This window comes from Pipistrellus hanaki (assembly GCF_964339955.1).
Source record: "Pipistrellus hanaki genome assembly, chromosome: 11".
NCBI lineage: Eukaryota > Metazoa > Chordata > Mammalia > Chiroptera > Vespertilionidae > Pipistrellus > Pipistrellus hanaki.
The window spans coordinates 2,458,303-2,677,025 of NC_140513.1; the positions used below are offsets into that span (position 1 = coordinate 2,458,303).

The 218,723-nt window shown below is 57.8% G+C and overlaps 5 protein-coding genes and 1 long non-coding RNA gene across 34 annotated transcripts; 3 read left to right on the forward strand and 3 right to left on the reverse strand.

Moving 5' to 3' along the window:
• Positions 1–2,630: 2,630 nt before the first annotated feature.
• Positions 2,631–96,697, forward strand: RAPGEF1 (Rap guanine nucleotide exchange factor 1). 10 transcript variants are annotated; one of them, XM_084898638.1, is made up of 27 exons: positions 2,631–2,876; positions 46,768–46,907; positions 47,431–47,544; positions 51,826–52,004; positions 53,776–53,932; positions 61,163–61,251; positions 61,931–62,083; positions 62,529–62,652; positions 63,004–63,187; positions 64,903–65,403; positions 70,222–70,421; positions 71,777–71,935; positions 79,754–80,032; positions 80,634–80,726; positions 82,237–82,322; positions 85,336–85,447; positions 86,222–86,297; positions 86,713–86,797; positions 88,138–88,230; positions 88,863–89,048; positions 89,719–89,803; positions 89,910–90,004; positions 91,174–91,252; positions 91,343–91,444; positions 92,609–92,706; positions 93,811–93,939; positions 94,418–96,697. In XM_084898638.1, the coding sequence occupies exons 1-27, from the start codon at positions 2,852–2,854 to the stop codon at positions 94,566–94,568; spliced, it is 3,774 nt and encodes a 1,257-aa protein (XP_084754764.1). In that variant the 5' UTR covers positions 2,631–2,851; the 3' UTR covers positions 94,569–96,697. The 10 variants fall into 10 exon arrangements, with proteins under 10 accessions (XP_084754764.1, XP_084754763.1, XP_084754761.1 ...); XM_084898637.1 differs by lacking the exon at positions 2,631–2,876 and adding an exon at positions 20,599–20,720; XM_084898635.1 differs by lacking the exon at positions 2,631–2,876 and adding an exon at positions 28,263–28,383.
• A 2,890-nt stretch (positions 96,698–99,587) lies between these two features.
• On the reverse strand, positions 99,588–107,107 carry PRRT1B (proline rich transmembrane protein 1B). Of its 2 annotated transcripts, none has more exons than XM_084898666.1 (4): positions 106,935–107,107; positions 103,449–103,940; positions 102,187–102,330; positions 99,588–101,349 (listed from the first exon to the last, which is right to left on the reverse strand). In XM_084898666.1, exons 1-4 carry the CDS (start codon positions 106,942–106,944, stop codon positions 101,066–101,068), a joined length of 930 nt encoding a protein of 309 aa, XP_084754792.1. In that variant the 5' UTR covers positions 106,945–107,107; the 3' UTR covers positions 99,588–101,065. The 2 variants fall into 2 exon arrangements, with proteins under 2 accessions (XP_084754792.1, XP_084754793.1); XM_084898667.1 differs by having other exon boundaries at positions 101,116–101,349; positions 103,453–103,940.
• Positions 107,108–107,944: 837 nt separating this feature from the next.
• UCK1 (uridine-cytidine kinase 1) lies at positions 107,945–113,316 on the forward strand. Its single transcript, XM_084898894.1, has 7 exons — positions 107,945–109,423; positions 109,611–109,770; positions 110,347–110,443; positions 110,597–110,739; positions 110,827–110,921; positions 111,838–111,886; positions 112,235–113,316. The coding sequence occupies exons 1-7, from the start codon at positions 109,316–109,318 to the stop codon at positions 112,414–112,416; spliced, it is 834 nt and encodes a 277-aa protein (XP_084755020.1). The 5' UTR covers positions 107,945–109,315; the 3' UTR covers positions 112,417–113,316.
• Positions 113,317–113,329: 13 nt separating this feature from the next.
• Positions 113,330–126,122, reverse strand: POMT1 (protein O-mannosyltransferase 1). Of its 3 annotated transcripts, XM_084898893.1 has the most exons (20): positions 126,099–126,122; positions 125,380–125,541; positions 124,244–124,350; positions 123,817–123,867; positions 122,977–123,123; positions 122,160–122,268; positions 121,775–121,840; positions 121,601–121,694; positions 121,341–121,496; positions 120,659–120,789; positions 120,196–120,291; positions 118,702–118,794; positions 118,102–118,198; positions 116,731–116,823; positions 116,406–116,526; positions 116,035–116,132; positions 115,638–115,751; positions 115,066–115,192; positions 114,664–114,841; positions 113,330–114,166 (listed from the first exon to the last, which is right to left on the reverse strand). In XM_084898893.1, exons 2-20 carry the CDS (start codon positions 125,499–125,501, stop codon positions 113,992–113,994), a joined length of 2,175 nt encoding a protein of 724 aa, XP_084755019.1. In that variant the 5' UTR covers positions 125,502–125,541; positions 126,099–126,122; the 3' UTR covers positions 113,330–113,991. The 3 variants fall into 3 exon arrangements, with proteins under 3 accessions (XP_084755019.1, XP_084755017.1, XP_084755018.1); XM_084898891.1 differs by lacking the exon at positions 126,099–126,122 and having other exon boundaries at positions 125,382–125,520; XM_084898892.1 differs by lacking the exon at positions 126,099–126,122 and having other exon boundaries at positions 124,244–124,368; positions 125,382–125,481.
• On the forward strand, positions 118,801–120,228 carry LOC311630112. The gene is made up of 3 exons (XR_014796323.1): positions 118,801–119,091; positions 119,708–119,959; positions 120,138–120,228. It is a non-coding gene; the product is annotated as an uncharacterized lncRNA (long non-coding RNA).
• Positions 126,123–127,048: 926 nt separating the features above from the next.
• On the reverse strand, positions 127,049–197,957 carry PRRC2B (proline rich coiled-coil 2B). 17 transcript variants are annotated; one of them, XM_084899779.1, is made up of 32 exons: positions 197,796–197,957; positions 173,093–173,261; positions 172,217–172,394; positions 169,377–169,479; positions 167,506–167,578; positions 166,804–166,947; positions 164,607–164,848; positions 164,092–164,213; positions 163,562–163,704; positions 162,106–162,196; positions 157,887–158,073; positions 157,077–157,383; positions 155,500–155,693; positions 152,651–152,846; positions 147,411–147,627; positions 144,764–146,803; positions 143,378–143,553; positions 142,646–142,791; positions 142,007–142,148; positions 140,728–140,810; positions 140,084–140,272; positions 139,763–139,960; positions 139,369–139,455; positions 138,672–138,776; positions 138,363–138,552; positions 137,661–137,758; positions 136,764–136,891; positions 136,181–136,421; positions 134,621–134,800; positions 133,995–134,086; positions 131,881–131,962; positions 127,049–130,806 (listed from the first exon to the last, which is right to left on the reverse strand). In XM_084899779.1, the coding sequence occupies exons 2-32, from the start codon at positions 173,205–173,207 to the stop codon at positions 130,672–130,674; spliced, it is 6,624 nt and encodes a 2,207-aa protein (XP_084755905.1). In that variant the 5' UTR covers positions 173,208–173,261; positions 197,796–197,957; the 3' UTR covers positions 127,049–130,671. The 17 variants fall into 17 exon arrangements, with proteins under 17 accessions (XP_084755905.1, XP_084755908.1, XP_084755893.1 ...); XM_084899782.1 differs by having other exon boundaries at positions 152,651–152,843; positions 157,077–157,365; positions 157,887–158,079; XM_084899767.1 differs by having other exon boundaries at positions 134,621–134,797; positions 140,084–140,269; positions 157,077–157,365; positions 157,887–158,079.
• Between the last annotated feature and the right edge of the window lie 20,766 nt (positions 197,958–218,723).

The following is a 218,723-nucleotide window of genomic DNA, read 5'->3' on the forward strand; positions in this document are numbered from 1 at the left end:
ATGGGCTGGGGTGGGGGGAGGGGAGCGGCGGCCAGGCCCTCCTGCTCACAAGAAGGGATGGCGAGCAACAGCTCAGCAAAAGCAAAATCTCAGTGCCATTTAGTCACTGAAACACTTGTTTCCTCTGCTCGGACTTTCCTGTTGCTCCAAACAGAAGCGAATTCCGCACCCCGACAGCGGGACCGCCCACCATAGCCGCTTCGTGGAAGAGTTGACAGGGACCCACGAGTCCACTCCCAGGCTCGCTGGAGCTCCTGGAGACTAGGCCACATTCATCTTTGTTTGGGGATTTTAAATTAATTTATTTTATCTTTATGTTATCTTTTTTATTTATTTATTTATTTTTATTGATTTTGTACAGAGAGGAAGGGAGAGAGATAGAGAGTTAGAAACATCGATGAGAGAGAGTCATCGATCAGCTGCCTCTTGCACACCCCCTACTGGGGATATGCCCGCAACCAAGGTACATGCCCTTGACCGGAATCGAACCTGGGACCTTTCAGTCCCCAAGCCGACGCTCTATCCATTGAGCCAAACCGGTTTTGACAATGTTATCTTTTTAAAATTGATTTCAGAGAGAGGAAGGGAGAGGGAGAGATGGAAACATCAATGGTGAGAGTCATTGATGGACTGCCTCCTGCATGCTCCCTACGGGGGATCAAGCCTGCAACCTGGCCATGTGCCCTGGCTGGGAACTGGACTCTGACCTCCTGGTTCATGAGTGGAAGCTCTACCACTGAGCCACCCTGGCCGGCCAGGTCACAGCTCGACCCCCTGGCCTGCATCATTGGCTGGAGGGCAGGCATGTGACTCCAACGAGGCGAACGAGAGCCTGCTGGTCCCAACTCTGCCGAGAGCCCATGGGAACAGAGCTGACTGGAAAGCACTGTGGCAGATTCGGAACCGAAAGGGGGCCGTGCTGGTCTTGGGGGTACCTCACCCCCCGCTTTACCCTCATCCAGCTGAGCTGGACCTAAACTACTGGTCATTCTTCGCTCGGAGACTGGAGGAATTGGGGGCGGCCGTGGGAGCGCTGGGAGGTGGGCCTGGGGCCAGTTTTGCCAGGCAAGGAAGTGCCCAAGGAAACTAGAGCAGTGCCACTCTGGCTCAGCGCCGCCATTCATCAGCTCCAGGAGAAAAATGGATTTGTCAATCTTTGGCTTTGCCTTCGACCCAGAGAGGGCTGGGCCTGCGCCTGGAGGGGCCCCGTCTCTGCCAGCTCAGCGAGAACCCGCAGTGTGGGGAGATGCAAATGCAAATTTCTTGCAACATCAACCACCTTTCCTTCTCCCTGCACCTCTCAGAGACCCCATCCCAGCACCGGATCCCTTAATTTACATGTTTGGAGGGAAGCAGGGGGGGAAACTAGCTGAGCTGGCTTTGTGTCACTTCTTTATATTCTCTCTGGGGGTCAAGAACAGTGAGCAGGGGGCAGGGGATTTTCCCGCACGTGAAGACCCTTTGGGTTACTAAAATTTGCTTTTCTCGATACTTGTGTTATGTGATTGATTTTGATGCCCCAGAACTGTGGCCAGCAAACTGCGGCTCTCAAGCGACATGCGGCTCTTTGGCCCCTTGAGTGTGGCTCTTCCACAAAATACCATGGCCTGGGAGAGTCTCTTTTGAAGAAGTGGGGTTAGAAGAAGTTTAAGTTTAAAAAATGTGGCTCTCAAAAGAAATATTGATCGTTGTGCTGTTGATATTAGGTTCTGTTGATTAGTGAGTTTGCCGACGGCTGGCCCAGAATATGAACTTTTTTGGAGGAAGAATCAACTGTGTATAGGACCCACAGCAGCTAACACGGCGCCTCGCTCCAGTGGGATCTCTGATTCCTAATCCAGGGATTTGTGCTGAACGCTTCCCTGTGCTAGACAAGGCCCACCGCTGCTCCAGGCTGGAGGGTGCCTTGGTCCCCATTGGGGGGCCATTGTGTCCCAAAGGGCTGGTCCAGGCCTCAGCATGGAGACTTTGGGGACCCTGAGTGCTGGGTGGAGTCAGGCTCAGATCCGGCCAGGTGGCTTCTGCCCTCGGGGTTTACTGAGTCTCAGAAGGAGGAGGGGAAGGTAAGATCCGATCAAACCCTTGGTGATGTCAGTCCCAGGTCTGGAGCGTCCAGGCTGGCTGGGAGCACTGAGTCTCGGTGGGGTCAGGCCTAGGCCTGGCCAGGTGACTGGCTAGCGGGGGCTGCAGAGACCAGGTCTTGGGAGGAGGAACCAGCCCTGTGCCTTGGACTGCGGGCCTGCTTAACCAGGCGGGACACTCTGGCCTGCAGAGGAAGCAGAGTCCCGGATGATGGTGGGAGGGTGTGCGGTGTCCATCCCGGCCCTGGCGTGGGGGCTCTGGCCTGCGCAGAATGCGGAGTCCCCGGTCCTGGCCTGAAGGCTCCATGCAGTCAGGGGGCTGGTGAGCCCCAGCACCAGCGTGGAGACTCCAGGCCGGCAGGGGGCGCTGCGTTCCTGGCGGGAGACGCAGAGCGGCTCCAGGCCGGAGGGGGGCGCTGGCGCGCGGCGGCGCGGCGGCCGCCCGGCAGGTGGCGCTCTGGCCGCGGCCGAGGCCCGGCGGGCGGCGGCGGCGGCGGCGGCGCGGCGCTGCGCCGGCTCGCGGGCCTGGGGAAGCGGCGGCGGCGGCGGGACCGGAGAGGGCGGAGCGGCGCGGCGGCGGGAGCGGCGGCCCGGGCGGGCGGGCAGGAGCGCGCCAGCCGAGCGCACAGGCCGCGGCCCGCGGAGCCGCCATGCCGGCGCGGGTCTGAGGCGGCGCGTGAGGGCCGAGCAGCGGCGGCCGCGCCGGCCGGGCTTCCCGCAGCGGCGGCCGGGCCCGGAGCGGCGGCCTCGGCCTCCGGCGCAGCCCGGAAATGTCCGGCCGGATCGAGAAAGCAGGTGAGGCGGGGGCCGGGCGGCGGCGGGGCGGCGGGAGGGCGCGGGGCCTGCTCGGCGCCTCGGAGGCCGCGCAGGCGGCGCCCCGCGCTCTCCGGCCGCGGGCTCGGGGGCCGGGGCGGCGCGGGGACGCGGGCCCGGGGCAGGGGTTCGGGCCCGGCCGGCCGCTCGGCCTCCGCGGGGCTCGCAGACAACGGCTCGGACCCGGGGCCGGGAAGGGACGCCCGGCCGCGTGTCCCGGCGGCTGCAGCGCCCGAGCCCCGCCAGGCGGCCGCCTCCCGGGCGCAGACGGGGCTGAGCCTCACGATGTGTCATTTCTGGTTTAAATTTAACCCGGAGCGTCTACCTCGGCGGCTTCAAAGGACGCAGCCGGCGGCGCCTGGCCCTCCGGGGCTCGGCCCAGGCTTCCCGGGGCCCCGGCGCCGCGGGGGAAGCGGGGCGGCGGCGCCGGCGGGGCGCGGGGAGCGGTGTCTCTGCAGCCCTCCTCTTTGTGTGCTCGGGGATCGCGGGGAGCGGCCTCCGCGCCCCCACCCCCGGGGTTTGCCTGCACCCGGCACCGTCTCCCCACGGGTGCAGCGAGGCTGGGGCTCCGGAGCCGGCGACACCTTGCAGGGCGAGCCCAGGGCCCCGGGCGGGGCGGGCGGGCGGGCAGCCCCGGGCTCCGGTGAGCAGGGCTGCGTGTCCTGCCCGCCCGGGTGGCTGACCCGGGGTGCCCCCGAGCGTGGCCGCCCAGCCCGGAAGGCAGGCCTCCGGGGGCCCAGGGGAGGCTGCTCAGGTTTGGGAGTTGCTGGTCTCCCCGGGTCACCCCGGGATACGGTCCTGCCAGGCGCCCGGGAGCGGCCCCAGAAGGCGGTGCAGCCTGCAGGCTGTGGTTTCTGCACAGGAAGGGCGCTTTTTGTAGCCTTCACGGAGGGTTTTCTATGTATCCGGCTCGCGCTAAGCATTTTAAATGTGTCGCTTCCTACACCCTGCAGATTCTGTGAGCGAGAGCATGGTCCGGGTGTTTCAGGCCCGGGGCCACCCAGCAGGAGAGCAGCGCAGGGCGTGGAGGCCTGGGCTCTGCCCAGCGGCCCCAGGCGGGCCTTCCCCGGGCGCAGGCGGGGCCCCAGGTTCCAGCGCTGCTTCCTGGGCACCCTCCCGGTTCTTCAGCCCCTGACCAGTGGCCACGAGTGGCCGCCCTGCACCTGTGCCGCTCCCGAAATATTGTGGGCTAATCTGTGAAGCATTTCTCAGGAGCCTCTTGCGCGGTGGGAAACGTGGGTGATTTACTTTAAAAATAACACGAGCAGGGTGTGTCCATTGCCAGAAACCTGGAAATCCTGGGAAAGTAACAGCGAAGTGAGAAGCACCTGTGGTCCCAGAGCTGTCCCCGCGGCTCAGATCCCGCCCCCCCCCTCGGGATGCATCGCCCTTCGCCTTCAGCACCTGGTGCCCGAGGCCAGAGGCCGGTCTGGCGGGTGGTTTCTCCGGGGGCCCTCTCGGGGCGCCTCCCTCCACCAGGCGCTGCAGCGAGATGCCCAGAGCGGGAAGTGCCTCTGGTCCGAGGCGGGAGAGCCGCTCAGCTCCCCGGCCTGTGGCCGCATGCACGGCGCTGCTCCCAGTCAGGGCCCAGGGCAAGGGGAAGGCTCCGCAGGGACAGCAGGTGTGTTTGGCTCTGAAGAGGGGGTGCAGGTACGGGGGAGGGGGAGATGGCTGTGGAGGGCTCAGGAGGAGGTGTCCGGAGAGGCAGCTCAGCGGCGTTCTGAGGGCGAGAGGCCGGGTTGGCCTGGGGAGAGCTGGCCGGGGTGTCGGCCTGTGCCGGGTGTCGGTCTGTGCCGGGTGTCGGCCTGTGCCGGGTGTCGGCCTGTGCCGGGTGTCGGCCTGTGCCGGGTGTCGGTCTGTGCCGGGTGTCTGCCTGTGCCGGGTGTCGGCCTGTGCCGGGTGTCGGCCTGTGCCGGGTGTCGGTCTGTGCCGGGTGTCTGCCTGTGCCGGGTGTCGGTCTGTGCCGGGGTGTCGGCCTGTGCCGGGGTGTCGGCCTGTGCCGGGGTGTCTGTGCTGGGCTCACACAGCCGTCGGGAAGTTGGGAGCAGTTTTGCAGCCAAGGGTGCGCCTTCCTCGGTCTGCTGGTCCTTGGATGTGGGGTCCCTTGCATTTGGACTAGATTCCCAGCTGAGCTGCTGTTGGAGTTTCTAAACGGACCTGCTGGTGAGTTGCCAGCAGAGCGTTCGGTGCCAGGGCCAGGCCCTTGGGTGCAGCAGGGCTCCCGTTAGCAGGTGAGCCGCCGGTTAGTCACGGCGCTCGCGGCCGGTGATTGAAGCAGCAGAGGTGTCGCTCACACGTGCTCCGGAGCCTTCTTCCTGATGCAGGCTGGCGCTTGGCAGGTGATAAGGACCCAGGGCTTTGGTGTAAGAGAAAACTCCTCTGTCCATCCCCTTGGCCCCTCAAGCTTCGCTCACTGCTCTACTGCACCTGCCCTCTGCGCTCACTGGCATGTTGGCAGAAATGGAAGTCCCAACGACTTGAAAATAAATGCCTAAGTTACCTTCATTCAAATGAAACCCGGTTTGGCTCAGTGATAGAGCGTCGGTCTGCGGACTGAAAGGTCCCGGGTTCGATTCCAGTCAAGGGCATGTACCTTGGTTGCGAGCACATCCCCGGTAGGGGGTGTGCAAGAGGCAGCTGGTCGATGTTTCTCTCTCATCGACGTTTCTAGCTCTCTATCTCTCTCCCTTCCTCTCTGTGAAAAATCAATAAAATATATATTTTTTTAAAAATGATACCTTGGGCAAAAATCATCTTGGGGAGCAGCGGCCTCCTCAGCCTCCGGGAGGTCTTGGGGCTGCCCTGCTGCTCCCCGGTACTCTGTTACTCAGCAGTGCCTGAGTGGGTGGCGCCCTCCTGTGAAGCCTGCCATCGCCTAGGGACACGGGAAGGCTGTTCCCCGTCGTCTGTCCGGGCCTCCCGGGATGAGGACACTGGGTTCCAGAGGGTTCCAGAGGGCTCCAGAGGGCTGCAGGCTGAGCCTGTCCATTCCTTGGTGGAGGAGGGCTGACGAGGGCCAGGAGGAAGGGAGGGCTGCTGGAGGGGGCTTTTCTAAACTCTGGTGTCTTCAGTTAGTGAAGAGGGGAGAGCGGAGCCTGAGAGTTAGGGGAGCTGGGTTAGGGAGCTCGGGGTGCACTGTGGGCAGAACTGGCCAGGAGAGCGGGCGGGGCCTTAGGAACCGGAGGGCCGGGCTCTGACAGGGACTGTGGCTGTGGGTGGGCACATGGTGGTGGGCGGGCACATGGTGGTGGGCCTCAGCTGCTCTGCTTCCAGCAAACGGGGAGGAGGGAGAGCTGGTGCCCTCACGTTCCGAAGCGTCAGCAGCTGTTGCCTGTGAGTTAGGGGACAGGCCGGTGGCTGTGGGCTGGATTCCGTCCACAGGTGTGTTGTGTTTGATCTGCAGTGTTCTCAAAGAAAAAAGAAAGAATTGATGGCCAATATTTAAAATCAGGAAGTTGGTCAGAAAGCTCAGGTTTCTGATTCTCTTGAAAATGGAGACTCTGGTAGCTCTGAGCCCTGTTCCTCTGCGGCAGCTACAGACGGCCCTGTCCTGCCGCTGACCTTCACCCCCCACCAGCCATCACCCCCCGCCAGCCATCACCCCCCGCCAGCCATCACCCCCCGCCAGCCATCACCCCCCGCCAGCCATCACCCCCCCCAGCCATCACCCCCCGCCAGCCATCACCCCCCGCCAGCCATCATTGCCCCCTCCAGCCATCACCCCCCACCAGCCATCACCCCCCTCCAGCCATCACCCCCCGCCAGCCATCACCCCCCACCAGCCATCACCCCCCACCAGCCTTCATCCCCCGCCAGCCATCACCCCCCCCAGCCATCACCCCCCCCAGCCTTCACCCCCCCAGCAATCACCCCCCCCAGCCATCACTCCCCCCCCCAGCAATCACCCCCCGCCAGCCATCACCCCCCGCCAGCCTTCACACCCCCCCCCCCCCCCACCGCAGCCTTCACCTCCGTTTCCGCTTGGACCATTGATATCGGAGTGTGCACCCCTTTCCTTGGGGAAGCCATTCGCGTTCGTTGGCTTTCCATCTGCACTGAAAGCTTTGGCCCATTTCTTCATTGATTTCTTCCTCGATTTCCTGGTTGAGCTTCTCTGTCAGGTGCCGTACGAGGCTCCGGGGACCTCAGCAGACAATGCGGAGTTCCTGGGAGGTCATGGGGTCACATCAGCCTTCCGGGGGCGGGTGTCAGGGATAGCCCTCTGAGGAGCGAAGGTGAGCCGTGAGGATGAGGCGCGTTAGGGGCACAGCGTGGGGAGCTGGCACAGCGTGGGCAGGAGAAGAGGGGCTTCACTTTCACTCCTGCTCTCAGCTCTCAGCCTCCCTTCCTGCCCCTGGTTACCCAGCACCTCCTCAGGCTGGAGCTGTCCTCCGTCCCTGCGCCTGGGCCCTGCCTTCTGCGGGGGCAGACGGAACAGCGGCACAGAGACGAGAAGGGCACAGGTGGGAGAGTCGTGGCCCGGCCCTGGGTTCCAGCAGGCCGCGGTGTGGAGGAGTTCGCCTTTCGGACTTCTGGCAGCTGGGCAGGCGCGGGGCCAGGGCAGGTGAAGCGGAGGGCTCACCGGGCACCCACGCCTGTGGACAGGATTAATATGGTGTCAGACTCAAGTGCCATGTGTTTCAAATGGCTGAGGACGTTTTATTATAATTTAGAAAAATTTACACCAACTGCATTCATAGTGACTCTAGTTATTATGAGTTTTCTCAGAATAAACAGGAAGTACATGTACTGTCACGTGGGCTGGCTTTGTTTTGGCCCAAGAAAGAGTCCTTGTGGATCAGCAGTCACTGTATTTTGATCATTTTTTTAAAATTTAATTAAAAAAAAAATATTATTTTTGAAAGTATTACATATGTTCTCTTTTTCCCCCCCATTGGCCTCTCCCACCCTGCCCCACCTCCTACCCCCGGCCTTCACCACCTGTGGTCTGTGCCCATGGGTTATGCATATATGCATATGAGGCCATTGGTTGATTCTTCCCATCCCCCCACCCATCAATTTCTAACTCCTTAAATCTTGCACTTCCTTTTTCTCCACCATCAGCAGTCCAGTCCACAGGGGGACATTTTAGGGCCTCTGGTGTCACTCGTCCACTCACCGCTGCAGCAATCACTGAGTCCCTCCTCGCTGGCAAACTCTGACGCCTCGCGGTGGCACAGAGCCCGGGAGCCCGGCCTCCCCTGGTCACAGGCCAGGGTGACATCAAAACGGTCGTGGACATTTCCAGCGTCCTTTGGCTTTCAGAGTGCACTGATGGTGACCTCGTTCCTGATCTCCCAGCATCCTGAGGGCATAGCGGGCTGCTTGTCCCCATTTTGCCAGGGAAGTTTGGTGACTTGCCCGGGGTCACAGCCCTAGCCCGTGCCCGCCTTTACAGAGCACTGCTTAGAGCGTTCCATGTTGCCGAGGACACAGCGTTCTACCTTAATGCTCGTTCCTGTGTCTTTCTTTCTGACCCCCCACCCAAATACTCTGAAATTAAGGATGGCCCGGAGTGGTGTTTAGCCTGTCCGTGATATTACTAATACTAATAACATTAGCAGCACTATACAGAGGTAAGGAATGGCATGAACACTGGCTAAACATGTTTTAAAAAACCAGCCACAGCAACCCCGAGTGTTACTGGTCTCCTGGGCAGCTGTTGGCAGAGGTGGTTTGAATGGGATTCCTTGTAGCCAGCAGATCTGATAGGAGGCCTGTAGAGATGAGTCATTCATGAGCTTGCAGAAAAATCATTTCCCAAATTAGCCCGCACTGAGCGCCGTGAACACAGGCTGCGCTTACCTCAGTCCGGCTGAAGGCGTCCCGGTTGCCATAATAAGATGACGCACTGGAAAGAGTAGTGGCCTGGCAACGCTGCCCAGCCGCACCCGCACCCGCCGGCCTCCGGCTGGGCGCCCTGCTGCTGGGACAGGTGTTCCTCCGACTCCGCGCCCCCCCCCCCCCCCCCCCCCCGGCCCCGAGGCCCTTTGTGCTTCAAACAAACAGAACCGCACTCCGAGGATTTCTAGGGGAACCGAGTCCTGGCCTGCAGTCATTTAGTTTCTGGTCAGTTGTTTCAGGCCAGTTGACTAATAATCTGGGACCTGGCATTGTGACCTTGAGCAATTCTTGCCCTTTTCTGGTCTCCTTTTCTCCATCAGGGCTTAAGCAGGAGGAACTTGAAAATGAGCGCTTCCCCTTTTGTGGGTGATGTTTAAAGCAGTAGCTCCTCTAACACCAGGAGGCCGTTAGGTGATGGGTGACGGGAGCCACTCTGGGCTCAGCTGTGGCCCTGAGGCTCCTGCGTGTCCTCATGAGCACAGTGTGAAACCCACTTCCTGATGCTCTTAGCCTCCTCCACCCCACCGACTTCCTCGGCTCTGGGCCTTCTCCTCCCCCGGTTCCGTCCATGGGAAGGCCCCAGACACACACTCTGCGTAGAATAATCTTGTTTAGCTCATTCAGAAACCAAAGCCTCAGTTTCCTTTCTAAAGTTAAAAATCACAAGTAGAGTTTTAAACATAAGACCATTAGCTCCATGAGGGGGTGCCTGTCTGGTCCGCCAGAGCACAAATAGGTGCTCAGTGACGCCTTTCCAGAAGAATGAGTGAAGTTAGTTAAACCTGTCATAGAATGAGCTTAGGTTTCTGACTCCAACTGTCAAAATGGTCTTCAAATGGAGCTTCTGGGTGTGACTGGCCAGTGTGTATGCTTCTGGGTGGATTAGCAGCCCTGGTACTCCGATCAGGGTATGCAGTTAGTTGTGGTCTCTGTTACCCATACACATTCTGAGGCGAGGCCACGACCCAGTTCCCGGAACACTGGAGAGCGCTCTAGGGCATGCTGAGACTGAGCCCGTGCGGCCCTGGCTCGGCAGCTGCCTCTGGTGGGAGGTGGGGGACACAGCACCCAGTTCTCTAAGCACTGCTCCTTTCCCCACAGCAGCCGTATCCTGCCTCGTTTACATACCAGGGCACGTGCCAGCTCTGCCCAACCTGCCACCCAGCCAGGCACCATGAGAGGAGTCCCCGCCTCCATTTCTTATTTCCTTCAGGTGGCCTCCGGTCATTTAGGAACAGCTCCCTGCACCATCAGCTCTCTGAGGGTCTGGGAGAGGTCGCTGTCGGGGTTCCCTGACTCCCCTTCCTTGTCAAGGGGCTCGGGGGAGTCTCTCTTGCCAGTTCCTCGTCCTTTGTGAGCGAAGATGCCGTGGAGAGCCTTCCCTAATGGATGAGGGGCCTGGTCTGGTCCCTGCTGGTCACAGTCCCTCTTTGTCCCCTCTCCCAGCCTGTGGTTGGCAGAGGATGATGGTCTCTGAACCCGAGTCCTGACCTGCAGTCTGGACCGCTCCTCCCTGAGCACTGGGCCTGCTTCACCGCGCTTAACCCTCCTCCCAGCCGTGTCTGAAGGGTCTTTCTCCTGCTTTCCTTGGCTTTCTGCCTCCACACCCTCACTGCACTGCGAATGTAGCTTTGTGATGGGGAAACACTGCTCTGCTTCTCAAGCAAAGAAGTGCCGGCCTGTCTATTGGGGGGGGGGGGGAGAAGGGGGAGGCAGTTAGGCAGACACGGGGGGGGGGGGGGGGGGGAACTTCCCGAGGCTGCGGATAGAGGGTGGAGTTCAGGCATTTCTAGCTTTCAAAAGTTTATGCTGTTGGTGTGAACTTGACAGTCAAGGCTCCCAGCCATGCTGTTCAAAGCCAGCCCACCGTCCCCCTGAGCTTTGGGAGGAGAGAGGGGTGGATATGGAATGAGAAGAGAGGAAGGGCAGCAGGGATGACCTGCTGGTGTATTTTTGTTCCATCCCAAGAGACCACCTCCGTTTCTCCTGGCAGAGTGACGCAGTATTAATTAAACCACCTTCAGCACCGAAGGCGCGATGCTTTTGTTTGTGGCAGTTCCAGGTCCCGCAGACAGAGAACTTAAAATTCCATTGAACCCTACAGGTGGCAGATTTTTAGACCCTTCATCCCCGCCCTTGATTAATTTTCACAATCGGTACATTCAGACATCCTGGAGTTTCGCTCTGCGGTTCCTTGGCCTGTGCTGCCCTGTGCTTTCCTGATCGGTGCGAGCGGGCAAGCGTGCCTCCTTGCTAGTTAGTTCCTGTGGTCGGTTCAGAACAGCTGTTTGCAGAGCTGAGCCCAGTCACTCTCGTCACTTTGTCTAGTCATTTGGTTCTGAAGCGACAGAACCTCTCCCCGAATTAGCATGACCGCACTCTGTGCTTCTGCCCCAGCTTGTCCAGGCACCGTACAAATATTAATTCTCTGAGCTCATCGGAGCTCATGATCTGTCCTTGGTCTGTTCATGAGGAGCTGTCTCTATTATTACCCTAAATGTGCAAGGTTGTAGAATGCAAAAAAGGAATTGGGCCAGAGACCTGGACTGCATTCAGCCCTGCTGCAGGGAACCAGAGTTCCCTGGTCCGGCTTGGTGGGTGAAATGTGCGTACAGTGAGGAAAGCATGTGGCTGACCCATCCGGGCCCATGTGTATCACTGCCTCTGAGGGTGCTTGGAACTGTGGCCTCCTCAGGTGATGGAGAGAGAACTGGCCAGAGTGTCTGGCACTGTCTTCTGGGCAGGCCTCGGTCCCTCCCTGGACCTTGAATTGCAACACTCTGACCTTTTTAAAGATCCCAAGTCCTGCTTAGGATCTGATGGAAGCTCGTGGACTCTGCCCCCAGGCAGGAAGATCCATTTACGTGTGGCTCTGGTTCTACAAACTCTAAATTCCTATTTTATATGATGCACAATAATTTACAAACTTCCCAGGTCTTGGAAAGCTCAAATGGAATCTTGGGCATCTGAAGTAATCAGGATTCGATTTCTCCTGGTTCACCCAGACCTGAGGTCAGGTGCTAGTCAGTAGTTATACTTTCCTGGAGTTTTGTAAGGATTTCATGAGATGATGCTTGCAAGCTGCTTAGATGATGCCTATGTGGGCCAAAGGAGAAACCTTCCCCTTCTGGAAGAGTATTTGTAAGTTATGTACAGGAAGATGGTCCCTATGGGGATGTATAGTTCTCTGGACGTGAGCTCCTTTGGAGTTCTGTGAAGCTACTAGCACAGCGAGGACTGAGATCCTGTCACCCAGGGCGGGGAATGCTGGCTGCCCCCTTGCAGCCACGCTCTTTCCTCACCCCTGGCTCCTGGCATCCATCCGTTTTCCATCCCTGTAGTTTTGCCTTTTCCAGAATGTAACATGGTAGCAGCTTTTGGAAATGTGCTTCTTTTACTCAGCAATACTGCGTTTGAGACTCATGAAGTTATTGTGCTGTTGTTTTTATCGGAAGTTTCCTTTTTATAGCTGAGTAGTATTCCACTGCATGGACGTCATCAGTTTATCTGCATAGAATTTGACTCTGGTTAACTAGCTCTGTTTCCTGGAAATAGATAAGATGGCAGTTGACCAACAAAAATCAAACAACCCAATTTAAAAACCTGATTAGACATCTCTAAAGAAGATAAGTGAGTAGCCAATAAGCACAGGAAAAGATGCTCAACAACACTGATCATTAGGGAAGTGCACATCAGCACCACAGTGAGATGCCACCGCACACCCATTAGATGGCTGCTTTCAAAAGAACAGAAAGTAACAAGGATGTATAGACCGGAACCCTGTGCACTGGTGGAATGTAAAATGGTACCCACTGTGGAAAGCAGTATGGCGGTCCCTCACAAAAATGAAAATGGAACTACCATATGATCCAGCAGTTCTTCTGAGCATACACCCAAGAGAAATGAAAGCCATTGTCCATTCATGTTCATAGCATTAGTCACAACCGAAAGGTGGACGCAGCCCAGGTGTCCACTGATGGATGATAGGTAAAAAAAATGTGGTTGATTCACGAAATGCACTATTTCCACCCTTATAAAAGGACAATCTGCTGAAACCGGCTTGGCTCAATGGATAGAGCATCGGCTTGGGGACTGAAAGGTCCCGGGTTCGATTCCGGTCAAGGGCATGTACCTTGGTTGCGGGCACATCCCCAGTAGGGAGTGTGCAAGAGGCAGCTGATCGATGACTCTCTCTCATCGATGTTTCTAACACTCTATCTCTCTCCCTTCCTCTCTGTACAAAATCAATAAAATATATTTAAAAAAAAAAAAAAAAAGGACAATCTGACACCTGCTTCAACGTGAATGAGCCGAGAGGACATTATGCCAGTCACAAAAGGAGAATACTGCACAAGTCCACTGGTGTGAATGAGATACTAAGAGTAATCCGTCATAGAGACAGAAAATACTAGTGAGGGCAGTGGTGGTTGCCAGGGGCTGCGGGAGGGAGAGTGGGCAGTTAATGTTTAACACCTAACTAATGTTTAAGTTCAGTTTTGCAAGACAAAAGGAGTTCTTGATAGTAACACAATAGTATGAACATACTTATTCTGAGATGTACTTATTCTTATTAAGAGCACACTCTTAAAAATAGTTACCGGTAAGAATGTAAATTTTATGTTATGTATATTTACCACAATTGGTAAAAAATTACAAGGACAACAAATATTTTTCAATATTTACATCATTATTTATTTATTTTAAAATATATTTTATTGATTTTTTTTACAGAGAGGAAGAGAGAGGGATAGAGAGTTAGAAACATCGATGAGAGAGAATCATCGATCAGCTGCCTCTTGCACACTCCCTACTGGGGATGTGCCTGCAACCAAGGTACATGCCCTAGACCAGAATCGAACCGGGACCCTTCAGTCTGCAGGCCGACGCTCTGTCCACTGAGCCAAACCGGTCCCGGCAATATTTACATTATTATTTAATCTGAAGTATCTTGATACAATAAATTGTATTGAAACATTAAAAACATGCTGACGTGTGACAACTGTATTACTGGGGACCAATGCTTATGGTAACAATGCCCTGGTCTAATTAATTCACCGGGACGGGACAGTAGGTGAAGTGTGAACAGCTGGCAGGACACGCACTCTGCGCCTCTTGAGCTCAGTGACTCGTGCAATTAAGCGTGTCCCTGGAGCGGCCCTGTGCGGGAGGAGATGCTGGCTGCTGTGGGCAGGAAGCTGGGAAGCCAGGGTGGATCTGGGGTCCGCCAAAGACCTGAGCTGCTCAGTGGTGCTGGGCTCTTTCCTGGACCCTCACAGGATACCGGCCAGACCTGCCCACTGCAGCCTTGGTTCCCGTCCTGATTCTGTCTAAATAGGTTGGTGCCAAGAGGGTTGATGAAGGACAGGGGCCTAAAAAGCCCCAGAGCCTGGCACATAGGGGTGCTTACTGCATGTCAGCTATTAACAGAGACTCTGGGACTCCCGGTGGCTCCCATGTGAGGCTCTGCCTGGGTCCCCTGTCGGCAGGTCCTCTCGGGGTTAACGGCACAGATGGCATTTACTCCAGCACGGTTTGGCAGGGTTCCAGGCTGTTGGCCACAGGCGGGAGACGGTGTCACTGACTTGGAGGAGGGGAAAAGAGAGGTTGAGCTCTGAATCAAGATCCAGAAGCAAGCTCAAGTCCTCTCCAGGAATTTGAAGGTCACAGAGCCTGCCATGATAGCCATGATGGGGTCTCTGGTCCCAGGAGTATCATTAACCCGTTTCTGTATGATCTTGGATGGAAGGCAGTTACTGTGTTTTTTTTGATACCACAGCACCAGCCCACAGTACTTCCCAGGAAGCAAAGAAAAATACAGTAGCAAGATAGACATTAAAACAAGGCACTGATTTCAAAGTTGAACAGAAGAGGTACACATAGACTCAGGGAATTCACTATGAAACATGGCTCATTCTTTGAGCTGGTTTCTTGAGCGCCCCCTGTCTCCAGTCCCTGGCAGCAGGTGCCGGGATCATGGGATGGAAAGACCAGGGCTCCTGCTCTTAGGCGCTCAGGTGGCTGGCCTGAGCTCTCCCTTCAGGCGGGACCGGGCCTGGGAGCGAAAAGTCCGTCTCTGGAGTTCGGCTTATAAACGTCGCTGTGTCCTGGCCTCAGGGTTAGATGTCAGCCAGCAGAGGACCCTACCTGAGGTCACTGTGCCCGTGTAGACGGTGACAGATGGGGGGTGATGGCACATTCTGGCTTCACCTGCTGTCCTGGCAGTTATTAATAGCACCTCCTGTCGCTCAGAGGTGCCCTGGTTTGGATAAGGAAACACTGGGGGGGGGGAACCACTTACCACCATTGAGTTCCACTGGTTTGTGCTGGGGAGGGGCTTGGTCTGCCTGTTCCAGCCCAGGGCCACGCCCCTCGAATCCGCAGGAGGGCCAGCTGAATTGGGTTTGGTCCATTCTCCCTGTGAGCAGAGAAGAAAATTACTATTTTTCACTTAAAAAAGGTTTTTCTCTCAATTCCAGGTGGGATTGACAGAATTGGAGGCCCGGGCTTCTCCCTTTCATGGCCTGCAGGCACGATTTTGTTCTTGGCCCGGCCCGGCCTGACAGCGTGACTGCCTTCCTTGTGGGGGTGCTCTGGAATTGGAGGTGGGGGTGAGTTCTAGCCCCTTGTAATTTGCAGGTTAGGTTGGACCCCAAGAAAGATGGCCTGGCCGACTTTACAGCTCACTTCTGTAGAGTGTCATTCTAGTCCTGCCCGGACAGGAACAAAGCAGCCTTGTGTGGGAAACAGTATCAATATTCAGTGAGGATTAGGACTTTGTTGTTGTTGACACACCCCTGCCAGAAAGAAGGCAGCTGGCTATCTGTGGAAAAACACCAGCCTGTGGGTTCTGGCCATCTGTGAGAGCTTGGGGAGGTGTCTGTCCCTCTCTGGGCCTCAGGCTCCTCGTTTCACAATGAGAGGGTTGGGCTGGCCGTGTGGTTCTCAGCCTTTGGAAATCTTTGAGACTCTAATCAAAAGCCGTGGAAAGGCCCTGCCCCTCTGACCTTGTTCCATTCGCACACTGCCAGCTGCACAGGGCCTTTGCACATGCTGCTCCTGCCCACAATGCCCTTCACCTCCCTGCTTGGTGAACTCATGCTCACACTTTGAGTCTCAGCCCTCCCTGACCTCCCAGCTTAGATTAGGTCACCCTGTTAGACATGTTCCCACCCGGAACTTCTTAGCGCTGATCGCAGTGGAAACTAAGTAATTCTGCGTGCATGCTCTCTGACTCTCCCTACGCCTGACATTCTGAGGCTGTGGCTACATACGGCGCAGAGAATCCGACCTCTGCTTCCTGTGACACACTTCGAGAGCTGGGCCTCTGCCTTCGATGATTTCCTCCAGGGCTGCGCAGGAAGTCACTTCAAAGTAGGGTCTTTTTGGCCCCAGAAGATTGGCTACCAGGCTTTCTGCCTCCGTGCCCTGCGGGCCTGACCTCCAGGCTGGTCATTCCCCTCTGTTTATGTTCTGGACTGAGCTGGGACTCCCACTTGGAACATTCCCACAGTGCTTGGCGCTTCCTCGTATTGTTGTATTTTTCTCTGGAGGGGAAGTGACCAGCATCAGACTTTCCTCCCAGCAGACAAATTCCATGCACAAAGCCTCTGTCAGCCACGGGGCGCCCGGGGAGAGCCCGCCTGTCTGGTTGCCTCTGGGGTGAATGTGCACACAGCGAGCGCTGGCCTTCCCCTCTGAGCCACCGTTTCTGCCGCCTCAGTCTCCCTCAGGCAGCCAGCTGCGCCTGGCAGGGCTCCCTGGGGCCGCTGTCCTCTGAACCTGCAGCACCTAGTGCGCAGGGTAGAGCTCTCTGAAACGCTTCAAACCACATTAGCCACAATGTCACCTCCCTGGGTTATGTCCCTCCCACAATCAAAATATTATTACCATGGGACAAAGGTTTGTAAGTGAAATTCTGTTTTATTTGCACTAAGGGATTGAGCTAGTTACCAGAATGCTGCAGTGGGCCTTACGTGATGTGGAAAAGTGATCCTGGTGAGGGTGAAGATTTTTCTTTTCTTTTTCTTTTAAAAAAAATATATTCCATTGATCTTTCTACAGAGAGGAAAGGAGAGGGATAGAGAGTCAGAAACATCAATGAGAGAGAAACATCAATCAGCTGCCTCCTGCACACCCCACACTGGGGATGCGCTCGCAACCAGGGTACACCCCCCTGACCAGAATCGAACCCGGGTGTGCAGGCCGATGCTCCATCCACTGAGCCAAACCGGTCAGGGCTGAAGATTTTTCTTTAATGTGTTATATCTAAAGCTGGATGTTTATATACAATAAAATAATACAAGCCACATCAGTAGCTATTCTGTAAGAGTATCTGCTGAATGTGAGCAAGTTTTAAACATCAACTTTAATCTCTAACTGCTTTATGAAGTAGGTGGCAAGGTGGTACACATTTTACACAGGAAAAAGTCAGGTCCAGAGAGGTAACTTCTGGCCCAGAGTCACCCAGCTGCAAAGTGCCCCCACAGAGATCCAGACAGGCCAGCTGTCCTCCAGAACCAGCCCTGCCCACTGCTCTACCTCCTCTGGCCACGAGGAGGTAGGAGCAGATTTCCCAGCCAAGGAGAAAAAGCCTGGGGCTGGACCTGGCTAAGTATGTAGCCTTGATGTACACCGCACCTCCCTGCAGTCCCCATGTGCAGTCCCCATCGGTAAGGTGTGGGCGGGGCTTGTTGGAGTAGTGCCTTGGGGCTTCTGCCGGTGATGCCTCTAGGAGTGACGTGGCCATCGTGGTGAAATGCCATCTGGCTGAAAGCAGTCCATGTCCCACAGCATCCGGTTATGTGTGCGGGACATGGGAACACGTCGGACTGCCCGCCCAGTGAGCGCTCACTTCTGGGCGCGTTTCCGTTCACTCATCTTGTCCGGGAGAGTCCCAGGCTGTCTCCGGGGGTGACCTGACATGGGTCCCCTGCCATCTTAGATGTGAACATAGTCACTTTGGAGATGACTCTGACAGCCACTTTCCCAGCTGGGGGAACAGGCTGTTTCTCCCCCACCACCACCACCACCCCTCCCCCCCAGTTCCCGCCCAGTCATGCTGGGAGGCCATGATCACCTGAGAAGCAGTTGAGCCACAGGCTCTTTTCAAATGGTTCTCTCGAGAAAATGTCCAGTTTGTTTAGAAGGTTAGAAAAGCAGTTGCTTGGGACTTGGGATGCATTTTCTCAGGGCAACAGTTAGCGTGTGACAGCCCCCAGCTAAGGAGGCAGACCCAGGCTGTGAGCTGTTGTCCTGGTGTGCACAGGCACCTGAGAACTGGCCCACACACTGCTGCTGACTTCAAGGGCTTTACAGACTCATAGGGGAAGCAGAAAGGACAGGGACGAAACCCCAAGGGGGGAAGCTACCTGCACTGAGGGGCGGGGCAGCGGAAGAAACAGGAAACAGGCCCTCACTCCTGGCTCTTGCAGGGAGGAGAGTTTCTTTATGAATTAGAAAGCCTGGTTACCCCATTCTTGGGGGTAGGGGCAGTCAGAGTGTGTGTGTGTGTGTGTGAGAGAGAGAGAGAGAGAGAGAGAGAGAGAGCGCGCGCGAGGGGGGGGGTGTTCTCATTTGTTAATTTGTTTACCCCTTAATCCACCCATCCGTTTGTTCAACAGTTATTAAGCACCTACTATGTGCAGATATTCTGCTAGTGCTGGATGGCATGTGTGCAGAGCATTTGGTAAGTCGTTTGCCAAATGTTTGTGATTAAAAGTTTCTTTAGGTGAAAGGAGACATTAAGATGCAGTTTTTAAGCAGAGCCTTTTTGATGTGCTGTGCTTTTGCAATGTGTTGAACTTCATGTCTCATGGAAGAAATGAGGTCAGCTGTCATACCGAGTTGAAAACTTGCCTAAGGAAAATGGTTACGGTATTTAGAAGGAAACTGAAATCTCTTCCCATGCATGGAAAGGGTGGGTGGTTATTGGTGGGGGTGGGGTGGGCCTGAGTTGAAATTGGGTGTTTTACCAGCTGTTGTGTTCCAGTGGCCCCCTCTGGTGCGGTGGGACTTCGGGCCCTTGATCTTTTCCGGTTGGTGTTTGCAGTTTGACTGGAGGAGAGCGGGGCGGTGCAGTGTGAGGGATGGGCGGCTGGCAGCGGTCCTCGCGTGCTGCTCTCCCGCCCATCACTGGAGGAGTGGACTGGACCTGTGCTGCTACTTGCTTTTCCGAGTTCGGAATCAGAGGCCGTGGTTTCTAAGTTGTAGATCAAAAGATGAGACCTTGGAGTGCACGCAGAGGTTTGGATTGGGCTTCATTCGTGTTGATGCTGTCAGGATGATTTCTCTCTCCCTGGGGACCAGCTGGGCTGGTGCCAGGAAGGCCAGGGCACCCGGGAGCTGTGACAGCACACCAAGCACAGGCATGCGTGTCACATGCATCCCGGCCTGTTCAGTGCCTCTTACACTCGGTCTCTGGGTCCTGTGGGTCTTTGGGGAAATACTGTTCTTAAGTTTTACTCTAATTCTATAATTAGCTCAAATATTATACCGCCAACCCCAATAGAATGGCATTCCCTTTGGTTGTTTGCTGGTGGCTGAATTGATTGAAAGCAGAAGTCTGCCATCCGAGCTAATACAGTTTCATAGTCTAAGATGATACAAATGTTGACAATACATATTTACCAAAGGTTTTCTCAGGGCCAGGCAGGCAGCATGCTAAGCCCTTCATACACATTTTCTTTTGTTTGATTATCATAATAGGAGGTGAGGCTGGAATTATGCCCATTTAACAGATGAGAAAACTGAGACTGCTATGCTCAGTTGGTAAAACCAGTGGCAGATGCCGAAACTGATTTGGCTCAGTGGATAGAGCATCGGTCTGCGGACTGAAGGGTCCCAGGTTTGATTCCGGTCAGGGACATGTACCTTGATTGCGGGCACATCCGGGGTGGGGGGTATGCAGGAGGCAGCTGATTGATGTTTATCTGTCATCGATGTTTCTAACTCTCTATCCCTCTCCCTTCCTCTCTGTAAAATATCAATAAAATATATTAAAACAAACAAACAAACCAGTGGCAGAGCTGGGATTTGAACCAGATGGTTGGCCTCTGGGCTTACTCACTGTGCGCTCCAGGGAATTCTTTAAGAGCTATTCTCACCATAAACTCTGATATTGAAATCAATGAAATCTCTCCATCTACTTTGACATTGTCTCCCCCCCCCCCCCAAAAGGGATATGATTTCATGCCCTTTTTTTATTCCAAAAAACCTGTTCAAAATATAGGGATGCAGTACTTCCTCCAGAAAAATGATGTCCAAACTGGAGTGGAAGATTAGAGCTTGAGATTACAAACTCTTCGCTGAGTTTGTCCTCTGTGGTCTCCTCTTCTCTGGAAACGGGTGTAGCTCGCACGTTGGTGTTTGTTTGTTTTCCCTTGGAAACAGCACAATGAATCAGTCTGCCTTCTCTGACGGAACTCCCTTGTGATGCTCACTGGCCGGTGACATCTGGGCGGTGACAACCTTAAACAGAAGGCGTCAGTGACCTTAGGCTCTGGGACCTGTTTCTCCCAGCGTCACTCCCGGAACCTGCCCGTTTTTAACTTTCATCTTTTTGATCACCTGAGGCCCCACTCCAGAAGAGCGGCATTGAAAGTGTTTGGAAACACAGTTCATTCCCTAAGGCGGCTGCTGAGCCATGAGTAACAGTGTCGAAGCCAGGCCAAAGAAAGAGCTGCTTAATATAGCCCATTACTGAGACCGATGGGAGCGACGCGCCCTTTCTTCTGGTTTCCCCCTGGAAGCAGAGGGGCTGGGAAGGCAGGAAGCAGGGACCTTTCAGAACGAAATTCCGGGTTTCTTGTGAGGGTTGAGATGTCGCAGAGATGAATCAGTCCGCTCTCAGCTGCTGACTCGGTGCTGCTGGTGTTCAGCAGAGACATCTGGGCCTGAAGGCTCTGTGGTCTGGCGTTAGGATGGGCAATGCTGTGGGGAAGCAGAGGCCGCTGCACCAAGGCCAGCTGTGTCCCTGGAAGCCAGGTAAGCAGCCCGGGCTCCGGCTCCAGGGAGAAGGAAGGTGGCGGCCTTTGGTGGGAATATTTTGACCCAAAATCAGAGCTAACCTCCTGGGGAAGTACCTACAGGTCAGAGAGGTTGAGGAAAATTAACAGCTATTTCTAAGGAATAAAATGGCTCTGTCTCAATGCGATCACATGGCGCAGTGTAGCACCTGTCTGTTGGTTAAACACTTTTAGATGAAAAAAACAGACCATGTAAATATGTTTACATTCAGGAGTTTGACTCTTTTGTGAGTTTGCTGTAGAGAATGTTACCGGTATTAATAGCTTTTAAATATATAGACCCTCTCTTCTAAGGGTTCAAAGTACCTTCTGTGAAAGAATCTCATTTATCCAGCCGGCCACCCACGATGTGGGTCAGCGGCATCTAGTGACACCTCCTCTTTGTCTCTGAGGACTGTGCTTCGTTAGTTCTGAGGTGGAGGGAGCCAGCGGGACACAGAGCAACACTTGGTGCCCCTGGAGCTGCGGGCCGTGCAGCGTGTCCCGGGCAGCCCCGTGTCCCGTGCAGCGCTGCCCATTTCCCCTTTGTCAGTCCAGCAGACAGCAGCAGTGGGCAGACCCAGCAGCGTGCCAAACTGTCAGAATGGTTCCCTCAGGACTCCAAGCCCTGGCTCTCTTACCTCCGCATGACACACAACAAAAACAGAAAACCCAGAGCTAGCACTTGACCTGCAGCAAGACAGTTTGCTGCTACTGTGTGGATGTGTGCTGATGTAGGGAAAATAAACTGAAGAAAATGATGGGTTTGTAAATAGAGGTCTTCTGAGGTCAGAGTATGGGTAATTTTTTTAAGGGAAAAATAGATGGGAGGCTAATTGATAAGTTTCAGCCCCTCTGACTTCTCTCTCATTGGCCATTCTTTGTCCAGCCAGGTAGTATGCTGACAGAGGTATTTTTATTTTTATTTTTTATTTTATTGATTTTTTACAGAGAGGAAGAGCGAGGGATAGAGAGTTAGAAACATCGATGAAGAGAGAATCATTGACCATCTGCCTCTTGTACACCCCTACTGGGGATGTGCCCACAACCAAGGTACATGCCCTTGACCGGAATCGAACCTGGGACCTTTCATTCCGAAAGCCGACGCTCTACCACTGAGCCAAACCGGTTTTGGCAACAGAGGTATTTTTAGTGGCCCTTGATCAGACCCTTCCTTGTTTGGCTAGAACAGTGAGAACACACTGGGGCAAGTTCAGGAACTTTGAATGTGAACTGGGTAGTAGATGGTGCTGATTTAATGATACACAATAACGGTGATGAGTTATGTAGGAGAATGTTCTTTTCTGCATAGTCATGCTGAAGTATTTAAGAGTGAAGGGTTATGCTGTCTGTAATTGTATTCTAAAATGATTCAGGCCAGTGAATGAATACATATATACACACATACTTACAGATAAGCAACATGGGATAAATTTAGCAAGTGTTAGAATTCAGGTTAATGAATCTATGAAGTTGGTTATATATTTTTTAATGTATTTTACTTTAAAACAAAAAACAAAAACCAGTGGCTGGCTAGGACAGCATAGCAGCATCCTTCAGGAAAAGGGTCCTGGTCACGGAGGTGGTGTGGATGCTTCATCAGGACCACGTGGGCTGGCGCTCTGGCTGCAGGAACAGCACTGGCCCTGATCCAGTTGCACCAGAGCACCACTTTGTCACGGGAGTATGATATACTTACTTACTTTTAGATTACCTCTGGTTTTCCTCAGAAAAATGTCTAGGAGTTCAAACATCTTAAAATTTCCGTTGCAGAAGATGGAGTTACAGACAGAATTAAAGAAAGCTTTATGTTTTTTGTTGTTACGATGTTTAGTTGCATTCATTAACTTTAATGAGAGCAGCTGGAGGGCCGCTGTTGATAGTGGCGATTTCAGGCTCCAAGTGACTGGGGGGTCAGAAGAGCGGCTGCTGCCCCTGACTCCTCAGTCTTCGTGGCCCCGATGCCAGGCGCGTGCCTCTGCCAGTGTCGGGTTTGTTTGCGCAGGTCAGACTCTGGGATGGCACTTTGTCTCCCAGCCAAAGTCCATCCCTGCCAGGGACCCACAAACAGGGGTGTGTCCGTCAAAGTTTATCTGTTTGTAATCGTCTCTAAGGGTTGTTTATGTTTTAGAAATTGGATTTTAAAGCAATGTTTGGAAGCCAGATTTAATCCTAGGCACCACCCTAACCCTGGCTCTGACCCTGAGTACATTTCTTCCTCCGTCTACACCCCACGAGATTGTGAATCTCAGCGGATGGCTGACAGCCCCAGGGCCTGCAGCATGGCGGCAGCCTGCTTCAGGGGCAAGTGGACGGCGAGCTGAGCACGTCCTCCTTGCATTTGCTCCGGGAAGCTGGCCGCCAGGCTGCCCTGACTTCTGCCCAGTGGCCCTATGACTCATTGACCCAGACGCCTCAGAAGACACACTCTCTCAATCTCTCTCTCTCTCAGAGATAATTTGAAAGTTGCTTACAGTGGTCATTTTGTCTTTGGGGACTACAACAAAGGCAGAGAAGTTTCTGGGAATTAAAAATTGCAGCAGTAATTGCGAATTGAATTGTTATCTCCTTCAGAAATCCCAGCAGCTCTGGGCCATACCAGCCTGTTACTAAATAGAAATGCTGAATGATTTGCATGTTTGTACACAGTTGGGTGTGAGCTAACCAAATTAACACCCCCGTGAAGAGCTGACTATGCAAAGTGCCTTTCCAGGCGGAGCTGACGGGTCTGCAGGAGCTTGGCGGGGAGACGTGGGGGAGGGTGGGGTGGACTGTCAGAGGCAAGATTTGAAGGATTTCCACGCGCTCCTGGGACCTGGTGCTATCGGGGCCGTTTTACGCTGGGTTGGGTTCCAGTCGGCAGCGGTGTTGAGACTTGCCTCTGCAGGCTGGGTGGTGAGGAAGCCTCTGGGGCTGCTGGGCGCTGTGTGCCAGGTAATTAATACGAAGGCTTTTCTGGCCCAAGCTGAAGTGCCCCCTCCCCCCCACCAGCCCCAACCTAGTTTCTGGTCTTCATCCATTGCCATGGGCCGCGGCGGTGTCTGTATCCACCTCAGGCCGCACTCCAGAGCGTGCACGGCTGGTTGCTGCCCTCCGGCCGCCTGGCTCAGTGCCTTCCAACCGCGTCCCGGTCTCTGCATAAGATTAATAAGAACACATCCCTCCAAGCACCCTTGCAAGAATTAAATGAGATCATTCGTGTAAAGGGGTCATAGCCTTTAACATTCAGTAAGCGCTCTGTGATTAATGGTAACTCGTAGCATGCATCCCAACTAGCAGTGTGCATTTCATTAACTCTGCTTCCTCCCTCAGTTGAAGGGAACACATGCCAGATGATCTCAGAGGTGTCTTTGCAGCCGGTGAATCAGTGCCAGCAGCTGTGGCCCTGCCGCTCGTATCTGTGTGCGCCCCAGGTGTCAGGACCTGCAGAAGGCGTCATTCTGTTGAGCACCATGGTCACGGGGGTTTTTACAGTGAATTTCTTTGAAAACGGTTATTACAGGATCAGACATAATGGAGCTGTTCCTAGTGAGCTAAAATGTTAAACTAACCAGGACGATCCACGTTCCCATTCTGAGTACAGAGGTGTGAATGTTGTTTTCCCCACAATTACATAGGGGCGGAGCATCGCCTCTGGAGCCCGGCTGGCCATGGTGGAGTCCTTGCTCCTCTGTGTTCTGATTGGCTCGTTTCGGGCAGGTTACTTCACTTCTGGGCCTTAGTCTCCTCATCTGCATACAGTATCTCATGGGGTGGCATCAAGTGCTTAAAACAGTGCCTGGCACGAAGTAAGTGCTCAGTAAGTGTTTGTTATTGTTGGTGCTCTTAGGTTAAATACAGAGAAATTGCATTTTATTTTAGTTGTAAAAATGTGCCGAAACCAGTTTGGCTCAGCGGTAGAGCGTCCGTCTGCGGACTGAAGGGTCCCGGGTTCGATTCCGGTCAAGGGCATATACCTTGGTTGCAGGCACATCCCCAGTAGGGGGTATGCAAGAGGCAGCTAGTCGATGTTTCTCTCTCATCGACGTTTCTAGCTCTCTATCTCTCTCCCTTCCTCTCTGTAAAAAAAGCATTAAAATATATATTTTTAAAAATGTTACATGAAAGAAATATTTTGAAAATATGGAGAAAATGCAAAGAAGAAAATGCATGTTGAGTGTCTGAATCTAAAGAACCTAAAAAGGAGTGAGCAGAAGATTAGCTTGGGTGTGCACCGTCTCCAGAGCATTGCACATGTATGCATATTTCATGTTGCTGTATCATGTGCAAATTGTTTCTTTGATTCCGTGCCTCTGTGTGGTCTTCATAGCTACTGTGAAGACTGTGACAACCCTCATGCTGGTGTTCCATGCGTATTAAGTCACTCACCTGCTGCTGGCTATTGGATCTATTTCCCCTGTTTGCTGTTGTAGGGAAGGTAACAATGCACAGCTTTATTCATATACTAGAGGCCTGATTTACGTAGGCTCGGCTTCATCCGGAAGATCATCCAGAAGGATGTCCGGAAGGTCGTTTGGCTGTCGGTCTAATTAGCTTATTACGCTTTTATTATTATAGATATTTGTGATTCCACTGGATGATCCCTTAGGATAGTGGTCGGCAAAGTCATTAGTCAACAGCCACATATCAACAGTACAACGATTGAAATTTCTTTTGAGAACCAAATTTTTTAAACTTAAACTTCTAACGCCACTTCTTCAAAATAGACTCGCCCAGGCCGTGGTATTTTGTGGAAGAGCCACACTCAAGAAGCCAAAGAGCCACATGTAGCTCGCAAGCCTCGGTTTGCCGACCACTGCCTTAGGACAAGTTCCCAGGACATTTTCATGAGTGATGGTTAAACTGTTAGTCATAATCACATAGGCGTTAAGTATTATCATTTTGAGAGCTTGTTTGGAGGTTCTAGCAGGGGAGCGCAGCTACTCGTATACCCTTGACCGAAGACCGGTCCTCTCCTCTTGGGGGAAAGTCGTCCTCTTCGACCGAGCGCGCAGCTTCGGGAGGGACGCACATGGATCGGTGAGGGAGGAGGGGGACACCCGCCTAGCCAGCCAGATCAGCCGAATCAACCCTGGCGATCAATGGGGTGACAGATGTCGCAGCCAGATCGCCCTCACATCCAGTATTATCATTTTGAAATTGTTTCTCTTGTGACACTTAAACTGTAGTTATTAATTCTATAATGGTGAGTTACTTGATGGCATGGGGCTCAGAGAAAGGGTATGGGAAGTTCAAACGCCATTATCAGTGCTAGGAATCTATTTTTGTTTCAGAATCCCCCCCACACACACACACACACAGTCCTTTGCATTGGACTTGGTTCAGTCTCATTCAAGTGCCATGTTTCATAGAAAAGAGGTTGAGACTTCACTTGAGGATACCATTAACCATCACAACTTCTGTCTTCTGCCTCCCAGGGAGCAGTGATTATTAAGTACTTAAATTTTCTCACATGAGGGGGACAGTGAGCGCAGATGTGTCATTGGCACTGTTAGTGTGATGCTTACGGTAGCAGTGTGACTAATGACCCACCGTGACTAATGACCTCACTCTTCCTCTTCGATGCTTCTCTTGAGGGTTGGTTCCTTACCATTTTCCCCAGCTTCTGTACAGGATGGGGGCACCAATCAGCTGTTATTAAAATAGATATCCTGCTACTAAACAGCTTCAGAGGGTGAGTTAAACAGACAAGTGCAGAGCACCAGGGTGTTAGCATAAATGCCATGAACAAAGACGATGTCTGCGCCTCATCCTTGGTGTGGTTCGAGGCCATGTTTGGAAGTGACCATAAACAGGGTTCGGGGTAAGAGTGGTGTTCAAAGGAAGGTTATGTGACATGCTGACGGAATCATAGTCTTGAGCTAGAGAGGTTCTAAAATGGTTCCTTAGCTTTACCAGTGAAGAAAGTGAGGCTTAGAGAAGTAAAGCCACTTTTCTGAAGTCCTGCTACTGGTGCCTCCTGTGGCAGGACAGTAGAATAGCAGTGGTTCATAAGGTATGTAACATGGCACTGGGCTCAGTTGGTTGAGCGTTGTCCCATGCGCCAAAAGGTCACTGGTTTGATTCCTGGTCAGGGCACAACCCCAGGATTCTAGTTTTGATCCCTAGTTGGGGTGTATGTGGGAGGCAACCGGTTGATGTTTCTCTTTCATATCAGTGTTCCTCTCTCTCTCCCCCCTTCTCTCTCCTAAAATCAATAAAAACATTTTTAAAATGAGGTATGTAATATTAATACAAAACATGCAGCATATTGTGTATGTTATAGTTATATATTTTGTAGTTCTATATTTGCATTATAGAATATAATATGTTTAGTACACTATATACATATTTTATATATAGCTATCATATACATAGAATATAATGACACAATAACATGTAATAGTTATACAGTTCTAATAGATTGGTCTATAATACTGCAATATGACGGGAGCTCACTGTATGCCAGGCGTGGTGCTAAGAGATCTGTACCTTGAGGGCTTCCATAGTCGGTGTATTTGTTAAGTGAAAGATCAGATGTAGGAAATGGAAACCATAAATGTGAAGGAATTTTTCTCATGAGAAGTGTGGGTGTTGTTTTGGGTGTGGGTGAGAAAAGGGAAGGAAATGTCACTTTGTCATCAGATATTTCCAAATTTAGAACAATATCTGTGCCTCACCGTTGGCTTTAGGATATGCTTTACCCTGGGAACATGCATAAAACACGTTTCCAAGTTTGGCTGTTTCTTTTCCAGCTGCACAGAGGGTGTCACATTATTTAAGATAATAACAATGGCCAGTGGTCACTTGATAATTACCTTTTGTCGATTGCTTTTAGGGCACTTGATTTCGGAAATACCCAGATGACTGTTTCTGGGGTCCTTGTGGGCCACAGTTGAGGAATTTGCCCAGGATGGTTTATCTGTGTGAGTGGGTGAACTTCTTAAAGGGCCAGCCAGTGAATACTAGGCTTTGCAGGACCAAGAGGCAAAATGAAGACTATCATGTAGGTACTTGTAAAACCAGCTAAAATGAATCCACTTAAAAATGTGAAAACCATTCTTTGCCTGCCCGGCTATAAACAAGCAGCCTGCACAAACTGCCAGGAGGCTGGAGGCTTTTAGGCCGTGGGCGGAGGTTTCCAGCCCCGCTCTAGAGGTCTTAGTTCAGGAGCTTCTGCTGTCATTACTCTGGAACTCAGAAGCACGGCACTCATCAGCTACCAAAATCTCTTCACATTTTCAGGCCAGAGGAGGACTTGAATATCGTCATCCAGCTGCCTCCTTTTTGTCATTGGGGTTGCTTAGCTGAGCCTTCTGGTTTCTAGCCTACCACATGCCCATTTGGTCTTTGTCTAAAAGCATAGTTCTTATCAGTGCACTAGACGCCTTGTGCACGAAATTCGTGCGAGGGTACGTCCCCAGGCAGTCAGACATAAGAATCAGGCGTTCAGAGAAGCCAGGTTTTTTGAGTCGTTGACACGTGAGGCTGGATGAGATCACAGAGGAAGTGAGTTAGAGAACAGAAGGGGCCGAGCCCGAGCCCAGGGCACTGCCGCATGAGGAGATGGAGATGTGAGCGGCCCTCCCGTGAGGTAGGAGGGAAAGCAGGAGACGGTGGCCTAGGAGGCAAGTGCAGAAAGTTAGGAGCAGAAGGCAGCGAAGGTGACAGTGATGCTGACCTGAGCCAAGGCACACGGGGACTGAGCCTTGACCATGGGATTGAGTCTCTGAGGAGCTTTGCTGCAAGAGGGAGCAGCGACGAGGAGGTGGTGGTTACAGGCAGTGGCTCAGGGAAGCCTGTTTAAAAGGGAGGAGTATGGCGTGATTGGGTGCTGCTGGGAATGATGCAGGAGAAAAGGAAACGCTGATGGCTGAGAATGACCAGACAGGAGGAAAGCGGTAATTACAATAGCTGCTTGTCATTGAGTAGCTCTCCCGTCAGTGACACTGTGAACAAATCACCCCAGTGTTTGGTGACTTAGAACAACAGCTATTTAGTTCGTGCTTCTGCGGTGGCAGTTTATGCTGGGGTCCCTCGTGCCTGTGCTCAGCTGCTGGAGGGCTCATCTCTGTGCCAGCAGTGTGCCCTGGGCCCTGGCTTCTGGGATCTGACAGCCCAGCCCTGGAGTTTGGTGCAAGAGCCCCATCCTGGCCAGGTCAGAGCCCGTGGGCAGCTGCCTCCGTTGGCTCCCGGGGAAAGCAGCTGGAGAGATGGGCTGTGTGGTGCTGATGTCACAGTCTCAGAAAAGACCATGCCTGGTTGGCGAGCAGAGACCGCCGTGAGGATATCTTTCAGAGCTGTCTGTGTAGAGGGAGCAGGAAGTGAGGGAGCTCCTGGGCTCCTTTGCTGTAAGGAGCCCAGGAGCCTTGTCCTTCCTTAAAGTCCCCAGCTCAGGGTCCCAGCGAGCTGGGAGGGAGGGGTTCTCTGACTGCTTGGAGGGTTGTAGCAGAAAAGAGCAGTCAAGGATGACTGCAGGTTTTGGCCTGACTTTCTAACTCTAAGGATGGAGTCGCCGTCAGCTCTGATGGGACGACTGTAGGGGCAGATCGAGAGTTCAATTCCAAGAGCCTGTTATGTTCTTGTGGAAATGCCAGCGGACAGCCGGAGGTTAATTTATTACAGGCCATGGACTTAGGGTCCTTAGCTTCATTCTCTCCTATAACCCTCCTTAGTTGAGAAAGGCAGAAACCGAATTAGCCTCCAGGTGCACACCTAATTACACTCATGTAGATATGTGAAAGGTCAGAGCTGTGATGGAGGGGTGAAGCAGAAGGAGCGAGCATGTTCTAGACTGTCTGGTGGCGACTGCACTTGGGCTTGAGGGTGGCTGGCACTCTGTGGATGCCTGGTTGTGTGGTGGAGCTGCATTTATGTGGGCACAGGGGTGGGTTGAATAAAAGTGGACGGCAGCAGTTGTGTATGCTCAGAATTAACCTTGAAAACCCTTATTGGAGACCAACAAGTCCCTTCTCCGTCCAGATTGAACAGAATGCTGTTTCTTTTTTTCTTTTTTTTTAAAATATATTTTATTGATTTTGTACAGAGAGGAAGGGAGAGAGATAGAGAGTTAGAAACATCGATGAGAGAGAGTCATCGATCAGCTGCCTCTTGCACACCCCCTACTGGGGATATGTCCACAACCAAGGTACATGCCCTTGACCGGAATCGAACCCGGGACCTTTCATTCCCCAAGCCGATGCTCTATCCATTGAGCCAAACCGGTTTTGGCCAGAATGCTGTTTCTTAAGCAGCGTCTGCCAGCCACCCGAGGTCAGTTCCACTCGGCTCCTTGTGTTCGGACATAAAGTTTTATTTAAACCAGCCTTGCCCATCATGTACACACCGGCTCTCCCGCTTCCCCGCTGTGGGCAGAGGTGAGCAGTTTAGCAGAGCGGACCCACAGAGCTGCAAGTACTGACTCTTCCCTTTAAAGAAAAAGCTCGCTGACCCTGCTTCAGAGGAAGCACAGAGACTAGCTGTCTATTTAGGCTCCGTGTTGTAAAGAGAAAACTGTTACCTTTAAACAGTAGAATCTTGTTATTGAAGTGAGACATTCACACCACGGAGGCAGGAGAGAGCTGAGGAGGTGGCATCGCACCTCTGCTGCCTCCTTTCACCTGGGCCGTCTGCTCCTGAAGGGACAGGGACAGCGATTTGCCTAGAATAGCCGTCCTTCCTCTCCCTTCCTCCTCCTCTGTCTGCTGGTCCCTGGCCCTAATCGAATCCATCAGGTTCATGAAGTCTGGCATGTGCTCTGACTTCCGTCGTCGGCTGATGACTTACCATGCGGACAGCTTTTCACCACTGAAAGCCAGTGATGTTGTAGTGGTTTCAGCAGAGAAAAGTGCCCAGAACAACATTTGACAGCATTTGAGCATCTTGAACCCAGAACACCATCTTGCCGCTCTCTACGCTGACATTGTACCTGGTGATGCGGTCTCAGGAAACCACTGTCCATATGTTCAATCGGTATTGTTCACCAGGATGTCCGGGGAGTTTCCTTTTATTTGCAAGAACTGTAAATTTGGTTTGATTTGATAGTTGTGTAGGAGCTGTGAGCATGTGGCCGGCAGACTGTCAGCTGGCCTCCTGGCTGCTGTCTCCTGGTGTTCACACCTTGGTCTGGCCCTTGAGTGTGGACAGGCCCTTGACTCACTGCTGACCAGTAGAACATGGCAGAGGTGGTCACTCCCTCAGACCTGCTTGGGAGTTGTTCCATAAGACTGTCTCTCGCTATCTTCAGAGAAGTAAGAGGCCACAGGCGGCCTCCAGCCTGCAGTCAGCAACGTGCCAGGGCCCTTCACCTCATAGCTGCAAGGACATGAATTCTGCCAGCAGCGAGGGAGCTTGGCCACGGCCTCCCCTGGTCAAGCCTCCACACGCGACCTCAGCCCTGCCAGCGCCTTGGTGCAGCTCCTTGGAGCTGAGCCTGGAGCCTGACCCGCAGGGACTGCAAGAATAAAAGTGCAGTGTTTGTTAGCCAGCAGCAGAAAACCAACCTGATCGCGGGAGGCGACACCAGTTTCACTGGTTCACAGTTACCATTGTAAAGTCCACGCTGCCCTGGGCATCTGCAGGAGGGTTTTTTAGCCGGGCTGGCGTGGCTCAGTTGGTGCAGCATGGAGGCCTGCGGTGAACAAGAGCGCCATCGCCATCACCACCACACGAGGCCGGCACGATGGGGAACTCCTCACTGACAGCTGGGCATGCGGGCCAGGCGGGAAGTGTGGGTCTGTCTGTGCCCTCTGCCTTGTTTTGTCCCGCTGCTGTCCTAGAGCTTAGCCAGTTCTCATTAAAGCTGAGGAATGGTAACAGCAGACCTCGTGGCTCTTTGCTGCCCGATTGATTCTCTGGGGGGGAGTGGGCGGCCGGGCTCCTCCCCTCCCTCAGTGTGCAGGCTGGCCTCCAGGCATTTCTTCTGCACCCTCCGCCCTGCGAGTTCCAGATGCCGACGGTCCCCATGGACAGGGATGTGTGTCAGACCTTAGTCATCAGTGCTTTACCACATTGAATTCAGACTCAGAACTCAATGTTGACGTGACTGACATCTCATTTCTGCCAAAAATGGGTGGGGGAAAACCGTATTTCCTTTAAGTGCTTTCTTTAAAAAAAAAATATTTTTAGTGATTTCAGTGGGGAAGGGGGGAGAGAGAGAAACATCAATGGTAAGAGAGAATCATGGATTGGCTCCATTAAGCTCTTTAAGGATTATTTCTGTGTTACGTTGGAGCTCCTGAAAAGAACACACCAGGCTATATTAATAGCTTAGATTCCCTAAGAAGTGCCTTCACTGATACAAAGTTATTGGGCTATTGTTTTTTTAAATAGAGAGCAGATATTAAATGGCTATTTGAAGAACGTTGTAGAGCTTGTAAAACTAAAATTGAAGACCCAATTCACAGTGTCATTTTACATCCTTCTTGAAATTCCTTCTGAAATGTGGCACCAGGAAAAGTTTCCCTTTTCTGATGAGTTCATGCATTTTCTTTGGATGGTCAGAATTAACCCATCTTGTTTACCTTTTTCCTTCGCTACTAGGAAACTTGGAACCAAATGATGCTAGCTGAGTTGCAGTAAATTTTGTGTTCCAAGCTCCTGATTCTGTTCTCTTTCAAACTGTTTTACTTGCAACGTTTTAGTGTTGCCTAAATAAATAACTACCACGGAGGGAAGATTTGCTTTGAAACTTTGCAAATCGGTTCTGTGGTTTGCTTTGACCCTGCTTCTGAGGAGCAGAGTGCGTGTGTTGGGTTCATGACTAGCTGTGTGTTTTAACGAATGTGGACGAGCTTGTTGACCTGTGCCCCGGTGTGAACTCTGCATTCTGCTTCTATTCACAGGGTCAGGCCTGTGATGTAATTTTGATTGAGGAGAATTTTGTTCTGACCTGGAGTGGGTCTGGGATCGGTGCGGACCCGCAGGTTAACGACAAGCCCTGGCCCCGTGGCAGATGGGTCACTCGTTTGCTTCCGGCCGCTAGCTTCTTGCTTTTTGTGTCCCCCCCCCCCCCCCCCCACACACACACACACACACTTCACTTGACAGAGGGGAGAGGAGGGCAGCTCTTCGCAGGACCCGTAGGTAGGGGAGGAAGCTAATTTTAGTTCTGCTTTTAATGTTATGGTACTTTGGTTACGTTTTTTCCTCTCAGGGTAGAGCATTTTAACTTTTGTTTTTGCTTTTGCATTTCCTGTGTAGACCTCCTGAAGCAAAATGGACTGCTAAAAATGTAACTTGGTGTTGACTTTGTGCCTGGAATAACATTCAAGACTTGTGAGCACCAAGTCACTAAAATAGTTTTAGGAGGAAAGAAATGTTGTCTGTTACTCTTTTACATTTTCCTCCTAGAAAATTTCCAGTTGATGTTCTGTGCCTACTTTAGTTGGAAAGACATAATCTTTTTTGTTCATCAATGAATACAGTAACATTGTGTTTGCTGGCACCGTGTACCTCTGCTTATATGCAGAATGCTTCACTTTTCAAAGCGCAGTCAATTTTGGAGTAAGATCCTGGTTAAAAAGGAAAGTTGCTGGCAAACATAGGTGTGCTGCTGCTCCTGTAAACACCAGGGAGCAGCTGTGTGCACATCCGTGTGATCAGAGCTTGCACACATGTGCCTGTCACAGTGCAGTAAACATCAGTGAGCAGCTGTGTGCACATCCGTGTGATCAGAGCTTGCACACATGTGCCTGTCACAGTGCAGTAAACACCAGTGAGCAGCTGTGTGCACATCCGTGTGATCAGAGCTTGCACACGTGTGCCTGTCACAGTGCAGTAAACACTAGTGAGCAGCTGTGTGCACACCTTGTGAACAGAGCTTGCACACATGTGCCTGTCACAGTGCAGTAAACACCAGGGAGCAGCTGTGTGCACATCCGTGTGATCAGAGCTTGCACACGTGTGCCTGTCACAGTGCAGTAAACACCAGTGAGCAGCTGTGTGCACAGCGTGTGATCAGAGCTTGCACACATGTGCCTGTCACAGTGCAGTAAACACCAGTGAGCAGCTGCGTGCACATCTGTGTGATCAGAGCTTGCACACATGTGCCTGTCAAAGTGGACTTGGGCTTGTTCCCCAGGTGACCCCAGTGCCTAGCACACAGCAAGCACTTGGCAGATATTTGTGGGATAAATGAAGTCTGTATATTAAGTCCTCCAGTTAATGTCATAGACAGGTTCTGTGAACCAACGTATAGTAAACCAGTTGTACACAGGCTAACAGAAGCCAACAAGAGTTAAATTCCTTGGCATCTCATCAACATTAGATGAACCTGCTGTATCCTGTTGTCTATAAATTGGCAAAGTGCTATGGTGGCCACATGCCCCAGTTTCTTTCTGGGCTTTAGTCCCAGGTGACTGACAACCTTGGGACTGGGGGCGGGGAGCAGGGGTGTTTAGTCACTCCTGCAGGAGGGTCCTGAACTGTAGTCCGTTTGTGACCGGACAACATCTGCACCATCAGAGGAAGCGGTTTGTTTGGAGGCAAGTAGAGTCCTCTCTTAATCTCCACTTGCATCCCCGAATCTTTCCACTGCCTTGGAGATGTTAGCACAGCTCTCAGGCCTCGTCTGCGCTGATGGGGGAGGCGGGACACTGCCTGCAGGGGAGGCGGCACCTGCGCGGGCCTTTCCGTGCCGTGTGGTAGGTTCAGGCTGGTGGGAAGAGCTCTCTTGATAGACCCCTGGAGCTCCCCTCTGTTACTCAGCCTTTCTTTCCCCTGGGTAAGAGGGTAGGGATCCCCGTGGGCAGCCAGGCTTGGGCAGACGCTGTCTGGTTGGGCAGAAAGAGGTTATTGTAGGCATTTCCCGCTCACACTTTTCTCTTTGACTTCCATCCATTCATTAAGGAAGACACTTGATGTCATGATTAAGAGAGTGAGCTTGTAGTCCAAATGAGCAGCTGAGTTCAGGCTGTTTCCCGATCGCTGTGTGACCTTAGACCTAGTTACTTTCTAGGAGCTTTAGTTTCTTCGTTGGTAAAATGGCCATTAAAGGAATGTCGGCCTGGCAGGGCGGGCATAATACGTGCTTAATAAACCAGGGCTGTTTGGAGGAGACTTTGGGTGGATAGGTTGGGTTACAGGTGATCCTTGACTAACACTGCCTTAAGTCCCTCTGTATTCTCACTTCCTGCGCTCCCTGATAGGCAGGGTAGGAGGGATAATTTTTTTGTCTGAACATCGAGACCACCGGCACGTTGGCAGTGAATCTCTGGTGAAAGGAAGATGGCTCCGGGTGGCTTCTCACCCTGCTGGCGCCATGTTTAGATTTCTGATGGACTCCATAGCAGTGACGAAAGCACCAGGGCCCCACGCACATCCCCACGGGAAATGCACTGCCCAGCACCCTCAAGAGCTGTGGGCTCCTGGTCCAGGAGCACCCGCCTCCCGGCCTGGCCTCGGTGGTACTACTTGGCTCTTACCACTCCCTGAGGCTACGTACTATACTGACCTCTGTCTGGTCTCCTGATTCACCACGGCCCTGCTGGCCCAGGCCTTCCCCGCATGCTCCTCCCTCTGCCAGGAACACCTTCCCTCAGTCCACACTCCATCGCCCTCCAGGAAGAAAACGAACATCTGGCCATCGGCAGTCAACTTTTGAGGCTTCTGCTGAAACCAGTTTCCTGCAGGGTTAAGCGTGGCCGCCCACCTTGGAAGATGGCTTTAAAGCATATCCCTCTCCGCTCCCTCTCCTCCCTTCCACTCCCTCCCCACTCCCCCAGCGTTTCCCGCACCTCCCCCTGAAAAATGGCGTCAGCCTGCCTCTGGAGAGAGCCAGACCAAGGTGCAAGCACTCACCACCCTCCCCAGATTTGGTTAAGAACGTTCTGGCCAACGCCCCTCTTCCGCAGCTGTCATCGCCCTTGTGATGGGGTGCAGCCCCGGCACCGAGGATTGGGCTCGGAAAGTCTGTGAGCCATGACACCTCAGTCAGCCGACTGCAGGCATCCGTCTTCTCTGGAGAGGACTGAGGGAAGGGATGGGGTCTCCTTTGGCACCTTCAGCCTGGAGCCTCTTGGGGACATTTATCTTTACCACCTGGACACCATCAAACAGTCACCACTTCTCTGAGCTCCTGCCATGCCCAGGCCAGCAGGATACATCAGGGCCACATGCTATGCGTGGCTACAGGCCTAGAAGGGACATCGGACAGGAGAGCAGGTTATTCCCTGACCAGGTGTGGAGCTCTAGATTTCCTGGTTCCTGGGGAGAGGCCCACAGTAGGGGTCGCTCATACTTTGGGGAGTTGGCCCTGGGCCCACCCCTCCAAGCCCCATGGCTGTGCTAACTCGGCCTGTTCTGGGCACAGCATTTACAAACCCGCTCCCCATCGGGTGGGGCTTATCCTGGGAATGTTCTGGCCTGGGATGAAAACTTCCCCTGCCGTCCGTCACCTGCCTGCCACCGTGTGCGGTGGCTCTGCGGGGCCTGCTCAGTCCCTCCCCGCTTCCCACCAGGTGTGCTGCTTCCCTGTCTGTCTGAGGGCTGCCGTCACCTGGAGGACCGGTTCCAGCCAGGTCCGGCCCCCACAGGGACCCGAGCGCTTGGTCCGTGCCGGGTGGGGAATGGCATGCTGACCGGCTCTGGTCATGTTGACCATGCGGTCCACTGCACAGCCCTCCCCTTCTCACACTGCCACTTGGGGAAGGAGGAACCCAGTATTGGGTCATGAAATCATTACAGGGGGCAAAAAGTGAAACCGAATTTGAATCTTCGATTTTTTAATATACTTTGTGTACTTGATTTTAATAGAAATCTATGTCTTACTGTGGTTTGTGGTTTTCGTAGTTCCGCCTCTGCCCTTAGATATGACCCTCCTGTTGGCGCATGATCCTGAGTTTCAGAGCAGGCAGGCTGCCCACCCAGCGCCCAGGGACTGGGGAAACGCCAGGCCCGCAGCAGCGCCTCCCTGCTGGTGAGGGAGACGCTCTGCAGCAGTTCACGTTGGTTGTAATAAGTTTCCTGAAACGGGATGTAGCCGTACTCCCTGCAGTGCCTTCTGCTGTTTCTGTTCTGCTCCCCGTTTCACCACAGAACTGACTGGGACCCGCTCGTGGACTGACTGGCAGGAGCTGCGGCAGAGGGCGTTGACGCCGTCTGCACACTGTGCACCAGTGCCGGCGCAGTCAGTCTCAGGGCTGCCTCTTCCCACCCAGCTCAGTCCTCCCTTTGCCTTGTCCACAGAGGCCCCTGCAAGGCTGGCTCCGCTCACAGCTCCAGGACTTCCTTCATGAGCTTTTCCCGGGCCCCTCAGGGAGTAAACCCTTTCCTTCTCCGCATTTGACGCGCTCTGTGGTGTGGTGGAGCCTGGTGGACGGCTTTCCTTCCTGTAGCTCATAAACCACTGAGGGCAGAGCCTCATTCAGCCATGGACCTTCCGTGCGTCCAGATGCCCAGGTCAGGCTCCTGGAAGAAGCTCAGCCAAGTTGCGCTCAGTGTGTGGGCGCCCGGCCTGCAGTCGGTTTCTAACATTGTTTCCATAGGAAAGTGCCTTCTGCTTCCAGACGGCTGGCTGGAAGGCGGCCTCTGCTTCTTTCCTCTCCCATGCGGCCTGGGCCAGTCCGTCCTCCCCGGCCTGTGAGGGGGAGGCTTCAGACAGACGGCAGGAGGGGGGCTGCCTCCCTGGGACTGCCGGTCCTTTATATGTTTATTTATTTATTTATTTATTTATTTTAATTGATTTCAGAGAGGAAGGGAGAGATAGAAACATCAATGAAGAGAGAGAATCATTGATCAGCTGCCTCCTGCAGGCCCCCTACTAGGGGTTGAACCTACAACCCAGGCATGTGTCCTGACCAGGAATCAAACCCGGAACCCTTCAGTCCGCTGGCCGACAGACACTCTATCCATTGAGCCACACTGGCCAGAGTTGTTCGGTCCTTTTAAAAGAACATCGATTCTAGACTTAAAGAATACCACTAAGGGGAAATGAGATTCCTTCTCGAAAAAGGCACACGTTTTCTGCTCTGAGGATTCTAGAGGAAAGCAACGGAGTTGCCCCAAAAGGCATTGCCTGGGGTGGGGTGGGGTGGGTTTTCGTAGTTCCGCACAAGAGAGAATTGGGAGTTAGAGGAATGCTATTAGGCTGAGTCCAAGGTCCAGGATAGGAAATCTTGAGCCCTGGCCACTGAGAACTGACTTTTAAGAACATATACCATGAGGCCTTTTGTTACGAACCACAGGCTGTTAAAGGTGTGCATCCTGTGAGAGCTGGGCGGCCTCTGACCTGAGCAAACCTCCTGCTCCCAGTGCTTTTAGCCAGACACTGGCAACTTCAGCCGGCACTGGAATGTATACTTTTCTGCAGCTTGTTTTGGAGGCTGTTTAAAAATAGTGTCTTGGTTCCATTCACAATCCCACCTCTCAGGCTGAGAGCACCAGGGTATAGCTTGGCCTCGCCCCTCGCAGGAGCCGGTGCTGACTTCACCACCGGCAGTATTTTTAGCGCCGGCGCTGGCGCAGCCAGGAGTCTGATGTGCTGTGCCGGCAGCGAGCCTGTCCTGGAGTTCCAGAGGCTGATTCACGTTTACAAGCAGCCCTGGCCCGGGAGCCTTTGCTTCTGCTCTTGCGGGGACTTGCTCCCTGGTGATCAAAGTTGTGAACCATCTCATAAACGGCGTCTGAGCTGGGCTTCAGCTAAAGGAGGGGAGGGGAGCCCCATGCTCCGGAAGAGGTGCCCTCGGAGTCTGAAGTCCGGTGGGGACGCAGCCTTTCTCCTCTGTCCCAGAGAGAACGGCGAGAACACAGCTGCCTCTCCTCCGCCCGCTGCGCCTGGGAGAAGTGGTCAGTTCAGAGCCCTGTGTCTTCAGGAATTTCCCGAGCAGCCGGCCATCTGCTGACTGCTGCCTCTCTGCCCCGTGTGAACCCCCGAAGCGGAGCTGTTCCCTAAGCTCCGCTCTCCCTCCGCCCTGGGGGCAGCCTGGCCTTCACCCAAGGACCCTGGCACCGTAGCCTCCTCCTGAGCAGGGCTGGGAGGTCTCGCTGGGCCTGTTTGCACCCCAGCACTCCTCACTCGGTCTCCCCACAAACCTGGGGGCTCCTTGAGGGAGGAGCTGTGTGTGTGGAATGGAGATGCCTGTGGAATGAACGAGGGAGAGAAGCAGACACAGAGTTCCCCCTGCACCTGTTTCCCTGAGGCTGGGGAGGGAAGGGCCCGCAGTGGCCCCGGTCCCTCCACTTCCTTCACTCGGCAGTGTCCCCGCTCCCGGGGCTGTGGCTCCCAGCTCCTCGCCCTGGTGCCTGGACATAAATAAACGGACATGTGCTCACTGACAAATGAAAATGTTGTTTTCCCTCTGGACGCCCGGAGGGTGGCCTGACAAATAATGAGTTCCCAGGGTCCCTGAGTGAGGCCGAGTGCAGCTGAGGCCACCGAGGTGCTCCCAGCGGCAGCGCCCACGCCACCAGCGCAGGTGTGCCCACCACGGCGGCCCCACCCCGTGCAAACCGCTGCCTGCCCCGGCGCGGCCCCTCTGCTGCTGGCACGATGCTGGAGAAGACGCTGTGGCCCTGGAGGAGCACTGGAATTCTAAACTGGCACCAGTCCGAGCGTGCGAGTTCCTGAGGGAAGGAGGCTGCTCCAAACAACTCCACCTAAAGGACAAAGGTTAGGGCGGGCTCGCTTCCTGCTGCGGCCAGGATCCTGGGATGTGATGTGCTCAGCCCAGAATAAACTTTTCTCTCCCTCCCCGCCCCTCTGGTCTCCAGAAGCAAACCCCGCAGACATCTGTGGCTTTAAGGATCTCCAGGTCAGTTCCAGACGGTAATGGGAAGAAAGGCTTCCTGGGCAGGCCTCCCGGGGCCAGGCTGGCTGACCTGGAGTGGCTTGCAGCCCGTGGTGGGGTCACAGCTGTCTTGTGATAATGTGCGTGTGACATCACATACGTGGGGTGGGGTGGGGTGTGGTGTTAGGGCCTGTGACTTGATTTCCTCATCTGTCACCTGTTAATAAGAAACTTCCCTGCAGTGTTAGTGTGAGGATCAGGGACAGTATGTGGACTTCCCGCCAAGGGCCCGGCTTCCGGTGGGGTATGTAAAAGCGGGAGCCACTGAAAACTCTGAGCCCCCCCTGAAGGTGGGGTGCTTCCCAGGAGGCCACCTGCATGCTTCTCCACATGTGAACATGTGTTTGCTGGAGGCTGAGGCTTCTGTTGAAACCCTCTAAGGTACGTCAGGTATTGGCTGAAGTACCGCAGAGGATTGCTGGCGGGACAGCTTTTCTCTTAGGTCACTGGAAGCTGAGAGGCAGATGCCCCTCAGGTTCATTTGGATCTAACAGCCCAGACATTCACCAAGAATTCAGCTTCTCCTCATCTCCGTCCTTCTGTGTGTAGCATTGGGATATATATATATATATATATATATATATATATATATTTTTTTTTTTTTTTACTAAAGTATAACATGCAGAAAAGTGCTCAAATCAGTGAGTCTGTTTAAATCAGTGTGTTAAACAAAACTTGTCCCCCAGAGTGACAGCAGTTATCTCGGAAACACGTGTATGTATGGGGCGTGCAGGCCCTGCGCTACGTGCCTGAGGAGTCCTTGGTCACATCTCGCCACAGCCCAGCGAGGTGAGGACAGTGACCACTGTACATGTGAGAAAGTCAGGCCCAGGAGCACACTTGTTCGAGCACACCACTGAGGAGGCTTCACTTCACCAGAATTGGGGTGCAGTGAGAGTTCTCGGCTGTCCTGGGCCACGTGTGGAGGTCAGCATCGCTCCTTACATTTCTCCTCGGTAGGCTGGGACGTCCGTGCCACCGTGTGTGTCCATGGTCCCTGCCCCAGAACAGCCCGTTTGCTTGCTGCAAAGCTGTGCTCGTCAGACGCTTTCTGCTGGAACCCTCTGCTCTGCACTCACCTCCAGCGCTTGCCCAGTGCCGTCCCCTCGGTCCATCCTCCGGCCTGTCCCTGTGCCAGGCACTGGTTAGAGTGAGAGCCTGCAGCGCCTGCATTGGGACCCTCCTGGGCCGCCAGCCCAGCCTGAGGGGAGCAGGTGCCCTCTCTGTCACAGCGTGCTCTCTGCCCTTTGGGACTAGGCCAAGCATTCCTAAGACCTCAGCAGCTCAGCCTGAAGCATTAGACAGCCCAGCCTCCCCAGCTGGGACGCCGAGGGCCAGGCCCAGAGCTGCAGAGCGTGGGAAACGGGAGTCCAGGGGAGGTGTGCGGACCGGAAAGATAGAACCAGAATTTGAAGACTTCGTATGAAAGAAACCACCAGTACAATTTCTCATTGTCAGTTTTCTTTAGCTGCATGTTGAAATGATAATATTTTGGATAAATTGGGCTAATTAAAAAATATTTTAAACTTACATTTGGCTCATGTTGTGTTTCTGTTGGATGTTACTGGCCCAGCTCGTCCATTGTCCTCTAGAGACTTAGTGGGGAGGGGAAAGAGATGGTTTTTCTCTTGTCTGTTCCCTGGAAGCAGCTTAAACAAGCATTCTCTGACCCCAGGTGACCCAGTCTGGAGCACCGCACCAGAGAAACTTCTGGATGGAGTTGTCTCTGACCGTGTGTTGGCACTGCGTGGAGGATCACAGTAAGCCATACAGCATCCCCTCTCCCTGGCTCGTCAGAGGGCACTCAGTGGTGTGGCTGAATGGTAGCCGTAGTCAGTCCTTACAGAACCTCTTGCTAATTCTCTGTGTTCACATCCTTGGCCCACACGCTGAGCCTCACTCCTTGGCACCGTCCCGCTGGCCTGCATCCAGCTCACTGCGGCTGGATGGGATCTTATCAGGTGTTAATGCTAGGACCTTTGACTCACAATTCCATTCCTAGGAGACTGTCTCACTGTGGTGCCCGGGAGGGGAGCATACGCCTTGTTTGAATAGCAGGCGAGAGCCCACCACCAGGGCCTGGTGTGATGTGTGTGGGCTGCCTTTCGGCGGACATCACTCAGCCCTCCCTGCGCGCACAGGAGGCATGCCTGCAGCGTGTTGGTAAGGGGGGAATACTGCGGCTTCCCACCTTCCATGTCATGTGCTTTTGTAGGGCTGGAATTTTTATAATGAGGCTGTTTTACGTTTGTTGCTGAAAGGGGGGGAAATACACTTCGTGTTCCCATCAGCACCCACAGCGGTGGCGCAGTTCTCGGGAGACTTCCTGAGCAAACGGATAACGGGAACAGGTCTTCAGGTCAGGAGGAAGAGCCTTGGGTGTTGCAAAACTCCAGCTATTTTCCTTCTGTGTCAACATGAGTGGCTCCATGTTGAGTAAGACCGGCTTTTTAATATGGAAGTTGTTGGGGGAAATGAAACATCAGGTTGCTTTCCTTCTCGGCCGGGAGTATTTTTAGCTTTTGCCTTATTAAGTGTTGGCAGAAGCCTGGCGGTGTCATCAGATACCAGCAGTGGCTGCTCTTTATTGAGCATTTGCTACATCAGGTCCCTGGCTGAGTGCTTCACATGCAGGACCACCGCGAGTCCTCCTGGGTCCCGAGGTTACCTGGTTCTGCGGATGAGGGGCCTGCGGCTCAGAGAGGCAGAGCGTGTGTCCAAGTGTGTGGCTGAGCTCAGGTTAGAACACAGACTGCCCGCGTGCCGCCTGCCACGCCCATGACCCATTCAGCCCTCCTCTCGCTTCTGTCTTTACATGAGTCTGCAAATTCTAGGTAAGTGAAAATATGAAATCCATATGTTTCAAAAGGTCCTTTCTAATGTCTTCAGGTCACTTCTGCGCTCCGGTTGTCCTTTTATGCGTTTGAGAGAGAGGGTATGGGTTAGGATAGTGGGAGAGCTGGAGTCCTTGCCAGCTTTGCCGCACCTCTGCTCCCGAGATGAGTGGGAGACGAGGAATGACAGTGTGGCGTTTATCAAGATGGGCACTGCCACAGAGTGTTGTCCACCGTGACCCTGACCCCCCGCCCCCATCCAGGGTGAAATTGAGCCCCGACAGAAACCACTGCTAAGTTGGGATCCCAGCTGCTGCCACAAGTGACATCTGAAAGGCCAGTTGATGTGCACATTTGTCAGCCGTGGGCAGGGATGGTTGTGAAGCCTGGCCAAGGGGCAAGCTGAAAACGTACGAATGAAACCCTGACACCTGGCAAGCTACTTGGGGTGGACTTGGTTAGCTGTGGTGTGGTTCTGGTTGAGACCTGATTCTGTGAGCTAATATCTCCCCCCACCTCCAGCCATTCTCTCTGGTAGAGGAGGACATTCATCTGAAGGCCTGGGATGGTCGCCCCAGGAAATGAAGATCTCACAGCCATTTTCTCTGGAAGAAATGAGTGGCAGATGGTTAGTCATTGGGAGCTCAGGACCTTCGGAGGTGTGAATGACACCGGGCTTCGTGAGTCCGGGCTTCGTTTTCTTAAGTTCTATCAGTGACCTTTCACGTCGCTCTCCCAGATCTGATAGGTCACAATGAGACGCCGGCTTATGGCATTTCCCTGTGAAGGGGCTTCCGTTTGCTTTGGTTAGCGTGGCCATAGAGAAGTGTGCGAATCTGGCAGTGCCACGTGTTGGTGGGTGTGGAGGCACTGGCACCTTGCTAAAAGTTGGAAACACTTGCCCGCTGGCAGGAGAGCGGATCAGTAAAGCGGGTCTTATGGGACACAGGGCGCACCACAGCACCACGAACGAAAGCACTTACCTCTGCTTCCACAGGGCAGTTGTCAGACGTGCTGTAGAATGAAACACGGGAGCATAAGAAAATTTACAGTCTGCTGCCATGTATGCGAAGCTCACAGGCTTACACATGAAGCTGAGCTTAGAGAGAAACTGTCACAAAAAGTAAGGGATAAGCTCAGAAGTCAGAACCCTGGGTGCCTGTTGTTGGATTTATTGGGATGTAACCCAGTCCTGAGTCAAGGAGCATCTGCATATGTATGTATGAAATCTTCCAAAATTTTGTTTTCATTTCAGTACTAAAGTATCTCCAAAGACACGCATACACAGAATCTGCAGTGTAACTTCCTAAGGAAGTAGTGGGATAATAGGAGAGTGGTCGGTGAGGCTTACCTGGCACACTGCAGCCCTGCCCCACGTGACTGATGTGCGTGAGGGGCGTGAGAGGAGGGGCAGGCTGTGTGTGTGTGTGTGTGTGTGTGTGTGTGGCTGTGTGTGCAAGATAATCCTGAGAGAGCTATCCCCGGTGCTTGCTTCCATCTGCTGTCCCCGGTCATTGTGCTTTATGAGCTCTCAGAGGCACCGCTTGAATGACCTTGCAAGGTCACCTGTAACCTGTGTTGCTAACCCATTATTTCAAGAAAATGGTGACAAGCAGCCTCCAAGTTAGAATCTGCCGCAGTTCGTGCTGTCCTTGATTTCCAGAGCTGTGGAGGTTGGTGTCATTACCGAGAACCTGCTTTCTCCACTTGGGGTGTCATGTCATGTCATGTCATGTCATGTGCTACAGCTGGCTGTTTGGGGCTGTTACGTACTCCGAATAGAGATTTGTTGGTAGATCCAGCATTTTATTTATATGCTAATGTTGAGTCTCAGCTGTTCCTAAGACAGAACTTGGGGCTGCAGCCGGCAGAGCAGAGGGAGTGTTCTCTGGGTTCAGTTTGCTCTCGGGGGAGATGCCCTTAGTTGGTCCTCGGTGGTGATCAGGACCAGCCCTGCAGGTGCAGGCGGAACCTGAGAGGTATTTTTGGGCCCTCCATGCCTTGCTTGCCTACCCAAGTTCGCAGTTATGATGGCACAGATGTGAATCTGGCCAGCACTTCAGCCCCATGCCTGCTTATATAGCAACTCGGGGTAGCAGGCTGGAGGAGGTGCGAGTTGGCTCACCCAGCCCATGTCTCTGAAGACCTTTGACACCAAAGCACACCAGAGAAATTGTGCATCCTGCCTAGACTTCCCCATTTGTGGGTGGTGTTGTTTTGCCCTGCTTTCAGTCTTACTTGCCAGGGTGGAAGTCACAGGTTAGTACATTGCTCTAACCTCCCATCTGACTTGGAACCTGCCTAGAGAAGGATGTGCTATGATTGCAGGCTGCTGAGACCAGCATCAGGAGGAGTGCAGTGGGCACAGCGCGGGAGGAGGGACAGGGAGGGAAACAGATGAACAGGTGAAGGCCGATGAGACCTCTGGTCAGTGCTGGCGGAAGAGGACGGCATTGTAAGGCCTTCTCCTCGGACGGTAGCATAGCCTGATGCAACTTCTGCAGGCAGTTGGTAAATCGGTGCTCAGAGCTCCATCAGCCTTGCTACTCACCCAAAACCGTGTAGTTAGGTTAGCTCCCTGCACTGAGCAGGTGCCTGGCCGAGTCTACTGGCAGCCTCTCTTCAATCTGCATCACATTAGCCATCTCAAGAACAGTGTTATCAGTATCGTTTTCCAGACAAGGAAACTTCCGACTTAGAGAAGTGACTTTGAACTATTTTAATCCAAACAGTGTGCCTACAAAGCTGACCCCTTTAACCAGCGCATGAGAGATTAGACCAGTCACCTCATTTTGAAGTGTAAAGAAGGAAGTGGTATAAACTGTATAGAGGCCCCACCCTGCTTGGGCGAGGGGGGGGGGGGGGGAGGAGAAAAACAGGGCAGAGGGGAGCTGGAGAAATCACACCGCCTCAGTGTACTTCCTTTGAATCCCTATGTTTTCTTCTAAGAGTTTATAGTTTTAAATCTTAACTTAGTCTTTAGTTCTAATTTTGAGTTCACTTTTGTGTACGGTATGAAGGGCCCAAATTCATTCTTTTGTATGTGAATATCCAGTTGTCCTACCACCATTTGTTAAAAGAATATTAATTCCCTTATTGTGTGGTGTTGACATCCTTATAAATAATCAATTGGCCATAGACACATGAGATTATTTCTGCATTCTCAATTCTTTCTGATGTTATATATGCCTCTGCTCATGAAAGTACCATGCTATCTTCATTTCTCTAACTTCGTAGTAGAAAGTATTAACATCAGGAAGTGTGAATCCTCTAACTTTATTCTTCTTTTCCCAGATTGTTTTGACTGTTCTGAGACCCCTGTATTTCCATATTAAAATTAGGATTAGATTGTCAATTTCTGTCCCCTACCTTCCCCTCCCCCCAAAAATAGCCAGCTGGGTTTCTAATAAGGATTACATTGAATCTGTAGGTTAATTTGCGGTGTTTGGCATTTTAACCATATTAAGTATTTTGGTTTATGAACATGGGCTGTCTTTCCTTTATTATTTAGATTGTCTCTAATGTTTTTCAACAATGTTTAGTAGTTTTCAGTGTATAAGTCTTGTGTTATGTTAAATTTATGCCTAAGTATTTCATTCTTTTTGATGATATTGTAAGTGGAAGCTTTTTAAAATTTCATTTTGGAATATTCATTGCTACTGTATAGAAATGAATTTGATTTTTGTATATTGATCTTATATCCCATGACCTTACTGAATTTATATCTTAGTACTAATCATTTTTTAGTGGCTTGCTTGGGATCTTCCACATACAAGATCACATCATCTACAAATAGAGATAGTCTTATATCTTCCTCCCCAATCTGGATGGCTTTTACTGAGATAGTGGAGTACAACAGCCAATAGGAGTGGGAAGGACGGACACCCCAGTCTTGTTCCTGCTCTCAGGAAGAACCCCTCCAGGCTTTCACTATGTCCCAGAGGGTTGTGAACACCTAACTTCTATTTCAGCCTCACTGCCAACTCTGAGGCCTTGTCCCTGTCACTTGTTGCAGCTTCTGAACCAAAGGGTGAGGGGAGAGGTTGATTCGAAAGTCCTTTCTCTCTAGTTCACGCATCCTGTATTTTTGTGAGTCTGCTTTGGTGTTCATTCTCCTTGGCCAGCTCGCTCAGACTTTGGTTAGATCATCGTACCGACTCCATAAGGACACTTGGGAATATTTGCCAATTCTTTTTCCCTACTTATTTCGACTGACTTTGACTCCCACAGATCTAAACATCCTACCCTAGAGACGAAAATTGCAAATCTCGAAACATGTTATCAGAAATGCCTTAAGGAGTCCCTATTTCCTCTCCTTTGTAGCTCTGAACTGCTGGGGAAAGGTTCGCGGTGAGACGATGCTCATGTCCACGAAAGGTGCGTAAAGTTCCCACCTGCCTCTAACAGTCGGCACCCTCTTTGTTTCCAGACTCCCAGCGTTCTCATCTCTCCTCCTTCACCATGAAGCTGATGGACAAATTCCACTCGCCCAAGATCAAGAGAACGCCGTCCAAGAAGGGAAAGCCGGCTGACGTGTCTGTGAAGACTCGGGAGAAGCCTGTGAGCAAAGTAAGCTGCCTCTCGGCACCGCTCCTGCTTCGAGCAGTGAGTGTGTGCTTCCTGCACATCCGTTCCCTGGGGATGGAGCTCTCAGTACAGACACCCGCTCCGTAGTATTCCATGTGCAGGCGGGGCCGCCCGTGTTCTTGTGACATGTGAGCCTGTAGGGTGGTGAGTGTTTCTCATGTTAATGAGAGTCAAGCTCAGCTGGCTAGAACAGTTCTCCTTTTCCAAGTGTGCCATCCTCTGGGCACTGAAAACAGCTCAGCACGTCATGTTCACATCCAAGGTGCTGCCTCCCTGCCCTAGAGAGTCCCAGGCGTGGGCACGCACTTGGGGACGTTGGTGATGTCCAGGACATCCATGCTCTGAGACATGTAAAATCCTTGAAATCAAAGGTGTCCTCAGGCACTAGTCACCTCTGCAGGGCAGACAGCAGATGTGTTGATGTAGCTGTTGATCTCACAACCCCTTCCTCAGCCTAAAACGGCCATTTCAAGCTCTGTAGGAATCCAGGTTTCCTCTCTTCCAGGAGGCAACAGACAGATTTCTGCCAGAGGGCTACCCTCTCCCCTTGGATCTGGAGCAGCAGGCAGTAGAATTTATGTCCACCAGTGCTGTGGCTTCCAGGTCTCAAAGGCAGAAGGTCAGTGCGATGCTAAGAACATTGGGTTTGCCTTGCCTTCTACTGCAGAATCCTGGCCCGTGGTCTGGGGATGGAAACAACTATTGCAGTATCACTGTGTTCAGTTGGGTGGCAACTGTGGGCCTCATTGTTCAGAAAACAGTCCAAGGGAGCTTGGGTAAAAGTAAGTTTATCCAAGCCCCCTGGTCTTTGGAGAGAGTGCGGACTTCCATGGCGATAGCTCGGGGAGCCTCTGGGGTTGGTTTGGGGGTGCTGCTTGGGCCCGGCGGGTTCTGGAGGAAGTGAGTGATCTACCTGTGGAGCTCAGCTGTTTCTTCCTTGGGTTGCTAAGATGATCTGAATCTCGAAGGAAGGGAAGGGTGTCTTAGGTGAATGTGCCGTCAGGCTGGTGAGGTACCCTCAGACCCAAGCGCTCTCAGAGCCAGGGCCGCTTCGGGCCAGACATTTGTCAGCCTTGCCTTAGCCCCATGCAGAGTGCTTCCTACTCGTTCTCCCGCTTAACCCTCATAACAACCCGGGGAGGTGGAGACTCACTTTGCAGAAAAGGAAACTGAGGCTGTAGCGATATCACACGTTTGGCAGGAGGCGCACAGGGAGGGTGGTGAAGCTGCGATTTGAACAAGGTTGTCTGACATCACGAAACTCGCGGTGCCACATTTCCTGTTTATGGAAGCCAGAGTTTATTTTTTAATATCTCCCAAATCTAAATGTTCACCCACACATAACTAAACATAAAACAATTTAAGTTTAGCAATAGGAACTAAAAAACGAGCCTTGTGGACAAATAGGTCCCTAATCCTCCATGATTACCCAGAGCCTCGTTTATAGAGCTGTGGTCACAGCCATCGCCAGTGCAGCGCCACTGGCAAAGCCCCGCCCTGCCATATAAACACGTCATTGTTGAATTTGCCAGTGCACCTACTTTTGTTTTGATGTTCAGCAAAATACCTTAAAATCCTAGTTAAAAGAGGAAGAAATAAAGGACTTAAATCTAAGTCTTTTGTTGAAGAACCCCTTTTCCTGCCCCATCTGTCAGCAGCAGGAGACTGAAGAGAAAGCGTGACATGTTGATTGTTTGCCAGATTGATCCAAACTCCAGATTGAAGAAGAGTAAGAAGTAGATTTGGTCTGCACCGCAGTTACTTCTGACACTCTGTTTAGCAGCCTCTTCCAGCCTCAGAGTTTCTTCTGAAGTCCAGGCAGAGTGTCAGTGTGGTCTAACCCTGGTCCAGGCAGCACAGGGCAGAAGGATTTACTCACAACTGTGTTCTCCCACTGAGCTCCGATAAGACACTGTTTCAGTCCCTCAGTTCTTGGAATTCCCTCTCCTTTCTTCCTTATTCCAAGAGAGGTCACGGGGGAGCGGGAAGCGGGAGGGAGGGGGGAGGAGATTGCACGCTAAAGCGCCCTTTACTTAGCGGGGCTTCCTGTAAACTCCAGGGAACATTGGGCAATGTTTGGAGACGTGTTTGGTTGTCACAACTAGGAAAGCGAAGCAGGAGCTACAGGATCTGGTGGGAAGAGGCCCGGGATGCTGATGAACATCCCACAATGCACAGCCCCCCACTCCCAGACAAAGATCACCCACCTCAGGATGCCCCTGGAGCGCAGCCGGGAAACCCTGTTCGGTAGCGGGGAGATGAGCTGTGATCTTTCCTGAAGGAAGAATGTTGCCCAGCTTTTGATGGCTGCCCTTAAGAAGGGCTGAGTTACTGCTGTGCTCTGCCCCAGGTCACCTGCATGAGCCAGTACGAATGTGTGTGTAAGACAGGACTGGATGTGTTGGGGAAGCTACTACCGTGTGTGAGCTTGGAAGGCCGCCAGAGAAATCTTCCAATAAGCCTGTCATTTACTACATTACTTATTTATTACTTATTAGCTCTCAGTGCTTAGGGACTATTTCCATATACATTGCCTTGTTATTGCAGTTTATATGCATGGCTTTCCTGTTTAAATACATGGCAAGTTGCAGCTCGGGGTCGATACGTACACTCAGACTCATCTGCAGATGCCTGACGGCCTCTGTCCTGGGTGATTTCACGTGCTGTCTTGTTTACTTCTCACCATAACCATGTGCGAGCGCTTTAATTATTCCTAATATACAGAAAGTTGGGAGTCTGGCCCAAGTTTTCCCCCATCAGATTTGTTTTTCCCTTAAATGTTATGAAATGTCTTCCATCTGTGTTCTCATTTGGTCCCCACACCAACCTCGTTTGATCCCCTGGGCAGGAATGCTTCCCCGTGTGCGGGTCAGGAGCCCGGAGCCCGCTGGTGGCTCCGCAGCACCGCTGCCCTCCTGCAGGTGCCAGGCTTGTTGGGCAGTGGTGGTGCCCATCCCCCATAGCAGGGACTGCAGAGGCTCTGGGCAGGGCAGCTCCAGCAAAGCCACGCCTCAGGGTCCTGCTGGCAGGGAGTGTCACCTAGAGTCCCATTGGCACTCCTGGACTGACTGCTTTTTGCCAGAAGCCAGTTGATAGCTGCAGGGCTGGGGGAACCAGTGCTCAGAGGCCTTCCCTCTGGGAGTGGAGTTTGCGGGGAGTTAATGGAGGAAACCTGAGTCTTAAGTTGTCACTCCTTCATTAGGAGCCCAGGGTGCTGGCTCTTTGGAGCTCATTTGATCTCCCTACAAAGGACGGGAAAGTTCTTTTTGCTCTGGAGCGCCTCACCCCTTTTGGATGGTTCCTGGCTGCAGGTCAGCCCACTCTCCCCAGCAAACCTCTTGCAGTGTCTCCCGCCTCCTCCGCACATTTCATTGTGGCTGGCTCCTCCCCAGCCTGCTCTGAGATGGCCGTGCTGTGGTCAGGCAGCGAGGCCGGCCGGCCATGATCCCAGCACATTGGGTGTCCCCGGGCTCCTCGATTCCTCACACCCGGGTCCCTCCGCCCCGATGGGGGCGGTGAAGCAGGAAGCTCTGGTCCTGAGGTAGGGAAGCCAGTGCCCGGCCTCTGGAAGAGGCAGTACCTAAGCAGGCATGTTGGTAGTGAAAGAGGCATGGAGAGAGGGCAGAGAGGCTAGGTGATGGGACTCGGGGTGCTCCCCTCGCCCCAGGGAGAATCTGTCTTCGTGTCCACAGAATGCCTGGGGAAGTACCCACTGAGAGATATGAAATCAGACCTTTGAAAACCGTCTGACTAAAGGCACTATTTACTTCTTGATCCCATTTGTGTTTTTCTGTTGATATTCCCATTAAATAAGTGCCTCCACGATTGAATTTTTTTTTAATTTGAAATTACATTCTCCATCATTTTAGAGGAAAAGAGGCAGTCAGAGTCATAATCACTTTTTAGTATATATTATTTAATTACATGTTTACAGATTATTGTTGAAATCAACTTTTTCTAGAAATTAACCCTCTTGCCCACAGTTGCTTTTTTTTCTGTCTTCCCCGGAGCTCAGAGGCCACAGATGTGTCTCCTCATACAGGCCGCTCTTCATTTGCATTGACGTGTCATCAGTTCTACTTGAGTAGATAATCCGTTTGGGGATTTGTCTGCTTTGTAGATCACCCTTGACTTTCCTTCCCCTGCCAGGCGGCTGGGCCCGGGGTCACATACGTTGGGGCTGGTCAGAGAAAGGAATCACAGGGGTGTGCGCGCACCCGCAGTCCAGGGGGAGGCTCAGGGCTGTTTTCTCGTCCTGTTTTCTCCAGCAGCGATGGGGTCATGTCTGTGTGCTCCCGCTTTTTCACATTTTCACCACGAGCTCCACCCCTCTGACCCCGGGTCTCCAGGCCTTCGGAGAGCTCCGCCACTTCTCTGAGAGGGACTGCGTCTCTGGGTTGAATGTAGGAATCTGTGAGGCGTTCAGGGAGAATGGGTGTGGTGTGAGCACAATGCCTCCAACCAGCCTTACACAGCCCAGGACCTTGAAAGGCCTGGATGTCGTGATTAGATTTGCTGGGTAGATAAGTGCCCTGGACTTAGCTGTCTGTTCTCTGCGATCCTATAGCGTCAGCCAGTGAGTCCTCGCTGCCCTTCATGCGGTCAGTGGTGCTGTCTCCGGTGGCGGAGGAGACCTCAGGCCAGCAGTCTCTTCCGGGAAGGGGATTCAGGAGTCTCTCCACAGCCCTCTTGGTCCCAGCCCCCTCTTCTTCCCTCACGTCTAGCCTCTGTATCCTGATCGCAGTGCTTAGAACCCTAATGGGCTTGGCTGCTGCAGCAAGAAGCCTTTTTCTGTTTGCATCAATCTCGAGATAGCTTATAGGAAATTTTGTTTTACTTTTTATTAAATAGCTCCCTTTAATCTCTCTCCTCCTTCCTTATGCTTAACATTTCCTTCCAGAACCTGAGCTGGCCGGAAGAGAAGGAGAAGGAGGTTGTCAGTGCCTTGCGCTACTTTAAGACCATTGTGGACAAAATGGCCATTGACAAGAAGGTGCTGGAGATGCTCCCCGGGTCAGCCAGCAAGGTGCTGGAGGCCATCCTCCCGCTGGTGCAGAACGACCCTCACAGCCAGCAAAGGTGAGTTGCTCTGAAGCCCTCGGCTGTGCCTGAGCCGTGGAGGCCTCGAGGCATCTTGGTTTGGGGGGCTTCACACTAAGGCTTCTGGGGGCGGGGGAAGGCACCTTCTCCCTGCCCCTCGGGTGTGGCTCGATGCTCTCCCAAGGCTGAGTCGCTGTTCTCAGGAGACCGCACAGGGAGGAGGAGCTCTGCCGTCACTAGGGACGGGACAGCCGGGCAGCCTGGTCGTTTTGTATTAGCTCATTGGCAGTAATCACATGGATTTGGACCGCCTCTCCGGCACCCCAGGGTAATGTAGTGCATTATGGCATTAAGTCTGTCAGCGTCCAGCCTGGGAGAGCCTCAGCTGCTCAGAGGAGACACAAAAGGTAGAGCCATTAGAGCATGGCTTAGCGAGACACTTAACCGAGGCAAGCTAGGATCTCGCAGACGGTGAGGGGCGGGGTGGGGTGGGAGGAATCTGGGCCCAGCAGCTTCTGTGGGCGATGCTTTCCTGTGGAGTGCGCTTTCCTCTGGGAGGTTAGCCAGCCACCTGACCCGTGTTTGCCGTTGAGCAGGGGGAGCAAAGCCGCGTTAAATGTGTGGTAAGTGGAGGGCCAGCAGGGGCTCTTCTTGAGAGGCGGTGGCTGCCTGCGGTGGCTCTCCTCCCTGGTCCCTGCTCAGAGGCGCGTCTGGGTCTCAGTCCTCCCAGCACAGCGTGGGTGGGCCCCGAGACGGTCTCTCCTGAGCTGCTCCAGAACCGGGCCAGGAAGTGCAGTTTTCTTTTCTGGGAGGCACAGCAAACACTGTTTTCTCAGGGAAAATTACCCTTACTTATATAAAATATGTGGGAGATGTAGAAATTCTTCAGTTTGGCCTCCACTGTAGAGTCGTTGAGGCAGCCAGCAATTCAGAGCTTCTGTGGGGGGACCTCACGGTGTTCCCCACAGGTCTCCTCACCTCAGACTTGTCTTTTTTTTTTTTTTTTATATATGTTTTTATTGATTTTAGAGAGGAAGGGAGAGGGAGAGAGAGAGAGAAACATCAATGATGAGAGGCAATCGTCTATTGGCTGCCTCCTGCACGCCCCTCACTGGGGTCCGAGCCCGCAACCCATACATGTGCCCTGACCGGAATTGAACGGTGACTTCCTGGTTCATAGGTCAAAGCTCAACCACCGAGCCCCGTGGGCCGGGCAGATTTGTCTTTCTTGAAATACTCTTCACTAGTGCATGCCTCTGCGTCACAGCCTGGGTAGTGCAGGGGGATTCTGGTCAGTTATAGATCTGTTTGGACTTGGTGTTTAAAGGCATTTCCTTAAAGGACCCTGCCTGCTCAAATCCCACAAGCCTGTGCTCCTCGCAACCCCCCTGACCTGAAATTAAGTCTGATTCCAAACAGGACACAAGACAACAAGACGAGTGTGGCACTTTGGCCCCGTTGGTGATGAGCGGGGGGGGGGGGGGGGGGGGGGGGGGGGGGAAACGGCACTCCCTGAGGGACAGTGTCAGAGTCTCATGGAGGCTGTAAAGTTTGAAAAAGCATATTAATGATCGCAATGGAATCTTTATGTGTTATACTTGTGAAGTGAAAAATACATATAACAGACTAGAAGATAACACTCCCCAAGTTTTCGTTGACTGAAAGAGATGGGTTCAGGGAGGAAAAGTTTGTTCGTCAAGGGAGGTGTGGGTTGTACCCTGACAGCCAGACTCTGTCCTAATGGCTTTCTTATAGAGATCTCAGGCTTTAGATTCTTCCTCTTTTTAAAAAAATCTTCTCTGCCTTCTAGCTCGGCCCTCTCGTCCTGCTATAGCCGAGTGTACCAAAGTCTCGCCAACCTCATTCGCTGGTCAGACCAAGTGATGCTAGAAGGTGTGAACTCCGAAGATAAAGAGATGGTGACGACGGTGAAGGGGGTCATCAAGGCTGTGCTGGACGGAGTGAAGGTATGGCCGGTGCCAGGCGGTCCTGGTCAGGGACCTGGAACAGCCTCCCTGTTGGGTGTTCATCACAGAAGCACTTGTCCCTAAACCTCAGTATCGGAGGAATGTCTCCCGGCGTCCCTGGTGTCGGTGTGCTGTGTCTGGTAGCATGTGATGTACCAATGGCTCATCCTCCTTTAGATTACTCATCCCCATGGTGGGAAAAGCTGCTAGAGCAAGCAGCCTTCCCCGAGCGTTGGATTAAGTCTTCAGCGAGGCTTTCTGTGAAAGCTCTGGCTGTGCATGCCTCCCAGCCAGACAGAACGCAGTGCAGATGGGTTTGCGTTGATTTTTAGCAAGACTCCCAGCATGTCAGCCGCTTCCCTTTCATGTCCTAAACACTCCTGGGATCCCGTGTAGAAAAGCAGGATGAGATGCATAGGAAATGAAAGTCTGTGTTTGGAGTCCATGATGTGGTCTGAGAACCTACTGAGGTCATTAATAAACATTTATTAATATGCTTTTTCAAACTGAGAACCAGGGAGGTCAGAAACAGCATCCTAGGACACTCTGGATTCTGGTTAAGGTGGGAACAGAGGCCACTGGGAATGGAATTGTTGGAAAAATGCGTCCTCGGATGAGGAGCAAGGCAGCATGTAGGGGGAGGGCCTGGAGGTGAGGACTCGGCCGTGAGCAGTGGGTGGAGACCGTCGAACGCAGTGGGAAGGGGAGTAGCTGGGGTCTGGCTAGGTTTGGAGCCCAGGTTCCCCACTAACTAGTATGTGAATGTGAGCAGTGGACACGAGTCCTCTGTACCGGGTTAACTCACCTGTAAACTAGATCTGCTGATATGCCATGGGTCACAGTGTGGTAAGAGGGTTTACGTTAGTTACTGCAAGCAAAGCTCTTAGGGCATTACTGTCACATATTAAGCACTCAGACCTTAACTGCTGTTGACTATTAATTATGTGGTGCAAGATAGATGCCTGAACAGAACTCTTGGCTTGAAAAAAAAGTGTGTCCTCCTCCTTTCTAGACCTTTCCATCCAAAATTATAGCTGAGGTACTTACCTTAGGTCAAAATTAATTTCTCCCCACTCAGCCATGCCATCAGATTCCTGAGAGCTGCTCTTGGCTAACGTTCCCCAGAAGCTCTGGAGAGTAGAGTCAGGGTAAATGTTGCAGAAGGAAGGTTAAGAAGGCATTGCTTAGCATCACCCACTGCTCCAGTGTGAGCTGTGGGGGCTGGGAACCACGGCACTAACCGGTTTGGCTCAGTGGATAGAGCATCAGCCTGTGGACCGAAGGGTCCCAGGTTCAATTTTGGTCAAGGGCATGTACCTTGGTTGCCGGCACATCCCCAGTGTGTGTGTGTGTGTGGGGGGGGGGGGGGGCGTGCAGGAGGCAGCTGATCAATGTTTCTCTCTCATCGATATTTCTGGCTCTCTATACCTCTCCCTTCCTCTCTTTAAAAAATCAATAAAATATATATTAAAAAAATATTTGCACCAGAACAGATATTTTATAGGTGAGGTGCTATATAAATTCAGTTTTGTTTCATTTATTCAAGAAACATTTATCAAGAACTCCCTGTGTGCCTGGTAGTGTGATAGAGCTTGGAATATAGTGACAAGCAAAACTCACAGTCCCGGACCTGACAGAGCTTGCAGTCCGCAGGGGGAGAGGACAGCAAACAATAACTGTCGTCCTGTCGTCATAACCAGGGCTGGTGCTGGAAAGAAGTGGCCCGGGTGTGACCTGGGTGTAGAGGTGAGCTTCCTTTCTCAGGATGCTCAGACACTTCCCCCGGAGAGGCAGGCAGACTGAAAGCCTGAAGCAGGAGCAGGAATTGGCCTGTGTGGTGGGAAGCTTTTTGTAGTTAGAGTCAGTAAAGACGGCAAGGACCATCAAGACTCTGTGGTGTTGGCATTTGTGGCTGAGGTCTAATTGTGCCAGAGCTAACACTCACTACCCATCAGTGCTTATAGCAGCTCTCCAAAGCACCACGATCGCCCCTTTAAGGGTGTGGACAATGAGACTCAGACAGACCAGTCATCAGTGGCGAGGTCGAGATTCACACCCAAGGCCTGCTGGATCCCAGACCCTGTGCGCTCCCCATCGCCCTCAGCTGCCGCCACAGGAGGGAGAAGCATGGTCAGCTGAGGGACTCAAATGCTCCACCTCCAAGTCAGCTGGCTGCCAGCCTCTCTCGAGGTCCCCTTCAGGCTTAGGACACCTTATAAGCCCATGTCCTAATCAATGTGACAGCCGCTGTGGCTGAGAGGGGCACAGTACATTCATGGGCATGTGGTCATCCCACAGAGAGGAGAGATGCTGGCACGTTCCTCTAACCTGACTCACCATCTCTCATGTAACTCCTCAGCTGTTAAATAGAATTTTTAAAAAGGATTGAAGTGTTTAACAAACAGGATTACTTTGTTTTGTCCCTGAATGGGGAGTATCATTTATTATTTAACCGCCCCATCAATGTTACTCGGCCCTTTAACTTTGGGCAAGTTACCTCTCTGAGTTTAAAATAGGTTTTTAAATATTTATCCCGAAGAGCTGGTGAGCGTTTAGGTGAGATAGTGTATATAAAGTACCTGGTAAGTGCGAGGTGCCCAGTAAAGGGCAGGTAAGCACTCGTAACTGTAGAAATGTTCCTTTCTGGAACAGCTCCCATTTACCAACTTCACAAGGGTTTGTGGCTCTTTGCCTGTAATTTCTTAAATCTCAGGTTAAAAGATAAACCTCTGCCACTATCTGATCTGCCCCAGGCGGTGCTCTCCCTGTGGCCACAGGGGCACTAAGACCCCTGACTCCCGGAAGGAATGGGACGGCCTTCACTGTCCTGTTGTCGGCAGCGGCCCAGCCCAGCTGAGGACCGAGGACCGAGGGGCCCAGCTCCTCCAGGCCAGACACACACCCCAGATTGTCCTTTCAAAACCTGCACCCCAGTGCTTCTAACTTTGCCATTCACATGTCAGCTTTTCTTCTGATCTCAGCCTGGGCTCTGCTCTGTCCTCCTCACAGACCTGAGACGTTCCCTGGTCCCCGTCCCCCTCCCCCCATTCACACAGCATTATTATTATTTATTTTTAAAGCCTCATACTGAGGAGCTCAGAGAGGGCGCTTTGGAATACCTGCCGTCACTACCCAAAATTGGGCTTGGGCACCAGATTTACTTTGTGTGCCAGGAGTGTTTCTGAAAGAACGAATACGTATAGTCTCCATTGAATGTTTTTTGCTTTATATTTTAATTTTCTTTAATAAAGCATTCTTACCTTGAGGGCCTTCCAAAAAAGCAAGGCCGGGACTGGATTTGGCCTGCAGGGTGTAGTTGGCTGCTTTTAAACAGTTTTTCAATTTAGGATCCAAGGGAAATCCATACCACAGTTCATTCATATAATATACTAGAGGCCCAGTGCATGAAAATTTGTGTACGGGGGAGCAAGGTGGAGGTCTCTCAGCCTGGCCTGTACCCTTTCACAGTCTGTGACCCCTGGGGGATGTCCACCTGCTGGGTTAGGCTCAATTTCCCGAGGAGCAGGCCCAAGCTGGCAGTCAGACATCCCTCTGGAAGCCCAGGAGCCCTTGGGAGATGTCCAACTGTGGCCTAATCTGTAGTCAAACTACTTCAGTGCTGCTGAGGAGGCAGGAGAGGCTCCCGCCACCAGCACTGCACTCACAGCTCACAGCCATCAGCCTGGCTGTGGCCGAGTGGAGCACCCCCTGTGGGAGCGCACTGACCACCAGGGAGCAGCTCCTGCATTGAGCATCTGCGCCCTGGTGGTCAGTGTGCATCATAGTGACCGGTCGTTCCTGGCCTTGGGGTCAATTTGCATATTGTCCTTTTATTGTATAGGATGTCTGTAGTTTCTCCTCTGTAGTTTTCTCCTTGCAACTTACTAGTGTTTTTAGCAAGTGTTATTGCTCCTAAAAGCCCCCTACATTCTGGACTTAACTGATTCCATCGGCTCAGTATTGTTTACTGTGTGTCTCTGCCCCTTGAGTTTCCTGTGAATCCGAGGCGGACTCGGATTTGGTTGTTGTTGGTTTTTTTTGAGTTTTAAAGTAAAGTTTATTCCCCAGTAATGAGCGGGACTCATTACGGAGGTAGAGACTCAGAATTGAAGGAGTTGGGAGGTTGGGATGGACCCAGCCGGGCTGCCACCTGGACATGGAGAATCAGCCTGGTTGTTGTTTTTTTGTATTGGAGAATGCTTCGTAGGTGATGCCGTGGGCTTGCATTAAGAGGCATAGCTGTTGGTGGTGATTGCCTGGGCCCATTAATTCACTAGGGGGTGCCAAGGGGTGCCATCCTCCTTCTTTCTGTCACTCTTTCTGTGACAGAGAGACTTCCCCTTGTCAGTGAGTGGTTATTCTGAGGCACAGTTCTCAGGAAAGCCAGGATCAGTGCTTCATTCTTCCCTCTATTTACCAGATATCAGAGCAGTGAGTGTGGCCAGGCATCCTCTGGTCTGAGGAACTGAGGTGGTTAAAATATCATTCTGGCCCTGACCAGTTTGGCTCAGTGGACAGAGCGTCAGCCTGTGGACTGAAGGGTCCCAGGTTCGATTCCAGTCAAGGGCATGTACCTTGGTTGCAGGCACATCCCCCAGTGGGAGGTGTGCAGGAGGCAGCTGATCAATGTTTCTCTCTCATCGATGTTTCCAGCTCTCTATCCCTCTCCCTTCCTCTCTGTAAAAAATCAATAAAACATATTTTAAAAGAAAGCTGCCCCTCACTCCGCTCCTGCCCAGGCCAACGACGGGAGGAACGCAGAGCCGCTGCCTCCTCCACAGCCATGTCGTCTGGAACGCGGTGCGTGCTCGCACATGTCTGCCTGTCACTCCGTGATGCTTTTTCCAGCGTTCGTTAGTTGAGTTCATCCAGCTGCTTCTCCAGAAAGATGACATTCTAATTATAATTGCTCATGATTCAGTGAAGAATGTGTGGAATTTTTCCTACGTCAGCAGCTACAAGTACGCAGGCTTCTCTCTGTTCCCCTTGCCCTGCTCATAAATCATGAATGTGGGGTGTCCACGTACTGTGGTCCGGCCTCTGGCTCCCCCTGTTGCCACACTGCTCTTCGGTGTGGCCTGGGGACCAGCTGCTTTCCCTTCCTCCACTTGCCTGCTCTCCTGATGACGGAGTCTCGCTTCTCCATCGTCAGTAATCCCAGCCAGGGAGCTCTTTCTTACACGTTTGTGAGATTTCATTTAGATTTAAGTTGTGATAACAGGAAAATAGTAATTCTTTCTTCGTCCAGTACTGGTTCGCAGAGATCTCAGGTCCTGCGTGTCTCTGAGAACAAGCATCACTTGACAGAGCGGGGACACGGGTCTGGGGCCATGCGTCTGCCTGTGTGCACTGACGTTTTCAGTTAATATTCCGGCAGGAATGCCTGTGACACAGGCTCACTGCAGAAAACTTAGAACAAGCGGAGAAACAAAAAACGGTGTATTCCTGTCTTTCCGTGTGTCACACGCTCTCGTGGTGAGATGGTTTTTAAAGGCAAGCTAACGGTCTGTCGTTCAGTTCTATCCTTACTTATGTAGTCAGTGCCTAGTATTGAATATTTAATTATGGAAGATGGAGCAGTCTAATTGCATCTGTTACATATGATGCAGTGATGACCATTGTTTCTGCTTTAATTTTCACACACATCCGTGACATTTTCCTTGGCTAAATTACTATAAAAATAATGCAGCCTTTCAGGGTGTGTGGTACACACTGACAGGCTGTCCTCTACACAGGCTGTCCGAAGCATGACGCCATTGCCAGGCCTGGGAGTTCCTATTTTAGTGTCATGGAAGCTGGAGACTCTAATGATGACTGACCATGGCTGTAGACATTAGTGAACTTCTTCTTTGATACTTCTTTTTTCTAATTCAGTTCTGGAAAAACTCTGGCTCTAGGAAGGATGTTACCTCTCTGCCTTATCACGTGGGTTGCAATTCCTGTGAGTGGCATTTTTGAGTTTGGAGAGACGTTGCAAGTGAGTTAGGGACGTGTTGCTGTATTACCCACAGAGCCCATTGCTGCCTCCTCTGGCTGTGCCTTCTAACCCAGACATTCATGTTGAGCTGTCCCTCCTCCAGAAAGTGGATGCAGAAATTGTGGGGTTGTCTGACCCCTGGAATACAATTCAGGAATAAGAAGGAACAGACTCATCGTGGCCACAGAAATGTATTACATACTGAGCAGAAGGCAGAGCAGGGCAGAGGGGACTGGGTGCGGGGCTTGGAGGGCTGCGGAAATGATGACAGTCATGGGCACAGTCTCCCTCGGAGGTGATGAAGAGTCCTAAAATGGATTGTGTTGACAGTTGCACAACTCCACGAACAGGCTAAAAACCACTGAGCTGTCCATTCTAAAAAGCTGAATTGTATGGCACGTGAGTTAGGTACCCATAAGCTGTTCAGAAAGAGAAATTGGACACAAAAGAGTACTTTCTGTGTGATGCCATTTACACCAACTTCTAGGCAAAAGGGACCTGAGAAGTAAAAGTTAGAAGTGGAGTCAGGCAGAGTGACTGGAGCGGTTGGTGGAATGATCTGTATGCTCCAAATGGTTCTTATCGGGGTATAGGCGATCGTCAGAGCTTGCTGGGGAAGTGCGTTCCAATGGAAAAACAAGCAGAACCTGATGCCATCTGTCCCTGCCCCTCCCCTCTCCTGCTTCTCCTTCTTTTCTGTTTTAAAAAGCATCTTTTAAAGTTATTTCTTTGCTAGGTGGTATGCCCTTGATTAGCTGTCCATTGACAAAGATCCCAGCCAGTCATCTCAGTATACCAGCTGCTGCCACACCCATACCCAGCTCACTTTGCAAAACCACTTCCCCCGAAGCCAGAGGTGTGGCATGGGTAGCAGCGCCCTGCACAGGACAGAACAGCTTTAGAGAACTGAGGAGTGGTGCTTCCACGCACGGCCTGGAATCTGTCCCACCAGGGGAATTACACTGCCATGAACCCAGTCATTGTGAGACAGTGGGGTTGTCATTTCCCCCTTCCAAGAGGAAGTACCTTGATGCCTTTGAAACTTCTCGACAGGCTCGAAGCTATTTTTGGAGGGGAGGGACATTTTGGGAAGTCATGCAGATTACCTAAGTCAGAGGACGCTCGCATTGATGGTGTGCGGGGAATCTAGGCACAAAGATGTGAGCCTCGGGAGCAGAGGCTGGTTGTGCAAACTGCAGACTCAGCAGTGGGGACCCGTCCTCACGCCTCACTGCTTTCTCCTCTGTGTGTAGGAGCTGGTCAGACTGACCATCGAGAAGCAGGGGCATCCGTCTCCAACAAGCCCAGTGAAACCCAGCTCCCCAGCCTGCAAGCCCGAGGGGTAAGTGCTGACGAGCCCTCCAGCCCCGTACTCACGTCGGCTCTGCACTCAAATGGGAGCCGCTGGGGCCTCCACGTCAGGCAGGTTGGTTGAGGCCCACATTCCTTTTCCAGTGAGTTCCGGTAAGTGCCTGTGTTATTTAAAGTGTGTACAGTTCACACATGCCTGGAAGTGTTTCCTGGTCTCGAGGTTAATGGTCAACGGGACTCTTTCTAAGGATAGTATGTGAGCGGCCAGTGACCCACAGTTTGCATTTCTTTCTTTTTCTTTTTTTCTTTTTTTTTAAATTTCTTTATTGATTAAGGTATCACATATTTGTCCACATCCCCCTATTTCCACACTTTGCATTTCTTGACCATCGTTTCCTGATTGGAAAGAACTTTGGGAAGAAGGTTGGGTTTAGCATTTGGCTTTATCTACTACAAGCCCCTAGTACAGACACAGAACAACTGTGGAGCGTTTTTAAAAGCCTTTAGATCATCTCGTTGAAGGATTCCTTTAACAGACAAGAAATCTAAGATGCAGTCAGGGGGGCCTGGCCAGGCCTCTGTTGTTTGTTGGTGATCAAACCACCCTTGTAAGCCCACCTCCAAGCCATTTGGCGGCCTGGTCACATCCTGACCCTCTTTGGACCTGTGTCTCTGTAATCTCCGTAACCCGAGTTCTCTGCCATTCCCAGCCAGTCTGAGCTCCCCCTGACAGACAGGGAGATGGAGATTCTGAACAAGACGACTGGCCTGTCACAGTCCACCGAGCTGCTCCCAGATGCTACTGATGAAGAGGTCGCGCCCCCCAAGCCCCCTTTACCTGGCATTCGGGTGGTTGATAACAGGTATTTTTCTATTTTCCTAGCACTCCCCTCTGTTGATGACTTAATTCGGTGAATGGAAGGGTGGAATGAGGTGAAAAGAAGTTAGTTCCTTGCTTTTAGAAGCCTTGGAAGTTGGACCTTCCTCAGACGGGCCTTCTGGAAGCCGGGCCCAGCCCCAGCGTCCGCCCTCACCCACTCTCTGGAGCTCTCACGGCTCGCCTTTTAGCCTGAGCCAAGTTAAGAAAACTGGTCCAATTTCTCACAAAAGGAACAGAAAGGGCTTTTCTGGCTGCAGCCTTTTGGCAGGTCTGATAGGTTTGTTTTGGCAGAAGGGGAGTGGGGCGGGGAGTTGAAAGGGTGAAAAGTAGGTGTGCAGTGTCTTAATGATGAAGAATGCTCTGCCTTGTATCTGTTTAAAGAGTGTTGTTTGGGCTGTGGGTCTGACGGGGATTTTTGATTTGCTCAGTCCTCCGCCGGCATTGCCGCCGAAGAAAAGGCAGTCTGCGCCATCCCCAACCCGCGTGGCCGTCGTGGCCCCCATGAGTCGAGCCACCAGCGGCTCCAGCTTGCCTGTTGGAATCAATAGGCAGGTAATGCAGCCCAGCGAGGAAGGCCAGTGGCTCTGGGCTGGGATCGTCTCCTCCCCCTGCCTTAGTCACCAGGCTCTCCCAGACGCTGGAAGTTTCTCTGCAGGATGAGGGTGGGGGCTGGGGGTGGGGAGACTGGCCCCAGGCCCCCCCCACACACTCCGCATTCCTGGAGGCTGCTCCTGGAGGCTGCTCGCTGGCAGTCACAGGTGCGATGCTTACCTCAGAGCTGGCCTTTCCCACCGGTTGGTTTTCCCGGTGGCGGTAGATTCTTCTCCAAGTAAACATTCCCGTTCCCTCCCCCTCCCTGCCGCCCTTTCTCAGAAGTGACTCTTGTTTTATTCTCGCACACAGGATTTTGACGGGGACTGTTATGCCCAGAGGCGCCTGTCGGGAGGCAGCCACTCCTACGGGGGAGAGTCGCCCCGCCTGTCGCCCTGCAGCAGCATCGGCAAGCTCAGCAGGTCGGACGAGCAGCTGTCCTCCCTGGACAGGGACAGCGGGCAGTGCTCCCGGAACACAAGCTGTGAAACACTAGGTGAGCTGTGGGCGTCGTCACACACACACACACACATCCCGACTCATCATCCGGTAGCTTCTTCGGGGTCATGTGCTGATGCCCATCCTCCAAAGCCTGGGCCTCAGTTTCCTCACCTGCACACGAGGGCACCACAGTCTGTCTAAGGGAGGAGGTTGAAAGTTGAGATGAAGTAACGATGTGAAAGATACAAACCCCGGGAGATGCTCCCGTGTCGCTGTTACTACAGCTAATCTGTCGCTGTGCAGTTTGACTCCCTTTGCCAAAGTGAAGAGCCATCTGTGCTCCGAGCTGCAAGTGAAGGGAGACCCTGGAGCTTCTGACGGGGAGAGGCAGCTGAGCACCGCGCCCTCGGTGCTGCCCGCCTGCAGCGCGGGCCGGGGAGAGTCTCAGAGACCGTCGGTGTGAGGCTGAGAGCGTCGGCTGCTCGTGTCCATGAGATCTCACTCTGGAGAGTTCACCGTCAGAACATGATCAGAGTGGCAGCAAGGTTGCCGTCCAGAGACATAGAGCTCGGCAGTGTTAGGACCAGTGACTTTTTCATAAAAAGGGTTAGGAAATTGGGCAAATGATGATAAAGCGATTTGGTGTCATGATATATAACTGTTAGAAGTCAGTTGTGATCTATTGATCAGCAGACAAAATCCTAGACCACTTACATAGTTCAGAGAGAAAAAAAAGAATTTGGGGAGCAGGGGACTTCTGAGGAAATACATCAAATTGTAAGCAGATTACAGGTAGATTGCAGGACTTGGGGTGGTTTTTTACATTTGCCACATTTTCTGTAGTGACCATGCATTTTCTTTTCATTTTCAAATCTTCACCCAAGGGTATATTTTTTTATTTTAGGGTGAGAGAGAGAGAAACATCAATCAAGTTGCCTCTCCTATGCACCCCAACCAGGGATCAAACCTAAAACCTAGGTATGTGCCCTGACCAGGAATCGAACCGGTGACCTTTCAGTTCATGGGACAGTTTCTCAACCAACGGAGCCATCCAGACACAGAGCATTTTCTTTTTAACTCAAATTCAAAAAATACAGGAAAAAATAAAGGACAATAGTCATATTCCCATCTGTTTTTATTGTTACAAGCAGTGAGAAGAATGGAAACTATAAAAGAAAGCACGGGCCGAGACCAGTTTGGCTCAGTGGATAGAGCGTCGACCTGCGGACTGAAAGGTCCTGGGTTCGATTCCGGTCAAGGGCATGTACCTTGGTTGTGGGCACATCCCCAGTAGGGGTGGTGCAAGAGGCAGCTGATTGATGATTCTCTCTCATCAATGTTTCTAACTCTCTATCCCTCTCTCTTCTTCTCTGTAAAAAATCAATAAAATATATTAAAAAAAAAAAAAAAAAAAAGGAAAGCACGGGCTCTAACCAGTATGGCTCAGTGGATAGAGCGTTAGCCTATGGACTGAAGGATCCCAGGTTGAATTCTGGCCAAGGGCATGTACATTGGTTGCGGGCACATCCCCAGTAGGGGGTGTGCAGGAGGCAGCTGATTGATGTTTCTCTCTCATCAATGTTTCTGACTCTCTATCCCTCTCCCTTTCTCTCTGTGGAAAATCAATTTAAAAAATATTTTTTTAAAAAGCACGGGTCTGTCTAGATGAGATGGGAGACGTTTTTTGTCCCGCCGTACTGAGCAGGATTGGGCGACAGCAGGGGTGGGGTCTGGTGGCTGACAGGCGTGTCTCTCCTGTTGTGAATGCAGATCACTATGATCCTGACTACGAGTTCCTTCAGCAAGACCTCTCCAACGCAGACCAGATACCTCAGCAAGTGGCCTGTAACCTTAGCCCATTGCCGGAGTCCTTGGGAGAGTCTGGGTCCCCGTTTCTCGGCCATCCTTTCCAGTTGTCTCTCGGCAGCTGCTCCCAGCCTGACGGGCCCGTAGCCCCAGGGCCACAGACGGACATGCCGCCGGCCCTCCCCGAGAAGAAGCGCAGGAGCGCGGCCTCCCAGACCTCGGACAGCTCTGGCTCCCGCGTGTCCTACGAGCGGCACCCCTCCCAATACGACAACATCTCCGAGGACGACCTGCAGAACCCCGCCCTGGTGCAGCCCACCTCCTTCACGCCCTTTGCTGCTATTCTCCCCTTCCAGCAAGGAGGGTCCTCGGCCTCCGTGGAATTTGTGAGTGACTTCACTGCGCCCGAGTCCGCGGGTGACCCGGAGAAGCCGCCGCCCCTGCCAGAGAAGAAAAACAAACACAGTAAGCCTTGCTGGGCTGCGGGAGGCACGTTTGTAACCTGAATGGGCGGTATGTTCTATGTAATCAGACCAGAACCACGCCTGGGCTCCTCAGTTCATGAGAGGGAGAACACAGGTACGAGGGCACTCCTGGTCATGTCAGTCCAGTGCTGTGATTGATTGTCAAGCCTGGGAAGCTGGCCTCGTTACTGCTGCTGTAAAAGCTCAGGCCTGGCCTCCAGGAATTTGGCCTCTGGTAGATGGAAGTCAGTTGATCTCCTGGCCTGAATATGTGGTGAGAAAGAAAAACGAGTGTTGTGGCATTCAGAGCACCATTGCAGCAAGATGGTGGTAAAGCCGGAGACATGTGAATTCCAGGAGAGTTTCTGTAGCCCCAGAGGCACTCTCAGGGTCCCTGAATGACCATTTGTTATAATAGACTAGCGGCTCGGTGCACAAAATTCATGCAAGGGGCTCGGCCCCGCAGCAGCTGCCTCTGCCTCCTCCCCCCCCACCCCGCTTCGTCCCGAAGGTCATCTGGTCTAATTAGCATATTACACTTTTATTATTATAAATGATGTCATTGGGGCCCAGGGGTGGAGCTAAAGTTTTGGTCATATTTTGAACATTTCAACTGTGTGTTTGCCATCATACTCCTAAGTAGTGTTCCACTGCACATTGTCTTTTCTGCCAGCTCCCCACTGCTCCGCGTGGCCGTCTGCCTCCTGATCCCTCCCCACTTCGCCGGCACAGCTCTGCTGTTTTTCCTGGCACCCTGCTGTCACCATTGAGATGTGCGTGTGGCCACGTCAGCCCCACAGGGCTCCCTGGCCTCAGGTGCCACATCCCGCAGACAGCTTCTGCATTCCGGGTTCCCAGGTTCTCACACAAGAGGCCATCTGGCCAGGTTAGCCGCAGCAGGACTGACCTGGGCCATGGGAAGGAGGGGCCTCTGAGGACGCCACGCGTTCCCTGGCTCCTCACTGGGTGTCACCAGCTCGTGTAATAGCCTGAGTGGTGTGCCCCCTCCCCCCGCCCCCCCGCCCCCCGGCTGGAGGGGAGAGCTGGCTCTGTAAGCATAGTGATGTCACTCCCATCTGTCGTGTACGTGGGCTCATTAGAAACCAGGGCACTTGGGAGGAAGCTGCAAATGGCAATACCAGGAACACGACCTTCACCTCCCTCCTCCCTCTGCAGAGAGTTTCAGAACTGTTGGTCCTCCCCTCCCCCACCTTCCCTTGTCCTGAGCAGCATGCCGATTGGGACCCACACCCTTTCCTTTCCTTTCCTGGAATCCTTTGAACCCAGAACTCAGGCCAGGATTGCATCTGTGCAAACTGCATGAGTGGTGCTGCCTGGCCGAGGAGCCAGCCTCAGGACAGGTGCAGGTGGCCGACCTGGGGGGTGGCGAGAAGGGAAGGGAAGGGAGAGGTAGCCACTGTTTCCCCAGAACAAGCAGTTGTCCAGAATGTTTGCCATTAACTTAGGCTTCATTTTATCCATCAACGTCCCTAGCGCTTGTGCCTGCAAACCTTTCAAACCTGCTGAGAGCTTGCGGGGCCTGGGCTAAAGCTCCACACGCCTGCATACCACTTCTTGCTGCGACCTGGCCGAGGGGTGGCACGAGCTTCCGTTTTGTAGATGAAGAACCCGGAGCTCAAAGCACCTGAGCCTGGCCCAAGATCTGGGCTGCTCCCATCTGACCTGCAGGGGTCTCTCCTCCGAGACCCCATCCAGGTGGAGTCCCTATGCAGCAGGTCGTCTGTTCTGTGATCTGTGAAAGGACCCCAGCCTTGTGGCTCTCGAAGGCTTGGTCCTTCACTTCCCGAGGGGCCTCTGCAGCTCCAGCTGCACCTCGTCACATCGTGGAGGAGGAGGGAGTAATGGCCCTTAGTATGCGCTGCGGCGGCGCTCAGCCACGCGCAGTCCCTGCCACACAGCAGCCTCGTCCTTCAGGGGCTGTGATGTCCCAGGGGGCCGAGCCCCTCTTGGTGTGGGCAGCCCCACAGGGCCCTTGTGCCAGACAAGCTTCCTGTCTGCCCATGGTCCCGGTGCCGCTGCAGTGCCAGCCTGCCCAGGGGAGCGGGAGTCCTAATGCCAGGCTGCCTTTGGAAGGGACTGGCAGGTGGTAGGCATCACTGCGCGTCTCATCCAGGTTTCCCTGTGGCAGGTGGTGGTCAGTCCTCTTGGGGAGCAGGTGGAGACCACCTTCGCAGACCCCGGAGGAGTCGGTTGTGCACCAGCGGCAGCCAGTCTTTCGGGGGAGGAGGCGCCTGTGCCTGCCCACCCCTGACAGCCAAGTGCCACACGATGCTTGTCGGAGCTCAGGCGTTCTGATTGGTCCTTTTAAATAAGGAAGGTGACTTTGAACCCCTCCCCCAGGGGAGGGTGCCAGGAAGACACTCCTAGAGAGCAGTTCGCATCTGCCTTGACCCCAGAGGATGCAGGGGAGAGCAAGGCCATGCCGCTGCCTTTGTGCTGCTTTCTTCAGCTCGGCCTGGATCCTGACTGGGTGGTATCAGGTTTGCTGACTGGTTTGGGGCTCCAGTTAAGCCCCCAACTTTGTCGTTGTTTGAAAATACAAAATTAAGCTCTACAAAATTGTCCTTGCCACCTGCCCCTGGTCTCTGGATCTCGGCTCCGCCTGGCAGGTGCTCGTGGCACTTGTGCCGGGACCCAAAGGGAGGCACCCGCTCAGGATGGTGACTCTTTGCCACCCCATTCGCCTGCCACACAAGGACATCGGTTCCTTTTCTTTCCAGCTCTCACTGACACTAACTCCCTTAGCGTGTGTGCAGCCAGCTCCGTAGGTGGATTTATTAGTGCGTCCTGGGGCAAGTGCCTTCCCTGCAGACAAAGGCGCACACGTGTGCAGAGCAGACCCTGACACCGGTGCTCCCCAGCCGCCTGGGCAGGGAAAGGCGCTGCAGGAGCTCAGGCTGCCTGACCCAGACTTTGTGGGAATGTCAACTGCAGGATCAGGTCACAGAGGTGGAGGGGATGGGAGAGAGAGCTTGCGCTACAGCCCTCCTCCGCGGCTTCTGTGCACGTCCGTTCCAAACTGCTGCTTCTTCCAGAATGCTCTGGAGTCTTCAGTACAGCCTGGCTCTGCAGGTGGGGCTCAGATCACGAACACCGAGTCAGGAGCACATGTACACGGTGCCCGAGTGAGACCCAGGGCTCCGCCCCTGCCTCCAGAGAAGGTGCCTCCGAGGATGAGGTCACTGAGACGTGACAGCTGAGCTCTTTGTTCTCTGACATCTCTCCTGCTTGGTGCGACTGCTGTTGTCTGCCTGGGGGTCTCTGCGGGTGCTGTCACCTGTGCCAGCGAGAGAGCCTGCCCCTGTGTGCAGGCTGCTCCACCAAAGGGTAGCAGCGTGGTGTCAGATGGCGGTGATTTCAGACGGCGGTGTCAGATGGCGGTGGCAAGGGCTGGGGTTTCCCGGAGGATTGTTGGGGGGAGGGTGCATGCATTTGAATCGGAGCCCTCTCTCCACTCCTCCCCCCAGGGATTGGCTCTAGCCTCTCAGCTGGAAGGGGGGAGTAGGGTGGCGTTGCTGTGTTTCTTGCACACCCCGTGGGCGCATTACAAGTCCCACCCCAGCGGCTCAGCCTGGCAGTGCTGAGGGACACGTGTTCCATTCATTCCTTCATCCTACAAATGCCGCAGACACCTACTGTGTGTCAGCCACTGTGATATGGCCGCTCTGGCTGGAGTGAGAGGCAGCAATCCGGTGGCATCTGCTTTGAAAATGCGCCATGAACCAGACCTCTCACACCTCACACACACACACACACACACACACACACACACACACACCCCGGGGACCTTCCACTGAAGAACCTCAGCAGCCTGGTGGTCTGCACAAGACAGCGGCGGCGGCCCCCGGGCCCTCCGTGGGACCTGCCCATTCACACAGCCCCGCCCCTCCTGGTGACGGGCTCATCTCCCCTGTCTCCTGGACAGCTGTGTGCTGCCCTCCTGGCCCCCGTGCCCCTCCGGCCCTTGCCTGGCCTGTGCCCTCTGTGTGGCGGGCTCCTCGCCATCTCACGGAGCTCATCCATATTCTAGACAGGCAGCCCCTTGCCACCCACTGCTAGTTCTCCACGGTCTGGGTGCTGTCTCTGGAGGGGTGAGCCCATGGCAGATGATTTGTTTGCCAGCCTCTGCAGTGCCTGACAGTAGTGGGTGTTCAGTAAAATCTGGTGAGTGATAAACACCTTCTCTCCCCCCGGGTAGCCCTGACCTGTGAGGAGAGCTGAGAAGGAAAGGAGTGAGGGGCGGGGGGCTGTGTGAGCGGCTGGGAAAGCGGCAGGTAGCTGGGCGCAGAGGAGGGCGGGAAGCGCCGGGATCAGAGGTGCAGACTCCCTGCGGGTGTTCCCGGGACAGAAAGAAGACAGCGGAGCTGGGCTGAGGGTGGACAGCTGTGCTGCCCCGGGAGCTGCCCCAGCCCGTGCCCCTCGAGTGCCTGGAAACCCCGAGGGCTCTGCCCCAGGGGGCCAGTGCCCCAGGGTGCTCGGTGAAAACAGGCTTTGTTTTTTAGAGTTCGATGCTCACGGCAGCGCTGAGCAGAAAGTAGAGTTCCTGTATATCCCTTCTCCCCACTGGCCTGTCCACTGTCACCTTCTCCACCAGAGCACCCGTTGGTGACTCAGTGAGCCTGCACTGACGTGTCTTTGTGCCCAGAGCCCACAGCTGGGGCTCCCTCTTGGAGTCCATTCGCTGCATTTGCACGCGTGTGCCCAGGTCACACAGAGCGGTCTCACTGCCTGCTGCTGGAGGGGGGGCCCCGCAGCTCGCCCCCCGGTGCCAGAGCCAGGGTGCCATCTCTGTCCGCAGTGCTGGCCTACATGCAGCTGCTCGAGGACTACTCGGAGCCGCAGCCGTCCGTGTTCTACCAGACGCCGCAGAACGAGCACGTCTACCAGCAGAAGAACAAGCTGCTCATGGAGGTGTACGGCTTCAACGACACCTTCAGCAGCGCCGACCCGCCGGACCTGGCGCCGCCCCCCGCCCTCCCGCCCAAGCAGCGGCAGCTGGTAAGCAGCCCCTCCCAGGTGCCCTCCCTGCTGCCAGGGCCACAGGCCTCCAGGAACCAGAAGCTCCTCCTCCTCTTCTCCTCCTCCTCCTCCTCCTCCTCCTCCTCCTCGGGGCAGGGGCCTGGGCCGGTGTGGAACCCGCACATCTCCCACGTGGGGCTCACTTCCCCTTGGCAGTTCCCGGGCAGCCTGTCTCCTGCTCTGCTGCTCCCCACCTGGGGGTGGGGATCCCCTCTTCTCTGAGTAGCTGTGCAGCTGGGACTGGCTTTACTCAAAGTGTTTGCTCTCTCTGCTGACTCTCCTGCATTTTTTTCTCTCTTCTGTGGCTCCAATATAGACTCCCAGGAGAGAGGGATTCTGAGCACAGGGCCCGGTCTGTGTAGGGCCATCTGCGGCCTGATTTACATAATGGGCCTAATTGACAGCCACTTTCTCTCCCCATTGGAGCAGGATGGCTGTAAACAGAGCTACACTGCCGGGCCTGGCACCTTCCTCCTCTAAAGGCGCCTGTGTAAGGCTGCACACAGCCACGGACTCAGCTCTGCACGGGCAGGCAGTGCGGGCAGGCCCTGGGCCAGGCAGGAGAGCACATGGGTGTGCCTCTGACCTTCTTCTCTTAGCTGCCAGTTTACTAGCCAAGCGGGCTCTGGTCAGGTCTAGAACCCAAGCATCCTGCCCAGCCATGCTGTCCAGAAGAGTTGGGGACAGCTCCCAGGCATGCTGTGTGGCGCCCTCTGCAGGCTGCTCGGCACACCCTCCCAAATGCAGACTCGGGAAGTGTTACCCGCTTTACCAACAGAGATGGGAGTAGTAAGTACCCAGGCCTGTTGGCACCGTACGCTGTGGAAGGCACGGTTCTAAGTGCTTCACATGGACACAGCCCTGCAGGGTTATCCCTGTCTTTCCAGAGGGAAAGCCTGAGGCCAGAGAGCGTTAGGTAATGCCCTCAGTCTGACTTAAATGGCAGGGCCCAGAGTCAAACCCAGGCAGCCTAGCTCTTGTTCTGCACTCCGCTGAAGTGCGAATAAAACCACGGTCTACACCACCAAGGAGGGCTGGGGCCCTGAGTAAGTGGTAAAGTGGGACTCAAACCACTAGGCCTCTCTGCCCCCTCGCCACCACTCCCAGTGGACACAGTTGTGTGAAAGCCAGCTTTAAATCTATCGTAAGGAAGTGAAAGGGGGCCAGGAGCCTTGGAAGCTGTCTCTGATCTCCAAACTGAGCCAAGAAGCCATCCCTCTCCAGAATGCCTGAGCGCAGTTGGGTGGCAGCCTCCGTGGCCTTTGTGCATACATGCCTGACTGTTCTCTGCTTCTCTCCCTCCTTCCCATCTTCTCTCTCGTCCCTCTATCCAGCAGGCCTCTTATGCTGCTTCTTCCTTCTCCTCTGTCTCCTACTGTGTCCAGCAAACTAAAGTGGCCTTCACCTCCGAGGACAGCAGTGCCACTCAGGGCATCAGTGTGTCCGTCTCTAACTCCTTTCTCAGCCGGCATGGCAACTTGCCCGTGCCCTCGGTGAGTGCTCCCTCCGCGCTCTGCTCGGCACCTGGAGGATGTCATCTTCCGTTTGTAGCCTGTGCCCTCCGGTGTGTGTGCCGCTGCTCAGCGCTGGCTTTGCCTTCTGCAGATCCCTGCACGGATGGGGTAGGGTACACGGGGCTGGGTCTCTGTGCTGGAGGACTGTGAACGGGAGGGAGGGCAGGTGTGGGGGGATGGTGGCGGCCACACTCACAGCCGTATCACTCAGGCATCGCCTGCAGGGACGTTCTGGCCTTTTTGTTCAGACTCCCCCTTGGCCAGCCTGATATGTGTCCTGTGCCTAAATGGGAATATTCCTCACAAAGGAAGCAAAGCCCAGGATAGCAGGCTCTGCCAGGGCATGAAAGAGTTGGAGTTTGAGGGCTGTGTCAGCTTTTGCTATGTAACAAACTCCCCCAAAACGCAGTGACTGCAAACAGCAGTGACCATTTCCCATAGCTTAGGACATAGGATGGTGGGCAATGGTGCTGACCTGCCCGGGCTGACTTTGGCTGGACTTGCTCGCATCCCTGGAGCCTCAGCTGGGACAGCTGGGCTGATCGCCATCCACACCATCCGCCCGCCTCCGCCAGGCCAGCCCGGGCTTGATCAGGCAGCTGGCAGGGTTCCCAGGGAACAAACGGAAGCGTGGAAGGTATCTTAAGGCCTGGCTCAGAGTTGGCCCTCCGCCACTTCCACTGCCTTCTCGGGTCAGCCACAAGGCCAGCCGATTCCCGGAATAGGGAAGTGGATGCGCCTCGTGGTGGCAGTTGCTGGTAGAGGGGATATTTGCAGCCATTTTTTTAAATAGAATCTTTCTGAAACTTCGGGACACCAGCGCCTTAGGAAGCATAGTGTGTCTTTCACTGGAATCTGCATCTGTCCAAACACCCGAACAGCCGCCGTTCCCCTTTAATCTGTGTCTGTGAAATGGGGGGCAGGGGCTGGGGGACAGGACAGACTTAGGGAAGGAGCCACGTTCGGGTCCCTGCAGTCCGCTGGTCCCTGCGCGCTTTGTTCATCCTCCAGCCTCAGTCCCCTCCCTGCGTGAGGACTAAGTGCAGTCGTAGGAAACTCCAGGCACACAGTGAGTTTCAGAAGAGCTTCTGCTGCTTGGTGCTTAGAGCGCGGGCTGATGGCCTGAACCTGCTGGGACGCCCCGCCTCTAAATGCGGCCGCCCAGGCCTCTCAGAGACCTGGCCAAGCTCGGGGCCCAGGGTGGTGGTTCCCAGGCTGCCTTGCTGGGCACCATCCAGTGCCTGTTGTGAGGACCTTCGGTGCATTCTTCCTCTGGGTGCTGGGCCTAGCTCGAAGAGCCCTCCCGTCCCTGCACTTGCCATGGAGAGGGAACCCCCCCACCCCTGGCCCGGCTGCGCACAGACGCCCTCTGTTTCCGCAGAGGCGCTCTGGCTGGCTCCTTTCACAGATCGTGCAAAACTTGGCCCTCAGACAATCCCAGCTCTTGACTGTATTTCCCTCTATGAACAGAAAGTAAGTGTGAATTATCCTAAGAGTATCTACAGTATCCCTTTTGAGCAGTTCGGGGTCACAGGGCTGACAATGCACTGGACTGTTGCTGGAGCAGAGAAGGAAATAGAGGGGTGCTTTAACTAAGTGTGGGTCTGAGGGAGGCTGAGGCACCAGCATCAGAAAGATGCTTGGCACCAGCTCCACTGAGGGGCCCATGGGAATGAGCTAACGAAGGAGTTGGTTTCCTAGAAGGAAGGCCATCCTGCCCCCGCCCCCCACCCAGAGCCGTGGGTAGCGGCCTGAATGTTTGGAACTCTTCATGTGCCCTCTCTGAGAGGTGCCCAGACAGAGGCTGGGCATTGCTCTCAGAGCGGCCCTTTATTCCCGAATTTCTTCATCCCTTGGCCATCAGTCCAGCCTGGCATTCCAAAGGGTGCCATTGGAACACAGCATGGTCAGATCTGAAGGCAGCTCACACTGTCCTTGGCCCAGGGAACTGCCACTTCTACCAGAAGATTCTAACCATCGAAACCACCGTAAACCTGCATCGACTGATTAAAATGGAGGGAGGTGGGCGCTGGAAACGCATTGCTGTTCCCTCTTCCTGGGACCGCGAGCGCAGGGCCTCTCCTGGCATGGGCCGGGCAGCAGGCAGGGTCCAGAGGCTGCAGGACAGCGCTGCCATCCTTGTAGGGTTAAAGGGAAAGCACGTGCACAAGACGCACTGCCAAATGGTAGAGAGAGGTGTTATAGCTGTTTGTCATCACATTGAGAGGTGGCTGCTTCCTTTTGGTTGTAGTCCCAGCTGCTTTTCCTCAAGGCTGTAAGGTTAGGGCCTGGACTTTTTAAAAAATATATTTTATTGATTTTTTACAGAGAGGAAGAGAGAGGGATAGAGAGTTAGAAACATCGATGAGAGAGAAACATCGATCAGCTGTCTCTTGCACACCCCCCACTGGGGATGTACCCGCAACCAAGGTACATGCCCCTGACCGGAATCGAACCCGGGACCTTTCAGTCTGCAGGCTGATGCTCTATCCACTGAGCCAAACCGGTTTCGGCAGGGCCTGGACTTGTTACATGCTTGCAAGCGTAGTACATCGCTCAGGGCAAGTGGCAGGTGCTCCGTGATGCTGACCCAACCCAGAGGACTTGCTTCACCCACGAGTATGAGCCCTGACCAAGGAGGCCTGCACGTCTCCCCGGGGCCCATCACCCTGCTTCCCAGCATCTCATCGGGACAAGCCACTGCTGACTCGTCACTCGTCACAGGACAGCCTCTGTTCCCATGAATCAGATGCGCTGGTCCCAGGCTGTGCCCAAGAAACACACTTCTTCCTCATTTTCCCTCCGCTGACCCCAGCGGCTTTGGCTGCCAGCTGTCCTGAGAGTTTTACAAGTACTTCCTGTCTGCTGGGCTCCTTGGGGTATTCGCCCGGCGCCCTAGCGCCCTTCCTGCCAAATGCCCTGCATGTGTGGCCAGCAGTGCCTCTGACATATGAAGTCTGAGCTCCATCCCACAGGGAGCCTTGACATGGCCTTGGGGAAGGAGGTGCATGCAGACCAGCACCCCTCCTGGGTTTCCGAGACCCTCAGGGACCACCTGGGCCCAGGGGCACAATGGTTAGACTCCTGGGCCCGGGGGCAAAGTGGTTAGACTCCCGCCTCTTTCGTTAACGCTCAGGCCCTTTGGGGCTCAGTGCTCTCGGACCAGCTTCGGACACAGGAGTGCTGCCGGTGACTCCATGACAGTTTGGCCAGGGGCTACCCTGGTCCTCAGAAAGGTGATGTGGGACATGAGCCCTAGGGGTTCTGTCCACACACACTTGCCTCGACTCGCATGTTCTCTGGTGTCGACCTGTCAGGCCCTTCCTGCCACTCGGGATGGAACACTTGCCCACGTTGCAGAGGTGCGGACGCTGGAATGGAGAAGCCGAGCCGTTTGCTCAGAGCCTTAAGTGAGAGCTAAGGTTAGCCTCCAGATCTCCGTCGGGAGAAGTAGTGTTATGTTGGCATTGACGCAGTGCTGATTTGCAATCACTATTGAGACCTAAGAGGGCTAGGTGAGGAGAAAAGTCCACGCATGGGTTGCCATGAAAACGCCTTGGTGCTCTCCGTCCTGGGCACACCCACACCTTCCTTCCCTCTCGGCGTGCATCTCCTGAACTCGGAGGGGCCTCCAGAGACTTGCAGCCGGGAGAGGAACGGGCAGCGGCAGGTCATCCATAGCTAACCCGCCGATCCTGTCTCCAAGGCCATCCTCTCTGCTCGGTGAGCCAGAGCAGCCCGCCTGGGCCCTCCTGCTGCTTCTGTCCTGAGCCTTTCCGTGCCCCTCTGTCCCCGCTTTACCAAACAGCCTCAAATCAAAGGAAAGAAGAGGCCTGTGCGTGCGTGTACCTCCTGCTCTGAACGGAGCTCCGGGAGTGAGTGGAAGTCAGGGCCCCTGTGTTCAAATCCAAACCGAGGGAGAGAGTTCGGTCAGATTTCTAGAAATGAATGCAAGTCCTTTTTGAACGGCAGTAAGCCCCTCTGTAAGGAGTGCTGCTGTTGAGGCCAGTCTTCAGTGACCGCAGAGCGCCCTCCAGTGTGCTGGAGGTTTTTGCACAAATACAATTAGCCGTGAAACCACTGGCCAAGATGTAATGTTTTCAAGGAAGATCTTGTGATTCAGATTGCAAAACTGTGTCAGATGAGAAGAAAAGTACTAGGTCTCTACTCTTCGTGCAAAAGAGTTTTGTCCTCTTACATCCTTTATTATAAAATCCACATTAGAATTTTCCAGTGGTTTTAAAAAATAGACTTCAAGAAGTTTATTTAAAGATAGAGAAGATACATTCTAACCCCACCATGCTTCTGATGCTGCCTTTCTCTGTCAGATGAAGGCCGCGGGGCCGGCCGGGGCCTCCTTGGCCAGGCAGCGGGTATCAGCAGGTGCTTCGGCCTCAGCTTCTTTCCTTATGGAAAGTGAAGTTGCCACAAATGAACACGGGGGCACCTCGGACAGTCCCCGGGGCCTCGGGCAGTCCCAGGGGATGGCTTTGCAGACATGGAATTAATCAGGACCAGGAAGGAGAGAGGAGACAAACCAGCACTCCTCCTAGCAGCCGCCCCCCTGGAGTGACAAGCAGTGTCACCAAGGGTCCTTCCTGGTGACCGAGACGGGAGCAGTCCTGTCCCATCTCAGAACCAGGTCCACGCGCCTCTGCAGGCGTCTCCTCCCGGAGACCAGGGAGGGCTTGTGCTACGGCCGCAAGGGGACTTCCTTCCGAGGAAAATAACTTGGGCCCACTGTGTGGACACTCGGGGTCCCTGTTTGAAGGAGGCGTGCTCAGAGCCAGCGGCCGGTGCTGAGCTGTCCCGGGGAGAAAGCCCAGACCACACTGTGTGTTGCTCACAACTGGCGGGTAAGAATGGAAGCCCAAAGCCAGCTTCAGCAGCTTGTCTGTTTTGCTAAGTAGCCTCCAAACACTGACACACAGCCTTGCTGAGCCAGGAGCATGCAGCGATGAGCCATCTCCGCGAACACTTGAGGACAGGAAGTCCAGCCGCATTTCCTGTAATCGGTGGGGGTGAAGGTTCACTAAAGCTTGGCCCTCGGTCACTGGAGCTGCCGTTCCGAGCCAGGCCCTTCGGCCTGTGGCTCCGGCCCACGGCTGCTGGCACACCCTGGCCTTCTCAGACGCCCCCGTCTTCCTTCTATTCAGAGGGACTCAGTGGGTTGGCATGTTGAGGGATCAGGGTTTTCCATTCAAAGATCTGCTTTCTTGCCAGCACAACACAGGGCGCATCCCTGGCCGTTTTTCATGCCAGGACTTGAATGGAAAGAAAGTGTCCGGGAAAACTGGTGCCCGGCCAGCTTTGGTGACTGCTTTTCAGGATGTGAGCGACCACGTGCTAACATGCAAGGTTGTCATCCCTCCCGCTCAGAGCACTGGGTGGTCCCTCCCAGGTGTGTGTGTGCTCCAGAGTGGGTACGGCTCCGGGGTCTCCTGCGGGCAGACCTCTGCTTCCTGGCTCCGTAGTCCGTCCAGCCAGGCTCACTGCCTTTGCACGCTGGTCGTCACTCAGCCAGGAGAGCTCGCGTGGCTAGGAGGCAGGTCCTACAGAGCTGTGGCTGGCAGTCAGGGACTGTCGCATGCTCAGGACACTCGCTGAGAGTGAGCCTTCCCCGCTGCCTCCTGCTTCCTCTTAGTCGTCAGGACCAGAAGCACCCCTGAGGGAGTGTAGGTGAGATGGTTCATGCAGAACCTTGGGCAGCCATCCAAGAACTGGCTCTGGTGCTCCTGGCTCTGCAGAGACCTCCGGTCTAGACAGGCAGCCACCTCTTGTTATAGAGCCTCAGCCCGCCAGTCTTCACGGCTATAAATAAAACTGCTGCGGAGAGGCGGCAAGGCCGGGCACCAGCCAGACCCTAAAATAAACTTTGGGCTCTGCTGCAGCGGTGTTTTGTCCAGCAGCCGGCTCCGCCTCTCTCCCTGTGCACATGACTAAATAGGATCATGAGGGGCCTGGAAGTGCTCCGGGGAGGCCGGGGGGACCAGACGTGTTGGAAATGGTACCAGGGGCCCCAGCGTGGCCCTCATGCCTGCAGAGCCCCGAGAGGCCCGAGCTTTCGGGTGATGAGAGAGCAGCCCCTTGCATCTCCCCGCCCCACAAGGTGCTCCTCCAGCTTGGCTCCTGTCCTAACAGGACCGCATAGCTTGAATGCCAGAGCTGCTCAGGAGCCTCGGGGCAGGAGGGCGGGCGCTTAGGCCTGGAGATGCCGCACCTCCTCCCTTCTTGGTGGCTGTCCCCTCCCCTGCAGGGCCCGCCCTGTGCGGCTGGAACCTCCTTCCCCAGCTTCCTCTGTGGGCCTGCACCTGGGCAGCGCCTGATGCTTGTCTGCTACTCTCCACCCGAAATGGAGGCGCTGCTGAGTCAGGCAACGATCCAGGCACTCCTGTAATAACATGAGAAGCATCCCTAAGTATTCCTTCATCCAGGACATCTGCCTGAGCCCTGCTAAATGCCTCAGCTCTGCTGTGTGCAGTAGTTCCCAGGTTGGCATTGGGAGGGCAAGGGAGGACAGTGACGTGGGTCAGGTGCTTGTCACAGGCCAGGCCGTGCTCGGCACGCACAGGGCGTCACTGCTAAATCCACACGAGCCTGTGGCACAAGTGCCATTGTCTCATCCCAGGTCCGTGTGGCTTGAAAGTGTGCCCTCCGAGCTACTGCCCTGTCCCTGCTCCCGGAGCAGGCCCCAGCGGTGTGGGAGCCGCCCCCCTGAGCTTGTCACATGAGACCTGTGTAATAATAGGCCACGTGACCAGTTAGGAAGCGTGATGCATTGTGATCACACGGGAACTGTCGTGTTCGTGTGGCAGGGCCTGCTGGTGCTCAACGCTCAGTGAGCTTACAGGGCGGGGTCAGGGAGGACAGTGTCGGACTCTAGCAAGAGCTGGTCTTTTTGTCTCGGTCCATTCCGGCTGCTGTTTGTTAACAAAACACCACAGCCTGGGTGGCTTATCAGCAACAGGAACGTGTTTCTCACAGTTTGGGAGCCAAAAGCCCAAGATGAGGTGCCAGGATGGTCGGTGAGGAGCCCCCCCATAGGCCCCAGACTTTTCATTGTGTTCTCATGGCAGAAGGCCAACCTCTCTCTGGAGCCTCTTTTTTTTTATTTTTATTTGGTTTTAGAGAGATTAGTCAGTTTGTTGACCCACTTATTTATGCATTCATGGTTGATTCTTATATGTGCCCTGATCAGGGATCAAACCCACAACCTTGGTGTATCAGGATGACCCTCTAGCCCACTGCACTACCCGGCCAGGGCTCTCCGGAACTTCTTGCGGGCGCTGTGGCCACTCAGGCTCCACAGCCATCAGCGCGAGAGCCGCTGGGCTGGGCTGGGCTGGGGTGCAGTAGTGTTTGGCTTTCAAGGGATAAATCCAAAGAGGTTTACTTATCCTAAAGGTTCAAAATGAGTCAGTATGACCCGGTGTCTGACTGCGTGTGGAACTTAGCCACCAGGTGCCTGAAGAACAGGAGGCATAGGTTGGGAGTGTGACAGCAGAGGTCCTGACCGCCCTCACAGAGCAGGCCTGCTGTCCTTGGGGCGTCCTGCCATGGAGACCCTGAGGACAGCACTGGCCAGTCTCCAGGCCTCTCACTGAGGGTGGAGGGTGGGAAGGGAGGGAGCGGGTCTAGGCCAGAGGACCCGGGGCAGGTTGGGCCTGGTCTGGGGCCTCCTCAGAATTACTGTGACCAGTCTGTCAGAGTTCCGCTGAGTAATCTAATCTCTCTCTCTCTCTTGTCTGTTTTCTCTCCGTCTCCTCGTTTGTGTGTGTTCTCGCTTGGATTCTCTAGTATAAATCTGTGTTTAGGTCCTACTCCCAGGATTTCGTGCCTCACAACCAAGCTTCCGCACACCCTTTCCTCCCGCCTACCTCCTCTTCCTCTCCACACTTCCCACCTGTCCACCAGTCTCAGAGCTCGGACTTGGCGCGGCCCGCCGCGGCCAGCCTGCCTCCCAGCACCGCGGACGGGCCTCTTCCTCTTCCGTCTTCTCAGGAGAGCACCTTTCATGGGAGCACTGTCTGCCTTCCTCCCGCAGCCTCTCTCCCTGACTCGCCCCAGACGCCTTCGGTGAGAACCGCACACCCGTGGGGCTGCGTGTGTGAGAAAGCTGCGTCGCCGTTAGCGGTCAGTGTGGGCAGCCCGGCTAGTGCGGGTCCCAGGCGGGCGGCCGCTCCCGGAGGCCCCGACCGCGGCCTCGAGCCCCGCACCGGGCCTGCGCCCCTGAGCGGCGTCCGTGACGGTGAGCACGAGGCAGAGGACGTGGCTCGCGCTCTGTTTGGTGGTGAGAGGGCGGCGCAGAGGTCACGGACGTGCCTCTGGTTGTGTGCGGTGCTGAGTGCCGGGCCTACTCTCCTGCGCTGGCCACGGGCTGCGGCCTTCCTCCGGGCAGGCAGGTAGCGCCGAGCAAACAGGCAGGGCATCTTCGCAGCTGCCTCTTTCCCTCCTTTATCCCGGTGTAGTGGGCAGGTGGGCCTCTGGCAGTGAACGGCCCTGGGCCTCTTTGGACAGGATGCCGCAGGAGGCGTGAGCCCTGGGACACCACACGAGGTGGCCAGGCAGCTTTGCGCTCTGCCCTCCGTGGAAGGAGCGTCCGCGGGGCTCCGCAGGCTGCCCGGGCCCGAGGCCGGCTGGAGGCCGTCAGGTGCTTTCCTCTCGTCCTTCTCCCCAGAGTGAAAACGCCAGTGCGGAGGCTGGTGGGGGTGAATACGTCAGTCTGTGCTCCTCTGGCCAGAGCAGCGCGGAGCTGGCTCGCTCTCGAGGAGTAAGTAGCCTCGGGCTGCCCTGGCCCAGCTTCTGGCTGGCTGAGCCTCTCGGTCACCAGCAGGCCGGGCCCCGTGGGAGAGGACGTGGCTGCCGTGTAGGTCTTCCCGTGGCTTCCGCTGCTGTGCATGCAGCACTCCTGGAGCCGGGCCGGTGGCTCTTCTGGACTCTGTGGGCAGCCTGCAGATGGCCTGGCCACGTACGGCGTGCTCTGGGGACTTCCTTCTGTCCCATCTGCTAGTGCTGAGGGCACCACGGCGAGGGTCTCTGCCACACGGAGCCCTCCACGCCATCACCCCCTCCACCTGCCCAGCACCCATTCACCCCCTGGCCAGCTGCTCCCCAGCAGCAGTGAGTCTGGAAGGTAGCCCCGCTGTGCCTTTGGCACCTCCCTCCGAGGACCACCCAACGCTGCCACGTTTCACTCTGTCCCCGCTCCAGGCGAGCCAGGCCCAGCAGTTCCATCGGGGAGTCGGCTTCCAGGTTTTGCTGCAGCAAAACATGAGCAAGTTCAAAAGCCTCAAAAGTAACTCTCCCCAAGGGGATCCCCACAGGGTCCCAGATGTCCACACAGGCTGCCCTGCTCAAAGTTAGCAGGTCCCTGGAGTACTGTGGGGTTTCAGTGCAGTGGGAATTGACCCCGTGTGTGGGAGCTTAGCTGTTCTCCCCTGGAGTTCTCACCTCACCTGTGGCCTCAGGTGCCCCTCCCTCGCCCCTGGCGTCATCATGGGCTGGCCCTCCAGAGCCTGCCCCTCCATCTGGTGCATGTTCCATGCCGGCCACTGCGCTGGGTGCCCTCCATGACTGTCCCACAGGTTCCTGCTGCCGTTCTGTGCTGGCCTGGGTGGCAGATCGGAGTTGTGAGTGCCGTGTTGTCGCTGAGTGGGATAGGCGGGTTCCCAGGAAGCAGTGAGGCTGCTGGGGGCGGGCTTGCACTCACTCGTACACGGGAGCAGCTAGACTCTTTGGGCCAGCCCTGGAGGCCATCGAGCACTCGGTGCTGAGCGCGGTCTTTAGCCAGGCCAGCGAAGCTTTGCTGCCCTCCACGGGGCACAGAGGCTAGGACTCGGTGTGGGAGGCAGAGCCTGGGTTTGAGTCCTGCAGCCTTCTAGCTGCGTGATCTCAGGCAGGGCCCTTCCTTTGTCCCATCCACCGTGTGTGAGGATGGGCAGGATGGCGCCAGCTGAGGGACAGGGCCTCGGTGTGGCAGTGCCTGGCTGAGCTTTGCTGAGTGATCGGCTGGGCCATCCTCTCTTCCACAAGGTGGTGGGGAGGGCTTCATCGCGGTTGGCAGCTGGCATGTGTTGTAAGCAGTGGCACCTGCGCTGTGCCGGAGGCAAGATGCTCTGGAGAGGCTGTGATGTCTGTGTAATGAGCCGGGTCCTGGGTGGCCAGCTCACATCTTGGGCCCCCAGGAACCTGCACTCCAAAGCACCTGCAGGCAGGAATGCTGGGAAGCAGATCGGCCCCCATGGGCACCTGTCAAACCCAGCGCCGACTTCTCTTTTCAGGAATCGCCAGCTGTGAGGGACGGGCACCCCAGAGATCCCTCCTCGGTCGGCAGTGCGCCTGGGAAGGAAAGCGGAGACGGAGAAAGGTAGGAAGTGATCACGGGCCCCGGAGTCCCCTGGCAGGGGGCTGCAGCGACCCAAACCCAGGCTGTGTCCTTAGCCACGGTGCCTGCGGTGGGCAGCAAAGCTTCCTTCGTTTTGTGTGACTCTCAGGTCTGCGTGCTCAGGGTAGACAGCATGAAAGTATGGAAAACGCAGGGAAACAGGAAAAACCACAAGCAACCCGCCCTGAAGGCCTGCATTCTATCCTGCAGGCGGCCACTACTTGCTGGTCACCTGCACACCGTTACTCACCTTACTGCCTGCCATGGCGGGCTTTAAGGCCCTCGGCAACATCCTCGATCTGGTCCAAGTTCAGGTGCAGTGAGGGAATTAAAAACATCCCCCAAGTTTTTGCTGTTTATAGATACAGTGCATATTGTGTATTTTTAAACCATTTGAAAGTAAGTTACAGAGCGACTCTCAGCTCCTAAATACTCCACATGCCTCCCGAAAACTTTAAATGCCTACCTGATGACAGTATCACGTCACACCTAAGAAATAATACACTTCCTCATATCAGCACACTACCTTACAGGACCCTGATTCTCCCTAAGTGTCTTGTTCGGCTTATTTTTTTGGAACCAAGATCAGTCAGGAGTCATCGTTGCCTTTGGTTATATGTCCCTTTCACCTCATAGCATTGCAGGGTTAGCGTGAGGCAGGCCTGACCAGTTCTGAGACGGTAGATCTCTCTAGGATACTCTTACAGGGTGTACTGAGCAGGGCCTGCACCCGCAGCCTCATGGTGGCACCTCTGTGGAGTGTTCCATGCACAGGGTGGGCAAAAGGAGGCTTACAGTCACAAGTACATGCATGAAACACAGTTTATTCCTGTATTGTTATTTATTAATTATTAGAGGCCCAGTGCATGAAATTCGTGCACTGGGGGTGGGGGAATGGTTGTCCCTCATACCGGCCTGCACCTTCTCACAGTCTGGGACCCCTCAGGGGAGGTCCGCCTGCTGGCTCGGGTCTGCTCTCCCCGGGGAGCGGACCTAAGCCGTCAGGCAGACATCCCACTCACAGTCCGGGACCCCTCGCTCCTTACCACCCAGCTGCTTGCTGCTCCTTAGCACTCAGCTCATTGCTCCTTAGCGCTCAGCTCATTGCTCCTTAGCACTCAGCTCATTGCTCCTCAGCGCTGCTGCAGAAGCAGGGGAGGCTCCCACCCGCTGCCGCTGCACTTGCCAGCTGTGAGCCCGGCTTCTGGCAGAGCGGCACTACCCTGTGGGAGCTCACTGACCACCAGGGGGCAGCTCTTGTGTTAAGCATCCGCCCCCTGGTGGACAGTGCACATCATAGTGACCGGTTGTTCTGGTGGTTCCGCCATAACAGTCGCCTGGGCTTTTATGATATAGACTAGAGGCCTACTACATGAAATTCGTGCAAGAGTAGCCTTCGCAGTCATGGCTGCCTCAGCCCTTGCAGCCCTGGCTTTGTCCAGAAGATCATCTGGAAGGTCACGGACAGTCACTCCACTGTCCAGCCATTCAGTTGATTTGCATATTCACTTTTATTGTTATAGATTGTATTAGCTTCCGTACAAACAACTGTAATCCTACTTTTGCCCACCCTGTATTCAAGCTTTTCCTCCCTCTTTAGGCCAAGGTTCAACTACCTCTGGGGCCCTGGGTGTAAAGCTAGGCCATACCCAATGTCATTGTCAGGCCCGGCATAAGTGGTTGAAGAGGTGGCAAAAGTAGCGAGAGACCAAAGGAAACGATTAGAAAGCATCCTCTAGGGCCCAGCCTGCTCTGACACTGTTCCGTGTCCCCATAGTCTGACGCACCTGCCAGCTAGGGTCCCCGGGTGTTGAGTAAGGTGGTGGGTTTTCTGTCTTAACACCTGTGGCAATGTGTGCCTGTGCCACATGACAGCCATCGTGGGTCCCGTTAGCTCGTGGGGCCTGAAGGTGCATTCTCAGCGTCCCCATGGCCTTGGGAAGGAAGCAGAGGCGGGCGCACTTACTGGTTAGGAGCATTGCTGGGAAGTCCTCTTTCCATAAAAGCCCCCCCACAGATGGTCTTGACAGAGAGGCGTGGCACAGGCTTCTGTCTTAGGCACTTGAGGTTTAAATGTGGCCTGTGACCACAAGGGCAGCCAATGCCCACAGGGTCCATCCTGAGAATCCTAAGTAGAAATTGGTAATATGGGAGAAAACTCGGGGAAAGTAAGGCATCTATAGATCCATTGCCCTTGTTCCTCAGTGTCTCCCAGCCACCCGCCTGCTCCCCTGGTGAGGGGTCTCTCCCCCTGTGCTGGGCCACTCCTGCTCGGCTCTTCAGTCTCGGCTTGTCTGCCCCGTCCTCAGGAGCTTTCCCTGCCTTCGAGACTAGGCTGGGGCCTTCCTTTTAAATATATTCTTTATTGATTTCAGAGAGGAAGGGAGAGAGTGGTGGAAACATCAATGACGGGGGAGAATCATTGATTGTCTGCTTCCTGCAGGGCCCCTACTGAGGATTGAGCCCAAAACTCAGGCATGTGTCCTGACCAGGAATCAAACCATGACTTCCTGGTTCATAGGTCAATGCTCTCCTGAGCCACGCTGGCCGGGCGTGTGTCTTCTGCTAGAGCCCGCGCCCCAGGACAAGAGCGGGTCTGCCCCTCTCACACTTCCGCTCAGGAATGGCCCTCGGCAACGACGTGGGCAGTGGCACTAAGGTCACTTGAACTCTCGCCCGTCCTGCTGGCCATTGCTGTTCCTCTCCGTGAGCACTGACCGCACGCGGTGGGCCTTAACAGGGAGTAACTGAGACCAGCACGGAGGGAAATAGACCAGTGGAGCCTTCTCCATCCCCTTGCTGAGCCCTTCTGTTTGCAGCTGGATCATCCAGAGACAGCAGAAATGTCCCACGTCGCCTGGCTCCTGAGGGCGGCGGCAGCAGGTCTGGCTGCTCCCTGTAGCCGTGGTCAGGGCTGGCTCAGGGCATGGCCAGGGCTGCACGGCTTCACCTCCAGGGCCTGTGGCATTTGCAGCACAAACCACTTGTCCCTCAGGGCCCTGAAGTCACCAGATGGTCCCGAGTCGGCTCAGTCAGAGGAGGAAGTGGACGAACTGTCCCTCATCGACCACAATGAGATCATGGCGAGGCTGACGCTCAAGCAAGAGGTGGGTACCTCGCAGGCCTTGGTGCCGAGTCTGGCCAGTGATGAGGCTGAGGGGTTTTGAGGAGACTGTAACCTTGAGGTGTACCAAGCAGAAGGCCACGTGAGGTGTTGGCCCTCCAGGTGGCTGCCGGGCCATGGCTCCCCGAACCTCTTCCATCCTGGCTCAGCGGGGCCCCGGCTACCAGGGGTGGCCAGGTCCCGGCAGATGGATGAGGAACAGGACAAGGTGTGGCATAAATGTCTTGGTGACACTGTACACTCTCCTATGAAGGGCTCCCCGGAAGGACCCGTGACAGGACAAGTGCATGCCCCCTCCTCCCCCGGGAGCAGATGCAGACTTAGGACAGCTCGCTGCCCCAGTTGTCCTGGGAGAGGCTGGGACAGTCCTGTCTGCCCCCTGGGGTTTGCTGTCCCCAGAGTGAGAACCGCCCTCCTCGCCTCCCTGACCCATGGGTTGGTGAGCAGGGACAGGTCGAATGGTGCCGGGTCCCCCTGACCCAGGTGTGTCTCAGAGCAGCGTGCCCCAGGCCGGCGATCTCTGGGCACCTCAGGGCCCTCCGCCTCCCAGACGAGTTCCACTGGGTGCTTACCTTCCCAGTGGGGCAGGGGAGGGGGGAGAAGGGGGGGGGCCTGGCCTCCGCAGCATGGCCACACCGGTCCCGGCTGAGGGAGAGCTGAGGGGGAGGGGCCTGCGGTCTCTGGCACAGCGTCGTTGTGCCATCCCTGCCTGTGGCTCTGAAACCGGCTTCTCCCGGCTGCGCTGTCGTCCTTGCAGGGTGACGACGGGCCCGACGTCCGGGGAGGATCCGGGGACATCCTGCTGGTCCACGCGACCGAGACGGACAGGAAAGGTATGCAGTGCCTCTGCGCTGGCCTCTGTCCGTGTCCGCTCCCTGGCTCTGGGCACAAACTGCTGTAGCCGACCATCGGCCTGCCCTCCCCTGGCCTCTCTGCCCTCTCCGCCAGCCCTGAGTGAATCAGGAGGCGGCTCCGCCGGTGGCCTTGCCTGGCACCCGAGCATGCCACTGTGTATCCCAGCAGCGTGCCAAGCTCTGCCCCTTCAACCTGTCCTTAGCGCGCTCGTGTGGAAGTTCCCAGGGTTCGTCCCTGAAGGCATTACCTCTGACTTGGCTCCAGAGCCTGCCGCTGAGGCTGAGTGGTTCTCTCCGCGCCTGTGACAAGGCCCTTTGAGTGGTGGGGTGTGAACTCTGTCTACCAGGCGGGGCATGTTGCAGCCACCTCGTAACCACACACCCTTCCCTCCAGATCTGGTGCTGTACTGTGAGGCCTTCCTGACCACCTACCGGACCTTCATCACCCCCGAGGAGCTCATCAAGAAGCTGCAATACCGATATCCTCCCCCGCTCACCGCGGGCCGTGCCGGGCAGTGGGCAGAGAGGCGGCCCATGTCCAGCCTTGGACCTCAGGCAGGGTTTCCTCTGTGAGCCTCCTCCCCCTGCCAAAGGGCTGCGGGAGGTGCGCAGTGCCTGGGACAGGCCGCGGTGACAGGCGGTGATGGGTGACTCAGACCATTAGAATTGCTGCCCTGAGGGCAGGAACCTGGGGGCCCCTGCAGAGACCCAGCAAGTTGGCACCTGCAGCTTCTGAGCTGAGCCCCAGGGCGCTGGGGTGATGGTTGCAAATGTGTGGGATGAGGGAATCAGACTCAAGTGAACAGCCTTGGATAGGCGTGGCCACTCCGCCTGGTGGCAGACGTGACTGTGGACAACTGCGCCTTCGTGACAGAATGGGCTGCTCCCCCTCCACATCTCCCCTCGAACCCTTTCCCAGGACCACTGCCTGTAGTCCTGGCCCAAGGCCCATCCTGCCGCAGAGTGGGCCAGCCCAGGGTCCACTGCCTTTTGGCCACGCCCTCCAGTCGCAGCCTGTGACTGCCATCTGCTGGACAGCGCTGTCACTTGGGGTAGGAAGTCTGAGGTTCCAGCTCTCCCTTCCATCCTGTGTGCCCTCAGGCTTCCGCTGCTGGCCTCCTGTCTCCCACAGCCTGCCTTCCACTCTCCCCTTGCCCTTGCCCTGGGTCCTGGCCCCTCGGCCCTGCAGTGGACCGTCCTGTGCACAGACACAGGCTCTCTCCAGCCTCACACCTTCAGTTGTCACAGGCCTGAAGTGGCCAGTAGTCGTGACTCCCGTTGCTGAGCACTCGCCGGTGCTGGGCAGGCTGCTGGCAGGCATTCGCACGTCCTCTCGACATCCGGGTCACCGGCAGCGGCAGGCAGAGCGGGGAAGGGCCTGCAGGTGGCCCTCGAGGCAGAAAGCGCGGCCTCGGGCCGGCTGGAGGCGGGCGGTGGGGTTCTGGAGGGGCGGCGTGGGGGGGTGATCTTGGGCTCCGGGAAGATGTGGGAACTGGCGGCAGGAAACACCTCTGGGCACTGCGCCTCCCCCCACCCCCCGGGGCTTCGGCGTCCGCGTGTGACCTCTGTCCTCTACGCCAGGCCCAGCAAGGCAGCCCCTGGCGCTTCAGAAAGTAACTGCGGTTGAACCTGACAGCCAGGCGGGCCGGGCCGGGCGTGTGGAGACGGCTCTGCAGGCAGGAGAGGGCGTGGCTAAGGACAGTCTGAGGTCTGCCCCCCACCCCTCACCCCTGGCACATGGTAGCTGGCCAGGGCGGCCCTCCGCTCACTTCCCACAGCCCTCGGTGTGAGAACGCTGTTTCTTTAACCCACGCTCCACATACGAGAAGTTCTCTCCCTTCGCCGACAAGTTCAAGAAGCGCGTCAGCAAGAACACGTTCTTCGTGCTGGTGCGGGTGGTGGACGAGCTGTGGTGAGTGCGCTGCCTCGGGTCGCGGGCCTCGGGCGGCTGCCCCTCCCCCCATCCCGCCTGCTCCTCCCCGGCTGTGACCGCGGTTCTGGACGGGCTCCCAGCCTGCTCCGAGCCGCCGTCCCCGCAGGCCAGCCCTGACCCTGCCCCGGTACTGGTGGGGCCAGGCTCTGCCCTCCTCGCGTTCGGGCTGCAGTGCCGTTTAGTGGCAGCACCCATCACGCCAGCCTCCCGGGCTGGGAAGGAAGTGCCAGGCCCCTCCTTCAAGGTGCTTCCCTTCTGCTGGCACACAGCCCGGCCTGAGCCTCCTGCCGTGGCGAGTGCCGTGCACGGCGGTGCTGGCGTCCTATGGCAGCTAGTCTGAGGGGCCAGGGCCGTTGGGGAGTCCTCCCTGCAGAGCCAGGAGCTCCTCGGAACAGGGCTTCCCTGGGGTCTGTCTCAGCCCAGGCCCGGCATGGCCGCCAGGCCTGTCCGGGGCCAGCAAGCATTTGCTGAGAGGACGGTGGTTGCTTGCTGCCCCTGGGCCACCCCAGCGCTTGCTGGGGAGAGTGGAAGGACCGGGCACTGTCCCCCTCCTGCGGCAGCAGCGCCTTCCCTCCCCATGGCCCTGCCTCACCTCATGGCCTGGCCCACAGCCTGGTGGAGCTGACGGAGGAGATCCTGAAGCTGCTGATGGAGCTAGTCTTCCGCTTGGTGTGCAGCGGGGAGCTCAGCCTGGCCCGCGTGCTCCGCAAGAACATCCTGGACAAGGTGGACCAGAAGAAGCTGCTGCGGTGCGCCAACTCCGACCAGCCCCTGGCCGCCAGGGGCGTAGCAGCCAGGTGAGCCGCCCGCCGTCTGCCCAGGCCCATCCTGCCCCTGCCCCTCTGGTGAGAGCTGTGCCCAGCAGCCACCTCTGCACCTGTTTCCTCAGTGCACCTCCCAGCCCCAGCCTCACACCCCAGTTCTGCCAGGCCCTGGCGAGGTGGCTCAGGGACAGCCTGGCGGGTTCCCTGAGCGCTGGGCCTCTGCCCGGGTTATATTGCATGGCGAGATACCTTTAACCAGGAACTGGGGCACCAGGGCGAGTGGCCGCTCACCAGGGCAGGAGACAGGTGGGCGTGCCTTGGACTGTGGTCAGCTCTGAATTAATTCCTTCCCAGCACTCAGGGGGAGCTGTTAATTCTCCCCCAGCCCTGCTGTGCCATCCTGAACATGCCCCAGACCCTACATGTGGTTCTAGTCTGTGGCCTGCCCCTCTACCCCAGCCAGAGATGTTTGTTAGTGACCGTCTCCGCCTGCGTTCCTATGGCACCGCCTCTGTCCCCCTGTGCCCTGCGTTCTCGGGCAGCTGAGCTGTACGTGGGCTCACAGGGGACCTGGAGGACCCGCCAGCAGTGGCAGGAGACAGGGCAGCACCGGGGTCCAAGCTGTCACTCCCTCCAGCCCTCGCTCCAAGCCCGCTCAGCTCCAGCTGTCCCTGTCCATTCACCTTGGGCGTCTGTCTTCCAGGCCGGGGACCCTGCACGACTTCCACAGCCATGAAATCGCTGAACAGCTGACCCTGCTGGATGCCGAGCTCTTCTATAAAATAGAGGTGCGTGTGGGGCAGGGCTCGAGGCGGCTGGCCTGTCCCTGAAGGAGAGAAATTGCCATCGTCAGCCAGCCAGAGGTCCAGCCCCATCCAGCTACTTCCTTTTCAGATTCCTGAGGTTTTGCTTTGGGCAAAAGAGCAGAATGAGGAGAAGAGCCCCAACCTGACCCAGTTCACGGAGCACTTCAACAACATGTCCTACTGGTAAGGCCCGGGGCCGCCGGGCAGGTGCCCTGGGCAGAGCTCCGCTGCTGCGTCCTCAGCGCCTCAGCCTTGCGGCCGCTAACTGGGAGCGGGCGGCAGAGGAGGGCACCTAGAGCAGAGCTGGTTGCGGACCCCGCGCGGCAGGGCAGGGTCCTGGAGCGAGGGCAGCGTCTGCATGCGCGGGTGACATGTGCCCCCCGCACTGGTCCTTGCAGTGTCCCCGCTGCCAGGCGGGCAGCCTCAGGGCTCCTCACACTGACTGCCCGGAGGTGGGCCTGCAGGAGCGGTGGCCATGGGTACTTCTGTGTGGCCCTTATCCGTACAGCAAAGCGGAGCCCAGGTTGTGTTAATGATGTAACACGGAACAGGACTCAAAAGCACCCACAGCCTCAGCACCAAAGAGGTGGTCAGGGCGCGGCAGCCGTGCGGTCCTCGCTGCCACCGAGGGGCGCTAAGATGTTTACAGTGCTCCACGGGCTGCTTGTTGGCGAGAAATCAGGTCACCCTACCTTTCCCTCCTTCCTCCCCAACACTGGGCACGGTCGTCTGTAGGCACACGGATGGCCCTGAGCCTGGCCTCAGACCCACCCTGTGCTGGGCACAGAGGGCTCCCAGCACGCCCCTGGGGGTCTGCCTAGGAGGGGTGAGGTGGGCCCCACAGACCACAGTCCTCAAGGTGGATCAGTGCAGGTGCCCTCCCATGGGGCAGAAGGGGCCCAGCAGAGGGGACCCTTCCTCCCAGTGACTGGCCTGGCTGTGGGGAGACCACGGGCGTCCGGGTCCCATGAGTCCTTGGCCCTCGCCTGGCCTTGGCGCTGAGTTCTGAGCAGTGCCCCCGTCCATGTCTGGCAAGGTGGCCTGCCCCGCCGAGCTGGTCCTGAGGCTGAGTCCACCCAGTGGGGCTGGCTCAGCTCTGCCCAGGAGAGCTCTGCTGGCATCCTCAGGGGCACACCGTCAGAGGGCCCCATCCTGGTGTTGGGCACCAGCCACCAGATCTTTGTGGCCCGTGGGATACTGTGAGCTGAGAGCCGAGACAGGGGCTACAGTCGGTGCTGCCAAGCCCAGGGCACTCGCTGCCAGCCATGGAGCGTCCGGCAGGGCCATCTGCACCAGGCCCACAGGGGCCTGCGGGAGTGCAGTCCCCTCAGCTCTCCCTCCGGTCCCTGCAGGGTCCGCTCCATCATCATGCTGCAGGAAAAGGCCCAGGACAGGGAACGGCTGCTGCTCAAGTTCATCAAGATCATGAAGGTGCCGAGCCTGCCCCTCAGCCCTGCCCCGCCCTCCCTCCCCCCTCCCCCCTCCCCCCGCCCCGCCCTCACGGCCCGCCTCTCTCCGCAGCACTTACGAAAGCTCAACAACTTCAACTCCTACCTGGCCATCCTCTCGGCGCTGGACTCGGCGCCCATCCGTAGGCTCGAGTGGCAGAAGCAGACCTCGGAGGTGAGCGCAGGACAGGAATGGAGACCTGGGCTGGTGCCTGCTCTGCCAGTGCCCTGTGTGTGGCAGGGACAGCCCGCCCTGCCTGCCCTAGTCCCTGACCGCAGTCCTTGGGCCCTGAGGGGCGTGGCTGGTGCCGGGTGTCACATCACATCGCCCTGCAGCCTGCGCCGCAGGCCGGGCCTTGGACCCGATGCACCTGCTCCTTCCTGCCCTCGGCCTGCGCTTCTCGAAGGCCTGCTCTGGGCGGCTGCAGCGGGCATTGTGGACAGACAGACATGCTGTTGGGTTTTCAGGGTCAGTGCTACAGGGAAAGGGGTGTTGAGTGAGCCTGGGTCAGGGGCCCCCGGGGAAGTGTTGTGAGATCAGACCCTAGGAGCAGCCTCCTGGGAAGGGAGGGGAATGCCCATCAGGGCCAGTGGAGAGCACAGACTGTGCTGGCGCCTCAGGCAGCGGGACAGGATCAGTGTGGCCAGTGGCCATGTCGCTGTGGGGACTGGCCCCGATCACTGTGGCCTTGGGGGCCTGGCAAGGGACTGGACCTTTATCCATATGGAGGACAAGCCCCAGGGCTGGGCTCTGGCTGGGCCGCCCAGGGCTGCCTGGAGGTGACAGGACAGAAACAGTCTTGTTTGGAGAAGTGGGACGTCCGCACCAGTTGGCCCAGGAAAGCATGAGGTCCTCAGGAGGCAGGGGGGCTTCTTGGAGAAGGTGACCACCAGTGAGAGGCGCCCGCCAGGCAGAAAGGCAGGATCGGCTGAGTCTCGCAGATAAGAGCCCAGGCTGCGTGCCGGAGCGGTGAAGTGAGGTCACCTGCCAGCCGGCGGACTGGGCCTGGAGAGCAGTGAGGACGAAGGAAGGCTCGGAGCTGGATGGTGGTACAGGGTGGGCTTCAGAGGCTCACTGGGGCTGCAGTCGGGCACAGCCCAGCGGGAGCCCGAGGTCCGGGTCCTATGCACACGTGGGTGCTGACGGGGAGGAGACGGGGGCCGAGCAGGCCCAGCACCTCTGCAGGGTGCTCCAGGGAGTGGCCCCTGAAGAGCGGAGCCCGGTTCTGGGTTGGTGTGTGTGGGTGCCCTCAAGCACTGGCAGAGGGTAGGTGACAACTTGGTCTGCGAGGAGGGGCGGGGCCCACACACCAGTGCTCACACTCCCCGTCCTGCACAGGGCCTGGCCGAGTACTGCACACTGATTGACAGCTCGTCCTCCTTCCGCGCCTACCGGGCCGCCCTCTCGGAGGTGGAGCCGCCGTGCATCCCGTACCTGTGAGTAGACCCCTGCCCGCTTGCCCCTCGGTTGCTCTGGGGGTGCGGTATTGGGCGCCCTGAGGAGCCCGCGCTAAGGGCTCCCCCAGGACGTTTGTACTGTCTTATCTCCGAGCTGTGCGGCACGGAGAGCCTGTTACTTTTAAGCAGAACAGGGGGGTCCAGTGGAAAGGTTCCGTCCCCCTGCCCTGTTCCCTTCTCCCTGGCCTGCAGGCAGCGCAGACCGGTGGCAGCATCCTTCTCCCGCAGTACACTGTGCCATGCTCCAGCAGGCCTCAAACTCAGCCCCGGTCACCCCGGCAACCCTGAGAGCACTGGGCATGAAGCAGCTCAGAGAGCGTGCCCCCCATGTGGCCCTGGCAGAGGGAGTCCATAGGTGTTTCCTGGGAAGGGATCCTGTGGTCAGTAAATGCAGGAAGTGGCGGAAAATGAAAGCTAGACAGGCTTCTGTTGCAGGTCTTATCGGAGCTTAGTAGGCTAGTGGGCACAGTCTCTGAAAGGGGTGGGAGAGTCAGAGCGTCTGATGGGATGTCTCTCAGAAACGAAGATCAGACAGCCGACTCCCCTTCCAGCCTCCCGGCCTCACTACACTACTCTCTTTCCCCGGGCGCTCGGTAGCGGGTCCCTGGGCCCTCAGGCAGGGCCTCCCAGGTGGAGGGACTGCCATCACTGGTCACGTGGCTTCGCGTCCTGTGTTGGAGGCACCTGCTAACAAGAGGCCTCTGTCTCCGCCCACTCCCAGCGTGGGGTCCTGTTCATTTATGAGCTTTACGTGAGGAAGCCCACTCTCTGCGGCTTCTGCTGCAGCAGCCAGGTCCCCGACAGGCCTCTCAGGCCGACGGTCACCGAGGCCTCTGCAGCGGGCAGGCCTCCGAGGCTCCTCCGGGACCTGAGCTGGCTTTCCCGGGACCCAGGGTCTGGGAGCCGGGACTTCCGCTGGGGAAAACACATGCCTCTCGGAGCGCTGGTGGCTTTATAGTTTTTCAGGCACCGCCCCGGGGCCGGGGCCGCATCAGCGCTGGCTTGTCCTGTGGCTCAACCAGCCTGCCTGGGCGGCAGCCACCTTCCAAGTCACCTGAGGGTAACGGGGCTCTCGTCCTCCAGGGGGCTCATCCTGCAGGACCTCACCTTCGTGCACCTGGGGAACCCAGACTACATTGACGGCAAAGTGAACTTTTCCAAACGGTGGCAGCAGTTCAACATCCTGGACGGCATGCGCTGCTTCCAGCAGGCGTGAGTGCACCCCCGGCCCCGGGGCCTGAGCAGAGACGGGAGGTGGCAAGGACCAGGCTGTCAGGAGGCCAGAGAGAGGGCCCGCGGGGCTCAGCACAGGATGGCCCGAGGTCTGCACACAGGTGGCAGCCAGCCCGTCCCCTTTTCCCAGACAGGAAGCTGGTGGCTGGTCTTGCTGGCACACTGTGGCCCACCGGATGCCATAGTGGGTGGGCCCACCATCAGCGGCCCCCAGGGTGGGCCTCGGCACGAGTGGGCCTGAGGAGCAGGTCTCCCTGCAGCACCTGAGAGGGCAGCCAGCGGCAGGGGTGCTGTTTGGGGAGACCTTGCGGGAAGCAGGGCCCAGCTTCAGGGTCTAGTGTGGGAGAGCTCGTACCCCCCGCAGGCCGTGGGCCGAGGGCGCCTGCCTCAGCGGTTGGCTGGGCGTGGGGGGGCCTCGAGCGGTCGTGGGCGCTCACCGGCTGCCTCCTCCCCACAGGCACTACGACATCCGGAGGAACGACGACATCATCAACTTCTTCAATGACTTCAGTGACCACCTGGCCGAGGAGGCCCTCTGGGAACTCTCCCTGAAAATCAAGCCCAGGAACATAACCAGGAGGAAAACAGACCGGGAGGAGAAGACCTAAGGGCAGCAGCGTGAGCAAGGCGGACGCTCACAGAGGCTCAGAGTGCGGCTCCGAGACCCGAAGGGACTTTGGACCTGTGTGTGGCAGCAGCGCGGTTCCGGCCCCAGCCAGGGGGCCAGCCGGGCAGGAGCCCCGAGTGCGGGCAGCTTCCTGCCTCCTTCCTCCCACAAGCGGAGCCACGGCCCGGCACGGAGCCAGCAGGCAGGTCTCGTTGCCGATTGTGAACTGGTGGTGTTCTCATTTGGTTTCTGCTTTCACGTCTGTCTTCCCCCTCCCGTCCCGCCTGATCCCCTCCCACTGGGAGCCGCGGAGTCTGCCCTCCCTGACTTCCAGGGTCCGGATCTGCTGAAATGAGGAATAAGTGGAGGCTCAGGATCCTGTTGGAGCTGCACCCGGGACCGTGAGAGAAGGGACAGTTAGCTCAGTGGGCAGAGAGCAGAGCAGGCTTAGCTGGGCTTCTCCTCTCCAGCCCTGCTTTTTAAGGTGGCGGGTGGGGCACTGCCCGCCTGGCCCTCTAGGTACGACAGGTGGCCTCAGCAGCCGAGCTCAGGAGGTACTGGCCCCTAGCACCGCCCTCAGCCTGCGGGCCCCCGGGCTGCTGGCCATGCAGTAAGGAGCAGTGGCTGCCCTCTCTGTGCCCTTATCCCTCCCACCCCATCACCTGGCACTGAGGGAGCTGGGAAGAGGAGGCTGGAGCAGGAGAGGACTTTACCATCCAAATGCATTTTACCCGAGCTGGGTTCGTAGCTCTTGGGTGAGTTAATTCAGAGAGAGGGGAGTACAGGGGCGTTTCTGTCCAGGGGGAGGCCTCTGGCCCCCACCTGTCGCTTGCTGTGTGCCTTAAACTCCATCTCCTGCCCCCTCCAGCCCATGGGCTCCCCTCCTACCGTGCTCCATCCTGTGGGTGTCAGGACTCCTCACCGGTGGCCCCCCTGCTGTTGGCTCACCCCCGGGAGGGACGGTGTCCCTCGGAGGCCAGGGTCTGGGCTGCCCAGCCACACCCCAGGGCAGGCTCGCCCGCCCGCCGGGAAAGCGTCTGCGAACAGTGCTCTCCGTCCTCCCTGCAAACCACGCTCGCTGCTGAGGTGACAATCGAGGCCAGGTCTGCAGGCCGCTCCCGGGGGCCGGCCGGAGCCCCCAGGCGCCGTGGGCTCCGATGGGCCTGCCTCTGCGCCCTGCTGCGCGGTGGACGCTCGCCTGTCCTGGGGTCGGCACCTGGTCACGCAAACTCCAGGACTAAGTGCTTAGCCCCGAACAAAGAGCAGGAGAGAGCAACACCCGTTGGTGATCTAGATTGTGTGTGTAAAGAAGCCGTGTCACTTTGAGTCCTTCGTGGTTGGATGAGCTGTTATCAGGAGCACGGCTGCCTGGCCTCCGTCTGTCCTGTGTGAGGGGGAGGCTGAGATGTCAGTTACGGTCCCTCTGGCGGTGGTCCTGCCGGCCGCGGCCAGAACACGTCACTTTACTATTTAAGAGTGTGTGTGAGTCACTGTTTACTGCAGTGCAGTGTGGGGTGGTTTCTAGGCTGTGCTCGTTCCTCAGTCCTTGTCTCAGTCTTCCCCAGCTGCCCGCTCTGCCGCTGTGCTGCCCTCGGGGCTCCTGGCGTGGGAACTTGGGAGCACCACAGGCCAAGACCGGCCCCAGAAACCCGGCCTCTCGCGGATGAGGCGTGTCAGCTGGTGGGAGGGGGGGGCCCTGCCCCCGCCCTCGGTGGTCTGCGCAGAGGGGCAGGCGCCGGGCAGCGGCGCCCGAGCCGGGGTGCGGACAGCAGGTGCAGTGTGTGAGCTTGCTGGCCGCGGGCTGCCCACCCGTTCCTCTTGGCTCCGGGAGTTACCAAACCCCGAGCCAGCACCGCAGCCTGCCGTGAGCTGTGGTCTTGGGGACAGCGTGTGGGACTTGATCTTCAGGACAGACAGACAGGCAGGGCGGTCGGGTGCCCTGCAGTGGGTAGAGCCAGGAGGGCAGGCGGGCGCCGTGTCCGAGCCAAACCTAACCTGAGGAGCACCTCCCCCCAGTGTTACATTGTAATATATCTTCCCGACTAACGGGGACAGGGGTCTCCCCGCAGACATTTCAGTGTGTACTTTTATATGAGGAAATAAACAGACGCAGCCACCTGCCCGTGTGCCCCTCGTGTCCGCGATGGTTCTTCCCTTTCTGCACTCCTCCTGCTGCCTGCTGTTGGGGTGAGGCCCCCACACTAGCCCCTGTCAGAGGCCTGCGCTCCGTCCGCCCCTGAGGGCTCTGTCCGTGCACAAGGCTTGGCTTCGGGCGCGGTGCCATTGGTGTCCCCGGGGGGAGAAGCAGCCCCCCCCCCCCCCCCAGGCCACCCCAGCTGTCCCGGGCGCATCACTCCGGAACCCGGCGAGGTCGGGCCTGGGGCCTTGAGTCTGCCTGCTCGGAAGGTGCTGGAGGGACGTGGCTCCCGGCTAATGGGCTGTCCTGGCTCCGCAGCCCGTCAGCCAGTGGCCGTGGGTACGCGGGGCCTTCTCTGTCCCAGCTGCTCAGCTGTAAGGCCCTCCCGGCTTCGACCGCGCAAGCTCAGCCAGTCGCAGCTGTGTCCGCTGAGCTGTTGCCACTGGTACTACTCGCCCAGCATGAGGTGGGCACCAGGCACTTTGCAAACAGCTTTACCCATTGCATCCTCTTTACTGTCACACGAGGGAACACCAAACCACGGTAAGTGCTGCCAAGAAGGGGTACTTGGCCTTGCACGGTGATCTGGTGTGAAGTCCACACGGATAGCAGGTGCTCACAGGCATAACAGGTAACAGCGGCGCCAGTCTCCCTCAAGCCCCGAGAACAGCAAGGGAAACACTGCTTGCCTCCTTGCGTGAGTAGAAGACAATCTTGGCATCCAATCCAGTCAAGGACAGCGCGGGAAAATCACAGGCGAGTGCTGACGCAGAAGCGCCAGCGTAACCTTAGCAACCCCCGCCCGGCACTGGGAAGACCAGTCCCCCCTGACCATTGGGCGCATCCGCAACGCAAGGACGGAGCGACATTCGTACGTTGGCGACGTGCTTGGGCCCCCACCTGCCCTCACTAAGGCCCGCCAGTCCTTGTCCCAGGTCCAGGCCTGCGGGCCGCTGTGGCGGTTCTGCAGAAGGGGGGTGGATGTCCCCTCGGAAAGTTAAGAATGGAACTGCCTTTCACCCATCGGTCCCTGTCGGTAAATATCCGAAGAAACCCCAGACATCATGTCCTCTGTAGCGTTATTTACAACAGCCGGGATCTAGCCGCAGCCCACGTGCCATCACAGGACGAGTGGATAAAAGAGCCCTGGCACATGTCTACAACGGAATGCCACCGCTCAGCCCCGCAGGAGACAGTCTGACCATTTGCACAGCATGGACACTAGAGGGGGTGCTGAAGTCAGACAAATACCGTACAGCTCACTGGCACTGGGAGTCTGGAGAACAACATGCAGAGTGTGGGTGTGCCTCTTCCCAGCCGCGGCGGACTCCAGGGGTTGGCACGCAGGGTCCCGAGTGGAGGAACCCAGACCCCCCCCGCCCCCCGCCCACCCTGGACTCGGCGTGAACGAAGAGGGAGCTGTGCCGGCTGAGCTGCCCCAGAGCTCACACATCTCAGCACGGCCTCACCGCCCCGAAGGCCGTGAGCAGTGAAGGAAGGACACTCAGAACCACCTCCGTGGCCAGACTTCAAGAACGGCGCCAGCTTGAGCAGGCACGTCAGACAGAGAATCCAGAGAGCTGGTGACAGGCTGTGTTGCTAGTCATCGGAGAAACGCGTCAGAGCCACTGCGCTGCCCACAGCCTCCCCCAGAGGGCAGCCGCGCCCTGGGCTAAGGTGGTACGCCTCGGCTTCCGGGAAGCCTCCCTCGTCACTCGGCACGCACCACTGTGCCACACAGCTCCCCACAGACGTTCTCACCCTGTGCCAGCCGCTCTCTCCTGCACACGGTGCCCCAGCCCCTCCCTCCCTTCACTGAGCCTCTGGAGGACTGTCCTTCACCACGACGTCGAGCCCAAACATGGCCCACCGAGTCCACAGGCAGCACGTTCTCCTCGGGCACCTTTAACACCACCACGTGTGGATCCCATCGTCAAGGTCAGCCCTGCGTAGTGCAACCGCTCCTAGTTCCGGGGCAGCCTCTGCCAGCAGTCCGCAGCTTCCTTTCACTGTCCTTCGCACGTGTGTGCACGTAAGTATATGGCACGACATCACGGACAGACCCCCCAGTCTGCTTCCCACCAGGGAGGCACAGCCTTCCTGACATTGCCCAGCCTGGCAAGGACCCGGCCCACTCTGGCCCCGAGCGATGCTTCTCTGACTCTGTGGGACTCGGATCGCTCGGTCCCTCCCTCTCTGGCTTTCCAGATTCCCGGGGCCTCCCCAGCACCGAGCTACACGGACCCTCCTGGGCTCTGTGAGATCTTCTCTCCCCTCCCCCTAGCTCTGTAAGCCAGCTGGAGTGCGGGTTATCCCATACTCTTATTCTGAGCCCTCCTCACCCGCTCAGGTAAGAGGCCATTTTGATGGGGTGGTAACTCCCACACACACTGGGGACGTCTTCTGTGTCCGATTGGCCATGCTGTCAGGGGTTGTAGCTCTGTGATAAGCTTTGGTGTCCAGGGAAGACAGTCCCCTCAGTCAATTCTCTAAAAAATTGTCAGTTTTTACACATTTCCCTTTTGTTTTTAAAAACTTGTGTTATAGTTTTAAAACAAGAAATCAGTTTTCTTGTTCGGATTTCATTAAATCTCTAAAAATGCTACATATTCTTATATTACATCTTTCTATCCAAGTATTTTGTTCAATTTTATATATACAGGGTGTCCCCCAAAATGTAGATACACACTCTGAGTAGTATTTATTAGAATAAGTTTCATTTTCAAATTTGAGCTATCAGCCGTTAATGTGTATATGCATTTGGGGACCTGCTGTAGATATAAAGTTACATGTATAATTAAAAGTCATTTCTTCACTTGGGCCCAGATCATCTTGTCAAACTTATTTCTAGATTTTATTGTTTTATCACTACTATGAGTGGAATTTTTAATATTTTTTCCATTTTAACTGATTATTGCTAATGACTATCACATTTACTTTATATCCAACTATTTTACTGAGGTATTCTAATTTTTTCATTGATTCTTGGATATTACAGCTAGAAAATCATTTTGTCTCTTTTGACAGACAGACTGCAGGTTTCACATCACAAACTTCACTTAGCTGTTCTTACGTTAGCTAGAACCTTAACACAATGTGGAATAGCAGAGACGCTAGGGGCCGCCATGGATGGCACTGTATAACGGTTTCTAATGGTGTTAGTAGTTCCCCATTTAATGTGCTATGTCCAGCTGGCTCCTTCGCTTCTGCTCCCCGGGAGCTCCTCAGAGATGCGGACTCTCCGCTCCCCCTTCCTGACTCTGAGCTGCCCTCTGAAGACGCCCGGCCTTCGACCCCACAGAGAGGCGGAGGCAGGATTCTCTCCTCGGAGGTCACCTAGGTCAGTGGGCGTGGCTGCCGCTGTGGGTCCCGCACATCCTCCACAGTTCTCCTCCTCTGGGCCTCACGGGAGAGCCCAGGGGGTACCTGCATGCGAGTGACAGCTGTCTGCATCACCGACGTCCTGGTCCAGCTCCCGGCATCTCCAGGGCTGTGCGGGCGTCTCCTCCGCCCGGTGCAGGCAGCACCCAGAGGCGCAGGGAGCAGGCGGTTTAACACGAGCTGCGGGTCTTCTCCGGCTCAGCGGGCCTCCCTCCTCTCCGTGCAGACGGTTGTCACCTGAGTCACCGGCGCCGCCTTGAGAATCTGGTGAAAGCTCTGGACCCTCCCAGGGAGTGCCCTTCAGTGAGCGGCCTCCCAGCTGCAGAGTGGGAGGCGCCTGGCTGCCCTGCCGCTCACCCTGCCCTGCCCTCCCCTCGGGCTGGGGAAGGCCCTATGGGAACCGGCACTGCTGGCACCCACTGGTCCAGGGCAGGCTGTGCTACGGCCCCTTACGGAGGAGGAGAGCCCAGTCTCCTTGAGCAGCGAGAAGCCCTAAAGGTCAGGACTGTCCTTGGGGCTGCGGACTGACCAGCCAAGGAAGTTACTGTCGGTCACAGTGCCCCCTGCTGGTGAGTCCAAGGGGGAGGTGTAGGGGGGTCCAGCTGTTGCCCCCACTTTGCAGATGAGGAAACAGATGCGTGGCCTTGGTTTCTGGGTGCCGCGGGGCCAGCATGAGAGCCTGTCTGTCCTAGGATGGGACAGGGCCCTGACCTACCAGCCAGGAGCTACTGGGGGCGGAAGCCACGCCCACCAGCCCCATGGGGACCCGAACCCACAGACCTGACCAACCGACAAGGCTGGGGCAGGAGGCCCCGTGTGCGGTGCCCTGCCCCACCCCCGCGGTGCTGAGCCCACAGACTTCTGGTCCCTCGACGGTCTCCTGGGGGTAAGGTGAAGGCAGGGGCCTCGGGCCGGTCAGTCCCAGGAAAACCTCAGGAGGAGGCACCAAGGAAATGGGGCTTCCGGGGCCCCCAGGCCCCTCAGGGCTGAGACAGCCACAGGTGTGCTGAGCGCGCCAATCCCTCCCTCTCCCCCCCCCAGCCCCCCCCTCCCCGTCCCCTCTGGCCCCAGCGGGGATCGCAGGCCCGGCCCCTGCCGCCCCGGAGCGGCCCCCTCACGGGAGGTAGAGGGCCACCAGCACGTAGATGACCCAGCTGGTGGACACGAAGACCCCGAAGAGCAGGCTGAACAGCACGAGGGAGCGGGCCTTGCGGGAGGCCTCCTCCGCCTGGGCCAGGTCTCCGCGGCTCAGGGCCGAGCGGGTCTGCAAGCAGACAGAGCGAGGGTGAGCCCCCGCCCCACTCCCTCCCATCGGGCCAGGCCCCAGGGAGACGGGGAGACTGGCACCCGAGGAGCTTGGGGCCTGCCCGGGAGCAATCAGGTGGTGGCACCAGCTCTCGGCACCTCATGGGCCCGGCACACCCCACACTCCACACCTCGCCCTGGTCTCCACAATCGTCACCACAACCCACATGTTGGTTGCCCCCACTTGGCAGATGAGGGAACGGGTACGGAGAAGTGAAGTGACTGTCCCAGGGTCACACAGCTGGCGGCGGGGCCAGAATTCAGACACCTGTGCGCTGTCCTGAGCGCTGCCTTCTCCCCACAGTCCGGGCTGGGGGGCGGGGCCAGCTCAGCCTCGGGCGGAGACCCCAGAGGCTTGCCTGCTCTGTCTGTGAGAACACCCTCCGTTGGCATGGCAGTCCCAGAGCCTGACTGCTCAGGGCCGTGGCTGGGCTGGGGGTGGGGGGGAGGGTGTGAACAGATGGAGAGATGGTGGGGCAGGGTGAGTGATAAGTGGGTGGGCAGTGGGTGAGAGACCGGGCAGCCGGGTGGTAAGAGGGATGAGTGGGGGGAAGGTGCACACAAGCCCCCCACCCCCATCCCACGGGATGGCAGCTCCTGGGCCTCGGCAGCCACTCAGCGTCCTAAGCTGTGGGAGCCCAGACTGGAGTGTGGGCGGAGCCGAGGGGCAGGAGGTGCCCACCGGCGGGGGCAGGGGCCCCAGGACACGGCACCGGTTCCCAGTTCCCGGCTCCTGGGCGAGGGGCCCCATACCGCCCGGCCCGGTGCATGCTGGGAGGTGCACGGGCTGCCCCACCTCGTGGGAGTAGACGATGGCGAGGAGCCCGGTGAGCAGGCAGCAGAAGAGGGTCACCAGCACCGACTCCATCATGTAGTCCTTGGGCATCGGCCTGTGCTCCACGGTGGCAGGCGCGGGCACGCCGGCCAGGGGGCCGTTGTACTGCGGGCAGAGGCCACGGCTGAGGGAGCGCCCGACCCGAGGGAGGACCCCCCCCCAGCCCCACGGTGAGGCGGCTGGTCACCAGGGCGGTGCGCTCCCAGGTGCCCGTCCAGCCCAGGGTCCAGCCACCACCGTCCCGTCCCCAGGGGCTCCCCGCCCCGGGGGGGGGGGGGGCGGGAGGGGCCTGCTCTGCTGTCCTAAGGCAGCAGGTGGTTTATTCTAAAGCTCCGATAGATCATCCCCTTCCAGAGGCCCCGGGCCCTCAATGGATCGCCTACTGAGCTGACCCCATTCCCAGGCCCGCAGGCCGGCTCCTCCGCCTGAGCAGCACCCTCTGCCGAGCGCCTTCCGTTCCGCCTGAACTCGCCTCACCTCTCAGAACCCGCAGGGCCCCCACTCTGGGCGCCTCCTGGGCTCCCTTTCCTGTTCCCCTCCGGGCACCAGGCCCAGCTGTACCCGACTTCTAATGTCTGTGAGCCACCCCCGGGGTGGGGGAGGGAAGACTGAACGAATAGGGGTGAGGACGGGGGTTGGGGAAGGGGGTTAGAGGTGAGCGGTCAGAAAGGGCGATAAGGGGTGAGTGGGAGGGGGAAGGGGTGAGGGGGGGTAAGAGGTGAGCAGGGGGTAAGGGGTGGGGGGGTAAGGGGTGAGTGAGGGTTAAGGGGTGGGGGGTAAGAGGTGGGAGGGGGTAAGGGGTGAGGGGGGTAAGGGGTGGGGGGGTAAGGGGTGAGGGGGTAAGGGGTGGGGGGGTAAGGGGTGGGGGGGTAAGAGGTGAGGGGGGTAAGGGGTGGGGGGGTAAGGGGTGAGTGAGGGGTAAGAGGTGGGGGGGTAAGAGGTGGGGGGGTAAGGGGTGGGGGGGTAAGAGGTGAGGGGGTTAAGGGGTGGGGGGGTAAGGGGTGAGTGAGGGGTAAGAGGTGGGGGGGGTAAGGGGTGGGGGGGTAAGAGGTGGGGGGGTAAGGGGTGGGGGGGTAAGGGGTGAGGGGGTGAGGGGTGAGGGGGAGTTAAGGGGGGTAGGGCGGTAAGAGGTGGGAGGGGGTAAGAGGTGGGAGGGGGTAAGAGGTGGGGGGGTAGGGGGACACAGAGCGGGCATCCAGCAGGGTGGCTGGGCTGGGTGGCACTCACCATGGGGAAGGGCGCGAACAGCTGCGGGGGGGCGGGCGCGGGGTAGAGCGGCGTGGCGGGCGGCGGGTACAGGGCCGGGGGCGCGGGCGCGGGCTGGAAGAGGACGGGGCCCGGCGGGAAGGGCGGGTACAGCAGGTGCACGGCCTTGGGGTCGGGCGGCGCGTAGGGCGGGGGCTCGCCCACGAAGCCGATGTTGGGGATGCCGCCCGCGGCCGCCTTGGGCCCCTGCCTGGCATCGCCCTCCGCGGGGGCCGGGGCCGGGGCGGGGGCCGGGGCCGGGGCCGGGGCTGGGGCGGGGGCCGGGGCCGGGGCCGAGGGGTCGGCCGGGGGCACGGCCGGGGCCGGGGCGCCGCCCTGGTCCGCGGGGGCCTCCTCACTGGGCCCCCCGTCCTCCTCCAGGAGCTGCGGGCGGCGCGGGAGCTGCGGGAGCTCGGGTCTCGGGGGGTCCTCGGGGCCCTCAGGGCCAGCACCCCCTTTTGTGTCCGCTCCTGGGAAGAAAGGCAGGTCTCAGAGCCTCCAGAGGCCACTGGCCCGGTGGGTCCCTGCCCCGAGTCCCACCGTAACCCCTCCGAGCAGAAGCCGGTGCTGGCCGCTCCCCCTTTCCCCCCGGAGCTCAGGCCGGACAGGACGGGCTCAAAGGGCGCAGTGCCTCTGGGGTCACAGCCGGGCGCCAGCTGTGGGCACGGCCTGCTCTGCCCCTGCCCCTGCCCCACCCCAGCCCTGCCCTGCCCTGCTCCTGCCCCTGCCCCTGCCCCACCCCAGCCCTGCCCTGCTCCTGTCCCTGCCCCTGCCCCTACCCCACCCTGGCCCTGCCCTGCTCCTGCCCCTGCCCCTGCCCCACCCCGCCCTGGCCCTGGCCCTGCCCTGCCCCACCCTGGCCCTGCCCTGCCCCTGCCCCCACCCCACCCCAGCCCTGCCCTGCCCCTGCCCCTGCCCCTGCCCCACCCCGGCCCTGCCCTGCCCCTGCCCCACCCTGGCCCTGCCCTACACCCTGGGCCAGGCAGCCTCCAGCCCAGGCCCTGCTGCCCAGCGGATGGAGGAAGAGGAAACCTGGCCCAGGGCCGCCCCAGAGAGGCGTCCTGAGACCCAGGCTGGAGCGGGGCTCGCAGGGGAGCTGAGCCCATCAGAGCCGTGGTGGGAGCTGGGGAAGCTGCTCAGGAGGCGCCAGACCCTGGACTCCAGCATTTACTTCAGTGGCTGCACCATCCAGACAGAGCGGCGGGAAACACTGGCCGTAACCAGCACGTTGGACCAGACGCACTTAGAGACGACGATGGGTGTGTGTGTGTGTGTGTGTGTGTGTGTGTGTGAGAGAGTGTGTGTGTGTGTGTGTGTGTGTGTGTATGTGAGAGAGAGGTGTGTGTGTGAGTTTGTGTGTGTGTATGTGAGAGGTGTGTGTGTGTGTGTGTGTGTGTGTGTGTGAGAGGTCTGTGAGTTTGTGTGTGTGTATGTGAGAGAGGTGTGTGAGTGTGTGTGTGTGTGAGAGAGGTGTGTGTGTAATGAAAGCTATAAGGACTGGTGTGTGTGAGTGTGTGTGTGTGTGTGTGTAATGAAAGCTATAAGGACTGGTGTGTGTGAGTGTGTGTGTGTGTATAGACAAAGCTATTGGGGAGGAGGTCCACACTTAAGGAAGGTTTGTGGCTAAGTTTGACCCAGAGCGCTGGGCTCTTCCAGGAGGACCCCGGTGTGTGTGTGGGGGGGGGGGAGGGGGAGCAGGATCGCTGGTCTCCTGGAGGGTGGGGTGGCCTGAATATCCCTGCCCCTGGGAACCAGCCCCGCCCTGCCCAGTAGACCTGGTCAGACACTCAGCATGGCCAGGAGCTCCCAGCCTCACCCTCCCAGACAAAGGCTGGAGTTTCAAATAAGGCACCAGCCCTGCGAGGCTCAGCGGCTGAGTGTCCACCTGTGAACCAGAAGGTCACGGTTTGATTCCCTGTCAAGGGCACATGCCCAGGTTATGGGCTCGATCCCCATAGGGGCCGTGCAGGAGGCAGCCAATCAGTGATTCTCTCTCATCATTGATGTTTGTGTCCCTCTTCCTTCCTTCCTGAAATCAATAAAAATATATTTAAAAATGAAAATAACATGGCCTTGGCTACTTTTGCTCAGTGGATAGTGTCGGCCTGCAGACTGAAGGGTCCCGGGCTTGATACCCAGTGGGGGGCATGAAATCAATAAAAATATATATTTAAAACAAAATAAAATAAGGCACCACCACCATGCTGGGGCCCTGGTTTGCTGGCTGAGCCAGCGGGCCTTTGGGTGCCCCTGGCTGACGGTGACGGTGATGAGCTCCCAGCCAGTGGCCATGCCCAGGCCCCTGTGAGCCAGGCCAGCCCCCTCTGAGCATGCCCTGCGCACAGCCAGCCGGGCATGTGGACAAGCCCAGTGTGTGGGACTGAGCGCCTGCGGTCGCCCAGGGAGCTGAGCCACCACATGGATGGGCTGTATGACCTGCCATCCAGGCCTCCTGTCCTCCTGTGTGACGTGAGGATGCTGGTGATAGCGAAAACGAATAAAAACAACGATCACAGAATGGTGCCAGCGGACACAGCGCGAACTGAGGCTCTGCAGGCCTGGGCAGCCTGGGGGCGGTTGTTTTTCTGTCCCCATTTCGCAGATTCGAGAAAAAGGGCTCCTAATGGCAGGGAACCCGAGCCTCAGACACTGGTCCCCCAGGGGACCGGCCCGGCCCTGCCCCAGTTATCGGAACAAAACCCGCAGCTCCCCGGCCCCGGGGGCAAATGCCTGGCCGATGGCGCGGAGATAGCCTCCGAGTAAATAAGCGAGTAAATAAGCGCCGGCGGGGCTGCCAGCGCCGGGCTCTCGGGTTCTGGACACTCGAGCCTCGGACATTCCGGCGGGAGGGGGGCGGTCAGAGCCATTCCGTGCCAGTGGCCAGGCCACCCCCACCCCGCGCACACGCCCCTCCAGGGCATCGGCCCCTCCAGGAGGCCCGGGGGCCAGGCCGCGCTCTGCACCGCCCGCCGCCCAGCCCCCCGCCGGACCCCGGGGCAGGCGCGGCGGGATGGAGGGGAGTCCCGGTTCCGCCTCCCGGCCGGGTTCCGGCAGGCCCGTCGCGGTTCCCTGAGGGGGTCCCGCCCTCAGGGGGAGGCCCCCCCCCACCAGGGGGCGCCCCCCCCCCGCCAGGGGCCCTGCCCGCTCAGGGCGCAGCCCGGCCAGAGGGGGCGGGGAGGGGAGTGCAAACGCCCCCCAGTGGCCGCTCTCAGCCCCTGTGCCCGCCCGGGGGGTGGGGCTGCGGGGCCCCAGGACCACCGGAGGCCCCCCTTCCGGACCCCCGGTGTGACCGGAGCTGGAGGGGCCCGGGCCAACCGCCCCAGCTCTCCGCGGGCCTCCCCGCCCCATTCTGACGGGTCCCCGGGCGGAGCCGGAGGGGCCGCGGCGAGAGCCCCGCCCGCCACCCGCGGGGGGACCCCGGGCCCGGGCGGGGGCGGGGGGCGCGCACAGGGCCGCGTCCTCACCTGCGTCCATGGCGGCGGCGGGGAGCGGGCGGCACAGCTCCCAGCGCCCGGCGCCTCCCGCGCCGTCGGACCGGCTCCCTCTCCGGCTCCGCTTTCCCGGCTCGGGTTTCCGGTGCGCGGCGCCCGGTTAATAATTGACCGCGGGCGGCGGTGCCAACAGGTGGCTCCCGCCCCCCGCCGGCGGGGAGGCCCGGGCTCGGGGGGCGGCTCTCGGGGGCGGCTCTCTGGGGGCGGCGGGCGGGGGTGACACGGAAAGGCCCTGGGGCCGCGGGGAAGGAGGGACGCGAGCCCCCGGCCGCGCAGTCGGTGCGGGTTCCAAAGGCAGCGCACCGGGCACCGGGCACCGGGCCCCGGGCCGTCGGCAGCAAACAGTCCCATTGCCGGCACCTGGCGCGGCGGCGGGAGCGGGAGTTACTCCTTCCCGCGGCCCCGCCCTGCGCCCCGGGGCCTCCGCACGGAGCTCCCTGCGCCCCCGGCCGCAGGCTCCCGCCGATCGCCTCCGAGCACAGCTCTCCTCTCCGCCCGCTTCTCTAACGCCCTCCCTCTCCCCGCTCGCCGAGGCCGCAGAGGGAACGGGGAACAGTCACCACTGGAGCAGGGAGCTGGCCTCGGGGGTGTTTGAAGCGGTTTGAGCAGAAAGTTTATGTGCACGAAGGCCCCCTCAGAAGACGGAAAACGGGCAGGTCTGCGCATTGACCACACAGCGGGGACCCCGAGCCTTCCCCCCCAGCCTTCCCCCCTGCCTGCCCCCCCAGCTTTCCCCCTGCCTACCCCTCCCAGCCTTCCCCCCAGCCTTCCCAGGCGGCCACGGGCAGGGCCACAAGGACACACACCTGTGCAGGCTCCTTACCTTTGCAGCCTTCGGGAATCACACTCAGGACACCCCGCCTAATAAAAAAAAATTAAAAAAAAAAAACTTAAAAAGAAAACCCAGCCTGAGGGTGCTCCCAGGCGCGTGCTGTCTCTTTTTCTTTTCTTTTCTTTTTTTTTTCTTTTTTTTTTTTTAATATATACTTCAGAGAGGAAGGGAGAGGGAGAAAGAAACATCAGTGATAAGAATCATTGACCAGAGGCCTCCTGCACGCCCCCTCCTGGAGATCAAGCCCGCAAAACAGGCATGTGCCCTTGGCCGGAATAGAACCTGGGACCCTTCAGTCCGCAGGCCGACTCTAGCCACTGAGCCAAACCGGCAGGGCGAGAATGCCTCTTCTCACAGAGCTCTTTGCCCGGCAGAATCCAGCTCAGGACAGTGTGCTGCTCTCAGGGGCCAGTCTTCACTGCTAGATAAGCTTCTGTGTGTAGACAGGCTGATAAGCAGTGTCCCTCAGGGGTTCCACCGGGAGCCTGGGAGTTCCATCGCCCGCCATGACGCGCGCTGACCACCAGGGGGCGGTGCAGAACGAAGGAGGGAGAAAGCCGGCAGCCAGGCCTAGGGACCATAGGGACCCCAGCACCTCGAACGCTTTCCAAACCGGTGTTTTGTCCCCTTGCGGGCCTATTGGCGCTCTGGGGGCAGCTGTCCCAGGGCCTCTGCCATCTTGGTGAGGTCATGTCAGCAGGAGATGAAGGTAAAGGGAGGTCCGCAGGGCCCTGGGTGAGACAGATTGTCCTTTGGGAAATCCCCAGGTGGCCACCATTCTTTGTTAGTTTCCGCTTGGGGTTTCTGCACGTGTCCGACCCAGGGTGCCACCACCTGAGGGACGACTCTCTTCCTACCCAGAGCCAAGGTGCTGGTGGGCTCCAGTCTCACAGAAGGGCGGTCGCTTTTAGGCGCCAGCTGTATGCAGAGCACGAGTTCCAGGACCCTGCCTGGGGGCCTGTGGCTTTGACTCCCACCCCTAAGGCACCATTTGGTCCTGGTCTTTATGGGCAGTTTGGCTTCAGCGGCTCGCTGGCTAAAGCCTAACCCTGACCTGGCCAGGCTCACTGAGTGGGTGAACGGTCCTCCTGTTTTCAGTGCCCGTATGTTCCTCTCAGTTAGGGGGTGGCTTTCGCATGCTGCCCCAGCTGGGCTGCCCCTTCATCAGCTTCCCTCTGTCCAGGCCCACAGGCTCAGGAGGCCCGGGCCCCTTGCACACTCTCCCCATGGGCCATCCCATGACACTCGCCCTCCATGTGCCGGGAGGTACCTTTGTAGCAAACATGGGCACGCAGAGCCGCGGAGGCCCAGGCACAGGCAGGCCGGGCGGCTCCAGCCTGCGACCGCTACCGCCGCCTCGGACTACAACTCCCGTCATGCCCCGCGCGCCGGCTCGCGCTGCGCTACCCGGAAGTGGAGCTCGGAGGGGGCGTCTCCGACCTTAGCGAGGGGGCGGTCGAGGCGGCTGGTTGTAGGGAGGAGACCGCAGCGAGGACCCCGATGCCGACCGGCGGGGCTGTAGATGGCTTCGCCTGGAGGCGACGACTGCGGGGGCACCACGCCCGAGGCGGACCGGCCTCACCAGCGGCCCTTCCTCATCGGGGTGAGCGGCGGCACCGCCAGCGGCAAGGTAAGGGGCGGGCGGCCTGCGCGTCCCCGCGACCCCAGCCTGATCTGTCCAGGGAGGGGACCCGAGCCCCGGGCTGCGGGGCGCCGGGCGGGATGGGCCCACGCGGGCGGTCCGTGTCCAGGCCGGCTCGGTGGGCTCGGGGCGGAAGCCATGGCGGGCGGGCTCAGGGCCTGTGTCTGCGCCCCAGTCCACGGTGTGTGAGAAGATCATGGAGCTGCTGGGCCAGAACGAAGTGGACCACCGGCAGCGGAAGGTGGTCATCCTGAGCCAAGACCGGTTCTACAAGGTGCTGACGGCGGAGCAGAAGGCCAAGGCCCTGAAGGGCCAGTACAACTTCGACCACCCAGGTACACCTGCCGCCCTGAGGAGGCGGGGGCGGGGGGCGGCGTCCAGCGTTGGGGAGCGCTGGATGAGTCCATGCAATTGTCCAGACACGCCCACCTCGCCCGAGGTGGGGTGGGCGCTGGGCCCCGGGCCCTGGTTGGAGCCAGCCAGCGGGAGGGCCTTTGGGGTCCACTCACCTCCCCCGGGGGCCTTTGCACACACCATTGTCCACGGAGGTCTTTCCCTCCCTCTGCCTGGGGCAACGTTCCTGAGAGGCCCAGGGGAAGCAGAGCCCAGGGCCCTGAGACTGTTCCCTGGTTGGGGGGGATGACTACGATAGGGGAACAGGTGGCAATTTGGGGGGTTGGGGAGGGTCATGGGCAGAGGCGGCCAGCCTGCCCCGACCCGGAGGTGGTCGCTCTGCGGCTGGCTCTTCCCGGACAGCAGCCTGGGCAGTGGCACTGCCTGGGGCCACCCTGTGGGTGAGGACTGCTCTGCAGATGTAGGCTGTAGGGGCCACTGCCGGCCCCAGTGTCCCTGAGGTCTCGGTACCACCTGCATCAGCTTGGACTGTCTTGCCTTTTGTCCCATCCCTGCAGATGCTTTTGACAATGACTTGATGCACAGGACTCTGAAGCACATTGTGGAGGGCAAGACTGTCGAGGTCCCAACCTATGACTTTGTGACCCACTCCAGGTGAGCCCGCGGTTCGGGGAGGCAGTGAGGGCTGCCTAACGTACAGGCCGCCCGCGGCAGGCCTGACACGGGCCCTCCCCCACCGGGACCTGCTTCCTGGAGTCGGTGCCAGGAGACCGTCCCAGCAGGCCCGCCCCCTGCTCTCGCCCGCAGGTTACCGGAGACCACGGTGGTGTACCCGGCGGACGTGGTGCTGTTTGAGGGCATCCTGGTCTTCTACAGCCAGGAGATCCGGGACATGTTCCACCTGCGCCTCTTCGTGGACACGGACTCCGACGTCAGGCTGTCGCGGAGAGGTGAGGCGCCCTCGGCCCCCCGTCCCGGGCCGGGGCAGGGCGGGCGTTTCCGGTCTGACGGCAGCCCCCGGGCTCCTGTTGCCGCAGTTCTCCGGGACGTGAACCGCGGGAGGGACCTGGAGCAGATTCTGACCCAGTACACCACCTTCGTGAAGCCAGCCTTCGAGGAGTTCTGCCTGCCGGTACCGCCTCCTCCCTCCAGAGACACGCTGCCTGGTTCTGTGGGAGCGGGTGGGGTGCACGGGTCTGATCTATAAGTGGAGAAGTTCGCTGGTGCCCAGCTGCCCAGCGAGTTCTCAGCTCTCCGGGCCGCCTCTGCCCTTGCTGCTCCCTCTGTCGAGAAAAGCCACTCCCCGTGGCCACACAGCTCCCTCTGCTCCGGCCTCGGGCCTGCTGTCCGTGCTCCCAGGGGGCTTCTCCTCACCTGACGGCATGTGCTCTCCTGCCTCCTGTCCATGCAGCAGTGAGCCGGCCAGGGGAGCCGCGCAGCCCTCCTGCAGACACAGCTGCCCGGGCTGTCCCTCCTGCCTCTGTGGCGCGTCTCTTGTAACGTGTCTCCTTGGCCCAAATTCACACACGGACACCAGACCGTCATAAGTCCATTCCTGGGGCCACGCCATTGCCTCCTCCCCTCCCTATGCTTTGCCTGACTCAGGTGTGTCCCCTGCAACCCTGCCCTGCCTCGCACAGGGCTGGCGAGAGGCAGCTGCACTGTGGCCGGGTTCTGTGTGCAGTGCACCCTGCGCACCTGCCGCTCCTCCGGGTTCCTGCAGGGGGAGCACGTGGTGGAGGATACCACCTCCGCCTGGCTAGCGGGTTCAGTTGTTAGCAGAGACCTGTCCTAGCAGAGCAGCATTTCAGGGAGGCAGGAGATACCCGTTCTCCTGGCTGCTGCCCCTTCTGCTGCACTGCACAGCTCCGTCCTCACACCTCCTGATAACTGCCCATGCCTGCCTCCTGCCCTTCCCGCCTGGGGCCCAGTAACGGGGCATCCCAGGGCTGGCTCCTCTGCCACTGCATCTAGCTGTGCCTGGGCTACTGGCTGTCACCTTGGGGGGGGTGGGCAGGTCCTTAAAGAGCCTCCTTTGTGTGTTGCAGACGAAGAAATACGCGGATGTGATCATCCCCCGAGGGGTTGACAATATGGGTAAGAACCAGGCCTGATGGCTGCCTGACCCGTCTGCACCCAGAGCCCTGCGGCAGGCACTGTCCCAGCCCGTGGTCAGTTACACCTCCATAAAGCTGGTGGGAGCACTGCTAGCACAGAGAGCTGGTGGGAGGAGCACTGCTAGCACAGAGAGAGCTGGTGGCGGCGTCACTGTTAGCAGGGAGTCTTAACCAGGCTGCAGGTCAGCAGAAATGCTCGCTGACCCAGCCAGCAAGTCGGTGCCAGGCCTGGACGTGTGCTTCCTGTCCTCTGAGACCCGGTGCTGGACAGACATCGAGGGGGCAGAGGGCGCGTCTGGCTGATACACTCTTGTCTGTCTCTGCGCAGTCGCCATCAACCTGATTGTGCAGCACATCCAGGACATCCTGAATGGGGACATCTGCAAGTGGCACCGCGGAGGGGCCAACGGGCGCAGCTGCAAGAGGACGCTTCCTGAGCCCGGAGACCACCCTGGGATGCTGGCCCCCGGCAAGCGGTCGCACCTGGAGTCCAGCAGCAGGCCACACTGAGGAGGACATGCGCCTCCCGCAGGCCCCGGAGGTGCCCCCTGCCCCCAAACACCTGCGGCTTCCTTCCGCCTTTGGGACGGCCCGTGTGAGAGTCCGTGTCCTCAGTGCCGGGACCCTGGACACGTGGTCCCCCCAACCCTCGTGGTGCGGAGGGTGGGAGGCCAGGTCACAGCGATGCTGCAGGGCGAGTGGCAGCCTGTGATGCTCGCTCGGGAGGCGGGGCCGCGCTGTGCGAGGAGGGGGGACACCGGGACACCGTGTTCAGTGTATGACCGTAGTCTCACAGAGTCCTTCTGGTATGATCAGTTCTCACACGTGTGCGACGGAAAGTGACAGTACTTCCCCTTTTTATGTTGTACGTCCCATGTTGTGTCTCCTAACACCATGTAGTGTGAGCTAGTAACCCAGTTTCATGACCCGCAGTGGGTGGTGGTCCAGCCTGGGACGCGCTGGCTGATGTGAGGACCGGGGTGCCTCCTTTCGCCCAGCCTGGGCTCCAGGGCAGGGCAGGAGGGAGCCTGGGGTGCAGGTATGTTTTAACCAGCACCAGCAGGAAGCAGGGACATCTACTCGTCCAGCCCCTGCTGGGGAGTGTCCACCAGGGACCCTGAGCCCGGGTGCTGCCCCACCTCTAGCCAAGGAGCGTGCTGGACCCTGAGGCGGGAGCAAGTGCCATGGCCCAAAGCCAGCCCGTCTCCCTCCCCACGTGGTGGCCACGTGTTAAAGGGTCCTGCCCCATCACTGCTAACCTGCGTGGCATTCTGGGTTCTTTCTATGGAGTAGTAGCTGGTCACACACTCCTGACATGGGCCAAGCCATGGCCAGCTGCTGGTGACTGCGACAGTTTTGTCACGCATGTCGTGACCTTTGGGGAGAGAATCAATAAATAACCAATATGAACACCAGTGGTCCCTTTTTATTATTTTTTAAAAATCTATTTCTTTATTGACTTCAGAGAAGGAGGGGAAACATCAATGATGAGAATCATTGATTGGCAGCCTCCTGCACGCCCCCTACTGGGGATTGAGCCCACAACCCGGGCATATGCCCTTGGTCAGACTTGAACCTGGGACCCTTCAGTCGGAAAGCTGGCGCTCTGTCCGCTGAACCAAGCTGGCAAGGGCAGTGGCCCCTTTTTAATTCACAAAAAAGCGAGTTCAGGACAAGGAACAGATTAACACACCTTGACTGTCTGCTCCTCATCAGCCTCTCGGTTTGCAGTCAGCAAGAGGGTTGGCATGGTTACCGTCTTCACTCGGGGACTGTGGCCCCGGCCGGCCTCAGCGCTCTAGCTTAGGAGGGAGGACCAAGTGTGTCTGTTAGCAAGCCGGCCCGTCTGGTCTGACCCTAACGCATCACTCGCACTGCCTGCCATCTCTCCTCCGTCGCCGAGTCCCACACGAGCCACTCCACACACGTGTCCGTGTAGGCTCCGGGTTTCTTGGGCACAGCGTGTCCTTTATCGCCTGAGTACAGCGAAGTGCTTCAGGGGAAGGAAACCAGAGGAGCGCCTGCCAGGCTGGCCAGCTCCCTGAGCGAGTCCCGGTCCCGACTGGATATCTCGTGCCGGGTCTGCTAGTGTTTGCGGATCAGGATGTCCCAGCTCTCTTTCCAGCGAAGGGCCTGGAGGTCGCTGGGTGACAGTGACGTGTCCCCGTAGGTCAGGGGGCGCAGCACGTTGAACACGTAGCAGGCGGCGGAGTACCACGCCACCACCAGGGCGCCGAACAGGCTCCTGTGGAGCTGGGACCTGTGGGCGCCAGAGCAGAGCGCAGACATGAGGGGCTGGCTCTGCCCACGGGCCGCTGGCACATAGCCTGTAACCTGGTGGTCCCCGACCTGGCCTCTTCCCCCGCCACCCGGCCCGTCACCCCTCCCAGCCTGCTGGCGCCCAGCGTGACCCTCACTGGCCTGTCTCTCAGGTTTCCAACCTCTGCTCCTCCCGAACACCAACCCCTGTGTACCACGGCCTCTGAGGCCTCCAGGCTCCCGGCCCGGGCGGCTCAGGCTACACAGCTCCTGGTCTACTTCCTCTGCGCCCTGCAATCCGCCGACAACCCCCCACTGGGGGTTCCCGTTGCTCGCCTTCCCCCTGGTCTTCTCGACCACAGGCCTACTTCCTGTCTCCCACCCCAAAGCTGTGCATCCCCCAGACAGCGCAGGCCTGTCCTCCGACCCAGGCCTCAGCCCCCCCTCATTGTGAAGGCCGCACAGGAGCCCCTGCCCTCAGGCGCTCCAGGCCCAGACCTGCACAGGTGCTCACTGATGTGCTGCAGGACCACGGGCAGCAGCAGGATCTGGAAGGTGAGTGCGGGCAGGTAGTGGTACAGGAAGAGCGTCTTCTCCATCAGGAAGAACGGGAGGTAGTTCACCGCCCAGCCGCCGGCACACAGCGCCCCAGCCAGCACCCAGCGCAGCCAGGAATCTGGGGAGGAGGTGCAGGTCAGCGCTGAGCCGACTGGGCTCCCTGTCCCTAAGTCACCTGCAGGCTCGGCTCTCCGCTCCTTCCCCTGCCCCATTGCTGCAGGAAGAACAGGCTGGTCCTCACTGTCCCTCCTCTGAGAAATACCAGCCCTTGGGGGAGGCCCCGCCTCTGCTGCTAGTGACGGGTCAGCCTAGGAGGAGGAGAAACGGGAGCGGCGCACGCACCCTCGGGGAGCTCACAGACACGCCTCCGGCGGCGGAGCAGGTACCAGCAGAAGAGCAGGGCGTACAGTGCAGTGGCGAGGCCGGCGGAAGCCCAGATCACCACGTTCCCCAGCAGGTGGATCTGAGCCTGAGGACGGAGATGCCATCAGCGGCCTCCACAGGAAGCCCCAGACCGAGGGCACAGGCCTGTTCCTGAGAGGCCCTTTCTAGGACTTTCTAGTACACGGCGAGTTTCCCTACAACCAGGAGAGGCGGGACTGCTCCCAGAGGGCCTCCCACCGCGCAACGCAGAGCCCAGGTACTTCTGTGGGCCGCTCGGCCGCGAGCATCGGTAGCTCATGTCACCCCAGGAGCGAGGGCTGAGCAGGCTGTGCGATGCAGCCACAACAGGGGCCTGAGGCAGCTCTGCCCACTCAGCGCAGGGGCCGCACGGACAGCAGGAAGGCGGGTGCGCCCAGAGCAGAAGGCCCTCCTCCCACCCAGCAGCGCCCTCACCCTCGGCTCTGCGAGGCCAGCCCAGCAGCAGCAGACCGTGCGGGAAGCAGGGGGTAAGGCCGCAGTGGCTCACTCACGCTGGTCCTGGGGTGCAGCCAGTAGGCGATGCTGGTGTCCAGGGTGACCCAGTCCAGCGGCGTGGAGCTGTACTTATGCTCCGAGTCGTCACTCCGCACCGTCAGCATTCTCCACTGCAACAGCCCGAGGCCTGTCAGGCAGCCGACACCGCATGGGGCCGCCTCCAGTTCACCTGGAACGCGCCACCCCAGGGGCTCCAGCCATCTTATCTAAGGGCACATCCAGACCAGGGGCCCGTGTTTCTGGTCTCCGTTGTACTGACTGGGGCTGGCATCATGGCATGCTGGGTGGCTGGGTGGCGGGAGGGACACGCTCCTTTCCCACCGTGTCAGGTCCCAGGTAACTCACTGGGGGAGGGAGGACTCCACAGCCCCGCTCCTGCCTCCCGCTCCCCACCTGCAGCTCCGAGAATCTGGCCATGAAGCTCAGGTTCCTGCTGATATCCGCGTGGGTGGGTGAGTGCAGCTCCAGCTCCCTCTCCTTCTGCTCCTGGCCTGGGGACACACCGGCCAAAAGAACAGGAGCCGCTAAGGGCAGGGAGCTGGGCACAGGGTGGGCTCGGCGCCAGCGGCTTCCCTGCCTTTCAAACCCCATGGCAACCGGCGGCATCCCCTTCTGCTCCCCCGAAAAACCAGCCACAAGTGAGGGTCTTTGGGCCGGGAAGGCTGGGCTCACACTGCCTGTGGACTGCCAGGAGACGCCCGTGTTTGCAGCCTCAGCGGCAGCGTGGGAACTGGGCCGCTCCCTGCCCCGGGGTCGGCACTCACTCCAGCCGTAGCGGTGCTCCTCCACGGTCCACACGGTGCTCTCATGGGAGCCCCGAGACAGCTTCTCCCCCACCATCTCGAGCTGCCGGAAGCCCCAGTCGGGGAGGTGGGCCCCGCTCAGCTGGAAGGTGGACAAGAGGGTGAGGGTGAGCCAGGCCCAGCTGGAGGCTCCATGAGGTCCTCAGGCCAAGGCTTAGTCTGAGGCCTCGGAAAGGCCCACCTTCCGGAAATGGCACCCACTGGGCACCACTGTCCGGGGAGGGCAGGCTCGGCCGAGGCCGCGGATTTGTGGGCCGAGGTGCAGGCTGGGGCAGCACGCCCTCACCTTCAGGACGGCGGACGTGTTCACGTGCACGAGGCGCACCTCTGACAGGATGGTCTTCCAGATCTCAGCGTCCGACTCGCGGTTCACAATGTCCTGGGAGAGCAGATCCGTTACGTTCCCTCAGGCTCCCTTCACGGGAAGGCGAGGCCAGTCCCACACCCTGAAACTAATGGCTGATCCGGGGGACCAGGGGGCGATCCCGGGGGCAGCGGGCTGATCTGGGGGCACAGTGCCTCTGGCGGCAGCAGCTCAGCCTCAGGCAGAGACCAAAGACAGTCCTGCCCTGCACTCTGGGATGCCTGCCCACCACAGGGCTCAGAGATCGGCCCAAATGCCAAGGTGGGGCGATGGAGGTTAGAGACCGGCCCTGTCTCTGTCCCCGGGACTCCTGACATCGAGTGGGAGACAGCTAACACCTGAGGAGCAGTCGGCCATGCAGCCTCTCGAGGGCGCCGTGAGGTGGCGTAGGGGCCGCACTGTGGCCAGCCTGCCTCCCCTCCTCCGTGTGGGGCCGATGGGGCCACCAGCAGGGACTGAGGGAGGAGACCTCAGCAACAAGCCAGCAGCGGGAGGGTGTGGGACCCTTGGGGCAGCTCCCGATGTCAGGACCAGGCACAAACAACTCCCATGAGGCGGAAGGCCAGGGGAGAGGCCGGCGAAGCAGGCGAGCGGGGAGGAGAGGGGCTGCTGGGCACAGAATGGAACCAGCCCCGCAGCCCCGCCATGCTGAGGGCCACCAGCCACACCCATCGCCCGGACGTGCAGCTCACACCACTGAGCATGTGGCCGAGTGGGAGCTGCCGCCACAGGAGCCTCATGGAGGCGGCCCGGCGCCATTACTCAGCTCACACCCTTGCACTCAGACAGCCAACGTCCGGGACACCAGGACGTTCCCCGCCATCTTTCCTAGGACACCACCCGCAGCTCTGCAGACCGAGACTCGTCCTATAGAGGGCCACGCTGCCCTGGTCGCTCGGAGGAAGGCGGCCACTCTCCCACATGCCCTGGGAGGGAGCAGCCCCAGGACTCCCCGAGGGCAGGCATCTGTCAGGCCAGGGCGGACCGAGGCTCCTGGTTGACTGAGGTGCTGGAGCCTCGACTCCGGGTTCAGCGACCAGGTCTTGAAGCTGACTAAGTGACGGAGTCGGAGGCACCTCCTCCTGGCAGAACCATGTGGGCCACAGAGGCCGGCAGCGAGCATTTACAACTGCCTGTCAACCATGCTCTGACACCAGCGCCAGACCCAGGGTCCTCCCTGTGAAGACGCCCACGGCCTGAGGGCTGTCACTCCCCGAGACCCTGACCCTGAACCAGGCTGGACGGCGGTTTCCCACGTCCTGTTAGAGTGTGCGTGTGCCGCGGCGGACTCACCAGCCTCCAGAGGCTCTGGGCGGGCATGGAGATGTTGTAGTCGATGTAGCAGGACACCTCCTGCGCGTGGGGGTTCAGGGGGGCTGCCACGTCGTGCCTGCAACACCCAACAGTGCTCACGGGAATGCCTCAGCTCAGTTTCTTAAAGGGGAAAAGCTGCTTTTCAGAAACAGAACCAGCTCAGCCTAAGGGACCGTGATCCCGCAGCTGCTGTGACCCAAGGATGTGGTGATCACGTTGACGGGAAAGTACGGCGAGGTGCCTGGAGACGCTGGATGGTGGTGTGGCAAGGGGCGGCCCAGCACCGAAATACAGGGGCTGCTCAGAAGTTGAGTTAGGTCAGGGCTGAAAGCCAATGTGTCCCAACCCTCCTGACCCCACCGAACCCCAGTTCCAGTCCTGCTGGGCTCACTGACACATCGGGGACACCACGATGACATGCACCCTGAGCGCGTGAGCCTGGCTGCTCTCCCCTCACCTGGCTGCCCCAAAGCCACCTCCCTCCCTCTGCTCCCTGTGCCGCCCCTGGGGTCCCCTCCGCAGGGGGCACAGGGGAGCACAGCGGGCACCTGGCAGAAGGAGGCAGACGGCTGGACTCACGTGTTGAGGCGGCGGCTGGTCATGCCGTGCACCAGCTGCACCACGTCCCCGTGCCGCACGGGCCTTGGTGGGCTGCTCACCTCCAGCTGGTGCCTGCAAGACAGGAGGGCTCTGGTGCTCCCGGCGGGACAATGCGGGATGTGCAGCCACCCAGCCAGCTTGTCCCTGGTACGAGGTGAGTTCGTCAAACAGCCATGTTCCTGAGCTCGTTTCTGAACCTACGGCACTTTCCTAGCTTCCAGCCCTGCAGGTGGTCGAGGTGCCTCCGGAGGAACTGGCTGCCAAGGGTCAAGTCCGGAGGAGCCAGCTGGGCAAGACTGTTACAGGCTGTGGGCAGACAGCGATGCAAAGCCCACGCAGGAGGCCGCCCTGCTCTAGCCACGCAGGGCAGTGAGTGGATGAGGGCAGGAGGAGCAGGGGCAGGTGCGTGGGTGAGGATGGGCAGGAGGAGGGGGAGCAGTGAGTGGGTGAGGGCGGGCAGGAGGGGAGCAGTGAGTGGGTGAGGGCGGGCAGGAGGAGGGGGAGCAGGTGAGTGGGTGAGGGCGGGCAGGAGGAGGGGGAGCAGTGAGTGGGTGAGGGCGGGCAGGAGGGGGGGTAGGTGAGTGGGTGAGGGCGGGCAGGAGGGGAGCAGGTGAGTGGGTGAGGGCGGGCAGGAGGGGGGGTAGGTGAGTGGGTGAGGGCGGGCAGGAGGGGAGCAGTGAGTGGGTGAGGATGGGCAGGAGGAGGGGGAGCAGTGAGTGGGTGAGGGCGGGCAGGAGGGGAGCAGTGAGTGGGTGAGGATGGGCAGGAGGAGGGGGAGCAGTGAGTGGGTGAGGGCGGGCAGGAGGGGAGCAGTGAGTGGGTGAGGGCGGGCAGGAGGAGGGGGAGCAGGTGAGTGGGTGAGGGAGGGCAGGAGGAGGGGGAGCAGTGAGTGGGTGAGGGAGGGCAGGAGGGGGGGTAGGTGAGTGGGTGAGGGCGGGCAGGAGGGGAGCAGGTGAGTGGGTGAGGGCGGGCAGGAGGGGAGCAGGTGAGTGGGTGAGGATGGGCAGGAGGAGGGGGAGCAGGTGAGTGGGTGAGGATGGGCAGGAGGAGGGGGAGCAGTGAGTGGGTGAGGGCGGGCAGGAGGAGGGGGAGCAGTGAGTGGGTGAGGGAGGGCAGGAGGGGGGGTAGGTGAGTGGGTGAGGGCGGGCAGGAGGAGGGGGAGCAGGTGAGTGGGTGAGGATGGGCAGGAGGAGGGGGAGCAGTGAGTGGGTGAGGGCGGGCAGGAGGAGGGGAGCAGGTGAGTGGGTGAGGGCGGGCAGGAGGGGAGCAGGTGAGTGGGTGAGGGCGGGCAGGAGGAGGGGGAGCAGTGAGTGGGTGAGGGCAGGCAGGAGGAGGGGGAGCAGGCGAGTGGGTGAGGGCAGGCAGGAGGAGGGGGAGCAGTGAGTGGGTGAGGGTGGGCAGGAGGAGCGGAGCAGATGATGGGGCCCTGCTGGCCACCGTGCGGTCAGGCTGGAGGCCGGGACCTGTACGCACCTCCCGGGGTCCTTGACGATCCACCAGTTGTTGACGTCCTTGAAGGGGTAACAGGTCACCTGCTGCTGGTGGGAGCTGCCCCGGCCGTCCTCGTAGCTGCACGGGAGGGTCAACAGAGACGGGGTCTGCAGCGGGCTGGCAGCGGGGAGGGCCCATCGGCCTCTCCCCAGGGCTCCCAACTACCCAGCCTGGGGGAATAAGGATAAAACAGAGTTTAAATCTAAGAGGGGCCGCAACACGGGACCCTACACGGCATGAACGGCGGGCAGAACGCGACCTGTGGGGTCACGAGGCTGCCACGCGGCATGCGGGCCCTCTGCCCAGCGAGCCCTCACAGGTTCACACGCAGAAGCACCCAGACTGACAGTCAGACCCAAGAGCTCAATCCCCTCCTCACATAATGTGGAAGCGAAAGAAATACAACAAACATCTTGCAACGTCCAGTCCAGGGCGCCTTCCTCACCTCAGCGGGTAGGTGCTCGGGTGCGAGTGGAGCCAGCAGGGCACGGGCTTGCCCGAGGCGCTCTTCAGGGTGACCTGCGAGCCGAAGGCCACCTCCAGGGGCTGGCCCTGCGTGATCCGAGCCAGCCCCCCCTACAGAGGCCAAAAGGAGCAAGTAAGACCGATCCCCCTGACAGCCCTCGCCCACCTGGGAGCACTCGGGGTGCTGGCAGTTCTAACTACAGAAGACACGGCTGTGGTGTTACACTGGTCAGAACCACGGACTGCGTGCCGCCTCGGGTGGCACTCACTAAGTGTCCACACGCTCCCCGAGTTTGACCCTGCCTTGGAGACAGGTTGGTGTCCGCTTACAGGTAAGGAAGCAGCTTCCCGGCATTTCCCAACAGGTCAGTGTGACTCCTAAGCCCCTCCACTGGCACATTCACTGTTCCTGCAGAGTGCGTGTGCACGAGGCCAAGCTGGTCTGTCCTCTGAGGCCTATGCGCCCGCCGGAGCCTGTGGGGCCTCAGAGGGTCTCGGGGCCACACTGCGGTCACCCCGAGGAGAGCTACCCCGCCACTCCCGTCTGCACCCTCGGGACACAGCCCGTGCGAAGGCCGAGGCGCAGGCCTCCCTTCTCGCCCTGGCTCTCCCCGATGCTCCCGACAGTGTCTGTGTCAGAACCCGAGCCCACGGCCTCTCACCTCCAGGCTGGCCTGGAACGCACTGGACATGATCTGGTCGTGGGGCCCCGAGCGGCAGAGCAGCGTCAGGTGGACGTAGAAGAACAGCAGGTACGTCACGGCCGGGATGACCAGCAGCGCCACCGCGCGGGCCACCACGTGGCCCAGCACACAGACCTGGGCACACAGGGCACCACTCGCACGCAGGCTCCAACGCCTGCGCCCTCCTGACCCTGTCCACCAACACCCGCCAACCCCGCGCCCCGCGGCAGGCCCCCTACGTGTGACAGAGCCCGGTCTCCGATCAGCTGCCAGGTGTGGACGGTGGCCACTGAGAGCACCAGCAGGTAAGTGAACACGCCCATGTACTTGATGCTGAGGAGACCGACGGGGGCACGTTACAATGAGACGGAGCGAGGAGGGCCCGGGCGCTGCCTCAGACCCGGCCTACTCACCCGACGGCGCAGGAGCAGGCCACTCCGGTCAGCATCAGCCACAGCCACCAGCTGGGGGAGAAGGGCCTGTGGGCGAGCGGAGGCAGAGCTGCAAACGGGTCTCCCAGACCCCTAGGGTGGCTACTGGACCGAGCTTCAGAGATACGGAAAACGGACCCCCTTCTCCCCACCATCGGCCCCGCGAGCTCTCTTTTTGGCCGGAACGTTTCTCGGTTAGCTTAAGTTACAGGAAAACGAGGAGGCAATTCTGAAGCCACGGACGGAGGGCCGGGTCGGGGGCTGCAGCCAGACAGCCAGGGCACCCGGAACGAACAGGCTCAGCCCCTCTGGGCGGACAGACGCCCAGCCTCTTCTTTCCCGCTCATGAGCAGCGGCCCCGGCGCACCTGTGCTGGGTGTTGGAGAACTTCAGGTAGGACAGCACGGCCAGCAGATTGAAGAAGATGAGCAGCGACTCCAAGAGCATGAGCCTGGCCTGCGTGACCAGCGCGTTCTCTGCAGGGAGGGGGGGCGTTGGAAGGAGGCCACGGCATGAAGGTGAGACACCCACAAAGCAAACCTCCCAGCAGCTCAGGGCGGGACGGCGGACGCTCAGGCGGACGCTCAGCATCGGCGAGTTTCCACAGCCCTTGGGGGGCCACACCCCCTGAGGCCGTGTCACCGAGCTTCTCTGAGCCTTCTTTCTCGTTTGCAGAAGAGACACCAGCTCTATGGGCACCGTGTGTGCTACGGCCTGATGTGGGCAAAGGACCTCCATTTTTTCTATTGGAAGGTCTGACTTTACATGTGCGTTCATTTCCTATTTGGAGACCTGGCTGAAAGGCCGTGGTGAGGATTACCCACTCACCTCTGCCACCGCCTTGGGTGGGGCCTGGAGCTGGTGGGACGAGGCAGGCCACCAGGGAGTGGCTGAGGTGGTGCAGGTGGAAGTGTCCACTGTTACCCGGGCACCTCTCTGGACAGCCCTAGTTCATACGGCCCCACCTCCACAACGTGGAGTCTGCCACCACCTCCACAGCCCCAGCCTGAGAGCAGGGCGACCCCAGAGTCAAATGTGGAGCCTGAGCCTCCTTCCGTCCTCTGAGCAGAAGCTGCTGAGGGGGCAGGTCCACTAAGCTCCGAGCTCCTGGGCCACACTGAAGCATAGCCAAGGCCCCCGGGGCTCCTCCGGCACCAGCCAAAGCCGGCGAGGCCCAGTCTTACCGATGAGCATCAGCAGGGCGGCTCCCATGGCGGCACAGTGAGAAAAGCGGAGCTCCCACAGGATCTGGTAGGCCATTGGCACCGACAGAGCGCCCGCGAGGGCCGGCAGCAGGCGCAGGGACCACACGGGCACGTTGCTGCTATATTCTGGAAGGCAGCCAAGCGGAGCTGAGTGTACCAGAGCCTGGGGGACCTCGCCGGGGTTTCGGGGCCACAGTGTTTGCAAACGGGGTTCACATTCAGACTCCAGCACGAACACTCACAACACTGGGGACTCATGGGAACTGACGTGTGAGCAGCCTTTGAGATGTGCTCGATACAGTCAACGTCACACAGGAATGAGACTAAGGATCTGAAATTAGTTCGTGCTTTACCTATTATACATTTACCCCACCTAACTCCTAAGGCCGTGGTTGGCAAACTGTGGCTCGTGAGCCACATGTGGCTCTTTGGCCCCTTGAGTGTGGCTCTTCCACAAATACCACGGCCTGAGCGAGTCTATTCTGAAGAAGTGGCATTAAGAGAAGTTTAAGTTTAAAAAATGTGGCTCTCAAAAGAAATTTTAATCATTGTACTGTTGACTAATGAGTTTGCCGACCACGGTCCTAAGGCATTGTGGCAACACACACGACTTATACATCCAAAAGAAAAATAGAGTAATCATGGTAACTAAACACTAAGATATTTACTAGATTTTTTGAAAGTCTGTCACGTGTACCCAAACAACTGATCACACCCTGGACTCCCATTAATAAACCACAGTTGTTCATTCCTATGAAGGCCACTAGCTCCCCATTCTAATTTGTCAAATTAGCAAGGGCAGTGAAAATGAGCACGTACCTGCTCCAATCCTGTTCCACAGGAAGTTGCCGTCGAATCCTCCCAAATAACCTGTAACAGGATGGATCAGTAACGATCCGTTCAGCAGTATTTCCGGACTACCAAACAGTGGCAGCCAATAGCAAACAATAGTAAACAAATAATAAGACAGGTCTTCTGCCCTCAAGAAAGTTCACGTGTAACTTTTAAAAATATATATATATTTTTTATTGATTTCAGAAAGAAAGGGAGGAGGAGCAAGAGATAGAACACCAGTGATGACTCACTGATCAGCTGCCTCCTGCACACCCCCAACTGGGGATTAAGCCCGCAACCCGGGCATGTGCCCTGACTGGGAATCGAACTGTGACCTCCTGGTTCACAGGTCGGTGCTCAACCACTGAGCCATGCTGGCCGGACTCTCCTATAACTCTGAAAGGATTCCTACCTCCCAAGGCCAGCAGCATGTGGCCAAAGGGCGGTCCACTGCCATCCAAAAAGAAGACCCGCTTCATGTAGAAAGAGAGGTACTGCCCATAATATACTTCATCGAACCTGAAAAACAAAGCCACACTGTACTCCGCTGTCAGCCTGAGCTGCAGCAAGGACCAGAATAAACCTACACCTGTTTCCACACGGCTCAGGAGCGATCAGCAAGGCCAGGTCTCCGCCCCAGCCACGACGGGACTCCAGGCAGGAAGGCACGTGTACAACAGCTTCCCCCGAGACACCGGTTCTGTTCCTCTCCCTCACTTTGGATTTAGGGGTGTGCCGTTAACCAGCCCCCGAAAGGCCCCTCGGACCCGAGGCTGACCCTGTGCCCACCAGCTCCACGTAGGAACCAACTGTGACACAATGCTCTCAGGTGAAGACACAAGGGATCGCCGTCCATTTTCTGAGGTGTGATGATGCTACTGTGGTGTTGAGTTTTATTAGAATCTGGATCTTTAAGAGACACAAGTCCACTGAATTACTTATGAATAAAATACGTATATGACTTGCTTCCAAAAATCCACCGCAGGGAGGGGGTGGCTATCCTATATAATAAAAGGCTAATGTGCACATTGTCCCCTCCACCTGGAGCTCAACCAGGGGGCGGGGCCGCTGGCCAGCCTGCCCGATTGGCCGATGGGGGTGGGCCCACCGGCCCCCACCCACCAGTGAGTTGATAACTGTTGAAGCTGGGTAATGAATACAGGGGTGAGGGGGTCATTATATTATACTATTTCCCGCATATTTGTATATGTTTCATGCTTCCCATAATGAAAAGTTAAACAAAGAAGAAAACAGGTATTAGACAACAAATAGCCCTTCAACAATGAGAGAGACCGTTTTCCATTGTAACAGAGAGCACCTCTGAGGTCAATGAGGACTCACTTCCATATGCCTCAGCCTTCCGCCCGCCCACCACCAACCTCCAGGTCTCAACCCGTCACCCGAGGCGAGTGCGCTCTGCGGGGTGTCCTGGGGACAAGCCAGCCTCGCCTCTAACTTCCCCAACCCCAGCCCCAAGGAGCCCCGTGTCCCCGGTCCCGCTCGCTGCGGAAGAGACACTTGCTGTCCCGGACCACACAGCTCGCTTACACCACGGCGCGGGGGTAGGCGAGGCGCCACAGCCGGCTCAGCAGCCCCGCGGCGGTCAGAGCCACGACGTTCAGGTTGACATCCGCGGTCACCACGATGGGGCGCTGCAAAAACCCCAACATCTTGTGGACACGAGGACCGGGAGGAGTCCCTGGAAGAGACCTGAGGAGAAAACGGGTGACACCCAGGCCGGCCCGGAGGCTGACTGGACCTCGGGTGCGCCAGGGAGCACCGCCTGTGGAGGCACCCGCCGTCCCCCCGGGGGAGTGCAGGAACCTCAAGACTGAAGACTCATTCACGCAACACCTGCCAGGCATTGGGGGGCGAGGACGCTGTGAATGAACGTGGCGGCTTCCCCGCCCTCCTCACTGGGCACTGGGGCCGGTGACCGCCCCCTCAGAACCGCGGAGCCTCCTCGGCCACACGCACCTTCTCCCCTCCCCTCCCCTCCCCTCCCCTCCCCTCCCCTCCGCGCGCGAAACCAGCCCGGGCGCCCCGTTCTCACCGGGGCTCCGCCCTCCCCGGACCTCCACTCCTCGAAGGTACGTCAGCCCCGGGCGCAGGCGGCATAGTCCCGGCCACCATTCACCTCAAGCTTCCCCTCCCGCGGGTCCCCTTCTTTCCCGGGCGCCCCAGCCCCCTGTTCGGACGGCACCGCCCCCGGGCCCAGCTCCCGCCACCTGACTGGGCTCTGGTCCCGGGGCCGCACACGGACTCACCGTCCCTCCGGCCGCCGCGCCTGGGGCCCGCCGGGGGCGGGACCGTGAGGGGCTCCCGAGGCGCACGCGCGGGGCGGGGCGGGGCGGGGCGGGGCGGGGCCGCTCGGCGCTCAGCACCGCCCACCGCCCGGTTGGACGCGTGCGCACTGGGCGAGGTCTGGGGGGCGGGGTGCGCGTGCGCACTGAGCGGGCGCCGCGGGGGCTGCAGGGGCCGGGGCTGCGCGGGGGAGGCCGCCTCCCGCAGCACGTTTGTGCTTCACAGGATTCTCCCGAAGTCCTTTCGCTCGGCGGCGCGGACCCGCCGTGTCCTCATGTCCCTCTTCCTGTGCACGTTCACCCGGACAGACGGCTGCAGCCATACTGCGTTGTCGCTGCTTCTAAGACTGAACCCCACGCTGGCCACCCCGCCCTCAGGCTCCGAAGGCACCTGCCCGGGGCAGGGTTTCCTCGCAGACACGTTAAACTTCCCTGGAGCAGACTGTAATTGTCTACATTCTTTGAACCCACAACACCCCCTAAGGTAGGTCCTGTGGAGCCCACGTTCTAGCTAAGGAAACTGACAAACGAGGTCAACGGAGGTCACACCTGGGAGATGGCAGACCCGAGAACTGCCGCCTGACCCAGCTACACGAGGTGCAGCGCAGCGCTCCTTCCAGCAAAGGGAAGGCAGGCCCAGCAGCAGAGCAGACGGCTCTGACCACCCCCCTCCGGGTACGAGGGGAGGTGGGCGGGTGAGGGCAGGCAGGCGCCATGCACACCCCGCCACCATCATGCGGACTGCTACTGCTGACCCGCTTGGACAGTGCACCTCCCCCGCAAGTTGCAGTCTCTTCTCCCCATGTTGCTTTAAGGAATGCCAGTCAATCCCTCATTAACATGCACCCTCAAAGGAAAACCACAGAAAACCCAGGGACACAGCAGAGAAAGCATGTCCAGCTTCAGGGTGTTACTTTTTTTTTTAACTTTTTTTTTATTTAAATAAGGAGAGTTCTTTCATATGGAAAGAGTTAGTACAATCACATATTTGAAAGGAGAAACAATAGGTACTGGACTGGAGGGAAAGGGCAAGGGGTGAGTGCCACCACGGCCTGGTGAGCCCATGATTCCATTTCCCATCCGGCAAAAGCTTCCCCCAAATAATGTATGAACAAGCTGCACACCACGCCTTTAGCCATCGTCTGCCCTTTCAAATATCTGGTCTATATGAGAAGACAAAGAGAGGAAAAGCCAAAAAAAAAAGGGGGGGGGGGACGGACACAAAAACCCTCTCAAGAATAAAACCCCAAACCCTTTTCACTATGCGAGGCGAGAGGTCCGAAGCTTGCAGCCCAGTGTCCCCTGCGAGGCTTTGTAACATGCTGAGGACAGGGCCCTGGGACACTGCCACCATCCTGGAGGCCACCCAATGGGGCAGGGGGAAAAGGGGGACGACTGAACGGCAGGTCGGATGGTCCGAGTGGAAAGCTTGGTGGGGGACAAACTGACCCCAACGCCGAGCGTTCCTGTCCTGGGTGGTCTCATGCCTGCGAACCGCAGGGGCCGGCTTTCTGAAGTCTGCACGTCCCCCTCATCAGAGCACAACAAAGCACAAACACTCGAGTATCTGGGCTGTCCAAGGTCACTTCCCAACGACCGTCCTACCCAGGCTTGCTGTGCAGGTGGGGGGCCAAGTCCAGGGGAGAGGCAGCGCACAGGCAGCGCACAGCTACTTGGAGGGGAGCGGCCGGCGGGGAGGAGCTGTGCCTTTTGCCTCACGACTTCGCACATGCACGTCCCCCTCCTTGGCTCTGGACATCAGTCACAAATCTCACCCTCCGTCCCGGAGGCAGGTCCAGGAGGCAGGAGGGTAAGGGCCTCGCTGGAGCGCGGGCACCGGTGTGTAACGAGATGCTCAGTGTTCTGAGAAGTGGCTGGAATGACCCAGCTTTGAAGGTGGGCAAACTGATTTTTCTGAAACGTGTCCGTCATCCTGTTTTCCCCCTTAAGGAACCGGAGCCGGAAGTGTATAAATTCCAAGTTTGCAAGCAAGTGTGGACAAAATGGGGGGTGGGGTGGATAACGGTACAGAAACCAGACCAAACAGCTGGCAGAGAAATCTTCGGTGGGCGGACGCTGCCTCTCAGAAACACAACCCCGGATGCTGGGATTTCACTCCTGGTGCTGTGTGGGCTGCACCATCCACAGCCAGGGCAGAGCTGCCAGCATCAGAAGGGTGGCCAGCGGGCAAAGGTGCATGAGGGTGTGGACACCACCCCCATCTCAGCAGCAGAAAAGGTAAGTTTGGGTTTTCACCTGTTCCCACCAAAGGCCCCTAACACCCTGGCTGAGGCCTCTGTGGATATGCGCTCTGATGAGGGAGGTTTGAAACCAAAATAAGACCCAAAGTCCTACTTCCTGGAGCTTTGCTCTAAAACCACGTGAAAGAAGAGATTGCACCTTAAAACATCTCTGCAGTACAGACTGCATTTAATCAGACCAAGGAAGGGATGGGTGCGGCAGGCCCGGGCCTCCCCCGCCCGAGTCCGGCTGGAACTGTCTCGGTGGGAAGCGCCCGCACTGGGCACGCGCGGTGGAGAAAGCACTGAAGGTCACATGCAACTCCTGGCCTTCCTGCACGGGGGAGTCAGACGAATCTATAAATAGAGCAGTGGGACAGTTCCTTCCTTCACCTAGACTACGACAATACATATAAATAAATTCTAGTGTTTTGTTGTATTGGGGGTGGGGGCGTAGAAAATACAGGGCAGAGAAGAGGGCTGGAGAGCAGGTGACCCTTGTTTTTATTTTTCCTCAAACACAGCACTGTCACTCTGTCAGATCACCAGGGCACACCTTGAGTTCGTAACAGCATCCGGACTGTTCTGTGGAATCTCACAGCGAGCAAACCCTTTCTGCTTTAGACAAGCAGCGGACCCAGACTCAGGTGGGCAGGCTTCCCGATGTTCAGGCAGCAGTGAGCGTGTGGCTCCTGCAGGGCAGCCGGGTGCTGGAGGCAACCGGGCACTGAGGCAGTGAGGAGTGGGGGCAGGCAGCAGCTCACTTGGGGGGGAGAGCAGATGAGCACAGGGCAGGAGGGAGGACAGGACCAGAGGAAAGGTTCAGGAGATGAGTGGAGAAGCCAGGAGAGTGAGGTCTGAGGATGGAGACGGGGGTGCGCAAAGCTACCACGTGAGCAGTAAAGCATCGTCCGAGGAAGTGGCCCTCCAGGCGCGAGATGGGAGCTCTGAAGGCGGCTGTCCCGGCCTTAAAGCAGCCATCACAGCACGAGCCATTCCAGCAGCCCGAGAGCCCTCTTTCCCTACACGGAACAGAGCTGAGACGCAGCCTGAGCAGCCAGCACACACCTGCAGGTCACAGGGTGGCACCTGCCCACCTTCTGCTCTGCTGAGCCAGGCTCCCTGGGACCATGGCTGCCCCCTCTGTGTAGGTGCTGCTCAGTGTGCAAAAGCCACAAGTTCCCCCTCAGGTGACAGGGTCTGGGGTGATTTCAGCTCAGCATAAAATGGCTCCTGTGAGCCTTTGGCTGGAGGCAGCTCTGCAGACTTGGGTGGCTGCCCAGGCTCTCAGAACCACCGTCAGCCCTGCACACAGCCTCCCCTTGGACCTGTCCGCGCTGGAAAGGCTGACCTCACTGCTCAGTTCAGGCGCCTTGTCCCCCACCTGGGCTGTCTGCTAGGCGAGGAGCAGCAGGGAGCCCTGCCGGCCCCGCCCAGCGGTGTCAGGGGGGGAAGAGGCCGGGAAGAAGGCGCAGGAGAGGAGGCTTCTGGAAAGGGAGTATGAGTGAACAGCAGCCCTGGGTGCTGGGGCCCTAAAGCAGACATGGGAGTTGGGGGGGTGGGGGTGGGGAGCTGTGGTGCTGCCTGCTCGCACGGCAGGCAAACCTGGAACACACCAGTGACTGTGTCTCCGTGCTTCACCTCAGGGCCAACGGCCAGAACATCCACTGGCTTTAGGCTCCAGGACAGAAACCCTCACGTAAAACCCAGCTCACTGGGCTGCCCGGGGCCTCCTGGGGCGCAGCCAGAGGCCCTGTGTGGCCTCAGAGGCTAACCAATGGAGGCAGCGGAGTCTTGCAGTGACGTCTCACACTGAACAGGAGGGGGCGCCACCACTGGACAAGGGATCAGGGCGGGCTGGCGAAGACCATAGGAAAGCTCAGCTACAGAGACATCGCTTGTGTCTTGTTTCCTTTCTCGGTAAAACCTTGGCTGCTTCAGCTGCTTTTTAAAACATGAAGCTTCAAAGGAAGGACCTGCTGCCACACAACCGTGCGGGGCGGGAGGGGGGAGCACTGAGCCCGCAGAGGAGCTGCCCGAGGGGCTGCCCCGCCGCCCTCACTGCGCGCGGCTGGATCCTCATGGCCGCGGCCGGGCGGGCGGGAAGGAGACGGGAAGGGTTGTTTGCTGTTTCGGATGAAAGCAAGCAGGTCAACGCCACATATCCACAGTGCAAGCTGGTTAGACGTCGGAGTTGTCAGGAGCAGAGGGGGTCTGCCAGCCAGCCAGGCGGTTGGACGGCCAGGCGGTTGGATGGAGTGGGGCTCTGCCCACGGCAGCGCGGCCAGGCCAGCACCTCAGGCCTTGCTCTCCTCCACTTTCACTGCCCGAGGCTTGATGGCTCCCGTGCGCTTCATCTGGGAGGCGGCCAAGGGGGCCTCCTGCAGGGTCACGGCTCCCAGGCCGGGCTTCTCATCCACTCGTGGTTTTGCCTTTGGACAGATGAACGGGACAAAGCAGTTACACTCACACGGCAGCCACCGCCGGTTACACAGACCGCCCCCCCCCTTCCTGCTCCTGAGTCCCGGAGAAGAGCTACCCTAAGGGTCCATCCTTCGGTGGAGGACAGACTAGAAGCAGCTCTCCTAGGAAGGACACGGTGGCGCTGCTGTCCCCTCCGCAGGCGCTGAGTGCAGTGATCGGAGGCGGGAAGACGCGGGTCCCCTCCGCAGGGCCGCACATCTAAGGCCGACTGAAGAACCTCCTCCAATCAGTGCCCCACCCCGTGCCCCCAGGGACAAAGCCCCCACAGAGACCCGCCTGTCTGCAGAGGGTGGGGCCTCAGGCAGGCGTGGTCTCCCGGACCTTCGAGAGCCCATCCCCAAGACTGAGTCTGACCTCCAGGTTCACACCAGGGCCTCCCTACTCTCAGGTCAGCACTGGGAAGAGCGCCAGAGTGACCGGCCTCCATCTGCCCCACACCATGAGCGTCCGCTCAATCCAAGCACCTCCAGGAGCGGCCCCCGGGGAGCCACGCGGGGAGAAGTGAAGTGAGTGGCCAGTCCTCCGCCTCCACCAGCCAGGAGCTGCCTTACTGAGAAGCCTGTGCTGACACGTTCTCGCGAGCAGCAGAGAGCACTGCCTCTCGGCCAGGAAGTACCACGCCATCGCGGTCCCTCCCAGCCAGGACAGACGGACGGCACTCACTAGGGCTACGTGTGCACGCTCACGCACACGCCCGGCGGCTAGCGCTGACCCGCAGACCTAGCCCAGTCCCAGCACCTTCACAGCCCGAATCGCTAGGAGGCCAGTCCACCTGCCGGCGTCACCTCCGGGGACTCCGCATCCTCCCTTCTCTGCAGGAAAGGAAGGATCCAGACGCCCGTCAGGAGGAGCAATGCCTTCGCCCGCCAGAAGGACTCGGCCCCTGGCGCCATGCTCTAAGCGCTAGGGCACGCCTCTCTTTATAAGAGGAGCATGCACACGGGGCGGACAGTCCCTTCTCTTTTGGCGCTTGGAGACGGGCCTAAGCGTCGGGGCTGGAGGTCTGGAAAGCCATCTTCTACCTGGTGAGCGTAGTGTCCCTGCACAGAGCCCATGTTAACTGCTGATCCAGAGGGCTTCCCACTGGGGCTAGCAGAGCTAGGCCTGAAAAAACCAAAGGCAGGGGGTGAGAACACACGTCACCAGCGGAGGGAGTCAAGCCCGGCGCGCGGCCCTGGCTCGGGCTCACAGACCTCCCGGCAGAGGAAGACACACCGGGAGCCAAGCTCAGAGGAGAGCGGGTCAGTCCCCCTGGATCCTCCGGTGCAGTGCAGGGAGATGCACCCGGGGGCAGAGACCGAGATGGCCCCTGTGGACAGAACTGACCAGGCAGATGGACGGGCAGGAGGAGCAAGTCTCTCAGGGCTTGGAGGGTCTGGACCAACGTGACTCTGTGGCCAGATAAAAGGTCTTTAACCTAAGAATTATGCCCAGTATTTTTCTTTTCTTTTTTTAATAATGTATTTTATTGATTTTTTACAGAGAGGAAGGGAGTTTTACAGAGTTAGAAACATCGATGAGAAACATTGATCAGCTGCCTCCTGCACACCTCCTACTGGGGATGTGCCCGCAACCAAGGTACATGCCCTTGACCGGAATCGAACCCGGGACCTTTCAAGTCCGCAGTCCGACGTTCTGTTCATTGAGCCAAACCGGTTAGGGCATGCCCAGTATTTTTCTAGTCTTCCCTTTCTTTGGGTGGGGGTGAAGGTTGGTGGGATGGAGATACCAAAAGGAACCATACTGTAGACACCTTTCTACGTGTGTTCCGTTGCCCAGACAACCAGTTCCCAGAAAGGGTGATTGGATGCTAAGTGAAAAAGTGATTTCATGGTGAAAGTAGGCGAAGCGCTGTGTGCAGAGCTCACCAGGACTCTGGACCGCGGGCTGTGCCCAGGAGCAGGCTCCTTGCACACAGCACCCGCCAAGGACCGGAGCGGAGCCCGGGTGGCAGGACACCTTCAGAAGTCGTTTCCAGAAAAAGTGGGAAATGCTTCTCTATAATAACATACCAACAAAGGCCCTTAGCTCAGGATTCCGTTTTCTAAGCAGCTCCACGGAGGGCAGTGACGGCCACTCCCACACTGGGCATACGCGGCTCTGGTGAGGGAGGGTCCGTCTCCTGGGTGAGTCCAGGAAGGGTGGCAGCTGGGCGCTGCAGGGAGACCGCAGCACCTGCAACTCCAAGCCCCCGCCCTCCCTCCCTCCTCCCTCTGCACCTGGCTCTGTGCTGCTGCCCACACACAGTTTCTAACAGTGGTTGTTTTGGCCCACGTGAAAAATATGATCAGATAATAAAGCGAACTAATAAAAATAAGTGAAGCCACGAGAGTGAAAATAAGAAAAGTTGAAATGGGGAAATTTCACAAAAACCTCTCTCCCTGGAAATGCTGTTGGAAGGATGGAAGGAAGTGGCTCCAGGAGCGGCGGGCACAGTGCCTGGCCAGATCTGACTGCAGGCCCCCTCCCCCAGAGGACCAGGTGGGCGCAGGGGCCTCCGCTGACCTCTCCCGGGCATTGCCAGCTGCACGTCTGTCTGACTCATTTACCACCAGGGCGGCTTCCAGGAGAGAGTCTCCCACACATCAGAGTCCACTGCACTGACCCTGGGCCCGAAGCCGGTCATGCTGCCCACCCAGCTACACGGATCCCTGGGGTTGGCAGAGCCAGAGCTCTGCTGCCTTCTCACCACGAGTAATTGAACCAGATAATTCATCCAGGCCAGCTCTGACCCAGCTCAGGGCCCTGGGGCTGGTGCTGGAGGCAGAGACGGGTAGAGAGGAAGCAAAAAGGCGGGGCTCAGCAGCACCACGTCCGGGGGAGGGGGCGCCTCCGCCTGGGCTGCGCCTGCGCGGCCACGGACTGCTGTTCTGAGAGCCGGCGAGAGGGCTGTGCGCATGAGGGCCAGCCCGACACTGACATCGGCTGTCCTTTCCCGCCCTCCAGGCAAGCTCTCCAGTGCAGAGCACAGGCTGAGGGTTACCAACAGCCAGTCCAGTCCCTGAGCTCAGCGATGACTGAAGCGTCATGGTGACACATGGGCATACGCGGGGACCGGCCTCGGTGCCCTGCGCCCCCTCCCGGGGCCATCAGCTTCTTGGGAACCCCAGCCCCGCAGCACCTGCGGCCCCTTTACCTGTAGGTCTGTGGTGACTGCACGGAGCCTCCGGAAGGAACATTCTGTTTACTGTCGGCAAAGTGGAAGCCCTTCATCTCCATCTGAGAGGACTAGAGACCGGGAAGCAAAAGCTGCGGGTTGGTGGCCTTGGGGACAGCCTGGCCCTTGCGGAACAGCCCTGTGCACAGCCGATGGGGCCCAGGGAGACCCAGAGCTTCTGGGTAGAGGCAGCTCTTAAAGGAATCGAGGCTGGAGGCTTGTTCCTTTTGAAGGGGCTGAGCACCACCCCGGGCCTCCCTTGCCGTCTCTGCCGAGGAGGAGGCCTCAGCAGAACCATGGGGCTAGTGAGGAGCGTGGGGCCTGGGCCCCGCCCCAGGCACCCTCTCCCTGGGCCTCCAAGACCTGGCCCTGAGCTGGCTCCTCAGGTGCTCCTGTACCCACATAGGGACCAGGCATGGACTGACACACATCCTTCCTGCGTGGGCAACGCACACCTGAGCTTCCTACACGCCAGCTTGTACACTAACCAGGCCCCTGGCCATGGGAAGGCAGGAGGCCCCTGGCATTTCCTGCCACACAGTGGCGTCTGGCTAACTAAGGGCTGGTGACACCCTCCAGGATGCCAGCAGGATGGAGCCGCTCACCTCTCTGCTGGTGTTGAGGACCGAAGGCTGGGACCCGGGCGGGAGAATCCTGCGAGGGGCCCCCACGGAGAGGCTCTGGCCCTGCGGCAGCTGGATGGACTGGGGCAGGAGCAGGGGCTGCTGTCCGGAGCCGTAGCGCGGCAGGGGCAGCTGGGAGCCGGGCAGTGGCATCGTCAGCTGCTGACAACGGGGACAGTCAGGAAGGAAGCGGTGCTCACACTCACACCAAGAGCAAGCACACGTCAGACTCCAGGCTTATTTCCCGAGTCACAGCGAGGCCTTCCCGCCCCGCAGTGCGAGACTCGAGGTCACCCCAGATTTCACACTCGGCGGGGGGAACAGTGGGTGGTGAGGAGGCAGGCACAGGCGAGGGGGCCAGTGCCACCCGGTGGGCGGGGCCCCTCTCCGAGGTGGAAGAGGCGTGTGCTCCAGCCCTCCCCGCTTCCACCCTGCAAAGGCTCGCTGAAGGCACACTGTGCGGGGAGGCGCCAGGACACGGTCAACCCAGAGCCACGAGGGCAGTCGGTGCCATGCTGGGCGCCGCGCTGGTGCCAGAGCGCAGAGTGTGGGCAGCAGCCTGTGAGGGTCCGTGTGCAGGTCCATGTGCGGGCGGTGGGGGCGGGAAGAGCTAGGGAGGCCAGGAGGCTCTCGGGAGGTGGTGTCCATGGGGACCCCAGTGAGAACAGCCAGGCAGGAAAGGCTCCCTCTGGGCAGCACCCGGGCCAACCCGCCTGGCTCTGCCCCTAAAGGTCCGAGCACGAAGCTCTGGGCCAGGGTTCCTGGAACCGAACTGGAGCCTCCTGGGACTTCGGACGCACGTTATGACAGAGAAAGTAACTGCACGGCCTCAGCCACCCCTTCCAATGTCCAGAACCAGGTGGGTGAGCAGGGGGCACAGGGGGCCACATTGTCTCTCAGTCACTTTCCTCTTCATCTCCCTGCTGGTGAGTCCACAGTGGAGGGTCAGAAGGATCTATTGGAATTGCATCACGGAGACACGTGGCAGCCAGAGCCGCGGGGACCCAGGCCCACCCTGCACACGCCACCTGATTTAGAGGGAGCGGAGGGAGCTCCGGCGGGAGCCTGCCAGGAAGGGTCTGCTGCCCTCTGACGGCCCAGAGCGGGGGACGTGGACTGGGCCACCTCAAGGACCAGGGAGAAAACCCCGTTTTGGACCCGGTGTCTGAACAAGTCAAGCTGGAGATGCCGTGAGAGACAGACGTTAGAGCCCAGATGGGGGCAGCCCAGTGGATTTGAGTTCAGGCCCAGCAGACAGCTGGGAGGACTGAAGCATCGCTCACTTCACCTCCAGCCCCACAGCGCGGGAGGGACGGGGGCGGGGGCGCTCCAGGAGGCGCGCTGCTCTGAGGGGAAGCGGGTTTTGGGGACAGAGGTGATGAGATCCCTCAGAAGGGGCTGAGCATGTGGCCTGGTTCCAGCAGCCCAAGGCCCAGTCACCGAGGCTACAGCAGCAAGTCAGCACACACCGAGGCAGGCGAGGGAAAAGCGGGCGGGGGTGGGGTAGGGGGTGGGGGTGGGGGTGAGGGACTGGCTCCTGACCTGGGGGAGCTGGGAGTCCAGCATCTGGGAGGCGCCCAGCCCGGCCGCCTGGCTGAGCTGGCCCTCGTACACCAGGGCTTGGCTCCCGCTCATGGGCTGGTAGGGGGAGCCGGACTGGGGCTTCACGATCTCCAAGGGCTGCATGCCGGGGAACGCCGAGTACGGAGGCTTCAGGGCTGTGCCCCCGGAGAGGATCATGGTGCTGGGCGGCGACAGGCTGGGGTGCATGTACACCTGCGACCTGCAAAAGCCAGACGGTGTCAGGGCAGGCGTGGGAGAGCCAGCATGAGGCCCCAGTGTGTACACGGCCCTGGGCAGTGCCCTGGGGCTGGCCTAGGGACCACAGTTTGGGCATCACTGGACTAAACAAACGGACAGACGTACAAGACGCAGGGAAACCTGTGTGAGACACAGCAAGGGCAGCTGGAGGCGGTGGGCAAGGGCGTGGGCGTGGCAGAGGGCAGGGGGCAGCTCTCAGCCCCTCCTGCACACGGTGAAGAACGAACTACAGTGACCACCACCCCAAGGGCAGAGCAACGGGAACGGGCGCACAGGATGCAGAGGTCTGAGCTCCCGGTCTCACCTGAAGGGCTGCAGGGAGCTGAAGATCTCCTGTGACTGGGAGACGGGGAGCCCGCCCCTCAGCCCCAGCTGGGCTGGCGCCTGCAGAGACGTGTGAAGGGAAATGGGGATCTGCTGGGCAGCGGCAGCCTGTGGGGAAGCCAGCAGGTCACCGCGGGGCCCTCCCAGCCGGTCCTCCCTTCCCCTCCGCACGCAGCTGGAACCGCCCGAGTGCAAGTCCAAGCACCTCCTCCTGCGCTTCCTTCACTCTGCGCGTCATACGCCTCCCTACTGCACGCATCGAGGTGGCGCTCAGACGCAAGGGTGAGCGGACCACCACACACAGAACTCATGCAGTATGATCCGGTTCCGTGAAGACCGTCACCTTGCACAACCAGACAAGGTGACATTGGAGAACACGTTTAAAGAGGCCCAGGCCTCTCCTCTGCCCCGAATCTGCTCTTGGGAGGCCTCCGCCGGGAGCCTGGTGCTGGCTTGGCAGGAAGGTCTGGCCCCCGCCAGCTTCCAGCTTCCAGCAAGCACCCCCTGCAGCACGGGAACTGCCGGTGCTGCGAGAAAACCAACGCCTGCTCGTTCTAAGACTACCTCTTTCTAATGCATCCATGCCTGGGGTCTAGGCCTTGCTGCTCTTCATCAGAAGGGTACCTGATCACCAAAGAGAATTCCGTTTCAGCTAGTTCCCCGGCTGGACAGAGGGGAACTCGAAGGAAACTAAGCAGAGTCGGGAGCACTGAGCTCCATCCCTCTTCCTCGCCTCTCGTTTGCTCGTCCCCACACACTGATGGCTGCCATGGCATGCCAGGTGCTGGGCACGACACGTGAGGGACACGGAGAAAGGAGAAAGGAGGACTCTGACACCGCCCCCGGCCCTCCCAGGACCCCGGCCCGCGGCCTTCACCTGCTGGTAGCTCTGCTGCTGAGGTATCGTCTGGGGAACCAGCCGGGGCTGACTCGCAAACATGTGGCCGTCCAGGTAGAGAGGCGGCAGGTGGCTGCCTGGAGACAGAACCCACGGAGGCAGACAGGATCAGGCCTCCCTGTCCCTGAGGACCCTTGGGGACACGCTGTGCCCACCCCGCCCCACGCAGGAGGCTCCAGCGCATGCAGGCTGCCTGGGTCTCTCAGCCACGTTCCTCTTCATCTCCCTGCTATTGAGTCCACAGTGGAGGGTCAGAAGGATCTATTGGAATTCCATCATTGAGACCTCAGCAGCCGGGACCTCAAAACTCCCCCCTCCCCCGTGGGCACAGACACGATGACCAGGATGCTGGCAGGAAGGACATGTCCGTGGCTGACTGAGAGGAAAGCACTTCCCGGTGTGGCCTCTGTCAGCATGGCTCCCCCCGGAGCGCCGTCCTCGCCGGGCTGGCTTTGAGCCAGACCGAGACTCAGAGGGGCGCCGCCCACCGGCAGAGGGGACCGGCCCCCATGACCCCGATCCACCTCAATGCCCGTCTCTGCTCGTCCTCCCTCCAGCGGCTGGGACAGAGCCTCAGGGACGCTGACCCCGGCCTCCCACGTGCAGACTGGGAGCCACGCAGGGAGTGCTCAGGCTGCCACTGCACACTCTGCGAAGCGCACGAGGCGGCTCGGGCCGTACCTGGGAGAGAAGACGGTGCCACGGAGGCCACGGGCATGGGCGGCATGGAGACGCCGCCGAAGGAGCTGTAGTTGACCCCACTGGAGGCGCCCACCGAGGACGGGGGCTGGATGCCCGAGCCGGGGCCCCCCGGAGAGCTCTGCTCCGGCAAACTGGGCGAGTTTTCCCAAGCCTTCCGCGCAGACTCCATCTTGGAGGAAGGGGCGGAGAGGGATGAATGTCACTGGGGAGAGCCGATGGCAGTGTGGGGCCTGCCGCTCCCGCCTCCTCACAAGCCCATGGGCCCGCCGCGCTCAGGACGGGCGTTACCTTCAGGGTGAGGTCGGCTGTGGGGAAGGACATCTGGGAGAGGCCGATGGCCCTCTGGATGTGGTGATCTCGCCGCAGGATGGGAATGCTCTGTGTGAGCCCGGCCTGGAGGAGACAGGAGGCCATGGGACCAGGCACAGAGGCGGCGGGACAGCGTGTCACATGTCCTCAGGTCTGGTCCTGTGCTCAGACACAAGCTGAAACTGCCAGCACCGAGACCTGTTTATCTCCTCCAAAGAGCTGCCTTCACGACTGCCCTGACAGAGGCCCAGGAGAGACCCCCTTCCCCGCCTTCTTGCAGGGACCGGCTTGTGCCAGCAACATAACCACTGGCCACCAGCACACCAGCTTGGAGACCTCCAGGAGGCTGAGAAAGAGATCCGCGCTGCAGGTTTAGCGATGCCTGCCAGCCTCTCCAGCGCTGGGCAGTGCCCTCAGCACCTGCGGGGCCCGAGCGCTCAGGTGGGCAGCATGGTGCCCAGTGTTCTCAAACATAACACGGACTTGGAAGAACAGAGAACCGAAGCACGCTACACAAACCAGACTTTGGGAACACATCACCCCATTTTAAGGTCACCAAACGGGGGTGTAGGACATTGACACAACTAGCTGAAGATATGTGAGCAGCTAGAAATTACGTCCTGACTCAAACCCGACCTGCCTGACCCGCGGCCGACCAGCGCGGACGCACACTCACGTTGCTAGCCAGGGCGTCCTGGAGCTTGACCACTGGGTTCCCGGCGGGCCCAGGCGCGGACCCCGGCGGCAGGCTGAAGTCTGAGTCCTGGAAGAAGGGGACAGAGTCCCTGGATCATCCCGCTCACTGTGCGGCAGAGCCGTGGTCTCAGCCTCTAAAAACCCACCACGCGAGCCCCTGGCCGCATGTCCCCCGCGGCGCAGGACAGAGTGCCGCCTCTGCTCCTCTCCCTGCCGTGCCCGCGGCCCCGCCCGGGAGAGACAAGACTGCGCCCGCTCGGCCTGAGTCCCTGGTGGCGGCAGCAGGGACTCCAGGGGACAGCTCACCGCACGCTCCCCAGTGCTCTGTCTAGGAGACAACCTCTCCGAGTACAAACAAGTAAGTAAAGCCTCACCTTCGGGCCGACTCCAAACTCGATGGGCGGCACCGGGAGCACCGAGTCCACGTGGATCTCCACCCCATTGACCGGCGGGACGGCGGCGCCGGGCAGGCGCTCGGCCGCCTCGGAGCCCTTCCTGTTCTTGAGGGAGCGCTCGTTGCCGATGGGTCCGGGCCGGTGCTCCTTGCTCTGCGCGGAGCCTTGTTCCGAGTCCTGGCCGGGAAAGAGAGGAGCTGAGACGCAGACCAGGTGCCCTTCTACGCCTGGGAATGAGGGAGAAGCCAGACAGCGAGCCCTTCTGCCCAGGCCCGGCCCTGCCAGGGGGGCTCCCCTTACCTTCTGCTCAGGCTGCTTCTGGGCCTGCTCCTTGTGGCCGTCAGCCTTGGGCTCCAGGTTGGACCCGCTCATCTCCTCCGGCTTCAGAGAGCCGTACGGCGAGCTGCGCTGCGAGGAGGTCGCGGACGACTCTCGAGACTCGGCGCTCAAGTCCACACCACTGTCTCCCTGGCTGCTCTTAAAGCCCTGCTGTGCAAGGCACCCCGCGGGTTAGCGCCCTGGCCCTGCTCCCCGTGCTGCCGCCTGTGTGCCGTCTTGCCCCGCGTTGGGTCCTGACCCGACAGCTGACGGGATGGATGTGGCCAAAGGCACCCCTGTCCGAATCTCCAGACCCCCAGCGGGTCCTCGGCCGAGACCGTCACACTCATCTCTCATGTGACCCTAACCAAACAGGTGACCACCGTCACAGGTGTGAAGGGAGCCCCGCCTGCTCCCCGACATGGGGTGGGTAACCCCTTTTCTTCCTGCCTCTCACACACGCACCTCACAGAGGTCAGAATCAGACTGTAGTCCAGCCACCTGCCGGGGCCTGAGGGAATGGCCTCGGGTACAGGCTCAGGTGCTGAGGCTGAGGGAGGGCTTGGGCCGCAGGACAGACACAGCCCAGCACAGGCGCAGTGTGGACGGGGAGCACCAGCACTCACCTCGGCAGAGCCGGACTCAGAGCCGTTGAAGGCGGTGGCGGCTTTAGTCCAGGAGTCACTGGTTGAGGCCTGGCCGGGCAGGGCTAGCAGGAGGGAGCAGAGTCAGGACGTCAAAAAGGAGCAAGAAGGCTGCCACGGCGAGCACAGCACTGCTTACACAAACCCTGGTGGTCCCCACACACACCAGCGAGCAGCGTGGACACCTGGGGCTGGTCAGAGCATCACCGCCACCCAGCACCCTCAGGCAGCCTCTCCGCTGTGACACTCCCTTCACTTGAGCCAACTACCGGTTTCTACCCCCTGGGCGCTGCTGCCAGTCCTGCCAGGCCCACGCCGCCACTACCGAGACTCCAGCAGGAGCCATGGCCCTGTGCCTGTCCACAACCTCACATAAGACACTCAGCTGCCCGGCCGCGGTCTGAGCCTGCAGAACCGAGGGGAAGCCGGATGACAGAAGCCCTCGCCTGGCTCCGTCCGCTCTAGCCAGCCTGGGCAGGTACCTCCGCACGTGCACACTCTGACACCCCCCGTCACACACCACCGACTGCCTAACATCGGTATTTCACGGAGAGGCCATCGCTCTTTCCAGCCTCGTTCTGCAACGGGACAGGCCATATGGCGCCAGGACCCCGGCCTCTGAGGGGGAGGCCTGCACCCAGAGAGCCCGGGCTGCGCTGGGTAAACACAGCTGGCTGTGGGTGACTGCTCACGCTCCCCAGGGTGCCTTGCGCCCTGTTCTGTTCCCTCCGGGTCCCGTCCAAAGCGGGCATTCAAGAAGAACTGGTTCCATTAAGATGGTTTTGTTTTTAAAGTTACTAGGAAAATAGCGTTGGATATAGGCTTTTTTTAATATAGTTCAGGGGAACAAATTTTCTAAAACGCAAGGTCCACCCTTAATCTGGTCCCAAGTCTGTCTGTCTCAGAGTGCCTGGGGCTGACAGAGCCGTCCTTCCATAATCACAAAGCCCTGGGCCTGGTGCCCCTGCTGGCAGTCATCGTCGCTCCTCCACACATAACAGGTGAGGGCAAGTGCCATGGGCAAAGGGAGCCAGGCCAGCGCGAGGGCCTTGGCAAGGGGGGGCGGGGTCAGCCCCTCTCCAGGTCTCCAGACTCACAGAACGCTTTGCTGTTCCAGCAACTGCAAGGCAGGGACGTCTACCCCTGCTACGCCACCAACGGCTCCAGTGGGGCTAGCACTGGCTCAGAGGACACCCGCCTGCACCCTCAGTCCTGGAGCAGATGTTCCCTGAAGGGAACAGCCAGGGCTAAGCACTCTTACCCTGGCCACTGCTCTCCCAGATCTCGGTGCCCAGGCTGCCGCCTGGCACGGGCACATCACCTTGCTCCAGGCCCAAGTTGTTCTGCTTTTTCGCAAACCGAGGTGGAATGCGGGAGGCAAGGCTCCGACCTTTGACAGGCACCTAAGGAAAGAAAGGTGGAGAGGCCGTCCTGGAGGTCAGGCATGTGACATATTCGCCAGCAATGCCTCTGGGCCATCAGAACCAAGAGAACGTGCCCCAGCGATGTTGGAACTCTCTCTCTCAAGACCTCAACCACGAGTGTTAACGCCACACCTGGCAAGGGCTCACAGCCAATGGCCCGTGAGGAAGCCGACCACAGGGCAGTGTGCAGTGCCCGAGGGTGCCAGGCGAGCACAGGGTCCCACAGGAGCCGGGGAAGAGGACAGACATGGACTGAGGCCATCTGCACATGCTAAGCTGGGCTCCCCTGCTGTCAGCGGCCAGTCCCTCTTTGAGAACAGGGACGGGGTCATCCCCTGTGGTGCTGGGGAAGGTGTCTGAGGGAACTCCTGCCCTCCGCCCTCCTCCCTGTTGCACCCAGAACTCGGAGGCTCCTGGCTGTGGTTCCCCGAACCAGCTGCTCCCAACCCTGCTCCTCCTCTCCCCAAGCGCCTCACCTGCACAGCTTGCTCCTTCTTCCTCCTCTCCTCTTCCAGCAGGCGGCGCTGCTTCTTGGTCAGGATCTCGATGAAGCCTTCACCCACCATGGAGCCCACCTCCGTGTCCTCCCCGGGGCTGGACCCACAATTCTCGAGGATGGAATCTGAACCAAGAGTTCACCAAAGGGATGGTGTCCCACTCACCAGAAGCCACGGAGAACCCAGCCCTACAGGCACCCGACATCTTGGCACGGCTCAGTTCCCAAGGCTGGGCAGTGCCTAGCTGGGCACATCCCAGGAGCTGCGCAGAGTTCACCAAGCCTACAGAACGAGCTGGGATCCCACAGCCTCTCACGTGCACTCTGACACACCGCTAACGCAAACCAGAGACCTAAGTGACACTACCGCCCAGAAAAGTCTCTGGAAATAGAAACGCGTAAGTCCCAGCTCTGCTCCTAATTAGCCACGTGACCCTGGACAAGCCCCCCTAAACCTCACTGGCCTCGGGTTCCCATCTTTAGTTCCCTGAACAGCGGGGGCACTCTAGGGCAGTGAAGCGGTTTGGCAAGCTGTGAGAAACACAAGTGCAGGGGCCGCATCTGTTCTGCTCATCTCTGTACCCCAGAACAAGGCTGGGGCTGCCCCAGAAGTTCAGAAACAGCAAGAGGGCAGACTTGGCAGCTGCAGGCGGGGCCCCATTTCACCCGGCTCGGCTCCTCCCTCCCCGAAGACACAAGGACACAGACTCACTTCCGTAGTTCAGGTCAAACTGCTGTATGGCCTCTCCCTGCTCGCCCACCCTCGGAGCAGCCAGGGGGGCCTCCTCCGCCTTCTCACAGGCGGCTTCGGTGTCCGAGGTGGCGTGGACAGACCGCTCCAGGGGGTAGTGGCCGCTGTGACCTCCGGGCAAGGCCTCGTCCGGGGTCCTGGAAGGGAAAGGGGACCTCATTAGCTCAGAAACAACAGGTGGGGAAGGAAGCACACAGCACGCACCGCCCCTGACCTGCCCCCCGGGCCCACCGGCTGTTCCCGGGAAGCCACGGGCAGCAGCACTGCGTCCTGGGCAGCCACGGGGGAGGCCCCTCCAGCCGCGCCGGCCCTGCCCAGGGCTCAGTGCTCCGTCTGCCACTGTGAGCCACGGCGGCGGGACTCCACACAGGACAGCCTCCCGTCACAACACCGACCCGTGGCCGCCCAGGCCTCGGCCACCAGGCTCTCAGGGCAGAGGCAGAGGCAAGGCCCGGCCTTGGCATCCGAGTCCTGGGAAGCTAGACCAACGGACACCCAAGAACCTGCACGCCCTGTGGCTCCTCCTCTGGGGGAAGTCAGCCAGGCTCTGCCCCAAATCTGAGCAGGGGCAGGTGGGAGCAGCTCCGCATGTGAGGTCCCTCTCCTGAGCCCAGGCAGCCCTGCGGGCACTGAGCTGGGGCCGTCCACATCACAGCCTCCGATCCCGGGCCAGCCACTCACAGGCCCGGGCTGCCTGTCTCACCACACAGCGCAGTGCCCGCTCCTGCCTGTCTCACCACGCACAGCGCAGTGCCCGCTCCTGCCTGTCTCACCACACACAGGGCAGTGCCCGCTCCTGCCTGTCTCACCATGCACAGCGCAGTGCCCGCTCCTGCCTGTCTCACCACGCACAGCGCAGTGCCCGCTCCTGCCTGTCTCACCACGCACAGCGCAGTGCCCGCTCCTGCCTGTCTCACCACGCACAGCGCAGTGCCCGCTCCTGCCTGTCTCACCACACACAGGGCAGTGCCCACAGGCGCCAGACCTCCTGGCTGCTGGAAGCGCCGTTCGGGAGGAGCCGCCTCGGGCAGGCACCTCGCTGCAGTGGCCCCTCAGGGGAAGCCCAAGGGCACGTAAGGAGGCTGCGCTCCTGGGCCAGGTGCCATGTAAGAGGGCCGCTGGGGCGGGGCCTCTGCTTTGGTTTTGGTTTTGAAGCCACGACAACAAGACGCCACAGGAAGCAGACAAGCGGTGCAGGGCGAGTGAGGGTTCGCTCACACGAGGGCTGGGAGTCCCTCGGGCGCGGGGCGGGCCTGACACGGCGGGACACGCATGCATGGAGTGCGGCTCCAGACACCGGCTCAACCACAGAACAAGCAACAACAGGACTGGGCTGTGTTGTTTTACCTTTTGGCTTTCAAAGGCGTCCCACTCTGCTGGCTCTCATAATGGGGAGAGGTGTCACCGCCTGGCCTAACAGCCTTCTCCCCAAACCCCCCCAGCTCCAGCTTCCGGCTCTGCCTGTCCACCAGGGGCCTCTGGCCGGAGAAGCTCCGCTTGGCCAGCTCCTTCTTCTCCCCGAGGCTGGCGCCGGGCAGCCCGCCGTCCAGGTGGGAGCCGGGCTCGGGCCCGGAGCCGTCCCGCCGCTCGCGCCGCTCGCTGAAGTCGCTGCTCTCGGAGGCCGTCTCCCACTCCTCGTTGGCGTGGTCCGAGGAGTTCTGGTAGGAGAGCTCGGGGGACCTGCGGCCCGCGGCGCCACTCCTGTCCCCGGGGCAGAGCGTGGGCCTGGCTGGCCACTGACCGGCCAGCAGGGGGAGCTCCTCCTCGGGCCCCCACAGACCCGCGGGCCCGCGCTCCTGCCGCAGGCGCCGGAAGCGCGGGGGCTTGTCCTGGCGCGGGGGGCGCCTCCGGCGGAAGGGCCGGTTCTCGCTGTCGGCATCGGCCCCGGGGTCGTCCGGGAAGCAGGCTCTCTTGTCCTCCAGGCGGCCGTCCTCGCAGCCCCTGTCCGAGTGCCGGGGGGCCTCGGGGACGCAGTCCCTGTCGGGGGGCCGCCGGGGGCCGGCGTCGGGGGGGCCGTGATCCTGCCAGCAGGCGCCGGCGCCGCGGCTCTGCCAGTGGGCAGCCTCTCTGGACACGAAGGTCCTCCGCCCGTAGCCGCAGTTGCTCAGCCGGGGAGGGAGGGCGCGTCCGAAGGCCCGCGGGCCCCTGCTCTTCGCCTCCAGACCGCCGTGATCGTCGGGGTACATCCTGTGGGACCGCCAAGAGTCTCTGAAGTCGCCTTTCCTGGAGGCGGCCTCCTCCCTGTCCAGGGGCGAGCCGTCGTGGCCGCTGTCCGCGCCCCTCTGCCGCCGCCGCTTGGGCAGCTCCTCGCCCTCGGAGCCCTCGCTGTGCGTCTCGCTGGCGATGCGGCGCCGGGGCTTGGCGCGGGGGAAGTCGTCGGGCGGCCCGAACTCGTGCAGACCCCGGCCGCGGCCGCTCCTCTGGCTGCTGGGGTAGACGCCCCGCGCCCCCAGGACCCCCCCGCCGCCGCCGATGCTGGGGCCGCCGCCAGCGGGCCGGCCACGGAAGGTAAATTCTCGGAACCCGCGGCCGCGGCTCCGGGCCTGCCCTCGGCCCCCGAAGGCTTGCTCCTCGTCGATGAAGATCCAGTTGCTCCTCTTGGTCAGCGGCGTGTCGCTGGGCTCCCGGGCAGGCCTGGCCTCCCAGCCCCCGTCGGGCTTCTCGTCCTCCTCAGACTTGCTGGCAGAGCGGCCGGCGCCCGGGGCCTCCGGGGCGGCGGGGGAGGCGTTGGCCAGCGTGGGGTCGTTCTCCTGGTCCTCGTGCTCGGCCGGGGGCCGCGGCGCCTCCTCGGGGGCCGGGCGGGCGCTCTCCTCCCCCGGCTCCGGCTTGGTCTTCTCCAGCTCCTTCTCCTTGTCCTCCACCTTGAGCGCCTTCAGCACTGGCTTCTTGATGGGCCCCGACCTCCGGGTCCTGCTGGTCGGCTCCTGCTGCTGGCTGCCGGGGCCCCGGGGCTCGGGGGTCCACTCGGGCTCCAGGGACGGCTGTTTGTGGGGGCTCCCCTCCTTCTCCCAGGAGGCACTGAAGGGCGGCTCCTCCCGGGGCGCCTCCTTGCCCACGCCGCCGGCTGTGTGTGTGGCCGTGGGCTGGTGGCTACCGTCCCAGCCGCTATAATCTGGCTTTTTCTCAGCTGGGGCAAAGTCGGGCTCCAGTGGGGAGCACCTGGGGTTTGGGGTGTGACCCCGAGGAGCCCCTGCATCCTGCACACTGTCTGGGGGTGGGAACAAAAGCTCCTGGCCTCTTCTGTGGGCAGAGACACAGCTGTCAAAGTCTGCCTGGGCCTTCGTGTCGAAAGCACCCAAGTACTCCTCCACTCTCTCCTCCAGGAGGGCGCGCGGGGCGCCTACGCCCCCTGGCCTTCCGGGTGAGGCAGAGTAAGCGCTCTCATTCCTGAAAAGGAACCAGAAACACCAGTCAATGTGGTTGGAGCCTGGTTCCTGCTTTCCATGCTGAACACAGAGCTTAGTTTTCAAAAGAAAAAATGTAAAAAAAAAAAAAAAACGAAAAAAGAAAAAAGAAAAAAAAACACAAGCACCAACATTTCCTCTATCTTTAAACAGGCCTCAGAGCGGCTGGGCCGCGGTCCAGAGTGGGCGCCCTGGAGTCCGGAGTGAAGAAGGCGGTGGCTGAGGGTGGACGCGGCGTGTCCCCCTGGAGGGGAGAGGCGGGGATCCTCTGCTTCGGGCAGCCGGCGCCTGGGGTCCATGCAGAGGGCGGCACTGGCCGAGGGGCCAGCATGCTTTGCTCTCCCAGGAGGAGTCCCCACTGCCCCCCCTGCCTGCCGAGCCCAGCGCCCTACCCCCCGCCCCGTTCAGAGATTCGCCTTGAACCGACTGCTCCTGGGCCTTCCATCCCACCGTCAGACAGCGACTCACACCAGCATCCATGCCACCCCCCCACCCCTTCCCAGAAGGCCTGGCCGGCCCTTCCCGCGCCCTCCCCTGGCCGTATCTCTGGGAGAGGCCTCCGGGTGCAGGCGGCAGGACCACTGTCTCACCTGACGTGCATGTCCATGGCCAAAGCGTCGCTGGCCTTTGGGGGCGGCAGCGAGTAGCTCTTGCTCTGCAGGGCCATGTAGCCCTCGGGGCTCCACACCGGGGCTGGGTCGAGGGCGGTCACTTTTCGCTCCTGCAGTTGGGGGCCCCGGCTCTGCTCCTCAGAGCGACAGCTCGCCCCGCTGACGGAGTCTGGGGGCACCATGGGCTTCATCAGTCCTGAGGAGGGAAGGACGGAACTAGGTCATCCGCTCGGAAACGGCTCCAACTTCAAGGTCAACCAAAGGCCCAGAGAAGACAGCGGGACCTGACCGCCACATGGACCGCACTCCGAGGCCCCGCTCTGCATCGTCACCTGCTCTGAAGCCAAGCCCGCCCTCCGAGGGGCGGAGACCTGGAAGTGCAGCCTCAGTTTCCAGACCAAGACCCCCTGCACGAGGGCGTATAAAGCTGGCAATGGAAACCGTAAATGCCGGAACCAGTGTCGGCAGGAGGCCAGCGAGGGCCGGTCGGCAACGCGAATCGCCGTGCACAGAGGGGCCGACACAGGGATGGTGAGTGGCCCCCGAGAGCTGCCACAGACATGGATGGCTGGCACTACCTCTGCAGAGCCTGGCAGGAGCCGGGACAGGTCATTCCTGCTACTGCAATTCCACACTGCTACAGGGGGGCAGCCACACACCTCCAGGGGGCAGCCACACTCCCACGGGCATGCTGCGTCAGTGACAGGGCACCGTTAGGGGCCTGGGCAGTGTAGGCCCTGCCAGATACCAACGCGCTGGGGACCCTGCGCCCTCCAGGCCTCTGGCCTCAGCTCTCCCACACGGGAGACCCGCTCGTACGTCTGATCTACAAGGTCTCGTCGGCCTCAGTCTGTGGAGAAAAACATCTGATTTTTCCAAATATTTCTTCAGTCCCTCAGCAGCCACACGTGGCTGTGCCTGTCCTCTGAGCTGAGCCCACGGGACCGTGGTTCTCCTCAGGCCAGGCTTCCAGCCTCCTCGGGCTGAGGCGCCTCGGTCAGACCGAGTCAGGGGGCAGGGGCTCTGGAACCCCAGCTTCACAGCATGTACCACGTGGTGACGGAGCAGGCTGCCGCTCAGCACTGCACGTGGCCTGTGGTGGCACGCGCAGAGCCTTATTCTGACAAGCCCTCCACCATGGACATGCCGGACTGTCCATCCGACACCGTGCCCACAGAGCCTCGGCCGGGACAGTGGCGGTGCCGGGGCTGAACGGGGACTCCCCCGAGGCCGAACCCACGAGCGCGGCCCTCCACACTCTCCTGAGCAGGAAGGGGCTCTCGATGCTGGTAAACCGAGGCCGCCACGGCCGTGGCCTCCACCCCTGAGACCGGCCGCTTTCCTCAGTGCCAGCACCATGGCTGTGAGCACTGCTGTAGCCATCACCTTGTAAATATGGTGCCAAGAACCATGAAAAGGCTGGAAGACGGGTAAATAGTATGTTGTAACTCTTTGCTTTCACCTGTATCCACCGTGAAGTTGAAAAAAAAAAAAAAAAGTAGTTGTTGAACCGCTTTTAGTCAGTTTTTAGAAATGTGGGTGATTCCAGTAAAGGATCAGTTGACCAGTAATCTCTGCATTGTAGCTTCTTCATTAGTTCCATCAATATAATAAACCAAGAATCTTCTTTATAGCCATATAAGTAACATTCGTCCGTGGTGAAATTTTAGCAGGGGTTTTGTGGTATTTTTGCATTTGGTAATGGTATGGATTGGTTTGAGAAGTAATGAGATAGAAAAAATCCTTATAAAAAAAAAATTGGTGGCTGGCCAGCGTGGCTCAGTGGTTGAGTGTTGACCTATGAACCTAGAGGTCACGATTCGATTCCCAGTGAGGGCACATGCCTGGGTTGCAGGCTTGATCCAGGAGGCAACCAATCAATGATCCTCTCTCGTCATTGATGTTTCTGTCTTTCCTTTCCTCTCTAAAATCAATAAAAATATATTTAAAAAAAATAAATTGGTTACTTCACTTCTACTCTGTGGGGTCTTCCATTACGCCAGAAATATGTGTATAACCCTCCAAGGCTGGCAAAATACTTTGTTCTGCCCATTCTTGTTCTGAGTCACTTTCACTGGCAGATACCATCACATTGCTCTTTTGCCTTTGAGACAGTCTGATGTCAGTCAGACTCATCACTGTCTTCTGACCAAGGACTATCTTCCAACTGATTCCGGAGCCACCCGGCCAATCAGAGAAAGCATCTGCACGTAATTCACACTAACATTCTTCTCTGCGGCGGTGCATCTTTTTAAGACTTTTGTCATCGTAAGAGATGGACAGACAGACTTAGATGTATTCTCACCTCATCTCTTTAACCACCGATTGACAAGTTGAGACAGAGACCCGAAGAGGAAAGAGGAGGACGGCCGAAAGCAGAGCCAAGCAGAGAGGTGGCTTGAACCTGAGCCTAAGCAAACAGTCCAGCGTGCTGTGAGCGCTCCCATCGCTTTCAGACCTAACATCACTTACTTCGTGTAAGGGGAAACACGATACACTTGTGACCTGCCACAAGGTGTGGCAGGCAGATAGAAACACACATGCTTTTGTCAGGGAAACAACGACGTTTGTGTCTTGGCATCGGCCAGGGTAGGGGACCACCCGAGAGGGATGGACTCTCAGCCCAAGCCACACTGGGTCCCCCCAATAAGTAGGCTCTGTCACAAATGGACGTGCAATCTCCAATCACCAGAACGTGCATGGAAAGCAACCCACAGGTTCTACACCTCCTCACGAACTTCAGATAACAGAATAATGTGTTAAACACTAGAAAACTATGTTTCAAATAACTAAAAAGCATAAAAGGAATTTAAAATATGACAAAAAGTAACGAATTTGAGAAAAAATTCTAGTGACAGTCACTGAAATTAAAAACTCACCGCACAGTAAAAAAAGGGGGGTGAGGGGCAGAGAAGACACAGCTGCAGAGAAGACTAACTGGAGTAAGTGCTGAGGCATTTCCCCAGAAGGCACCTGAGACAGCCTCCCTTTCATATTTAAGAGACTTGCAAGACAGAATGAGAAAGTACAAAAACTCCCAGTGCAAGTCCTAGGAAGAAAGGCTACAAAGAATGAGGAAAGTCAGTATCTGAATTATAACTAGAAGAGAATGTTCCAGAAGTGATGCAAGACATCCATCCTTTCCCTCAAGCCCAGGAGTCTTCAGCAGAACTAAGGGCGCAGACGCAGAGGCAGAGAACACCGCACTTTCCGCAGCAGCAGGAGCCGGAAGAAGTGCACAGGCCACGCCCCCTTCACAGACGGACAGTAACTGCCAACCTAGAACGCTATACCCAGCTGTCCTACCACTCAAGAGAGCGTGGCAGGAAGACTTCCAGGCACAGAAAATCCACCAAAAGCCTTTTATGCAGGGCTTGGCAGGGCACACTTCATGAAGTGAACCAAACCCAGAGGCAAGGAAAAAGATGCAGGAAATTTGTAAACACACAGGCAGATCTGAACACGCATAGACTGGGTACAACCACCAAAACCACCTGGTGGGCATAACCACAGGAAACACTGAAGTTCTAGGCAGAAGTAACAGGTAAGCGACGATGAGGTATTGAGTTCAGGTTGGGGTGAAGATATTGATTAACCATGTTATAGCAACTAAGACAGGACACATGTTATAATTTAATATAACTACTAAGATAGTAGAAACAGAATGTAGAAGGCAAACAAAAAGATAGGAAAACTTGATCCAAAAAAAAAAAAAAAAAAAGTAAAAGAAAAGAGGGACAAAGTATGCAATAGGAGAGTAGAAAATTCAAACATAATAATCCCACTAATTCCAAAGGACCGGCTTTGGCAACAAAGGAACAGACTTTTGGAGCGGGTGAAAGCACGCCCTGTACAAAGATGCGCTCCCCAAAGGGGCTGGGAGAGGCTGGCCGCAAAGACAGGAAAGAGGACACCGAGTGATCCCTCACCAAAAGAAACTGGCCCGGGCAGTGTGGGCCAGTGGTTGAAGTTGACCTATGAACCAGGAGGTCATAATTTGACTCCGGGCCAGGTTGCAGGAGGCAGCCGATTGGTGCTTCTCATCACTGATGATTCTATGTCTCTCTCCCTTCCTCTGTGAAAGAATAAAAGTGTATCTTTTTAAAGAGAAAGAAAATTAGAATGCTACCATCAGACGAAGTGGACACTGGAGGTAGGAAGCGCCGTAGTGGGAACAGGGGGCGCCTCCGGAGAGAGGACGCAGACCCCGCCCGCTCACAGGACTGGGCAGGTCCGGTCACAGCGGGACCGGCGCACCTGAGTGGCCACTGCGATGACCCAGATGTTCCCACAGCACAACCAGCAAGCTCAGCACACAGCCACCTAGAGAACGTCTGTGCGTCTCAAGCAAACAGAGGATGTTTGCAGAAACCAGCAATGTTACAGCTACAAAGCAGATCTCAACAAACACCCACAATCTAGATTGGGCCGGGTTGGCACCTCCGCCCTCGATGAAACCCAACCTGCGGCCCGTTTTAAAAAGAGCGGCACGGAGAGCGAGGGCCGCCCACCACCGTCTGCAGCTGTGTCTCACCGAGACCGGCTGGAGGCCCGGTCTCTACCAGGCAGCCCACACTCACCACAAAGCAGACACTGGAAAGGCACACCAGGAGGACAATCTCTAAACTCTATATATTTGGAAAATTCGCAGCACACCATTAAAAAATCATAATCAAAACCAGACTAACTTTTAGAACAAAAGTGCTTTCTCGAGAAATTCATGGGCGTTCACAGCTCAGGTGATGCTTGAATACTTGTATCAGAAAAGCCGAAACAAATGAGCTAAGCATCCAACACAGTTAGAGACAGAACAGGATAATTTCAAAGGAAATAATAGGGCGAGGAGAAATTAATGAAGTAAAAATAAAATAAAATTGAGAAATTAAGAAATCTAAAAGCTGTTTTTCAAAAATGACTCTAAACAAACCCTGGCGAAGACTAATCAAGGGAAACAGAGGCACGGAGAACATTAATGACAGAAAGGGACAGAACAACAGAGAAGAGACACAGAAGTGAAAGCCATTGGACACATGACATTAGGACTCCTCCCAGCATGCTCTGTGACAGATACGTCATCACGCCTCATTCTGCCAACAAGAATGTTAAATCCAGGCTGTCATGTGACTTGCAGAGGAGGCTGCAGTGGAATCCGAGGACCTAACTCCCAGGCAGCATCCTTCACACCCCCGTCCGGGGCCCCCCCAGCCCACGGAGCTTACCGGAGGGGTGCAGGGCCGGGGGGTAGAAATCCACGGGGGTGCGTGTGGGCGTGATCCGCGGGTCCATGTAGGAGGGCATCATCATCCAGCGGGGGTCGAAGCCCAGCATCTGCGGGTGGTGTGCGTAGAAGGTGCGCTGGGGGTGCGAGGGCGGAGGGTACACCTGCGGCCAGTGCTGCATCTTGTACAGCTGCTCCTGGCAGGGAGAGAGGGTTAGACGGGTGCTGCGGGCAGACGCACCCCGCACACGCTCATCTTCCGGCAGGCGCAGAGGGCCACGGGACAGAAGACCAAGGGAGGGACGAGCGGCTGCTCGACGGGGAGACGCCGTGTGTTACGCTCCCAGCCCATGGGCGGCTGTGTCATCATCAGAGCAGGAGCCTGTGCTCCCCTCCTGGGTCTCCTGGAGCCGGCGATGGCCAGCGCACCCCTCCCAGGACTCTCCTCGCCCACCACCCGCTGAGCATGGTTCCAGCCCTCCTTCCTCACCTCTGGCCTCTTCAACCCACTCTCCGCTCCACGGAGTGACCCTCACACCCCTGCTCACGGCAGCCCCTCGCTTCACAAGAGCCTCGACGGTCTCCGCAGGGTGACGGGTCAGCCACCGGCTCCTCTGGATCCTGCCCGACCCCCACTGCGCCTCGCACCCTGCGCCTGCTCCTGCCTGCATGCGAGGCCTCGTGACACCTGGGAGGCTCCGGGAAGCTCCTGTCCGCACCCCCAAACCCGCTCCCTCACTCTCTCCAGGTTCTGTTTAAAAGCTCATTCCTCTGCGAGCCTGAGGGAGCGAGCAGGCCCGTCCTCGGCTCTGACATCTCCCTTTGCAGCACCAACACCAGCCGCGATTTCCCGCTGCCGCTGCTCACTGCGTGCCCAGAGTCGGAGCCCACGGGTCCCTGCCCCACCACGACTGGCATCTAGAAAGCTCGGCACGAGCAGATGAGCACAGAGTGCCAGCGGCATGTTCAATATGAGAGCCGGAGAGGGCTCACTGCAGAGCCTGCTCCACGCCGGTGGCCTCAGGCTGCCTCCAGGGGCATCCGCAGCGGCAGCTGCAGGACCCGGTGCAGAGCCCGCCCAGCAGAGCCCGCTGCACCGCCCCTTCCCGGTGCCAACAACAGGGCCACCCACCAGCTGGCGGCCTGGGCTGGCCCCCTGGGTGGCTTCAGGGGCGCTCAGGGCGCTTTCTGAGGAGCACAGTTTCCATAACCAGAGTCTCCCGGCCCCACGGCAGGCTGCAGCCCAGCCGCTCCTGTCTAGACCCCAGGTCCCCAGGGAGCCTGGCTGGCCAGTCCGCAAGACGCTTGCAGACTCCTCCCTGTGCCTAGGGAAGGCCTGCCCGTCACGGCCCCCAGATGGTCTAGTGCGCCTGCTCCGGCCGCGTCCAGCTCCAGCTACTCTCCTCTCCCAGCGGTAACTGCGCGCCAGCCCTGAGTGCAGCCACACTGAAACCACCAGGGCATTGGCTCCTACTCAGAGCACGGGCCTGGGGGGAGGTTTGTTTTGTTTTGATTTTAAATTGATTTTAGAGAGAGGCAGAGAGAAGGAGATTAAACATTAATGTGAGATCCATTTGTGGAATAGAATGAACAACACGAACTGGTGAACAAAAATAGATCCAGAGACATAAAAGCATCAAATAGCCGGTCAAACCTCAGAGGGAGGCAGGCAGGCAGGGGAGGGGGAAGAGATCAGCCAAAGGACTTGGACGCACACATGTGAGCACAGCCAATGGACAGAGGTGGGGTGAGGGCCTGTGCTGGGGGGCAGGAGCGAGCAGGGAGAGGCCAATGGGGGAGGGGGGGCATATGTAATACTTTCAACAATAAAGAATTTAAATTTTAAAAAATCAATGTGAGAGAGAAACATCATTGGTTGCTCCTGTACACCCCGACCGGGAGTCAAACCCGAACCCTGGGTATGTGCCCTTTCAGGGCACAGGACAATGCTCCAACCCACTGAGCCGCACAGGCCAGGGCAAGGCTTTCAAGGCAACTAAATGCGATTCCAGGAAGAGGCTCAAGGCCTGGGGTTTGCCCCGGGCACACACGTTATGAAACATTTGGGTTAACAATAGCAACATTTTACTGCATGCCTGGTTGCTGGATTAAGGAATGTCCAACAATCGCCTGCTTCCCACCGAAACGCACTGCTCGTCATAATGACCTGCTCACTTATTGCTCCTGTAGGACACACCCCGCACAGAGTGGCTCCGAGGGCAGGGGCCCGGCTTGAGAGCCTGGGATGGTCAGCACGTCCCCACATGAGCTTGTCCTGGGCCAAGGCCAAGTCCTCTTAAGGTTTATGGAACCGGTAACGACGACGCCCAGAGGTCAGCCTACAGGAGCCGACACCCTCACTGCCAGCTCCCCGCTTCCCGGTGGACAATGACCCGTCTGGGCCACACACAACTAGGAGCTCGCACCACCAGGACCGGACTCACGCTCTCTGGTTAAACACCGACAAACCTGCATCCTTCCCCAGGCGCACCCGCTCCCGCTGGCAGCGCCCCGCAGCTCCCAGGCCGCCCTCGCTCCCGAGATGCCCACAGTGCGGCCACTGTTTGTGTCCGGAGCGGCCACAGCCACTGCTCTGCACAACAAGCCACTCTCCCAGCTCGCTCACCCCACCAAGGCACCACCGCCAGCTCTTCCCGCTCATGTGAGACAAGGCCAGGGAGTCACCCGCGTGGGGGTGGTCAGAGATGATCTCCTGAGGCCCGGAGCTCTGAGTGCAGCCCTCTGTCCTCCCTGACGGGACCGGGCAGGAGGGGGTTTCTGCTGTTGCTCTAATGGAAGGGCCTGGGAGGGGGCCTGTTTACAAGGGCTTCTCAATGTCTTCCCGCTTACCTGCTGCTGCTGCTGCTGCTGGCGCTGGAACCGGGGAGGAAGGGACTTCTGGTACTTGCCGAACTCCTGCGCAGGGGACCCCGCCTCCCCAGGCCCCTCCTCACTGCCGCCGCTCTGAGCCGCAGCCGCAGGCGCTGGGGAGGCCTCTTCTGACAACGTGCTGGGGGATTCCTGGGCAGGGAACTCGGGGGAGCCTGGAGACAAACACAGAGAGCAGGCTGCAGTGTGACAGGAACTGGAACGGGAAGTTAGAGCGGAGGAGTCACAGCCTCGGACTACGGCACTGGCACGGGCCCGTGGTCCCACACATCCCACTTTAGGGGAGACCCAGGGCCCACGGTCAGGTAGGTGACTGCCCGAGGCCACAGCGTCAGCAGTGGAGCGGGACTGGGTCCAGAGGAGAGAGGGCTCATTAAACAGGACCCTGGAAGTCACACAGCCACGCGCTCCGTGGCAGCCGCACCCACCATCCCACCCACTGACTCACACCGTCCCACGGCTGGGGCCTGGGTGGGCAGCAGGTCCTTCCTCGGCAGAATGAGGACAGCAGCTGCATCCCGCCGGGCTTGTGGCCACCAGAGATAATCCCGGTCATGTGCTTACACTACCTGACAGCAGGAGGTGCTCCCCAACTGTCCCCCATCATTCTCTCCGAAATCCCCTTCTTTCTAGCCCGCCCCAGCGCTGCACGTTTTCCAGCTTTTCTCCAGTGTAAGTGACACTTGCTTTCCTCATTTGACTGCAGAGGCTCAGGCCCGGAGGAACGGCGGAGGCGGGCAGTGCAGACCTGCAGCCCCAGCTGGGCCCCGATCATCGCACCACACTCACACCCAGCCACCTCCTCCCGCCCTCAGCCCCGGGCAGCCACCTCCGGCCAGGCTTCACAGGATTTCGGGGAGACGGACAGAGCGGCTGTCTGTTCCCCGAGTCCCCGGGCCAGGGAGGCGCTGGGCGCTGACAGAGCGGCAGAAAGACCCTATCCGAGAGGCTCTCAGGGACTAAACCTCACCAGGCCCTTGTCTCCGGAAAAGAGCTGGTTTTCGTTGATTTTTAAAAATCACAAAGAACATGCTGATCTGATTCTTTAAAACCGCTCTGACAGCGCCGCCGACATCTCTGAGAGCCGTGCACCAGGCCTTCAGCGGTAACTCCGAGAGCCGCGTGTGCACACAGGGCTTCCTTCAGACCAGGACCCTGTGCCTTAGGAAGATCCTCGCACCTTGGGCTGAGCAGAGGCAGTGATGCCCGTGACCATGACAACACAACGGGCACCGTTATCAGCAGGTGCAAGCGTGCTTTCTGTGCCCAGAGCTGTGCCAATGCTCTGCACGCATCCCCTCGGTGGCCCCTCCGCACAAGGGGGGGACACACCGGTCCCATCCCACTGCACAGATGCGGGACGAGCTCCCGCAGGTGAGGTGCGGAGCCAGTGTTGGCATGGAAACGGTGAATCCAGGCCTGTGACCCGGGCTGGAGCTCTTACTGCCGGTGCTTCCCAGCCCCTCTGGCCGCAGCCACGGGAGGTGCCAGGAGCCAGGGAGACGCAGAGCAGTCTGTGGGACGAGAGCCCCGCTCACCTTTGCGGACGGCGAGGCCGTTCTCCTGCGGCGGCGCCGCCTTCTCCGCCGGCCGGGGCGCCTCGCCGGCCTTCTGGGCCTGCTTGCACTTCTGGTCCAGCTGCTTGAGCTTGGCGGCGCAGGCGGCCAGCCGCTCCTCCCGGCTGCGGCGCTCCTCCTCCTCCCGGCGCTTCCGGGCACGCTCCACGGCCTCGGACATCTCCGACTGGATGAACTTCTGGCGTGGCGGCGGCTTGTCCTCCTTGTCCTCCACCGACTGCTGCCGGAACACGCCGCCCACGGGGGGCTTCTGCCGGGAGGAGAGGGTCTGATGGAACCGAGAGACGGGCACTCTCACTGCAGCCGTCCTCTCTCCATGGCCCTCGAGCACCTGGGAGCCGCGTCCCGCGCCAGGCGGACCCCGGTTCTAATCCTGCTCTGCCCCTCCCTGTATCTGGAAGGAGGTTCTGGACAAACGAAGACTTGGTGCACTGTCAGTCCCAGCTCACACCACAGCGCCTGTGCCGACATGCTCGCCAGGCCGCCACCTTCCCTCCCTGGCTCAGGAAAAGTTTTCTTTCTATGCACTTCCAACTTCTCTGTAAGTTCCTGCCTGTTTCAGAAGACATTTCTTTAATTAAAAAAGAAAGAGCAGTATCCTCCTAGGACTCTCAGAAACCCAACACTCAGCTCAGCAAAGGTCAAATGCAGAGGGCACCCGACAGGTGACACTGGTCTTCTGGGACCTCATGTCAAATCGATGTGGAGAGAGAGGGAGGGGAGGGTGTCCCCCGCAATCACAGGCACAGATCCCTCCGGTGCCCATGGTACCTGGTAGTCAGGGCCTGAGGCCCAGCTGTGAAGCTTCCTGGAAGGCGGCTGAGGTTCTGGCCCCTTCCGGACGATACGAGCCATGCCCGCTGTTTCGCCCCAGTCCTTTCCTTCCTCGTGGGCACGCTTGGCATCAGCGCTGTCTGCAGAGCTCATTGACAGCCCCCGCGGCCTCCTCGGGTCCCAGCTGTTCCTAGGACAACCGCACGCTGTTAGCTTCCCGTCAGCCAGCACGGTCTGGCCTTACCAGCCCGAGGTCCTGAGCCAACTGTCCATACACCCATTTCCTCCATCGGAGCACCCCCACTCCCCACCCGCACGGTGACAAGACATCCCAGAACACCAAAATCAGTACCAACATTTACCAATTCACTCTCTCACAGCTCAGGGCTCCAGCGAGGCTGTTCCCCACCCACCACTTTATCTTCTGGGGGAGGGGCTCACTCTCGCCCTTTTAAGGAGTTTACAAAGATTCTCAGAGGTTGGGCAGCTGCCCGCCCAGGGAGGAGCTCACGGACTTGAAGCCGAACCCAGAAGAAGGTGCGTCATTACCGCAGCCCCTGCCCTGCGCTTTGCACTGAAGGGGCTCAGACTGCTCCTCAGCACAGGCCGCTGCAGGGCCCCCGAGGAGAGCGAGAGGGGAAAAGAAGACCCGCAGTGCGGCCAGGACAGGCGAGCCCCACAGGTTGCAGGCGGCAGGGAGAGAGGGGGAAGGGAGCTGTGCGTGCTCACCGTCACGCTCAGGGCAGAGCTACAGGCACGGGGCAAAGCGGGAGGACACGCCTGGGCCTCCTGTATGGGAAACGGTGCCCGGTCACCTAGCAGGAGCCCAGAGAACAGCAGGCTCAGGTCTGGCTACTCTCTGTGTGCGCACGTGTCGGTGCACACGTGTGCGTGAGCGGGGCCGGTGAGGCAGGTAAGGGAGGTTAGGGGATCACAGCAGGGCAGCAAAACTGCTGGCGACTGCTGACCTCACGGTGAGGCAGGGAGAGACCCAGCAAGTTCTCTGCACAGGAAAGGCCGTGTCTTTAGAAGACAATGGGCACAATGAGTAAGCACACGAGAGGGGGCGCTGGCTGACCTCTGCACGGTCCCGAAAAGACAGGAGGCCAGTCCCGGGGCCCCGACACAACAAGCAGGCAGGGAGAGAGTCAGGGAAGGTTCGGGAATCCTCATGGAGGGAACGAAGATGTCAGAGGGACTCTGAGCTCCTTGTAGGAGTCTCTGGGGGTTGGGCATCACCAGCAAGCTCAAAAAATATAAAAAAAAAAAAAAAAAAAAAAAAAAAAAGAGCAGGTTTCGCGCGGCCAACGCGGCTCAGAGGTTGAGAATCGACCTATAAACCAGGAGGTCACGGTTCAATTCCCTGTTCAGGCACAGGCCCGGGTTACGGGCTCAATCCCCAGTGTGGGGCGTGCAGGAGGCAGCTGATCACTGATTCTCTCATCGCTGATGTTTCTATTTATTTCTCCCTCTCTCTGCCTCTTGAAGTCAATAAAAATATATTTTTTAAAAAGAGCAGGTTTAGGAAGAAGGTGCCCTCAATCTGAAGTGTCCTTGGTCACAGCCAGGAGCAAAACTGGCTCCATGTCTAACTCCTTCCGTTGAATATTCAATTAACATCAACTGAAAGAAACAACAGTATCCTGTTGCCCCAATCAACCTGCTAAGTTTTATGTCTTTGCCTTTGACTTAAATTCCTGGTCACATTTCCTTCTAAGCTCAGTGTTCCAAGAACTGATCCACAGACAATCCCCAAGCGCATCGAGCGAGCGAGCAGCGTGAAAATAAAAAACAGAGCCTCAGTTAGTGAACTGTGTGCCATCAGAGCGGCAGAGCGTGCTACCAGCTTCCTCCAGAAGAGGGCGCTGTCTCCAGGAGCTTAGAAGTGAAATATGAAAACAGAGACTTGCAGACTGGACCGTACACATTCAGTCAGCGATAATAAAACAAAGGGAACATTAAAGCATTAATACCTAAACAATATTAAAAAATCCCATTTTTTGAGGAAGCATAAGTCCCATAGGTGATGTATAAAGACAACAGGAAATGCCACATGAAGGAAAAAAATCCCATGTGCTGGTACACAAAAAAGGCAAATGAAAGCAACCCAAGGCACTAAATTACAAGTACTCGCCAATAGGTAAAGGCCTGGGGTGGGCAGGGACTGGGTGAAGGGAGGTAGTAGGGGAAAATAGGGGACATCTGTAATAGTGTCAACAATCCAAATAAAAGAGTAATATGCAAATTAACCATCAGTCCGCTGCACATGCCATGCCCACCAGCCAATCAGAGCGAGGATGCAAATTAACCCCAACCAAGATGGCTACAGCCACAGAAAGCAGGATGGAGGCGTTTCCCCAGCAATGGAGGAAGCAAAGCTTTCGGCACACCCTGGCGCCTAAGTCTCCACTCCAGGCTACAAAGTTTCAATTATAGAAGACACATGAGTCCCAATAGAAATAGCTGGAGTGAGCAGGAGGCTTGGCTCCGCTCCAGGCTACAAAGTTTCAATTGTAGAAGGTAAATAAATTCCAGATACCAGGGCCTCTGCTTGGGTCGCTGGGGGGCGTGGCCGGCCTGCAAACAACCACAGGCCCCTCCCTCAGGCTGCCCCACACCTCAAGAGAAACCCCACCCTGATCCCAGACACCCTCCAGGGCAAATCAGCTGCCCCCACCCATGCACCAGGCCTCTATCCTATCTAATAAGAGAGTAATATGCAGATTGACCATCACTCCAACACACAATATGGCTGCCCCTATGTGGACACAAGATGGTCATCTCAAGATGGCCAGCAGGGGAGGGCAGTTGAAGGCGATCAACACTGCAGGGGAAGGTAGTTAGGGTGACCAGGCCGGCAGAGGAGGGAAGTTGGGGGCAAACGTGCTGGCAGGGGAGCAGTTAGACATCAATCAGGCTGGCAGGCAGAAGCGGTCAGGGGCAATCAGGAAGGTAGGCAGGTGAGCAGTTGGGAGCCAGCAGTCCTGGATTGTGAGAGGGATCCCAGATTGGAGAGGGTGCAGGCTGGGCTGAGAACAACCCCCCCACCTCGCCCTGTGCACAAATTTCATGCACCAGGCCTCTAGTACAAAATAAACTTAAAAATGTGATGACTATTTCTGGACTTAGGATTAAAGGATTTCTGCCTTATTTTTAATTAAACACTTTTTGTATTTTACAAAACACATTATTCATATGGCTTGTAAACATATGTAAAGTGCAAAAATAAATAAAAAACAAAGGTACTAGCCAAGCCTGGCCAGTATGGCTCAGTGGTTGAACATCAATCTATGAACCAGGTCACGGTTTAATTCACAGGTTGTAGGCTCGATCTCCAGTAGGGGGCGTGCAGGAGGCAGCTGATCCATGATTCTCTCTCATCATTAATGTTTCTACCTTTCTCTCCCTCTCCCATCCTCTCTGAAATCAATAAAAATGTCTATAATAATAAAAGCAGAATATGCTAATTAGACCAGACAGCCAAACGCCCTTCTGGATAAAGCTGGGGCTGCAAGGGCCAAGGCAAGCTGCTGCAGCTACAAGAGCCAAGCCCCCTGTACAAATTTTGTGCATCAGGCCTCTTGTGTTAAATATAAAAAAAGTACTAGCCAATACTGCTGATATTATGATAGAACAAGAGGGGCTAGAGAACAATGAAGTACTTTCCAAAGGGCCCTGTGAGTACAATTTGTCCATTAAATGATCCAGGAAAGGAGAGAAAGGGTTAAATGGGCCTAAGAAGTTTAGGAAGCCCAGCCTGCCCTGCGTAGGCTCCTCCCACCTCCCAGGAGATTCCCAGCATGCTTTGGTACACACACCCGAGTGCAGGAACCCTGGAGAAAAGGGAAAGTTGAAGCCAGGTGGTTTCCCAAACTCGTGTGGCCACAGAGGCTTCTGGGGCATGACGTCCATCACGCTGCAGAACACAGTCTCTACCCCCTCAGGGAAGCGCCCGAGGGGCCATCACTATCACTAGGACCAGCTGCCACACCCCCTCAGGGAAGCTAGGACCAGCCTGCCACGCCCGGATACAAATCCTGGCTCAATTCTCGAATGGAACGCTGTCCCCAGTTTAGCCCTCTCATCTGCAAAATGAAACAGTATCTTCCCAGGAGGCTGCAGGGAACTAGGAAATGCTCTGGGCACGGGACCAGCACACGGCAGTGCCGCGAAGCGTAAGGCTGCCTGGAGCACGCCCAGGAGCAGGGAGCCTTACCACTGTGGCCTGCCGTCCTTCACCACGTCCTCCTCCTCTTCATCATCACTGAACTTCAACTTCTCCGAATAGTCCACTTCCTCATGGAGGCCTGCAGCAGGACGTGGGCCAGGAAGAACGAGGAGAGATGAGAGTTTCAACTGCCAAGAGTGCCACCTCAGGCCGGAACCGTGCCAGCCCAGTGACCCGGTGAGCAGTGAGGCGAGCCATGGGCTGCCACCAGAACACACTGCAGCGAATGCAGGAGCTCTGGCTCTGGCAGCAGGGAGGCAGCCTGGTCAGCCGACCCTCCTTCCAGACAACAGCTCCTAAGTCTGGGCAGTCCATGATAATTAAAGGATCACATGCTAATTAGATCGGACATCCTTCTGGAAGAAGCAGGGCTGCAAGGGATGCCGGGTCCCGGAGCCAGAGGGAAGCCGGTCCTGGCGGACAGGGGAAGGAAGTCCTACTCCTGCACGAATCTGGTGCATCAGTCCTCGTGTGTGTGTGTGTGTGTGTGTGTGTGTGTGTGTGTAAAAGATACACTCACAGGGTGAGCATGGAAATGTGTGCGCTGGCGTTAGTCATCACAAAATGCAAATGAAAAGCACAGAGATGCCACTCCACACCCACCAGAATGGCAAAAGCACAGACTGACAGGAGGGCGTGGTCGCTGCTCGGCAGTGGAGGAGGTCTGTGGTCCTTGTGCACCCTTCACACACCCACCCTTTGACCCAACACTCCCACTCCCCGCTGGGCACTCAGGAGACATGAGAATATCATAATGATGGAGCTTTAAAGAGGATCAGTAAGTTACAGTATATCAATACAGTAAGATATGCCCCAGTAAGTAAAAGCAACAATTGGCATATATAACAACATGGATGAATCTCAAAACCACGACCCAAAGGAAAAGCTGTGACTCCGCCTGCCTGTAGTTACACAGGGCAGACTGCTCCGGGGGTGACGCCAACAGAGTGCAGGTCTGGGCCGGGGGGAAGGGGGGGTGCGTGACGGGGCTGGGGGAGGAGGAGAGGGTCGCAGGGGTATCCCTTTGTCAACAGTGCACCATTACGATGCGTCTGTTTCCATGTAATAAAGTTTACACGAAAACAAACGGAAAGGGTTATAACGGCAGGGAATCAGGCTGGGGTGGAGAGCGGGCAAAGGGAAGAAACAAGAAGGCAGAAGGGGGGTACCTGGCGAAGCTGGTGAGGGCTCGGGGGGCATTACACAATTTGCTTGGTTTAACTTTTCCATTATAAAAAAAAGAGTCTTTACAAGCAGTTAACATAAAAAAACTAGATCGAGACCGAAGACCAAACGCAGACACGGATGGGCCGGGAAGCCCGCTGAGAGCCGCTCCCGCCCCCGTGCGCAGTCCGCGCCCAGGAACACCGTGCGCAGGGCGTTCACCCGCGTGGACGTCAGCCTGCCGCCAGCACCGGGGGAGGCGCACGCAGCAGCAGCCCACCTGCCCAGCCGTCGTCGGCATCCGTGTCCAGGTCGTCCAAGCCCTTGAGGTTCTCGGCGTTGATGATGGTGGGCCGCGGCGCTCGCTCCACCAGCTGCCGGAGCGGGCGGGGCGGGCGGGCCATCCCCAGCCGGCTGTCTTTCCTGAGGGAGAGAAGGGAAGACACTGGACTTAGTCACTACACTATGGAAGCAGAACCGGACATGTCTAAGCTAAGTCCTGAACCGCCAGGGTCCGTGTGTGCTTAACGTGTAAGCCATCCCATCCCCTTTGGACAGAGACACACGGGAGAGAGGCCCTGCCGGGAGCCTGCCTGGGGCTGCCGCTGCCCGCTCAGTGCCAACACCAGGGCAGCGGCCTCGGCCGTGCCAAAGCTTCCACTGTGCCAGGCATCGAGCCATAACCCAACCCCTCACCCGGCCGTCCCGTCCCGCACACCGTCCCGCACACCCAGGCACTGTGTCTGCAGAAGGCAGAGCACCGCACTCAGCCCCTGCGTGTCCGAGGCCGCCCGGCCCCGCGCCGCTCACCCGTCCTGGTCATTCAGCTGGAACTGCCGGAAGGGGACGCGGGGCTCCAGGCGGAGCTGCGGGGGCGGGAAGGAGGCTCGCTCTGCGGTGCCCGGGCTCTCGGAGGACTGCGGCGAACACATCTGAAACAGAACATCCATGAACGGGTTTCCGGCAATGACCCCAATTCCCCGTTCCACTCGCATTCGGATTTGTGTTGGGAAAAGAAACAAGAACTCTTGGGGTCCCTATTTCACATGCCACCATCTCCCCATTTCCTTCCTGCTGCTGGGACGCCGGGGCCTGTGTCTGGGGGAACCTGCCTCCTTCTTCCTAAAGAGCGAGGCGGAGGCACGTGGCAGGGAGGCAGCCGAGGCCCTCGGACCGGGAAGGAGAAAGCGGAAGCTGAATGGAAACCTCCCCGCAGGGCACCGGGGGGGGGGGAGGGGGGAGCGTGAGGCGGGGGGAGCACCGAAGGTGACCCCACCCCATGAGGCAGTTCTACTGGGCACGGACCGCTGACTGCGGGGACTTACAAAGGCAGGAAGCATGTCGTGGTATGTAGGTGGGTGGTATGCATTCCCCATGAACTGTGAAGCCCCTTTGCGGACAGGCTGCGCCGGGCGGAGAGAGGGGTCCGTAGAGTCGCTGGTGCATGCCGAGGAGGGGGCTCCGTCTCCCGCACTCGCGTTCCTGCTGCCCAGCTCAGTGGGGGCGGCGCTCAGAGACGAGGCAGAAATTATGTTTCGCCCACCGCCCTCCCTCCAGCTGGTCACATCTGGAAAGGGAAAGGGGGCAGAGGGGAGGGAAAGAGGAGGGGAAGGAGGGGCTGTATGAGGTTCTGAAGGCCAAGGGACCCCTGATTCACTGTCAAAAGTGGACGATTAAGATGTGTGTCTTTCAATGTAACTAAAACTTAACTTGAAAGCAAAGAAGATTTTAAAGGCATGTAATCAGGCGGGGGTGGAGAGTGGGCCTCATTCACCAGAAAAGCCCCCAAAAAACAAAGAGTGAAGAGGAGAGTCCTGGTCACGTGTGTCGGGGAGGTGGGCGGACAGCACTGGCCATGTGTGTGCACCTGCTGAGGGAGCCTGACTGGGAGACAGACGGGGTCGCCAGAGGAGAGGAGGCGAGTGTGCGGTCTTCCCTGGCGGACAGGACCCCGTCCTCCGAAGCGGCACCAGGCAGCCCCGTGGACACAGCCGCGGCTCCTTCCAGACGCCCCAGCCCTGGAGGGCCGGCCCTGCCTGCAGCCCTGAACTTGACCTTAAACCAGAGTGAGTTCTGGCGTGTTTCACACTTCGTTTAGCGGTGGCCCCTCTCATCAAGGAGAGTGCCCAGATTATATAGACAAAGCAGAGCACAGAGACCCTCTGGCTGGAAGGACCTGGACTGCCACAGGCCTTGGCCCGCCTACCCTGCCCCAGCGGGGCCTCCTGCAGGGCCCAGGTGGCCTGCGGACAGAGCCATCTTTCTCCATGCTGCTGCCAACTGCAAAGGCAGCAGGTCTGGTGGAATCTCGGGCCCCGGAGACACTGCCAGAGCCACGTGACTGCTGGCTCAGTTAAGGTGGGTGACACTGAAACACAAAAGGCCCGAGTGTGGAAGCCACCACACTGGCTTCAGTCTAGCCCTCCAAGCCCCGCATGCGGCTCGGGTACGCCCTGCGGGGTCACCTCAAAAGAGAGGAAACCCATCCCAGGAGCTCCTCCGCGCTCTGTTTGTAGTCCTATAAAGCAGCTCATCCTACTCGGACCCAGAACGCTCCCGCTCCTGGCCTAAGAAACTGCAGGACGTCTTCGGAGCAGACGTAGCAACGCGGCGCAGGCCACCGGAAGGCGGCGCGCTGAGGAGAGCTGCATGTGTCCATTTCCTCACGGGACTCGGCTCTTAGGGGTTAATCATAAGCAAACGCAAGCCCCATATATTTCAAAACCTGATCAAGCACCCCCCCAGTAACCCCCGCAAAAAACAAGAGCCATTTCAGAATCTCTGGCTAGAGCGGGTAGAAGATCTCATTCCTAAATAACACGTTAGGCCACCCACAGCCTCTAAAACATCACTGAGGATGAGCCGTGATCAGCGCTGAGCGGGCAACGTAAGGGTTAAAAACAGGGCTTTAAGTTGGCGGGGTGGGGAGGTGGAAGTCACGCCTCTGACACACTCCCCAAGTGACCCGGATGGCACTGCACTAGGCTTGGGGAGAGCCGCTCCTGAATCAGACACCGGAGCAGTAGGCGCGTGGCCTGGCCATCCTTGCCATGACCACCTGGCATAGCAGAACTTTCTAATGACAGCAGAAGGCCTGGCCACCCCAGCAACAAGAAAGAAGGGTGGCCGAAGCCGGTTTGGCTCAGTGGTAGAGCGTCGGTCTGCGGACTGAAAGGTCCCAGGTTCGATTCCAGTCAAAGGCATGTACCTTGGTTGCGGGCACAACCCCGGTAGTGGGTGTGCAAGAGGCAGCTGGTCGATGTTTCTCTCTCATCGACGTTTCTAGCTCTCTATCTCTCTCCCTTTCTCTCTGTTAAAAATCAATAAAATATATTTTTTTTAAAGAAGAAAGAAAGGTGACCTCCCGACCAGCCTAGGGTTCAAGTCCAGTGAATGCAGAGGTCAGGCAAAGGTCAGCAGCCACGCCTTCCTTGAGGCCCCGCACACTCCTGTCGGAGGGCAGGAAGGCAAGGGAGAGTCTGCGTCCCCACGCGTCCGCCCGCACGGGCTGCGGTCACTCACTCTGAGGGCGGAGGCTTGGTCCGGGCCCATACGACAGATCTAAGACGCCCTTTTCTTTGCCAGCCTTGTCCTGCCCTCCAGCTGCTTTCAGCGTCGGAAATTCCTCGGGAGAGAAGGATAAGAGTCGGCTTGAGCCCCTTAAACCTGAAAGAAAACCGGGATTTATGAGCCAGTGAGGTCAGCACCAAGGACCCTCAGCCTCTGCACTCCAAGCACGGACAGCCACGCTGCCGGGCGGGCTCCTCGGGGTGCGTGGCGCCGCCCTGGAGTCAGTGCTGGCAGAGCACACTCGGGCTCCCTGAGGACCCCCCCGATGCCAACCCTGATACACCTTCAGAACCAGCACTGCTTCCCTGGGGCCAGGCCCCCAGGGCAGTGACTCTCAGGTGAGAGGCTCACAAAGCTTTAGGCCAAGATAATCTAGATCAGTGGTCAGCAAACTCATTAGTCAACAGAGCCAAATATCAACAGTACAACGATTGAAATTTCTTTTGAGAGCCAAGTTTTTTAAATTTAAACTATATAGATAGGTACATTGTTATTAACTTAATTAGGGTACTCCTAAGATGGCCTTTGCTAAAAACTCAAGGGGCCAAAGAGCCGCATGTGGCTCGAGAGCCGCAGTTTGCTGACCACTGACCTAGACCCAACCGAAATGGTCCGAGAAGGGGCGCGCCGTCCTGCCCACCTCTTCCCACTTACCACCTTCGTGTCCTGCTGGCTTTCCATTCAGCTGTGCCCATGACTTTGGTCCACCTGGCACTGTACTTGTGTTCTGAAAAAGGAAGAGAATTAGAGTCTGCCCATCGGCTGCTCCCCAAGCACGTGGAAGGTGTTCTCGGCCGCCCCAGGTCCCACCACGATGCCCACGAGTCCACGGCCACGGGCCGAGTGGGATCAGCTCAGGAGCTCCCCTTTCTCAGCAGCATCCAGCTGGCGGGCCCCTCCCAAAGGAAGGTAAGCTACAGCACAGAGCGCCATGAGCAAAACCCATCAGTGACTGTGGTGGGTTCCTAATTAAATAGGTGCCCTGCCCATGACCCCTCTCTCAGCCCACCCCCTCCCTCACACACTCACAGCAGGGCTGTCTCTCTAGCGCAGACTGACTGGGCGTGCCCTGAATGCTTGCCATGGTGGCTGCCCATAGGCCCACATGAGGGGACCGTGCAGCTGGGGTGGAAGCCCCCCCCGGAGGGGTGCACCTCCAGAGCAGCAGGAAGCAGAGGAGCACTGGGGCCAACCCACAGCCCCCCCTTTGGTGTCTATAAGCAGCCAAGCTGGATGAGGTACTACAGGGCCAAGGAGGGGTTACTATTATTGCCCGTGAACTTCACCCCAAGCGAACCTACAGCCTCGGCTGAGGTTTTAGAGAGTGGGAGTCTCTTCTCAGCACCTCTGCCCTGAGAGAAGGCCAGGCAGCAGCTGGGGAGAGCCGAGCACCGGGCAGGGCTGTGCTACCCCAGGCTCCGAGAGTCCCCCACACAATGGCTTTCAACAGGTGCCCGGTGACTCCCGCCTCTCCAGGGGTGAGGGCCACCCCCGCACCTCCCGCACACTCCTGAGCCCCAAAGGCAAGTGAGCTGTGCACCAGGGCTAAAACCAGGCTCCGCAATCTCCTTTAGTTTCAAATTCTGAGAAACACACGGATTCAACGCTATGTGCTCGCAGACCCCAGTGGATTTGGGCCAATGAATATGGAACTTCACCCGAATATGGCTTTTCTCTTTAATTTCAAAAGTGCAGTTCGGTGTTGTTGGGTGGATTTCCTTCTGGCAAAGCCATAAACTTCCCCACAGACGGGGACGGCATCTCAGACCTCCACTGCCAGGAGGCACCACAAGACCAAAGTTCAGTAGTTCCTGCTGTTTTCAAGAGTCTGGGGAGTGCTAGGGGTCTTGTCTAGATTTCTTTTGATCTAAAATACTCAACACTTCTCACCTGGGTCCTAGCCACCAGCCAAGCGTGAGCCCTGTGGTCTCTGGGACCCACCTACTCAACGGGCTCAGTGGGCCGTGAGCTCTGCTCAGCTGAGCCACGCCTTTCTCTTAGGAAAACATGTTAATGCATCAACAATAAGTGACTACTGCAGCTGGATAACTCCCAAGGAGGCTCCGAGACACAACCGGTCCCTAGAGACCTCGTTAGAAAGGTTTCCGAGGGCAGTCCATTTGGGGCCTGCTGTCCCTGCTGTCCCCTCCGTCAGGGTGCACAATAGCATGTCCAAGGCGCCGAGAAGACGTCCCCTCTCAGCCAGGGTGCACGTTAGCATGTTAAAAAGGAGCTTCCAAACGCCGTTTCCCAGCCTCCCCCCTCCATGGCCACAGCAGACTGTCTGCTTCCGGCACTGATCTCCTTGGAGCACAGCCGGGAGTCTGATCCAGCCCGTTATCCACCTGAGCGACTTCACCCCACAGGAGTCACAGACTCAACCTAGGTGCCTGTGTCCCGCTCTGTCTGGGACTTCTCCATCAGCTTGCGGTTGATATAAGCAAGCCAAGCAAAGCCACCCATCTCGGTGGCAGCGTTCGGTGGCTCCAACACATGGCCACTGGGCGGGGGTCTCCAGCACCTACCTCCTGACTGATTGACTGAGTCGGCTTCTGTAAATTGGAGACAGATTTCTGCAAACCCGGCTGCGGCTGCGACTCCGGCGGCTGAGAGGCCGTCGCACTGGAACTAGACAGAGGCAGACACACGGTGAGGCCACGCCGCCAAGGCCCCTCTGCATTTCCAAAAGCCGCGGCTGCTCATCAGCAGGTCACCGGGACAAGACCCCTCAGGCCAATGGAGGGCGTACCCGCCCTGGGAGACGCTCACACTGGCAGGCTACCACGTCTGCCGCCAATCACTGGCATCGACTGGGCAGACCAGGCCTCTGTCTGCAAACACTGAAAGCTCATGTGAACAGTGAAGCCATGGAGGATCTGCCCATGGGGAAACTGAGTCACGGCAGGGAAGGGGCTCCAAGTCCCTTCTTCCTGGCCAAGCACTCACGGCTCCTCGGGGCCGACCGCGTTGAAACAGCAGATATAGAAGAATCTTTACCATCTCTTAGCTTATAAAATACATATGCTCACAGCAAACTAAATTTATAAATGTATATAACAGAATCTCTCGTGATCTCATCCTCCAGAGAGAAACTCCGAGCAGTTTTTTCTCAACACAATATAATATTTTTAACACGAGTGCAATAATGCCACTCATACAATTCTGTAACTTGTTTTTTACTTAACATCTTTTCATGACAAAACATGGGGACCTCCCTCTTTCTTTTAATGACACAGCACAACTGTCAACCATAATTTAGGCAATCTCCATTTTTATCTATTAAAGGTACAATTGCAATGAACATTTTTGTATAAACACCTTCGTACACCTCTGTATAATTCAGAAGTGTCAATTCTTAGAAATGGAATTGCTGGGTCAAAAGATGTGGGTGTTTTTTTAATTTTTTTAAATATATCTTTATTGATTTCAGAGAGGAAGGGAGAGGAAAAGAGAGATAGAAACATCAATGATAAGAGACAATCATTGATTGGCTGCCTCCTGCACATCCCCCACTGGAGATCAAGCCCACAACCCAGGCATGTGCCCTTGACCAGAATCAAACCTGGGACCCTTCAGTCTGGCAGGCTGTCGCTCTAACCACTGAGCCAAACCGGCTAGAGATCAAAAGATGTTTTGAAGTTTAGAAGATATTGCCAAACTGCCCTGCAAAAAAAAGTTGTATCAGTTTACAGCCCACAGGTGATCTTTACTTTTTAATCCTCACCGGGGGATGTTTTTCCATTGATTCTTAGAGAGTGTGGAATGGAGAGAGAAGGGGGGGAGGGAGAGAGAGAGAGAGAGAGAGAGAGAGAGAGAGAGAGAGAGAGAGAGAGAGAGAGAAATATCCATGTCAGAGACCCATTGATTGGTTGCCTCCCCCACTGGCCTTGACCTGGGAATTAAACCCAAGACCCTTCAGTCTGCAGATCAACACTAACCACTGACTCAAACTGGCCAGGGCTCACAGGTCATCTGAGAAGGTAACACGAAAGGGTCCGGAAGGAAGATTTCTGCCGGCTCAGCAGCCTTCCAGTCTCTCCTCATCCACTCGCCAGAATCACCCACTGCTGGTGCTTCCTCTGGAAGCTCAGTCCAATCCTACACGACACCAACTCTCCCAAGTTCACTTCATCCAAGTAACTCATCCACACTCTGACCTTACAAAACGAAGGCCGTAGGTCCTCTCACATGCCCTTCTACGCAGAGCAGGAGCTTCCCGTGCTGCCTAAGGGTTCGTCCCCTCCCACCTCTCACTCCGCCCAGGAGGGCAGCCCCAGCAGCAGAGCCGCGGCCTGGCCTGCTGCCTTCCCTCTCACACTCCCCCTCCTCCCGGCAGGCAGCCCGGCCTGAGAGCTGCAGCGCTCTGTGCCAGCCGCGTGCGAACGGGTACTAGGCAGGAGCGGGCTCCGTCCTCTCTGAACTGTCTGCAGCTCGGGCATTTCAAGGCCCGTGTTGGAATGTGTCACTTCCATTTTTTCTAGAGTTTGCAGTTTGATTAGAAGATGACGGTAACGGCTGGCACCTGTGTGCTCAGGAGCTGGCCTGGTGCTCTCATCCAGCTCCTGAGACTGCCCCGGCGCCGGGGACTCTTACTTCCCAGGACATGAAGCTCAGAAGCGAGTGAGGCTCCAGGTGCCACAGAGCTAACGGCTGCTTAGCTGGCATCCCGCACGCCTGCCCGTTACTAAGTCACACTACACCATCAACCAGCACGACGCCCAAGCCACTGTCAGAAAACGTTAGACAGCGTTTAGGACACTACTGTGGCTGCTGCTGCTTTAAGATCTGGCTAGTTGCTCCCTCCCTCCACCCCGCCTGGAGGAACGACAGAGAAGCTTCACAACAGCTTGTGTGGCCGTTCCCTGCGAGCAGGAGGACGCCACTCAGCAGCTGCTCTGGGTCCCGAGCCTCAGCAGCCGGACCGTGAGGAGCGGGGCAAGAGGTGCAGCTGGGCACCGGGCCCAGGCGGCCCACGGAAATGCTGCTGCACTGGCTCCCAGAGGCAGGAGAGCCCTGGCCAGTTTGGCTCAGTGGATAGAGCATCGGCCTGCGGACTGAAGGGTCCTGGGTTCGATTCCGGTCCGGGGCATGTACCTTGGTTGCGGGCACATCCCCAGTGGGGAGTGTGCAGGAGGCAGCGGATCAATGTTTCTCTCTCATCGATGTTTCTAATCTCTATCCCTCTCCTCTCCTCTGTAAAAAAAATCAATAAATATATATAAATATATAAAAAGAGCAGGAAGACGGCAGGCGGGGAGCGAGAACCGAGGCAGCAGGTCAGCGCGGAAGACCTGCCTGGGACTCTCCCGACCCCGCCGCCCCGGGCAGGCAGGAGGAGCCGGAGCCGCCTGCCCTCTGCTCTCACCTCTTTGGGTCTTGCTGGTCCTGCTTGTTTGCCCATCCCGTCCCGTCCTTGGGTACTATAACGATGTTGGGGTCGTTTCCTTTGTTTTCAGACTTCAAGCTTGGCAGGTTTGCGGGCGGTGGCATACGCCGGGCTGTGGCAACTTTCCCGAGACTCTGTAAGCCATGTCTAGGAATAACTGCAGGGAGACGGGGAAACAGACACCGCCGGCGGGTTACAGAAGCAGAGGCCAGACCATTCAGCTGCTCTTACAAACCCCGTGCTCCTGACAAAGGCAGCGGAACAAAGGCGAGGGGCGGCCCGCCAGGGAAACCAACAGCTCTGCCTGGGGGCCACTCTAGTCACTTGACAAGCCCTTGGCCAAGGCCTTGGAGGCCCGGAAGCTTCCATCTGCACAGCAGGCAGAAGGCTCGGGAGCTCACGGTCTGTGTCAGGGGCCAGGCCCAGCACCCCGGTCCCACACGGTGAGCCCCTCTGGCCTCGCGACAGCGGGACTGAAAGGACCACGCCTGGGCCGAGACCACGCCAGCCTGGGCATTCATAAAACCCCCAGAGGGAGGGATAGCATCGGCAGGAATTTTCCCACCACGTTCCAGAGTCCTAGAACCATGAAACCTAAACCGGGTGAGTCTAATACAAATGCAGCTCCATTCTAACCACAGGCTAAAAATACCCCCGGTTTCAGTGAGATAAGAGGAGGGGGAAGCAGCCCCCCAGCAGTCAGGGTATGAAATCAGACCTGGGGGGGGGGGGGGGGGCTGCTTCCCAGAAAGACGGGTGACCACTCCCTGCCCACAGGAAGGACGGCTCCCGAGGTCCTTGCCAGGGGTTTCTCACTGAAGGCAAAGCGCGAGGTCCGGCCCCACCCGGTCTTACCTGAGGATCTGACTGCGTCTACTGATTTTCCTTTATACTTATCAAACAGGCTGAGCGTCGAATACTTGCTTTTCCCATCCTTGCCCTTGGTTATTTGCCCCAAACGATCGGACATTGCGATGAAATGTCATCTAGTAAGGAAATTGTTCTCGGCGCCGCCCCAATCTGCCTTTGAAATGGAAAAAAAAAAAGTGTCAATCCACCGAACCTCTGACCCAGCGAATCAATCCTTTAGGGTCATGGATCTCCCTGCAGATCCAGAGAAAGCTGTGGGCTTTCCCCAGAAACCACCCTCACCACGCACAGGCAGCTCTGCTCACGTTCACAGAGCTTTCTGTGGACTTGCTGATCCTGCCATCACTCTTCTCCCCCTGTACACCCCCCCCCCCCCCCCCGAGTGACCCAGCACTGCTCATCCACAATGGGGAAGGTCAGCTCTGGCCGTGGTGCCTCAGCCTCCCGTGACATCAGAAGCCCGGCGGGCAGAACAGGCGGCAGGCGCACACCCCACCACGGAGGACAAGCGTCACCAAATCCGAGGGAAGCAACTGAAGGCGGCCCGTCACCCGGAACAGTCGGGTGACCAGCACCCAGAGAGAAGGCGTGCTCAGGCCTCGAGAGCAGCTCCCTGAGCTGCAGGAGAGGAAACCAGAAGCCAGTCTCCCAGAAGGCTGGAGTCCGCAGAACTGCAGCCTTAAGATTCGACAAAGGACTAAGGTTTCCGAACATCAAGAAATCACTGTCTTGCTCCCATTTGGTATTTCTGATGCTTTCCCCTCCCTGCACCCCCAACCAAAGGTACAAATGACATTCATAATACAACTATTTCAGATCCAGAAGCAATTACTCAAAATCACAGTTCTAAACCAGCGGTGCCAAACATCTTCTCCAGAAAACCCGAGCACTTTCAGGTGAAATCACGGCTGCTGTTCGGCTTCAAGGCCATTAACTGTGGAAAGAAAGACTCCCTCCAGCACAGCCCGCATGGCTCAGGGGCTGAGCATCAGGGGTTGGTCAGAGCCCACGCCTGGGCTACAGGCTTGAACCCGTGTGGGGTGTGCAGGAGGCAGCCCATCAATGATTCCCTCTCATCAGTGATGTTTCTATCTCTCCTTTTCTCTTCCTCTCTGAAATCAATAAAAATATTAAAAATAGGGAGGAGGATCCAAGATGGCTGCTCGGGTATACACCTAGCCGCAGCAGCTCACAACAATTTCAAGGGAATACAACTAAAATGTAGAGTGGACATTGCCCAGAGCTACAGGTAGTCGACTGACTGAAAACTCTACAATAGGAAGGAGGGAGAAAACCAGAAGGAAAATCAGAGGAGCTGAAAAAAAGCCTAAGGTACGGAGACATGCTGCGCGCTCGCACGCACGCGCGCGTGGAAAGGTCGCAGCTGGAGAGGAGGAGAGGGCTGGGTGCTGCCTGGCGTTCCCTAGCAGGAAGGAAATAGAACCCCCAGCCTGGGCTGAACCCCCGAACCGGCAGCGCTGAGCCCCAAGTTATGTGCCAGACCCTGGGGACCCAGGCTCCGGCAGGGGGAGACAATCCCGGGGGACGGCGAAATGCGGGGCCCCCGGAGTCGCGTGCACATGGCGCGCAGAGGACTGAATGTTGACTCTGATGCTGGATTACCCTAGCCGGAAGAAACAAAGCCTCCGGCGGCAGCTCTGAGCCTCAGTCCAGACCGCTCAGAACTCCAGGTCTGGGCCAGTCCCTGGGGACCCAGGCTCGGGCAGGGGGAGACGGAGCTGTGAGGTGGAGTCCTGGGAGCGCGGCGAAAGGCCGAGCCCCCGGAGTCGCGCACACTGTGCGCAGAGGACAGTCTGTTGACTCTGATCCTGGACTCCCCTAGTGGGAGGGAGAAAGAAAGCTCCAGACTGGAGGAACGCCACGAGGAGCAGGAGCCCCTGCCGGACACCAGCCAGCCGGGCGCCAGCAAGGAGCCGGGCGACGGGGCCCCCAGTGGGGGGGGTGCCCCTGAGCCTTCGACTGCTGAGCGCTGGCAACGGAGCCAAGGACGGGGGCTGCTTCCTGGGCGGCGCCGACCCCGGCAACAGGCTGGAGCAGCGCGGGAGCCCGCGGAGAACAAAGGGGTGCCACAGGCCAACCTGCTGAGCTCCCAGGACAAGGAGGAAGAAACCAAAGAAGTTCTCAATGTGAAGAAATCAAGTGAGAGCAAATGATAGTAAAATTACTTAAGAAAGAATACAAAGAAGATCTTGAAAAATCAAAAACTAAGTCAGAACTCAACGCACCAGCCAACATTGCAACATAAATGCGTTTTGTTTTGTTTTTTAAAAAAGAAAAAAAAAAAGAGAAAAAAGGGACAGAATGTTGGAAAAGCGGCAACCAGGCCTAGAGTGGCTAGGCACAAGGCAGTGGCAGCTGGGCCCGGAGCAGCAGTGGCCAGGCCCCAGAGCAGCAGCAGCCAGAACAAGAGCATCAACGGCCAGCACTGGAGCAGCCAGACCTGGGGCAGTGGCAGCCAGGCCTGAGGCAGAGGCGGCCAAGCCCAGGGTGGCCAGTCCAGGAACACCCAGACACGGAGTGGCTGGGCCCGGAGAAGCCCGGTCCAGAGCAGCCGGGTTGGGAGCAGCCAGGCCCAGAACAGCAGTAGCCAAGCACTGAGCATCCAGGCTGGGAGCGGCCAGGCTCGGAGCAGCCGGGTCGGGTGCGGCCAGGCCTGGAGCAGCGGCGGCCAGGCTGGGAGCGGCCAGGCCTGGAGCAGCTGGGTCTGGTGTGGCCAGGCCTGGAGCAGCGGCTGCCAGGCTAGGAGCGGCCAGGCCCGGAGCAGCAGCTGCCAGGCTGGGAGCAGCCAGGTCCGGAGCAGCCGGGTCTGGTGTGGCCAGGCCCGGAGCAGCGGCTGCCAGGTTGGGAGCGGCCAGGCCCAGAGCAACAGCTGCCAGGCTGGGAGCGGCCAGGCCCGAAGCAGCCGGGTCTGGTGCGGCCAGGCCCGGAGCAGCAGCTGCCAGGCTGGGAGCGGCCAGGCCCGGAGCAGCTGGGTCTGGTGCGGCCAGGCCAGGAGCAGTGGCTGCCAGGCTGGGAGCGGCCAGGCCCGGAGCAGCGGCTGCCAGGCTGGGAGCGGCCAGGCCCGGAGCAGCCGGGTCTGGTGCGGCCAGGCCCGGAGCAGTGGCTGCCAGGCTGGGAGCGGCCAGGCCTGGAGAAGCGGCTGCCAGGCTGGGAGCGGCCAGGCCCGGAGCAGCCGGGACTGGTGTGGCCAGGCCCGGAGCAGCGGCTGCCAGGCTGGGAGCGGCCAGGCCCGGAGCAGCCGGGTCTGGTGCGGCCAGGCCAGGAGCAGCGGCTGCCAGGCTGGGAGCAGCCAGGCCCGGAGCAGCAGCTGCCAGGCTGGGAGCGGCCAGGCCCGGAGCAGCCGGGTCTGGTGCGGCCAGGCCCGGAGCAGCGACTGCCAGGCTGGGAGCGGCCAGGCCCGGAGCAGCAGCTGCCAGGCTGGGAGCGGCCAGGCCCGGAGCAGCCGGGTCTGGTGCGGCCAGGCCAGGAGCAGCGGCTGCCAGGCTGGGAGCAGCCAGGCCCGGAGCAGCAGCTGCCAGGCTGGGAGCGGCCAGGCCCGGAGCAGCCGGGTCTGGTGCGGCCAGGCCCGGAGCAGCGGCTGCCAGGCTGGGAGCGGCCAGGCCCGGAGCAGCCAGGTCTGGTGCGGCCAGGCCCGGAGCAGCGGCTGCCAGGCTGGGAGCGGCCAGGCCCGGAGCAGCCGGGTCTGGTGCGGCCAGGCCAGGAGCAACGGCTGCCAGGCTGGGAGCGGCCAGGCCCGGAGCAGCAGCTGCCAGGCTGGGAGCGGCCAGGCCCGGAGCAGCCGGGTCTGGTGCGGCCAGGCCAGGAGCAGCGGCTGCCAGGCTGGGAGCGGCCAGGCCCGGAGCAGCAGCTGCCAGGCTGGGAGCGGCCAGGCCCGGAGCAGCCGGGTCTGGTGCGGCCAGGCCCGGAGTAGCGACTGCCAGGCTGGGAGTGGCCAGGCCCGAAGCAGCCGGGTCTTGTGCGGCCAGGCCAGGAGCAACGGCTGCCAGGCTGGGAGCGGCCAGGCCCGGAGCAGCAGCTGCCAGGCTGGGAGCGGCCAGGCCCGGAGCAGCCGGGTCTGGTGCGGCCAGGCCAGGAGCAGTGGCTGCCAGGCTGGGAGCAGCCAGGCCCGGAGCAGCGGCTGACAGGCTGGGAGCGGCCAGGCCCGGAGCGGCCGGGACCGGAGCAACCGGTCCCAGAGCAGCCGGGTCGGGTGCGGCCAGGCTTGTAGCAGCAACAGCCAAGTCCAGAGCAACTAGATCGGGAGCGGCAGTGACCAGACCCGGAGCAGCTGGTTGTGGAACGAACCAGAGCAACAGAGGCCAGGCCCGGAGCAGCCAGGCCCGAAACAGCTCGCTCCTCGCCTGTACCTGCCCACGGCTGCCTCTCAGACATGGCTGGAAACTTTTGCGGAAACTTGAGGGTCTGCTGAATCAAGTGATGAAGGCTTAGATCTGGATGTGTTGAGTTAGTATAGCGCTGGGGTGTTGATCTGTGAGTGCCTTGGGTGGGGCCTGGATGAGGCTGGTTGACCTATTTGAAAATGTCTTTTGTGTGAAGTGTATCATTGGGCATGTGGAGGTATTATTGATATGAGAAAATGCTAAGTAACAGATTTACTATCTGAAAAGGGATTTACTATCAGGGAAAGGGAGGGAGGAAGAGACTGAACATAAACTGTGCACCTATGGATGAGGACAATGGGGGATGGGGAGGGGGCAGAGGGTGGGGTGGGAACCTGGTGGAGGGGGGAAGAAATGAGGAACCTTTGTAATAATATGAACAATAAAGATTGATTTAAAAAATAAATAAATAAAATAAAATAAAATAAAATAAAAGGAAAAAAAAAATATATTAAAAATAAATAAAAGAAAGTCTTAAAACAAGCACTTTCAAAGGTCCCCATCCCGGGAGAGGCCAGAAGCCACCAAAAGGCACGGGGGAGGGAGGGGTGTCAGAACAGAAATCCCCTTTTGTCCACCAGGAGGGGGTAGCCATGGGCTCTGCAGGGCTGCTCAGGAAGCACTTCCTTCTCCTACAGCAAAGTGGGGTGTTTTCATCCTCAGAACCCGGAACATGTCACGGCCACGGTCAAAGGCACTGGGCAGGTGTGATTACACGCAGGGTCTGAGACGGGGAGAGGATCCGGGATTACCCAGGTGGCCCGATGGCATCACAGGGTCCTCAGAAGAGGAGACGGGAGGGGGGCCGGGACGTGGCAGTGGGTGATGCGCTTTAGGATGGCAGAGTCCACGGGCAGAGGAGGGGCCTCCAGAAGCCGGAAAAGACAAGTACACAGACTCGCCGGAGCCTCCAGAGGAGCACGGGGTGTGGACACCCTGATTCTACCTCACTGACCCCGAAGGAACGGCCAGAGAACCCAGCTGTGTGTTTTATGTCCCTAATGTGCGGTATGTCCATAGCAACAAGTGAAAACTAATACGCTCGTTTATTCAACAAATTTGTTGTTGTTGTTGTCAATCGGCACCTCAGGATATTTTTCCATTGATTTTTTTTTTTGGGGGGGGGCGAGAAGAACTGAAGAGGGAAAGATAGAAACATAGATGTGAGAGAAACACATCAATTGGTTGCCTCCTGCATGAGCCCCGACCAGGGCCTGGGCTGAGGAGGAGCCTGCAACTAAGGCACCTGCCCTTGACCAGAATTGAACCCAGGACCCTTTGGTCTGCAGGCTGGCGCTCTTTATACTGAGCCAAACCAGCAGGGCTATTCAACATACTTTTCTTATGGGCCCGGGATAGATACATCAGAGGACAAGCTGGACACACCCCCAGCTTACAACGTCCAGCCCACAGAAGTGAGGGGCCCACCCACAGTCAGCGGGGCTAATTACAAGCAGCATGTTCTGGAATCTTTCACTCTGGCACAATGATGAAAAATGCTCAACTGCAGCTACCTCTGGGCTCTCCCCGGCCACAGCTTTCACCCGACCACTGGCCTCCAAACATTTCTAAATAAAACCAGGGGTGCCTCCTTCCCACCACACACCTCACAGGACTACAGGTTGAGCATCATTAATTTAAATCCACATGGCTAGTTCTTACTAAATTAAAAACCAAATTGGCAACGGCAAGAGAAGGCAAAATCCTTTACCAGCCATTCCGGATCACCAAATTTCCACATTTAATGCTATCATGCGTGATTGCTAAAAGTCCAGTGTCTGTGATTCTGAGACTTGACCCGAAAGCACTTGCTGAAAAGGCTCCTTAAAATCCGAGTCCAAACTCCACTCCGGCCAGTGCAAATTCCCTCAGGCTCCGCCCAGGCAGAGGCCAGACTGGACAGACAGCTCAGTGTCTTCCTGCGAACAGACCTCCTCCGAGAACTCCCCGGTCCAGGCTGGCCACCCCGCACTGGCCCCACTGAACAGAAGAGGAGGAAGCTGGCCAACAGGAGCAGCCCTCCGGGGAAGTCAGACTGTCTGGGAGTGTGAGGTGCTTGCACCTGTCCTCTCAGCAGACCAGTTACCAAGCAGGAACTGATCACCTACTGTGTTCAGACGAAAAGCTCCCATCAGAGGCTCAACAGAGGGGCTCAGGACACCAGACGGGGTCACACTGCACAAAGGTCCGCACTAAACCTGCAGGAACGATTTCCTTAGAGAGACCCCCCCCCCCAATTTCTTAACCGAGTTCTGCACTAGTTGGACACACGACTGGCTTCTCTGGACCTCGGTTTCCCCATCAAAGACTAGATTCCAAACGTGCCAGCCAGTTCCAAATGCTTCAGTCAAAGCAGCGTCTCAGGACTGCTGGGGCTGGGTCCTACATTCCTACAAGCCTGGTGCTGCCAGCCAGTGCCACTGAGTCACCACTGCTACGGCAACAGCGCGTGGGGGAGGAGCTGATACTTGTTCATCTAACCTTCCACACAAGGCCGCACAGACGGAGGTCTTCCGCCCAGCTTCCCCTGGGGCAGCGACTGGCCGGTTAGTCAGCCCCCGAGGAACAGACCCCAGGCCCACAAAGCACGTACGCAGCTAACAGACTCACGCAGCTAACAGACTCACGCCGGCCTGTCACGAAGCCAGACTTCACTGGGCCCAAATTCAAAACGCAGATACCATCACCCGGTTCCCCTCAATTGTACGCAGTGTCGTACGGGGGCCTCGCCCGGCCCACACCCATCTGGCTACCCCGCTTGCCCCGCTGGTTCCCACAAACATCAGGCCAGGAGCACTGCCTGTCAGCAGGGACTCAGACAGCTTCCAAAGACCTGCTGGATTTCTGTCTGTCTCCCCCACACACACACACACACACACACACTCCACTCGCCGCGGCCCAGGGCGGAAAGAAGTGCAGCAAAGAGCCGGCGGCGGGGTGTGAGTCAGGACCGTGGAGGTGAGAGAAGGCATTTCTCTGCTTTCTCCGGGTCAGAGGCCAGCTCCTGCCAGCGTGACTCACGCCCGATCGGCGGGGCGAGAGCTGGCGGAGGCGCCGGTGCTCAGGGCAGGCACAGACCCAGCCTGCCTCTCATGCAGGCGGCTTTCCCTCTCTGTTGTAGGCAGCAGAGTCCATGTGTGGTTTCCCTCCAGCAAAACCTCATTGGGACCCGCGGTGTCACACAAACAGATGTGAGCCACATGTGCCGGCCTGGGGGAGTCCGCCTGCGTGCAACCCTCCCTGCCACCCCTCCTTCCCGAGGCACTGCCGGGGCAGAGCATGTGGAAAATGGTGGCCTGGGAGAAAATGCCGCCTCTCGGCAGAGGACACGCCTAAAACCCAGCGCAGGCAGCTTTGGGGAGGGAAGAGAAGGACATTTAAGAAGTTTCAGGTCTGCATGTCCTGGCAAGTCACCTACTGAGAGGGGCAGGCCTCCTTCCCAGAGAGACACTCACACCAGCCGCCCCCAGACAGCAGTCCACCTGCCCAACAGGTTGCGGGACTGCCTGCTCGCTGTCCCCCACCCCCACCCCAACCCCGAGAAAATCGCCTGCACTCCACCTTATCGAAAGCCATTTCCGGGACAGGATTCATTTCACTCTGGCTTGGGCACCAGCCAGTGTCAGCCACCCAGCCAGACAGGGCGGCCTTGGGATGGCGGTCATTCCCTGGGGAGCCACTGGGCCACCCATTCAGGCTATCAAAGTGGCCTCCAGCATTCCTGAGATCCAGGCCCCCTGCTGAGCACCCACGCCTCACTGAGGACCCCTCACAACAGTTCTTTCTGGAAAACACTATGTCATCAGCCTGCTTTAAGAGACGGACACTGAGATGCAGTCAGAATATAGAAGTACCTCGTCCAAGGTCACGGGACTACCTAGTGTTGGGCTTTACGCCCAGGGAGGACATGACCAGGCCCAGACCTCGTGCCCAGAGGACCGACTCCAGGCCGCTGCTGCTTAGCTGGCGGGGGTGGGGGGGACACCCCACAGACAGGAAAGAGGCGCACTGGCTCTGGAATAAGTCACCCCAGGCGGGAGGCAGCCCCTGGCCAGCTGCACAGAAGTCTCCTTTATCCCAATGCTGCCAGCAGCCAGCTCTCCGGGCAAGGCACACCCAGCTCTTCACAGGTCTCCTGGTCCCAGTAACACTGACCCAAAACCTCTCCTGGTCTCCCAAGTGCTCCGCCACCCTCAGGACGCCGGACGCGTCCCCACGCGGTCATTTCCTCAGTCACCAATGCTGACGAGGACCCGCTGCGTGCTCCGGCCACGCCTGCCTTCCAGCCACAGTCAGTCCTGGGGGAAAACCCCCATCCGCAAAACCGAGTTCATCATGGTGCGACCGCTGGGGTGCGAGCACAAGCCCCAGCCGGAGCACGGGAGCAAGGCAGCGGGTGTGTGGACAGAGGGATGGAAAGATCCTGCCGCCAGGCTGCACGCCGAGCAGCCCAGCCAGCGCCCGGGAGCAACCAGCGGGTCAGGAAGACGTGGCCGTTAGACAGCACACGGGTATGTCTCATCGAAACGTCAAGGACCGTCAGCACGAGGTCCGGTGCGGGATCCATCACCAAGTCCCTCCTTCCCCGGCACGCCGGGCCTGGCACACAGAACCTGACAGTAAGGCAGGTGCCACACACACGCCACACGCTCAGCCGTCCACGGCCCGCAAGGCGTGCCCGACACGTGCCGCTCGCTGCTGGCTGCGCAGACACCAAGCACTAGTCCTTGCCGTGGCTCTACCAGCACTTCCTGCAAAGGGCCGGAGGGTGTGCACTGCTGGCCACAGGGCTCCCTGGCCACGCCTCAGTCTGCCCCCGATGCCACCGTGACCACAGACACAGGCGTAGCTGTCCTACACCCTCCTGCACGGAGGGAGGCCGGGCCGGCAGGGTGGGCTGCAACTTGCTGGCCTCTATGAAGGGGAAGCGGGTGTGGAAGGAGCATGTTACCACGCCATGACTGCCACAGAAAGGCTGCCCCTGCGCACCAGACGGGGCGGGTAGGGCCAGGTGGGGAACCCGAGCTGGGTCTCGCAGGGGGACTGATGCTGGCCTCACTCAGCAACAGCAGCAGCCCATCCCCTACCCTCCACCCCCCACCCCCCACGCCTGCACCCACACTCGAGCTGTCGGAGGCTCCCAACAGGCACCAGGCAGAAACGCGGGCTGCCTCTGGAGAAGCCGAGCGCCCACTTCCCCACGCCCCGGCAGCCAGGCACGGCATCTGGAGCTGGAGCCAGGCCCGTGGCAGCAGCACAGGCAGCCCTTCTACCTGCAGAAGCCGGGAGGGGGGGGGGGGGGGCAGGAGGAGGGGGGAGTAGGAAAGGTACGTGGTGGCCCTGCAGATTGCACAAAGCCCACCCTGTCCAAGAACCAGCTGCCTGAAAACTGGGCAGGCTGGGACCAAGGGGAGGAAGCGGGGCTCCTGGTAACCCAGCGCTCCTCATGGCAGCCACCAGCCACCACAGGAGGCCACGCCCCCCGAGGAGGCAGCACCTTTGGGAGCAACAGAAATTCAAAATCAGAAACAGACCTGTCCTGCAGGACCAAAGCACTCCTCACCCCAACCTCCTGCAAGTCCCATCCCGCCTCCCTGACCAGTCGGCTCCCCTGCCCGTCCTCCGTCGTCCTCTGCAGGAATGGAGCCACAGCACCTGCCCACACACCAGCCACGTCCCCCCACTGCTCCAGGGTCCAGGCCCAGCCCCCTGGCCGAACACACTGGCCCCAAACCGCCACCCGGTCTCATGCCCACCCTGCCCCCTCCGCTCTCCAAATCTCACCTCTGCCCCACAGACTGCAGGCCTGTGTCCTCGGGGCCAAACAGAGGAGACCATTAGTCACCTCGGGGGGTAGCGGGAATAAAGGAGAACAAATGGAACGGCGGTGGCCGGTGCCCGCCCACCCCAGAAGGCTCACTACCTGGCAGCACTCACCCAGGCTCTGCGCGCCTCTCAGCTGCCCGTCCCACTGTCACCTTACCACAGCTCAGCCCTCCGACGGCTGCCCAGCAGGGGGGCCTCGGGTTCCCGCACACCCCGCGGAGCACTGGGGCCCGGCTTCCACCTCTGGTCCAGGCCCCACTCGGGTTTATTGAGCTTAAGGGCTACGACGCGGGGCGCAGACCTTCAGAACCAGTGAGCAGGTGCACCCCTTAATCACTCCCAGGAGAGACGGGCCCTGGAATTCTCAGAAAACCCTCCTGAGCTGAGCTCCCTGTGGCCCCATGGTCACCACCACCAAGCTGCCCGTTTCAGGCTCCCCCTCGGCACCCCAGCATGGCTCTCGGAGCAGCCCCCCGGCGCCCCACCAGGCGGCCTCATGGAGGTGGGGGACGAGCCTGCTCACTGGGTTTCCCTAACAAAGCGTTTCAGTTACAAAGGAACAGACGCTTGATAGAGAAAAGCTGCAAAACAAAACCAGGGAACGCCCCGAACCGCCCGGCCACACAGGGCTCCGCACGGGACAGGCCTCCGTGGGCTCGCTGCTCCGCGGTGCTCCCGCTTCTAAGGAGGTCAGCAGTGAAGGTCACACAGCACTGGACGTGGTTCTAAATGGATTTGCTACTGTTTATAAAATTGTGACGATGGCTTTCAGGAGAGCTGAGAGGAGACGGCGGGCGGCACCACGCGGGTGCCCACAGGAATGATGTCATCGGGAGCAGCGGGATCTGGGCACCAAGGACAACTTGGTAGGCAGCCTTTCGTTCCGTCAGGAGCCAGTCTTCCCTCCACCTTCCCACACTCATGTCCTCACCGACGGGCTGCCCTCCCTCCACCAGGGGCAGCTGCTGCTGCCCACCTACACGCAAACCGCCTGAGCCACCCAGCCTCACCCAGGGCGCCGGCAGGAGCCAGGGCTCCCGCGGCCTCGGCCCCTTGGTCGGCTGTCTTACTCCGCGGGGACAGGATGTGTGCAGAGGCTGCTGGCAGGACAGAGACCACGGCCACACGTGTGACCAGACACCGCAGCCGAGAGAAGATTCCAGAGGCTGCTCCTGCCCTGCAGGCCCCTCCCTTCTCAAGAGCTGCTGAAGCACAGTATGCTAATCAGACTGGCTGCGAGGGAAGCAGGAGCCGGCAGCCAGGGGAGGAAGGTGCACCGGCCTGGAGTATCCTGGTCCATACGGAGCTGCGGGCTAAGGATCAGACGGCCCACGGCCCGGGCACCTCGGCAGCCTCTCCAGCAAATGGCAGCTCTAGCTGACACGAGAAAGGAGCAGGCCTGATCATGTGAGAAAAGTGGCCAAGCAGCATAACCAGCACACATAACACGACTGCTCAAACACGTGTGCATAAATGTGTACACACATCCCAGGAATGGCCTTGATTCAACTCCACTCGTTCATAAACACTGTTTAGAATACAGAGGGTCCTGAGTAAGCAAGACAGGACCGCAGGCATCTATGCCTCACCCTTCCAAACCCCTCAAATGAAAATAAGCCCTGGCCAGTTCGGCTCAGTGGACAGAGTGTCGGCCTGCGGACTGAAGGGTCCCGGGTTCAGTTCCGGTCAAGGGCATAAGCTTGGGTTGCGGGCTCGATCCCCAGTAGGAGGCATGCAGGAGGCAGCCGATCAATGATTCTCGGTCACCATTGATGTTTCCATCTTTCTCCCTCTCCCTTCCTCTCTGAAATCAATAAAAATATTTTTTGAATGAAAATAAACAATAAAAAGAACCCAAAAGCCAGGACTGATGTGGGCGGGGCAGATAAAGAACAGGCAGGAGCGGCAGTGGGTGTGGCAGCCTGGAGGCCCTGCAATCTGAGGGCTGCAGACCACAGGGCTGTAAGAGCAGAGCTTTGAGCCGGAAGGTGGGAATGGAGGTGGGAGGCGGGCAGGGGCTGCATCTGCCAGCTGGCCTCCCGCCTCTCCTTCTGGATAAATAAAACGGGATGAGTCTGGGCTGGAGAACACCGGGGTCAAAGAGGATGGGGTGAGGAAAGAAGCTAGAGAGAGAAGCGAAGTAAAACTGGAGTAACCAGTCCCAGCAGGCGCAGGCCCCTCTGCTGCTGGCCTCCCAGGAAGGCGGCAGACAGACACAGCTCTTGCCTCTGTCCCGCCTCGCCCAGGGCAAAGGCAGGGTCTGCTCTTGAAAACCTTTACAGACACCAGAGGCTCAGGAATAAAAACCAGCCTCCCAGTTCCCAGTCAGCTGTGTGTGCCCAAGACCAGAGATATCTGAGGCCTCAACTAGAAGACGGACCAAGGAAACAAGGAGCCGAGAGAAAACGGACAGCGCCAGAAACAAGTTCCCAAAGTAAGTAATGAACCAGTCTCCGCAGAAAACCCAGGCGATACAGACGCATTTTCCCTTAAGGGACCATCCGGAACCAGAACGTGAGCCCAAGCCCCAGAATCTCAGGCTGAGCATAAGCAAACCAGGCAGAGCCCAGCTGCGGGCACGCTATGGGCACCGACAGTGCTCCTGAAAGAGTCGTGAGAAGCTCGGAAATCTGACAACTCAGTCCACAGCAACCGTGGACACCTGGCGACTAGCGGGGCACCTGGAACAAGGAAGGGCATGGGGGGGGGGGGGGGGGAGGAAGGAAATCCCAATGAGGCGCAGACGTTAGTTCATAACAACGCATCAGATTGGTTGGTTAGCTGGGACATATACTGAGTGGACAGATTATGATGATCTGGACACTCGATGTATATCCTATCTAATAAAAGGCTAACACGCAAATTGTCCCCTCCACCAGGAGTTTGACCAGCAGGCAGGCCAGCCAACCGCCCATGTCTCCTCCCCTGGCCAGGCTGGCCGGACCCCACCCATGCATGAATTCATGCACTGGGCCTCTAAAATATATATATTAATCAGGCCACTCAGTGTCTATACACAATAACGTAAGATCTGCATGGTGGGGGAGACTGGGAGAAGGGCATACAGGAACTCCAACTTTCCTGTAAATCCAAACTGTTCTAAATCCACGGAACAAATGGAGCTGCTGTTTAAGGCAGCTTCAAACAGGTGCTGATGCTTGGTACTCCAGTCTCCCAACTGATACACACGGGGTTCAGGAAACAAGGGGCCCAGCAGGGGAGCAAACACAAGTCCCAGAATGACAACCCAGGAAGCCCAAGAGGGCGCCGTCCAGGCAGGAGAGCTGGGGCAGGGCTCCACAGTGGGAGGCGCTGAGAGCTTCTCCAACGTGGCTGCGCCATTAGAAAACAGCGTTTGTTGAGCTTTACTGGAGCATATTTAAATGTAGAAGACAGTTTGATGCAGTTGAATTCATCCATCTTTCCTATTTTGGTAGTGTCCTGTTTAAGGAATTTTGTCTTTTCCAAGATGGTAACGAGATTCTCTGATGTTTTCTTCTGGCCGCTTTGCTGTTTATGTTTCCTGTGTGGCTCTGTCCGCTCACAGTGCTTGTGAATGAGGGAGATTCCCCACACGGAGAATCTAACAACCCCAGCACTGTGTGAAGAGACCATCTTTTCCCTGTCATGGGACACCTTTGTCATGAACTGAGTGACGCTTGTGTGCGGTCTGTTCCGGGCCTCCGCGCCATGCTCTCGGCCTGCCTGTCGGCCCGCGGCCCGCGCCAAAGGCTGCAGCTGCTGGGAAACCCTGACATCTCGTAGGACACGTCCCGCAGCTTTGCTCTTCCCCTGGCGACGCCTGGACTGTCCTTGGCCCTTTCATGTCATTCCAATTTCAGAATCAGTTTGTCAATTCGCAAACAAAACGACAAAGAAAGGCCTGCTGGGAGTGAGACTGAAATTACACGGAATCTCGAGATCATTTCTGGGGAAAACCACCATCTTCACAAAGCCAGAGCCAGTGAGTGTGTGCAGCAAGCACACGCTGCGTGTGCCACAGCTGGCCATGTCACCCAGTACAATCACTGAAAAAACAGTGACCTATGACCCAGGAACTCCATTCCTACACTCACACCCAATGCACCCAACACAACACGTGCATCCAGGGCCAGGTGCAAGAATGAGCGGCTCAAAAAGTAAACAAGCTACAAACCCACCGCCGGCCGGAGGAATGAAAATTGTGTGCACACAAGGGAATACTATTCCAGAACAAATAAATGTACACACAACTAACTACAGGGGTGAAACTCACAAATATAACATTTCATAAAGAGCCAGGCACAGCCCTGGCTGGTTTGGTTCTGTGAATGGAGAGCCAGCGGACTGATGGGTCCCTGGTTCAAGTCCAGTCAAGGGCACATGCCCGGGTTGTAGGCTCGATCCCCCGAATTCCACCCCCCTCCCCACCCCATAGGCCAGGAGGCAGCCAGTCAATGATTCTCTCTCATCATTGATGTTTCTATCTCTCCCTTCCTCTCTGAAATCAATAAAAATATATTTTTAAAAAAAAAAGTCACAAAAGATTAGGTTGTAGGCTCAATCCCCTTCCCTGGAGGCAACTATTCAATGTGTCTCTCTCACATCGATGTTTCTCTCTCTCTCTCTCTCTCTCTCTCTCTCTCTCTCTCTCTGTCTCTCCCTCTCCCTCCCACTCTCTTAAAAATCAATGGGTGAGGATTAACAAATGAAAAGAAATATATGGCATAAAGCTCTATTTCAGTTTCTCCTTCCTTTTCTACCTCCAAATAATGGTGAATTAGCAAGTGAGAAGTACTCTGCAAATGCCACTAAAATCTAGGTCTGTGCTGTAAAATCTGATTTGGTAGAGAACAGAAATTGGAGATGGCATTTGTAATGGCCTGTTCCTTGTAACCAAATCAACAGCGTTTCCTGAAGGCCACTGACCCGGAGCCAGGTGATTCAATCGGCCGATTCACGTGAGCCACTGGGCCCAGCACCAGGACGGGCCTCGGGACGGCTCCTGGCAGGGGAAGCTCTTGCCAGGAAAGAGCCAATAACGCACCGCACCTACAGTTATACGGTAGTTATCTTTGTTACTAACACATAACACCAAACACTTTCGCTGTAACAGTTCAAGTGATACAAACAAGTCAATCCAACTCAAAAAGTAACCGCTGCCTTGATGGATGACCTCTGCCCTTTCTCAGCTTGCATAAACCTGTCAGTTTGTAGCCTTCAATTTTTATTCTATAAACGTGGAAGTCACCCTATGCTGCAGCTGTACACACTGTACTGTTAAACAGCAAACCCTGTTGTAACTGCGTGACAGCGCACAACGCCTCCTCCTCCTATCGTGACCACGGCCAGCTTTCCAGGAAAGGCACGCCGAGGCCTTAGCGTCACACAGGGCTCCCTCTGCAGGTGCCACACCCACCAGGCCCTACGGACATGCCCATTACCCCGTGTGCACCGGACAGGAATGCCACCACCCACCCATCCTGCATGTTCCACTGGGACCAGCATTTCGATGAAGCACATTAGTGGTCTGTGTGCAAAGGACTGGAAGGCAGGAGGCGGCCAGAGAAGAGGCGCGGAGAGTGACCCTCCAGGGCCCGCGGCTTCCATCAGGCCAGTTAGCAGGAGGCAGGAGCCCTTCGGCAGCAAATGCTGCGGGGACACAGCTCACCCACTGGCCAAGGAGCAGAGCCGCTTCCCGCCAGCCTCCTCCGCCCGCCCCGTCAGCCTGAGGCGGGAGAGGCGCCTTGGTAACCAGCAGGTCCCCCGGGCCCGCCTCCCTGTGCTCGTGAGGAACTCCCCGGCTGCCGAGGCCGGCACAGCTGGGCAGAGGCTCCTGCTACCACTTCGGGGGCTGTCCTTACTGCCCCCCCTCCTCTTCCAGACCAGGCCATGGAGGCCCAGAGCGCACACAACAGGCCAAGGTCACTGCGGCCTCCGCGCTCGGGCACAGCCTCTCCAGCGGGCCGTGCACAGGCTGTCCGCTTACACAGAGATGGCTTCTCGTCAGCGCAGCCCACAATCCACACACTCTGGTGAAAAGAAATCCAAGTGGACTGAAGACAGGGAGGTGCAATGGGCTGAGCTGGTTTAAGCCATCTCCCAGAGAGCAAGTCTGCGGCTCTTCACCCTCCAAGCCTCAGGCGCAGAGGAGAACCAGGAAGACCACCAGTCAGGCAAGACCAGGGCTTACGTAACCAAAACAGCCCCGAGATAAGGGCCAGGTGTGCCCCTTGGGCCTTCACAAGCATGCCGACCGCCTGCAGCACAGGGACCAGGAGCGCGCCCTCACTGCAAACCACAAACCTCTTCACCGGCGTTTAGACTGAACCAGCAGCACCGAGACCTCTCTCCTGTGGACAGGGCTACTCTCAGGACCCCGTGACCCCTCCCTTCACCCCACCAAGTTCATGCACAGAGCACACAGCCCCCCTTGCCGTGCACCCAGCTCCCTGTCAATACCAAACAGTTAGCTTCCAGATCCTCGGAGAGCAGCCCTCGCCGGTTAAATCTGCCCTTTGCTACGGCTAAGAAATACCGATAGGATGTCGGTATTTCCGGGGTGGGCACAGAATTGCAAGGGTCTTTCTTCCCCTGAAGAGGACAGGAGAGGCCCAAAGTGGTGCTGGAGACCCGTATGTAAGATGTTCTTTTCGTATGCCTAGAAACATACCTGTTTTCCAGTGTCACCTCAGGTTTGAAAGCTCAGATGCAGAGTTAAAACATTCCCACCAGTAGGAAACTACACTTTTCAAGCCGATACTGACTCGTGAGCTGAGAAAAAGGCCTAGCAGGCAGGCAGGAAGGGCTTCCGCTTCCTGCCTGGGTTCTGCGCCGGGTCTGCGGGAACAGGCCCGCGCTGCTGTGATTGTCTCAGGCCCTGCTACGCTGAGCAGCATGGAGTCCACACCTCGTGCCGCTCCTGCCTGCCTGGCCGCCCTGCCCGGCCGCTGGAACCGTGCCACCAGCAGAGCCAGCCGAGCAGGCCCCCCTCCCGGCCTGAACAGGAAACAGGCTCACGGGGCGAACATGCTCGTTCACAGGCCCGCTGCGTGGGTGCGAGATGCGGAAATGAACGCTGCTCGCCTGCCTGGCTGCCGCCGCCGCACTGCAGAGCCCCCACCCACAGCCTGCCTCCTCGTACACCTCCCGAGACCTCCCGAGACCTCCCCCAGAACTCTGCAAGAGCAGAGCAGGCGCAGTGCAGGGGCAGCCAATGCCAAGCCCTTGTCAGGGGGATGGACCTTGGAGGCAGGGAGGCCCTGGTGAAGGGTCTGAGCTCCTGGAGGTGAGAGAGGGGCTGTTTGATTTGGGTGGAAATCCTCAGCATTCAGCACTGCGCTCAGCACACAATTAGGAACGCCAACATCCAGTAAACAAACGGCCCCATGTGTATACGCCTGCCCGCGGCAAACCCCAGGCCTCAGCTGGGGCTGTGCCCAGGAGCCGTTAACAGGCACGGTTTTCCCCAGCCCTGGCCCGCCCAGCACCACGCAAACACCCCCACCTCCAGGGGGAAGGGTTACCATCACGTAGAGCGAGGAGGAGGAGGAGGAGGAGGAGGAGGAGGAGGAGGAGGAGGAGGAGGAGGAGGGGGGGGAGGAGGAGGAGGAGGGGGAGGAGGAGGGGGAGCCGCCAAAAGAATACTAGCACATCTTCTGCATGGCCCCGCTCGCCAGGGGCAGAGCTTGGACTTCCAGGCAGCTGCCCTCAAAGCCAGGGCTGCTCTCCCCCGAGAAGGGGCCGGGATGTGGAGCGCCCTGCCTCTCAGAGGGCTCTGTGGGCACTCCGCGGGGGCGGCTGAGTTTTCTCTGCCAGGCTCTTGTGTATATGTCTGGAAGGAAACATCAGTGACAAATGCCACCGTTTTGGAGGACACTGAAAACCAAACTCAGACCGGCTTCCTGCCTCCCTCCACAAGCCCCGTGTGGCTCCCGCATCAGCCTTCCCCTGGTGCGGTGCGGGGGGCGGCTCCTGCAGGGAGACCACGGGGAAGCCTGTGACACGCGTGTCCACACGCATCAGAAGCTAACATTCTCCACCACCTGTACAAAAGCAGGAAACACGGACACCCACTGCCTCCAAAGGCCCTTCGCTGAGAGGCCCGGTCACATCCGGCTGCACGGAAACTGACACCGATTTTTGAAGAGGAATTTAGCAGAATTCTCCCCGAAACAATAGCCAACGGGAAGAGCCAACATGCAGACACCCTCAACAGGCTCACACACAAATGGTCATTTCGGAGAAATCTGGCCGAATTTTACCAAAATTGTGTGATATCCAAAAATTAGAAATAGCCCAGCCCTAACCAGTTTGGCTCAGTGGATAGAGCATCGGCCTGTGGACTGAAAGGTCCTGGGTTCAATTTCGGTCAAGGGCATGTACCTTGGTTGCGGACACATCCCCAGCGGGGGGTGAGCAGGAGGCAGCTGATCAATGATTCTCTCATCAATGTTTCTAACTTTCTATCCCTCTCTCTTCCTCTCTGTAAATCAATAAAATATATTTTTAAAAAAGAAGAAATAGCCCAAAGTCCACCAGGAAGTGGGCACAATCAAGGATGTCCGCCCTGCAGGGGCTCCAGTGGGCGGGGCAATGACTGCCACGGACACGACGGCATTTTATTCAGAGGGAGGGGAGGCAAGCCTCAAAGCCAGAACCCGCGTGGGCGTGACACGCAGCACTGTCTCCTGTGGAACCACAAGAAGCTACTTGTGGCGACTTGGCTCCGGAGCCTGGGTCAGAGCCTGTGCCTTTAACACAGCTTGAACTTCCTACTTCAAAAAAAAAAAGTCAACTGGGAATGCGTGGGCCACGGGACTGTGAGCTATTTTTGTTCACACGCTTGTATGTTTTTTAAAACCTAATAAGCATTATTTTTAAAACGCTTTAAAGTGTGGTGCATCTGTCCTTACTAGTATGGAAATGTTCGATAGATGTCTGAAGAGGAAAGTTGCAGCACGAGAAAGAATAGTATCGTTCTATTCTTGCTTTTAAAACACCTCCCTACAAAGGGCCGTATTTGTGTAAGCTCCCAGTGAGAAGGATAAACACACCAGCTGTAAACAGTGCTTACTGCCTGGGAAGCTGGAGGGAAAAGCTTTCCTTTTCTTCATGCTCTCGCTGGCTTTTCCTTTTTTGTTACGAGTATGTATACGCTTTCTTTGTTAATCCTCACCCGAGGATATGTTTTTGATTCGAGAGAGAGAAAAGAGAGAAACATGATTGATTGCCTCATACATCCCAACCCCCACCCCAGGCAGAGACTGGACTCGAAACCTGGGCAGGTGTCTTGACCAGGAATCAAACCTACGCCCTTTGGCGGCGCTCTAACCACTGAGCACACCGGCCAGGGCACGAGTGTGTATGCTTTTGTAATTAATTATACATCAGGGGGAAAATTCCGAGTTATGCTTCAGGACATGGCTCCACCCGCCGCAGCTATTTCTGAACACTCAGCCCATTCAGGCGCACAGACAGGCCGGGCCGGCACAGTGTGGGCCCCTCCCAGGCAGGCCTGGGCTCCTGCACTACCTGGAACAGAGCTGGGCTTTTAACTCGGAGCTGTATGTAAACAACACCTGCCTGAAAAAGCGCTGAAGACACAAAGCAACCATGGAAAGCGCGAGATGACCTCCTTTTTCCAGCTGCCCCGCTGATCCATCCCCTCTTTCTGAACAAAGATGGTCAACAGGAGCATCCCGAGCCCCCAGCCTCGCTGCCCTCCGCCTCGCTGCCCTCCACCGGGCCGCCACTGGCCACTCTGGACCACTGGCTCATCACGCTCACATCCCAAGGGGAAAGCAAGCTCTCTGGGGCCCATCCATTTTTTTTTTATTTCAACTTAGAAACATCTTTTAAACTAGGGGCCCGATGCACGTAATTCCCTCCCCCACTGCCAGTCGGTCTGCGGGCTGAAAGGTCCCAGGTTTGATTCCCGTCAAGGGCATGTACATTGGTTGCGGGCACATCCCCGGCGGGGGGTGTGCAGGAGGCAGCTGGTTGATGTTTCTCTCTCATAGACATTTCTAGCTCTCTATCTCCCTTCCTTCCTCTCTGTGGAAAATCAATAAAATATATTTTAAAAAATAAATTAAAAAAAAGGAGGCACCTGCCTTCCCCACACTGGACCATGAGCTCCCGAGGAGCACAGTGGGGTGTCCACATCCCTGTCCCCGGAACCATAAATGTCTAAGTCAGTGCACCTGGCCAGACTCACATCAGTAAAAGGAGTAAGACCCCGAGCCCTACTCACCCCAGGGCTCAGCCGGGACTGAGACCCCAGAACTGAGCGGCCCCTGAGGGAAGCCACCTGTGCCCGAGGCTGAGAGAGTGGCAGGGCTGACAGCAGCGGATCCTGAGCCAGAGCTGAGGGAGCACCGGCTCTGCCAGGAGCGCCTGGTGGGAAACAACCAGCAGCCCACCCCCGGGTCACAGCAGGGATGGTCCTCAGCCTTGTTTCTAAGAAGGGAAATGGGGACAGTCTGTCTAATGACAGAGGATTAAACAAATCATGCCACGTCCTTATCACAGCAAGTGTGCAATTACTACAAATCACGCTTTCAATAACTTAGGGAAATACATTATAATTAAGAGGAACTATATACTGTGCATAGTATATATAGTATTTTTTTCTCTAATTTTTAAAAACCCAGCACATAATCAAAGGAAATACACCAATCCTTACTGTATGGCCAGGTTACATGTGATTTGTATTGCTATTCTTGTCTTTATTCTTTTCAGTATTTTGATTTTTTGTTTCCAGTGAGAATGTTACTTTTACAAACGGGGGGAAGTGTAATTAAAAGGCCTTGCAAAACACCTGGCAAATAATAGCGGGTCAAGGAGTATCTGCTGCACGACAGTGAATTAAAAAGCAACAAATAGCGCTTCTGCACCACCACCAGAGGAAAGGCTGTTGGCTTCCTCGGAAGGCGGAGGGGGTCCAGAGCAGAGCTGCCAAGCCCGCTGCTGGGGGGGCAGGGAGGGGGCGGGAGACGGAAGGAAGCAGCGGAGCATGTGAGGGCAGCCAGCGACTCAGCCTTCATTCTGCCTGACACCCTGTGCCGTGCAGCACTTTACAAACCAAGGCTGCCAGGAGCACCCAGCCCCGGGCTCGGGCCACAGGCAAATCAACAAGTACCATGAACAACACTCAACCGGGGCTTCCGGCTCCAGGCCCGCAGGCAGGTCTCCCCCCAGAGCAGGACCTCCCCGGTGCCACCTCAGATAGGTCAGAGATGCCACGGGCAGCAAAGCCCAGTCTCCAGCTCCAGGTCAGGCAGGAGGTGGAGGCCGGGTCCAGATGGCACCTTTTAAAACTAAATGCTAGTCCTGAGAATTTTATTTCATCAGCAAGCTCAGCTCTCTTTCTGAGCTCCAGCACTACAGGCAATGCCTTAATGTCTTTGTCCAAAAGGACAGAACCAAGGTTCCTAAAGCCACACACGTCTCAGGGGAAAAAATCTGAAGACAAAAATCGAGTTACGGTTTGAAAAGAAGATCGTCTGGATGGCCTGGGCTAAAATCTGGGATTCAGAGCACAAAAGCCAGGAGGTCTGAGGGAAACTCCCTTTTCCAGAGGAAATGCACTGCTTAAAAGTCCGTGTACCTGGGCCTGGTTAATGCCGGCCCACCCGTACCTTTGACAGTCAAGAAGCCTCGTTATCAAATTTAGAAACACATGTTCTGGCCCACGTGGCCTGTTACGGTTTGAAATAGAAACCGATATAGAAATGATCAATCTTAAACGTAGAGGAAGGAGACATATAACCTGCACACAGCCATTAGCGACGTGAGTCAGTACTTTGTGCAAGGTGTGAAAAAAACCTCACAAGTACAGGAAATTAACCTTTCAGGAAAAGCAGACCCCATTTTAAAAGGGGGTGGTGTGAACAGGCTAACCAAACGCAGAACAAAAACAACAAAATAAAAAACCAATCTCAGCCAGGCCCCAGGCCCCAGGCCCAGGCAGCAGCCGGAGCTGGAATTAGCTCAGACTTGCCATTCCTGAAATTCCACTCTCCCAGGGTTTTCTGGCTCTTCCTTCTCCAGGCTTTTTCTTTACCCATTTGGGCCTGAGGAGCCTGGGAGCTGTAGGAGGTGGCCGCCCACACAATGGGCAGACAAGCCCTCCCCCGCCGCCGCCCCCCCCCCCCTGCATTCCGAACTCCCAGGTAGTCCAGAGCTTGCCGGGAGGGCCAGCCGGTCCATCTCCTTCCCTCACCAGCAGCCCAGAGCCTGCCAGGCTGGGCCGATGGAAGCAGAGAGAAAGATGGGCCGAGAGGCAGAAGGGGTGAGCCTGAACGGAGGACAGCCACCCTATTGCCACTTATTCCACAAAGGGGTTACCAGGACATCAAAACACACACCTAGACAAAACCAACATGGTGTGGGAATGCCCAAAGAGCCAACACGAACTCCCCAGCAGATTGCAGAACCACTGGATTCAACCACCTCACTGACAAACAAGCTCCAGGCTTGGCCCGGGGTAGCGGGGTCTCGGCCTTCACCCGCAGCCAAGACGGGTCAGGCTCCCCGTTAGCGTCAGTTCTTCCTTCCCATGGCCGCCAGTGGACGGGGACACCGGGTCCGGCTGGGCAGTTTGGCTCTCCGAAGCCCTTCTGGGGCTGCCGGGCAAGGGAATGGCCATTAAAACATTAGCGGGGCCAGGATTGGACGTGGGCAAGTCACAAGGGCCCTCAACGGGGAGAACTGGAGAAAAAGACCAGGGATTAGGGGGGGAAAGAACCAGAAGACTAGGTAACCACAAACACAACAAACGTTTTCATCACCCCCGTGGATGGGAGCGCTCTGTTACAAATAGGATGTGAGGCTCCCGGGAGCCCCCACAGATTCATTACGACGAGGCCCAATTATCCCCATTTCAGAGGCAGGAGCTGCCCCAAAGCGGCCCGGAACCCAGGCTCCAAGAGACACCCTCGCCCAAACAAGCAGAGGTCCCCGGCGAGGAAGGCAGCCGTCCCCAAGGCACAGCCCCTGGGCCTCTGCTTGTTGTCCTCGGTCCCTGGTACTACTCCAGCTCTGCCTTAACCCCACTGCTAGAACAGCTCAGAAAGGACAACCCCTCCCCCATCCAAACACAGGGACCCAGGGCCACATCACCCAGTCTACCTAGCTCCTCCCTGAGGGCTCCCCAGTGCATTCCCACCCTGGCCTCCCCACCGAGGCCCAGGCCTGAGCCATCAAGCGGCCACTGCTATTCTGTGCCCGGAATCCCTTCCCTTGTCCAGGCCTCAGCCGGCACCTGTGGCTGCAGCCGGCACCTCAGGTGGCTGCCTTCCATCCTGGGACTCGATGGCCATTGTCCACACAGCAGAGGAGGAACAGCTGCTGAACCCCAACTGTGTGCCAGGCCCTTCCCCATCCTCCCGACCTGACCGGCCGAGGTGGAGAATGCAATGTGCCTCCCTCTGTCCCTGTCCACTCAGAGAACCCCCAGTGCCCTGGCAGAGGAGCTGGCACCCCCAGGCCCGGGCCTCCCCGCCCAGCGGACAGCACAGGCCTGCAGACAGGCCTGAACGGCCTTGGAGAACCCTGCGGGGACGGCGAGGGGATGCCACAGAGGATGGCGATGCAGAAAGCCGCCTGGAAACGCTCGTGAGACCCTGAAGGAGAAGGCAAATCGCAGGCGCGGAGAGAAGGCTTCTCCCAGCAGCCATTTAGCAAACGACACCCTCCGAGGCCTCCCAGCCCCCCTCCCGCCCCCTCGGCGGACCGTTCGCTGGAAAAACACCTCCTCCTCCCGCCGCGCCGCGGCTCGGCCTCCCCCGATATTTACAAAGAGGAGAGGGAAAGAGGGGGCCCCTCGGTTTCCAGCCGCCGCTCCTCCCCGGGGGGGCAGGGGGGCGGAGAGGGCAGGGGGAGGGAGGAAGGGGGAGGGGCGGGGAGGCGAGGGGGGAGGGGAGAGAAAAGGGGGAGGGGGCCGGGAGGAAACCAGCGCAGAAACCCGAGCGGCGACATCCTGGTTATTAAGTCAACATCCCCGCAGCGGGGGGCAGCTTCCCCGCACACCCCGGCCCGCACCCAGCCCGCAGCCCGGCCACCCACCGCGGGGACACGGGGGGCCCGACCCCGCGCCCCGAAACCGCCCAGCGGCCGCCGCCCCCCGAACCCCGAACCCCACCTCGGCGGGCGGCGGGGAGGGGGCCGGAGAGCCGCCCCACGTCCCCGACCACACGGCCGGTCGGCCGCCGGAGCCCGGGCCGCCCGCATCCGGCCCGACCCCGGGGCCCGCCGCGCGGCCCGGCCGGGCTCCGGGCTCCGCGCCGCCGCCGACCAGGCCGCGCGGCGCCGCCACAACAATGGCGCGGCCCGGCCTCCGCCGCCGCCCGGCCCCGGCGGCCCAACGGCGCGGGGCGGGCGGGCGGCCGCGCGGACAAAGGTGCCGGGCCGGGCCGTCAGTCAGGCCGCACACAAAGCGGCCGCCATCCCGCCGCCCGCGCCCGCCCGCCGCCGCCCACCTGGTCTGTCCGCGGGCTGCGGGGCCGGGCGATGGCGGCGGCGGCGGGATGGCGGCGGATGGCGGGCGGGTGCCTGCTCCTCGCTCCCTCCCTCCGCTCGCTCCTCGCTCGCTGGAGCCTCCGCGCCTGTGTCTGGCCGCCGCTCCGCTCCCGCTCCCGCTCCCTCCCTCCCTCCGGCTCCCGCTCCCTCCCGCTCCCTCCCTCCTCCTCCCGCTCCCGCCCCCCGCCGCCCCCGCCGCCCGCGCAGCGCCCCCTGCCGCGCCCCCGGGATCGCCGCGCCCGGCGGAGGGCTGGTCCGGGCGGGGGCCGGGGGTGCGGGCCGGGCCGCAGCCGGGGGGAGGGGGCGGGGGGGTCAGGGGGCCCCGCCAGCGGGGGGGGGGGTCGGGAGGCGCGGGGAGGGGCGGGCGGAGGCGCTGGGGCGCCGGGAAGGGGCGCGCGGAGCGAGGGGGCGGCGGCCGGGGGGAGGGGCGGCCGGAAGCGGGGGCGCCGGGGGGAGGGGGGCCGAGAGCCCGGATCTCCGCCCCTCCCCCCCGAACCGCAGCGCCCCCGGCAGCCCCGCCGGAGTCTGCGCGGAGGGAGCAGACGCTGCCGGGCCGGAGCCAGGTGGCTGCAGGCGCGGGGCGCTCCGTGCCCTCCGAGCGGGGCCGGCCGCCCTTGGCGGGGGCGCGTGTTGGCGTGACGGCCGGACTGGGGGGCTGGCGGGGCGCGCCGCTGGGCCGCCCTGGCCGTCAGGGGTCAGTCGGAGGTCAGGAGAGCTCCCGGGGTCTGGCCTCCTATTCCAGACAGACTGGCAGCTAGAACAGTCATCTGGGAAAGCGAAGACAAAAAGCCTGGCCGGTGTGGCTTAGTGGTGAGCGTAGACCTAGGAACCAGGAGGTCAGGGTTGGATTCCAGGTCAGGAGGGGGCGTGCAGGAGGCAGCTGATGAATGCTCTCTCATCCTTGATGTGTCTAGCTTGCTGCCTCTTCTTTCCTCTCTGAAATCAGTAAAAATATAAAAAAATAAAATAAAATAAAAAGAAGGCACTGCTCCATACCCCCTGTTGAGTGGCCTGGAGTGGCCTGTCTCATTTCATTCCAACCTTTGAGAAAATGGAGACAGAGAGGTTAAGTAACTTGCCCCAAGCCACACAGCTGGAGCTGGGAGGAGAGCTAACTGCTCCAGCCTCAGTAACCGCGTTAGGGTTAGCACAGTGAGTGCCTCCGTACATGTGGGCTGGTTTGTTGAATGGAGGAAGGAGGGTCTGGCCCTGGACCTTCCAGGCTGAGCAGCAAGGACCCTGGGACGCCCTCTTTCTGTGGCAAGAGGGACATGAGAAAAGCCGGGAGGCCTCAATGCTTTGGGAGGACGGGTTAAAGAGGAGGGGATTGGAGGGGGCAGGTCAGCCAATGCTCTGCTCCTCTGGGGACAGCACGGGCTGCTAGGCACCGGAAGTGAAATGACAGCAGGTGCCCTATTTACACCCCAAAACCCCAGGGGTTTTTTCCCGGGCTCAGGACATCCCTTTCTTCCTGCACATCAGTGGGGTGACACCACCACAGGGGCCTTTTACTGAGCACCTCTTCCGGGCAGCTAAGCACTTCCCGGCGGTAACTGCGTACGTGGGAGATGGCAGTTACTCTCCGCACTCCGTGGATAAGGACGGTGAGGTCAGAAGGTCCGTGGCCTTAGCCAAGGTCACGTAGGACCTGGGTGGTGGAGCAAGGATTTGAGCCCAGCAGCGCCAGCCTGAGGTCTGAGCCTTTCCTAGAGAGAGGCGAGGCCAGGATGCCGGGGGAGGGGGTGGGAGGGGGCCGTGGACTGAGGTCTGAGGCTGTCCGCCAGGGCTGGCCTCCAGGGTTTCTCCAGGGTCTGAAGGCCCCCTCCAAAGCATCCCAGAGTGAGGACCCAGAGAGCACAGAGGGAGGAGGGGGAAGGGAGAAGGAGAGAGCCGAGCATGGGTGCTGGACTTGGAGGTTATTTAGTCCCAAGAGACTCCCCACAAGTGTGGGAGACATCCAAGGAAACATGACCCCAGGAGGCAGCTCCTCTCCAGAGCTGGACGCTGGAGGAATGTGAGGAATGAGGGGACCACGCAGTCCAAAGCTGGGGAGAATCGGCGTGAGCCAATGAGCAAGCGTTCATTTCGTTGTCACTTTTTCCCTCTTAAATATGAGGAAATTTGCAGCTCTCTTATGGGTGGAGAAATCTTTTCAGATTCCCAAACTGAGCCAGAAGGGGAATTCCACCCTCCCTCTCAGCTAATTTTATAGAAACACTAGAGGCCCGGTGCACGAAATTCGTGCACAGGGTGGGGGTGTCCCTCAGCCCAGCCTGCACCCTCTCCAATCTGGGACCCCTCTCAGAATCTAGGACTGCTGGCTCCCAACTGCTCGCCTGCCTGCCTTCCTGATTGCCCCTAACCGCTGCTGCCTGCCAGCCTGATCACTCTCTAACCACTCCTAATAGATGTCTAACTGCTCCCCTGCCAGCCTGTTTGCCCCCAACTTCCCTCCTCTGCCAACCTGGTCACCCCTAACTGCCCTCCCCTACAGGGTTGATCACCCACAACTGCCCTCTCATGCAGGCCTGGTCCCTCCCAACTGCTGGCCATCTTGTGGTGGCCATCTTGTGTCCACATGGGGGCAGCTATTGTGTGTTGGAGTGATGGTCAATCTGCATATTTATTCGATAAGATAGAGGTCTGGTGCACCGGTGGGGGCCAGCTGGTTTGCCCTGAAAGGTGTCCCGGATCAGGGTGGGGGTTCCCTTGGGGCATGGGGTGGCCTGAGGGAGAAGCCTGTGGTGGTTTGCAGGCCAGCCACGCCCCCTGGGGACCCAAGGGGAGGCCCTGGTATCTGGAATTTATTTACCTTCTACAATTGAAACTTTGTAGCCTGGAGCGGAGCCAAGCCCCCTGCTCTTTCCATGGCAGCCACCATTTCTGTTTGGTTTTATGTATCTTCTGTCATTGAAACTTTGTAGCCTTGAGGCCCAGGCCAGCCAGAGCAGGTGGAAAGCTTTGCTTCCTCCGTTGCCGGGGGCAACCCTAGCCTGTTCTCTCCAGCTCCTTAGCTGCCGCCATTTTTCTTGGGATTTATCTTCTGTAATTGAAACTTTGTATCCTTGAGTGGAGGCCTAGGCCTGCCAGGGTGTGTGGAAAGCTTGGCTGCTTCTATTGCCAGGGAAACCCAAGCCTCTCAACTGCTCTCTGTGGCTGCAGCCAGCTTGGTTGGGATTAATTTGCATACTTGCTCTGATTGACTGGGGGGTGTGGTTGATGGGCATGGCTTGAGCGGAGTGATGGTTAATTTGCATATTACTCTTTTATTAGGTAGGATGCTTTCCCAAAAAAAATGTGATCACTGTCTTCTGTTACATTGAAACAATGTTTTTGTAAAATGCTTATAATTATTTCTTTTCCTTTTGTGTGTGTGTGTTGTTGTTGTTAATCCTTACTGAAGGATATTTTTCCATTGATTTTTAGAGAGAGTAGAAAGGAGGTGGAGAGACAGAGAGAGAAACATTGATGTGGGAATGTAAAAAATCATTAAAAAATATATATATTTTAAACATAGATAGCTAGATATATAAATAAATAGATATGGGGTTTTTTAATATATTTTATTGATTTTTTTTTTTTAACAGAGAGGAAGGAAGAGAGATAGAGAGTCAGAAACATTGATGAGAGAGAAACATCCATCAGCTGCCTCTTGCACACTACCTACTGGGGATGTCCCTGCAATCAAGTACATGCCCTTGACCGGTATCGAACCTGGCACCCCTCAGTCCGCAGGCCAAAGCTCTATCCACTGAGCCAAACCGGTCAGGGCAATAGATATGTTTTTTATTGATTTTAGAGAAAGAGGAAGGAGAGGGAGAGATAGAAACATCAATGAGAGAAACATCGATGGGCTGCCTCTTGCACTCCCCCTACTGGGGATCAAGCGAGCAACCGAGATACATGCCCTTGACCAGAATCAAACCCAGGATCCTTCAGTCTGCGGGCCAATGCTCTAACCACTGAACCGAGCCGGCTAGTGCTGAATCCTCCATTTTTTAAAATATATATTTTATTGATTTTTTTACAGAGAGGAAGGGAAAGGGATAGAGAGTTAGAAACATCAGTGAGAAACATCGACCAGCTGCCTCCTGCATGCCCCCTACTGGGGATGTGCCCACAATCTAGGTACATGCCCTTGAATGGAATCGAACCTGGGACCTTTCAGTCCGCAGGCCGACACTCTATCCACTGAACCAAACCGGTTTCAGCTGAATCCTTCATTTTTAATTCCCCAGGTCCTCACCATCTGGGGCACATAATAGGTTAATGAGAGGATACGGGATGAAAGAGAAAACAAATACAGGGAGAGAGAATCTTGGGGCTCAGGGAAGGAATTTGACTCTTGCTGGTCCTATGTCCAGCCCCGGCCCCAAACGCTTCCGTGCTTCCGTTACTGGAGATGCTGCTGTTTTGCCGGACTTCTTTCCTCCCTCCCTCGGTGAGAGTCGCATTTATTGAGCACCTTCAGGTGCCGCCGGTGTGCTGCTCCCTCCGGCTAAGAACTGCGGGAAGACAGCGGGTGGCGGGCCCACAGCTCACGTGCAATCGGAACGAGGAGTGTGAGGCCGCATGGTGGGTAGGTCACACGGCCCAGGCCTCTCGGACGGGTGTTCTCCGCTGTGCAGCTCATGAGAGGAGACTGAGTCTCCATTTCAGCTCCGAAGATGTGGTCGTATTACTGGAGGGGAAAGAAGGTTCCAGCTGGGGAGAGGTGGCACCTCTGGGTGCATGCTCCTTTGCCCAGGCCTTGGAGGCAGAGTGGAGAGCGCGATCAGAAGAGACGGAGGAAGAACAGTCTGGATGGAGGGGCCAGCTTGGACCCAGACCTGAGATGGGCGTGTCTGAGCCTGCGAGGGCCCGCAGGCTGGGGGGTGGCCCCATCCCAGGGAATGTGCCTCCCAGGCGGGGTGGGAGCCTGCAGCTAAAAATACTATGCTTCAGTCTGAGCAGGCAGCGGGGCCCTGCACAGACTCTGGCGCTCACACCAGGGGTTGGGGCGCAGCGTCTGGGTTTCCACAACTGACACGCAGGAGCTAGAAGCATCGTCTCTTCTGGGCAGAGGGTGTGGCAGTTTCTCTCCACATCATACATGATTCTTACCAATTTTAATTCGATCTCCCTTTTCCACCGAGAGAAAGTTGGGGTGCGGGAGGAGGGAAAGCTGGATGGGGGAGTAAAAGAAGAGTGAGGTGCCCGGCCAGGTTGGCTCAGTGGTTGAGCGTTGACCTATGAACCAGGAGGTCAAGGTTCAATTCCCAGTCAGGGCACATGTCCAGGTTGTGGGCTCGATCCCCAGTAAGGGCATACAGGAGGCAGCCAATCCATGATTCAATTTCATCATGGATGTTTCTCTCTCTCTCCCTCTCCCTTCATCTCTGAAATCAATAAAAATATATTTAAAAAAATAAATATCTCAATATCTAATTAATGTCAAGAAAGTGAGAAGACAGCCCACAGAATAGAAGAAAACAATTGCAAGCCGTATGTCTGACCAAGGTCTAGCACCTAAAATATATAAAGAACTCTTACAAGTCAACTGCAAACAGGACAAAGCAGACAAAGGATTTGACTAGCCATTTCCCCAAAGAAGGTACACAAATGGCCAACAAGCACATGAAAAGATGCTTCACATCGTTCGCCATCAGGAAAATACACACCAAAACCATAGTAGGGCCCCAGCCAGTTTGGTTCAGTGGATAGAGCCCCAGCCTGAGGACTGAAGGGTCCCAGGTTCGATTCTGGTCAAGAGCACATGCCGAGGATGCAGACTCAATCCCCAGTATGAGGGGGTGGGGAGACGGACAGCCAATCAATGATTCTCATCACTGATGTTTCTCTCTCTCCCTTTCCCGTCCTCTTTGAAATCAATAAAAATATATTTTTTTAAAATACACAGTGAAATGCAACTTTATCCTCACTAGGACAGCTGGAATAGAAAAGTGACAATTAACAAGTGCTGGTAAGGGTGTAGAGGTGTTAGGAGCCTTGCGCGTTGCTGGTGGGAGGGTAACAAGGCGCAGCTGCTGTGGAAAATAGTTTAGTGGTCTCTCAACAAGTTAAACGTGGCATCACCGGAGGACCCAGCAATTCCACTCCTAGGTTTATACCTAAAAGAACTGAACACAGACGTCCAAACAAAACCTTACACGTGAATGCACATAGCATCAGCATTCACAACACCCACATGCCCACTACTGATGACAGGTTAAACAAAACGTGTTTCTAACCCCCCGTCCTGCAGTGTGTATGATACCCACTCAGCCACTAACAGAAATGAGGTTCTTTTTTTTTTTTTTAACCAGTTTTAAATGTTATTTTTCAATTACAGTTGACATTCAATATTATGTTGTGTTAGTCTCAGGCGTACCGCATAGTGATTAGACCGTCATACACTCTGCAAAGTGTTCCCCTGATATTTCCCGTTCCCGCCTGTAATATAGTTATCCCACAATCCTTGGCTATATTCTCTAGGCTGTGCTTTAAGGAATGAAGTTCTGTTACACGTTACAACATGGATGGACCTTGAAATCATTATGCTGAGAGAAAGAAGCCATATACGGAATGTCCAGGATAAGCAAAGCAGACCAGTGTCCGCCAGGGGCTGGGAGCTGGGAGGAGGAGTCTGTTTAATGGATGTGGGGTTTCCTTACGGGATGATGAAATCATTCTGGAACCAGACAGAGGCCATGATTGCACAACACCATGCATGTGCTAATGTCACACTTCCAAGGGAGTTAAAAGGGGATCCTGGCCCTCAGTTGGTTAAGCCTGTCCCGATAGTTGTGGTTCGATCTCATGTCTGCACACATCTCCTGCTCGGTCCTGAGTCTCACGTAATGCCTAGCGCAGAGTAGGAGCTCAGTAAGTATTTGCTAAAACAATGAGTGAGTGAATGAACAAAGAATCCGTAGAGAGGAGAGGAGAGGAGAAAAGCAGGTGGGATAGGAATGCGAGGAAGCAGGAAACAGTGCACACAAAGCCGCATTCCATGGGCATTTGCAGCAGGAACTGGGCTCTGTGGCTGGGGGGCCTAGGGCTGGCGTGGGGCACAGCAGAGAAAGACACAGAGCGTAAAGAGGGCTGGAAATACCGTCACAAACAACACACCCGGGAAAGGCACCGTTAATCTGGGCCAACAGAGCCCAAGGTGTCCGGGGATAAAAATTAAATAAGCAAGCACGTTCAGTAATAATAGAAATGGCGACGTGTTAGGTTGGCTGACAGCTGTGACACACAACTCCAGCATCTCGCTGATGCATCGCAATAAAAGTTTCTTTTTTATTCCCCTCCCAAGACGGTTTCCTGGTTGTGTGGCTCTGCTCTAAGCAGTGTTGCAGGGACTCAGGAACCTCCCATGTCTGGGTCCACTATCACTCCCCGGTGCAGGCAAGGAAGCTGGCCGGAAGGCGGGCCTGGAATGTGCTCATCACTCCGGCCCACATTCCATTGGCCAGAGCGCAGTCTTGTGTCCCTACCTAGCTGCATGGGAGGCTGGGAATTGTAGTCCAGCGGTGTGCCCTGGAGGACAAGGAAGTGGGGAGTGCTGAATGCAGTCACAGCGCTTATCTAATGAGCATCTCCTAATGACAGGTACCCTACTAAGTAAGCTACAGGCAGGGGATCATTTCACCCTCGCGTCAGCTCTCGTTTGCAGAGGAGGAAACTGAGGCTCAGAAAGTTTAAGTGAATTTTTTTATGAGGTGAAAGATTCATGCTTGGAGAACCAATGTGGAACCCTAACTTTCAACTCAGAGCTTGCAAATGAAAAGAGTAAGGACAGATAATACTAGTGAGCCATACACCCAACAGCACCATCATTCAGTGCTAAGTTGGGTTAGGATTTTTTTTTTAAATATATTTTATTGATTCTGTACAGGGAGGAAGGGAGAGAGATAGAAAGCTAGAAACATTGATGAGAGAGAATCATCGATCAGCTGCCTCTTGCACACCCCCTACTGGGGATATGCCCGCAACCAAGGTACATGCCCTTGACCGGAATCAAACCCGGGTCCCTTCAGTCCCCAAGCCGACGCTCTATCCATTGAGCCAAACCAGTCTCGGCTGGGTTAGGATTTTTCTAAGCACCTTCACAAAACCTGATGAAGTAGATGCTATTAAAACCCTTGTTTTAAAGCGAAGGAAATTGCACAGAGAGGTTAAGTGACTTGGCTGAGATCACTCAGCAAGTACAACATGGCAGAGGCAGTCTGTCTGCAGAGTCTACATGTGTATTTGTCTCACTCCTGTTTCTCTACAGACTGTAGGGCAGAATCTCCAAAGAGAAGGCTTGGTACCCTGGGGAGGGTGCAAACTGGGGATTGGGGTGTGAGAGGGAAATAGGATCCTTCTATTTATACTTCTCCTTTTGAAAAAAAAATGAGAGCAATATTAAAATGAACTAATATGTACGTTTTAGGCAGATTGACCCTGGCGCCTTCACTCAGCTGAGGATAAATCGGTATAATTAAATACAGATTAATATGCTCTGAATTTTTTTTTTTTTTTTTTAAGAATAAACATAGCCCTAACTGGTTTGGCTCAATGGATAGAGCTTCGGCCTGCGGACTCAAGGGTCCCAGGTTCGATTCCGGTCAAGGGCATGTACCTTGGTTGCCGGCACATCCCCAGTAGGTGGTGTGCAAGAGGCAGCTGATGGATGATTCTCTCTCTCATCGATGTTTCTAACTCTCCTATCTCTCTCTTCCTCTCTGTAAAAAAATCAATAAAATATATATATATTTAAAAAGAATAAACATAAATAGAAGGTGTCACCTGCGGTGCTTATATAAGCGGATTAGTGTGGGATATTTTAGTTTTAATTAAACTGGCTCTCACCTCGGGGACAAGTCGTCTTAAAAAATACTGGGTACGCAAAGAATGGACACCCACGTAGGTACCCCTGCCCCCAAAGCCGCAGACTGCCTTACGCAGCCCAGAACCGCTACATTCCCCCCACCCCCACGGAAGATGGGGTCTGGTGGCCACGTCCCTTATCTTTTCCCCGCCTTCCTTGTTTCTTCCAGAGGCCTCATTGGCCACGCCACTGGGGCGAACCGCTAGTTATTGGAGAGACGCGGTTGGACGAAGTCACTGCCTCTCACCCGATGGCCAGCTTCGATTGGCTGAAGTGCTGCCAATCCTCACAGCCCATCAGGCAGCGGTAAGGGAAATAGGCTGGAGCCGCAGGAGCTGGTGGGACAGTGCAGCCCAAGGCCGTGGGGGGGGAGGGGGGGTCCCCGGAGGAGGGCTGGAGGGTCACGGGCCACAGGCCACGGGGATCGCAGCTGCTGCCCCGGGACGGACCAGCGGAGGGGCCGGCGGGAACCTTGGGGGATCGGATCGAGATGAAGCAAGACCCCCAGCAATGTCCCCAGCTTGCCGCCGCCCAGCCAGACAGGGCTGGTTCGGAACCCCGGACCGGAGGCTTCTGCTCAGATGGACACTGCCCATCAGGAGCAGGTATAGAAACTGAGGCAGACCCAGCGGGTGCAGCTTCCATCTGCAGGGGCTTATGAGCCTGGGAGCTGGGAAAAGCCCATCAGAATGCCGCCCTGGCCCTGAGCTGAGGGCGGGGTCGGGGGTGGGGGAGTGTTGCCCTCAGATGCACAGAAAAGTTGCCAGTTCAATTCTGGGTCAGGGTGCATCCCCAGGTTGGGCACTTGCAGGAGACGACGGATGGATGTTTCTCTTTCTCCCTCTTCCTTCCTCGCTAAAATCAATTAAAATAAGAACATTAGAAAAATCAAAATGCTGCTGAAACCGGTTTGGCTCAGTGGATAGAGCGTCGGCCTGCGAACTGAAAGGTCCCAGGTTCGATTCCGGTACAAGGGCATGTACCTTGGTTGCCGGCCCATCCCCAGTAGGGGATGTGCAGGAGGCAGCTGATCGATGATTCTCATCGATGTTTCTAACTCTCTATCCCTCTCTCTTCCTCTCTGTAAAAAATCACTAAAATATACTTTAAAAAAAAAAGAAATAAAAAAATAAAAAGAAAAATCAAAATGCTACCTGCTGACAACTGCGAGGCCTCTCAGCCTACACACTCATCTCCAGCACCATGCGGGGAATTTGAAGACGTGGCCCGGGAAGAAGGGTCCGGGAGCAGTGGGAGCTGCAGGAACCGGGCCCAGCTCCTCAGGTCTGAGGCCCTGCGCCCCGGGGCAGATAACCCTGTCCTTGTGGCGGAAGGAAGTCTTGGGTGGGAGTGACCTAGTCCAGAGGTCGCCATGAAGTTGGGGGAGAAGTTAAACGGAGGAGGCATGAGAAATCCCCACTACAGAAAGCCAACGGCTCTTCTGGGTCAGGATTGTTATGTGTGCCCTGCAGTGTGGCTCCGTGCGTGAGTGTCGACCCATGAACCAGGAGATACGGTTGCGTTCCTGGTTAGCACGTGTCCGGATTGCAGGCTCCACCCCCAGGAGGGGGTGTGTGGGAAGCAGTCGATGGATGAGTCTCTCTCATCATTGATGTTTCTCTCTCTCTCCCTCCTTCTCCCTTCCTCTCTCTGAAAGAAAAACATATTTATATAAAAAAAAGAAAAAAGAAAGAAGTTCTGTTACGTGTGAGAAGTCTGAGGCCCAGGAAAGATCCAATTCACTTTCCAAGGGGCTGCCCAGGGCTTGCTCTAAGTCACACTGTGCTGCCCGTGTGGTACAGGCAGACAGCGGCAAGAATGGCTACAGCCGAAAACTCGGGCGGACTGTCCTTGTTGTCAGAGGTAAAGCACAGGGAAGAGGATGGTAGATTCTGCTGGCACTGCCACGGGGCTCCGGTAGTGAACTGAAGCGGACATCCCTGTCTGTGCGGGACGGACCCTGTCACAGGCACACGCTGGGCATGCTGAACAGGGCACATCCCGCCGAAGGTCGTGTCCACCCAAGGGCGAAAGCTATCACAGTCACCCAGGATAGGGTCTCCACGGGGCCCACAAAGGGGCCCAGCAGAGGCGGAAGGAAGGTGCCTTGCACAGCATCTGCCTATTCCCATGTCGCGTCATGAAGAATATTCCAGAACACTGACATTTTATCCAGGGAGAACAAAACACACGAGGTCATTCCATCAGAATCGGACTACCCCCAAAACGACCCTGCATTTTGACTTGGGTAAAACAGCTAAACAAAATGTTCGTTGTATCCTGGCCGGCTCTTCTCAGGTAAGAGCGTCGGCACTCAGACTGAAAGGTTCATGGGTTCGATTCCAGGTCAAGGGCACTTACTTCGATTGTGGTTTGATCCCTGGCCCTGGTCCGGGCGGGTGTGGGAGGAAACCAATCAGTGGATCTCTCTCCTCCACCCCATCCTCCCTCCCTTCCACTCTCTCTAAAAATCGATGGGAAAAAAATTCTCCCATGAGGATAAAAAAAAAAAATTTTTAAAAAGTGTTTGCTGTGTTCTTCAAAACCAGCAGGGGGCATGCAGGCTGAAATTATAATAACAACAAATACTACACGAATAGCCAATGCTATTGGTTTGTGTCCTGGCATTGTGCAAAGAAGTTACATGAATTAATTAGTTTAATAAACCTCACAGCCCTGGCTGACTTGGCTAGATGGATAGAACGTCGACCTGCAGACTGAAGGGTCCCGGGGAGCAGGCCTAAGCTGTCAGCCACACGTCCTCAGCACTGCCGTGGAGGCGGAGGCCCCACCACCGCCACTGTGCTCGCCGGCCCTGAGACCGGCTCGGGGCTTCTCTGGGCGTGCACTGACCACCAGGGGGCAACTCCTCCCTGGTAGTCAGAGAGTTTGCATATTAGCATATTTGTATATTAGCTTTTTATTATATAGGATACTAATTATTCCAAGTTAACTTCCAGACAACCAAAGGGAACCCTTTACATTCTAAAGTTTTGTGTTGTAAATAGCAATCCTAGTTTGTTTTTTGTTTTTGTTTTTTGTTTTTGTTTTTTTTAGCAATCCTAGTTTTTTAAACACTATCTCAAATAGAGGATTTGGGGTGTGGTTAAACTTTTTTCGATAGCTTAGCACTATTGCTATGCAGTGTCATCCTGTGCTGGGATAGGATTCTGCCTTACCTGGCTGCCAGCCCAAGCATCCTTGGTGGCCATGGTCTGCCTTAATAATACCTCTCTCCAATCCTACTCTCCCCATTCCCACCCCAACATGTGGCTGATAAAATGCTTTGGGTGAAGAAACCAAATGCCTTTGTTATAAATGGCATTTTCAGTGCTGGCTTCAGCAGCACACACACTAACACTGAAACGATACAGAGGTTAACCTGGTCCCTGCACAAGGATGACATACACGCCAGTTCATGAAGCATCATATATATATATATATATATATATATATATATATATATATATAAAATCTCACCTGAGGATATTTTTTCCATTAATTTTTAGAGAGAGTGGAAGGCAGGAAGCAAGAGGAGGGAGAGAGAGAGAAACATCGATATGAGAGAGGAATATGGATGGCTGCCTCCCACACGCACCCCAACCAGGGATCAAGCCTGCAACCTGGGCATGTGCCCTGACCGGGAATCGAACTGGCAACCTTCAGGGCACGGGATGATGCTCCACTGAGCCACACCAGCCAGGGCTAAAGCGCCTTTATTTTTTAAAGCTCTATGCAGAATCAGGTGTGGGTAAGGCAATACAGTGTCTGGGGTCTGTGGGAAGATAATGTGGGCGTGAGGGCTGGGGCTGGGCTGGCTGAGGCTGAGGCTGAGGCTGAGGCTGAGGGCTGAGGGCTGAGGGCTGAGGCTGGGGCTGGGGGCTGAGGGCTGAGGGCTGAGGGCTGAGGGCTGAGGGCTGAGGCTGAGGCTGAGGCGGACGAGACAGGCCTGGCTGTCTTGACCTGTGAGCTTCAAAGGGGAGGGAGTGGGTCTCCTTACTTCGTAACGATGTTGCAGAAGAGCAGAGAAAAACCAGCGGCTTTTAGAGAAAAGGAGTTACCCTGTGAAATACACCGGCAGACGCGTCCGAATCACTTCCCAAACCTGAGTGCGTCACATGCAGGAGCTCTCTTTATGTCTTTCTGGGTCTTTGTCCCGCAAACATGGATTTTGCTTCCGTCTTTTCCCGGGTTTTGCAAAAGGCCCCAGGTGTTGGGGGTCCTGAGACCATATCTGATGGTCTGGCCTGTCACCAGCGCTAATACCACCCCCCCCACACACACACACACCCACACTCCGGCTGGGCACTGTTCACCGGTCATGGCCCCTGTATTTAGGTAACAGGTTCTGCAGGACCGGTTTCTGGGAAAGAGGCAGTGACTTAATTATAGGTTCTCAAGAACGCACTCTGGGCTTGCTGGCACAGATTCAGATTCCAAACCCCCTTTCTCCCCCCCCCCCCTACAATATCAGGGCTACATTGGAATTGGCCCCTTTGAGCCTTCTCACTAAGAGCTGTGGGCTTCGGCCCATCAGAAAAGAAAGGGCACGGTTTACCCTTTTGGGGACTCAGGGGCAGGGCATCCTAAACCACCTGGGCAGGAAGCCCCTGCAGTAACCGCCTCTAACCACGAGAGAGCGCTGTGGGACAGAAGCCAGACCAGAGTGGACCAGCTAGCCCGTCAGCCGAGGCCAGCCCGGGAGGCCAGCCCGGGATGCGATGCGGCGATGACAGGTGAGGAGGAACTGTCCTGCCCCAAACTTACCATTTGTGACAACGACACCATCGGACCCTCCCAGCAAACCCAGGACCCGGTGCTGCAAGAACCCCGCCTCCCAGATCGGGCAGCCACGGCTCGGCATCGGAAAGGGTTTGTCCCCAGTCGCCAGGTGAGAGTGGGGGAGGAGAGCTTCAACTCCACTCTGACCCGGAGCCCAAACTGGCGGTCACACGACCCCCCTCCCCCCACCCCTTTGATGCCGGGCCATCTTTCCTCCTGGGTCCCTTCCAGAGGGTCCCCTGGTCAGAGGGTTCGCCCAGGCCTGCTCAGCAGGGGTGCACGGATGACTACAGAGAGGCTTGGCTGGCTGTGGGGGTGCCAGCGGCCGGGGAAGGAGCCGCGGACATGGGGAGGGACATGGGGAGGGACACGGGGAGGGAGGTCCTGGCCACAGGGCGGGCAGAGCCGCCCGGCCCCTGGCAGAGCCGCCCTGGGAGCCCGCCAGGTGTATTAATATCCTGCTGAGTCAGGGGGCTCTTGAGTGTCAGCATCACAAGACCCAGGGGCTGAGCACAGCAGGGCTATTCCTGACTCCGGTGCCCTGAATCCCACCCGCGCCCCCTCCCTCCCTCCCCCCTCCCCCTCCCCCCAGCGTCTGAGTTGCCATGTGGCCCGGGAAGTCACTTCACCTGACTGTACTCCAGGGGCACGAAGAGGCTAAGAAGCAAGAGCTGGGCTTCCAGAATATGCTGCCCGGAGGGCCTGCTCTGCTCCCAGCACTGTCCTGGGTGCTGGGATCCTGCCCCGGGGGCGGGAGGGGGTGAGGGGAGCTCACAGTCCAGGGTTCAACGTCTGCCCACACGGGGCCCCAGCCAGCAGCCACAGCTACCGTCTTTAGCTGCCAGCAAGCTCTCCCGGACAGTGGGAACTGGGTCCTGGGGACCAGGTCCCATGGGGCGGGCACTGGCTGGAGGGAGGAACGGCTGGATTTGGGAGCGGGGATCCACGTGGGGGTGGCCATGACAGTAGAGGGGCCCAGGAGGGAGGCCGCTCCTCCCCACCCCGGGCTCCGGGAGGCTGCACCCTCACTGCCGCCACAGCCCGCACACGGCCCTGCACAGGCGGGTGGCGGAGGGTCCTCCATGCCCGTCGGCTCTCGGAAGTGCCCTGTAACGGTTTAAAAATGATTTACGCCTGGCCTGAGGAAACTATCTGGGATAGTTTACTGGTTTTTAGAGAGAGGGGAAGTGAGAGGGGGAGAGAGAAACATGGAACGGCTGCCTCCTGCAATCCTCCTCCCGGGTACTGAGCCCACAACGTGGGCATGTGCTCTGACCCGAGATCAAACCAGCGACCTCCTGGTGCCCGGGACGATGCCCAGCCACCTGGGCCACACCGGCCAGGGCTCAACCTGGATTCTACACTCATTCATTCGGCCCGGTCCGGCATCCACAGCACTGGCCGGATGCGTGGATGGTGATAAAAGAATTTTATCCCTAGAGAATGTCTGTTCCCACAGCCTTGCCTTCAGGCCCTGCACGGGCCCAGGCCCCGCCCGGCTCCCCCGCCCCCCTCCCAGACCCTGCCCACACTTGTCTGAGGGGCTTGGCTCCCCGGCCCTCCCTCCGGAGCCCTTATCAGCCAGCCCACAGGCCCCGAGAGCAGCCCTATCAGGGACACACGCCCGCAGGCCCTCCTGCCGCCTCCGGCCCCTCCTCAGAGTTCTCCCAGCGGGGAGGGCCCTGTGGGGGCAGGAAGGGGCTATGGCGACAGGAAGACCCCGCCTTGGGCTTGTTGCTTCAGGCAGCCTGAGGAAGCCGGGCTGGCCTGGTGGGACCCTCCCAGGATGTGACCCCCGCGGGGTGGGCTGGGGAGGGGCTGCAGGCCTGTGCCTGCTCCAGGGTTTCCGCCGGAGGCTGGCTGAGTGTGCGGCAGGGCTCTGTGCTGCCGCCCTGGCGCTGCTGCCACCGCCCCGGGCCCCCACGGGCGCCCGCAGGCAGTCACCCCGCAGCCTCTGTCACCGGCGCCTGGGAACGCCGTACGCCTGGCATTCCCCTGTGAGGATGAGGGCACGGGGCGCCGTGGATGGGGTCAGTGTCGGGGTCACGTGGCTCTGAGCCCGTGAGCCTCCATCTGTCTGACCTCCGCACAGATGTTCCCCCGCATCCGGTGCCTCCGAAGGCTCCTCATCCCTGCCCACATGGCTGACGCCATCCCGGGAGGCCTCAGCTGCCCCAGCCGGCCACGGACAGGGCTGTGCCGGGCAGTGCCAGTCAGTGCAGACACCCGTGGGGCCGGGGTCCCAGGTCCCGCCAGACCCACCCAGGCCCCCCTGACCTTCGCACAGATGCAGTGGTGGCACATGCAGGAGGCAACCGATCCAAGTCTCTCCCTCACATCACAGCTTCTCTCTGTGTCTCTCCGCCCTCCCTTCTCTCTGAAACGTCAACGGGAGACGTATCCTCCGGCGAGGACCACAGGAACCAAAGAGGAGCCACAAGCCACACGCCGGATGGAGTTGGCGCTGCCCCAAGGTCGCAAGGGTGGTTTCAGGTGAGAAAAACCGGCGCCCCTTCCCACCTTCGCTGTTACAGGAGGAAACTGCAACGTCATTTTGACCGGTCGACGCTGACGAAGCCTTTTTAAAAGTTTCACGAAAACTCACGGACACACTTCTCGGCAGCGTCCGCCTTCCTCGCGTCCCCTGAGCTGAGAGAGGAGAAGCGCGGTGCTCCCGAGGCCTCGTCTGTTCCGCCGTGAGGCTGCAGTCCTCCTGGAGCAATGAGATGAGGAGAAATAAAGGAATTAAAGACCTCCGGTAGGAGAAGAGAAAGGGAGGGTCTGCTACATTGAAAACCAAAGAGGAGAGCTGAGCAAGATACCCATGTAGAAAAAAAATAACATACAAAGGCAATTGCACTTTTATCCACCGGGAACAATTTGAAAATGTACTTGAAATAAGTATGTGTGTGTGTGTATGTTGCCTTGAACAGTGTGCTCAGTGGTTGGAGCACCCCCCCCCCCCCCCAGCACATTGAAGGGTTCAATTCCTGGTCAAGGGCACATGCCTCGGGTGCAGTTTCCATCCTTGGCCCCTGCCAGTCAGGGCTCGTGCGGGAGGCAGCCCATCGATGGATCTCTCTCACATGCTGTTTCTCTCTGTCTCTTTCAGTCTCTCTCTCCCCTTCCACTCTCTCACAAAATTAATAGGAAAACATAGTTTCACACCTCGGGTGAGGGTCTGAAAAGAAATGTGTGTGTGTTGGGGGGCAGGGAGGCACCACCCCAAGAGCATGGACGTTCTAAGCGTCTGCGAATAAGGCTAACGGAACAGGCAAGAACCAGGCAGAGGAGCACAGCACTTCGTGAAAGGGGCCCAGAGGCAGAGAGGACAACGTGTGCGTGCGGACAGGGCGGCCTGAGAGCACAGAGCGGGCGGGTCTCCACAAACTGACACCCCTCCCCCAACTTGAAGCACCCCCGAGCCCCGGGCCAGCGGGGTCTTGAAGGGTTCGACCAGCGATTGTGAAATTTCTGCTGGAGCACAGGTCTGGGACGCGCCAGAGGAGAAGACAGAGGGGACTTGCTTTTTCTGATCTGAGCACTTGGAGACCTTGTGAGTGAACGCACTGCACACGCAGCTGTCCTCCACATTGGCTCCCTCTCTGTTATGTGAGCGCCATCCCAGTTTAGAACAAACTGGTAGCGACTCAGCTGTTTAAAGGAAGGAGTGGCCCTAGCCGGTCTGGCTTACTGGATAGAGCGTCGGCCTGGGGACTGACGGGTCCCAGGTTCGATTCTGGTCAAGGGCATGTACCTTGGTTGCAGGCACATCCCCAGTGCAGGAGGCGAGTGATGGATATTTCTCTCTCATTGATGTTTCCAACTCTCTATCCCTCTCCCTTCCTCTCTGTAAAAAATCAATAAAACATATATTTTAAATGAATGAATGAATGAAGGAAGGCAGGAGCGATGGTCCTTCCGCCCGGGGGATAGCCATGGCAGCGGCAGCCGGGATGCAGCTGCAGAGATGCTGGACCGGAAGGTGGTTGGCTGCTTCAGTGACCGGAACCGCAGGCCACAGGACTGTGATATGGAACCGCTTTTTGGGGTCGAAATACACCTATGCTTTTCCACGGAGCCAAACTGGTTTCGGCAACACCTATGCTTTTATGGATGCATAGAAAAGCATCTGAAGGAATAACCAAAGTAGTTCTGCTTTTCCTGTGTGTACTCATTTTTATTAGAGAAACACATGGTTATGTAACCAAAAACCATAGTAATCAGAAAGAAATACTTAATTTAAAAAGTCCACCCTGTTCCTTGGGAGGCCCTGAGGAGTCATCACCCATGTGCTCCCCCACCCGTTCAGGCCAGAATTCCTCTCTTCTAAGGGGGCGGGAGGCGGCCAGGCCCTCGGGGAGGGCCAGTCCGTGTCTCTCCCACCGCCGCCTCTGAGCTGAGGTCCCCAGGGCCCCGCTGGCCGCTGGCCCCCTGCGGAGGTGCGGGCCGAGCTGTCAGGATTGGGGGCAGCCTCGCCCCACGTGTCCCGGATGGAGAAAAGGCCAGCTGGGCCTCAGGCCTCAGGCTGCACCGCTGACCCCAGCTGGCCGTCCCTCCGGAGGCCCCGGGCTGCGGCTCTCGGGTGGGGCTCAAGGCTCACGCTGCTGCCAGACCTCACAGCTGGGCTGCTGGCGGGAGGAGCTCTCTCAGGGCCCAGGCCCGAGCCCCACCAGCCAGGCCGCTAACAGGCCGCAGCGCAGGTTGTGGGCCAGTGACCAGGCAGAGGGAAGGTCTCCCAGGGAGATGGCATGTCCAGGCTGGGCTGGCGACCTGCTGGCTTCATGAGTGTGTGTGTGTGAACACATGTACACGTGTACATATTAGATAAAATCCAGGACACACATACATTTGAATTTCAGATAAATGAATAGCTTTTCAGTGTAAGTATGTTGCCAATATTGCATGTTTACTTGCTAACCCTGGCAGGCCCGATGCATGGAAAAGTACGTGCAGGTGTGCTCATGCATGCTGTGTAAGAGTACACGTATGTATGTGTGCATGAACCTGTGCACATATACTCCTGGGTGGTGTGTGTACCAGGTGCGGATGGCGGTTTTAGGGCGGGTGTGAGCCCCATTTTTGGTCCCATTTTGCCTGTAGGGATATGTATAACGGTACCGGTGTGGACATGAACAGGTGTGCATCTACCTGTGTTTGCACTGAGCACATGCAGTGCTCCATGAAGGAGTGTCTGTGTGTGCGCATGCTACAGAGTCTGAGAGCGGGAGGAAGCCCAGCTCCCCATGGGGAGCCGGGGCCGGCCCTGGCGAGGCTGGGTGTGCGTGCATGTGTGTGTGCCCCAGCTCCACCTCTGCCGGGCAGCCCGGCCACCTCAGCGGTCCGTGACAGCCCTCCGCCAGGAGGCCCTCTCCGTGCAGGAAGGGCAGGCGGAGCGAGGCCCTGCACCAGCCTCGCCCTGTGCAGAGCCGCGGCGCTCCCACGTGGCCACAGAAAAGCTGGCCAAAGCGCAGGCCAGATGTTGCTCTCTGCCAGCCCCCTCCCTTCCCCCTCCTCCCCCCGCCCCCTGCCCCGGAGCCAGATGGCTCGGATCCCAGAGTTCCTGCAGGTTTCGGGTCCTGCTGTCCCTTCCGCTGCCCCTTCGGACTTCCCCCAGGAGGGAGCGGGCTGGGCCCGAGCACTGTGTCCCGGACCCATTGCCTGGGCTGGGAGTGGCCTCCCTGGCCGGGGGTCAGGCCCCGGGAGGGGGCAGTGCAGACACCAGCGCCCGGGGCTCCTTGCTCAGCTCTCCCCACGCCGCCCAGAAGCCACTGGGCCGGCGGCAGCCCGGTGCCCCAGTGTGCCCTCACTCACCGTGTGTCCCAGCCGCCCCAGCCCTGCTCTTCCTGCCGTGGCAGGGGACAGCCAGCCCCCGCCCCCGCCCCCGGGGTGCGCTCCCAGAGCCACAGAGCCGAGGGCAGCCCGGTGCTTCCCCCAGGAGCTGGCTCCCTCCGGCCGGGAGGCTGGGCGCCTCGGTGTGGGCGCCGCCCGCTCCTGGCCGCCCCGGCCTCCCCTGAGCCGGCGCCAGCTTCTCCCCGGGACCCCGTCCCGCTGGCTCAGGGCCCACCCTTGACCTCATTTTCACCAGTCACCCCTGGAAAGGCCCCAGTGGCAGACACAGACCAATCCTGAGGTCGAGGGTCAGGGCTGCCACCTGTGAATTTGGGGAGGGAGACCCACTTACCCGTAACCCCCACACCGGCTGGGCCAGGGCTGCTCCCCCTCGGCCGCCATCCCGGCCCCCGGCCCCCGCTCTCTGGACAAATGAGAGCTTTCCTGGCGGCCACGTGGAGGCCCAGGCGGGGCGCCTTCCCCCCAACTTAGAGAACCACTTTGGTCAGGAGGCCCGTTCTCAGCTGCTCTGCCCCTCCTCACCCCTGGAACCCGCAGTTCGGGGAAGACTGGGGTGTGTGGTGTGGCCCCGACACCCTCTCGGGGCCCGTGTCCCCCATTGGTGACGAGAGGCGTTGGCTCTGGGGGCCGGGAGGGGGCTGGGAGGGGGCCGGGAGGTCACGGCCACAGAGGCGGGCGGGTGGGTTGAGCCAGGCGCCGGAGCTGGTGTCTGCTCGTCACGAACACACCCACAAGCCCAGGGGCTGCAAACAGCACAGCGCATGGTCTTACCTGCCGTCGGGGCGGGAGGCCGCGGGGTGGGGCCGGGTGCGGGCGCTGGCTCCTTCCATGGCCGGGGTGGGGGTCGGCTGCGGCCTTTCCCTGGGCTGGAGGCGCTGCACCTCTCGGCCCTCGGTTCTCCTCGCCGGCAGAGCCAGCAGCCTCTCCTCCCGGCTGCCCTCCGCCGTGAGGACGTGATGACCGGCCCACCTGGCCGCCGCTCCGGCGTGAGGTCAGCTGACCAGCAGCCTCCCCCCACCTGCCGCCGTGCTCCCGCTGAGGACTCGCAGCCGCAGGGTCCAGGCTAAGGCTGAGGAAGCGGGCGTCTCTGGGGGCCAGTTTTCTGTCTACCTCAGCCCCTCATCCGGCATCGGCTCCTCCCCATCTGCGGGGAGGGGAGTCACTGCCCCCCGGATTCACCTGCAGCTGGCGGGGCTCACCGCCGCCCCCTGCTGGCGGAGCAGGTTTCCAGCCGCAGCTGCCAGCTGGGAGCCTGGCTCTCACCCCACCCGCACCACCTGGCTCCGGCCCGCCCCGCTCTCACTGTGGTGCTGGTGGGGCCTCCCCAGGGCCGTGACCCTCCCCCGCTCCTCAGGGAGGGGCAGCAGCTGGGAAAGCCCAGGAGCCCACTTCCCTG

Excerpts from the sequence above, each read along its gene's own strand:
- RAPGEF1 (XM_084898635.1), top strand. The coding sequence starts at position 28,278 with ATGAGGAGATGGAGATGTGAGCGGCCCTCCCGTGAGGTAGGAGGGAAA. Across the intron at positions 47,545-51,825 it reads CCAGGTCTCAAAGGCAGAAG|AACCTGAGCTGGCCGGAAGA; the intron begins GTCAGTGCGATG and ends ATTTCCTTCCAG. Across the intron at positions 61,252-61,930 it reads CCAGCCTGCAAGCCCGAGGG|CCAGTCTGAGCTCCCCCTGA; the intron begins GTAAGTGCTGAC and ends TGCCATTCCCAG.
- PRRT1B (XM_084898666.1), bottom strand. Across the intron at positions 102,331-103,448 it reads CGCGCCCTTCCCCATGGTGA|TACAACGGCCCCCTGGCCGG; the intron begins GTGCCACCCAGC and ends CTCTGCCCGCAG. Across the intron at positions 101,350-102,186 it reads CCATCGTCTACTCCCACGAG|ACCCGCTCGGCCCTGAGCCG; the intron begins GTGGGGCAGCCC and ends GTCTGCTTGCAG.
- UCK1 (XM_084898894.1), top strand. The coding sequence starts at position 109,316 with ATGGCTTCGCCTGGAGGCGACGACTGCGGGGGCACCACGCCCGAGGCG. Across the intron at positions 109,771-110,346 it reads GTACAACTTCGACCACCCAG|ATGCTTTTGACAATGACTTG; the intron begins GTACACCTGCCG and ends CCATCCCTGCAG. Across the intron at positions 110,740-110,826 it reads CGTCAGGCTGTCGCGGAGAG|TTCTCCGGGACGTGAACCGC; the intron begins GTGAGGCGCCCT and ends CTGTTGCCGCAG.
- POMT1 (XM_084898893.1), bottom strand. The coding sequence starts at position 125,501 with ATGTTGGGGTTTTTGCAGCGCCCCATCGTGGTGACCGCGGATGTCAAC. Across the intron at positions 123,124-123,816 it reads GTGGAACAGGATTGGAGCAG|AATATAGCAGCAACGTGCCC; the intron begins GTACGTGCTCAT and ends GCTGCCTTCCAG. Across the intron at positions 122,269-122,976 it reads CGCCCTGCTGATGCTCATCG|AGAACGCGCTGGTCACGCAG; the intron begins GTAAGACTGGGC and ends CCCTCCCTGCAG.
- PRRC2B (XM_084899766.1), bottom strand. The coding sequence starts at position 173,207 with ATGTCCGATCGTTTGGGGCAAATAACCAAGGGCAAGGATGGGAAAAGC. Across the intron at positions 172,395-173,092 it reads AGACGCAGTCAGATCCTCAG|TTATTCCTAGACATGGCTTA; the intron begins GTAAGACCGGGT and ends GTCTCCCTGCAG. Across the intron at positions 143,554-144,763 it reads ACGCCTTTGAAAGCCAAAAG|GACCCCGGACGAGGCCTTGC; the intron begins GTAAAACAACAC and ends TTTCCCTTCCAG.